General features: G+C 43.7%; 1 protein-coding gene across 16 annotated transcripts; it reads left to right on the top strand.

Annotated features, from left to right (window-relative positions):
• The first annotated feature begins 105579 nt into the window (after window positions 1-105579).
• On the top strand, window positions 105580-255803 carry gpatch8 (G patch domain containing 8). Of its 16 annotated transcripts, none has more exons than XM_085966236.1 (11): window positions 134325-134388; window positions 137300-137374; window positions 142058-142075; window positions 146262-146334; window positions 159994-160100; window positions 171789-171833; window positions 174469-174536; window positions 178024-178110; window positions 231868-232011; window positions 247607-247737; window positions 249039-255803. In XM_085966236.1, exons 7-11 carry the CDS (start codon window positions 174510-174512, stop codon window positions 252952-252954), a joined length of 4305 nt encoding a protein of 1434 aa, XP_085822362.1. In that variant the 5' UTR covers window positions 134325-134388; window positions 137300-137374; window positions 142058-142075; window positions 146262-146334; window positions 159994-160100; window positions 171789-171833; window positions 174469-174509; the 3' UTR covers window positions 252955-255803. The 16 variants fall into 16 exon arrangements, with proteins under 16 accessions (XP_085822357.1, XP_085822369.1, XP_085822362.1 ...); XM_085966232.1 differs by having other exon boundaries at window positions 159994-160417; XM_085966234.1 differs by lacking the exon at window positions 134325-134388 and adding an exon at window positions 137618-137639 and having other exon boundaries at window positions 137294-137374; window positions 159994-160417.
• Window positions 255804-288358: the final 32555 nt, after the last annotated feature.

Below are 288358 nucleotides of genomic sequence, written 5' to 3'. Positions count from 1 at the left end.
CTGTCGGCCATTTGTTTTTTGGATTGCTCCTACAAAGAGCTAGCATGAATGACATAATAAAACTCACTACACACTTGGTTTGAGTATAAAGCAAGGTTTTAATCAACTTGTTTCAGAACATGGAGGTCTAGTTGTATTTCACTAGCTCCTTGTCTTACAAAATGTCCCTGGAAAGCTGGGGCCCACGCCCGAGTATTTATACTCCTTGGACAGCACCACCAGCTGGCCGTCCAGCATTATTTCATAAGTAGTTTCTTGATGATGAGATTTATAACAACGAACATAACGGGGGTCTTTTTCATCCCTCAGGACATCAGGGGATTAGACGGGTGAGGGTTTAAAAATAAAACGATGGGAAACCCAACCCCAACCCACATCCAGGTTTATCGGAGCAGGGTTTGGGATGGGGGGACTAATCAGCTCTCCAGAGGCGGGTTCCAAATTGAAATATTTTAATGAGGCTGTGTGCCTCACATTTCAGGTCTCTTTTAAAATTTAATGCTGGCCAGAACTGATAAACGCTTTTCCAGTACTGCTTGTGGGCCTCATTACAGCCTTGGTCCAAACATGGACAAAGGAGCTGAACTCCAGAGGTGAGCTGAGAGTGACTGCCCTAGACCGAGTGTGGCATCAAGGAGCCCTAGTAAAATTGAAGTCAATGGGAATCGGGCGGGGGGGGGGGGGGGGAAACTCTCCACTGGCTGGAGTCATACCTAGCACAAAGGAAGATGGTTGTGGTGGTTGAAGGTCAATCATCACAGCCCCAGGACATCGCTGCAGGAGTTCCTCAGGGCAGTGTCCTAGGCCCAACCATCTTCAGCTGCTTCATCAATGACCTTCCCTCCAACATAAGGTCAGAAATGGGGATGTTCGCTGATGACTGCACAGTGTTCAGCGCCATTCACAACTCCTCAGATAATGAAGCAGTCCATGCCCGCATGCAACAAGACCTGGACGACGTTCAGGCTTGGGCTGATAAGTGGCAGGTAACATTCGCGCCACAGAAGTGCCAGGCAATGACTATCTCCAACAAGCGAGAGTCTAACCACCTCCCCTTGACATTCAATGGTATTACCATCACCGAACCCCCCACCATCAACATCCTGGGGGTTACCATTGACCAGAAACTAAACTGGACCAGCCACATAAATACTGTGGCAACAAGAGCAGGTCAGAGGCTAGGTATTGTGCTGCGAGTGCCTCACCTCCTGACTCCCCAAGGCCTTTCTACAAGGCACAAGTAAGGAGTGTGATGGAATACTCTCCACTTGCCTGGATGAGTGCAGCTCCAACAACACTCAAGAAGCTCGACACCATCCAGGACAAAGCAGCCCGCTTGATTGGCACCCCATCCACCACCTTAAACATTCACTCCCTCCACCACCGGCGCACCGTGGCTGCAGTGTGTACCATCTACAAGATGTACTGCAACAACTCGCCAAGGCTTCTTTGGCAGCACCTCCCAAACCCGCGACCTCTTCCACCTAGAAGGACAAGGGCAGCAGGCGCATGGGAACACCACCACCTCCAAGTTCCCCTCCAAGTCACACACCATCCTGACATAGAAGTATATCGCCGATCCTTCATCGTCGCTGGGTCAAAATCCTGGAACTCCCTCCCTAACAGCACTGTGGGAGTACCTTCACCACACGGACTGCAGTAGTTCAAGAAGGCGGCTCACCACCACCTTCTCAAGGGCAATTAGGGATGGGCAATAAATGCTGGCCTTGCCAGCGACGTCCACATCCCAGGAATGAATAAAAAAAAGAGGGGCAGGCCCACCAAGCTAAGCAGCTTCCCCCCTCCCCACTCTGGCCCAGCGATTGGACGGACCCTCAGCGATCGGAACCCCCCCCAATGTCCCACTCCACTGCCCATGTCCGAACCCCGGCTGTGGCCTGGATGCAGATTCTTTCTTAAAATCTCAGTTCCTGCCATTAAGTTGAACAGGAGCTGCGGGGAAAGCATCACTCTGGGTTTCCCAGCAGCAACACCTCCCACACCCCGCGCTCCGTTCACACCTCACAGGAATTGTCGGGGCCTCCTTCTGTGCTGCTAATGTATTTTTCTTTTAAAGATGCTTTTTATTTGATTTAACGCCTCATTGTTATTTTTCCATCAGTAGCCATAGACACACACTCACTCACAACTACAGACACACACTCACTCACAACTACCGACACACACTCACTCACAACTACAGACACACACTCACTCACAACTACCAACACACACTCACTCACAACTACAGACACACACTCACTCACAACTACAGACACACACTCACTCACACCTACAGACACACACTCACTCACACCTACTGACACACACTCACTCACACCTACAGACACACACTCACTCACACCTACAGACACACACTCACTCACACCTACTGACACACACTCACTCACACCTACAGACACACACTCACCCACACCTAGAGACACACACTCACTCACACCTACAGACACACACTCACTCACACCTACTGACACACACTCACTCACACCTACTGACACACACTCACTCACACCTAGAGACACACACTCACTCACACCTACAGACACACACTCACTCACACCTACTGACACACACTCACTCACACCTAGAGACACACACTCACTCACACCTACAGACACACACTCACTCACACCTACAGACACACACTCACTCACACCTAGAGACACACACTCACTCACACCTACAGACACACACTCACTCACACCTAGAGACACACACTCACTCACAACTACAGACACACACTCACTCACACCTAGAGACACACACTCACTCACACCTACAGACACACACTCACTCACACCTACAGACACACACTCACTCACACCTACAGACACACACTCACTCACACCTACTGACACACACTCACTCACACCTACAGACACACACTCACTCACACCTACAGACACACACTCACTCACAACTACAGACACACACTCACTCACACCTACAGACACACACTCACTCACACCTACAAACACACACTCACTCACACCGAGACACACACTCACTCACACCGAGACACACACTCACTCACACCTACAAACACACACTCACTCACACCGAGACACACACTCACTCACACCTACAGACACACACTCACTCACACCGAGACACACACTCACTCACACCGAGACACACACTCACTCACACCGAGACACACACTCACTCACACCGAGACACACACTCACTCACACCTACAGACACACACTCACTCACACCTACAGACACACACTCACTCACACCTACAGACACACACTCACTCACACCGAGACACACACTCACTCACACCGAGACACACACTCACTCACACCGAGACACACACTCACTCACACCGAGACACACACTCACTCACACCGAGACACACACCTGTCATCTTGCTTGTCTTTTAAAGTAGGAATGATTGAACAGAGAGGCTGCAACGAGCTGGTGTTTGGCCTAGTTGTACTTGAGGCCTTTTCCTCTTCTTCCCCCTCACATTGTTGTTTTGCTTATTTGTTTAAAATGATTTTGCCGTCTTCCTGCTTCTTCAGTTCTGACAGAGGCTCTGTACCCAGCTCGTTAACCTGCCTCCTCTCTCTCTCTCGCTCTGTGTACTGATGGACCTGCTGAGGCCTTGCCAGCATTTTGTTTCGGATTTCCCATGTGCACAACAGTTTTTTTTTGTACCTGATATCTCTGTTATAATCTGGGCCTCGGGTCGCTGTCTCTGGTTGGACGCATTCTTGGAGGTTTCATCACATGACCTCCGACACTCCGCCACCCACACTCTCGCCATTGGTCACCTGACGCGTCGGCCGCGCGGTGCAGCAACTTCCCAGACTCACTGGAAAGCCCGCGTTACCCAGCTGCATGGTTCGTGCCTGGCAAACAGCCTGATTTTCCCATCACCAAGATATATATTTTTACCCCATCTCCCAATCAACAAAAGTGCTCAAAGAAAATGAGAAACATACTCTTCTTTTTCTTCTTCTTCTTCTTAGGCAGTCCCTCGGAACCGAGGATGACTTGCTTCCACATTAAAAATGAGTTCTCAGGTGACTGATGAGTCCAATGCAGGACCTACAGTCTCTGTCACAGGTGGGGCAGACGGTGGTTGAAGGGGCAGGTGAGTGGGGTGCTTGGGTTGACGTGCGCTCCTTGCGCTGCCTGCGCTTGGCTTCCGCTTGCTCCCGGCGAAGAGACTCGAGGTGTTCGACGCCTTCTCGGATGCTTCTTCTCCACTTTGTGCGGTCTTGGGGCCAGGGGATTCCCAGGTGTCAGTGGGGATGTTGCACTTTTTCAAGGAGGCTTTGAGGGTGTCCTTGAAGCGTTTCCTCTGCCCATCTGGGGCTCTCTTGCCGTGCCGGAGCTCCGAGTAGAGCGCTTGTTTTGGGAGTCTCGTATCAGGCATGCAGACAATGTGACCCGTCCATCGGAGCTGATCAAGCGTGGTCAAAGCTTCGATGCTGGGGATGTTGGTCTGCCAATGGATTTGCAGGATCTTGCGGAGGCAACGTTGGTGGTACCTCTCCAGTGCTTTGAGGTGCCTGCTATACATGGTCCATGTCTCTGAGGCATACAGCAGGGCGGGTATCACTGCTGCTCTGTAGACCATGAACTTAGTGCCGGGTTTGAAGTCCTGGTCTTCAAACACTCTCTTCCTCAGGTGACCGAAGGCTGCACTGGCACACTGAAGGCGGTGTTGGACTTCGTCGTCGATGTCTGCCCTTGTTGACAGTAGGCTCCCGAAAGTGGTCCACGTTGTCCAAGGTCTTGTCGTGGATTTTGATAATCGGGGGGCAGCACTGTGTGGCGGGGACAGGCATGATTTCTCTGCCGGGGTTTTGCTCAGCATACGTGTCCAGGAGATTCGTTAATTCCTGGAGACTCCAGGATAATCCTGGAGGGTTGGAACCCGCTGCTGGCCTGGTGTCGATGGCTCGAGACCTCCCTCACCCAGCCACACACAGCAACATCCACAGCATGGTAACAGTCAGACTGGCACCAGCACTGATAAATATGGGCACCAATGGCAACAGTAGGAGTGGAAAGCTCAGTGACAGAATTGCTGTATATATAAAGAAAGATTTGCATTTCTATAGCGCCTTTCACTAACACCGGACGTCTCAAAGCGCTTTACAGCCAATGAAGTACTTTTTTTGAAGTGTAGTCATTGTTGTAATGTAGGAAACACAGCAGCCAATTTGCGCACAGCAAGCTCCCACAAACGGCAATGTGATAATGACGAGATAATCTGTTTTTATTATGTTGATTGAGGGATAAATATTGGCCCAGGACACCGGGGATAACTCCCCTGCTCTTCTTCGAAATAGTGCCCATGGGATCTTTCACGTCCACCTAAGAGAGCAGACGGGGCCTCAGTTTAACGTCTCATCCGAAAGACGGCACCTCCGACAGTGCGGCACTCCCTCAGCACTGCACTGGGTGTGTCGGCCTGGATTTTTGTGCTCCAGTCTCTGGAGTGGGACTTGAACCCACAACCTTCTGACCCAGAGGTGAGGGTGCTGCCCACTGAGCCACGGAGAACAAATTGGATTCAAATGTTTCTGGGTTCTAACAGTCTCCTCGGGGTTCATGTGATTTTCTTAAAGTGCTTTAACCCTTATCGGAAGCCCCTTCATTCATTGCCACACACCCAGCCCCTTGCTATTCTCTATGGTGCTGACACTACTAGCCGCCATTTTGAGTACCAGGGCCTCTGAAATTTAATATGTTGTTTAAAAATGTCAACTGTGATTTTTGGAGGCCGTTGAGACACTTGAAAAAGATGGGCTGTGTATTCTTTATAAAGCATGAGATATAACAGCAACCAGCAGGGCTGACGTGTTATTTACTTCTCTTCTACTGGGCTCCTTAAGTGCGATCGGCTGGTTTTCCCCTATTGAATCATTGTTTTACTCGGGTGTTGGAGCACTGTCATGGAATTGCCACAAGAGGGCAGCATTTATCCAGTTAAGGAAAAGCCACTCCAGCTGGTGTGATAAACATAACATAAGAAATAGGAGCAGGAATAGGCCACTTGGCCCCTCGAGCCTGCTCCGCCATTCAATAAGATCATGGCTGATCTTGGGCTCAAAGCCACTTCCCCGCCCGCTCCCCATAACCCTTCATTCCCTTATCTTGCAAAAATCTGTCTATCCCCACCTTAAATGTATTTAATGACCCAGCCTCCACGGCTCTCTGGGGCAGAGAATTCCTCCTCATTTCAGTTCTAACAGGGCGACCCTTTATTCTGAGACTATGCCCCCGCGTTCTAGATTTCCCCACGAGGAGAAACATCCTCTCTGCATCTACCCTGTCATGCCCCCTCTGGAGATCGTATTTATTTAGCGCCTTATCGCAACCCAAACTGCTTCACGTCCAATAAATTACTGTTTGAAGTGCAGTCACTGTCATTACATAGCCGAACACAGCAGTTAATTTGCACACAGGAAGGTCGTGCAAACAGAAGGTTAGTTGTCGGAGGTGTTGATTAAGAAGGAATGTCGGCTAGAAAACCTGAGCAGCTCCCCGCAACCACTTCAAAGACGGGGCCTCGGTTTTAACGTCTCACCCGAAAGATGGCACCTCCGACAGTGCAGCACTCCCTCAGCACTGCGCTGGATCCCACCGCTAACAGTGAGATTTCTTTATTATGTCAGCAAAATGCTGCAGTTTAACACGGTGACACCTGTAACCATGTCCTGCCCATTTGAGATAACGGGAACCGGCTTTTCCTGAATTTAGGGCTTGGTTTGAAAAATTATTTTTCGATAAAACGAATTAAATATAGATGCGCCCTTAAAATGGAGCAGCACAATGAAACCCAATTCCTATTTACCCTTGTGTGATAAGGTTGGGCGGGTTTTTTAATCATCTTGAGGAACGACAAACCTTACAGCAACATTCAGGGAAGTTTCGCACATTTCTGATTTTTTAAAACCCCATTCAAAAAACCTTTGCTTTATAAATCAACCATAAAATGTTCGTAGACACGCGTGGCCCAGAAATTCGGTTTGGGGGCTTCCCGCGGGTGCAAGCCTCCGACCTGCACTTACCTACCGCGCCGGCCGTTGTGCTGTGGGCCCCTGTGGGATTCCGATCCTGGGCCTCCTCCAACTGCCAGCGCGCAGTGCTTGCGTACCCCAGGGGCGCAGTTAGTTCGATGCGTCCCCTGGGATCACGTGGGCCATGGAGAGCCAATGGTAGCGGGGAATGCTTCATTCATAAAATTGACAGGAAGAGCTGTCAAACCTATAAATACAAATCAGCCCCAAAACATCACTAAAACTTCAAATAATTTTTTTTTTTAAATCACATTTTTAAAATAACTATAAATTACATAAAATAACTATTTTAAACAATAATTTAAATTTTTGAAAAAATTAATTACAGCTTCTAACGGGGCTAAAAATAAACTTACCTTTCTTTAAAGTATTTAAAAATAATAAACCTGTGGAAAAAATATTTTAATTTTACTTAATTCACCACTTCCCTTGTTAAAAGCAGGCCTTGCGACTGCTTTTTAGAAGCATAGCTCCTGAAGACTTACCCTCCCGGAGAAACCTGTGAAAAAATCGGAAGTTCCAGGTGTACGCGCTGCCTCTCCGGCGTACACGTTCGACCTGTGAACCCCTTCCTTTAAGGGAACCGAAGTTTCGGTTTCCCATGCATGCGCAGTGCATGCACGAAACCGGCACTTTCATTGGGCCTACGTGTGAGTACCCAGCGCGTACTCACCCGTGGGGACCCGAAGTTCTGGAGATTAATTACTGGGCTTGTACATTTCAGGAGGGTTTGGTTTAGCCCACGTTTGGTCAGAGGTCATGGCCCAGACTTTGCCGGAGCAGGTGCATCTCACGTCGCGCGTGTTAAGTCTGTGTGTTATAGTGAGAATTACTACACAGACCACAAGAGTAAATTTTAACAGGTCTTTACTAGTCGAAGGTCAGGGCGGAACTGCCCAATAAATCATTACACAGCACTTATATACCGGTGTGGTCACCACCGGTATTACAGTATACCGCAGCCAAGATAAAGTAGTGCAACCCTTAAAATAGTTCTCTTAAAGGTGGAACGGTTCCATACACTACAATCCTCCCTTTTTAGCTTAACAGTATATATTCCCCATTAAACATAACATCATAACATATATACACAACTTCATGTAAAAACAGTTCACAGATTCAGTCTCTCTGGAGGCTTCCTGACTCAGTCCGGATAACGCCTCGGTGGTGTAGTAGTTTTCGGTGGTGTAGTAGGTTCTTTTGGCAAGGTTGATTCGGCTTGAATGCCAGTGTCGGGTTCATCTGATTCCAGTATCACCGGATCGGAGGTAGATACTATGGGTATCTCTGCTTCATCATTAGGCGTATAGAGTTGTGGAGTAGGTTGTCCCTTTTTGGATGACTCTATGATCTGGTCAACATGGCGCCTTATTATACTTTCACCAATGTCCACGGTATACATCAGCGGTCCTAGTCGTGTGCAAATAGTTCCAGGCTGCCATTTCTCGGTACGGTAGTCCCGGGCCAAAACTTGTTGACCTATCTGGAAGGTTCTAGTTGGCCTTTCATTCATGCCTTGAAATTGCCGGTTCTCTACGTCCCTTCTGATGTTTGGCTTGATCAAATCCAGCCGGCATCTTAGTCTTCTATTGAAAAACATCATGGCGGGAGTTTGGTTTGTAACCACATGTGTTGCATTCCTGTACGCCAACAAGAAGTTATCTACCTTATGTTGTAGATTTATGTCTTCATTACCCATGGCCTTTATGGCCTTCTTGAAGGTCTGGACAAACCTTTCAGCTAATCCATTGGTGGCGGGATGGTATGGGGCGGACGTGTAGTGCTTAACCCCATTGTTTTTTAAGAACTTCCTGGATTCTTCGGACACAAATTGCGGTCCATTATCAGAACAGATCTGTTCCGGCAGCCCATTCCTGGCAAATATGGTCCTTAATACTGTGATAGTTTTTTCCGTGGTGGTGGAGGACATCTTTATTACCTCCGGCCACTTGGAGTGTGCATCCACCGCGATTAAGAACATTGAGTCCATAAATGGACCAGCAAAGTCGATGTGTACCCTTTGCCATGGAGATGAGGGCCACTCCCATGGATGTAGAGGGGCTTGTGGTGGTGCGTTTTGGACCTTCTGACATCCTAGACAGCTCTTGGTCATTTCTTCGATGTCTCCATCGATACCTGGCCACCACACAAACGCTCTGGCTAAGTTCTTCATTTTCACTCCACCCAGATGCCCCTCGTGAAGCTCCTTTAGCACTTTATGCTGGAGTTTGGGTGGAATCACCACTCTGGATCCACACATCAAAGTTCCTCGGCACACTGACAGCTGTTCTCTTCTCTGCGAGAATGCTGGCAACAGTGGTTCGCCATGTGCTGGCCATCCCTTCACCGTTAAATCGTAGACTCGTAAGAGAGTCGGGTCATTTCTCGTTTCCTTTTCGATGGTAGAATTTGTTACTGATAGACATTCCACTATGGTTGAGTGGAACATCTCCACTGGGTCCACTGTAGGCGCCTCTTCTACCGTTGGCAACGGTAGGCGCGATAAACCATCAGCATTCCCATGCTGTTTTGATCCTTTGTATTCTATGTCATATTGGTGTGCCCCTAGGAAAAGGGACCACCTCTGTAGCCTTTGCGCTTTCATAATGGAAACGCCCTTTTTAGGGTTGAATATGGATACCAACGGCTGGTGGTCTGTCAGCAGTGTAAACTTCTTGCCCTGCAGGTAATGATTAAACTTCTTTACTCCCCACACAAGGCTGAGAGCCTCCCTATCTATCTGAGCATAGTTGCGCTCAGCGGAGGTCAATGATCTGGATGCAAATGCGACTGGCCTTTCCGAGCCATTTGGCAACTTGTGTGAGAGTACTGCTCCAATACCATAAGGAGAAGCATCACAAGCTAAACGAATAGGTAGCGTTGGGTTGAAGTGAGCCAACACTTCCTCTGAGGTGATCAATGCCTTGCTTTTGCGAAAGGCCTTCTTACAGTCCTCGCTCCACTTCCATGGTACTTCTTTCTGCAAAAGAGCATTCAGCGGGTGCAGCACCGTGGATAGATTTGGCAGAAGCTTATGGTAGTAGTTAATCAACCCTAGGAACGACCTCAACTGGGATACATTTTCCGGAGCGGGAGCCTTCACAACAGCTTCGATCTTGTCAGGTGACTTGTGCAGCCCCTCCTGGTCAATGACAGGACCACAGTACGAGATCCGTTTCTGAAAGAACTCACATTTCTGGCGATTAACTCGAAGGCCATATTCCTTCAACCTGGTGAGCACCAGTTTCAAATTTGCAAGGTGTTCCTCATCGTCATCTCCTGTAATCAGGATATCGTCCAAGTAACATTGAGTGCTTGGAATTCCCTGTAATACCTGCTCCATGGCACTCTGCCAAATTGCTGGAGCCGAAGCCGCTCCAAAAACCAGTCTATTATATCGATACAAGCCTCTGTGCGTGTTGATTGTGAGATACTGGCGCGACTCTTCCTCAACTTCCATCTGTAAGTACGCTTGCGCCAGGTCTATCTTGGTGAAGTGTTTCCCGCCAGACAATGAAGCAAAGATATCCTCAATCCGCGGAAGCGGATATTGCACCATGTGAAGCACCGGATTAACTGTGATCTTGAAGTCTCCACAGATGCGGACCTTCCCCGGTTCCCCTGGCTTGTTACTCGATGAACGCTTCATGACGGGAACAATGGGCGTGGCCCACTCACTCCAGTCCACCTTAGACAGTACTCCTGAACGTTCAAGCCCTTCCAGCTCAGCTTCCACAGCAGGTCGTATCGCATAAGGTACCGGTCTGGCTTTGAAAAATTTTGGGTTTGCATGTTCTGCAATCTTGATTTTTGCCTTAATTCCTCTCAGTGTTCCCAGTCCCTGTTGGAACACCTCTTTAGCCTCATCCAATATTCTGGACAATCGTTCAGGTTTGACATCTTTTTTTCTGGAATCTACCGTTATTGCTTTTAGGGAGTGCCAGTCCATATTTATTTTCCTGATCCACTCCCGTCCCAGAAGTGGTGGACCTCCCTCAGGTAGTACATATAAGTCCATTCCTTGGTGTTCTTTGTCCTTGTGTATCACCTTGACTTTTATCTTTCCGATGGGGTATACTTTTTGCCCCGTGTATGTCTGCAATACTATCTCCGTATCCCGTAGGGGAATATGTGTGAATAACCTTTTGTAATCTTGCTTATTCATGACCGTCAACGCCGATCCGGTGTCCAATTCCATCTTCACTTGGACTCCTGCTATCTGCAGTGTGACCCAGATAGTTTGTCGGTCAGCTTCCTTACTCACATTGTGAATTCTCAGACTACCCAGTTCCTTGCTGTTGGAGTCTGAATCCGAATTCTGTTCATCTGAACTCTTCTCAGCCACCTTATGTACCTTTCTGCACTTTTCCTGCGGTGACTTTTTGTTGCTGGTCTTCTTTCCTGACCGGCATACTTTAGCTATGTGACCAAGCTTGCCACATTTTCTACATTCCTGGTTTTTAAACCAGCATTGGTTCTGATCGTGTGTTGTCTTTCCACAACGATAACATTTCGTTGTACCCAAAGCCATTTGATCTACGCTGAGTACCGCTGCCTTCAGCTGCATTTCCGCAGTGCCTCTCGCTGCGGCTTCGTGCGATGCTGCAATAGTGACAGCCTTATCAAGTGTAAGATCGTTCTCTTCAAGCAGCCGCTTTTGTGTTCCTTCTTTCGACAATCCACACATGAATTTGTCTCTCAGTGCCTCTGTCAGACTTTCCCCAAACTGACAGTATTTCGCTAGCTTACGCAATTCAATTAAATACTCCGCGTTGCTTTCCTCTTTCAGTTGCGTTCTCGCATCAAATTTAAATCGTTCCGCTAACATCAGCGGTGTGGGGTTCAAATGATTTTTCAGGACAGCAACAATTTTAGCGAAAGTCTGATCCGCCGGTTTAGCTGGTGATAGAAGATGCTTCAATAGCCCGTATGTCTTCGCACCCATTGAGTTTAGTAAGGTTAGTGCTTTATCTTCATCTGATATTTTATTTGCCTTACAATATATCTCTATGCGTTCTACATACGTGGCCCAATCTTCAACATCGGGATCGAAATCGTTGATGTTACCACGCTTAGGCATCCTCGCAATCTTCTTGAGAAACAAAAAGAAATTTTTCTTTTATTTTTTTTCAAAATGGCGGTTTCCCACGCTTGTCTTCTTCCCCCGCCTATGAAAATGGCGGCTTCCCGCGTTTGCCTTTCTCCCCCGCTGGCTGTGATGGCGATTGCCGTATTGCTGAGTTCGCCCTCCCCAGCGGTTTTCAAATCGTGCCTCCCAGCCCCTCTTGCAGTCCGGTCCTTTCCCCCGGCTGTGGCTGAGTTCTCCGCGGTTTTTTTATTTATTTTCTCCCGCGCCTTACGCTGACCCGGTCGCTGCGCCTCGCGGCCTCGGTAGCTGCCCGGCCTTTTTCACCGGTCGCGGTCGAGCTCTCTCTCGACGCTGTTGCGTCTCCCAGCCCGCTTGCAGCCCGGTCTTTTACACCGGCTGCGTTTGCATTCACCGCGGCTCCCGTGCCTTACGCTGCCCAGTCTCAGCGCCTCTGGCCCCGACTTCTGTCCGGCTCTTTTCCCCCGGCCGTGGTCGAGTTCTCCGCCCTTATATCCTCCGTTTTTCCCTCCCCTACTTCACGCCAACGTGGCCGACTTGCTGCTCGTCGCTGATCGGCTTACCCACCACCGTGATAGAAGGGATGATCACTGCCTGTTGCTGATGGAAGGCTTCGTGTCAGAATTCTTCCTTTGCTCTGCAGACCCGAGTCTTTTCTCAGCAGGATGATGAGGGCGGATGCCTCCTCTCGACGCCCGTTAAACTGCCTTGGATGTATCTCTGCCGCAGGGTAAGATCGTACTCGTCGCCACTGTTAAGTCTGTGTGTTATAGTGAGAATTACTACACAGACCACAAGAGTAAATTTTAACAGGTCTTTACTAGTCGAGGGTCAGGGCGGAACTGCCCAATAAATCATTACACAGCACTTATATACCGGTGTGGTCACCACCGGTATTACAGTATACCGCAGCCAAGATAAAGTAGTGCAACCCTTAAAATAGTTCTCTTAAAGGTGGAACGGTTACATACACTACAGCGCGCGCCCCCTTAGTTCGACCCTTTCCCTCACCCTTCAGCTTGAAATCTTTTTACCCTGTGAGATGCTGGGAGTGCGAGCTGATAACGGGGCGGCGAGGGCCACATGGTATCTGGGACCTCGGTGAACGGCGGGACCAACAGTCTATCTCCGTAACCAACGAGATCTCCTCGGAGCAGAGAAGGTTGAGAGGAGATTTGATAGAGGTGTTCAAAATCATGAGAGGTCTAGACAGAGTAGATAGAGAGAAACTGTTCCCATTGGCGGAAGGGTCGAGAACCAGAGGACACAGATTTAAGGTGATTGGCAGAAGAACCAAAGGCGATGTAAGAAAAAAAAATTTTACACAGCGAGTGGTTAGGATCTGGAATGCACTGTCTGAAAGGACAGTGGAGGCAGATTCAATCGTGGCTTTCAAAAGGGAATTGGATAAGTACCGGAAGGAAAAAAATTTGCAGGACTACGGGAAAAGGGCGGGGGAGCGGGACTAGCTGAAGTGCTCTTGCAGAGAGCCAGCACTGGCTCGACGGGCCGAATGGCCTCCTTCTGTGCTGTAACCATTCTATGATTCTATGATTTAAGGATTGAGAATGAAACAGAGGAAGGATTGAGAAGGAGGGTGAATTAGAATTAAATCAGGTAGAGAAAGAGAAATAAAGAGAGAGAAAGAAAGATTGGATTAAGAGAAAGAGAAAAAAGCTGAGACAGAAAGGAAAAGTAAGAAAACATTTTTAAAATGTTAAATTTTTGAAAATCTCTGCAGGAGTGCGACTCCACGGTTTAAGTTGTTCCTATTCTGGGCTGGAGAGGTTGAGTGGCGCTGCAGTAACTAAAATCTCTGCATTAAAAAGGTACTTACATGGTTAAGTAGCAACCCGAAGTAAAAGTTGCGGGACGATTTACACCTTAATAACGGCGAACGCCATTAAACTCACCGTTATTTTGGAAGCAGGATCTGGACCCCAGGTTCTGTTAGCTATTGATCAAAATATTGGAACAATTGATTTTATAAACATAGTTTTGCCCTATTCTTTCTTTTATGAAGCAATAGGACCCATTTCATTCTTACAACACAAATTGCATTTATATAGCGCCTTTAACACAGAGAAATGCCCCAAGGCGCTTCACAGTGCATCATCAGACCAGAATGGACCCTGAACTAAAGGAGATAGTAAGGGTATGGTCAAAGAGGTGGGTTTTTACGGAGGGTCTTAAAGGAGGTGGAGAGATTTAGGGAGGGAATTCCAAAGCGTAGGGCTTAAACGGCTGAATGCACGGCCGCCAAAGGTGGGTCAAAGGGAGGGGTAGGCCGGAGGAACCGAGAGTTCGCAGAGACCTGTAGCACTGGAGGAGGTTATAGAGATAGGGAGGGGCGAGACCATGAAGGGATTTGAACACAAGGATGAGAATTTTTTTTTTTAAGTCAACTTTCGCCTCCAATATTACCCCTGATCCCACCTCTCCTGGTGACAGGAACGCATGCTGGGTCGCTGTGATTCTCCAGTGCCTCCTGCAGGTGGATTTTTTAATATATATATATATATATGTGTGAGCCTAGACAGTAAATGTAATCAGGCTATTCCACTGGGGGAGCCATCGCGACAGAGCCTGATCCTGTCTTCACCCAATAGTGCAGCGAAGGTTCACCAGACTGATTCCTGGGATGGCAGGACTGTCGTATGAGGAGAGATTGGGTCGACTAGGCTTGTATTCACTAGAGTTTAGAAGAACGAGAGGGGGAACTCATTGAAATGTATAAAATTCTGACAGGGCTAGACAGACTGGATGCAGGGAGGATGTTTCCCCTGGCTGGGGGGGTCTAGAATGAGGGGTCACAGTCTCAGGATACGGGGTAGGATATTTAGGACTGAGGTGAGGAGAAATTTCTTCACTCAGAGGGTGGTGAACCTGTGGAATTCTCTACCACAGAAGGCCGTGGAGGCCAAGTCACTGAATATATTTAAGAAGGAGATTGATAGATTTCTAGACACAAAAGGCATCAAGGGGTATGGGGAGAGAGCGGGAATATGGTCTTGAGATAGAGGATCAGCCATGATCATATTGAGTGGCGGAGCAGGCTCGAAGGGCCGAATGGCCTACTCCTGCTCCTATTTTTCTATGTTTTCTATGTTTCTAATATCCAGTCACTCACGCTTCCGACCGGGGTCATGGGGTAACGATTAAGAGCAGTAGTCCTGGTTAATGATCCCATTCTTGGCCCAGAAGATGAGATAATCCACACAAAGCAGATAAATGCAGTCAGTACAGTTACTTAATGAACCCACCAGGGGGTGCACTTGAGCTGTAAGGGGCGAGATCCCTCACCAGCTTTTCCTTGTCCCAAGGCTTACGCCCAGGAAACTGGGATTTTTAAAGCAGACCCTTAAGTGATGTGTCTCGTGCACGAGTGCTGTGGCCATGAGGCTAGCCTCAAGTCAGTTGATCAGACAACAGAACGTCTGCAATACAAGGTAAAAATGTACAAAAAGTAAAACGCACAGGAATTGAATCGATTTCACTTGGGAGAACTTTGTTTGAAATGTCTGCAGGTTTAAATATAATTTTACACTGATTACAATTGAGTTCTAGAATTGAACAATGGTTAAAAATAGGGGGTTTACTGTGATGAGTGCTAGCAGCGGGGAGCCTGCAGTTGTTTTTTTTAATTCATTCGTTCATGGGATGTGAGCATCACTGGCGAGGCCAGCTTTTATTGCCCATCCCTAATTGCCCTCGAGAAGGTGGTGGTGAGGTGCCTTATACAACTGAGTGTCTCGCTCGGCCGTTTCAGAGGGCAGTTAAGAGTCAACCACATTGCTGTGGGTCTGGAGTTACATATAGGCCAGACCGGGTAAAGGCAGCAGATTTCCTTCCCTAAAGAACATTAGATGGGTTTATACGACAATCCGGTAGTTTCAATGGTCACCATTACTGATACTAGCTTTATATTCCAGATTTATTTAATTAACTGAATTTAAATTTCCCCAGCTGCCATGGTGGGATTTGAATTCTTGTCTCCTGTAAATGACTTTGTGTTATAATGAGATGCTGATGCAAATCTCTGGCAAATCAGTCGGAATGAACAGCAGGATTTAAATATTTATCTACAAACGTGCAAGCAGAGTTTCAGTTCCCACAGTCAACCGAAAGAAATTAAGACTTGCATTTCTATAGCGCCTTTCACAACCTCAGGATGTCCCAAAGCGCTTTACAGCCAATTAAGTACTTTATTTTGAAGTGCAGTCACTGTTGCAATGTAGGAATTCCTCCGAGGCATTAAACCGAGGCCCCGTCTGCTCGCTCAGGTGGATGTAAAAGATCCCGCGGCACTATTTTGAAGAGGAGCAGGGGAGTGCTCCCCGGTGTCCTGGCCAATGTTTATCCCGCAACCAACATCACTAAAAACAGATTATCTGGTCATTACCACATTGCTGTTTGTGGGAGCTTGCTGTGCGCAAATTGGCTGCCGTGTTTCCTACATTACAACAGTGACTACACTTCAAAAAGTACTTCATTGGCTGTAAAGCGCTTTGTGATGCCCTGAGATCATGTAAGGCGCTATAGAAATGCGTATCTTTCTTTTTACAAAGAACTGGCACTTTAGGCTTTTACTTGTTCTTCACCATCCCAGATTTGTGATAAATGGATTAATTGCAGTTCTCCCGATGGCTTGGTTGGTAAACACACCAGCAGGTCTAATCCTGACTATTGGACTACAGCCTCCAGTTTAATTAAAGTAAATGGCGGTGGGGGGGGGGGCAGTCCCGCACGATGGACTCTGAGCCTTCATTTCAGCAGTGGAGCCCAGCAGCACGCCCCAAGCTGGAGTGTAAAAGGCGGAAAGCAATGCACAGAATCCTCTCTCCTGTAGTGGGATCAAGGCCCCTGTAAGACATAAAAAGTGCCTTTACCGAGAGTAAAGCATTGTTCTCACTTAGAGAGGCCGCAGGGTTTATTCAGTGGAAATGTATTCATTTATCAATGCCAACTCGTCAATTAGAGCATGTAGTGCATGAGGCATGAAGGAATGGTTATTGTAACGTTCTCTCAAAGCTGCTGGCTTTCCTTGGAATATCGATATTCACAAATAAGACTGAATGAACAGAAAAAACCTGTGCCAACTGAAGGACACAGGTACTTTGCTGAAATACTTGGGGGGAAACAATTGAGTTGATTTGTGCCTCTCATTAGCGCCCCCCCGGGGGCAGCGCCGCTAAAGCCTCCCGCGAAATTCAGCGGGAGGTTAGCGACGGCGATAGCCGGTAGAGCATCCCCGCGGCCCTGCGCCTCCAGTGATGACATAATCGCCATGCGCAGCGCCCTGCTCGCACTCCGGCCGCAAACTTGGGTTGCGCCCCCTCACCTATCGCCGCACGAAATGTCCGACAGGGTCAGGGGGGGTGTTTGTGCAGTCGCGGTGGCGATAATTAAAGGGGCAGGTGTTGGGCGGCCTTTCTTTTTGGCCGACTGCCAGCACCTGCCCCCTTCCCCTTTTTTATTCGGGGTGCCGGCCGCAATCGCTCAGCCCGGCGCTCCTCTTGAGGTTGAGGCCAATTCATTAAATATATTCAAGAAGGAGTTAGATATATTTCTTAAGGCTAAAGGGATCAAGGGATATGGGGAGAAAGCAGGGACAGGGTACTGAATTTGGATGATCAGCCATGATCTCAATAAATTGCGGAACAGGCTCGAGGGGCCGAATGGCCTACTCTTGCTCCTATCTTCTATGTCTATGTTTCTAAGTATATTTGAGGACAGGATCAGGCTCAGCTGAGATGTGTCCCCCCGCCACCCCACCTGGTCTAATAGCCGGCTCACACTTACTGTCTAGGCTTACACAGGAAGAATAGCCTCCAGAAGGCTTTGAGGTACCAGTGCCCACAGAACTGTCTTCCGATGGGAGTCCGAGGTTTCGGAAAACCAGAGAAGAGGAGAGAAAATGATATTAACCACCTTACAGATCTTCCTGGTAGAATTTTCTAGAGGAAGCAAATAGCACAGAATGAGGTTTAATCCAGATTAACCGGCAAGTGATGGATGGAACCAATTCACCCGTTCCGTGAGGCATTTATTAATCAGATAACACAATGTTAACAGCAGAAGGTAATTCCTGTAATAAAGTTCAGTTGCCATTGCATAGAAACACTCCAGGCCTTGTGCAGCAGGCTAATCATTACTGGAGTGCAATGAAGGTTCACCAGACTGGTTCCTGGGATGGGGGGAATGTCCTGTGAGGAGAGATTGAGTAGACTAGGCCTATATTCTTGAGGTGATCTCATTGAAACATACAAAATTCTTACAGGGCTTGACAGGGTAAATGCAGGGAGGATGTTTCCCCCTGGCTGGGGAGTCTAGAACCAGGGGTCACAGTCTCAGAATAAGGGGTCGGCCATTTGGGACTGAGATGAGGAGAAATGTCTTCACTCCGAGGGTGGTGAATCTTTGGGATTCTCTACCACAGAGGGCTGTGGAGGCTCAGTCGTTGAGTATATTCAAGACAGAGATCGATAGATTTTTGAATATTAAGGGATTCGAGGGATGTGGGGATAGTGCAGGAAAGTGGAGATGAGGTAGAAGATCAGCCATGATCTTATTGAATGGCGGAGCAGGCTCGAAGGGCCAAATGGCCGACTCCTGCTCCTATTTCTTATATTCTTATGGAGAGAGCAGACTAGTGCGGTTCCTCGACCAGACCTGATCTCTGGCGTGATTCTGTCCCCGGTGGAAAATTTGTGATCAGTAAAACCAAATTGACTGAATGGAGCCTGTATGCCTTCCTGCATTGACCCTCCAAATTTCACCCAATTCAGTTTCTTTCAAAATTTGCGAAGGCCTGTCTCTTTAAAAGATGGCAGCGTGCACACGCACGCACACACAGGGGCGCGCTGCCATCTTGCCCGCCTCACCATATGTTTCTCTGAGATACTGATGGGCGTGGAGCAGCCAACTGCCATCTCGGATCCCAGCTACAGCTGCCACGATATCGGAGGATATTTTGCAAATGTTAGTGAAAACATTGGCACCAGTACAGAGCTTACTGCTTTTCACTCGTGCTGTCTTTTCAACTAAAATTACCAAGCCAAGGAGTATAGACGACAATATCGCCGTCATTGTGCAGACGGCTTTAGATTTTCAGTTCGACCCGTTGAGATTAGGGTCGAGGCAGCTGAACTCACAGCCAGCAATAGCAGGATGATTAAAATCGGGGGTTTGCGCCTGAGACCAGAGTTGAAGGAGCGCAGAGGTCTCGGAGGGTTGTAGCCCCGGAGGAGGTCACAGAGACAGGGAGGGTTGTAGCCCCGGAGGGATTTGAATGCAAGGATGAGAATTTTAAAATCGAAGGTGCTGCCAGGCCAGGAGCCAATGTAGATCGGCGAGCACACGACCTATCCTGTTAACAAGACTCTTCCTACTGGGGCAGTTTTGCTTTGTGCTGGAAGTCCGAGAATTGTTCAAGTTGGTGTCGGAGAGACAGCCCTTGAGACTTTGAAATCTGATTCAATCGATAGTTCCGTAACCAGAGACAGTTCAGGGTGAGAATCACTTTTTGCTTGTGTGCATCGAGATCATAGGGTTGATCGGTACCTGCTGCTGTGAGACTGAACTCCCTCGAGCCTCAAGTGTGGTCCAATTAAAACTCAGAAAACAATTTAATCTTCCAGTGAATGTTCAGTGCTGCACTACTATCTAATTTGACTTATTTTTACTTCTGTATAAAATTACATCTTGCAATAAATTTGAATTAAAACAACAACTTGTATTTATATAGTGCCTTTAACCTAGTAAAACATCCCAGGGTGCTACAAAGGAGTGTTATAAGACAAAAAATTTGACACTGAGCCACATAAGGAGAAATTAGGGCAGGTGACCAAAAGCTTGGTCAATGAGGTAGGTTTTAAGGAGCTTCTTAAAGGAGGAAAGAAAGGTAGAGAGGCGGAGAGGTTTAGGCAGGGAATTCAGGAGCTTAGGGCCCAGGCAACAGAAGGCACGGCCACCAAAGGTTGAGCGATTATAATCAGGGATCCTCAAGAGGGCAGAATTAGAGGAGCACAGATATCTCGAAGGGTTGTGGGGCTGAAGAAGATTACAGAGATAGGGAGGGGTGAGGCCATGAAGGGATTTGAAAACAAGGATGAGAATTTTGAAATCAAGGCGTTGCTTAACCGGGAGCCAATGTAGGTCAGCAAGCACAGAGGAGATGGGCGAACGGGACTTGGTGCAAGTTAGGACACGAGCAGCTGAGTTTTGGATGGACTCAAGTTTACGTAGGGTGGAATGTGGGAGGCCAGCCAGGAGTGCGTTGAAATAGTCAAGTCTAGAATTAGTAACTTAACCTGAACTTCATGGTCAGTAAGCATTTTTTTTTCATTTGTTAGCGAGATTCAGATGGCATAATGGGCAGGCCATTCTATTTTCAATTCATAATCCAACCATATGAAGGTTCATTGCTTGCCCTATGCCAGGTTAATCACTGCCAATAAAACACCCTAACCCAGAACCCAGAACTATGCAATGGTACTTAACCAGTGTGCAAAACTATGCTAAATGACGTCTATTAAAGTAAGTTTCTACCAAGAGCACCAACATGTAAACTGGTGTAATATTCTGGGGGAAAAAAATATTAAATGTCCAAAAACATCTTTACAAGATATCTTACTGCTTTGTATACAGTCAGATTTGCCAGCGGTAGTAAAAGATATAGAAAAGGGCCAAAGAGTGGGCTTCCATTCCTGACTGTTATCTGGTGACTGCCGCTGGGAAGTGCATGTGTGGATGTCAGTTGAGGATAGAGTCAAGCTCAGCTGTCGAGCATCTCATATTCAAACGGCAAACACTTGGGGTAGGATTTTCATTGGGCCGGGGAGGCGGGATTGGAGGCATGTGGGGGGTTAAAACCGTGAAATCGGGGAGCATGAACCCATCCTGCCCCCAACCCGCCTCCATGCCAGTTTCAAAGGAGGCGGGTACCCGCCCCGCACTGGGATCTGCCTCCCCGAGGTGGGAAGGGGATTAGTGCCAATTAACTGCCTGTTAACAGGTAGTTAACAGGCAGGTTTTTAGCCTAATCCCTATTTTTATTCCGGAAGTGTGGGCTGCCCGACGGCTCCAAACCACGGCAAGTTAGTGAGGCAGACCGTCGGGCTGAAGGGCTTGGAGGGTTCGAGATGTCCGGTGTTCAGGTGAGTGATGGGTGCATGAGTGCAGAGGTAAGTGTGTTTGGTGTGTGTAAAGTGTTTAAAGAAGTTTAATTACCTTTACTTACCTTTACAGCCTTCCTTCCTTCAGGTCTCAGGAGTCCCTCATCTCACCGGCACAGAAAGCAGAATGGCCGCGAGCTGTCAAAAGTTGCAGCATTCAGCTTTCTGTTCCGGAGAGATCTCTAAATCAGCCTGAGAGGAAGGAATTAACTTGGAGTACAGATTGTCAGTGTTTGACAGCTTCAAAGAGCTGTCAAACGTTGATATTTCATCTGTCAAAAGCTCTTGACAGATGAAATGTCAATCTGTGACGTCACCTGTTGCCGGGTGGCCCTTAATTGGCCCGCTGGGCGGGCTCAACAAGGTCAATCAAGTGAAAATCACGTGGGTTGGCCACAACTTGATGGAGGCGGGACTACAACCCCAAAAGTTGTAGTCCCGCCTCCTACACGCCTCCAGTATCAAAATCCAGCCCATTGTCTTTCTGGGTGCACAGATGAAGACTGGGCAACTGGGCAATGTACAGGGTTCGTGCTCTTGGAATTGTACCCGAACAAAAGTCAGCACCTTCAGACATAATGGGGTAGAAATTCATCGAGGGAGGTAGGGTAAAATGGGCGGTACATTTCCGTTGAACCCTCCAGACTAATGCTTCGTAATTAAGAGGCTGTTTCTCAGATTCTCCGGCTAAAGCTATTTCGCATTACATCAGCGCCACTTGTTCACATGCTTTGCCAACACAGTCGATGAACTATTGTGTAATATGTCTGTCTGGCTTAAGGTATGAAGGATGATTTGTCTGTCTGCTTGGTTAATGACTTGTTACTTCTAATGCCCCAAGGAAACCTTCCCCATAGAGTATGATTCATAACTATTTAGACACTTTTTCTTTGACAATGTTTAAAATTGTGAAATTTAAGTGGAGTATTAGGAGTAGAGTCTCCACATCGCTTCTCCCAATCTCCCAGCAGAACTTTGGCAAACGATTGGCAGATCTCTTGGAGAAACAACGGAATTAGCATGTCAGCTGTGGCTCAGTGGGTAGCACCCTCACTTCTGAGTCAGAAGATTGTGGGTTCAAGTCCCACCCCATAGACATTGTACACATAAAGCTAGGCTGACACTCCAGTGCAGTGCTGAGGGAGTGCTGCACTGTCGGAGGTGCCGTCTTTCGGATGAGATGTTAAACCAAGGCCCCGTCTGCTCTTGGGTGGACGTGAAAGATCCCATGGCACTATTTTGAAGAAGAGCAGGGGAGTTATCTCACAAATGGTGAGAGACTGGGAAATGTTGGTGTTCAGAGGGACCTGGTTTACTTTGTACACAAATCACAGAAGGTTAACATGCAGGTACAGCAAGCAATTAGGAAAGGAAAGGGATTAGAGTATAAGAGTAAAGAAGTTTTACTGAAATTATATAGGGCCTTGGTGAGACCACACCTGGAGAACTGTGTACAGTTTTGGCCCCCTGATTTAAGGAAGGATATATTTGCCTTAGAGAGAGTGCCTTAGTTTACTAAACTGATTCCTGGGATGAGGGGATTGTCCTATGAGGAGAGATTGAGTAAACTAAGCCTATATTCTCTAGAGTTTAGAAGAATGAGAGGTGATCTCATTGAAACATTCAAAATTCCAAAGGGGCTTGATGCTGGGAGGATGGTTCCCCTGGCTGGAGAGTCTACAACTGGGGGCCACAGTCTTAGAATAAGGGTTCAGCCATTTAGGACTGAGATGAGGAGGGTTGTAAATTTTGGAATTCTCTACCCCAGAGAGCTGTGGATGCTGAATCGTTGAGTATATTCAAGGCTGAGATCAATAGATTTTTGGATACTAAGGTGATCAAGGGATATGGGGGCAGTGCGGGAAGGTGGAGTTGAGGTCGAAGATCAGCCATGATCTTATTGAATGGCGAAGCAGGCTCGAAGGGCCGAATGGCCGACTGCTGCTCTTATTTCTTATGTTCTTATGTTCTTACGTAACCAACATCACTAAAACAGATTATCTGCTCATTATCACGTGGCTGTTTGTGGGAGCTTGCTGTGCGCAAAATTGGCAGCCGCATTTTCTGCATTACAACAGTGACTACGCTTCAAAGGTGCTCCATTGGCTGTAAAGCACTTTGGGACATCCTGAGGTTGTCAAAGGCACTATAGAAATGCAAGTTCTTTCTTTTTTAAACAGAGGGTCTGCCAATCTTCCACCAAAGTTACGATGGAAGATGGGGTGAAGTCCACAGAAAGTCCAAAGAGGGTTTTTTTTTTTAATTTATTCGTTCCTGGGATGTGGGCGATGTCGGCAAATTTGCCCATTCCCAATCTAGAGAAGGTGGTGGTGAGCCACCTTATACAACTGAATGGCTCCCTAGGCCATTTCAGAGGGCAGTTAAGAGTCAACCACATTGCTGTGGGTCTGGGGTCATATATAGGCCCAGACCGGGTAAGGACAGCAGATTTCCTAAAGGACATTAGTGAACCAGATGGGTTTTTACAACAATTCAGTACAGGAAACTTTGATTTATCCGGAGGTTGTATGTCCGGAAACCTCGATCGACCGGCAGAAATCAGGAGCCGTTTTGTTAGGTTTATTTTCTTCTCGTGGCTTTGTTTTCAACAGTCGGGCTCTGGAAAGTCTCTCTGAAGCTGTTGCTAAGCTACAGAGATGCTTCCAAGGTACGGGCCGACCGTTTACAAGCTGTTGCTGAGCAACAGTGTTTGTTGTCAGATACGGAGATGAAAACCTCCGTATGCTTCAACATTAACTTTGTATGTCCGGCAGTTTTGATAGATCGGCAACAGTTTGGTCCCATCGGTGCCGGATATCACAAAGTTTCCTGTAGTTTCATGGTCACCATTACTGATGCTAACTTTTTATTCCAGATTTATTTATTAACTGAATTTAAATTCCCCAGCTGCTATGGTGGGATTATGAATACACATCTCTGGATTATTAGTCCGGGCCTCTGGGTTACTAGTCCAGTAACATAACCACTATGCCACCATACCCAGGTTTGCTGACCACTCTCAGAAATTTTGGCCGTGCCACTTAGCAAAGGCTAAGCACACATTGGAGAGGATGCAGAGAAGAGCAACACGAAGTATTCCAAGTGTAAAGGGAATGAGCTGTGAGAGAGCTATTACAGCTCAATCTCTAACCTAGAAAGAAGATGGGAAAAGGGGAAGCGAGAGGAGACATTGAGCTTGATAAAATATTAAATAGTATAGTCTAGGCAATCCCAGAATTCAAAGGAAAGCGGGAGAGTGATACCAGAAGATATGTGTTTAAATGAGAGAAAAATATATTTAAGACAGATATTAAAAGAAATGCTTTACTTGAAGGTTGTGAAATGTTTGGAATAATCTGCCAAACAGAATACAGTAGATGAAAAGGAAGCATTCACAATGTAGCTGGGTGCTAAACTGAGAGAGTTAGAGCTCTAGAGCTTCAATGGGAGAATTAGGGTCCCCAAAAGGATAAGCTTTGAGAGAGTTAAGGACCAGAAGAACAAGCTTTGAGAGAGTTAAGGACCAGAAGAACAAGCTTTGAGAGAGTTAAGGACCACAAGGACAAGCTTTGAGAGAGTTAAGGACCACAAGGACAAGCTTTGAGAGAGTTAAGCACCAGAAGAACAAGCTTTGAGAGAGTTAAGCACCAGAAGGACAAGCTTTGAGAGAGTTAGGAGGCTAGAGGGACAAGCTTCAATGGGAGAGTTAGGGCACTAGAGGAACAAGCTTCAATGGGAGAGTTAGGGCACTAGAGGGACAAGCTTCAATGGGAGAGTTAGGGCACTAGAGGGACAAGCTTCAATGGGAGAGTTAGGGCACTAGAGGGAAGGGCCCAACGTACCCTCTGTCTGGATGCCTCGCACCGCCCGGGACAGATTTCAAATGGGAGATTTTGTGCATGTCCGAAATTTTGAATAGGCCGCACAGCCCGTCAAAGGGACCGCGCACGCAAAAAGAAAATTAGGCAGTGCATTGGGAGGGCCCACGTCCAAAAGGTCAACTTGACTGTTCTCTCTACAGATACTGGCTGACCTGCTGAGTGTTTCCAGATCTTTCTGTTTTTGTTCGATTTCCAGCATTTTGCTTGTCTTTACTGGAGCACTGGGCTTTGAGCGAGTCAGGGCACTAGAAGAACGAAGTACTAGAGGGACCAGCTTTGATAAGCTGAATGATCTTTCCTTGTCCTTGACTGAGCCTGTGTTGTTAACTTTGTTGGCACCTTCTCACAGTGACACCTGCTGATAGTTATTTTTACCCTGCTGTGCCCTTCCTTTGGGAGATAGTGTGAAAAGAAAATATTTAGTTGGGCTGTTCCCAAATATAGTAACAAAATGGGGCATATCAGAGTGAACCCCATGCTGCACATATCTAAATTTATACTATTAGGTGTCAGCCTTGGTTCAGTGGGTAACACTCTCGCCTCTAAGTCAGAAGGTTGTAGGTTTCAAGCCCCACTCCAGAGGTTTGAGCGTATATTCTAGGCAGACATTTCAGTGCAGTACTAAGGGAGTGCTGCACTGTTGGAGGTGCCGTCATTTGGATGAAATGTTAAACCGATGCACCGTCTGCAGTCTCAGGCGAATGTACAAGATCCCATGGTGCTACAGAGCAGCAGTGATACCCGCCCTGCTGTATGCCTCAGAGACATGGACCATGTACAGCAGGCACCTCAAAGCATTGGAGAGGTACCACCAACGTTGCCTCCGCAAGATCCTGCATATCCATTGGCAGGATAGGCGCACCAACGTCAGTGTTCTCGCTCAGGCCAACATCCCCAGCATCGAAGCTTTGACCACGCTCGATCAGCTCCGATGGACGGGTCACGCGACTCCCAAAACAAGCGCTCTACTCGGAGCTCCGTCACGGCAAGAGAGCCCCAGGTGGGCAGAGGATACACTTCAAGGACACCCTCAAAGCCTCCTTGAAAATGTGCAACATCCCCACCGACACCTGGGAATCCCTGGCCCAAGACCGCACAAAGTGGAGGAGAAGCATCCGGGAAGGTGCCGAACACGTCGAGTCTCTTCGCCGGGAGCAAGCGGAAGCCAAGCGCAAGCAGCGCAAGCAGCGCACGTCAACCCAAGCACCCCACCCACCCGCCCCTTCAACCACCATCTGCCCCACCTGTGACAGAGACTGTAGGTCCCGCATTGAACTCATCAGCCACCTGAGAACTCATTTTTAATGTGGAAGCAAGTCAACCTCGGTTCCGAGGAACTGCCTAAGAAGAAGATTCGAAGAGGAGGAGGGAAGTTTCTCCTGGTGCCTTGGCCAATATTAATCACTAGAACAGATTGTCTGGGCATTGATCTCACTGTTGTTTGTGGGACTTTTCTGTGCGCAAATTCTTTTTTTTTTTCTTTCCTATCACAGATCCTGCTTTCCACTGTGGAATGATTCTACACATTGACCTACACACCAGTCAGTAACTTGTAAAAAGGAGCAGGTTATTTCAAGAGCTTTATGCTGTACCACATGGGAGATTTGTGATATGGAAACCTGTGGAAAGTGAAAGTAAAAATTTGCTGCCATTTCATGGTTTTTAAAAAGTTATTTTCACAAATACTAAATTATAAATGAACGTAAAGATTTAATTATTGAAGTAAACACGTGGAAGAACTGGAAGGAGAGTCACAAAATACGAAGGATTGAAAAGGCAACTTGAATATAAATTAGTCAAAGTCCGAGTAGAAATGGGGAGGGGGGGAACTGAAGAAAACTTTGCAAAAGTGACAATGTGTACTCAAAGAAAGAAAAGAAGGCCGAGCATTTATATTCTGCCTTTCATGACCTCAGGAGGTCCCAAAGCATTTCACAGCCAATTAAATGAAGTGTAGTCACTGTTGTAATCTAGTAAACGAGGCAGCACCGCAAGGTCCCACAAACGGCAATGAAATAAATGACCAGACAATGGTGGGGGTGGGGGGCGGGGGCTGCAGATGAGGGTCATAGTGTGCACCATTACATTATGGGTCAGGATTAATGGACCAGCTGATCTTTTCCTGTACGTCATGTTTGCTCGTCTGTTTTTGTTTTAAATGATGTTGGTTGAGGGATAAATGTTGGGCAGGATACTGGGAGAATGCAACAGCTCTTCAGATAGTGTCACGGCCTCTTTTATGTTCATCTGAGAGAGCGGACAACAACAACAAGAACATTGCATTTATATAGCACCTTTAACCTTGTAAAACGTCCCAAGGCGGCTTCACAGGAGCGTTATCAAAAACAAAATTTGACACCGAGCCACATAAGGAGATGTTTGGGCAGGTGACCAAAAGCTTGGTCCAAGCGGTAGTTTTTAAGCAGCGTCTTAAAGGAAGAAAGAGAAGTAGTGAGGCGGAGAGGTTCAGGGAGGGAATTCCAGAGCTTAGGGCCTAGGCACGGCTGCCAATGGCCTCAGTTTACCCTCATCTGAAAGACGGCAGCTCCGCCATCAATTCTGTGCTTGAAAATACCTCCTCCCTTCGCCTGCCTTTGTGAAAGGGTGTGGGTGTGCAGCCAGCAATCAGCGAGCTCACGTGACAACACTCGCGGTAATGCAACTGGGCGAAGGTGAGGCATTTCATTGGAGAATGTCCAGTTATACAATAGTAACCAGCGTCAAATGAGTTTAATTGCTAAGGTCACATCTGCTGCCTGTCATGTCAGAATAGAGAAAGCTTTTTCCAAAAAAATCTTCAGCAGTTTTAAGAAGTCTAGAAGTCTATTTTTAGCATTGCTGGTCACCACCAATGTCCTGTTGTTTTTGGTTTTGTTCTTAGATTTAGGGTTAGTTTCTTTTTCAATAGGCAGTTCCACTTTGTTGCAACAGTTTGTGTGAGAGAATATGCCGGAACTTTCTGCTGAACATAAAATGTCACATTTTACTAATCTTTTTAAAAAGCAATCATGAATTTTGAAATTCATACAAAGCGTAGCTCATTACAACAGTGACTACACTTCAAAAGTACCTCATTGGCTGTGAAGCGCATTGGGACATCCTGTGGTTGTCAAGGGCGCTGTAGAAATGTGAGTTCATTGCTTTATTTCACAAGAACAGGCGAAGGGAGGAGGTATTTTCAAGCACAGACTTCACCATATTTGAATCATCGTCGGTCCTTGCAGTCATCACAACAGATTATTCAGCTGGTCTACCATCAACGAGGGGCCAACCTGCGGGATATTGGCCCTGTGTAATTACTGTCTGAACAACAGGCACTTAACAGTGCTAGACTGGCAAGTATTTCCAGTATAGCAGTACAGCTGCGCTGTGAAAGTGAACCAGCGTGCAGTCAGGATCACATCTCAGCTAGCAGTAAATGAACCATTTTCCTCCTCCATTCCTTTACAAGGGATTTAGTTGTACTGTTTACAACTCAATAGATAACAAGCTATCAGTGTGTGCTGGGATTGGCGTTGCCAAGACTGAGGATGTGCGAGTGCTCTTGTCAGTGACTCTGGGAGGGATATGATCATCATTTACTGTGTGTTTAGGGTGTGTTAAAGCTGCTGGTGCTCAGAATTCGCCCCACGAAGCATTGAAGCAATTGCAGTTCGAAAGTCACAATCGTGCTTCTTAAAGCAATTGCACACACGAACTCTTACACATCTATTGTTGCTTCCAAAGCGCGTTTTATTATTTTAATCCGTTGGCTGAGTGTTATGAGAGATCCATACAGGCCAGCGCTACTGGAAACGCCCCGCCTCCCTCTTGGGGTGCTGCGAGGGAAAATCGCGGCGCTACGTACCGCGGTATTGCAAGCCTTCCTCCCCTTCTTAAAGGGAAGGGGCCTTGCGCAGCGCGATCTGGGGCCCAGCTGGGCCACCGGGGATCAGAGTGCCGGCAAAAGAGCCCGGCACTCAAGAGAAGTGCCGGGCACATGGAGTGCAGCCGGCACTCCGCGGGGGCGGGTCAGGAGGCCAGGGACGGGAGCGGAGGCAGGTGCTGGCAGGCGGCCAGCAACAAAAATGGCCGCCCGGCACCTCGCCTTTAAGTAGCGCCGCCCTGGCCGCAGGTAGGCCCCCCCTGACCCTGTCGGACATAGTGTCCGACGGTAAGTCGGGGGTAGCTACCGAAAATCGCGGCCGGGGATGCGGAGGATCTGTCAAGAGGATTCTTGATAGAACGCAAGGTCCGGGTTTTCGCGCATGCGCTTTGCAATCCTAAACCCGGAACCTGCGCTGCCCCTACGGGCGCGTGCGCACCTCGTACGCACTTGTAGGGGTCGCAAAATACGGCCCAATGTGTTTCCCATTAAATTGCATCAAAACACATCACCTCTCCACTGGCACATGATCGTGTTGTAATGAAAATGATGCACAGCTTCGCCAGGCTCCTTGTAATCCCCAGATTCAAAAACAAAAGTTACCAAAAAGAAAGAAAGACTTGCATTTATATAGCGCCTTTCACGAACACCGGACGTTCCAAAGTTCTCCTCCGAACGTATTCACTCTCCAGCTTTTCAAACATCGATACAACCTTTCCCCAGTTACCATCACCAGGAAGCCCTCGGCCCATTTTTATATGGGCACTTGTTTAGTTTGGATTCTAAGCATCAGTGAGCATGTGCCCAGACTTTATACTGTTAAATCAGACTCCCTTATCCTGACGGCAGGATTGAACCCATGAACAGCTGGGAAGAAAAAGATGAACGTTTATTGAAATGGTGCCTTTCATGTTCTCAGGATGTCCTGAAGAGCTTCACAGCCACTGTAGTAACTTTGCCATTATGTATGAAAACATGACAACCATGTTACACACAACAAGGTCCCACAAACAGCAACGAGATCAGTCGTTTCATCTGTGTTTGTTGAGGAATGAGTGGTCGGTCGGCAAGGACACCAGGAGCACTCCCTAGTGCCGTGGGCTATTTTACATCAACAGGCCGCAGGGCCTCGGAAAGATGGCACCTCTGACAATGCAGCACTCCCTCGGTACTGCACTGAAATGTCAGCCTAGATTATGTCACTAAATTCTGAAGTGGGAGCTTGAACCCACAACCTTCTGAGCCAGAGGCAAGAGTGTTTAAGCCAAGCTAAGACTTGGGAAACAGATTAGTTGTGTAAATGCAGACGCCCAGTATATCTAAATAAAATGAGTGTGGTGTAAAAATGCCTTTGGCCCCTACATTCCAATATTCCAATCATAGCTTGAACATAGACTTAAAATATTTTTTCCACTCTGTCACTGATGTTGTCAATGCCTTCCCTATGCTCATTCCATAAGGGATCCTGAATACAGAAAGGGGTCCGCATCTGCTGTCTTTTTTAAAATATATATTCTCGGGATATGGGCATCGCTGGCAAGGCCAGCATTTATTGCCCATCCCTCATTTCCCTTGAGAAGGTGGTGCTGGGCCTTCTTCAGCGACTCCAGAGACATGAGCACAAAAATCTAGGCTGTCACTCCAGTGCAGTACTGAGGGAGCGCTGCACTGTCGGGGATGCCGTCTTTCGGATGAGACGTTAAACCGAGGTCCCGTCTGCTCTCCCAGGCGGACGTACAAAATCCCATGGCGCTATTTCGAAGAAGAGCAGGGGAGTTATCCCCGATGTCCTGGGCCAACATTTATCCCTCAATCAACAACGCTAAAAGGCCGATTATCTGGTCATTATCTCATTGCTGTTTGTGGGAGCTTGCTGTGCGCAAATTGGCTGCTGTGTTTCCTACATTACAACAGTGACTACACTCCAAAAGTACTTCATTGGCTGTAAAGCGCATTGGGACGTCCTGAGGTTGTGAAAGGCGCTATATAAATACAAGTCTTTCTTTTTTTCTTGAACCGCTGCTGTCCCATGTTAGCATCCTGTGCAATCCCATATGTGGCTGCAGTTTGTATTTTATTCTGAATTCACTGCGCATTAGGCCTGTGTACAACAATAACACCTTTGTGCTTCCATCCCTCCACCGAGTGTCACAACCACCAATTCCACAATTCCGAGAAAAGGTTTCGGGGTCGATTTGAACAGGCGGTAGATCACAGCCAAAACTTCTAACATAAGATTGTGTGGCTGTTGCTCAGAGCAGACCAGTCTCTCTAAGCGACGCGAAAGAACGACAGATTCAGCCGACCAGTCTCGAAATATGCAGCTGCCATTTGCAGCATTACTTTGCAGTGCTTCTGTGGGTTGATGGTCACATTGCCAAGGCTCAGCTGAAACTCAGGCTATTATTTCTGGTCACAGCACATGACCAAGGGCAGGCCCACGTGATCGCTTTATGTCAGGTTCTCTTCATGCCATTTTTAGCAGGAACAGAGCAGCTCACTATTTACAGGATACAACACCCCCCAGAGATTGCAGCCAAAACCAAACTCAGCCGACAAAGGCTCAGCCGACAAAGGCTCAGATTTAGCTCCATTTAATGACAATATCAGCCTTCGAGTCCAAACTGGTGTGGTGCCCGACCTTCGAGAGTGACCATTTCACTTATCCTTTATATTGAAAATCATGACCCTCTTATTTCTACCAACATTTTGGATGCTTTTCTGTTTCATAAAAAAAATGAATCTAGCTGACTAAACTCCATCCTTTCAGTATTTGGCATCTCACGCCAATCCCGAAAACACTGTACACAGGAGCTAGGAGCTGATATACAATCCAAAGCTGACCTGTGAATGATCCTTTATTTTTTTTTAGCAGGTTTTTTTTTCACACAGGCAAAACCGCTCTGCAGAAAGGCCAAGCAGTATATGCTGGGAATACTGTTGCTTAGCAACACCGATCTTGGCAGCGTGCAGGGTACACCTGCAAAACCATTATGGTGACCTGCGTGATGGCCATTACAGTTCAGAGCTAAGCTATGCAGATGTCCAGCGACCGTACAGAAAGGGGACTGTATCAGATGCAGAACCTGTAAGTAAATGGCCTTTTTAATATGGATCAGGAGTAGATATTTGTGATGATTTTGTGTTGTGACTTCATGAATCTGTGCGCACTGGGCTACGATTTCTCTTACACAAAGAACAAAAAGTTACTCTTGGGACCATGGCTTCCTTCAAAAACAGGAAGTCCACTCCAGACGAGAAACACATTTATCTAAGTTTCCAGCCAAGCAAATCAGATTCTTCTGAGTTCACTCCAGAAGTTTTCTGTCTCATTTGAGTAAACATTTAGCAATCCTTGCATTGAACGCAGTAAATACCAATGACAGATTCAGGAAATTGTCCCAGTCAGTTGCTTGAATTTAGTGTGGGTGTGGGTTCCCCGCCACCCCCTCCCCTCCCCCCCCCCCCTCCCCTCCCCCCCCCCCCCCCATTTCCTCTGTCTCTTTGTTCTATTGTGGTTAGACTTGAGGAGCAAAAAGGGTATGCTCACACTATTGGGGGTATTCTGCAGGCCTCCAAATAGTGAAAGGGAGGTACAGGAGCAAATCTGCAGGGAAATCGCAGAGATATGCAAGAGCTATATTGTGGTGATATTGGGGGACTTTAATTACCCAAATATCGATTGGGATAATGCTAGGGTAAAGGGAAAGGAGGGGGAGAAATTTCTGAAATGTGTTCAGGAGAATTTTCTTGGCCAGTATGTTCTTGGCCCAACTAGGAAGGAGGCATTGCTGGATCTGGTGCTGGGGAATGAGGTGGGCCAGGTCGACTAAGTACTTGTGGGAGAACACTTGGGTACGAGTGATCATCGTATCATAAGATTTAGATTAGCAATGGAGAGGAGCAAGGAACAATCTAGAGTGGAACTTCTAAACTGGAATAGGGCTAACTTCAATGGGATGCAAAAGGATCTAGCCAGGGTAAAATGGAACCAAAGACTGACAGGAAAAACTGTAACGGAACAATGGGTAATCTTTAAGGAGGAGATGTTCCAATTACGGGCTAGGTACATTCCAACAGGAGGGAAGGGTAAGGGAACCAAAGCAAGGGCTCCTTGGATGACGAGGGAGTTAGAGAAGATGATGTCAATCTTTGCGATATTGACAGCGGTCCCGCCTCCAAACCCGTACTCTGAGCGCCGGCAAAATTCCTGGTTGTCCATAATATCTTCTAATTCTGATGAAGGGTCCACCTCTGAAACATCACTTCATCGCTTCTCTCCAGAGATTGGCCTGGTCCTGAGTCTTTCCAGTATTTTCTGGTTTTGTTTCAGGTTTTCAGTATCTCCAGTTTCTTACTTTGTGTTTGAATTTAGTGTCGTAGTACCATTAGTATCCGAATTATAAAGAGTAGACCATGTGTTATGTGTACAATAGGTGGGGCAAAAAACGGAATCAACAACAACTTGTATTTATACAGCGCCTTTAACGGAGTAAAACGTCCCAGGGCACTTCACAGGAGTATTATAAAACAATGTTTGGCACCAAGACACACAAGGAGAAATTAGGGCAGATGAGAGGTAGGTTTTAAGGAGCGTCTTTTAAGGAAGAAAGGGAAGTAGTGAGGTGGAGAGATTTAGGGAGGAAATTCTAGAGCTTAGGGCCCAGGCAACTGAAGGCACGGCCACCAATGGTGGAGCGATTAAAATCGGGGATGCTCAAAAGACCAGAATTGGAGGAGCGCAGAGATCTCGGACTGTTGTAGGGCTGGAGGAGGTTACAGAGATAGGGAGGGGCGAGGCCATGGAGGGATTTGAAAACAAGGATGAGAATTTTAAAATCGAGGCGTTGCTTAACCGGGAGCCAATGTAGGTCAGCGAGCACAGGGGTGATGGGTGAACGAGACTTGGTGTGAGTTAGGACACGGGCAGCCGAGTTTTGGATGACCTCAAGTTTACGTAGGAGAAAGGTATTCGATACAAGTGCATTAAACATTCATTTGGTAACATCTCTATCAAAACACCCCTCAACCTCTTTTGCTCTAATGAAAACAAATCCAGCTTCTCCAACCTGTCCTTGTAGCTAAGATCCCCCATCCCCGGAACCATTCTGGTAAATCTCCTCTGCACCCTCTCAAGGGCCTTCGCATCCTTCCTAAAGTGTGGTGACCTGAACTGGACGCAATACTCCAGTTGTGGCCTAACCAGCACTTTATAAAGGTTCAGCATAACTTCTCTACTTTTGTACTCAATACATCTATTTATGAAGCCCAAGATCCCATGTGCTTTGTTAACCACTCTCAATATGTCCTGCCACCTTCAGGGACCTATGCACATTAATTCCCAGGTCCCTCTGTCCCTGCACACTCTTTAAAACTGTGCCATCAAGTGTATATTGCCTCTCCCTGTTCCTTCTGCCAAAATGCATCACCTCACACTTCTCTGTATTAAATTCCACCTGCCACTTGTCTGCCCATTCTGCTAGCCTTTCTATGTCCTGTTGCAGTCGATTGATATCATCCTCACTGTTTGCCACACCCCCAAGTTTGGTGTCATCAGCAAATTTAGAAATTCTACTCTGTATTCCAATATCCAGGTCATTTATATATATCAAAAAAACTAGGCTTAGACTGACCAACCTCATTTCACACAGGACCCTAAACAGCCATCAGAGAGAAGGGACTTTAACCATTGGCTTATGTTGTTTGTTTTAACCTGAGTCCCACTGTACCACCTAGTTTCTGTTGGTTTTACTACCCATCCTCATCCCTGTGGGAAAGTATGTGGCCTCTACCTTGCCCCGGCCATGAGATTATCAGATAACGAAAGCAGGCAGGAATATATTTGTAAAAACTAATAACCGAAGCAATGCAGTGTCGTACCACTGAAAATCAGCATTGTCATGTATATCAGTTTTATGTATGAAAATATAGAGGGTCTCCTTAACACCAGTAAATACTGTATCAATGTTGGAAGTCATCAACCAGTTAAATCCAGCCTGGAGAACTGAGAAAGTCTGCAAGCTGGAGTTTATAAGCTCACAACGAGCTGGAGAATGTAAAGTTGTTTTGGTCCCACAATAGCTCTGGTTATTTCTTCTGGATTATTAGAAACTATAAAACTATATAACACAAGGACAGTGCAGGTACTGTGTTCCTTCAATAATCTGCAGATATGTTAAAATATCATGAAAATAAATGCGATTCATGGCAGCACCAGTATTTGCTGGTGGTGTTTAACAACATGATTAGTTTTCTTTCCATACCTCAGGTTCTAATATGCTCAAGACGATGGCCGATGAACTTCAGTTATAAATATCTCAGCCCTGTGCACATGTCCATTTTTCATTCATTGAGCCTTCTGGACTCAACATTGAGTTCAACAATTCCAGACTATAACACCTGCCCCCATTTTTCAGGCTGTTTATGATTTTGCCATCCCTATTTGCAACATTTTGGGAAGGATTTTCATTGGGCCGTGGAGACGGGATTGGGGGCGTGTGGGGGGTTAAAATCCTGAAATCGGGGAGCACGAACCCATCCCGCCCCCAACCCGCCTCCATGCCAGTTTCAAAGGAGGCGGGTACCCGCCCCGCACTGGGACCTGCCTCCCCGAGGCAGGAAGGGATTAGTGCCAATTAACTGCCTGTTAACAGGTAGCTAACAGGCAGTTTTTAGCCTAATCCCTATTTTCATTGGTGAAATGTGGGATTCCCGACGGCTCCAAACCACGCCAAGTTAGCGAGGCGGGCCGTCGGGATGAAGAGCTTGGAGGGGTCGAGATGTCCGGTGCTCCGGTGAGTGATGGGTGCATGAGTGCAGAGGTAATTGTGTTTGGTGTGTGCAAAGTGTTTAAAGAAGTTGTACTTACATGTACTTACCTTTACAGCCTTCCTGCCTTCAGGTCTCGGGAATCCCTCATCTCACCGGCACAGAAAGCAGAATGGCCGTGAGCTGTCAAAAGTTCCAGCATTCAGCTTTCTGTTCTGGGGAGATCTCTAAATCATCCTGAGAGAAAGGAATTAACCTGGAATACAGATTGACACTGTTTGACAGCTTCAAACAGCTGTCAAACGCTGATATTTCATCTGTCAAAGGGTCTTGACAGATGAAATATCAATCTGTGACGTCACCTGTTGCCGAGTGGCCCTTAAAAGTGGTTTCCTGGACCAATATGTCGAGGAACCAACCAGAGATCAGGCCATCTTAGACTGGGTATTATGTAACGAGAAAGGATTAATTAGCAATCTTGTTGTAAGAGGCCCCTTGGGTCGGAGCGATCATAATATGATCGAATTCTTCATTAAGATGGAGAATGAAGTAGTTGACTCGGAGACTAGGGTCCTCAATTTAAATAAAGGAAACTATGATGGTCTGAGGAGCGAGTTGGGTAGGATTGATTGGGGAATGGCACTCAAAGGGTTGACGGTGGATAGGCAATGGCAAACATTCAAAGACCGAATGGATGAACTACAGAATTTGTTCATCCCAGTTTGGCATAAAAATAAAACAAAAAAGGTGACCCAACCGTGGCTAACAAGGGAAATTAGGGATAGCATAAGGTCCAAGGAGAGGGCATATAAATTGGCCAGAAAAAGCAATAATCCTGAGGATTGGGAGCAGTTTAGGATTCAACAAAGGAGGACAAAGGGATTAATTAAGAAAGGGAAAATAAAATATGAGAGTAAGCTTGCAGAGAACATAAAAACTGACTGTAAAAGCTTTTATAGATATGTGAAGAGAAAAAGATTGGTGAAGTCAAGCGTAGGTCCCTTGCAGTCAGAATCGGGGGAATTTATAATGGGGAACAAAGAAATGGCAGACCAACTAAATACATATTTTGGTTCTGTCTTCACAAAGGGGGACACAAATAACCTCCCAGAGATGCCGGGGAACATAGGATCTGATGAAAGGGTGGAACTGAAAGAAATCAGTATTTGTAGGGAAATGGTGTTAGGAAAATTGATGGGACTGAAGGCCGATAAATCCCCAGGGCCTGATAATCTACATCCCAGGGTACTTAAGGAAGTGGCCCTAGAAATAGTAGATGCATTGCTGGTCATCTTCCAGAACTCAATAGACTCTGGAACGGTACCCATGGATTGGCGGGTAGCTAATGTTACCCCACTATTCAAAAAAGGTGGTAGAGAAAAGGCAGGGAATTATAGACCGGTAAGCTTGACATCAGTAGTGGGGAAAATGCTAGAGTCCATTATAAAAGATGTAATAGCAGAGCACTTGGATAACAGTGACTGGATCGGACAAAGTCAACATGGATTTACAAAAGGTAAATCATGCTTGACTAATCTACTGGAATTTTTTGAGGATGTAACTGGTAAAATAGATAAGGGAGAACCAGTGGATGTGGTGTATTTGGACTTTCAGAAGGCTTTCGATAAGGTCCCGCATAAGAGATTAGCGTGCAAAATTAAGGCACATGGGATTGGGGGCAAGGTATTGACTTGGATAGAGAACTGGTTGGCGGACAGAAAGCAAAGAGTTGGAATAAACGGGTCATTTTCCGAGTGGCAGGCAGTGACTAGTGGGGTACCGCAAGGATCGGTCCTAGGACTCCAGCTGTTCACAATATATATTAATGATCTGGACGAGGGAATTGGATGTAATATCTCCAAATTTGCAGACGACACAAAGCTGGGTGGGAGGGTATGCTGTGAGGAGGATGTCGTGAAACTCCAGCACGATTTGGACAGGTTGGGTGATTGGGCAGAAACATGGCAAATGCACTATAATGTGGATAAATGTGAGGTTATCCACTTTGGTGGCAAAAACAGGAAGGCAGATTATTATTTGAATGGTAATAGATTGGGAGAAGGGGAAGTGCAAAGAGACCTGGGTGTTCTTGTACACCAGTCGCTGAAGGTAAGCATGCAGGTGCAGCAGGCGGTTAAGAAGGCAAATGGTATGTTGGCCTTCGTAGCAAGAGGGTTCGAGTACAAGAACAAGGATGTCTTGCTGCAGTTGTACAGGGCCTCGGTGAGACCACACCTTGAGTATTGTGTGCAGTTTTGGTCGCCTTACCTGAGGAAGGACGTTCTTGCCATGGAAGGAGTGCAGCGAAGATTCACCAGGCTGATACCTGGGATGGCAGGAATGACATATGAGGAGAGATTGTGTCGATTGGGCTTATACTCACTGGAGTTTAGAAGATTGAGAGGGGATCTCATCGAAACCTATAAAATTATGTCAGGCCTGGACAGACTAGATGCAGGAAGGATGTTTCTGATGGCCGGGGAGTCCAGAACCAGGGGTCATAGTCTAAGGATAAGGGGTAAGCCATTTAGGACTGAAATGAGGAGGAATTTCTTCACCCAGAGAGTGGTGAACCTGTGGAATTCTCTGCCACAGAGGGCGGTGGAGGCCAGTTCATTAGTATATTCAAGAAAGAGTTGGATATATTTCTTAAGGCTAAAGGGATCAAGGGATATGGGGAGAAGGCAGGGACCGGGTACTGAATTTGGATGATCAGCCATGATCTTATTGAATGGTGGAGCAGGCTCGAAGGGCCGAATGGCTGACTCCTGCTCCTATCTTCTATGTTTCTATGTTTAATTGGCCTGCTGAGCCTCCTGGGCGGGCTCAACAAGGTCAGTCAAGTGAAAATCGCGTGGGTTGGCTAGAACTTGATGGAGGCGGGACTACAACCCCGAAAGTTGTAGTCCCGCCTCCTACACGCCTCCAGTATTAAAATCCAGCCCGTTAACTCTGTTTCTCTCTCCATGGATGCTGCCTGGCCTGCTGAGTGCTTCCAGCATTTTCTGCTGTTATTCCATTTTTCATTGATGGTTTCAATGCAGATTACTCTGTCTGTACGTACGGTATAAAGATACAGTTTGACTCTGCCTGTGTAAATGGACACAATACAGAAGGGACGGGAAGCAGCCGGTTTTATGAGTCAGTGCAAGCTTTCACATTCTCGTCTATAAAATCTCATGATTGCAACGCTGCGAGCGATAATATGCCAACCCTAATTCATCTGTCTAAATGAGATTAATTAGAAAACAGACCTTCTTCTAACTCAAAACCACAAGTTTTGTCTTTGAAACTCGGAGGCATGTCTAATTGTTTTATGCATCCAGATAACACACAAATGAATTACATGAAATGGATGAGGTGCATATATGCAAATAGGTTTATTTAGAAAATAGCCCACGGAACTAAAGAATTAGGAGCCCTATCATGAAGCTCAGAGAGAAATTGCTATTCTATCAGGCACAATATAGTAATGACTTATGCTAATTAGATGCTATTTGCATATATAAATTCGGTTCATTAGAATGCAAACATTATTATAATAACTCAAAAAACACGTGTTTTATCTGTCACAAAATGTAACGATAATTTTATTTCATGTGCTTAACATTCCATTCCCATTGACCTCACCATTGTGAATATTCACTTTAACCAGCATAAATATCACATCATTTTAATTATGCTAGTATACATTAATGTTGATGTTATCAGAATTTTTCTGAGTACGTTTTTTCCTGTTGTGGCAAACATGTTCAGGGCTCTTCCGCCGTATAACCGAGGGCCAGAAAATTCAGTCACTCATTAACTGGCTTGGGGGGAAATACTTTCCCACTTTGGTGAGCAGGCCATTGAGGTGACTCATCAGCTTGAAGTGTCCTCAGTGAGTTAGAATCATAGAATGGTTACAGCACAGAAGGAGGCCATTCAGCCCGTCGAGCCCATCCCTTTTGAAAGCCGTGATTGAATCTGCCTCCACCACCCTCTCAGGCAGTGCATTCCAGATCCTAACCACTCGCTGCGTAAAAAAGTTTTTCCTCATGTCGCCTTTGGTTCTTCTGCCAATCACCTTAAATCTGTGTCCTCTGGTTCTCGACCCTTCCGCCAATGGGAACAGTTTCTCTCTATCCTTCATTATTTATTTGTGGCCTTCCTGTTGTGGCTTTTCTCTTCTCACTGACCTGCCACATCTGCGCTAAAGAAGCCATTATGTTTCTTTTTCACTTCCCTGGTTACAATTGAAGGAACAGCTTTGATGACTGAAGAGATTAAAACTCATGTTTTTGGGAGCTGGAAAAGACCATTAGGCCCAAGACACCTGACCCCTTTTTGATAGATCAATCCCATCTGCCTACTGCCTAACAGGGGAAGTTGTAACGATAGGAGTAATGATGTTACTATATCTAGAGCACGGTGGAAGCATTTGCCTATGGTTCCTCCATCCCGTCTCTCTCCAAAAATGACACCTCTTACACTATCTACTTCAAGGCCTTCCCTGAAAACCTATTCTACAATTCTATCACTCTTTGGGTGAAAGTTTTGTATGGATTCCCTTCTCCTAACTTGTTTAGGGAAGTCCTATATAGAGATCAATCAGCGATTTTATAATAACAGTGAAGTTCTTTTGGCAGCCAGTGGATAGCTGGTAGCACCCTCGCCTCTGAGTCAGAAGGTTGTGAGGTTCAAGTCCCACTCCAGGGACTTGAGCACAAAAATCTAGGCTGACACTCCAATGCAGTGCTGCGGGAGTGCTGCGCTGTTGGAGGTGCCGTCTTTCAGGTGAGACAGCAAACTGAGGTCCCATCTGCCCTCTCAGGTGGACGTAAAAGATCCCACGGCACTATTTCGAAGAAGAGCAGGGGAGTTCTCCCCGGTGTCCTGGCCAATATTTATCCCTCAATCAACTTAACAAAAAAAAGATTCATTATCACATTGCTGTTTTGTGGGAGCTTGCTCTACATTACAACAGTGACTACACCTCAAAAGTATTTCATTGGCTGTAAACATAAGAACATAAGAAATAGGAGCAGGAGTAGGCCAATTGGCCCCTCGAGCCTGCTCCGCCATTCAATAAGATCATGGCTGATCTGATCCTAACCGCCAATCCACTATGACAGGACTATCTCCTGAATCTAACAGCATTAGACACACGAAAACAGGAGCAGGATCAGGCTACACGGCCCCTGGGCCCGCTCCGCTACCCACAGGGCCATGACCTATCCGAACCTAGACTCATGTCCAAATTCCTGCCCGCTCCCCGTAACCCTTAATTCCCTTTTCTACTAGGAAACTGTCTATTTCTGTTTTAAATTTATGTAATGATGTAGCTTCTACAGTTTTTTGGGGCAGCATATTCCATGGACCTACCACCCTCTGAGTGAAGTAGTTCCTCCTCATCTCAGTTTTGAAAGAGCAGCCCCTTATTCTAAGACTATGCCCCCTAGTTCTAGTGCTTTGGGATGTCCGGTGGTCGTGAAAGGCGCTATATAAATGCAAGTCTTTCTTTTATTTTAGAAGCACTGGGCATGGTGGCAGTGAGAGCAGAGATGAGGCTTCACTTTCCCTTAGTTACCCATAAGGCAGACTCGCTGACCTCAGCCCCTTCACTGTGGGAAATGTTGAGTATAGGTCAGGCACATCCTCGTGAGAGAATGTAAATCAAAAGGAAGAGTCATTATCAGCCACACCTTCATACATAGGAACAAAAGTAGGCCATTCAGCCCTTCGAGCCTGTAACGTCGTTCAATGAGATCATGGCTGATGTGTACCTGAACTCCATTTACCTGCCTCCTAGCCTCTGACTGAGAGCGGCAACGGAAGAGGCACTCACTGTGGGCAATAGCTTTCACACGGGCCTGGGAGTGTCAGGAAACGAGACGAGATGTATGTGTGTGTGTTATCTGATTGAAATCTAGATGATTAGGCATTGTTGTTTGAATGCAACCAAATCATTTGTTGTATGTGTTGGAAATACCAAACTATCTCCAGGTTGTGGAATTTTCCCACATTTTGAGGGGCACATGAAGCCAGAAAACCAAACTACCATCTGCTACAAATAAAATCTATCAGCACAGCCACCACTTTCCATGATTTCTTGACACAAGCAGCCATTTTCTATTCTTATTCTGAACCGTTAGAATTTGTTGACCAAATTACTCGATCTTGTGAATAAGCCACTTTCTTTTTAATCAATTTTTTTCCTCTCTGTTTTCCTGTCAATCTTCTCCCCTCCTCCTTCTCCTGAAGACATTGACTCTTTGCTGAATGTTGACGCAGAGTGCTGCCAGGCTATTTGACCATGCAGGGCATCACAGCTAAACTCGATCCTCTCCTCAGCCCACATCAATACACATTGGCTTCCACTTGGGAATCATTGGATAGTGGTCAGGAGTGGGGTGACCCTGGCTGACTGTCCTCTCCCCAAAGAAGCTGAAGTCAATTGTCGTGATCCTACCACCATTCCAGCTGAGAATAAACCCCTTTCTGTTGCTGCCTCGCATACCAATCATTAAAATTCCCCCGCTCACTCAGTGAGTAAATGCATTGTCCGGCATGGTGCTGAGCCATAGAGGCCAGAAGGGTCTCGGGCGTGGATAGGATTAGAAGGGCCAAGGTGGGGCCTGGGCGTAACCAGGTCGGCCAGACCTGGGAGGCTGCACTTTGTCCCAGGTAGATTGAGCTCCTGCCCAAAGAAGGATACCGACCTTTTGGTTCCTCATCAGGTCCTCGAATGCTCTGGGGCTGAATGCAACAGTCTTCCCCGTGTCATTCCTTACACAAATTGCAAACAGTGTCCTACAGCTTCAGCCCCAGTCAAGATATGTTCTGAGTTCCCCTTTTAAGTGCCAACAGTGACTCTCTAAGAGCTCCTGGGTGGCCCAATTACCATATTGATAGTCAACCAGCGGTGAAGCCTTACTTTCCGCCTGACGTAAGAAAACTACTAGGCACTTGGTCTGAGTATTAAACAAGGCTTTAATCAACTGTTTTTCAACATGAAAATCTAGTTGTGTCCTTCAATAGTTCCTGTTAATGAATGTCCTGAGCAAGCTGGGCCCATGCCCAAGTATTTATACTCTCCCTGGACAGCGCCACCAGCAGGCCACCCAGTATCATTTCATAAGTCATTTCCACATGAATGACAAGATTCATGTCACCGCCAATGTTTTCCTTGAGCTGAGAGCACATTCTAATGAGGAGAAGAGGCCCAAGTTAGAAAATCCGCCTAGGCCTCTTTGCACCAAGTGCGGACATGTACAGCCCTGATGTTCATGAACTCGGAAAATTGGGGCTTTCATTTAAGGAAAACAAGATTTAGGAGCATAAGTTGAATTTTAGAATAACGGAGAATCAAAAAAACCACAACTGGAGAGGTGCTTTGTGCTAAATAAGGATCAGAGGACATGATTCTAATCCAAAGAAGCCACAAACTTTCGAAAGGAATGACTGCAATCATCAATGGATAGACCGCAGATTGCAGTAAATATTGGCTCAGTTAGAGCTTTTGAAATGGAACTGGATAATTTTCATGAAATTTCGTGTTAGTTTTTATAGGCATTCTCTCATTTCAGTAGGAATACTTCCCAATGCCACCCGGACAACTACCAGCATTCCCTAGAAAGAGGACACCACTGGTAACGAAGGCGATGTATCAGCCATCGCTGAGCGGCAGCACTCTCACACTTTGACTCAGAAGATTAGTAAGCTTAAGTCCCACTCCAGAGGCTTAGAGCACATAATGCTAGGTTGCCACTCCCAGTGCAGTACTGAGGGAGTGCTGCACTGCCGGAGATGCCGTCTTTCGTATGAGACTTTAAACCGCGGCCTGGTCTGCCCTCTCAGTTGGGCCGTAAAAGATTACATGATACTATTCCAAAGAAAAGCCGGGGAGTTCAACCCGGTGTCCTGGCCAATATTTATCCCTCAACCAACATCACTAAAAACAGATTATCTGGTCAATTATCTCATTGCTGTTTGTGGGATCTTGCTGTGCGCAAATTGGCTGCTGCGTTTCCTACATTACAACAGTGACTACACTTCAAAAAGTACTTCATTGGCTGTAAAACGCTTTGAGACGTCGTGAATAGCACTATATGAATGCAAGTCTTGCTTTCTTTTACGATAGCAAAATACTGCGGATGCTGGAAATCCAAAATAACAACAGAAGACGCTGGAAAAACTCAGCAGGCCAGGGCAGCATCTGTGGAGAGAGAAACAGAGTTAACGTTTCAGGTCGAAACCCTTCTTCAGAACCTGAGGTTCTAGGTTGCCACTCCCAGTGCAGTACTGAGGGAGTGCTGCACTGTCGGAGATGCCGCCTTTTGTATGAGACTTTAAACAGCGGCCTGGTCTGCCCTCTCAGCAGGCCAGGGCAACATCCGTGGAGAGAGAAATAGAGTAAACGTTTCAGGTCGAAACCTCAGGCCTGTTGTTATTTCTTGCTTTCTTTTAATGGTCGGTCCAAATTAAAAATGTGCAGCAGTAAATTTAAATAACAATTCGTTTCCGTCACTTCCATCACCATTCAGTGTTCTGCATGGCCCACCAACCGCGGAGGCTACTTCTGTGCGTGCCAATGCTTCGTATAAGTTTCAGTTTGTCATTTTACAGATATTCACATAACAATCAGTATCTGACAATGTATCAATGTGGAAACTGGCTTGATCCGGACTGCGCAAGCCAGGACTGAAGATGGAGTTTTGTAAGCAGTGCGGACATACTGCTGTATGCAATGTTGTTTTAAACCATAATAACTGATCCTTTCTTAAATTCAGCCTTGGAGCGCCAGGAGCTGTGAAACAGAACAAGTGCATTACTTTCTTGATTCTATAAAGTGAGGAACGGATATAGGTTTGAGAAAGGCTGAAGATGAACAATGATCCATATTACAGGAAGGATGTGCTTGCACTAGGGAGAGTACAGAGGAGATTTACGAGGATGCTGCCAGGACTGGAGAATTTTAGCGATGAGGAAAGATTGGATAGGCCAGGGTTGTTTTCTTTGGAACAGAGGAGGTTTAATTGAAGTGTATAAAATTATGAGGGGCCTAGATAGAGTGGATAGAAACGACCTATTTCCCTTAGCAGAGAGGTCAATAACCAGGGGACATAGATTTATTAAAGTAATTAGTAGGAGGATTAGAGGGGAGTTGAGGAGAAATGTTTTCACCCAGAGGGTGGTGGGGGTCTGGAACTCACTGCCTGAAAGGGTGGTAGAGGCAGAAACCCTCATCGCATTTAAAAAGTACTTGGATTTGAAGTGCCGTAGCCTACAAGACTACAGACCAAGAGCTGGATAGTGGGATTAGGCTGGATAGCTCTTTCTCGGCCGGCAGAGACACAATGGGCCGAATGGCCTCCTTCTGTGCCGTAAAATTCTAAGATTCTATGAATGATCAAACTGGATTCTAAAAGACCTATTTGGATGATGGAGATAAAAGGGTTGACTGCTCTGTTGTTGCCTTTACATTAGTTAACCAATACAACATTTAGGGAATACAGAATCCCCATTCCGTGTATAAAACTGTCCGCTCATTATTGTCTGGATTTTCAGCAGACAAAATATGCCTTCCTCCGTGACAGCAGAGAAGTTCGAGAGGAGATTTGATAGGGGTGTTCAAAATCATGGTGGGTCTAGACAGAGTAGATAGAGAGAAACTGTTCCCATTGGCAGAAGGGTCGAGAACCAGAGGACACAGATTTAAGGTGATTGGCAGAAGATCCAAAGGTGACATGAGGAAAAACTTTTTTATGCAGCGAGTGGTTAGGATCTGGAATGCACTGCCTGAAAGGGCGGTGGAGGCAGACTCAATCATGGCTTTCAAAAGGGAACTGGATAAGTACCTGGAGGAAAAATATTTGCAGGGCTACGGGGAAAGGGCGGGGGAGTGGGACTAGCTGAAGTGCTCTTGCAGAGAGCCGGCACGGGCTCGACGGGCCGAATGGCCTCCTTCTGTGCTGTAACCATTCTATGATTCTATGTAGAAACAGCAGAACATTATTGGAGTCTGGTTTCCTTCAGTGAAGTGGTTATCATTACAGTGGTTGAAATGAACCGCTCCAATGAACGACAGACACGGAGGGGCTGAAAATCCGCAGGATGCGATCCCAACAGTTACACCAGGATCATGCCCACCCATGCCCTCCAGCACCGACCCTGCCAGAGTTTGTGGGGTCAGAAGAAGGACACCTCATTAGCATGCGCAAATTGGCTGCCGCGTTACCCTACATTACAACAGTGACTACACTGCAAAAAAAGCACTTCATTGGCTGAATGGTGGTGGTGGGCCTCCTTCTTGAACTGCTGCAGTCCGTGTGGTGACGGTACTCCCACAGTGCTGTTAGGGAGGGAGTTCCAGGATTTTGACCCAGCGACGATGAAGGAACGGCCGATATATTTCCAAGTCAGAATGCTGTGTGACTTGGAGGTGAACTTGGAGGTGATGGTGTTCCCATGTATTTGCTACCCTTGTTCTTCTAGGCGGTGAAGGTTGCGGGATTCAGAGCTGCTGCTGAAGAAGTCTCAGTTTAACATCTCATCCGAAAGACGGCACCTCTGACAGTGCAGCACTCCCTCAGCACTGCACTGGGAGTGTCAGCCTAGATTTTTGTGTTCAAGTCTCTGGAGTGGGACTTGAACCCACAACCTCCTGACTCAGAGGCATGGGGGCTACCAGCTGACATATTGGGTCTGGTATAAGGGGGAGGCAACATGCAAAGCACAGGTGAAACCAAAGGGTAATGCCAGCTGAACTATACCTTCTGGCAACTAGTTCATGAGTGGTACACACCTGGGAGCAGGTGACCAGTGCAAACTACAAGAGGATCGAAAAAAGGATGGGCAATAAAATGACAGACGGGCAGGAGGGGCAAAGGCGGACATACAAAGCAACACAATTAATGGCTTGTGTTTCACTCCAGTGCAGTGCTGAGGGAGTGCTGCACTGTCGGAGGTGCCATCTTTCGGATGAGATGTCTGTCCTCTCAGGTGAACATAACAGATTCCATGGCACTATTTCAATGAAGAGCTGGGGAGTTCTGCCATCTGTCCTGGTCAATATTTATCCCTCAACCAACATTACTAAAAAAAAGATCTAATCATTATCACATTGCTGTTTGTGGGAGCTTGCTGTGCACAAATTGGCTGCCGCGTTTCCCTACATTACAACAGTGACTACACATCAAAAAGCACTTAATTGGCTGTAAAGCCTATGGGGCGTCCTGAGGTCGTGAAGGCGCTGTATAAATGCAATTCCTTCTTTCTTAGTTTCTCGGACTTTTGTCACTGAACAGCCAGTTTGATAAAGGAGCGCCACAGAGCTGGAACAGACTTTGCTCAGGTTCCGCCCTGCTCGGTTCGGATCTCAGCCACACTGAGCACGAGGTGCACCCAGCATGGAAAGCAGCATATTCCTGTACAGCAGCCAGCCGATCTCTGCTTATCTCCAAATGACCAGCCATGGGAGGAGCGGGAGGGAGACATCAGCACCCGCCTGCTCAGCTACAAGTATCAGGGCAGGCGGACAAAGAACAGGGCAGAAAAATAACAAAGTCAAGGGAGACGCAGACCCAAAAACAGTTAATAAAGCATATGGGATCCTGGGTTTCATAAATAGAGGCATAGGCCGCAATTTTCCCAAGGTAGGCTGGTTGGGGGCGGGGGGCCTCCAAGGAGGGCGGGAAACCCGAGAGGCCGGGTTTCCCACAGGCTTTGCCGACTTTAACAGCAGGGCCTGATTTGAATGTGAGGCCTCAGATTCCCGCCCGGTAGGCCTCAGAAGCGAGGGGAGGGATGGAGGACGAACGGCAATCGGCAGGGGTCAGGGATCGGGAGGGGGTGAGAGTGCAGCAGCAGGGGTCAGGGATCATGGGGGGGAGTTTGTCGGCCAGGGATTGGCGGATGGGGTGTCGGCCATGGATCGGGTGAGGAGTGGGGGAGAGAGGATCGGGGCTGGCCTCATCGCCATCGTTGGGGTTGAGGCCGGGGGAGGACGGGGAGGCCTGGGAAGGCGATCAGAGGCCTCATGGGGGGTCTCCAATCGTGGGGGGGTGGTTTAGGCAGGGATCCTGGATCTAGGAGGTAGGTGTAAAGCCACTTACCTCCTGGATCCAGCAGTCCCCGCCTCTGTTTAACTGCTGGGTTTCATGAATTGTGTGAAACCCATCCCCGTGCAGTTAAACACAAAATGGAGGAGGAAAGCAGCTTCCAGCCTCATTACAATATTTAAATTGAGGTAACGCCCCCTGGGAACGGGTTAGTCGCTCCCCACCCCCCTGCCCTGCCCTGCCCCCATCCCGCCTCCGGCAAAACCAGATGTGGTCAAGTTGGAGGTGGGATCAGGTCAGGAATCCCATTTTTAACACTTTAACTGCCCCCACGTTCCAAACCCGCCCATTTTCTGGGTGGAAAATTCCAGCCATAGAGTACAAAAGCCAGAAAGTTATGTTAAACCTTTATAAAACACTCGTTTGGCCCCAGCTGGAGTATTGTGTCCAATTCTGGGCACCACACTTTAGGAAGGTTGTGAAGGCTTTGGAGAGGGTGCAGAAGAGATTTACTGGAATGGTTCCAGGGATGAGGGATTACAGTTACGTGGATAGACTGGAGAAGCTGGGGTTGTTCTCGTGAGAGCAGAGAAGGCTAAGAGGAGATTTAATCGAGGTGTTTAAAATCATGAAGGGTTTAGATAGAGTAAATAAAGAGAAACTGTTTCCAATGGCTGAAGGGTTGATAACCAGAGGGCACAGATTTAAGGTGATTGGCAAAAAAACCAGAGGCGACATGAGGAAAAACCTTTTTATGCAACGAGTGGTTAGGATTTGGAATGCGCTGCCTGATAGGGTGGTGGATACAGATTCAATAGTAGCTTTCAAGAGGGAATTGGATAAATACTTGAAGGAGAAAAAATTGCAGGGATCTGGGGAGAGAGCGGGGGAGTGGGACTGACTGGATTGTTCTTCGAAAGAGCCGGCGCAGACTCGATGGGCCGAATGGCCTCCTTCTGTGCTGTACTATTCCATGATTTTTAAAATGGTCACGAAAATAAAGGAGGAGAAAAGGTTGATAGCAAAATACTGCAGATGCTGGAAATCCGAAATAACAACAGAAAATGCTGGAAAAACTCAGCGGAAAAAGGGTTAGACCCGAAACGTCGACTCTAATTTCTCTCCACGGATGTTGCCTGGCCTGCTGAGTTTTTCCAGCATTTTCTGTTGTTATTGAGGAGAAAAGGTTTATTGATAAAAGACTCTGCAAAAATAAATATCAGCAAATATTGTGTTTGAAGACGAAAGGAATCCCAGCCAAAATGAACAGAAACTATTTGTTAACCTCGTTGAAGAGAATATTCAAGCTGTTAAAATGAGGAATCTGTATGCTAAGTCTGTGTGACTGCAGCAGAGCTCCTGAATGTTTACAGCTTCCCAACAAATTGCTCGCAGTGCAAGCCTGTCCTTTCCTGTTAAGCTCTTTATGGGTATGATGAAGCAGCTCGTTGCTGATCACGAGAGGTGCTGCGGAAAGTCAATGAAGGTTAAAATAAGTCAGGCTGCAAAGTCCCGTGCACATAAATCCTCCCCGAACGATAGCGCCAGAATTATTCTACAGCAGGGTTAAAAAGTGCGGAATCTGTCACGTTGGACTGAGCCCAGAATAAGTCAGCGCCTTACCAGCTATTTTTATTTCTTTTCATTTTTATACGCCTGAAAGGACTCTCCACAAGGGATTCCCTGTGTTTCATTGTGTCATATAACTGGGTTTTAAGAACTAAGCATTGAATAAAGCTGGGCGATTATCTTTTCATTTTTTTTAATAAATGTTTTTTTTCCCCCTTTCTCATATCCTTGTCATACTTGAAAATCAGAACACAGAACTTGGAAATTAGGGAGAAATGGTCAAAATTCAGACCAAGGATCAGATCCGGAACCTCCTTGATCTGCAAGGTTGAGCTACTGGCTTCCTGTAATCAGTTGAGTGGGTGCAGAGCTAATATGCCTACGCTGAATTATTCCTAATATAAAATGGAGCCAGTTTGGGAATAAACTTCATGCTCGAGCTAATTTCACGGGAATGCAATTAAACAAACAGCAAATGATTGGCCATCAAATAAACGCTGCAGTATCTTCCTGCTCAATGTCCGTATGTTATGACATCAAAATAAAATGTACTGGGACATCACATGGAGTGTTACCAGCTGCGCTTTTCTTTTTAAAAAAATTCCATCAACTCAAATTCAACTACTGAACCTGACTTAAAAAAGAAAGACTTGCATTTATATAGCGCCTTTCACAACATTTTACAGCCAATGAATTAATTTTGAAGTGTAGTCCCTGTTGTGCTGTAGGAAGCACGGCAGCCAATGCACACAACAAGCTCCCACAGCAATGTGATAATCTGTTTTTTTGTTAAGTTGGTTGAGGGATAAATATTGGCCAGGACACCGGGGATAACTCCCATGCACTTCTTCAAAACAGTGCCATGTGATCTTTTACGTCCACCCGAGAGAGCAGACAATGTCGCATCTGAAAGACGGCACCTCTGACAGTGCAGCACTCCCTCAGTACTGCACTGGAGTGTCGGCCTAGATTTTTGTGCTCATGTCTCTGGAGTGGGACTATAAACCCACAACCTTCTGACTCAGAGGCGAGAGTGCTGCCCACTGAGCTACCGCTGACACTGTGACTTAAGGCTAATTCTCAGTTTAAACAAGGTGTAAATTAATCCCAATAGAATCCTCTAATAACCTTTAGATAAGTAGGACCCAAGCTGATATTCAAACAATAATAGGAATAAGCTCCAGAAACACCTTTGGGGTTGAAATGTAATCCATGCTGTTTCATGTCTGAAATCTCTGCAGTGCTGCTAGTGATTGCTGTGAGCTTCTTTTAGACTGATTTGTTTCGGTAATTGTTCCTGCCATTTATCTTACAGATCTCTGCAAATTGCTTCTGCCTAACACGAGATTTAGTTCCACTGAAGTTTTAGCTAAAAGACAGAATCAACAACTTTCATTTATATAGCGCCTTCAATGTAGAAAAAATGTCCCAGATGTTCATGTAGAATCAGTGGGGGAGGAATTTTAATCCTAAAAAAAATGGGTGGGTTGGGGTCGGGTGGGAGGTTAAAGAGTTAAAAATCTGAATCCCGACCCCAACCCGCCTCCAACCCTCCCACTTACAGTTTTAACGGGGGTAGGATGGGTGGGGACTGCCAACCTGCTCCCAGGAGGCGGGTTGGCACTTTAAATATTATAATGAGGCTCTGCGCCTCATGGTGATCCACCATTTTAAATCTAGCTCCGGCTGATCGGGTTTCCCGGGCCTCGGCGTACCCGCCAGCAAAAGGGAGGCGAGGACCGCTGGATTTTAAAAAATTTGTTTATGGGATGTGGGTGTCGCTAGCAAGGCCAGCATTTATTGCCCATCCCTAGTTGCCCTCAAGAAGGTGGTGGTGAGCCGCCTTCTTCAACCGCTGCAGTCCATGTGGTGAAGGTGCTCCCACAGTGCTGTTAGGGAGGGAGTTCCAGGATTTTGACCCAGCGACGATGAAGGAACAGTGATATATTTCCAAGTCAGGATGGTGTGTGACTTGGAGGGGAAGTTGGAGGTGGTGGTGTTCCCATGCGCCTGCTGCCCTTGTCCTTCTAGGTGGAAGAGGTCATGGGTTTGGGAGGTGCTGCCGAAAAAGCCTTAGCGAGTTGCTGCAGTGCATCTTATAGATGGTACACACTGCAGCCACGGTACGCCAGTGGTGGAGGGAGTGAATGTTTAAGGTGGTGGATGGGGTGCCAATCAAGCAGGCTGCTTTGTCCTGGATTCAGGCGGTAAGTGCTCCCAGGTCTCCCGACGGCTTTCCAGCCCAGTGTATCACATGTCTTTGGAACAAAACAATCGGGCTTTCCCTCAAATAACCATTTATCTGTTAAGTGATCAAATTGATTCAATGTACACAGATCAAAAGTAGCACAAAATACCAATGGGAACCAAGTAACCAGTAACACAGAGCCATTAAATCCCCTGAAGTCACTGATTTTTACCAGGGTACAGTTCCATGGTTGCTGGCAGGGATCCAGTGCTTTGTTCTGGTGTCTGTATGTTGTGCGTTAGTGTCAGTGGGCTATTTGACTCTGGCGGGCTTCACTGCCGAGCCTAATCCGGTTCTTACCGGCGTCGACGCACCATTATTTACCAATAATTTTGTTCCCCCTCCCTGGCCAATTGGCCATTTTGAGGCTAACTGTCTTAGCCCTGACCGGTCAGCTAACTCACCTGTAGGGCTCAGTACCACGCCATGCGGTGCATTTACTTGCTGATTTAAACTATACGGTGGCAAATGTCGGCCGGGGGAGGGCTCTCCCGCTTGTTGGCTGTTAGGGCGCAAGAGGCGGTGAAACCGGAGTAAAGGGTTTATGCTGTTTATCCCTGGTTTCTGCTGCTCTTCTGCCAAAGTTATGGCGGAAATTCACCCCCTTTAACAATGAAGCTCATGTCGCCAGAAATCCCTGGCTTGCAAACACTGAATTCATGTTGCCAAAGAATCTGTACAGGAGGACTTTGTGTATCGAACGATCCACATTGCACAAATGTGACCCCTGACAGGCTCAGTCTCCTGTGATATTTGCCTTTGACAGAAAATGAAGGAACTGTGAGGTTACACAAGGCCTAAAGGGGAACAATTACAATGCGCACAACACACTGTGATGTACCGGGCACATTTAGTAGTTGTTCGTGATGCGGATAATTGTACAAATGGATGAGAACAAACAAGTATTGGGGGTGAAGACTGATTGCAAATGCTGCAGAGAATCGAGATCGGGATGTTTTGGCTGCTTTGTCAATATGCACAGTGTTGAGTTTCACCCTGTGCAGAGTCGGTGGCAAAACATGGCAGCAGACGGGTGTCATCTCGCGGACCCTGGCCTTCATTCCCTTGGCACAACATGCAGGTGACGAGTGAGCAACTGCTGCCCGTGGCAGGGCGCCCGCAGAAACAACGGTATTTCTGAAAGTGGTATCCGCTGGCTGCTAGGTCTATTCCTGGTGCAGAGGTTCTATTCCTGTCAGACTATGCATCCGGTCCGTGGTGCTTTTAGTGCGTAACAAGCATCATATTCCGACAGGAGTATTTAATTACTCTGTGTTAATTATTTGGAATATGCAGACCCTACCACACTGGTGGGAAAGGGGAATCTTAAGATGAGCCTAGGAATGAACGTCAGGACATTTTAGCAAGCAAACATTTTACAGATTAAATTTTACAAGGCCTAGTGCCACCGGTAGGGCCTTCAATGTAACCAGCACAGACTGGGGAATCACAGTTAGTCGACTTGCATTTTTTCCCCCAGCTACGTTGGCTGTGTGTCAACAGTGAGGGGGGGTGGGGCCTCACAAAATTAGTGTTTGCATGACATTCTTCTGTTCTCACAGAGACATTGGATGGTAATTTTAACCTCCCTTGCCGTGCAGGAAATCATAGGGATCTGGTGGAATGCCAGTTTTACACCCCGCCCAATATTACTCTCCCGTGACTTCAGTGGAGAGTAAAAGTGGGCGGGGTGTGAAACCGGCGTTCCACTCGATCCCGTCAATTTCCCAACCTTGATTTGCCCCCATCAGCCCATTTATCTTAAACAGGTTACCCCTCCAGTAACACAGGGGACAGAGGGGCGGCGTACGAATGCACAAAGTGTTAGTACACTATAATCGCAAAACCTTCAATTTACCATCTAAAAAAACCGATCAGAATCCCAGAGACTGGTGCTGACTGCAGCAAAACTGCACTGTACCCCTGGCATCTTTACAATTTGTAGGTTGTGGGTTCGCTTCATGGCCCAAAGAACCGGCGAAGGGAGGTCCAAGTTTGCCCCCTTGGTCCCTTGGCACTGCCCCTTGGCTTCTTTCATTGGATTGAATGGATATTTCATCCCTTTTGTATGGTTTCAACTTTACTGGGCCCCGTCACTCGAAGCGCTTCTCCTAACATTGGTGGTCCAGATTGCCCTCTTAACTTTACAAGGATGAATTTCCTTGCCACCTTCAGCACATTACTGGTGTATAAATGGCATAGGATTTTTTTTTAACGGAGGAGATTCAGGTGGAAGTTACTTGCACCACTTCTGCGCCTGTAAAAAGCTTCCGTCCATTGTGTTTGTTTGGTTTGAGCCTTCCTGCGACTTGCATTTCTACAGCGCTTTTCATGACCACTGGACATCCCAAAGCGTTTTACAGCCAATGAAGTACTTTTGAAATTTAGTCAATGTTGTAATGTAGGAAAGTCAACAGCCAATTTGCGCACAGCAAGCTCTCACAAACAGCAATGTGATAATGACCAGATAATCTGTTTTAGTGATGTTGATTGAGGGATAAATATTAGCCAGGACACCGGGGATAACTCCCCTGCTCTTCTCAAAATAACGACAACAACTTGTATTTAAATAGCACCTTTATCGCAGTAAAATGTCCCAAGGCGCTTCGCAGGAATGTTATAAGACAAAAGATTTGACACTGAGCCTCATAAGGAGATACTAGGGCAAGTGACCAAAAGCTTGGTCAAAGAGGGAGGTTTTAAGGAGCGTCTTAAAGGAGGAAAGAGAGGTAGAGAGGCGGAGAGGTTTAGGGAGGGAATTCCTGAGCTTAGGGCCTAGGCAACAGAAGGCGCGGCCACCAATGGTTGAGCGATTATAATCAAGGATGCTTAAGAGGGTAGAACTAGAGGAGCACAGATATCTCGAGGGGGGGTGGTTTGTGGGGCTGAAGGAGATTACAGAGATAGGGAGGGGCGAGGCCATGGAGGGATTTGAAAACAAGGATGAGAATTTTGAAATCGAGGTGTTGCTTAACCGGGAGCCAATGTAGGCCAACGAGCACAGGGGAGATGGGTGAACGGGACTTGGTGCGAGTTAGGACACGGGCAGCCGAGTTTTGGATCACCTCAAGTTTACGTAGGGTGGAATGTGGGAGGCCAGCCAGGAGTGCGTTGAAATAGTCAAGTCGAGAGGTAACAAAGGCATGGATGAGGGTTTCAGCAGCGGATGAGCTGAGGCAAGGGCGGAAGTGGGCGATGCTACAGAGTTGGAAATAGGCTTAGTTATGCTGCAGGTATGTGGTCGGAAGCTCATTTCAGGGTCAAATATGACACCAAGGTTGTGAACAGTGTGGTTCAGCCTCAGACAGATGTTAGGGAGAGGGATGGAGTCACTGGCTAGGGAACGGAGTTTGTGGCAAGGACCGAAAACAATGGCTTTGGTCTTCCCAATATTTAATTGGAGAAAATTTCTTCTGATCCAGAACTGGATGTCAGACAAGCAGTCTGATAATTTAGAGACCGTGGAGGGGTCAAGAGAAGCGGTAGTGAGGTAGAATTGGGTGTCGTCAGCATACATGTGGAAACTGACACTGTGTTTTCGGATGAAGTTGCCAAGGGGCAACGTGTAGATGAGAAATAGGAGGGGGCCAAGGATGGATCCTTGGGGAACACCAGAGGTAATGATGCGGGAGCGGGAAGAGAAGCTGTTGCAGGTGATTCTCTGGCTATGATTAGATAGATAAGAATGGAACCAGGCGAGTGCAGTCCCACCCAGCTGGACGACGGTGGAGAGGTGTTGGAGGAGGATGGAGTGGTCAACCGTGTCAAAAGCTGCAGGTCAGTCAAGAAAGACGAGGAGGGACAGTTTATCTTTGTCACAGTCACAAAGGATGTAATTTGTGACTTTGATGAGAGCCGTTTCGGTACTGTGGCAAGGGCGGAAACCTGATTGGAGGGATTCAAACTTGGAGTTGCGGGAAAGATGGGCACAGATTTGGGAGATGATAACACGTTCTAGGACATTGGAGAGCAAAGGGAGGTTGGAGATGGGGTGGTAATTTGCAAGGACAGAGGGGTCAAGGGTTATTTTTTTGAAGAGAGGGGTGATGACAGCAGATTTGAGGGAGAGTGGGGGACAGTACCTGAGGAGAGAGAACCGTTAACAATGTCAGCTAACATGGGAGCCAGAAATGAAGTTGGGTGGTCAGCAGTTTGGTGGGAATAGGGTCAAGGGAGCAGGAGTTGGGTCTCATGGACAAGATGAGCACAGAGAGGTCATGAGGGGAGATCGGAGAGAAACGAGAGAAAGATGTGAGATCAGGGCTAGGGCAGGGGGGAACCTTAGAGGAAGTTTGGCCCAGTGGGCTAGGGGAAGGAAGGGAAGTGGCAGAGGCAGCTGAACGGATAGTGTCAATCTTAGAGACAAAAAAAGTCCATGAGCTCCTTACACTTGTTGTCGGAGGTGAGAGTGGAGGAGACAGAGGAGAGGGGTTTAAGAAGATGGTTAGCAGTGGAGAATAGAAGCCGGGGTTTATCTTTGCATTCCAGAATGATTCTGGAATAGTGAGCAATTTTGACAGACAAGAGCAAAACTCGATAATGCTTTATGTGGTCCAGCCAGATCCGGCGGTGAATGGCTAAACCAGTTGTCCACCATATCCGTTCAAGTCTGCATCCCTTGGACTTAAGGGAGCAAAGATGAGGGCTGTACCGGGGGGAATGGCCAGGGTGAGAGAGAGTAATTGTTTTAATAGGGACTAGGGCATCAAAGGTGGTGGTGAGGGTGTGGTTGAGCAGATCGGTAGCTGCAGAAATGTCATGGTGAATGGATGGCCAAAGACTGGACAGTTGGGATTTCATAAGTGCAGTTGTAAGAGAGTTGGGAGAGAGTGTTTTCCAGGGGCGGACACAGAAGGAAGTAGGTTTGGGGGAGGGTGGAGGGGGGATGTGGGTGGAGAGCGATACGAGGAAGTGGTCAGAGATGGCCTTATCTGCGATTGACACGGTGGGAGTAGTGAGGCCACGAGAGATGGCAAGGTCGAGGGGTGGCCGTGAATATGGGTTGGGGAGTTTACATGGAGGGAGAGATTAAAGGAGGATAGGAGGCTAGTGAACTCAGAGGAGAGAGAGCATGATGAATTGAGATGGAGGTTGAAATCACCGAGGATGAAAAGTCGCTCAGTGCAGACGCTGAGGGAGGAAAGCAGTGAAGATATCTTGGTAAGAAAATGTTTATGACACTTGGGTGGGCGGTAGAGAACGAGAATTTTAAATGAGAGGTGAGAGGGGTGGAATAAGGTGAGATGCTCAAAGGAGGAGAAAGTTCCAGAGGAGTAGGGGGACAGACCAAGGTGTGATTTGGTGATGAGAGCCACACCGCCACCACGCGGTCTGAGTGGGGCAAGTGGTGAAAGGTAGAGCCAGGCGGGGAGACTTCATTTAAGGGTATGGTGTCATCACCCCTCTACCAAGTTTCCGTCAGGGCCATGATTTTGATGCAATCATCCACGATAAGCTCATGGATGGCAAGGGCCTTGTTCACAAGTGAACGGGCATTCTGGAGGGAGATGCGGAGAGGGTCGGTGATGGCTGCCCCACTGCCAGCATCCACAGGGTCAGCGCTGGAGGGGGGGAATGAGTTGGATGAGGAGGAGATTGCCAAGATTTGCCCCCAGTGGGCGCGCTGGGCGGGACGGTCGGCGAGAGAGTAGAATGGGACAGTTGGGGTTGCTGCTCGTAAGGAGGTCGTGATGATTGCCTCGATGGGCCCTTCGTAGGATGCCAAGAGAGGCACAGAGGGAAGCTGTAGGCTTATCTAAGAGGGAGTCAAGCCTGGAACGGCAGCAGGAGAGTAGGAAGGTGGAAGATTAATGAAGGATTGGGGTAGGGATTTGGCAGGGCAGAGTATCCGAGAGAGGAGAGATGAAAGGAGGCATAACGACAGGAGAGAGCAGTCAGGGAGGTTAGAGAGAAAAGGAAAAGAGGGGGAAAAAGTAGAAAAGTATTGAATGGCTCAGGACCGGAGCGGCAGCCAAAGTGCACACACGAATGAACACGGGGGAAAGCTCAAGTTACATAGACCTGTTTAAATGGAGTAATTAATGGGATACATATTTCCTGGTAGCAGAGAATAGGTTGGAGACAATAGTAGGGAGTCCAGGGTCAAAGTCCAAGGTCCCAGGGAAGGACAAAGCTGACGTGAGCAGGATTGGGCTGGTATGGAGCATCGACGAACCGTTGTCCAAAGCCACAAGGCGAGTGAAATCCAGAAGCTATTCGAAGGGTAGAGAGTTCGAGGATGGAGGTCGTTGCTGCAGGAATGTGAGTTGGTAGCGGTGCAGAACGATGATGGCGAAATTGACACAAGTTGGAGGTCACCGTAGATCAAAGCGGCGGAGAAAAAGTAAAACCATAAACCAGTGACCAGCAAAGCTGAAAACCGGTAGAACGAATCACTGGACAGTAAGCGGAGCAGCAGCTGGTAGCTAGAAACCAGCAGAGCTGAGAAAGGAGCAGAACCAGTTCAGCAGAGTCACAGCCACAGTTTAAAAGGTAAAAATCTTTTATCAGCAGAGGTAGCAACACAGCAGGTAAGTCTTACAGTGTAATCCAGTGTAGTCCAGTGCGGAAACGTAGTGGTGTAATCCAGTGTAACTCAAAGCAGAAACGTAGTCTAGATGTCCAGAGAAGTCCAGGAGGTCGGAAACCAATTTGACAAAATAATTCAGCACCATAAGACTTGAAGCGACTGAAAAGCAGAGCAGCGTCACAGCCGTTGAGTCAAACCGTGTAGTCAGTAGAGCAACAAAGTCCTTTCGCGAGGAAGCCAGTGATGGAGGTCAAGTTTCAGCAGAGTTCCGGCAGTTGAAAGAGCTTGGTGAGAACAAAGACACATAGAAACACAGAAAACCAAGAGCAGGAGTCGGCCATTCATGGGTAGGATCTGGTGGCCATTACAGAAACATGGCTGCAGGGTGACCATGACTGGGAATTAAACATACCAGGTTATTTAACAATCAGGAAGGACAGGCAGGAAGGAAGGGGAGGTGGGGTGGCTATGTTAATAAAGGAAGGAATCACTGTAATACAGAGAAATGATATTGGGTCAAAGGATCAGGATAGTGAAACAGTTTGGGTGGAGATGAGGAATAATAAGGGGAAAAAAACACTAGTGGGCGTAGTCTATAGGCCTCCGAACAGTTGCAACTCTGTTGGACGGAGTATTAATCAGGAAATAGTTGAGGCTTGTAATAAGGGAACAGCTATAATTATGGGGGATTTTAACTATCATATTAACTGGACAAATCAAATTGGGCAGGGCAGTCTTGAGGATGAGTTCATTGAGTGTATTAGGGATGGGTTTCTTGAGCAGTATATAACTGAACCGACCAGGGGGCAAGCAACCTTAGATTTGGTCCTGTGTAATGAGACAGGATTAATTAAAAATGTCCTAGTAAAGGATCCCCTTGGAATGAGTGACCATAACATGGTTGAATTCCATATTCAATTAGAGGGTGAGAAGGTTGGATCTCAAACAAGCGTGCTGAGCTTGAATAAAGGAGACTATGAAGGTATGAGAGCGGAATTGATTAGAGTGGACTGGGAAAATAGATTAAAGGGTAAGACGGTACATGATCAGTGGTGTATATTTAAGGAGTTATTTTACAACTTCCAAAAATAATATATTCCACTGAGGAAAAAAGGGTGTAAAAGAAAAGATAGCCATTCGTGGCTAAGTAAAGTAATTAAGGATAGTATCCGACTAAAAACAAGGGCATATAAGGTAGCCAAATCTAGTGGGAGGATAGAAGATTGGGAAGTCTTTGAAAGACAGCAAAAAATAACTAAAAGATTGATTAAGAAAGGGAAGGTAGATTATGAAAGTAAATTAGCAAAAAATATAAAAACAGATAGCAAAAGTTTTTATAGTTATATAAAAAGAAAAAGGGTGGCTACAGTAAATGTTGGTCCCTTAGAGGATGAGACCGGGAAATTAATGGTGGGAAACATGGAGATGGCAAAAACGCTGAACAAATATTTTGTATCAGTCTTTACGGTAGAGGACACTAAGAATATCCCAACATTGGACAAACAGAGGACTCTAGGGAGGGAGAAACTAAATACAATTAAAATCACTAAGGAAGTGGTACGTAGTAAAATAATGGGACTCAAGGCGAATAAATCCCCTGGACCTGATGGCTTACATCATAGGGTCTTCAGAGAAGTGGCGGTAGGGATTGTGGATGCATTGGTAATAATTTTCCAAAACTCCCTGGACTCAGCAAAGCTCCCGGCAGATTGGAACACTGCTAATGTAACACCCTTATTTAAAAAGGGTAGTAGGCAGAAGGCTGGAAACTATAGACCTGTTAGCCTAACATCTGTGGTTGGTAAAATTTTAGAGTCCATTATTAAGGAGACAGTAACGGGACATTTGGATAAACATAATTTAATAGGACAAAGTCAGCATGGTTTTATGAAGGGGAAGTCATGTTTGACAAATTTGCTGGAGTTCTTTGAGGAAGTAATATATAGGGTGGATAAAGGGGAACCAGTGGACGTAGTGTATTTAGACTTCCAAAAGGCATTTGACAAGGTGCCACACAAAAGATTATTGCTCAAGATAAAAAATCACAGGATTGGGGGTAATATTCTGGCATGGGTGGAGGATTGGCTATCTAACAGAAAGCAGAGAGTTGGGATAAATGGTTCATTCTCAGACTGGCAATCAGTAACTAGTGGTGTTCCGCAGGGGTCAGTGCTGGGTCCCCAACTCTTTACAATCTATATTAACGATTTGGAGGAGGGGACCGAGTGTAACATATCAAAGTTTGCAGATGATACTAAGATGGGAGGGAAAGTAGTGAGTGAAGAGGACATAAAAAACCTGCAAAGGGACATAGACAGGCTAAGTAAGTGGGCAGAGATTTGGCAGATAGAATACAATACTGGAAAGTGTGAGGTTATGCACTTTGGCAGGAAAAATCATAGAGCAAGTTATTATCTTAATGGCAAGAAACTGGAAAGTACTGTAGTACAAAGGGATCTGGGGGTCCTGGTGCACGAAACTCAGAAAGTTAGTATGCAGGTGCAGCAAGTGATCAAGAAGGCCAATGGAATGTTGGCTTTTATTGCTAGGGGGATAGAATATAAAAACAGGGAGGTATTGTTGCAGTTGTACAAGGTATTGGTGAGACCGCACCTGGAATACTGCATACAGTTTTGGTGTCCATACTTAAGAAAAGACATACTTGCTCTCGAGTCAGTGCAAAGAAGGTTCACTCGGTTAATCCCGGGGATGAGGGGGTGGACATATGAGGAGAGGTTGAGTAGATTGGGACTCTACTCATTGGAGTTCAGAAGAATGAGAGGCGATCTTATTGAAACATATAAGATTGTGAAGGGGCTTGATCGGGTGGATGTGGTGAGGACGTTCCCAATGATGGGTGAAACTAGAACTAGGGGGCATAATCTTAGAATAAGGGGCTGCTCTTTCAAAACTGAGATGAGGAAAAACTTCTTCACTCAGAGGGTAGTAGGTCTGTGGAATTTGCTGCCCCAGAAAGCTGTGGAAGCTACATCATTAAATAAATGTAAAACAGAAATAGTCAGTTTCCTAGAAGTAAAGGGAATTAGGGGTTACGGGGAGCGGGCAGGAAATTGGACATGAGTCTAGGTTCGGAACGGTCATGGCCCTGTGGGTAGCGGAGCGGTCCCAGGGGCCGTGTAGCCTGGTTCTGCTCCTACTTCTTGTGTTCTAATTCTGTGTTAGATTTCAGGAGATGGTTCTATTCCTGTTCCTGGCTGGGGTGGAGATCACCTTTTACAGAAGGTAAGTACTGTGAATATATAGGGACAGAGTGATCTCCTGGACGAGTTTCGATCGCCTAAATGGGTCGGAGAGGAATTTCCCAGATTTTTTCTCCCAAATTGGCCATTGGGTTTTTATCTGGTTTTTCGCCTCTCCCAGGAGATCACATGGGTTCGGGTGGGATGTGGAGTGATAGTAGATTTGAGGTTAGGATCAGATCAGCCATGATTTTATTGAATGGTGGAGCAGGCTCGAGGGGCTGATTGGCCTACTCCTGTTCCTATTTCTTATGTTCTTATGTTCTTATTCGGCCCTTCGAGCCTGCTCTGCCATGCAATATGATCACGGCTGATCCTCTATCTCAATAGCATTTTCCCAGTCTCTCTCCCCAGACCCCTTTGACATGAATCTTCTCATTCATGTGGAAATGACTTATGAAATGATACTGGGCGGCCTGCTGGTGGCGCTGTCCAGGGAGAGTATAAATACTTGGGCATGGGCCCAGCTTGCTCAGGACATTCTTTAACAGGAACTAGTGAAGGACACAACTCGATCTCCATGTTGAAAAACAGTTGATTAAAGCTTTGTTTAATACTTAGACCAAATGCCTCGTAGTTTTCTTACATCACCCTTGATGCTGGGGGATGGGCAGTGGACTCTGCAGGGGTCGCTTTAAACTTGTGCTTTGGGCTGAAACGCCTTCACTATCAGAGGCAGGGTATCTTAAGCAATGGAAGAAAGGAGTTTGGTGGAAGAAAGGGCAAAGGATGGTAGCGGATGACCACGGATAGAGTTGAAGAGAAGAGCAGCTCAGTAAGGAGCTGCCAGCCCAGCAGCCATTTTGAAATAGTGTCATGGGATCTTTTACATCAGGGGTACGGTAGCATAGTGGTTATGTTACTGGACTAGCAATCCAGAGGCCTAGACTAATAATCTGGAGACGTGAGTTCAAATCCTCCCACGGATTTAAATTAAAATCTGGAATAAAAAGCTAGTATCACTAATGATGGCACGAAACTACCAGATTGTCGTTAAAAACCCACCTGGTTCACTAATGTCCTTTACGGAAGGAAATCTGCTGTCCTTACCTGGTCTGGCCGATATGTGACTCTGACCCACAGCAATGTGGTTGACTCTTAACTGCCCTCTGAAATGGCTTAGCAAGCCACTCAGTTGTACCAAACCGCTACAACAGAGTCAGCACTGTGGGAGAACCTTCACCACAAGGACCACAGCGGTTCAAGAAGGCAGCTCACCACTACCTTCTCAAGGGGAAATTAGGGATGGGCAATAAATGCTGGCCTTGCCAGTGACTCCCACATCCCGTGAACGTATTAAAAAAAAGCTGAGAGAAAAGACAGGGCCTCAGTTTAACGTCTCATCTGAAAGACGGTACCTCCGACAGTACAGCACTCCCTCAATACTGCACTGGAGCGTCAACCTAGTATTTTGGACTCAAGTATCTGGAGTGAGGCTTGAACCCACAACCTTCAAACTCAGAGGCGAGGGTGCTGCCACTTTCCAGGGTTTGCACTGCTAATGCATTCTGAGCTCCAGGATCTGCTGATCCAGGCAGAAGTGATGGGTTCCTGACTATGCAGTCTGGAAATCTTTGAATACAGATTTCTGCAGCTGGGAAAAGCTTTTTCAGGCATTTTCTTTCTGCCATTCTGTCTACACATACCTGGACTTGCTTCTCACAGGGTCAGACCACTTGCAGATTTTCAGATCCTCCGCCCTCACAAACCCTACCCACAGTCGGGGTTCCCGAAGTAGGTATGGCAATACCTATGTGCATATTCTTGTATGCTTTTATCATGGAGGAGGAAGAACAGGACATAGGAACAGGAGCAGACCATTCAGTTCATCAAGTTTCATCATTCAATCATATCGTGGCTGATCTGTAACTCAACTCCATATACCTGCCTTTTGCATGACAAAGGGTTCGAATTTCCAAGCCCCGTGGAGGCGGGTTTGGAGGCGGGAGTGGTGGGAAAATTGCAGAATCGGGGGGCATGAACCCATCCCGCCCCCAACCCGCCTCCGTGCCAATGTCCCAGGAGGCGGGTACCCGACCTGTGCTGGGAGCCGCCTCCCCGAGGTGGGAAGGTGATTAGTGCCAATTAACTGCCTGTTAACAAGTAGTTAACAGGCAGTTTTTTGCCTAATCCCTATTTTTAGCCCTGAAGTGTGGGCTTCCCGACGGCTCCGAACCACACCAAGTTAGCAAGGCAGGCCGTCGGTCTGAAGGGGTTGGAGGGGTCGAGATGTCCATTGTGCAGGTGAGTGATGGGTGCATGTGTGCAGAGGTAAGTGTGTGAGCTAAGTGTAAAATGTTTTAATAAGTTTTACTTACCTTTATTTTCTCCTGCAGGCTTCCTTCCTTCAGGTCTCGGGAGTCCCTCATCTCACCGGCACAGAAAGCAGAATGGCCGCTGAAATGTCAAAACCTGCAGCATTCTGCTTTCTGGTCTGGAGAGATCTCTAACTGAGTCTGAGTAGAAGGGCTCAAGTTAGAAGACAGATTGTCAGTGTTTGACAGCTTCACAGAGCTGTCAAACGCTGATTTTTCATCTGTCAAAAGCTCTTGACAGATGAAATGTCAATCACGGACATCGCCAGTAACCAGGTGTCCCTTAATTGGCCTGCTGAGCCCACTGGGCGAGCTTAACAAGGTCAATCAAGGGAAAATAGCATGGGTTGGCCACAAGTCGATGGAGGTGGGACTACAACCCAAAAAGTGGGAGTCCCGCCTCCATCACGTCCCCATTGACAAAATCCAGCCCAAAGTGTTTCCTCATTTCTCTCCTAAATGGTCTAGCTCTCATTTTAAGCTGATGCCCTCTTGTTCTGGATTCCCCGACCAGGGGAAATAGTTTCTCTATATCTACCCTATCAAATCCTTTTATCATTTTAAACGCTTTTATTTTGTAATTAAATGATTTATAATTAGTCCTCATAATTTACCCTTTAAGCTCTCATATCATTCTGGTGAATCTGAGCTGTAGCCACTCCATGGTCAAGACATCCTTCCTGAAGTTTGGTGCCCAAAACCGAACGCAAAACTCCAGATGGGGTCTGACCAACTGAAGCATCACTTCCTCACTTTTGTATTCCAACGCCTTTGAGATAAAGACCAACATTCTGTTACTTGTTTTGATTACTTGTTGTACTGTTGGGACAGTATGGAGGAGGCTTTGCTCTTCATCCAGCTCATACCATACCTGACTCAAAGTACTTTATGCTAACATAAAAAAGGATTACAATTCAACTCTTCTATACAACTTTATTGTTGAATTTGTGCTGTGGCAGACATAAATTTAATGGTCAGATCAGAGTAAATCACAAGGTTTAATGGAAGCTGTTTTATGGTATTCACTAAAAAGTGGATTTTTTTTTTATTGATTCATGGGATTTGGGCATTACCAGCAAGGCCAGCATTTATTGCCCGTCCCTAATTCCCCTTCTTGAATAAGTAGCTTGCTAGGCCATTTCAGAGGGCAGTTAAGAGTCAACAACAGTTCTGTGGGTCTGGAGTCACATATAGGCCAGACCGGGTAAGGACTGCAGATTTCCTTCCCTAAAGGACACTAATGAACCAGATGGGTTTTTATGACAATCTGGTAGTTTCATGGTTACCATTACTGATACTAGATTTTTTAATTCCAGATTTATTTAATTAACTGAATTTAAATTCCCCAGCTGCTGTGGTGGGATTGTGAACCACATAGTCACTGGATCATTAGTCCAGGGCTTTGGATTACTAGTCCAGTAACATAACCATGATACTACTGTACCCTCTAAATATGATTTGGTAAGTGGGGAATACTAGGAACTAAAAACATACATTGATACTAAATCCCAGTATGAAAAGACTCTGCCATCCACCCACTGGAGGTACAAGTTCAAACTAAACTCCAACCTGACAGAAATGGTAGATCAGGTGTAATGACATTATACTTTCCTCTTGAGAAATAGGCTGTCACATACCATACCTCTAGATCAGGCAACACTGTAGGGGAAATTTTCATATGTGCATTAATTCCCATGAAAAAGTAAATGTGTGTAAATAGGTAAGCAACCCCTTCCCATAGAGAGAGTATTTTAACACTAAATATTCCTCAATCCTAAAATATGCTCATGTAATTAATGGGGAAAAATGTGATCACTAAGATCTTTTTAAGGATACAAATGAAAAATGAATTGTGAAGCATAGCTCAGAACTGGTTAAGGTCAGCTCATCAGGGGGGCAAGATTTGGAAGTATCAGCACAGCGTTCCGACAGGAGTGAATAGTACCGATACGTTTTCAGCCTGCAGCATGGGTCAGTGGCCATTGCCAACTATACTTGGTGGAACAGGAAGAGAGGGCAGCTCCAGATCACAGATAGGCGTAGGAAGCGCATGAATCACGGAGTAAAAGGCTGTCCCAGAGTCGGCCATCTGGGTACGATGGAGGATCAGTGTGCGTGTTTAGCCAGTTTTGGACTGTCTCCATTAACAAGATCTTACTGCATAAAATTACCTGCAGCAAAACTGCTCTCGCCTGCCATTTTGATTGGTGGCGATTAAACCGATAAAAATAGGGCTATTAACCTTTCAAAAAAGCGGGCCATATAATGCAGCATTTTCTAAAAGCCATCTGAGTCCAGTACATGTCTGTCCTACTCCAGTCATTGCACCTCAAAGTGCCAGCATTGTCTATAAAAATCATTTCATGTTGACCTGGGGCTAGAAATTTACCGTCAACTCCCAACCAGCAAGCCTTCCTCAACAACGGTTAATCTCTAATGAACTGCAGGATTTACAGCAATTAGACTTGAAGGGATAAGCCAGCTTTTACACAGCTTTAACTTATGAACGGAATATTACATTGTTCAGTATAATGTATGCCGTTCCTGTCACTTTAAGCAGTGCATCATCTGACTTACCAGGGCCAACGCCTCAAGAAATCCATTAGTTGAACAAAAGATACCTCATTAAGGACTATGCAATTTTATTTCCACTAGTGAGAACCGCAGTGTAAACCTCATCAGTCAAAAATAAAGATCAGAAGAGACAGACCTTTGAGAAGCATTCTGCTTCTTGTATTAAACGACTTTTAATGACAGGAGTAGACTTGGAAATGAAGGTGAAACACGCAACAGCATCATGGTTCCAACGTGACACCATCAGTATAAACTGCTGTGTGGTCCCAAAGCTGACAATAAATTCAAGTTAAAAGACTAGAAATGACTGTGGTAATAGTGGCTGAACGTTTAGTGGGCATATGTGACATTCTGCTATTTTAACAGCACCATTGACCTATTTGAAACAAAAGGGTTAACACCTCCGTGACAGCCACAGTGTAGATTTAGACCGCATTAAGTCGAGCCTTGCTTGTAGTTTCTGTTTCTCTCTCTTCACAGATGCTGCCTGACCTGCTGAGTTTCTCCAGCATTTTCTGTTTTTATTTCAGATTTCCAGCATCTGCAGTATTTTCTTTTTGTATTGTTGTAGTTTATGTTCTCTGTATAAATGAAAAGCCAAAGCAGGTTTTATCTCATGCTCAGAAATCTTAAGATGAATGCCAGGTACTACTGTGTCTGGTCTGGTGTAACACGCTTTGTTCTTGACCTTCAGATTGGTTAGACATGCCAATCCAGCCAGGAAAATCAGTTGCAGTGCTGTGACTACACCTGTTCGGTGCACGAATCACTTTCAAACAGACAGTGTCACTGACAGAACTAGAAACACGCAGCAGGTGAGTCAGTATCTGCGGAGAGAACGGGCAGTTGACATATCAGCTTCCTCCCCTTCTTCAAAACTGAAAAATAGGGACAAGCCTATCAATAGAAGCAGAATAAGGGGCAGGAGAGGGGGGGAGAACATGGTGGGGGAGTGCCAGGGGTGTGATTGTTGATTGATGTAATAGATCATCTCAGTCAAGTAATGGACAGAAGCATGAAAGAAATTAGACATCGCAGAAACACAAGATGTGTGACTATCTACAGCCTATGGAAAAGGCACAAAAATGGGAGAGGTGGAACACCTGGAAAACCTGGGGAACAGGTTTGAAATTAATACAGAAGATGCTGGTGATATCCAGTCGGCCACTAGTACCAAAAAGAGAAAGAACAAGTCAACAAGGAAGATGCAGCCTCCAGGCACCACTGTGTTGTGACAGGGATCTCCCCACCCCCCCCCCCCGACAGGTTGGTATTTTGGGTGGGGGGGAGGGAGACCCCTTCATCATAGCAGAGAAAAATTTGCAAGATCGTGGAGAGGGGAAGAAGAAAATTTAAAAAACAAGCTTTAGAGTGAAAAAATTCACTGCAGGCAAATTACCTCCGGTTAACCCGGCCACTGAAAATGTAGTAAATAAGGGACAATAATTTGGAATTCAGTAACCTTGATCCAAGTCAGAAACTGCCAAACAGATCTGAAATTCATCTCCTATAAACTAAATCTCCAGCACTGGTAGCCAACAACTTACTTCGGGTAGTCGTTACCAATGAAGAGCCGCCAGGGCATATGGGTACAACACACTACATAGAAATTTAAGAAAGATGTTCCTCTCTTTGGTTTCTCTAAACAAAGGTTGTCCAGTTAACAGCATTGGATCATCCCACCTAGTGACCTCAATAAATCTGTCATTATACTATTCATGTAACTGCAGAGGATCCATGGGAGGAGGAAATGAAACATTTAGAAAGGTTAACCAAGAGGAAAGAGCCCCAACGAGCGAATTATGTTATTTAGCCATGGGGGGGGGAGGGGGAGATTTTCTTGTTCTGTATAAACAGGGTTTCCAATTTTGTTACACTTAACACTAAGAGCAAATCGTGATCCCACCAGCCCAATCCAACCCACCCCATGTTCACATCTCTCACCACTGCAACAGAGAATTACTGAAGCAAGCGCTTCTGCCTATCTCTGGCCTAGTAGGTGATAAACTGCTTCTGTGATGATTAAATTGCAACCTTTGGCCCAGCTTACCAAAATCATAGTAATGAATAGTCAGCATGAATTTCAAAAGGGAAGGTCTTGCTTGACCAACCTCATTGAATTTTTTGAAGAGGTAACAGAGAGAGTAGACAATGGTAATGTAGTAGATGTAATTTATCTAGATTTTCAAAAGGCCTTCGATAAGGTACCCCATAATAGACTGACGAACAAGGTCAGAGAATGCGGAGTCAGGGGACAAGTAGCAGAATGGATAGCTAGCTGGCTTCAAGACAGAAAGCAGAGAGTAGGGGTAAAGGGTGGCAGAAGTGGTGTTCCACAAGGATCAGTGCTGGGACCACTGTTGTTCAGTTTATATTAACGATTTAGACTTAGGAATCAAAAACACAATTTCTAAATTTGCGGATGAGACCAAATTGGGGGGGATAGTCAATACTGAGGAGGACTTATTTGTCACCACCACTGTTGTGTATGTACCTTTAAGGGAATAACTGGTCTCAGACTGCAGTACCGGCAGTGACCACCCCTGTATAAAAGGCCCTAGCAGGCTTCTGTAGTTTCAGTTTCCCGGTTGTCTCCATTCAGTAAAGACTTGTTATAATCAACCCCTGCAGTCCGTGTCTCAATTATACACGGACATAATACTGGCGACGAGTAAGAAACGAACTTACCTGCAACTCGGCAGCACCTCAGACGACGTTATTGAAGGTCGGAGCCAGAAGAAAGAAAAAAAAATAATCCAAAGAAACTCGAGAAACGGGCGTCGGCCGTGGGCAACCGCCCTCCAAATCATCGAATTGAAAAATTGCAGGAGAGACTGTCGAGAGCCAGGCTTGGTTCTCCAGTCTGTGGTTTCCCAGCTAATCGGGCTGGTGGCAGGTAGTGCACTGATCCTTCCTGGGCTGCAGCGGGCTAGAGCTCGATCGGGTGGCTCGGCAACAGGGCTGTAATGATATCAGCAAATAGTGATGTTATTTGCCTGTTTGATTATCATGTCTTACCGGCATAGTTGCCTGATTGATTGCTTGTGCCTGACCAGCAGAGTTCATGTGACCGAGACAAGCAAGGCAGTTCAGTTTAGTTTCAGTTTCATTCTAGATGCATCACTAGCAGGGTGTCTCCTGAAATGCTGTATAAAGAGTTGAACAGACTTTAGATTAAAACTCATTCTCTTTCATAAATGTCTCATCCTTGAACCCACAAAGAAATCAATACATGGTGTCAGAAGTGGCTGAAAGAGATGATGAGAAAAAATCTGAAGTTAGCAACTCGACGAGATAGTGGCAAGTAAGCAAAATCAGCTCTCCACAGATTAGCAAGCCAAAAGTGAACATCGTTGCTTACCATTGGAGAATAGCTAACGAAGTGAAAAAATGGAAGGTTTACACCCACCGGCGATGCTTCAGATGACAGGTAATGTGGCTGAAAATTGGAGAAGGTTCAAACAACGTGTGGGGTTGTATTTATCAGCAATCGGAGCTGACGAGAAAAGTGATAATAAGAAATCGTCACTGTTCTTACATGTCGTGGGTGATGAAGCGCTGGAGGTGTATAATAACTTCACATTCGTTGCTAATGGAGACAAAATGAAGGTAGATAAAATAATGGAACAGTTTGAGGCCTACTGCATACCTAAACGTAATGTGACGTTTGAGAGGCACAGATTTTTCACATGTGTACAGAAAACGGGTGAGACTATTGATCAGTATGTGACTGAACTGAGAAACAGAAGCAAATCGTGTGAATTTGGGGGACTGACAGACTTGCTGATAAAAGACAGACTGTTGTGTGGTATTCCGAATAATGGTCTAAGGGAAAGACTGCTAAGAGAGCAAGATCTAGACCTGGGAAAAGCCATAGCACTGTGTAGGGCTACAGAGACTGTGACGTTGCAGGCAAAGGAGCTGTTCAGTGACAAAAGCTGCAACGTGGATGCAGTGAGAAAGAACGGATACAAACCGTTTAACAAAAAGAGCGCCAATGTGAAAAAAGAGGCGTGGCCAGCGAACGAAAATGAAAGGGACAATCGAAAGACATGTAGTCGATGCGATACACAGCATCCACCAAGAAAGTGTCCAGCATATGGTAAAACATGCAATAGTTGCAACAAGAACAACCATTATGCCCGTTGCTGTAAGAACCAAATGCAACAAAGCAAGGTCCATGCAGTAGATGAAAGCGACATAGAGGAGTTCTATGTAGATGTTGTTTCTGAAAACAAAAAAGAAGAAAGAGACTGGATGTTGACACTAAAAGTGAATGACATACACATTCCATTTAAATTGGATACTGGAGCACAAGTTAATGTGATATCAGAGACTGATTTTAAGAAAATTAGACCCAGACCAAAGATACATGGAATAAAAGTGAAAGTGACAGGATACTCAGGTACTGATATACCAGTGAAAGGAAGATGCATTGTCAAAGTAACACACAAGGGCAGAGAGCACACGCTAGCATTAATCGTGGTGCCAAAGGATGTGCAAGCCATACTAGGTTTAAAAGCCTGTGAGAGACTGAACCTGGTAAAGAGAGTCCTCGTTGTGGAAAGCGAAGGAGAGACAGTCTATGATGAACTCATGAAAGAGTACAACGACCTATTTAAGGGTCTAGGCTGCATTCCAGGAGAACACACGATCAGAGTAGATAAAAGTATGACACCGGTCATACATCCATGCAGAAAAGTTCCGTTTGCTCTTCAAAAGCAACTGAAGGCAGAGTTGGACAGGATGGAAAGCCTGAACGTGATTCAGAAGATAGATGAGCCAACTGAGTGGGTGAGTTCCCTCGTCGTAGTGGACAAAAAGAATGGAAAGCTCAGAATTTGCCTGGGTCCAAGAGATCTAAACAGAGCAATAAAGAGAGAGCACTTCAAGCTTCCTACACGTGAGGAAATCATGGCAAAGTTTGCAAATGCAAAATATTTCAGCAAGTTAGATGCATCATCAGGATTTTGGCAGATGAAGCTGGACGAAGCAAGTTCAAGACTGTGCACGTTCAACAGTCCATTTGGCAGATACAGATTCCTAAGGTTACCATTTGGCATTGCCTCAGCTCCTGAAGTGTATCACAAGACTATCCATATGATCTATGAGCACCTGGAGGGAGTTGATACATCAATGGATGACATCATAGTATGGGGAACCACGAGAACCGAGCATGACGAGAGACTGAAAAAAGTGCTGGAAGCAACAAGGAAAACAAACCTGAAGCTGAATAGAGAGAAATGCCAGCTCGGGGTGACAGAACTGACATTCGTGGGAGATATCCTTAGCAGTGAGGGCATCAGACCAGATCCCAGAAAGGTGTCCGCCATTGAGAATATGCCAAAGCCACAATGCAAAAAGGACGTGCAGAGGTTTAATGGAATGATCAACTATATGGGGAAATTCATATCCAACCTCTCAGAAAAGATGGCGCCACTGAGAAGACTAACTGAAAAGAACATAGAATGGGAATGGAATCATGAGCATGAGAAGTCATGGAGCGATCTAAAGAAACTGCTCACAGAGGAACCAGTTCTGAGGTTTTATGACCCAGCGAGACCCATCAAGATATCATCAGATGCATCACAGAGTGGGCTCGGTGCCATTCTTCTGCAACAATATGACTACTGGCAACCTATTGCATATGCATCGCGCTCAATGACAGACGCGGAGACGCGATATGCTCAAATAGAAAAGGAGCTGCTCAGCATCACATACGCCTGTGAAAGATTTCACCAGTTTGTGGCAGGACAAGCAATCAGTGTAGAGACTGACCATAAGCCTTTGATTGCATTGTTCCAAAAGCCACTAAATAGCTGTCCGCTTAGAATACAAAGAATGATGATCAGGCTGCAATGCTATACACTGAATGTTGCGTACACACCGGGTAAGCTGATGTATACAGCAGACACGTTGTCCAGAGCTGTAGACCCAAGTGAGCCCGCAAACACCACAATGGATGACAAAGTGGACGCCTACGTGGACATGATCACAAGTGCACTGCCCATAGCAGATGCAAAAATGGAGCTCATAAAGACTGAGACAAACAAAGATGAAACAATGAGACGACTGAGAAAAAGCATCTTGGATGGATGGCCCAACATGAAGCAAGACTGCTCACCTGACATAGCAGAGTACTGGAACTGCAGGGCGGAACTATCAGTGGTTGAAGACATCATCTACAAAGGAAGTAAAATAGTTATCCCAAAGAGTCTGAGAAGAGAGATGCTAAAAAAGAACCATGGAGGACATCTGGGAATCGAAAAGTGTAAGAAAAGAGCACGAGAGGTGATGTACTGGCCACGAATCAACCAAGATGTGACAAATGAGGTGTCAAACTGCACAATATGCCTGAAATATCGAGCAAGCAATCCGGTAGAACCACTAAAGCCACACCCAGCACCAGACAGACCTTACCAGAAGGTAGGCGCTGACCTATTCGTATGTCAAGGGAAGGACTATCTTGTAGTCACAGACTATTACTCCCTGTATCCAGAGGTTTGTAGACTGCACACCACCACTGTAGATGCTGTGATAACATGTATGAAAGCCATATTCTCCAGACATGGCGTGGCAAGCGAGGTCTTCACAGACAACGGACCTCAGTTTTACAATGCAAGTCTCCGACACTTTGCCAAAGAGTGGGACTTTGTCCACACAACGTCAAGTCCTCACTTTCCACAGTCCAATGGACTAGTGGAAAAATCGGTCCAGACAGTGAAAAGACTGATGTACAAGGCAAAAGACAGTGGAACTGACTTCTACCAGAGCATGCTTGTATACCGCACAACGCCGCTCGAGTGTGGTATGTCACCAGCCCAACTCCTGATGGGACGTCGGCTAAGGTCAAACCTACCCATCCCGGAGAACCTCCTGAAAACAAAAGAGGGGGAGAAAGTGAGGAAGTTCAAAGAACAACAGAAAGAAAAGCAAAAGTACTACTATGACAGAGGAACACAAAACCTACCTGAACTCCACACTGGTGACCAAGTAAGGTTGAAAGACTAAACAAACACATGGACTCAGAAGGGAATTGTCCTGAGTGAAGTTCAACCAAGATCATACACCATTCAGACAGATGAGGGTGCTGTTCTGAGAAGAAATCGTCGAGGTCTTCTCATGGGACCAGTCACAGCAGGTCAAGAGACTGATACTGTTGAACAACCTGATCACACAGCTGAGAACCAATCATCTGAGGCAACAACTCAGATTCAAGGACAATCAATCAGAAAATCCTCAAGACACGTGAAGCCTCCTGAGAGACTCATTGAGCAAATTTAAGGACTATTGTTATAGAAGGAAGTAATGTTATCTTATTCTTTCTTCAAGTTCTAGTGTATTGACATATTTCATGTGAACACACAAAGCAAGGTTAAAAAACCTTGATCATGATAATGATAATGTAAGTTCATTAAGTGTTACAGTTAAAATGCAGATTAATACAAAGAAAACATGTTGTTAGTTAAAAGTATAATACTTTTGTTTTAAGAAAAGGAGATGTAATGATATCAGCAAATAGTGATGTTATTTGCCTGTTTGATTATCATGTCTTACCGGCATAGTTGCCTGATTGATTGCTTGTGCCTGACCAGCAGAGGTCATGTGACCGAGACAAGCAAGGCAGTTCAGTTTCGTTTCAGTTTCGTTCTAGATGCATCACTAGCAGGGTGTCTCCTGAAATGCTGTATAAAGAGTTGAACAGACTTTAGATTAAAACTCATTCCCTTTCATAAATGTCTCACCCTTGAACCCACAAAGAAATCAATACAAGGGCCAGGCAGCGAGTCGGGAAGCAAAGAGAGAGAGAGAGGGTGGAGCACTCAGGGTGCGGCCGGTGCTTCAAAGCCGAGCAGCGTTCGGACCTAAGAAGAGGGAGGGAAGTGTCCCAGAGGGTCTGCTCCATGACGGGAACGGTTCTTCAATTAACGGAGCAAATATTGAAGCGCGATAGAAAAATAAAAATACCGCGGAGAACGGCGTTGGCAGCAGCGATCGGGGAGGCGCGAAGACCATAGGGCGTCACCATTACAGGATAGTAAAATAAATATAATCGCCAGCAACAGCATTGGTAGCAGTGGCAGAAGAAGGAAAAGCGCGGGAGGCGCCATCTTAGATTTTCAAGATGCCAAAGACTGGCGATATCACTGCCTTCGATAATGCAATAGAAGACTGGACCACGTATGTGGAAAGAGGTGAGGTATATTGCGAGGCAAACAAAATAGCCGATGAGAAAAAGGCATCGGTATTGCTAAATTTAATGGGCGCAAGAACATACGGCCTATTGCGGGACCTGATTACTCCAGCCAAACCGAAGGCGAAGAGTTTTAACGAAATTGTTGCTATCCTACAGGAACACCTAAATCCTACACCGCTGCTGATAGCAGAAAGATTTAAATTCCACAGGAGAAATCAGCATAAAAATGAGAGCAATGCTGATTACCTTACGGAACTACGCAAGCCATCAAAGCACTGCCAGTTCGGAGCAGGACTGGCAGATACCTTACGGGACAAATTTGTCTGTGGACTCCTGAGTGAAGGAACCCAGAAGAGGTTACTCTCAGAGAAAGAGCTGACGCTAGATAAGGCTTTCAGCGCGGCAGTATCGTACGAAGCAGCAGCAAGGGGAGCTGCGGAAATACAACAAAAGCCACAGGAATACAGCACCCACGAAATGACACGGGGATTTGCAAAATGTTATCGCTGCGGCAGAACAAACCATGACCAGAAGGACTGCTGGTCCAAGGACAAAATATGCAGGCAATGCGGAAAGATGGGACACATTGCACGAGTTTGCAGGTCTGGGAAGCAGACCAACGACAACAAAAAGGCTACTAAGGAGCCGTACAGGAAAGTACAAAAGATGACAGACAGTAGTTCCGAAGACCAGATGAGCGATAGTGAATCCGGGAACAAGAGACTAAGCTGTCTCAAACTTCACAACGTAATCGCAAAAGAGGATCACCGAACCATTTGGGTCACCCTCACGATAGCAGGGTCCCAAGTCAAAATGGAATTGGATACAGGATCAGCTCTAACCGTCATGAATCGACGAGACTACGAGCGGCTATTTTCACACATACCCTTGAGAGAGACATCCATTGTTTTGAGGACGTATACGGGGCAAAAAGTATACCCCAGAGGAAAAATAAGGGTGCCTGTCGAATACAACGGCAAGAAAATACGGAAATTGTATCTCTACATTCTGCAAGATGGTGGACCACCATTATTGGGACGTGAATGGATCAGAAAGATAAGTTTAGACTGGCACTCCATTCAGGCACTGACTGTGGCTGGTAAAAAGGATGACGACGTCACTCCTGGTCGATTGTCAAAAATCTTAGCTGACGCCAAAGAGGTATTTCAACAAGAACTGGGCACTCTTAAAAGTGTATCCGCCTCGATAAAAATAGAGGAGAATGCAATTCCCAAGTTTTTCAAAGCAAGACCGATACCATATGCAATTCGCCCAGCCATCGAGGCAGAGCTGGAGAATCTGGAGAATGCAGGCGTGTTATCTAAGGTAGACTGGAGCGAGTGGGCGACACCCATCGTTCCTGTCATGAAAAAAACATTAAACAATAAGTCTGAGGAGCCAAGGAAGGTTCGCATCTGTGGGGACTTCAAGGTGACGGTGAACCCAGTCCTTCACACAGTACAATATCCTCTTCCAAGGATAGAAGATATCTTCGCCTCACTATCTGGAGGGAAGCGTTTTACAAAAATTGACCTAGCACAAGCATATTTGCAGATGGAGGTTGAAGAATCCTCTAGGAAGTATCTCACGATAAACACTCACAAAGGTCTTTACCAGTATCATCGACTGGTATTCGGAGTAGCATCAGCTCCAGCGATATGGCAAAGAGCGATGGAACAAGTCCTGCAAGGGATTCCGGGGACTCAGTGTTACTTGGACGACATCCTAGTGACAGGTGAAGATGACAGTGAACACCTTGCCAACCTAAAGCAGGTGCTCACTAGACTACGTGAACATGGGCTACGAGCCAATCGCCCCAAGTGCGAGTTTTTTAAGAAACAGATATCGTATTGTGGCCACATGATTGATTAAGAGGGGTTGCATAAGTCCCCTGACAAAATTGAAGCGGTAGTTAAGGCTCCAGCGCCTGAAAATGTGTCGCAACTGAGGTCATTCCTCGGATTGGTGAATTACTACCATAAGTTTTTGCCGAATTTGTCCACAATTCTGCATCCACTGAACGCCCTACTACGAATGGGAGTAGCATGGAAATGGAGCGATGAATGCAAGCGGGCCTTTCAGAAGAGTAAGGACCTAATCACTTCAAGAGAAGTATTGGCTCACTACAACCCATCACTACCGATAAGACTGGCGTGTGATGCGTCTCCCTACGGCATTGGGGCGGTACTGTCATATAAATTCCTTGATGGTTCAGAGAGGCCGATAGCTTTTGCGTCACGCTCGTTAACGTCAGCCGAGCGTAACGACGCCCAGATTGACAGAGAGGCCCTCAGCCTGGTGTGGGGGGTGAAGAAGTTCAATCACTACCTGCACGGTCAGAAATTTACTCTACTAACTGATCATCAACCTCTCGTCTCCATTTTCAACCCTCAGAAGGGCACACCGATAATGACGGCACGACGGCTACAGAGGTGGTCCCTTTTCCTAGGGGCTCACCAATATGACATTGAGTACAAAGGAACTAAACAGCATGGGAATGCTGATGGATTGTCGCGCCTACCGTTGCCGACGGTGGAAGAAGAACTGGCAGTGGATCCAGTGGAGTTATTCCACTCGACTATAGTCGAATGTCTCCCTGTGACGAATGCAAACATAGAAAAGGAAACACGAAATGACCCGACACTCTCCTGGGCCTATGATTTAACGGTGAAGGGATGGCCAGCACATGGCGAACCACTGCTGCCAGCATTCTCACCGAGAAGAGAACAGCTGTTAGTGTGCAGAGGAACCTTGATGTGTGGATCCAGAGTAGTAATTCCACCCAATTTGAAGGATAGAGTGCTCAATGAGCTTCATGAGGGTCATCTGGGAGGGGTAAAAATGAAGAACTTAGCCAGAGCATTTGTGTGGTGGCCGGGAATCGATAGAGAAATCGAAGAGATGACCAAGAGCTGTACAGGATGCCAGAAGGTCCAAAACGCCCCACCACAAGCCCCTCTACATCCATGGGAGTGGCCCTCATCTCCATGGCAAAGGGTGCACATTGATTTTGCTGGTCCCTTTATGGACTCAATGTTTTTAATTGCGGTGGATTCACATTCAAAGTGGCCAGAGGTAATAAAAATGTCCTCAACCACCACAGAAGAAACTATCACAGTCTTATGAACCATATTCGCCAGGAATGGGCTGCCTGAACAGATTTGCTCTGACAATGGACCACAGTTTGTGTCTGAAGAGTTCTGGAGGTTCTTAAAGAACAATGGTGTTAAGCATTACACATCCGCCCCATATCATCCAGCCACTAATGGATTGGCCGAGAGGTTTGTTCAAACATTTAAGAAGGCTATCAAGGCAATGTGTAATGAAGATATACCCCTACAACACAAGGTGGATAACTTCTTGTTTGCTTACCGGAATGCGACACATGCGGTTACCAACCAAACTCCAGCCATGATGTTCTTCAATCGAAGACTACGATGCCGCTTGGATTTGGTTAAGCCAAACGTCCGAAGAGATGTGGAGAACAGGCAGTTTCAGAATATGAATGAAAGGCCGACCAGGAGTTTTAAGTTAGGTCAACCAGTTTTGGCCCGGGACTACCGCACAGAGAAATGGCAGCCAGGAACGATCTGTACACGGCAAGGACCTCTAATGTATACCGTGGACGTTGGGGAGAGCATTGTAAGACGCCATGCTGACCAGATTCTAGAGTCACTGGAAAACGTCAACTCCACACCACGATCTGATACACCTGATGATGAAACCGAAGTACCAATTGCATCTACCGCAGAATCGGTGATATTGGAAGCAGACGAACCAAGCAACGACATTGACCCCGACTCAACCTTGCCAGAAGAACCTGATATCCCAAAGAGGCGTTATCCAGACAGAATCAGGAAGCCTCCTCAAAGACTGAACTTATAATTGCTTAACTTCAACCAATGTATCTAGCAACCGTAATTGTAATTGTAATTAGTTATTATTTAGTTGTTAAATGAATGTTATGTACTGTTTATCTAAAAGGGGAGGAATTGTTGTGTATGTACCTTTAAGGGAATAACTGGTCTCAGACTGCAGTACCAGCAGTGACCACCCCTGTGTAAAAGGCCCTAGCAGGCTTCTGTAGTTTCAGTTTCCCGGTTGTCTCCATTCAGTAAAGACTTGTTATAATCAACTCCTGCAGTCCGTGTCTCAATTATACACGGACATAATAACCACCTTCGCCGGGACGCTAATTTTGGCACCCCGAAAAAGTTAGCACCCCCGCGGCAGATTTTCCCAGGTAGTGCCCCAAGAGGGAGGAGGGGCGCTACTTGAAGCACCTCGCGTCCCTCATGGGTGCTACGAGCAAATATCGCGGCGCTATGTGCAGCAGCGCCATGTGCTGCGGCACATCGCGCCGCGGTACTGCAGGCCTTCCTCCCCATATTAAAAGGGAGTGGCCTGGCACAGCGCGTCCTGGCGCCCAGCTGGGCCACCAGGGATCGGGAGAGCCGGCAAACGAGCCAGGCACTCAGGAGGAGTGCCGGGCTCACGGAGAGCAGCGGGCACCCCGCGGGGGAGCGCTTCACGGGGGTCGGGGACAGCAACGAGGGCAGGTGCTGCCAGGCGGCCAGCAACAAAAATGGCCAGCCACCACCTCGCCTTTAACTAGCGCCGCCCCGGCCGTAGGTAGGGCCCCCCTGACCCCAGCGGACATAGCGTCCGGCGGTAAGTCGGGGGGCGCCACCCAATATTACAGCCAGGGTGCGAGCGGGGCGCTGTGCACAGCGATGACATAATCACCGGCGGCGCTAACGGTTAGCGACGGCGCTAACCTCCCGCGTTAGCGGCGCCGCGCCTAGGCTCAAGTTGATTTGCGACCCGTTAGCTAACGGGAGGTGCAAATCAACCAAATTTAACCCCCTTAGACTGCTTACAGGGCCAGCTGGTGCCACTGAACCCAAGTATCGATTGGCAGATTTGAATTCAGAACAATTTGTGATTCCATTCAGCAGGCCCACAACTGAAGTATTGGGCCAGTACTTCCGGTCCCAACGCATGAGTACGGACGGGGTACTCACGCGTGGGCCCGTTGGAAGTGCCAGATTTCAGCATGCACAGCGTATGCGCGGAAAACCGGCATTTCCTGTCCTCTGAACCAAGGGGTTCAGAGGACAAACGCGTGCGCGCAGGAGTCTGCGCGTGCACGCTGAAATTCCTTTTTTTCCACAGGTTTGCGTGTGTGTAAGGGCCTCTCCTTTTTACGAATGTAAAAAGGAGACATAAGGACTTCATTCTTTAAGGTAAGTGGTCTATTACTTAAAATTATAACATTTTTTCCACAGCTTTATTGTTATTAAGGACTTTACAGTAAGGTAAGTGTAGTTTTAGACCTGATTTTTAAAAAAAAAAATTTTTTCAAAAATTTGATTAATTGTTTAAATAGTTTTTTAAAGTTATTTATAGTTTATTTAATTATTGGAATGTTTTTTAAAATTTTATTTAAAGTTAAACTAGTCTTTTGGGCACCCGTACTTTTCATGAGTTTGACAGTTCTTACTATCAAACTCATGAATGAAGTTTCCCCTCCCCTGATTGGCTGCACAGTGCTCACCTGATCCCAGCCGGCACATCGAACTAACTACGCCGCTGGATCAGGTAAGCACATCGCGCCGACATCTGAACCGGGCCTGTGACAGGAATTCCAAGCAGGCCCAGGCTTCAGATTTCGGCACGCCGGGTGAGTGCACATCGGGGGCTTGCACGCGCGGCAAGCCCCCGATCCGAATTTCTGGGCCATTAGCTCTGACCTGCCATTTGTGCTACAAATTATGGCTCATAATCTTTCAGCAATTCTCCCTGCTACTCTATGTTCATCTCAAAACACCCTAAACTAACATCCCTAGGCTCCACGTAGTCTGGGTTAAGGACATTCCAGTATTACTCACGCATATAAACATATTTACACTCAGTGTAAGTCCTTATTTGATAATGCGCTAATCAGAAAATCCTCTTGTTTATTTTGACTTGAACGCAGAGCCAAAATTAACAAGTTACAACTGTAGTTTTCATTAGTGTCAATTACTATTTCCTTCAACCAAAATAGATAACATCATGAAACAGCATCATTGTGTTTTTGCAAAACTAAAACTGTTCTTTTTAATAAAATACAAACTACGATAGTCTACACTTTCTTGCACCTTTATTAGAGAAAACACTTTCCTGTATAAAGCATGTTTTGTACGGTTCTGAAGGAGAGCCTTTCAGTTTTGAGGGTTTGCGAAGTGTTGACTTACTGTATAAAATCTTTCAATCTAACAGGTATATTTTCCTGTGTTTGCCAGTGTGAATGAAAATGTCAGTGAGTATAAAATGGGTTTAGTGACTTTTCCACTGGCTTCAGCAATTGCTGTAAAACATAACTGTAAGTTTTTTGAAGGCATACTTGAAATCATAAACTATGCAGGTAATTGTGTGGGACGCCAGTATTTTCAGAACGAACGCTTAAATGGAGGCAGCAAACCTTGGTATATTACAAATATTAAACATTCAGATGGAAGCTTGAGTCTACATGTTAATATGCAGGTGATGTCCCATTAAACTCTTGACCAAATGTACCAAACTAATTTCATTTATGTAATTATAGTTCTTCTTTCTTTAGGGTTCAAATAACAATAAAGCTGGAGACCTCATCAGCTTCCCATTTAAGTACTTCCGATTACCACTGTGCTGAGGATATCCTGTCCAGGATCAGACTAGCTCTCACATCTGCAGTCCATATCGGACAACGACCACCTTTGACATGAGCTCGCAGGGCCGTGAGTCAGGAACTGTCAGAGGTCGCGTTCGTCCTGCCTCAACATCTCCTGCTGCCCATGTTGATCTGGCACAGGCTACTTCCTTTTCTTCATGTTCCACTTCAGGCATCTCAGTCTGCGTTTTGTGTCTTGGATGGATATCTTTGAACGGACATGAATGTTGACTTTAAGTATGATGCTGTAGGAGTCTCTGCACTCCTAGCAAAGAATCTATAAACTCACTGGAAGTTAACAAACTGAGTTTAATGTATTAAAACTTTACAAAACAAGAAAATGCAGGAGAAGCTCTAAACAGGTCTTTTCTCTATCACTCCACACGAGGACTGGCTGGCCACGCCCTCTACCTCTGACGTCATGACGTCATCACGTTTCCCGCCGTTGGGGACGTCACATGACCCACGTGATGACATCATCGCATCAGATCGCGATTTTGTCGATCTAGCTCTGTTTAACCAGAGCCAACATTGAAAGGTAATAAACATGATTAAAGGCAATTATACAAGTCCCTGTGAGAGTCTGTTAGTGGCTTTGCCACAATGCGCTGCTCATTTTTTTAGTGCTGTCCAGAAGTCCACCTGAAGTAGGCAAGAAGCTGGTCCTGTTGGTCATTGGCCCCGTAGATTTACATTCCCATTTTGGGAATGGTGCTCTTCTTTGTCTGTGTTTAACTCACTTTGGCTTCATTTTTGTAATGTTCTATAAATAGTTGTGTTATAGCACAGGAACAGAAATACGGACGGAAATTATTTGCATTGGATCGCCACCTACAATGCGAATGATTTGCATTTTCAGCATGCAAAGTGCTACATTTCAGTATGGTAATCTAACGGAAGCGATTAATTAAGAGCTCATTGTCATTTTGCCCATATAGAATGGACACTTTTCAACAGAAAGTTATTTAAAGTGACAGCGTGCAAATTTCAGGTGTGATTTTAAATTGGTTTGTGGTACGTCTATTATTTTTTTGCATGTTTTTTCATTTTTTGCTAGCATGCTGTACCTTGGGACAATTCCTCTGGGAATCCCTCTTTATGCTAATTGGAAGAAGACGTGGAGGATGAACAGAGGCGTGTCAGGCAAGCTAGATTAAAGGGGAGAAATTGAGTTGGGGCGCTAACTTAGTCGGGGCGCTACTTTTAGTGCCCGAAAACATTAGCGTGGCCGTGGCCAAAATTGAGTGGTAGCGCTCCAAGAGGGAAGCGGGGCACTACTGGAAGTGCCCCGCCTCCCTCTTGGGGCGCTGCGAGGGAATATCGCGGTGCTATGGGCCACAGCGCCACGAGCTGCAGCACATCGCACCGCGGTACTGCAGGCCTTCCTCCCCTTCTTAAAGGGGAGGGGTCTTGCGCAGCGCGACCCGGGGCCCAGCTGGGCCATCAGGGATCGGAGTGCCGGCAAAAGAGCCCGGCACTCAAGAGAAGTGCCGGGCTCACGGAGCGCAGCCGGCACTCCGCGGAGGGGTTTCTAAGAAGGCCGGGGACGGCAAAGCAGGCAGGTGCTGGCAGGCAGCCAGCAACAAAAATGGCCACCTGGCACCTCGCCTTTAATTAGCGCCGCCCCGGCCGCAGGTAGGCCCCCCTGACCCCGTCGGACATAGCGTCTGGTGGTAAGTCCCGGGGTGCTACCGAAGATCGCAGCTGGGGGCGCTGCGCACGGCGATGATGACATCGCCGGTGGCGCAGCACCGCGGGGGCTAACGGTTACCGCCGCCGCTAACCTCCCGCTGAATTTCGCGGGAGGCGTTGGTGGTGCCGCGCCCAGGTGCTAGTTGCTGTGCGTCCCGTTAGCGCCCTCTTAGTGCGCTAACGGGAGGCGCAAAAGAAACCGAATTATTCCCCCTAAGTCTTCAGAGGACTAAATCCATCTGTCATTATTCTGTATTACTCTCACATAGGCACATACAGTGAAAGGCAGAATTACCTGGACTTGCCTGAGGAACATGGTATGAAGAAGCTACAATTATCAGGGAGGCTGTAACAGGCTGTGACAGATCTGTGCCACAAGCTAGCCAGCAACCAGGCAATGGCACAGCAAATGTTTATTGAGGTTACTTCAACCCTGAACTATCATGCCTCAGGCTTATTCCAGGCTGCCACAGGATACATAAGCAACATCAGTCAACCTGCCGACCACCGATATATTAAGCAGATGGCTGATGAGAACATAAGAACATAAGAAATAGGAGCAGGAGTCGGCCATTTTGCCCTTCGAGCAGGCTCCGCCATTCAATAAGATCATGGCTGATCTTCTACCTCATCTCCACCTTCCTGCACTATCCCCAAATCCCTTGATTCCCTTAATATTCAAAAATCTATCGATCTCTATCTTGAGTATACTCAATGACTGAGCCTCCACAGCCCTCTGGAGTAGAGAATTCCAAAGATTAATCACCCTCTGAGTGAAGAAATTTCTCCTCATTTCAGTCCTAAATGGCCGACACCTTATTCTGAGACTGTGACCTCTGGTTCTGGACTTCCCTAGGTGTAGCAAGCTGATGTATTGCTTGCTACACCTAGCCAAATTCACCACTTTCCCCATGAACAATGGGCAACAGCAGGACAGGGCACTAAGTTTTATCCAAATTGCAGGATTTGCCAAAATTCAGTGCATCTTCGACCATTGGCTACCACTCCATCAAGCTTCAATGTTAACACCTGCAGAAGATCAGGGAGGTCAACGCCTGCTTAGGGACTGCTAATGCAAAGAGTGGATTGTATAGTTATGAGAAGGTCTTCTAAATAAGAACCTCATGTTTGGCTCCAGCAGCTGGCAAAGATAGATCACCAGCTGCATGCTCAGCTTCTTCCGCCTCCTTGTCTCCTTGTTGATGTTCATTACCTTCGTCCTCCTGGTGGCCCATGTTGTTCCCTCATTGTACTGCAAAATTGTGCACCGTGAACCAGATGACGATGATGCGTGAGATTTGGACAAAGCTGTATTGAAGGACACTCCCTAATCTTTATCGGCATCCGAATTTATGCTTTGCCACGCTATGGTGTGCTCATTGATGGCTCCGCAGGTATATGTAGGTGTTTTACTGAAAAATTTCCTACCCACCAATGATAGGTGTTATTCGTGCCGGGAGCTCAGCCACAAAATACCAATTAGACTGACCGGGCAATGTGTGCGGTGTCTGCTCACTAATGGATGGAAGGGTGGTAACGGTGCACAAATTGACTCAAAACGAAAATCAGGGCCACTGTAGAACAGGGAGCTTTTTTCGGCCCTACGCTGTACCCAAGCTGGACATGCTCAATGCTGATGTAGGGTGCCAAATTTGGGGAAAAGAGTTCTACAGGAAACTCTCATCTAAATGGCCCCTAAATATCCGGAATTCTCTAATAACCGGCAAAATTCATACTCCGAAAACAACACCTCAATAACCGGAAATGTTGCCGAGTCCGAGTCTCCCGCGATGGCCGAGTTAGTCAGTGGTGGGTAGTTCTCCAAACTGCCGCTACTCGGCTTCTTGGCGCTGTCGGAAGTCTCTTCCGATCCGAACACCTCAATAACCGGAAATGTTGCCGAGTCCGAGTCCGAGTCCATTTAACACAACATTCTGTAGGTGAGTACCCAATTATACTGCACATTTCTTGATTTTTTAAATTTTTGTTTGTTAAAAATAGCCTCGGTAGACATACCCTCTCCGTTATCTGGAATTTTTAATCAACCGGCACCATCCCGGTCCCGTCGGTGCCGGATACGGAAGAGTTTCCTGTATTTCCCCCGGTACAATCCTCACATCAATAAATGAAAAAAAAATGAATGTTTCATTAAAACGTCTATACCACCAAATGTTTCTGGAAATGTTTAATGAATCGTGCAGCTCAGTGACGTTTACGTACTGTTTTCATAGATTTTAAGAAAACCACAACATTTTACTGAACATAGGTCTAAAAGTTAAAATTTGATAAAGCTAGGGGAGCTTGTCATAAAGAGCAGATACAGATGATAGTTTATCTAGTTGTAATTAACACCTTTTTCTGCCCACATATCCTGGCTATCTCTACTTCTTTGCTTCCTTCAGTTTGTTCTTTGTCAGGTTTGGTGGATCCGATTCATTACGCCGACATATTTGTGAATGAATGAAATGTGTACACTGAAAATTCTCGGATATTTGACTGCCTCGTTTCTGAGATCTATCAGTTTTTCTTTACAGGAAATGGTAAAGAATAGCACTCGACGACATGTGTATGGCTGATCTACCAAAGGGAAAAAATGACAATGAATCACCTTGATAGGCCAGGTCATATGTCAGTCAGCATGCAAACAATCAAGCTAAAACTCAGAAAGGGAAGTAATGTGTGGATAATGCAACAGCATGGGGCATTATGGACATATTCTGAATATATCATGGCGTAAAATTTGGGAAGCTCATTTTGGAAAAAAAAATACTTTTGTAAAGCATAATCCACCAAATTCTATAATCCTCATTTTAGGTTAGGCAATAACACATTTTTTTTTGTAAATGTGCAATGAAACAAAACAGGATGGCGTGCAGTAGTGTAACATCTCGGATCACTGAGGCCCTCAGTCATGGAGTGGCTTGACTGGGGTTTCTAATCCTGACACTGTGGGCTGGATTTTCATTCAGAAGTCGGGAAGGAGGCGAGACTACAACTTTCGGGTTGTAGTCCCGCTTCCATCGAGATGCGGCCAATCCACGCGATTTTCACTTGATTGACCTTGTTGAGCCCGCCCAGCGGGCTCAGCAGGCCAATTAAGGGCCACCCGGCAACAGGTGACGTCACAGACTGAAATTTCATCTGTCAAGACATGTTGACAGATGAAATATCAATGTTTCACAGCTGTTTGAAGCTGTCAAACACTGACAGTCTTACTTCTAACCAGAGTCCTTCTACGCAGACTCAGTTAGAAATCTCGCCGGCACTGAAAGCTGCAGGCTGTCACTTTTGACAGCTCGCGGCCATTCTGCTTTCTGTGCCGGCTGAATGATGGACTCCCGAAACCTAGAGGAAGGAAGGCTGTAAAGGTAAGTACAGGTAATTTAAACATCTTTACACACTTTAGACACACCAAACACACTTACCTTTACACTCATGCACCCATCACTCACCTGAACACCGACATCTCGACCTCTCCAAGTCCTTCAACCCGACGGCCCGACTCCTCTAACTTGGCGTGGTTTGGAGCCGTCGGGAATCCCACACGACAACCTTCAAAATAGGGATTAGGCTAAAAACTGCCTGTTAACTACCTGTTAACAGGCAGTTAATTGGCACTAATCCCTTCCCGCCTCGGGTCAGCGGGTCCCAGTGCGGGGCGGGTACCCGCCTCCTTTGAAACTTACATGGAGGCGGATTTTGGGCGAGATGGTGTCGGGACCCCCCGATTTTGGGATTTTAGCCCCCCGCACGCCTAAAAGCCCGCCTCACGGCACACTGAAAATCGACCCCTGTGAGTGGGTGGTGCCAGGCAGAGGCCCTGCTGTCAGCTATGGATGGTGGATGGAGACTGTCAGAAAAGGGGAAAAGGGAGAGAGAGAGAAAATCTAACAAACTTAAAGAGGAAATCTTGCTGCATTTTTTGGCGGGGGAGTGGAGATGCTAACAAAATTAAGTGAACTGGATTATCACATTAACAGCAACTATTGACTAGATAAAAAGAGAATTTGCAGAGTGCATGATTTAGGCTGCTGTTATGCAGAATCTGATCGGAGATTGAGAACTATAGAGTGAAAAGCACAGTTGGAATACCGACGCTATATTGTGGGCTATGCCTGCATGTGTATTGAACTCTGCTTGTGAGGGGAGATCTGTGTGCTTCCCATAGCATCATAAAGACTGCGCTGAGGTTATAAAGTAGCCAGGAGGAGCAGCTCCTAGCTTCACAAAACAATAGACTCCATGGGGGAAAAATTCAGTATCGCCCAGTTTGGGGCTCCTTTATCGGCCGTGCGCAAAGTTTAGCGCCTGCCGCTAATTATCCCCTCCGACGGCAAACTTGGCTTTTATCGGCCCCTGGAGGTGATTGGAGCGCTAAATCAGGGGCTTCACACCTGTCTAGTTAATTTCGCGAGTGGCGCAAACATCGCTGCGCCCGGGCGCTAGTTGCTTTGCGCCCCATTGGCGCCCTCTTAAGGCGCTAACGGGAGGCGCAAACCAACTGAATTTTTCCCCCCATGTTCCACATGTTGCCAGGTCTAAGTGCTGTGAGATTCTGGCCGTTTCACAACACTTGGCTTTTAATGCATTCCAGAGACAAATTAAATTTGGTTACGCTGCCACTTTTGCTTTGATGCGTAACCAAACTGCTGCAAATCAACACAAAATGGGACAATATAAATGCAGCCTTTATATAATAAGTAGGTTTACCTGAAAGAAACTGACAAATTAAAGAGGTAGAAGTCCTCCGATTCTCTTTTATAAAAATTCTGACGGTGACTCCTGATTTAGTGATCTTAACTTTATTTCATTTTTCTTTTCATTGCTTTGTAGTCCATTTCTCTAAATGATTTTGGTGTGAAATTGAATCAGACAGTTATACTCAAAATGTCACGAGGGAATTTTTTTATTCTTCCTATTTGCAGTGGCCAAGACCAAATTCATTAATAAAAAAAAACTATCCTAATTCAATTGACTGTCACACGTGTCCCTTCTCCTACCAAAGCTCGCAATGTTAACGGCAGGGTCTGAACTGAGATAAGCCACTTAACATTCGGATTCACAGTATATAATGGCAGGGGATCAGTAATAAAATGGACTCCATTTTTGCATCATCTGAATTAGCGAAGACATTTTCGTTGGGAGTATACAGTAAAGTGTTTGTACATGGGTTTATATGATGAGAGGTTTTGATAGAGTAGATAGAGACAAACTATTGCCTCTGGTGAGTGCGTCAATAACCAGGGGTCATAAATTTTAAATCATTGGCATAAGATCTAGAGGGGAGATGAGGAGAACATTTTCACTCAGAGTTGTCGGAATCTGGAACTCCCTCCTGAAAAGGTGGTGGAAGCTGATTACATAAATCATTTTAAAAGGGAGTTGTACAGGTACTGGAGGATGAGGGTTATGGACAAAAAGCGGGGGTGTGGGACAAAGCAGGGCTGCTCTTTCAAAGAGCCAGCAGAAGCACGATGGGCTGAATGGCCTCCTTCTGTGCTGGAAGTTTCTATGATTCTATACTATGTTTAGGACACCTGTCTTCTTTGAAAATCTGCACTTAAAAGTGCTGGAAAAGTGATTTAGTTATTTACTTTGTAAGCTTCTACAGAGCTATGCTCACCTACAATTGAGGTTACAATCAATACGTCAAGACTTATATGTGTTGATATACAAACAACTAAATTAAGGACCTCTCGAGCCTCTTAGCCTCTTTAAAACAGCTAATGGATTACTGGCCAGATTAATTTGATTTTACCTTTTGAAGCACACAAGTAAACACCACCACCACCAACTACTTGCATTGATGTTGCACCTTTAATGTAGTAAAATGTTCCCAGGGCGCTTCACAGGAGGGTTATCAAACAAAATTTGACACCGAGCTGCATAAGAAGATATTAGGACAGATGACCAAAAGCTTGGTCAAAGAGGTAGATTTTAAGGAGTGTCTTAAAGGAGGAGAGAGAGGTAGAGGGGTTTAGGGAGGAAATTCCAGAGTTTAGGGCCCAGGCAGCTGAAGGCAGGGCCACCAATGGTGGAGCGATTAAAATAGGGGATGCGCAAGAGGCCAGAATTGGAGGAGCGCAAATATCTCGGAGGGTTGTAGAGCTGGAGGAGGTTACAGAGATAGGGAAGGGGTGAGGCCATGGAGGCATTTGAAAACAAGGATGAGAATTTTAAAATCGAAGGCGTTGCTGGACTGGGAGTCGATGTGGGTCAGCGAGCACAGGACTTGGGGTAAGTACACTTGGGTTCTGCGTTATCAAGTCCCACATCTCTCTGATATCCTTCAGGCACTGGCCACAGTGAGTTCCTTCAGTTCTTGCTTCTATATTAGTGAACTAAAGAGCAGGATTGTCATAAAGGCATCTGTAGGTTGCTTGTCGGGTCAGTGCAGCATCTTGTTCACTACTGAAACATCATTAAACTGTGTTGTTATTCACTGGGTGCAACAGCTTTGGTTTGGATATTTTTTTACAGGGCACTTTCTTTCCATGTGTTAAAAACTTAAACTTGCATATTGATATATGATGTTATTCATTATAAGGTAAGCAAAGTAAAACTATGCTGAAGGACCTATTACTCATAATAGCTTTGGTACATTAAATCAAATAGAGTTGAGCAGTCGTCTCTTGTGAGTTTACTTTCTGTGTCTCCTGAGAAGAGGTTTCTCCCTATTTGTGACGTTTCTGTGGACAGAATTTTCAAACTAACTGAGATTTTACTTATGTTTCCCCTCACCAAGGGTAACAGGGAATCTTAATCTACTTAATCCTCTTAGTGTCAGCTGTGACTCGCCTCTGAGTCAAAAGGTTGTGGGTTCACAGTCCCACTCCAGAGACTTGAGCAGATAAAGCTAGGTTGACACTCCAGTGCAGTGGTGAGGGAGTGCTGCAATGTTGGAGGTGCCATCTTTCGGATGAGACATTAAACCGAGGCCCCGTCTACTCTCTCAGGTGGACGTAAAAGATCCCGTGGCACTCTTTCGAAGAAGAGTAGGGGAGTTATCCCTGGTGTCCTGGCCAATATTTATCCCTCAACCAACACAACAAAAACAGATTATCTGGTCATTATCACATTGCTGTTTGTGGGACCTTGCTGTGTGCAAATTGGCCACCACATTATTCCACTTCAAAAAAAGTACTTCATTGACTGTAAAACGCTTTGAGATGTCTGGTGGTCATGAAAGGCGTTTATAAATGCAAGTCTTTTTTTTAAGGGCATAGTTCCAATACATCTACAAATAGCCTTCAGCCTAGCTTCAAAATATGGAGCTTTCCAGCAAAATTCATATGGTTGATGTGGTTGGTAGATCTCCACAGACTAAGTTATTTCACAGAGGAATAAATGTTTTTCTTTCTATTCATCTCATTCAGATTCAATTATCTCACCAGTCAGTTTTGGACATTCAAATTGTGTTCTTCCCCCCCGCCCTTTCCATGAGCAATTCAAGCAGGAGCACCACATGAAGCAAGTACAGACTCATAGAAACATAGAAGATAGGAGCAGGAGTCGGCCATTCAGCCCCTCAAGCCTGCTCCACCATTCAATGAGATCATGGCTGATCATCCAAACTCAGTACCCTGTCCCTGCCTTCTCCCCATATCCCTTGATCCCTTTAGCCTTAAGAAATATATCTAACTCCTTCTTGAATATTCTTTACACTGGGATGTGAAATTTGTGCATTTTCTGAGCTGCAAGATAACCAATTTCCTGCACAGCAGTACCATGCCTGCGATATCTCCCATTCCTCAGTGGGAACACTCAAGACTGACAGGGAAGATCATTAATTACACCACTATATTTTTTATTCGCTCCTGTGATGTGGGCGTCGCTGGCAAGGCCAGCATTTATTGCCCATCCCTAATTGCCCTTGAGAAGGTGGTGGTGAACCGCCGCCTTGAACTGCTGTAGTCCGTGTGTTGAAGGTACTCCCACAGTGCTGTCAGGGAGGGAGTTCCAGGATTTTGACCCAGCGCCGATGAAGCAACGGTGAAATATTCCCAAGTCAGGATGATGTGTGACTTGGAGAGGAACTTGGAGGTGGTGATGTTCCCATGTGCCTGCTGCCCTAGTCCTTCCAGGTGGTAGAGGTCATGGGTTTGGGAGGTGCTGCTGAAGAAGCCTTAACTATATACAGGAAACTCTCTTTTTACCGGTACCTAAATAACCAGAAATCTCTCTTAACCAGCAAAATTCAGGAGTAGGTTCAGGCAAGTTTTATTTCATATTAGTGGCCATGTAACTGGGGTTCCTGGATCTGTGGCCGTGTAACCGGGGTTCCTGCACCTGTTGCCATGCAACAGGGACGCCTGGATCTGTGGCCGTGTATGGGGCTCTCGTACCTTAGTAAGTATACATCTCTGTAATCCGGACTTTTTGATCAACCGGCACCACGCCGGTCCCGTGTGTGCCGGATAAAAAAGAGTTTCCTGTAGTTGCAAAAAAAAGTGAAAAGAGATACTAAAGTTATAAAAGCAAAATACTGCGGACGCTGGAAATCTGAAATAAAAACAGAAAATGCTGGAAATACTCAGCAGGTCAGGCAGCATCTGTAGAGAGAGAGAAACAGAGTTAACATTTCAGGTCGATGACCCTTCGTCAGAAGTGGAAAAAGTTGGAGATGTAACAGATTTTAAGCAAGTGTAGGGGCAGGGAAAGGGGGAGAGGGGAGGAAAGAAAGTTACATGAAGGTTAAAGTCCTTTAAATTTAAAATAAGCTTAAAGCACCATAGATAACATTGTGACTTAATGAAGCCCATAATGCAATTCAAGATAGAGCAGAGTTCAATTTTTCTGGAGCAGGCAAACCAGAAGAGGCAAATGCTGGCCATTTTCTGGCAGCTACAACTACATTACAGGAAACAAACAAATAAGTGACACTATTCTTGGATCAATTCATTTTGAAGGTTCCCTGACAATCTCTTCCAATCACACAATTTCTCCCATTCCTTATCTGTGGGATTAAATTTTTTTTTAATTAATTATACCTCCAGACCTTCAATCACTTCAATCACAGTGTGAAGAGACTCTTTTGAGTTCCTTTTTTTAGCACGAGAACACAAAGAGAAACGACACCAGAGGGAACACTAGGACTGTATGGGTTTCCAGATGTAAAAACCACATCTCAAAACTAGCTCTTCTCTGAAAGCCTTGATACTTGCTCAGACTACATGGGAATAGACTTTCTGCCATTGATAATTAGTGGGCAGAAAATGTAATCCATTCTTCCTAAGTCAATATGGTTAGCTCCTATTTCAGTTAATGAATCAGTTAAATATGGACTGATGTTGTAGCACATGAGGCATAGAGTTGTCCATGAAATAACGTAGAATTGCACAGAGTCTACAGCAGAGAAACAGGCCATTCGGCCCAGCTGGTCTGTGCCGGTGTTTACGCTCAACACGAGCCTCCTCCCACCCCTCTTCATCTAACAGAAGGAGTATGAAGGATATTAGACATACAGGAAACTCTTTGGTATCCGGCACCGACGGGACCGGCGTGTTGCTGGTTGATCAAAAATTCCAGATGACGGAGAAGGTTATCTACCGAGGCTATTTTTAACAAAGAGAAATAAAAAAATCAAGAAATGTGCAGTATACAGTACAGGAAACTCTCTTTTAACCGGCACCTAAATAACCGGAAACCTCTGTTAACCGGCAAAATTCAGGAGTAGGTTCAGGTAAGTTTTACTTCATATTAGTGGCAGTTCCTGGATCTGTGGCTGTGTAACTGGGGTTCGTGTACTTGTTGCTAAGCAACAGGGATGCTTGGTCTGTGACCGGAGTTTCTGCACATGTTGCTAAGCAACAGGGAAGCCTGGATTTGTTGCTGTGTACGGAGCTCTCGTACCTTTTAGCTATACCTCTCTGTAATCCAGACTTTTTGATAAACCGGCACCACGCCGGTCCCGTTGGTGCCGGATAATAAAGAGTTTCCTGTAATTGGGTACTCACCTACAGAATGTTGTGTTAAATGGATGGTGGAAGATGCTTAGTTAAGTACAATACTGCCAGTTGAGGGTAATGCAATGCAATGACTACCAGCAGCGTGGGAGACACACAGTACCCCTGTAAAATGGTGGATCAGAAGAGACTACCGGCAGCGCGGGAGAGTCAGACTCCTGTTACAGGGGTATTGAGGTGTTCCGACTTCCGACAGCGCCAAGAAGCCGAGTAGTGGCAGTTTGGAGAACTACCCCCACTGACTAACTCGGCCACCGTGGGAGACTCGGACTTGGACTCGGACACATTGCCGGTTATTGAGGTGTTGTTTTCGGAGTGAGAATTTTGCCGGTTAATAGAGAATTCTGGATATTTAGGTGCCGTTTAAACGAGAGTATCCTGTAATTGATGGGAGTTGTTACCAAGAGTGAGGTCGGATAATAAATTATTGGTAAGACTTTGTGTACATGTATATAAATAGCTTGGATTCAATATTTGAAAAAGGAACCAAATCCAGTTTGTGACAAAGAATATTGGAAGCCTTCTCCACGTGTTTCTGAGAAATGGCTCTATAAAGAGTGTTCTCACAAGCCCAACTAATTTTGAGTGAACGGTAATGCAATCCCCCTACTTTTGACAAGTATAACAAGCTCATCAAAATGTTACCATGAGCATTGATCAAGAGGATAGGCTAGTTGGGCCGAATGGCCTGTTTTTCTGCTACTGTGTGTAACTCTATGTTATTTCATGGACTACTCTATGCTTCATGTACTAAAACTGATAGTTGAGTCCAGGACTCATTCAGTTTATAACGTAAGTAGTGGAAATACAGAGCCCTTCTTCATTTTCAGCTTACTTCCCCACACAGTTTCCCCATTTTCCACTGAATTTGTCAAAAGATGGAAACAATTATTTTCAGATTCTAAATGAGATACTGAAAAACACATAATGTAATGAAGAATCTTCTCATCCTTAAGCCTTATTACCCACATTTACTACACCAGCAAATTGCTAGAGATTAAAAAAAAATTAATGGACGTATCCAAGTTCTATCTAAGATTACTCTGAGATTAAATGGTCCAGGGAATATTCTCCTTTGATGCAAGAAGGCAATTCAAATAAGGAAAGCAGTTTGTTTCAGATCCCAGGATGAAATGTGGCTTAATCTATATCGATCACACTTCAAAGCATAGAAAAGCTAGATGTAATGTAAAGATTTGCTCACAGTTTTTCAAATATATTCAAGGTGGCATTGGGCCAGACCCTGAGGAAGTGCGGTGTGTGCTCACCATCAAAGCTCTTTAGCTTAATGCATTTGTACAAACTCCTGGCTCTGCGACTTTAACAAAGTCATTAACCTGCTTCAAATGGTCAATTACTACATTAAATTGCGCAGACACTCATTTTTTGAATGATTTGTTCTTAGGACGTGGGCAATGTTAGCAAGGCCATATTTATTGCCCATCTCTAGTCGCCCTAAGAAGGTAGCGGTGGGTCTTTTCCTTGAACTGTTACAGTCCTGCGGTCATAGTGCTCCCACAATTGGGTTAGGGAGGAAATTCCAGAATACTGACCTAGCGATGATGAAGGAATGGCAATATATTCCCAAGTCAGAAATGGTGTGTCTTGGAGGGGAATTTGGAGGTGCTGGTGTTCCCATGACACTACTGCTCTTACGTAAACACCAAAAGTAGCACACTGGGTATCTATAGGTTTATTCATGATTCATTGAACCACATGCAGTGGCGGCAATGTAAATTTTCTTCGGACTGGAAAACTATTTGGAGCAGTGCCTGAGGCTTTACTGCGAAATACCAGATTTCTACAGTTTTACATTTTTAATTAATTATCAGTATCCATTGCTCACTAATGATTATGAGCGTGGAATTCAGCTTTCCATTGGATGTGTGAGAGAGATAATGGGGGAAAAATTCAGTTGTTTGCGCCTCCCGTTAGCGCCTTAAGAGGGCGCTAATGGGGAGCAAAGCAACTAGCGCCCAGGCGCGGCGATGTTTGCGCTGCTCGCGAACTTAACTAGACATTTTGCGGCGGTGCGAAACACTACTGCCACGATCTCCTGTGCCGGCAGATCGTGACGTCAGTCGAGTGCGCAACGCCCCAGTAGCGCCCCGGACCGGATATTGAGTGGCGCCCCCTGCCTTACCGCCTGCCGCTAGCAACGACAGGTTGAGGGGAGCGTTTTGCAGTCGGGAAGGGACTAGGGGAGTGCTATTTAAAGGCGACCACTTCCTGACTTTTTTTGTTGGTGACATTTTTGCACCACGCATTCTGAGAGAGAGAGAGACTTCTGGAGAGATTCAACGCTGTGTGAAGGAGTTTTGGGTACTGAGCAGCACTTTGCAGGTTCATTTTGATTTGCCCTTCCTTGTATCGATTTAGAAGAGACTGTGGGGGCTGCACTCTGAGCTCTTTCCCTGGGCCTCTCCATTGTTCTTTCCAGCAGATTTGATGTACAGGTCTCTCCAGGCCGAGATTCAAGGCTGCAATGAACAGGGTGTGGATGGAGAACAAATTCAACCCTCCCCTTTAAGATAAAACAGAAAATGCTGGAGAAACTCAACAGGTCAAGCAGCATCTGTGAAGGGAGAAACAGAGTTAACGTTTCAGGTCGATGACCTTTCGTCAGACCTCCCCTTTAAGAACTGGCCAGCGCCAGTGTGTCTGTGTTGCATTGCGGACCGACATCACATGAGCTTCGCCAGCGCTCTGAGGTCGCGCTCACTCCTCGGCCTTTGCGCCATAAGACAGGTGTGAAGCGCCTGATTTTTAGCGCTCCAATCACCTCCAGGGGCGATAAAAGCCAAGTTTGCCGTTGGAGGTGATAATTAGCGCCAGGCGCTAAACTTTGCGCACGGCCGATAATGGTGCCCCAAACGGGGCGATACTGAAATTTTCCCCCAATGAATACTAGATCTTATTTCACTTCTAGTGGGAATGCTCACTGAGCCTGACCAATGCAAAAGGAGGTTTTCCAGGCTGTTTACTAGAGTGGCCAATCAGAAAACAGTTGCAGCAATTCTGCTGAACTAACTAAATATCCACTTACCCGGTATAAATAGCACACTGTGGGTCTTTCCAGAGAGTGAGAGGACACAGCAATATTCAATCCAATTTTTTCCCCACTGTTTAGTGTCCCACAAGCTCAGATTCTAATATCTGAGGAAACACTTGAGCTTGGTCACATTTTTGATGATAAAATTTCCATCTGAGTTTTGTCCATGAACTCAGAAACTCTCTCTGCAGACCAGAGCCACAAAAGATTCAAAGACCTGATGAGGCCGGGCAAGGTAGCACACCAGCCAGTCTGCCTAGTCTTCCTTGGGCACCACAGGCATCAACACACTGTTCACTCTCTAAAATTAATAGCTAAACAAATAACCCTACATAGTGCACTCTGGTTAAACGAGGCATTAACGCGAGATCTTACAGTATATATTAGCATCTCCCCAACAACAATTACTTGTATTCATAATGGTAGAACCCCTTCCTCCACTTTAACAACATGATGCCAGCAGATCTATCACACCAGCTGTCCAATGCCACCTAAGAGACAGTCCACAACTGTCAGCCTGATTCACTCAATCTTGTTACAGGAGAAACATATACAATTCCTGTGCGAGACAGGCACCAGCACAGCATTTCTGACTTCAGGGACATCACACCCTTTGGAGCAGGCCATGGAGCTGTTGGGAAGGCATTCTGCTCTAGCCACAGAAGATGCTGGGATCCATGGGGCTGTGACAGGCACCAGGTGATTCACTGAACACAAGGGGATCAGAGGAATGGGGAGTGAGTGAGGATGTGCCACCTTCACAGTAGAGGCTGAGGAGAAGGTTGTTCATGGTGGGATCTCATTGGTATTCACCGGAAAAGGATATTCAACGAACATCACAGGCGGGGGCTCTGAGGTTAGTTTTTGATGATGTACGGCAACTGACAGGTGCTTGTTTATTAAAAAGAGACCAATGAAGCATAAAGGCAGTCCTCAAGAAAGAACTGCATAATCAGAATTCTGCTTCCTGCATGGCCGTTGAACTTCTACTAGCCCCTTGCCATCTTCCACCTCTTCTTCCTCATGTGCCATTGCTTGTGGCTGCTCACTTTTCCATAAACATGCACATGTCCCTTTTGACAGCTATGTTGAGAAGCATGTAACACATGACTACCATTCTGTCAGCTCTCTCTGGGAACAATGTAGAGCAACCCAGTGTTCTCCGAACTTTGGGACCATTGATTGAGTGTGTCAAATGTTTGCTCAGTGGCGTTCCTGCCTCTTGTGTTTTTGTATGCTCTTTTCTGGCAGTGCAGGGTGTCAAGAGCCACATTTGGAGTAGATAATCCCCATATTTCCAAGGGAATAACCATCCCATTTGTCGCCACTTTTGGAGTAAGTGGAGAGCCAATGGCCTAGAAATTCAGTGCCCTTAGCACCGATTTTGCGGCGCTAGAGGGCCTAGCGCTGCAATTGGCGCCGGTTCCTAAATTGCCTGGGGCCCTTCCGCGGCGGTAGACCGGTAGCGCTGCGCCGGCACCGATGACGTCATCGGTGTGCGCAGTGTCCCGGTTGCCGTGGTGACCCGGCCCCAAGCCGAAATTCAGTTGCGGCCGCCTCGCCAGTGGCAGCCGCAACTAAGGCCTAGAAATTGGGTTTTGGCGCAGCGACGGCTTTAGCGCCGGAAGTTAGTGCCGGAGCTAAGTCGCGCTGGGCGGGCCAAAAATTCACTACTTCTGCGCCCAAACGGCTGCCGGCGCTGCTGAAAGCTGTTAGCGCCTGAAAACTGGCGCTATGCGCTGAATTTCGGCGCTATTCCGGCGCTGCGGCGCCCGCTGCGGTGCGGCAGCTTCAGGAAGTGCAGGCCTCCTCCTTCCCTTAAGGAGGAGCTGCCTGCACCCGGCCGCGGCCCGCGATAATCTTTTTAAAAATGAGCCCGGCACCTCGGACAAGTGCCGGGCTTGCTTCTGTTCCGGGGGGGGGGGGGGAAGTCCGGGGAGGGAGCTGCGGCCAGGCGGGCGGCGGGAAAGCGGCCGGCCGCCGCGGGGCCTTTAATGCGCCGGCGCAACGTTCTGTAAGGCACCTCTGCCAGAACGTTGCTTGCGGCTGCCACGGGCGAGGCGGCCGCAACTCAATTTCCAAGTTCGGGCGGGTTACCATGGCAACCGAGACGCTGCGCACACCGATGACGTCATCGGTGCCGGCGCAGCGCTACCGGCCTAACGCCGATTTAGGGCCCCTGTCAATTTCAAAACTGGCCATAACTTCGCCGCTAGGCCCTCTAGCGCCTCAAAAGCGGCGCTAAGGCCAGTGAATTTCTAGGCCTAAGACTCCGGCAAACGAGTGTTGCCGGAGTCTGCGCCGGCGCTTTAAGGAGGCGCGGCGGCCGGCCGCTTTCCCGCCGGCCGCCTGCCCGCAGCTCCCTCCCCGGACTTCTCCGCCCCCCCCCCCCCGGAACAGATGCAAGCCCGGCACTTGTCCGAGGTGCCGGGCTCATTTTTGCAGAGAGTTGCGCGGGCCGCGGCCGGATGCAGGCAGCTCCTCCTTAACGGAAGGAGGAGGCCTGCACTTCCCGAGCCTGCCGCACCGCAGCGGGCGCCGCAGCGCCGGAATAGCGCCGCAATGCGGTGCGTTGCGCCAGTTTTCAGGCGCTAAAACCCTTCAGTAGCGCCGGCAGTCGTTTGGGCGCGGCGCTACTGAATTTTTGGCGCGCGCAAAGGGACTTAGCGCCGGCGCTAACTTCCGGCGCTAAAGCCCTGGCGCAGCGCAAACTCAATTTCTAGGCCAATGATTTCCTTCTAGGATACTCCTTCAACATTGTGTATTCATATCCATAGTGATTTCATGCTGGTTGCAGACCATTTGGATGTTCATAAATTGGTATATTTTCTGTTACTAAATGCCATGGGATGTCCCACAGGTGCTTGAATGGCCACACTGGTGCAGTCAATGGCACAATGTACCCTGGAGATGCCACATCATTTGAAAAAAATGCCAGCCTCTTCTGCTGCAGCTGCATACTGGCTCTGATTTTAATATATTCACCAATGAGTCGACACAGGGCACCTGGATTTCTTCACCCAGAGAGTGGCGAACCTGTGGAATTCTCTACCACACAAGGCAGTTGAGGCCAACTCATTAAATATATTCAAGAAGGAGTTAGATATATTTCTTAAGGCTAAAGGGATCAAGGGATATGGGGAGAAAGCAGGGACAGGGTACTGAATTTGAATGATCAGCCATGATCTCATTAAATGGCAGAACAGGCTTGAGGGACCGAATGGCCTACTCCTGCACCTATCTTCTATGTTTCTATGTTTCGCTGATAAGGCCGCAGTGGACAGCAAACCAAGTGATCTTTGCCACGTCTCTTGGCATTGACTGAAAGAAACCTGTGGCAAAAGACTGGATCTCATTGTTACTTTTTACATTGTGACTGACAACATGATGTTGATGCTGTTCCTCGGTTGTAGGGCCAGTTCCAGAAGATAGTACAATTCATCTGTGGCCTCTTTCCTAAGACATACCCTCCTCACACATTTCTCCTGTGCGATGGCAAGGGAGGCCTGTACCCAAAGAGATGAACTCCAATTTGTTTTCTGGAATGAGTTGAACTTCCAATATAATAAAAATGAAAGATATACACGTTTTACTTGTATCTTTCCTGTTACTGTTAGGTGTAGCATTTCAGAACTAGATCATTGAAACACCCATGTCTGAATTTCCAGAAATGGATTTAGTTTGAACAGTTCTATGCATTACTTCAATGTAATAACTCACAAAAATAGGTAAATGTTAATGTATTAAATAACTGGGCAATTATTACAGCAGTGTGTTAAAAGAGTCAGATTCATTGCCTGAGGACAGAAAAGACAGATATTATTTGATGTTATTTTCACCAAACAGTATTACTGTATAGATGGGAAGCTCTCTTGAATAACTTATATTCAAGAGTGGTGAGAGTGTGCAACTCGCTACTACAGGGAGTGGTTGAGGCGAATAGTATAGATGCATTTAAGGGAAGGCTAGATAAGCATATGAGCCAGAAGGGAATAGAGGGTTGTGCTGATAGTGTTCAATGAGGAAGGATGGGAGGAGGCTCGAGTGGAGCATAAACACCGGCATGGACTGGTTGGGCAGAATGGCCTGTTTCTGTGCTGTATATTCTATGTATATTCATTCGCAGGGTTTCAAAATTCCAAACAGGGAATGTTGTAATGGCTTAGGAAATTAAACAAATGTTAATACTGTGAGCTATGATCGGGTGGATACTACTGGCCTCCCCCTTATTGTGACAGTGCTGGATTCCAGAAGAAAAGGCTGTGGTTAGGGGTAAGTGATTTGGTGTGGCATGACATCCCACGACCAATCCTGTGAATTTCTACGCTTATTGGGTGTAGCGTGATTTCTTGCCTGAACATCACATCCTTGCATAAAAAAGCCCCAGTGGCAGTGAACGTGCTGCTTCCTGAATGCTATCTCAGTAATATCCAATCATTTGCCCCAGCTATAAGGTAGAACATTATTGTTGAAAGACCTAACCTGACAGATAGGCAACTTGTAGGACTACTTATATTTTGGTATATAATTGGACTGTGAATTCGGATATCTTTGTCTTTCACTTCTAATTCAACAGCTCAGCCCTCTCTTCCTCTTTGGCTGCCTCTGTGTTATAAAGGTACACTTATGGTTACCTGGTTTAGTGGCTCATACATTCTGCCTGTTCATATCTTTGGAATTTACTGTGCATGAGACAGAAGTATTTATTTGAATTAATTTGCCTTGTGCAGCTGTGAGCAGAGTGCGGCCCGTTGATACAGGCCTAATTTTGTATTTTGCTCTGTTTGTTTCTGGCATGGTAGGTAGAACTGTCAACAGTTGTCAAATCTTAGGTGTGAGAATCTCAAGAACCATCTGCATATGCCTCGAAGCACAATTCTGTGGCCAAAATCTTCCCATATGGAGCACAAAGAATCCTCCTGAACATACGTCAAAGGTTTTTATAACACAGAATCAAAAAGAAAAGAAAGAACTTGCATTTATATAGTGCCTTTTATATCCTCAGGATGACCCAAAGTGCTTCACAGCCAATGAAGTGTATGTCGGAGAACGTGGCAAACAAATTGTGCACAGCAAAGTCCCACAAACAGCAATGAGATGAATGACCAGATAATCTGCTTTGGTGATGGTGGTTGAGGAATGAATGTTGTCCAGGACACTGAGAGAACATCCCTGCTCTTCTTCAAAAAAGCGCACTGGGATCTTTTAGATCTACCTGAACTGGTAGGCGGGGCCATAGCTTAACAACTCATCTAAAAGGTGGCACCTCAGGCATACAGCACTCTCCAGTACTGCGCTGGTGTCAGCTTGGGTAATGTGCTGAAGTTCAACTGAGACTTGAACCCACAGCCCTCTGACTCAGAGGTGAAGGCACAGCTACTGAACACAATCGATGGTATTATTTCCAAAAGTCCATCAGGACATTCACATTTTGACCCTCTTTCTATTAAAACCATCCCACTTACACTGAAGACGGTTTTAATGTCAAAAAGGATGAAAACATGGCAAAATAATGTGGCTGCTGCAAGCATGAGTGACCCAAGGCCTCCTGCAACCTCTTTACAGGAGTGAGGTTTTAGCGTCACTCACTTGCACAGAATGGCCCAAAATCACCGGGCAAGTCATTGGAGCAACATTTTCGAGCAAAATAGAGGAGGTGCAGTTATCTTGGAGTGAAGCAGGGCAAATATAATTATCTTGGAGCAAGGCAATGCAGGTGGTAGAATTTTGTATCAAGTGGAGTTTTTTTTTTGAGGTGGGCTTGGGAGCCAGGTGTTGTGGAGGTGGGAATAAATAGTCTTGGTGCTGGAAAGGATTTGGAATTTGTAGTTCATGTTCAAACAGGACATCAAGGTAGCATGACATCAGATTCACCTTCAGTAAGGAATGGGGCCTAGGATGCGTAGTTTTTGGTGGGATCCAAACAAGATGGTTTTGGTCTTGCCAATGTTAAGTCGGAGAAAGTTATGGCTCATCCACGATGTCAGAAAAACAGTCCCATCGCATCATGGTAATCAAGGAGTGAAGGATAGTGGCAGGAAATTAGACCTGGGTGTTGTTAGTGCACACATGGATGTATGCCGACAGATGATGTGACAAAGGCAGAGCATGTGATCGAGGAACAGGAGGAGACCGACGGTGGAACTCTGGAGGACTGCCTAGGTGACTGTGCGGGAGCGGTAGGAGAGCCACTGCAAGAGATTTACTGGCTGTGCTGGGACAGATTGTAGTGGAACCAAGGGCAGTGCCCCACACGTGGACCATGGAGGGGAGGCAGTAGAACAGAATGGAGTGGTCAACTGTTGAGTTCTGTGGGAATGAAAGGGAGGATAATGCCCTATGTTCACAGTCAAAAAGATTGTCATTGATGACTTTGATCAAGGCGAGTTTGGTGCATTGGGAAGCCAGGCTAAGGGGATTTGAACAGGAAATGATGGCAGAGGCAAGCATGGAGCTGGGGGACAACATCACATTCAAAACCTTAGAGGGATGAAATGTAATATAAAAATGCAAGGTCTGTCTTTAGAGGGTTGGTCTGTGAGGCCCCGAGGACCCAATTACATACAAGAGGCATGAAACTACCAAACAATTCCCTTGTTATTTCCTCCCATGAAGCATGTGATAATGTGTTGTTGTCCTTCTTCTTCATTTCCCTTTACTGGGAAGTCAAACAAAGGTTGATCATGGTTCCATTATACCGCCACTGCTCATTTTAACACATAAGTATATTGAATTGCTATGTGATTCTTGCACCTGCTGTTAAACCTAGATTGGATCATTGCTAAAAAATTATGACACTGTGGGTTAAGTTCCAAATTGCATTTCTGAACCTTGCCTACACAAAAAATTGACAAAGAGAATAAAATCACAAATTTCTGCAAATGCACAGTACATCAGCAATACAGGATACAGTTAGAGACCCTTGGTCAGAATCAATGTCAGCATCCTTAATACTCAAAGATGCCCGACGTGAACCTGAGGGACGGATTGCACTGCCTGCTATAACTAGCAATCTCTCTTGCTGCGCGCACGGCATCTATAGATGAGCAATCCCATTACCATCTCCTTTTGCTTTGTACTACCATCCCTTTTGTCTTTTAATCTCTCCTGCCTTCCACCCTATCACAGACCTTCCCTTTTGTTCTTTCCTCCCCTTCCTCCTTTCCCTGCCCCTGCACTTGCTTAAAATCTGTTACGTCTCCAACTTTTTCTAGTTCTGACGAAAGGACATTGACCTGAAATGTTAACTCTGTTTCTCTCTCCACAGATGCTACCTGACCTGCTGAGTGTTTCCAGCATTTTCTGTTTTTATGATAGATGAGCAATCTTCTTCTTCTTTCGTATGGTAGTAGCAAAGCAAATCAAATGTGAATATCTAAGTCAGATATCCAGGCCAAAGGTATAACAGCGTGAATATCTTGTAGGCTGCCTGCAAATTTCCTCTGAGGGCAGTGCGCAATGATGTGCTTCAGGGTCTGATTAGGAGCTCCACAGTCGCATGATGGGGATGATTTAACCTTCCATCTAAGGAGAAGGTGGCAGCATCTACCATAACAGGTTCTGATGGTTGTCCACTGCGAGGAAGGTTTGATCCTTCAGGTTGTACGGTGGGGTCCTCTATAAGGAATCCATTCCGTATGTCACAGTTTTCCAAACATTTTGTCAATGATCATCAAGGCTGAGGGGAGATCGCTGAAGGGCTTCAGTGACGGTCCAAAATGGCCTTCTAGATTTGAGACATGTTGGTGGTAGGTTGTTCAAGTCGGCCTGGATCGGCATGTCTTTTGCTGGGGTAGCGGTTGTATTCACTGGAGACTGCATATTCGTGGCGTAGGTGTGGTGGTGCGATGTTTGCAAGCACGGGCAGCCAAGTTGTTGGTGTCGATAAAAGCGTAGCAGTGATAATTCTCATAGTAGAATTCAGCTGGACATCAAAGGATTTGACATGCGGATTTGATAGTCATGCCGGAGAGCAGTACTCCGCTGTAGAGTACACCAGGGCCAGATGCACAATGAAGCCTTTGGGCAAAGTGCAAACTACAACTCCCGCCATGCATCACGCCAGCGTCACGTGTCACGTGAGGGTGGGAACGGTCCACTTGCCTGTCAATAAAGAAAGACTTGCATTTATATAGCGCCTTTCATGACCACCGAGGATAAAGCACAAAGCGCTTTACAATTAAGTACTTTTGAAATATAGTCACTGTTGTAATGTGGGAAACGCGGCAGCCAATTTGCGCACAGCAAACTCCCACAAACAGCAATTTGATACTGACCAAATAATCAGTTTTAGTGATGTTGATTGAGGGATAAATATTGGCCAGGACACCGCGGATGTCGCCTGATCTTCTTCGAAAAAGTGCCAAGGGATCTTTTACCTCCACCTGAGAGAGCAGACGATGGGCCTCGGTTTAACATCTCATCTGAAAGACGGCACCTCCGACAGTGCAGCACTCTCTCAGCACTGAAATAAAAACAGAAAATGCTGGAAATACTCAGCAGGTCAGGCAGTATCTGTGGAGAGAGAAACAGAGTAAACCTTTCAGATCGATGACCCTTCATCAGGACTGGAAAAAGCTGGAGATGTATCGGATTTTTAAGCAAGTGCAGGGGCAGGGAAAGTGGGGAGGGGAGGAAAGAACAAAAGGGAAGGCCTGTGATAGGCTGGAAGGCAGGAGAGATTAAAAGACAAAAGGGACGATGGCGTAAAGCAAAAAGAGATGGTAATGAGACAAGTTAAGAAACAAATGATGAGGTGTAAATGGCAATCAACAGCTGCCATGTGGAAAAAAATAGGGGCAGAGGTTATGGCCTGAAATTGTTGATTTCGAAGTTGTGCCCAGAAGGTTGTAAAAGTGCCTAATTGAAAGCTGAGCTGCTGTCAGTTGTATCAGCTGTGGCTCAGTGGGTAGCACACTTAAGGTTGTGGGTTCAAATCCCACTCCAGCGGCTTGAGCACATAAAGCTAGGCTGACATTCCAGTGCAGTGCTGAGGGAGTGCTGCACTGTTGGAGGTGCTGTCTTTAGGATGAGTTATTAAACTGAGGCACTGTCTGCCCTCTCAGGTGGATGTAAAAGATCCTATAGCACTATTTTGAAGAAGAGCAGGGGAGTTATCTCCAGTGCCCTGGCCAATATTTATTCCTCAATCAACATCACTAAAACTGATTATCACATTGCTGTTTATGGGAGCTTGCTGTGTGTAAATTGGCTGCTGCGTTTCCCACATTACAACAGTGACTACACTTCTAAAAGTACTTCATTGGCTGTAAAGTGCTTTGGGACGTCCGGTGAAGGTGAGAGGCACTATATAAATGCAAGTCTTTCTTTTTTATTCCTCAAGCACTGTACTGGAGTTTTGTGCTCTGACAGTCCCGGGAGTGGGACTCGAACTCACAACCTCCATGAGTCAGAGACAGCGCTACTCAGACTGAGCCACTGGCTGACGATGATTGCGGTCACGTGTTCAGCGCGCCTGTTTCGCCAGGATTCGGGGGGGGAGGGCCCAGTTCACGTCAATCATAGGCGCCGTCGCAACGCGGGTCACGCGACCCGCTGCGCGTGACGAGGGGTGGGCGGAGCCGGGAGCGGAGCGAGGCGAGTGAGTGAGGGAGGAAAACAAACGTCGGCAAAATGGCTGACAAATTCGCTCGCTTCAATGAGGACCGGGATTTTCAGGTAAAGGGAAAATGGAGGCTGTCGTGGGCTAACGAGGAGGAAAGGCCAGGTCGTGTGGCTGTCTTGTGGGGGGGCGCTGGGTGGAGATGAGCCCCTTTTTTTCCTTCGGGGATCGTGCCTGGCGTCGCTCACTGCTGCCTCCTCCTCCTCTCTCTGCAGTGCAGAGGCCTTGCAGTCAGCCCGGGCGGCCAGGCAATGCCCTGAACCACCGTCACCCCCCCCCGCCTCCCACCCAGCCACCAGCTCATTTCAATCGCGTTTTCAGCTCCAGAGTGCGTACCTGAAATAGTCCCCCCTCCCCAAGAGGGAGACGAAAATCCCTAGCAGTTTTCTTTTTATTTTAAAAATAAAAGGAGGGGGTGGTGGCTTGTGGCTTGTGGCTGATTTGCTGTCCCTTGCCATCATTGTGCAACATATTCAGAAGGGATGGGCTTCCATCAGCAAACCTGCAAGAGAGTTTGCTTCTGGGCTAACCTTTGCTTTTCCTGGCAGCAATCTCTGATCTGCAGAAGGGTATCATTTTGTAAATAGGATAGGGTGAAAAGCAGCCGTTCCGAGGATCTGTCTAAGAAGATTTATACGGCCACCTATTGCTATTTCTAATTATATTTAAAATATTTTTTTATTGGGAACTGAGTGAATTTTGCTGACTGTCGCATAACACTACCAGGACAAAGTTTTTTTTTGGGGTCCTGACAGTATCTTACTGACGATGTAATTCTGTGACGTGCAGAGCTACTCCCTGTGGATCTCCTTGATGTGAATATGTCGCTGAAGTCAGCTTCCTTTCTCTATTGTATGTAGGAGGGTGGTAAAAGGCTAGAGTGCAATTCATTCAAAATGACCATGTTATAGTTCTGTGTGAAGTTACATTTTTATTTTCAGTTTTAGAACAAGAATTGCAAGAGGTTTTTTTTTGTGGTAGCTTACTGTAATGTTCTCCAGCTCTGGGCCGGGGAGCGGAAATATGTTGGAGCTGTGGGCATTTCCATAACTGCTATCTGCTGATCTGTGATTAGGCACTGCAGGATTTGATGGGGGAGGGGAGAGAAAAATGAAAATAAAAATTGAATAGCATAATTTTTCTTTCAGTGGGTTAAATGCCTAGCTTGTGTGTCTTTTTCCATTTGTTAGCCCAGGTAAAAGCCACCTAAATTTGCCTGTCTGAGGCAACCAAATTTGAATAACAATCTAATACAGTAACACCTTGTATTTGTATAGACATTAATGTAGAAACATGTTCCAAGGTGCTTCACATGCAAGTTATTATTTCATTTAAAAAAAATCTTGGATTTCAGTTTGGGACTTTGACAGGGAGTCGGCGGTCAGGTAAATTGGATTGGATCCATATGGCTCAGTATAGTGTACTAATATGGTGCCTCTTTCCATTTAAATAATCTGAGTTGTGCCTTGAAGTATCTTGGGAAGGGAGTAAAAAGTTTGAAACCTGAGCTTGTAGAAGCATTTCTTTGCCCCTTGCACAAACATAAATATATTTTTGGATATTGAACTTACTGCAAATTGTCATCAACCTGTTTCTGCAATTGTCACCATTGATGAACACTAGGAATAGGAGGATAATAAAATGACAGGATGACATGGGCATGCTCATTTGTACACTTGCTCTCGATGGACTTGCGCTTGTAGATGGTGCAAAAAACATCAAACGGATTAAACCGATCATTCACTGCTGATCCAAGGTGCTGCTAGGCATAATTCAAGCAGAGGATTGTCTTACAGCTTCTTATCGCCATTAGTTGTAACAGACAAAATAGAGACTTTTTTATACAAAGAACGTGCCCATTCTTAGTGCAATAAAATTAAGAGTTGTAAAAAAAAAAACACTTATTGAAGGGTTTGGGGAAATTGTGATGTACCCAGAGTCCCTAAACACTGCAGTGTGGCATTGCATGTGTTCAGTTTTACAGTACAGAGTAGCCCTCGAAGATGGTGTTCACACTTGATTTTTTTTAATATGCTTTTAACATCCTTTTTGTTCGGTGGGAGGTAAAAAAGTGGATTTTAAATCATACAAATCCAATAGCTTTACAGTGTTAGTTTGGAGTCCAAAGCTCACTAGATAGTTCTGTTGTTTATTTTCTGTCTTAGAAGGTTGCACTATATAGCAAGACACTCTATTGGGCAGACTGATAACTGTTGAATTTCCCTTGGCCATTACATGGTTCCTTCTCCATTGTAGAGTTGAGTGGGATGGTCCTCCACTGGTTTCACTTTTACCTATCGAGTTGTAGCCAGAGAATCTGCAATGGCTTCTCTTTTGCCCCCACACCATTACCTATGGAGTCCTCCAAGGATCTATTTCTGGCTCCCTCCTATTTCTAATTTCCTACATTACAACAGTGACTACATGTCAAAAGTACTTAATTGGTTGTAAAGCGCTTTGGGACGTTCTGAGGTCATGAAAGACGCTATATAAATGCAAGTCTTTTTTATGATGCCTCTTGGTGATATTCGAAGACATAACGTCAGGTTCCGCATGTATGCTGATGACACCCAGGTCTACCTCACCGCCGCCTCTATTGACCCCTCCATCGCTGCTGTGTTGCCAGACTGCTTGTCTGACATCCAGTCCTGGATTCCTCCAAGTAAACATTGGGAAGACTGAAACCATTGTCTTTTGGCCACATCGCAAACTCCGTTCCCTAGCGCCGATGCCATTCCCATTCCTGCCCACTACCTCAAGCTGAATCAGACTGTTTACAACCTCGGTGTCCTGTTTGACCCGGAGCTGAGTTTCCGACCCCATATCCTCTCCATCACAAAGACTGCCTACTTCCACTTCCGTAAAATTGTCCGTCTCCGACCCTGCCTCAGCCCATTTAAGAACATAAGAATTTGGAGCAGGAGTAGGCCATACGGCCCTTCAAGCCTGCTCCGCCATTCAATAAGATCATGACTGATCTTCGACGATTTACTTACCTGCCTGATCTCCGTATCCCTTGACTTCCCGAGAGTCCAAAAATCTATCGATCTCAGCCTTGAATATACTCAACAATTCAGCATCCACAACCCATTGGGGTAGAGAATTCCAAAGATTCACAACCCTCTGAGTGAAGAAATTCCTCCTCATCTCAGTCTTAAATGGCCGACCCCTTATCCTGAGACTCTGCCCCCTAGTTCTAGACTCTCCAGCCAGGGGAAACAACCTCTCGGCATCTACCCTGTCAATCCCCCTCAGTATCTTATATTTGCTGCTGAACCCCTCATCCACACTTTTGTTACCTCCAGACTCGACTGCCCCAATGATCTCCTGGCCCATCTCTCGCCCTCCATAAACTTGAGCTCATCCAAAACCCTGCTGCCCGTTTCCTAACTCGCACCAAGTCCTGTTCACCCATCAGCCTTGTGCTCTCTGACCTATCGGCTCATCCAAAACCCTGCTGCCCGTTTCCTAACTCGCACCAAGTCCCGTTCACCCATCAGCCTTGTGCTCTCTGACCTATTGGCTCATCCAAAACCCTGCTGCCTGTTTCCTAACTCGCACCAAGTCCCGTTCACCCATCAGCCTTGTGCTCTCTGACCTATTGGCTCCTGGTCCACCAACACCTTGATTTTAAAGCTCTCTTCCTTGTGTTCACATCCCTCCCTGGTCTCACCCCTCTCTACCTCTGTAACCTCCTACAGCCCTCAGAGTATTCCCCCAACTCTGGCTGCTTGTGCATTCCCCACTTCCTACCATTGACGGCCTTGCCTTCAGCCGTCTAAGCCCTAAGCTTTGGAATACCCCTCCTTAAACCACTCCACACCTCTCTCCACCTTGAAAACGCTCCTTAAAAATACCTCTGAACAAGCTTTTAATCACCTGTCCTAATATCTCCTCCTTTGGCTCGGTTGAAAGTTTTGTCTGATTCTGCTCCTGTGAAGCGCCTTGGGATGTTTTACTACATCACTGAGCCATCAAGGGATTTATATAGCCTTTTCTCTTACTGTTAGTTATTGTCATTGTGCTTTGTTCATAAAGGTCAGCTATCCAAAACTCTGCTACTCCTATCCTATCCTGCACCAAGTTCTGCTCCCCCATCACCCCTGTCTTTGCTGACCTACATTGCCCCCAGTACCTCTCATTTAAAATTCTTATCCTCACGTTTAAATGACATCAGGGCTTCGTTCTCCTGATCTCTGTAACTTCCTCCACTCCCACCATTCCTCGGACTCTGGCCTCGTGCACCCCCACTATTGCTTTCAGTTGTCTAGGCCCCGATAATTTAGTATTACCTCTCTAAACCCCTTTACCTTTCTACCTTCTCTTTTAAGACTGTCCTTAAAATCCACATTGAATCATAGAATGGTTACAGCACAGAAGGAGGCCATTTGGCCCGTTGAGCCCACGCCGGCAAAATCTCTGATCACCCCTCCTAATATCTCCTACGTTATCTCGATATTCATTTTTGTCTGATTATGCCTCTGCCATGTTTTTCCAAATTAAAGGCACTCCATAAATGCAAGTTGTTTGCGTTGTTTATATTGAAGGAAAGAAGCTTCTTAGCGTACTTTAACGCTTCAAGTACTGAAGTGGAACTTCTTGGGGTTTTACCCAAGGCTGTTCTAACCCAGAAGTATTCTTTAGTTTTGTGGATTCTATAATTCTGTGCATTCAGTATTACAAACTTTTCCCCCAGATGTTATTTGAAAAATAGAGGTGTACTGTGAAAATGAACCCTTTAAGTGCTTAGTGGGCTAAACTGTACTTAAGATTTCCTCTGCCTTACGTGGTGGATCATTAGTGGCTTCCAACTGATGTTTGGTTCCTTTAAAATCAAGGTGATGGTGGACCAGGAGCCGATAGGTCAGAGAGCACAAGGCTGATGGGTGAACGGGACTTGGTGCAAGTTAGGATATGGGCAAGAGTCAAATATAATTTTTAACTCAAGACCACAGGCTAGGTTTAGATGACAAGGCCCTTTGGTTCAATTGACCTCTTTATTTCCAGAATACCAACTCTACTGTCTTTCCATTACAGGTTTTTAACATGCACTTTAACAAGCAGATGGAGGTTAGTTTAATGTCTTATCTGAAGGGTACACCTCGGGCAAAGCAGCATTCCTTTAACTGCTGTATGGATTGGCGTTGCAGTTGGATGTTAAGATGGCGGGGAGGGAACGCATGAACTACAGTGCAAAGGTCGTAATACTTTCTTATGGGCGATTGGAGGCCAGGTTTGTCTGGGAAAAGTGGATTTTGCCAATCACATATTGAGCGACATTGTTTTAACTGAAATAAAAATATGACCATTACTAGAAAAAGTTGCGCTAAAGAATTTCACATTTTCTGCAGCGTTCAATGTGGCAGCTTTAGAGTTAAGTTCTAGACAGTATTGTTCTTGGCTATTTCGGGACCTGAGCATACTGGAAACTCCCTTATAGGGTAACGTCATTCCTTTAACCTAGTGCCTGCAGTTCCTGAACTTGCAATATGTCGAAGTTTTGTTTTAAGAAAACAATGCAATTTATAAAGGATTTTGGTTGTGTTGGATTATAAAATTCAGTGTATAGAATTCTTTATAAACAGAACTACAGATTCTGTCACATGATGTATGTTTTCAGTCCTGGGAAGGCAGTGCTCCAATGGGGACTCTATTTGTCGCTCAGAGCTCGTCATTTTAATTGTAGGTCTGTTGGAGCTCAGTATACACTGTGAAACCCATTCTTTTGTCATATTTGTAATTTTTGGTACTGTGCAAATGGAGAGCTATACACCTGCATGTGTTACAGTGCACTATTGTGGGCCATGAGTGGAAAGTGGAACCTGCTCCACGCATCTACAAGATAGTTAGAGCAGGTGCAAAATTTGACGGCAGGTCATGGAAAAATGTGGATCTTTGCTTCTGGGATTAGAGGTGGGACACTTTTTGTGTTCTCCATGAGAATACAATGCAGCTTTCTACAATACTTAGTGAGGTTAACATGCCTTCTAAATCCCACTAATAACGGTTCATTTGGTAATGAGTACCAGAGCATATAATAAACACTGCATAAATACCAAATGATAGTGAGTGAGTTAAAGGCTACAACTTGGTCTTCAGTGAGTATTCATCAACTGCACTTCACTCTGTTCATAAATGTCATTTGAGCTCCTTGATTGAAATACCATCTAGTAACTCGCTCCCAGGTATCAGTTGCATTATTACATAGCTACCTATGTGCTGTGGGTGTCTGATGTACTTGATGTATTGTGTTTTATAATCAGTCTGACTTAGCAAGTGTATCATCTGTCCCTTTGGATTACATAATTAAACACACCAATGGGGTGTCTCTTGCCATGGAACTTGAAATCGTTGCAGCTGGGCTTTATACAACCTGACTGGGACTCCAATTCTAACCAGTTTTCTTCCACTAGTTAAGAGTAGATGGAACCATCTGCACTCTAACATTTGACTGAATTCTTGCTCTGTTTTGAGGGTCTGGAATGTCCAAGGAGTCCCATGCGCACTTAGTGACTCAATTTGTCACTATGTTGGAGTTATACCAAAGTGGTGTGAGACTATCCACTCTAGGGAGTCTTGCACTCCTTCTCTCTGGAGCCAGGTTGGAGTCTGTCTTTAGATTAACACTACAGCTTTTCGCTGAGTTACGTTGGGGTCTCACTCTGGATTTACAGGGTCACATTGACTCTGGTAGCATTCTCGCCTCTAATTCAAGCTCACTCTAGGATTTCAGCACTTAATCTAGGCTGACTTCATTGCTGGGGTGCTGCATTGTTGTCCTTCGGGTGAGACGTTAAGCTGAGGCTCCATCCGCTTGTTCCAGCTGGATATGAAAAGACCCTATGGCACTTTCTGAAGAAGAGCAGAAAGTTCTGATGTTTTGGCCAACATTGCTTCCCTCAATTAACACCATAAAAACAGATTAACTGGTTGCTTATCTTATTTGCTGTTCCTGGGACCTTGCCTGGGAAATTTGTTGCTGCAATTGCCTACAAAACAACAGTGAACCGCACTTTGATTGTAAAGTGCTTTGGAACATTGAGGATATGAAAGATGCTATATATGTGCAAATTCTTTCCCTTTCTCACACTACAGTCTTGCTCTCAAGTCAGGTTGGGGTCCAACTCCAGATTTATAGTGCACTCTAAATTTGCTGTGGTATGCAGCATTATGACAAATGCAATGGAAGAACAAGGGTGTATCTCACGATAAGTGTGTTAGATCTTTTGCTTATGCTACGCACTGAATTCAGCATTTCAAATCTAAATGACCACGTTAACTTGATATATGCAAGTATAACATTTTGGAATGGTTAAACACACTAAATTTCACACTGCTAGTCCCAAAGTACCCTCCTAATTCTCTTTCCTCCTATCTTAAATATGGAACTATAATTCAACAGGCATTGGCAGCTCCCCAGTGCCTCACCAAGTGGCCATTCCTTCTATTTTTTAGTGTTGGCGGATTATTTGATCATGGAGTTAGATTCTAATGTCACATGATGCAGCAATACCTGTGCATTTCAGCAGAAACACTGGGTGGAACCCTGGCTGTTTTTTCCCCCTCTTTAATTCTTCATTCCCCCCCACCCCTAGCCTGAGGGCAGTTGTAGCCCCAGCTGAGGGCAGTTGTAGCCCCAGTTGGCGGACAGGTGCGAACAGCTAACTGAATACAGATGGGGATTGAACCAGAAATCTTCTGGCGTGTTTAGCTTGATCTTCACCCATTGGGCCATTAGAAAAGTTAAAATTGAGGTTTTTCATTAAAAAAAATGGATTTGATTGCCGATGCTTTGAGAGCATCCTGTGCACTGCGACCTTGATTTGTCAGTAAAATAAGGCCATTCTCCAATGGTGCTTTGAATTTAGCATTTAATTAAATGGGGGGAAAAAATGGACCTGCTCAGTTAATAATTTCGGTCTACAGCTGCTTGTATTTTCTGAGGAGAAATTTGATTTTCAGGTTACAGACAATCTAATTGGAAGTTCACCATCTGTTCACTTGAGTGGGAGTGTAGGGGCTTTCATCTTAACTTGCTATTTTGCAGAATCTGCCACATACCATTATATGTGCTTGTATCCACTGCTGCATCCAAGTGAATCATTTCTGAAAGTTGAGTCCTTTTAATAGGGAACTAGTTTTGCTCGCGTAAAGCTAATGTATTATCAGAATTAAAGTTCAAAATGAAAATGCCAGCTGTTTACAGAAGTTTCTTGGGGTGGAGTGTTTCCTGATTGGTATTTTGAAATAGTTTGTATTCAGTGAAGTTTATCACTAACATGATCTTATTGAGGGAAGGGCTCCAGGGAAATACATTGTGGGTGTTTGTAAAGAAAAAGCTGCATGACATGTCATGGTATAGGTAAAATTGTATTTTTCCATTATTTTTGTTCAATATGTCAAATATTGGGAACTTTGACAACTATATTTTTGATTACAAATTGTCATGTTTACATGTTGCAAATGTGCATTTTCTAGTTTAGAGACCAATCTCGAAAATACCATTCATAGCCCCATTTCGGAAGCAAATTTCAACATTTCCTGTTGAGCAGTTCTGTTCTGCTCTGAAGAGTGGAGGATGGGAAAATAAATGAGCAGCATACTAAGCAATTAGTTTCAAGCTTACCATTGGGATTATAGCACTTTCAGTCTGCAGTTATTGCACTGAATGGCTGAGTTCACCACCAGAAGAAACTGAAGTCTTGGTGAAAGTGATGTTTTCCAAATGTGATTTACTTGCCACTGACTGAATGTGTTTGTACTACCAAGGTGCTCTCATTTTAAGAATGCTGCATTGTTAGCGTAATTTGAACCACCCACCAATGAAAAGTTCAGCTTCTGATCAAAATAATTTGCACCCCAAGTAAAGTTGCCTCAGCATTGCCATTGGTTTTGTTACGGTAGCGGTCCTCAAATTTTTCTGTATGGGGAGGGGGGGATCTCTGCAAATATTAACATGCTCCCATGACCCCTGATGTAACCTGTGGAAAAACAGATAGCCAAAGGAAAATGGCTGTCATTTTTCAATAATGTACAGTTACAAAAATAATGTGCTATTGAATCAAAGTACAGAAAAAATGCACAAATCTGATGACAGCTCTCTGGCTTTGCAGATCCCCAGGTGCATCTTCTTGACCCCCCCCTAAGGTCTAGGGATCCTAGTTTGAAAAACCTATATGATACGGATCTGCTGGCTTAATATTCCTCATTAAGTAAAATGTTTCTTCTGTTAAAAATGTCTTAACTCCTTTTGCTTTATTGTTTCAAGCAAATGGAAATATCTACCCGAGAACTGATTGTGCCACAGCTTGGTTGAGGAAGCCAAATGCAAAGAAACTTGTAAATGTGCTCCAATTTAATGATGCATGTGGAATACAGGAAACTTTTTTATCCGGGACCGGCGTGGTGCCGGTTTATCAAAAAGTCCGGATTGCAGAGAGGTATAGTTAAAGGTACGAGAGCTCCGTACACAGCAACAAATCCAGGCTTCCCTGTTGCTTAACAACAGGTGCAGGAACCCCGGCCACAGACCAAGCGTCCCTGTTGCTTAGCAACAGGTGCAGGAACCCCGGTTACACGGCCACAGATCCAGGAATGGCCACTAATATGAAGTAAAACTTACCTGAACCTACTCCTGAATTTTGCCGGTTAACAGAGATTTCCGGTTATTTAGGTGCCGGTAAATCAAGAGTTTCCTGTAATAACATCGTCCTCATACATATTAGGGAGTTATAAAATAGGCAAACCAGCTCCGGTAATTCAAACCAAAACCATTTCAAAACCACTATTGTGTCCTCTCTCTAAAATGACATCTTGCCAAGTACTTTTGTAAAATGTTAGAGGTGTCATTGCCAGCATGTTAGTAAAATTGAATGATGAGCATGCAAATTTTTTGTGCTATGTCTGGTGATTAACACCCCACAGTATGATACTGTAATAGGATTTGTCCTTTGGAAAAGTAGGCTGTGGCTGCAGAGAGCACTTTGTGTAACACTAGGTTGAGATAGTGTTGGGAGCAGTTTAAGGTGATGAATTAAAAATGTCACAGAAGAAGCACATCTCACATTAAAATGTATTAGTTTTGTGCAATGTTTCCTATAGTGTATTGGTAAATAGGCCAACTGGCAACACTGCTGAGAGTGGAAAAGAGACTTACAACCACCTCTCACCAATACTTGCATAATTAAATTGGGGAATATTTACAAGTTATCTTTGTGTTTTTATCTGTCTTAAGCAAGCTGTGGTCCAATTAATCGCAACTAGTTATTTTCAGAAGGTTGTGGGTTGAAGTCCCACTCCAGGGACTTGAGCACATAAAGCTAGTCTGACACTCCAGTGCAGTGCTGAGGGAGCGCAGCACTGTCAGAGGTGCCATCTTTCGGATGAGACGTTAAACCGAGGCCCCGTCTGCGCTCTCAGGTAGACGTAAAAGATCCCGTGGGCACTATTTCGAAGAAGAGCAGGGGAGTTATACCCGGTATCCTGGCCAATATTTATTCCTCAAGGATATTCAGCTACTTTTAGTGACAAGTAATTGCATTTGACCATTAAAGCTGCTAGAATCTTGTCAAGCTGTATGTCATTACGATCATTGTTTTTTGCTTCCTTTGGGAAGATCATGGCTTGTTAAACTAATAATACAACAGGAGAGCCATTTGCTTCCTTTACTACCCCTTCAAACTTTGTCAATAGATTTCAGTGGTCAAAAATCATGGCCCAAAATTAGCGGTTGGAGGCTTCCCGCGGGCGGATGCCTTCGACCTGTTTTAAAAAAAAAAAAAAAAAAAAAATCTACGACTTTACCTGGTGATCCGAGAGGTACGGAGGTTCGCACGCCTGGGCCTCTCCGGGTACCCGCAGGTAGAGGCTCACGTATTCCGGGGCGCAGGCGGTTCGCAAGCGCCCTTGGGATCACGTGCGCTGGCCCAACCAATGAAAGAAGGGAATCCCCATTCATATTTATGGGAGTTCCGTACAAATGGAATCCCCATAAGTATGAATAGGAATCACTTTATAAAAAAAAAAAAATACATGAACACATGAAATAAAAAAAGTTACATATTTAAAATTAATTAAAATGTCATTTAATTAAATACTTTAAACATTTAATTAAAAAAAAAAAAAAAATGTTTTAACAGGGCTAAAAAATAAAGTTACCTTATTGGACAGGGTTTTTAAAGTATAAATGAGTGATAACATTTTATTTTTCTATTTTTTAAAACTCTTATGCTGGTAAAAGCAGGCCTTACACCTGCTTTTACCTGGTGTAAGAATTTCAAGGGTTTTCGCTGGGCAGAAATTGGGCAAAGAGCGCAACTCTCTGTCCGCTGAGGCCCTCTTCCCGGGGATGCAGATGATCTGTCAAGAGAATTCTTCGCATGCCTAAACCCGGAACTTGCGCGGCCCCTATGGGTGCATACACACCTCGTATGCACCCATGGGGGTCGCAAATTACGGCCCCATATCTTGCATGCAAACCATGAAATGCAAAAACTGCATTGTGAGAGGAGTAACCTCAAAGCCTGAAAATGTTGAGGAATTGTATTTCATTCTAATATTTTTGAAATTCTAATTCTCGTAGTTTTAAATCACTTGTAATTACATTTTTAGTAGTAAATTGCTAAATATTTAAATTTGTTCATTTTTAATGGAGCTATCTTTAGTGACCGCTTGTAATAGCTTCTCGTAGCCATATACAGTATGTGGAAAAACCCTTTTGTTCTCTGGATTATGTTGACTGGTTGAGCAGTTATGTTCCATCTGTCAACATAAAGTGCTCTTCAAACGCTGCTGGGAAGTGTTTTCTGCTACACAGTAGTGCAAAATGTGCTGTGTAGTTGCTCCAAACTGATGTGCATTTGGATTTAAGCCTTTGCTTTGGGTGGGTGCAATCTCCAGGAGGTGGTCTTTGGGCTTTACATTGGCTGCAATACACCTACCATCTGTGTAAACAAGTTTGTTACATTTAATAAAGTTTTAAAACGCCAAGCTGCTCTACTGGGCTGTCTTCATGTTTTTAGGCCAACTCTACTACTGGCTATTTAGTTATTAAAAATGTCACAGTCATTTAACTTTGCATCCATGGAGCTCTGCTTTTCCCCCCTGTTGGAGAGCTGGCAGTATGATTGAGATGTAAATGGACTTTGCATGTGCTAAATAAGGACACTAAGTGCTTTAGTATGTGCACAGACCATTTTCATCTCTGTTGCCTTGGTGAAGTCTGTGGATAGAAACCAGTGACTTGTAACTTGTATTGGCTTCAGCATAACCTAAAATCGTTCGAGAGGAACAGTGTTTAAATAGAGACCTGCAGCATACCTGCTGCTCTGTCCTATTTCCTTTTTTCTGTTTGCATTGCTGAAAAGGGAGAGATTCGAGGACCATGATTTTAGTTTTAATTCTAGATCTGACTGCAGCTCAAGACCAAAATGTGCGTCTCTGCAGTCAGGTCTTCAGAGGTTGGGTTGTCTGTATTGGGGTACTGTGCATCTGCAATTGAGGCCCCTTTATTCATGTCTATCTGCCTTAAAACTCTGTGTACCCTTATGTTTCTGTATGTTATGAATCCACCCTGCAATATAAATAGAATAGATGCCATGGCATTGGCTCCCTTGGGCAATATCTTGAAGTAGTTCGGAACTAATAAGTTGATGATAACAGAAAATGCTGGAAACACTCAGCAAGTCAGGCAGCATCGAGGAGAGAGAAACGGAGTCAACGTTTCGAGTCGGGTCCCTTCGTCAGAACACGAAGGGTCTCCGACTCGAAACGTTGACTCCGTTTCTCTCTCTTCGATGCTGCCTGACCTGCTGAGTGTTTCCAGCATTATCTGTTGTTTCAGATTTCCAGCATTCGCAGTATTTTGCTATTGTATTAATAAGTTGATCCTACCTTAAAAACCACCTCTTCCACCAAGCTTTCGGTCACCTTCACGGTTTCCTTTTCTCCTCATGCCCCTGCAAAGTGCCTTATGGCTTTTTCTACGTTAAAGGCACTATATAAATGCAAATATAGTATTTCATGAAGATGGAATAATAAGTAAACCCTATTTGTTAGTCTATGCCTGCATCTATTGGGGAAAAGAGCAGGGGAATGAAACTAATTGGATAGCTCTTTCAAAGAGCCGGCACAAGCACGATGGGCTGAATGGCCTCCTTCTGTGCTGTACCATTCTATGATTCTATTTTAAATATTTTACAGAAATTCCTCCAGGAAGGTTTCAACCTACTGGTTGGAGTTTTTTCAGCTTGTGGACTTCACTTTGTGTTAACAGTTACACTGCGGGGTGCTAATTTTACAGACTAATACTGTGTACAAAGCAGAATTGTAATTGTATTTACATTTTTGGGGGAGCAGCCATTGCACGCTATTTATAGGTGCAGGTCTTCATGGGCCATCTGGAATCTGAGACCTGATTGTAGCGGCGTGCAGATAGGTGGGACCAGTTTGATTCAAGTGACGGATTCAAACAGTCATTTGTGTTTCTGTGGTGTCGGTTCTTTGCTGGTCCCGTCATTTATATTTCGTGCAGCTGATAGAGGAACTGTGCATATCTTGTTTGCCGTGTTTCTCTAATGTAAAGACACCTACAGAAAATATTCACTTCGAGCTATAGATCAACATGGCAGGAACTGCAAAGTTCCAATAGGAAACTTGCCATTAGAATAAATTTCAGGAAAACTAGTTGTCAAAAGGTTGTCCATGAAAGCATTCAGTTGGGAGGGAACTGAGAATTCTGCCCAATTATTTGCATGCTACCGTCAAACCTTATTTATACTATTTGAGACAATGGTATTTCTGATTATACTGTTTTTTTTAATTAAATCTCTCTTTCATTTGAATTAAATAAGTTTTATTTGAAATCTGAATTCATTGTTTTGAGGGCTGAGAAGTCAAATATCTGTGTACTGTGGGTGGGTGGGTTGGGAAGGTGAACATAAATTTTACACACATTTGACTGACATGACAACCTTCAAGAAAAAAAACATGAAAGCTCCCACACACATCTCGCTTGAAACTGCTCGCACTTCAGCAGTGGAATGGCACAAAGCGCTATGTTCACGATGAAGGAAAATGATGCAGAACGCAGACAAAATTCAGGATGGAAAGGGAGCCAAAATGATGTCTCAACAGGGAAGTGTAAGGAGGTTAGGGAGCATTGCTTTCACAATTCTGGGAGCTGTTGATTATTTGGCAGTTGCAGAATGTCTGCAGTTCTGCACCAGTGGAGAGTGTTGTCTTCAGCTAGTGACATTCAGCAATGCCCATGAGGACTGTTTGCCCCATTAAAAAAGGATCTTGTCTTTAGCTGGTTATCAAAGTGGAAGAAAGTACCCCAAATTTCCCTATTGGAAGGAAGAAAGAGACGTATTGACTCCAGGTGAAAGCAGCAGTGCGGTACTTAACCAGACAGACCTCGATGGGTTTGATTCCTGTGCTGCAGTTGGCTTCCTGGCACCTGGGTAAAGGAAGGGAAAATCTAGACCGGTTTTCTGTTCCTTATCATCAACGTTCCCTCTAAGCGCGGCCGCGCAGCTCTCTGCCTGTCCCGCGCAGCCCGGGACCGGCTTTTTCAGTGTAAACTTTCGCACTTGTGCGAAACTGTGAATGGGCTATGCAGCCCCTTAAAGAGGCTGTGCACCAAAAAAAAAAATAGGGGGAACATTGCCGATCAGTGAACCTCTGCTGGAAAATATGGCTCGGCTGTGATGTCTTGTCACAGTCAAATAGCTTGCTGACATTCACATTTTAAGCTCAAACAAAAATGGCCACTTCATTGAGATAACAATAAGCTGCTGATGCCTTCGGAACCACACCCCAGTATGTGTACTTGCCCTCAGAAAAGGAGAGAGAATTGAGGTACCTGTATGTTTTTCATAAAATAAAGAAAATAGCAAATTTGCATATTTGACATGCTCATAGAAACTCTGAAGACTAACTAGATGTGACAACTGACTTTGGTCCAAGTAAAAATTCTGTACAAAAGAATAGCGCTTCATCTCTAAGGCACAAATTGCTACGTGGGATTATGATGTGGTTGCATTAACAGAGAAATGGCTCGAGCAAGACCAATATTCTTGGTTACCAAGTATTCAGGAATGATAGAGAAGGAAAAAGGAGGGGGTGTGGCAGTATTGATTAAGGATGATACAGTTGTAAATAGAAAGGGTATACTAGATCATTCTAGGATTGAATCTATTTGGCTTGAGTTGAGGAACAGAGGGGGAGGTTTTCAAGATGAGCGGTTTTAATAGAGTAGATAGAGAAAACATATCCCTCTGGTGAGTGGGTCAATATCTGGAGGTCATGGGTTCAAAATCATTCATAAAAGATCTAGGGGAGATGAGGAAAAACTTTCTTCACTCAGTTGTCAGGATCTGGAACGCTCTACCTGAAAAGGTGGTGGATGCTAAACCCATCAATAATTTTAAGTGAGTTGGACAGGTACTTGAGGATGAGGAACTTACAAGGTTACGGACAAAAAGCGAGGGTGTGGGACTGAGCACAACTGCTCTTGCAAAGAGCCAGCGCAGGTACGATAAGTCGAATGGCCTCCTTCTGTGCTGTAAGTTTCTATGAGTCTATGTACAACCTGTGGTGAACCAGTTGCTTAAATTGTGGATCAAAAGTGAAAGTTTGGAACTCTTTTCTGCAAATGGCAACTGATACTAGGTCAGTTATTAATTTTAAATGAGACTGATAGATTTTTGTTAACCAAAGGTATTAAGGGCTATGGGGCAAAGGTGGGTATATGGAGTTAGGTCACAGATCAGCCATGATCTCATTGAATGGCGGAACAGGCTTGAGGGGCTAAATGGCCTACTCCTGTTCCCATGTTCCTAACGTCTCATATATCAAGAATACTCATCTAAGACACAGGATTAAAAAACTTGGAAGAATTTCTACATCGCACCAAACACTGGAAATGGGTGGAGACTTGATTTATTTTATATCCAATCATCTGTGTATTTTTTGTACCAATAAATTTGTTTCATGAGCCTTTGTTGATTTGGATTTATTGATTGTAATCGTGCTTGGCTTATTTCCTTTTATAATAGACCAGTATTTACCTCACTAAAGCTGCCAAGCCAATTAATATATCATTTACACAGCCTAAAAAAATGGACCATCTTATTTTCCAGTGTTTTGGTGCAAACTCTGGTGTAGAGAATTAAAAATAATTAGCAGGAAGCATTTTCCTTTATTAGATGGAACTTGGTACAAGATATCAAATGGGCAGCAGATGAGCTGAAGTTTACGGAGGCTGGCCACGAGAGCATTGGAATAGCCAAGTGAAGGTGACAAGGGCGTGGATGAGGGTTGCAGCAGCAGATGGCTGAGGTACGGGTGGAGCCGGGCGATGATATCAAGGTGCAATTAGGTACTCTTTGTGGTGGAGATGATATAGGGTTAGAAGCTCAGCTTGGGATCGAAGAGTTGGAGAGGTTGAACTGGGTATTGTCAGCGTACGTGTGGAAACTGAATTCATGTCTGCGGATGTTGTCACCAAGAGGGATAGCATATAGATGAGGGAGGATTGGGCCAATGATAGATATATATAGTCATTACGGCACAGAAGGAGGCCATTCGGCCCATCAAGTCCGTGCCAGCTCTCTGTAGAGCAATCCAGTCAGTCCCATTCCCCCGCTCTATCACCGTAGCCCTGAAAGTTTATTTCCCTTGAGTGCCTATCCAATTTGCAAAGAGAATTCTGTGGAATTCTCTGCCACAGAGGGCGGTGGAGGCTAGTTCATTAAATATATTCAAGAAAGAGTTGGATATATTTCTTGAGGCTAAAGGGATATGGGGAAAAGGCAGGGACAGGGTACTGAATTTGGATGATCAGCCATGATCACATTGAATGGCGGAGCAGGCTCGAAGGGCTGACTGGCCTTCTCCTGCTCCTATCTTCTATGTTTCCTTTTGAAATCATTGATTGTCTCCGCTTCCTCCACCCTCGTCAGCAGCGAGTTCCAGGTCCTCACCACTCGCTGCGTAAAAAAGTTCTTCCTCACATCCCCCCTGTATCTCTTGCCCAATACCTTAAATCTGTGTCCCCTAGTTCTTGTACAATCAGATAATGGGAACAGCCTTTCTCTGTCTACCTTATCCAAACCCGTCATAATCTTGTACACCTCTATCAAACCTCCCCTCAGCCTCCTTTGCTCCAAGGAGAAAAACCCCAGCTTCTCCAACCTAACCTTGCAGCAAAAATCCATCATCCCTGGAACCATTCTGGTAAATCTCCTCTGTACCCTCTCAAGCACCTTCACATCCTTCCTAAAGTGTGGTGACCAGGACTAGACTGACTGACCCATGTTCAACTGATGTTCTCATGGAACCCATCTCCACTTCAGCCTTCAAAGGATGCAATATTCTAGTTGTGGCCTAACCAGTGCTTTATAAAGGTTCAGCATAACTTCCCTGCTTTTGTACTCAGTACCTCTATTTATGAAGCCCAAGATCCCATATGCTTTGCTAACTACTCTCTCAGTATGTCTTGCCACCGTCAAAGATCTATGCACATGACCCCCCAGGTCCCTCTGTCCCTGCACACTCTTTAGAACTGTGCCATGAAGTCTATATTGCCTCTCCCTGTCCCTTCTGCCAAAACGCAGCACCTCACACTTCTCTGTATTAAATGAAATCTACCACTTGTCTGCCCATTCTGCTAGCCTATCTGTGTCCTGTTGCAGTCAATTTTTTTTTGTTTGCCACACCTCCAAGTTTGGTACCATCAGCAAATTTTGAAGTTTTACTCTGTATTCCAATATCCAAGTCATCATATATAATCAATATCAAAAAATACAGTGGTCCTAGCACTGATCCTTGGGGAACACCAGTGTCTACCATCCTCCAGTCTGAAAAACAACCATTTACCACGAATTGTTGTTTTCTGTCCTTAAGCCAATTTCTTATCCAAGCTAACGCTGACCCTCCTATTCCTTGAGCCTCAATTTTGTTAACCAGCCTTTTATGTGGTACTTTGTCAAACGCTTTCTTAAAATCCATACAGACAATATCCTTCATCAACCTTCTCTGTTACTTCATCAAAAAATTCAATTAGATTAGTCAAACACGATCTGCCTTTAACCAGTAATGCTACCCCACCTCCCTTTCCTTTTTGCCTATCTTTCCTGAATATCGAATACCCCTGGATGTTGAGTTCCCAGTCCTGGCCTTCCTTGAGCCACGTTTCCGTAATCCCAACCAAATCGTATTTGTTTACTTCTATTTACGCAGCCAATTCATCCACCTTATTACAAAAGCTCCTCGCATTAAGACACAAAGCCTTCAGGCTTGTTTTTTTAACGCTCTTAGACCTATTAGAATTATTACATACATGCATTCCAAACCTGTCTTTGTATTCCTCGTAGTCCTTCTTCGTCTGCTCCTATCTATAATGGTATGACTTCCTTCTCTCTAGTATAATCCAACACTCTCCCTCCTTTATGCACCTTATTCCACTTTTCTACTTCTATATGCTGGTGCCCACCCCCCTATATGTAATGTGTCAGCCTAAATTATATGCTCAAGTCTCTGGAGTGTGACTTGAACCCACAACCTTCTGAGTCAGGCAAGAGTGCTACCACTGTGACAAGGCTATCAGGGAGGGGTAATGCACCATGGTCATAGTCATTGAAGATCTCTTTGATTGGGTCACTTTTGGTGCTGTGGCAGGGGCTGAAGCTTGATTGGAGCGATTCAAACGGGAAGTTGTGGAAAGATGGGCATAGATTTTGGAGGCATCAACATGTTGAAGGACTTTGGAGAGGAAAGGGAGATTGGAGATGGGATAGTAGTTTGCAAGAACAGAGGGGTTGAGGGTGGTTTTTTTGAGGGAGTTATGATGGAAATTTGGAAAGGGAGGGGACAGTGTCTGAGGAAATGGAACCATTTGCAATGTCAGGAGGGAAGTTGAGTGGTCAGTTTATGGGGTTGGAGTCACGGGAGCGTAAGATGGGTCACGTGGATAAGATGAGCTTGGAGAGAGCCTGAGAGGAGAAAGTAGAGCGACAAGTTCAGGGCTTGGGCAGGTGGGTCCTGGGGGAGGGTTGACTTGGGGGAAAGCAGCAGATGCAGCTGAACAGATGGTCCTAATTTTAGTGACAAGTCTGTGAGATCCTTGTACTTGCTGGAGGTGAGAGGGGTTTAAGGAGATTGGTTAGACCAAAGCCATCGTCTTCTCAACTCCATACCCTCACCGCTGATTCCATCCCCATCGCTGACCATTACCTCGGGGTGAACAAGACTGTTTGCAACCTTAGTGTCTTATTCGACTCCGAGATCTAATGATGGATGGATAAAGCAGTTGTGTATTTTTTGTTAAACCACAAGTTAACTAACCACATAACCAGAGAGGATGAAATTTATTGGTTGGGGTTGATGAGTGTAAAAGTATTGTGTTTATACTGAATATTTAAATTCTTCTCTCTCTCTCTCTCTTCCCTAAACATGCCACGCGATTAACTGTAAAATACTTTGCGGTTCTAATGGAAATAACTTTCTCTCGTCGTATTTATTTAAAATGACAGCTGAGGGAAGTTTCTATTTGTGTGCCAGTGATTACTGAGTTCATCTGTTAAACATTGACCTAAATTTGCACCAATGAAAAAATTTCAACACATTTTGTAGAAGGCATAAATGGATTTAAAAACTGTGCAAACTATAGAATGGCAAAGGTATTTCACACTGCTGTATTAATATAATAATTTTAGATGCAAAACTTTGAGTGCCTTCATAATTTGCATTAAAATTTATGTTCTTATGACATTTTACCTGCTTTTTGAATGATTTTCATACCAGCCTTTGTCGGTACTTTCAGGGAATTCCATTTATTGTAGTGATCGTTTACACACTTTTTTCTATTACAGCTATGGAGCACTGTGTAGCCACTTCTGGTCGTGCCATCCTGCTGCAATAGTTTCAGTATTTTGGCTTTGTTTTTATTGTGGTAGTGATCCGTCTTGGACTAATTGCAATACAACAGGCCACTAAGATTGGAGACATGGCCAATGAGAAGTGGACGTTTATTTCCTCAGTGCATTTTTAGTTTAATTAGTAGTGGGGGTTGGGAGGGCGGGGGGGGAGGTGGTGGAGAGGAAGGTTAAGGTCAATATAGTTATTTGGGAGGATATTTAATTGTACGGTTAGGAATGACTGGGTACAGACTTGAGTGCAGCATGTGACTAATTATCACATAGCTATGGGCATCCTGTGCTATGTTTGAGTAATGACTGCTCTGTTCATCTAGAATGGGGAAGTTGAAGATAATGTACTTGGTGAAGGCGAAAGTCAGTGGTTTAAATATTGTACAAGACTGTGTAACTGGTTTTATCTGTACAAATGTCTGGTCAGATTGCGGCATGGTAAAATATTGTACATTTGCATCTCATGGTGGTTGAAATACTGAACCTTGGGTAATATCAACTGGTTATAAGGAAATCTATAATTGCGAGAGAGACTGTGTTAAATTTCTGTTACGAGGAGACGGGCAGTGGCTGAGCCATGTTGTACACTGAATTTGCAGAGGTGGAAATGTATAAAGTGTGGGGTAGTACCATTTGTATTGGTCCCAAAAGTTTATCAGATATAAACCGATCATTTGGAAGAATCAAAGGCGTTTATGCACGTCTGTGCAGAGTGACTGTTGCCATTGTGTGCAGAGTGCTGCAATAAAATGTTTTGTGGGCAAAAATTGATGAGTGCTTACGTGATTTTTTTTTTTGCAGTGAAGCTGTATAAATACAGGGAATAAGTTCTTAGCACTGTATTTAAATTCAGAAGATTAATGCCATCCAACTTCATTATAAGATTCTCTGAATACATTTATCTATAAAGAATTAAATGATTGAATGGGACAATGGAAGGCACAGCAGTATCTCTGCTGTTTGACACATCTTCCATAGACTGCAACATCAAAATCGAACCATATTGGAATGCATTATTGCACAAAGAAGACTTCAAAATCTTATGAATGATAATTTAGTTGACTACAATATGTTTCTTTGACATGGGGCTTGTTGCATTAAGGAATCGTGAACAAAACTATTTTTCTTTCATTAGATTTTTTGAGCTCACGATGACGGACATGAGTTCTAGGAAATGAAACCCATCTTAACTTTTTTTTTCCTATTCGTTTATGGGATGTGGGCGTCGCTGGCAAGGCCAGCATTTATTGCCCATCCCTAATTGCCCCTTGAGGAGGTGGTGCAGTCAAATTACTATGTTTCTCAAAAAGACAGAAACAAACAACATAGAAACACAACCCAGTAAACTGTACAACACCAAAAAATCGTACAGATGGGCCAAAAACGACACGGAAAAATACCAGAAAACAATTAGCAATGCATCAACTCAAGCTCTCTTAGACACCTTTCTGGATAACATATACACTCACAATAAAGAAGGCGTAAACCGGGCAGTTAGTAAACTAAACAATATTTTTGATAATTTGGCAACAAATGCAAACTTGAAAGCTCGCAAGAACAAACCCAAAACAAAAAACTATGAAAAATGGTTTGACCATGATTGCCATAACATGAGGAAAAAACTTAGAAAACTATCAAACCAAAAACACAGACATCCAGAAAACGAGGAATTACGCCTTACTTATTGTCAGACGCTAACACAATACAGAAACACACTCGGGACCAAAAAAGAGCAATTTATTAAGAATACACTCAGCTCCATGGAGGAATCCATTGAGTCGAATTGTTTCTGGGACAACTTGAAAACACTACACAAAAAACAACACGACGATTTGTCCATTCAAAATGGGGACACATGGGTAAACCACTTTGAAAAATTATACCAGAAAAACACACTAGGACCAGAGCAACACCAAATACGCAAAAAACTTGAAAAGCTTGAAATGGCCATAAAAGATAACCAAAACCCGCTAGACGCCATAATAACAGAAAAAGAACTTCTTGAAAAACTCAAGGACCTGCGACCAGGAAAAGCTTGCGGGACAGACGGCATACTAAACGAGATGATTAAACACGCAGACGACAAACTGAAACTGGCTATCCTAAAACTCTTCAACTTGGTTCTGAGTGTCGGTTATTTCCCTGACATCTGGAACAAAGGACTCATAACACCCATATACAAAAGTGGGGACAAAATCGACCCAAACAACTATCGAGGCATCTGTGTAAACAGTAACCTGGGGAAGGTATTCTGTAGCATCATAAACAAAAGACTTATAAACTTCCTTGAAGAGCACAATGTCTTGAGTAAAAGCCAAATTGGATTCCTGCCAAACTATAGAACATCCGATCATATCTTCACCCTACAGACCCTAATTGACAAACACGTTCACCATAACAAAAGCAAAATCTACGCATGCTTTGTAGATTTCCAGAAGGCTTTCGACTCCATCTGGCATGACGGTTTATTCCTGAAACTTATCGAAAGCGGGGTAGGAGGGAAAACATATGATGTAATTAAATCAATGTATACAAACAATAAATGTGCAGTTAAAAATGGAGACAAACAAACAAAATACTTCCCACAGGGGCGGGGGGTGACGCAGGGCTCGCCAATCTCACCGACACTCTTTAATATTTACATTAATGGATTGGCAAAACTACTTGAACAATCTACAGCACCCGGCCTCACCCTATATGAATCCAAGGTTAAATTCCTCCTCTATGCCGACGACCTGGTTCTGCTGTCACCAACTAAGGAGGGTCTACAGCAGAACCTGGACCTGCTGGAGTCGTACTGCCAGACTTGGGCCCTGACAATAAATCCCCAAAAAACCAAAGTCCTTGTGTTCCAGCAAAGATCCAAACAACATGGACCCACAATAAATTTCACAGTAGGAACAACCAAAATTGAACAAACCACTCACTACACATACTTGGGCTTAAAAATCAGTTCTACGGGAAACTTCAAACTGGCTGTGAATGAACTGAAAGAGAAAGCAAGAAGGGCTTTCTATGCCATCAAAAAATCAATCCAAATAGAAATCCCAATTAGCATTTGGCTCAAAATTTTCAAATCAGTAATTGAACCAATTGCACTCTATGGCAGTGAGGTCTGGGGACCACTAACACAACAAGATTTTGCAAAATGGGACAAACACCCAATTGAGATCCTACATGCGGAATTCTGTAAAAGTATCCTCCGGACTCAAAGGAAAACAGTAAACAACGCATGCAGGGCGGAACTAGGCCAATACCCATTAATAATCACTATCCAAAAAAGAGCCACCAAATTTTGGAATCACCTACAAATGAGCAACCCCCAATGCTATCACTACGACGCCCTGAAATGCCAAGAGCTGACCATAAAGAAGAATACCCTCAGTCAACTAGTCCTGGGACTCAATAAAGTAACTAATAACAATACTAACAATAACCAGCCCCAGGACAGTGACAGGGTAACACAAAGAATTCGACCCAACACAATCGTCGCTGAGCAAAAGGAAAAATATCTGTCATATTGGGCAGAAACAACAAAAACCCAAAGCAAACTCAATTGCTACTTGGCCCTAAACAGACAATACAACATAGCTGATTACCTGACCATGGTAAAGGATAACAAACTGAGAAGAACCTTGACAAGGTACAGACTTAGCGAACATAGCCTAGCGATCGAAAAAGGCAGACACAGGCAGACCAGGCTGCCAAGAGAAGACAGGATATGCTCTCACTGCAGTCAGGGAGTAGTTGAGACAGAGATGCACTTCCTCACAGCCTGTGGAAAATATCAGGGCATCAGAGAGAATTTCTATCAAAAATTCTCACAAATATGCCCTGAATTCAGAAATCTGACTGACAACCAAAAACTCCCATTCCTACTGGGGGAGGAGAGAAGCTGTGTAACACTGGCGGCACACTATGTTACAGCTTGCCATGAACAGAGGGACAACCAGTAAACTAAGACAAGAGTATATATAAACAAGGCGAAAATATATTTATAAACTCAGGGATATACCTGTTTATACACTGTATGAATGGAACCGCGTTTATGTGTTCAACCATAAATGTATTTTGATGCTTTGGCAACATAAGATGTACCTTATCATGCCAATAAAGCGATTTGTATTGTATTGTATTGTATTGGTGAGCCGCCGCCTTTTGCACCTAGTACCTCTATTGAGCACTCTTTTATGTCAGAAATAGCAATTGTAACTCCCACTAAATTGTCCCCAAAATGCTCATTTACATAAGAACATAAGAAATAGGAGCAGGAGTAGGCCAATCGGCCCCTCGAGCCTGCTCCGCCATTCAATAAGATCATGGCTGATCTGATCCTAACCGCCAATCCACTATCACAGAGCCATCTCCTGAATCTAACAGAATTAGACACACGAAATAGGAGCAGGACCAGGCTACACGGTCCCTGGGCCCGCTCCGCTACCCACAGGGCCATGACCGATCCGAACCTAGACTCATGTCCAAATTCCTGCCCGCTCCCCGTAACCCTTAATTCCCTTTACTTCTAGGAAACTGTCTATTTCTGTTTTAAATTTATGTAATGATGTAGCTTCTACAGCTTTTTGGGGCAGCATATTCCATGGACCTACCACCCTCTGAGTGAAGTAGTTCCTCCTCATCTCAGTTTTGAAAGAGCAGCCCCTTATTCTAAGACTATGCCCCCTAGTTCTAGTTTCACCCATCATCGGGAACATCTTCCCCGCATCCACCCGATCCAACCCCTTCACAATCTTATATGTTTCAATAAGATCGCCTCTCATTCTTCTGAACTCCAATGAGTAGAGTCCCAATCTACTCAACCTCTCCTCGTATGTCCATCCCCGGGATTAACCGAGTGAACCTTCTTTGTACTGACTCGAGAGCAAGTATGTCCTTTCTTAAGTGTGGACACCAAAACTGTACGCAGTATTCCAGGTGCGGTCTCACCAATACCTTGTACAACTGAAGCAATACCTCCCTATTTTTATATTCTATCCCCCTAGCAATGAAAGCCAACATTCCATTGGCCTTCTTAATCACTTGCTGCACCTGCATACTAACCTTTTGAGTTTTGTGCACCAGGACCCCCAGATCCCTTTGTACTTCAGTACTTTCCAGTTTCTTGCCATTAAGATAATAACTTGCTCTACGATTTTTCCTGCCAAAGTGCATAACCTCACACTTTCCAGTATTGTATTCCATCTGCCAAATCTCTGCCCACTTACTTAGCCTGTCTATGTCCCCTTGCAGGTTTTTTATGTCCTCCTCACTCACTACTTTCCCTCCCATCTTAGTATCATCTGCAAACTTTGATATGTTACACTCGGTCCCCTCCTCCAAATCGTTAATATAGATTGTAAAGAGTTGGGGACCCAGCACTGACCCCTGCGGAACACCACTAGTTACTGATTGCCAGTCTGAGAATGAACCATTTATCCCAACTCTCTGCCTTCTGTTAGATAGCCAATCCTCTATACATGCCAGAATATTACCCCCAATCCTGTGATTTTTTATCTTAAGCAATAATCTTTTGTGTGGCACCTTGTCAAATGCCTTTTGGAAGTCTAAATACACTACGTCCACTGGTTCCCCTTTATCCACCCTATATGTTACTTCCTCAAAGAACTCCAGCAAATTTGTCAAACATGACTTCCCCTTCATAAAACCATGCTGACTTTGTCCTATTAAATTATGTTTATCCAAATGTCCTGTTACTGTCTCCTTAATAATGGACTCCAAAATTTTACCTACCACAGATGTTAGGCTAACCGGTCTATAGTTTCCAGCCTTCTGTCTACTGCCCTTTTTAAATAAGGGTGTTACATTAGCAGTTTTCCAGTCTGCCGGGTCCTTTGCCGAGTCCAGGGAGTTTTGGAAAATTATTACCAATGCATCCACAATCCCTACCGCCACTTCCCTCAAGACCCTAGGATGTAAGCCATCGGGTCCAGGTGATTTATCCGCCTTGAGTCCCATTATTTTACCGAGTACCACTTCCTTAGTGATTTTGATCGTGTTTAGCTCCTCCCCCCCCCCCCCCCCCCCCCTTTAGCCCCCTGTTTGTCCAGTGTTGGGATATTCTTAGTGTCTTCTACTGTAAAGACTGATATAAAATATTCATTCAGTGTTTTTGCCATCTCCATATTTCCCACCATTAATTTCCCAGTCTCATCCTCTAAGGGACCAACATTTACTTTAGCCACCCTTTTTCTTTTTGTATAACTATAAAAACTCTCTCTATCTGTTTTTTATATTTTTTGCTAATTTACTTTCATAATCTATCTTCCCTTTCTTAATCAATCTTTTTGTTATTTTTTGCTGTCTTTTAAAGTTTTCCCAATCCTCTATCCTCCCACTAGATTTGGCTACCTTATATGCCCTTGTTTTTAGTCGAATACTATCCTTAATTTCTTTACTTAGCCACGGATGGCTGTCTTTTCTACCTTTCAGCACTCCTCACTTCACGGGCTATTTTGTGGGCTTGCTATTAATGTTAAATATAGGCCCCATAGGGTTAAACTGCCCCATACCCACGTTGGGTCGAGACGACCAAATCATATTTCACATCAGACTGCTACAGCTAAGACAGAAAAGATTTGCATCATTAGCCTCGGCTGGATTTGGACCCGAGCCCCATGACTGAAAGGCCAGTGTTCTGGTGTGATCAGTGTTTTTTTAAAGCTTTTTTTGATGCAGTAACATGTAATGTGTTTTCCAGGACTCATCTACAATCTGAACTATCTCACTCTCTCCCTTCCACCCAGTGCTGTCAGTAATAGAATAGGCTCACTCTCACAACTGAGTCTCTAGTTTATGACAAAAAATGGCAAAGTTAGCAATGGAGATTATGAACACCCAGCATTCAGTCAATATCACACCCCGCTAATGGTAAAAACAAAGCCATAGCGATAACATGGAGTAAACACACGACCCTCCAGTGAAGCCACATTATTATCTTAATAATGGAGTTCACTGCTAATGTCATCGCCAGTATGCACTCTGCTGTTGAGAAGGCAGAATCTGTTGCTTATGCTTTCAAGAGTACCCACTTCCTGAAGTGAAAGGAGATTAAAAAAAGGCAATTCCGTAAAGCAACTGAAATATTATTTGGAAATGACTACTTCTGGCTCTGTGATGACAATTGGTATTATAACAATTTAAAAGCATACACTAATTTAGTCCCATGAATTAGCAGCACTTGCAAGTTTCTTTAACAAAGTAAGAATTTTAATAATTGCAGAATTTGTTTAATAGGAATGCAATTGCCTGCAATTTTTAAGCAGTTAAGCAATTACTGATGAATAACAAACCTTTGTGCCTTTTAAGCTCATGATGCTACTGATAAGCTTTTCTTTTTATTCCAAGACCTGAGAATAGCCCAGATTATAAATAATATGCCGAGATTACACATTTTGTGTGTTCTTGTTTCACTGCAGGTTGCTGAAAGTGCTAATCTGGACAAGGAGCTGATTGTGCATTGTAACTGCATCATAGGTTTAAAAAATAGCCACATCTCCCAATGTTTGCATGCGTATAGCAATATACAATAATGTGGTGCTTTAAGGGAGCTGGCCCTTGATTTAATCTCTTCTAATTTCAGAGGCCAAGTGACCTGAGTGGTGAGCAGAATAGTAAAGACAGTTAATATAAATGTTGTGAGCCATGGAAAGCACTAAAGCAAATAGAAGCTAGAACCTTTTCATATTGTGTAATTTATCTTAGAATGTAGTGAGCTAGCATTCCAGATCAACCTAGCACTCTGAATTATAGTGCTATGATCACACACACTAGAAATACTGGGTATTATTGGCTGAAAATCAAGTTTAGGAGATTTGGATTTTGTATTGCATTTCATATTGGGTTGCTTAACTATTTACAGGGCTAGATGTTAATCTTGGAGGGGGTTGGGAGGTTGAGTACTGCAGAGAGACAACTGTCTTTTGATATCTGTTTAGTTTGCATAATATTGAACTTTCCAGTCATACTCAAAGCTGCAAAAATCAACAATAGCAATCACAAAGAAGAAAACTGAAATTCGTTAAAAGTTTCAGGTTTTATAAGTAGACACTTAACATCTGTTTACTTGAGTGGAACCCTGAGATGCTTGTGGTGAGCCTCGCAGACCCAGTGTAATCTAATGAGTATTGTCTATAACACTGAAAAACCTTCCTGTATTTTCCAAACGATTATGTGTGTGTGAGCGCTCAGTTCTTCCCCATCATCTGGAAAATGTCTCCAGTCGTGGTTCACAAAAGCTACAGCAGCTAGCTTGGTGCCAATAGACCGCTGCCAATATTGCTGTCGTGCTAGACACAAAGAGAAGTCTAAGAGCACCCGAGTTAGCTGTTCCCTCCGTTTGTCCCTTCCATGGGGATATGCCTCACTTCAGCTTGCTGTCTGACTACTCTTTTGTTTACGCTGATTTTTATATTACAAAAGGGACAAAGAAAAAATGTCATACTTCAGTGGACCAAATGTTGGTAAGATTTAGCTGGTTGTCATTGGGAGTGAACACATTTGACTGTAAAACAAAGTACAAAGTGGATTGATTCATTAAGGAAAATAGCAGATGGAAGACAGCTGAGACTGCAAACTACAGAAGCGAGATCATTGGTGCTGAGTTACCATGAACCCTCTGGCCTTAGACCAAAGCTGGACAAGAAATGATGGAACTAATTTCTGGAAATGAAACTACTTCTATTAAAGTGTACTCACAGCATTCTTTATATGCATGTTAATTTTTATTTTCTTCTGATGTGCCAAGAATGGAGGTTGTAGCAGTGGCCATGGATATATCGGGTGCTCACCTACAGTAATGATTTTGATGGAATCTTGGAGGTAAATGAGTCATTGAATTCCAGTTATTATAGGTAACTATTGTATCTGAAGCTTTGCAAGGCACACTCAAATGCTACAGCACACACACATGAGAAAGGCACCTTGAATGCCACAACAATGAGTTCTAATTTTAAAAATAGATTGGATGGGATTGTTTTTAAAAAAAAAAAGTACAGTTCATTTTTAACTTGCTCACACAGGAAAAATAGGGAACCAACTTAAAGATAAAATCTGTAGCTCTATAGCAGGCACAATGACGGACGAAGCCTAGCAACATTACTTAGTCCGATAATGTGTGCTGTTTTTAAAATCGGGATCAAATGGTTGTGACACTTGAACGCGGTCTTTGTGCTGTTGCGTGGCTGGTGGTGATTGTCAAGAGGCTGAATATATTTCTTGAAGGACAGGGGCAGGTTGCAACAGCTGCACATTGATGTGAGGGAGCATGAAGACGTAATGGGAACAGAGAGCTGGCAGTGCCAGCTCTTTCAGGCTTTGACAAAATATTTTTAGTCCCTAGTGATAACTGTCAAAAGGTTTCTTTGTATTCCATACTATTATATTCTAACAGATTTAGGCACAAAGAAAGCATTTGACCTACTTGTAAATGTTGGCAAGTTGATACAAAGCAGCTCTCACTTGCATAAACTGTGTAGATCAATGGTTCCATTTAGTCTTCGACCAGTTACAGCATATCATATGGTAACAATTATATGAGGTAGCCTGTTTTTGATTCTTTATCTGTCTGTTTCTGTCTTCAGTGTTTGTCCAGTGCAGTATTTTATACAGAACGCGAACATCAAAAATTAAAAATTTCCAGAACACTGATGTGGGAATATATTTGCCGATCGGAGTTCAAGTGTGGAACTTAGCAGTTTCCTTCTATGAAGGTGGTTGACTGCCAATTTGATATGAATGCAACTGCTTTGAAATTCTGTGGATAATCATTTTCACTTTACTGTTGTACTCCTTGAATTTATAGAGAATCTTTTAATGGTAAAAGAATGGATTTGCCTTGCGGCCCAAAATAATGTTGGGCAATTTTTATAACTGATTTGTATTTACTTAGCTATTATGAACTAACCTTTGGCCAGGCTGGTAATCTAAGTACATTATCATTTATGTAATATAAAGTTTACTTTTCATACATTACAAATGTACTGGAAAAGAACAATGCAGTCTGTCTGGCCAGTTCCAAAAGCTAATGCACCTCACTTGCCCACTTGCTCAAGTATCTACACAATTCTTCATCCAATTCTCCCTTAAACTTTCCATATTATCTGCCTCACTGGGCAATCCATTCCATTTGGGCAATGTTGTTTGGGTTTAATTTTTACTATTGTTTCATGCCTGATTTCATTCTCTTAAATTCTACGATGCCCACTGTGTGCATTTGGTCTTGCATTGTAGGAGGTTCTGCATGGAGGGAAAATGTGGAGAGAACTTAAAAATGCAAATTAATTAGGAATCGACACAGATGAAGCCAAAGGTGAAACCTCTAAGTTCATAGTGCTTTTCAGCAACAACTTGCATTTATATAGCGCCTTTAAAGTAGTAAAACGTCCCAAGGCGCTTCACAGGAGCATTGTCAAACAAAATTTGGCACCGAACCACGCAATGTTGGTCAAAGAGGTAGGCTTTAAGGAGCGTCTTAAAGGAGGAGAAAGAGATAGGGCAGCACGGTGGCATAGTGGTTAGCACTGTTGCCTCACAGCGCCAGGGACCCGGGTTCAAATCCGGCCTCGGGTGACTGTGTGGAGTTTGCACATTCTCCCCGTGTTTGCGTGGGTTTCCTCCGGGTGCTCCGGTTTCCTCCCACAGTCCAAAGATGTGCGGGTTAGGTTGATTGGCCATGATAAAAATTGGCCCTTAGTGTTGGGGGGGATTAAATATGTGGGGTTACGGGGATAGGGCTTGGCTGGGATGGCTGTCGGTGTAGGGACCGGGTGCTAGGGTTTGGATGATCAGCCATGATCTTGGTGAATGGCGGAGCAGGCTCGAAGGGCCAAATGGCCTACTCCTGCTCCTAGTTTCTATGTTTCTATAGTGAGCTGTAGGGAGGGAATTCCAGAGCTTAGGGCAGCTGAAGGCACGGTTCTGCTTTTACATTTGCTCCTCTGCCGCCGCCGCCTCACCCAGGTCCGCCGCCGCTGTGGGGCCTACCTGAGCCTTGCCGACACTTTTACAGTCACTCCTCTGCTGCCGCCGCCTCACCCAGCGATTAAAATCAAGGCTGTACAAGAGGCCAGAATTGGAGGAGCGCAGAGAACTCGGAGGGTTGTAAGGCCGACAGAGTTTACAGATATAGGGAGGGGTGAGGCCATGGAGGGATTTGAACACAAGGATGAGAATTTTAAAATCGAGGCATTGCCGGATTGGGAGCCAATGTAGGTCAGCGAGCTCAGGGGTGATAGGTTAATGGGACTTTATCCCATTGTTAAGTCGTATAAGTATATGCCTATATTCAGAGTTTGACCATGACTTTGGAGGTATGGTAATACTTAATAAATGGTGCAAATGCTTATTACTGCAGATAAGATATATCCTCGTGAATCAAATTTGCCCCTGGATCCCTGAATAGTAATTGTTCACTTACTATTTCAGTGTGAACTATTAATGTGTCTACATTGCTGTAATTTAAATCTTCATGTTGACCCTTGCAGCATACATCCTATTAAATTTCTGTAATACAAGTTTAACCTTTCAACCCTATAAATAATATGAAAATCAGACACTGAACGGGATATTGTTAGATATTCACTGCCTCTGATGTGTTGCCGCTCTTCAAATCTATATTGATTCCATTTATTTGCCTGCATTATCGTATTTCAAACCTTTTTTTCCACAGCGAGCCTAAATAAATAGTTTGTTTTTCAGAGTATGTCTTTACCATTCTCCATTGACTTTTTAGGGGAATCACTTTGATCAATATGAAGAAGGACACCTGGAGATCGAACAGGCATCCTTGGACAAGCCCATAGAATCGGTAAGGATTTGAATTTTGATTGAGAACTGATTTGATGTAAAGTTGAATGATTAGGTGCTCCCAAGGGAGGGAGAAGGTAGTGCAGTTTTGAATAACTAGTCCAGAAAGTTTCTAGCAGTGAAAATTACATAGTTGGTCCAAACTACGATATAGTGATTAGTGTACACCTTTATTTTAATTTTAAGTTTTTCAGGTTTTTGTAATATAACGTTTATTAATGCTGTGCTGCTACTATATATACAGGACATGAAAAATGCATCTTAAGGTAAATCAACATTTTGTTTGTACTTCATGGATAACTAGTACACGTGCTTCATTGCTGCTTTCCGTAAAATGCTTAGTAAATAATCCCACCTTTATAGAAGTCTCCTTTGTAATATGTTAAACTTTTAAGTAGTTCTAATTCAGTTAGCCTTTACATTACATGAGTTAATCCAGTGCTTTGGTTTTTCAGCATTTGTCTTTGTGTGTAGTAATTGTCATTGCACTCATAACGGTAAAGGATGAAATTTCATGCACAATGTAGGATGAGTGGAATGAATGGATGTGTAAAAGGACTGGAAATATACGCTGATCCCCTTCAGCTCCTGGATACTTTGCACACATTTTATTGGTTATACTCGAGATCGATTTGTGTTGTGGTGCACAAAAGTGATTTGACTTTAGTCCAACTCATACCCAGTATTGGCACTGCTTAAAATTGACCTTCCAAGGACCAAGCTAAGAATAGAGGAAACCACGCCTTTCCCCAGTGAAGGCAAATGCTAGGCCAACCAAGGATTTGAACATGAAACCATTTGGGTCTTGAAAGTGCTCACTGTCTTGAACCACCATCTTGCTGCACTTCCTTAAATCTATGTGATTTCATATAATGACCAGAACTTTGTGGGTGAAGGTAAAGATATTTTTGTGGGTATGAAAAGGCTAATTTATAAAAAAAAAAATACTGCAGCAGATTAATCACACCATTGATTTCTATTTAAGTGACTAATTTTATGCAACTTCTCCAACACTAAATGAAAGTGTACTGCTGCATGTCATTGATCATCTCAAGTCACTAGCACACAGGTAGTTAGTTACAAGTAAACAGCTCCCATCCCAAAAAAGTTACCAGAAATCAATTGGCTGGTTAACTTGTTTGCTACTAATTTCTTGTACAGTACAACTATTCATTATTCTGTTCCAGACTGTAAACAAGCTCTTGAGCAGTGAATATGCTCGAGTGATTTGGACAGTGTACAAACTTCCAATTCAAAACAAGGGTTTGGGGGGCAGAAAAGAATCAATCCCGTTGTTTGGCTGCCAGTGATGGCCTAAATTATAAAGAGTCATAACAATTTATTATACACATGAGGTACACAGGCAGCTATGTTCAGTTTACATGAACTTGGTTGAGTAAACATTTTTGCCAACATCAAGTTATGTTTTTTTGGCCAGAATCAGTTGAAGTACTTTTTAGTATACATTGCATTAACAAGAATACGTACTGGTGGAGGCAAAGAGTGGATGGTTAGAACTAGTTTGCTATGTTTAAAGTGTGTGCAAATTCCCATCCAGTGTGCCTAAAATGTAAGAAATTTAGGGGATCAGTAGATATTTCTGATCTCATGGAAGATGTGCCTACGTTTCCATGTAACAAATAATGCACACAACTTGGGGTGTCCACCATTTCTCTTCTGCAGCAGTTGGGCCATAATTGCTAAGCAGCCATGAACTGGTTTGTATTGCACGCTCTGCTATTTTTGTTTAGGGTTTCCTGGTTCCTTATCCTGTCCTTCCAATACAGCAAAATACCTACTGTGAAACTTTGCTGGCATGATGCTTGTCTATGGAATGGCAATAGCTGATGACGCATGTTGATAATACTGCAGGATAAGTTTTCAATTGAGTGACCAGTAACATTAATACCACCATACCTAACTAATTTTGAGTTTGTTGTTTTGCTTCCCTTTAACAATGAGATGCCTGAACATTTTACCTCCTGCTTTTTTGTTTGCTTTCCTTTATTTTCACTTGGGCATGTGATATTTCTTTTGTGCCACTTTTGAGTCCTCCATTTTTAGTTGACCAACACAATAGCTGGCCAAAACTTTTCATTCTAATTGAACAGTAAAACACTGAAACAAAACAATCTTCATTTACAAAACTTGCAGTTCAGTGAACAAGTTGATGTATTTCAATGTTTACTTTATTGCAACAAATCACTGGAAATTCAGAAAATGGGGGTAAAAAGTAGATGTGCCATCTGTCTGCTCTGTAAATCAAAGTTCCTCTAACATTCTTTTATACACCCGTAACAATTCTTTTGTGTCCTCTCAAAGACGAGCTCCTCTTTCCTCCGCCCCCGCCCAAAAAAAAGCTTGGAAGAACATACATGAGTAATTTAAATTTGATTTTACCCAATTTTGACTGAGATTTAGCCAATAATCTTTTTTTTTATCCAATTGATTGACTGCTATTGCATTCCAGGAGTTAAACTTGAGAAAAATGGGAATTGAGTGAAGGTGGATGGCTGTATAAATTAATGCACTCATCTATTGTAATCTTACTAAAATCCCAATTTTTTTTCCACTTAATCACCACCAAAACTTTTATTTTTAGAATACTAGTTATAATATACACTTTTCCATGAACAATTTTTGACCCTCTTTTAATTTCTCTTCCTTCTCCTACCGCCCCCCCCCCCCCCCGAAAAAATACTTCCATTACTTAGCTGAGGTAGTGGGCAAGAGAGTCGCTCCCAGACACCACTAGCTCTCTATATGCAGTAGTTTAGACGGTCATGAAAGTGACCCAGGGTAACTTGCTCACATTTTATTCCTCTTCCCTCCAATGAAGCAATGTCTTACTTACCCAGTGGGAATTATGGAGGTGAAGTCTCTGTTCTAAGTGTGTGTGTGTGTGTGTGTGTGTGTGTGTATAGAGAAGCCATTCCATCAAAAGCTTTAACGTGAAAAAGCAAAGAGAATTTTTTCAACAGCTAGCAAATTACTTCCATACATTCTAAATACACATGTTGTCCTGCAGCATTGTCTCTTGAGATGTGCTAAATGCTATGCTACAGTGTTCAGGCAGTGCAAACAGCAAGCTTGGCTGCATTAGAGAGTCCACAGATTTTGAGGTGATTCTGTATGCAGATAATTAGTTTATCTGATATTACTCAACAGCTGGTGCACACAGGATAACCGTTCTGTATAATGAGATTAGTACAGCATATCTGTAATGCATGTGATAAGGTTCATCTTTTTGTGTTTTGACATTTTGACTGTAGCTATGGAAAGAAAAATAAATAGAAGAATGATGTACAAGTTTAGGTTTCATTGGATCAGAATCTCAGTTGGCTGCAGAGCTGATTTTTCCAATATCAGTGGCCATTAAATTTACGTATTCCAAACAGTGCCTTTCGAGGATGACTCCTTTCTTACTAACTTTCATAAGCACTATTCAGTGAGCACTTCAAAAATAAATATTAAACTGTTAGAATACAGAAACACCTAAAAGCTGAAAGAATCTATTTTAGGAAACAAAATGTTTTGGATTTGCTCCAGAGTCTGAATATTATACTCAAATTCCAAATGTGCATTACAGTCTGTGCTTAACACGCTTGAATTTTTTTTGGAGTATTAGCGCTAGGATTGTGTGTACGCAAATAGCGTAGGTGAACCAACTTGGAAATTTTAACATGTAATATTCTTCCAACTCTGCTTAATGTAAGTTGCACCTTTTAAAACCTGAAAAAAATATTCCTTCTGGATTCTAATGACTAATTTGTTAAATGCAGCAAAAGCAGATTCTTAATTCCCCTTCAGAAATGCCTAGTATTTAAGGTGTTGACCCTAGTTTTAATTAAGCTTTTTCAATTCATGATCCATCCTGGACATTCTGAATGTGCAAAGTTTAAAAAAAAAGAGAGAATGTTGTACTAGTTTCATTGTTAATCTTGTTGATCCCTTTCTCAGTTCAGTTTTAAAAGATTATAAAATGACTTGAGCCTAATTATCCAATATTAGGGGAAACAGTATAGTGCTCCAAGGGCTATTCAACCTAGCCTGAGAATGTTTGGTCCCTTTCTATTCACTGGTTTAGTTTGGTGCAGCACTAGTGCATATTATTTACAATAGTCAGATTGTGCTTTGTCATTTTGTGCATACACAAGATCTGTGGACTCCTAAACAGACACAGGTTATGTCAATATGGCTGCTGATTTGACATTTAACAGTAGCCGCATGTTCCCTGCACTATAAATATTTCATGTCTTGTAGCTGTATGGTGTAGCATTACCATTTGGCCTTCCTAGCCATCATCGTGTGTCATCTGTAGTTAAGTATAAGGTTTGTTTTGGGAACCGTTCTAAAGTGCTCTTGCATGTAACGGCAAAGTAGTTGCCCGCCTTTCTTTCACACTTTCCTGATATATCCTCATACACACACACACACATATATAATATATATATTTTATATGCATATAAAAAATATATATTTTGTTTGTTTTCTTTTCTCCATTGTGTCATCATGGCACACTGCACTGACTTACAGCTAGCTGGTCTTGAATCGTGGATTTACATTGTGCTTTCACTATTACCTAATGTCGACATTACTTGCAAGCAGTGAATTGAACAGAAGCAGACCATTAGTGTTTGGACAGTTTCTTACTTTGTGTTACATTTAACTGTTCTTTTGACAGCCCAGTTTTTAAAGCCAGGTTCGTATGGAAATGCTTTCACTCCACTTGCACTGCTTTGAAATAGCCTATTGCTTCATCTGTCTGTTTATTTTTTTAATGCATTAATTAATATTGCAGTCAGGGTAATGTCTCACTTCCTTCTTCCCTGAAAGCTTCATAATGTGGTTTTAATATTTAATTGAGGCTTCAGAGATCGGGTTTAAGAAGGTTAATTTGTATTTTCATGTGTTGAAAGAAAAAAAGCAAATGTTCTCCACCAAGAAGATGAAGGGGAATAAAGCCTCTTTTATGACCCATGTAAAGTTTAAAATTATAGATATGAGGTTTACAGCTCAGACCTAAATGGAAAAATTCCCAATTAGCCAGATTTCATTTTTCCCCCTCCTGTAACTGACATGAACAGCTTTCTCCTTGAATTTGACTTTTTGATAACTGAAATGTTCGTTATATGGCCAGTGTTGGGATGAAATTATTTTCAGTAGTATTTAAATTTTGTTTTCCAGATTAATTTTTGTAGCACCAGGTTCAGATTTTAAATTTGCTATTTGATTTCACTGCAATGAAATGCATAACCGACAGATCTGAAGCTTGAAATTCAACAGAACTGCGTCAAGAAAAAGTACAGCAATTATAACCCGTACTTTCATTACATTTTGGAATGATGTAGGTTTTTGCTGTTTACAAGCTTGAGTCCATCGGGTTGATTTTGCTTCTCTCTTAAATCTCTTAAATTCCAGAAGCATAATTAATGTCCTTCTACCCAAGTACAGTAAAAGTTTGATGGCCATACCTAGTGACAAGTGATTAGGATCTACCTCCTCCCTAGATATATTTTCTGATTATTTGGTGAACTATGTAAATTATAATTTTTCAAAAAAGACCTCTTCAAATTAATACAAAATTTAGAGAATGACCACTGAGTGTGTGTATTGAGATAAAGGCTTTGTCAGGACAGATGTTTTCGTTACTTTGCTTTCCTTTGCCCAATTGAGGAAGGGAGCCGGTATCACTGCAATCTCATTCATTTGATCTCCCAGTAGGAGTAAGCATTATCTTATTTAAAAAATTGGTTTTACTGTAGCATTATTATTGCTGGTAAATCACCACTATTGCAATTCTGCCAACAACTACATGTGAAAATGTCTGTTTAAAAAAAAAAAAAAAAAATATATATAATATATTTTCCTAATCTGCCAGAGCAACCGCTTTGAAGGTGGGTAGAGAGGCTACTGCTGCAGCCTGGCTCCTTTTCTCTTTTCTAAGATTGTGTGTGGCACTGAGAGATGCGGTAAGCTCACCAGCATGTCTGTCACTCCAGCTACATTACAAGGAGGTGGGACCAGCTGTAATTCCCTAATTTAATTGAAATGTATATATTTTTTTTAAATGACCTCTAGAGGAAACCCAAATCTCTTTTGTTTTATAATCACCTTTTGATGAGCAGTAAATTTAATGCTGTAGGATTTTTTGATTGGAAAATATGACAGCTTGAGACTCTGCATTTTAACACTGTTGGCTTTTTTGACCTCCGTACTTAACATTGTCATACATAAATCCTGGTTAAGCATGTTATGTACTAAAAATCCAACCTATGTAGCATGGTTGTATTCAGCTCTCTAAACCAGCTGCTGTTATCTGTGTTCCACATCTCTGTGGTAATTGCAGATTAAAGATATTTTTTAGTGAGACTGTAACCTGACACAGCAATAAAACAAATTACAAACCATGTATTTTTCACCTTTGGTAAATTTGTTTGCAAGTTTTGTGCTTGGCTCTCCATCCATTGCAGTGGATTCATAGTACTGCATTACAGCAACATTTCTGGAGTGCTGTGATGTGCTGGCACGAGATTTTTATGACCTTTAAGGTCAACTACTGTCGCTCAACCATTGGTGGCTGTGCCTTCTGTTGCCTCGGCCCTACGCTCTGGAATTCCCTGCCTAAACCTCTCGGCCTCTCTACCTCGCTTTCCTCTTAAGATGCTCCTTAAAACCTACCTCTGACCAAACTTTTGGTCACCTGCCCTAATTTCTCCTTCTGTGGCTCGGTGTCAAATATTTTGTTTTATAATACTCCTGTGAAGCACCTTGGGACGTTTTACTACGTTAAAGGCGCTATATAAATACAAGTAGTTGTTGTTATTTAAGAAATGTTTTAGCCAGCGTTAGTTGTTTAACACTCAGTTAGCAGATATCTGTTCAGCTGCAGTGTACATACAACTTCTGTGCTTGGCCCTCCATCCCTGAAAAGGGTGGAAAAGTCACGATGCAAATACCAAAACAAAATGGCGTGCGTAGGATAAGATTGCTGCTTTGCCCAGCAGTCTCTTTTGTGTCGAGCTTGTCCAAGACTGCTGCCAGGTCCAGGGAAATGTCTTTTCGTGGGCCAGGCAGACTTTTTTATTTAATTTTCCACTGGCACACTATGACATGGAAACACACATTGTTAAAATGCTGGAACTACTTAATGTCAGCAGTAACTATTAGAATTATAAAATCTAAGCTACAAAAGTGCAGTTTTAATAGGAAACAAACTTTAAACACTGCCCGCCGTGTCATTCTTCTCTTCACCTGCCCCATTGTGTGCTATTTTTTCAACTTCAGTTTTACTTTTTTCTTAATTTTACTTGATCCATCTTTTCTATACCTTATTTCTTTTGTTAAAAGAAACTAACTTCAAAACATTCCACTTACTACCTTTTATCCTCTTGATCAAGCTTGATCCTGCCTTCACCTGAGATCCACATACTCATTTTTTTCAGTGGGAATCATCGGAGGATAGCGGTCAGAACTGGGATCAATGGATCTTTTTTTAACGTCCTCTTCCCGAATGTCAGGAACACTTAATCCTATTACAGCCCCACCTGAAATTGTCTAACTCAGACCATACTGGGCACTCTTGGTGCATACGGCACACAGTATGGGCCATTTGCCTATTAGTATACTGTGAGGAAGTTTAGCTCCAGCACACACTATCATAAACCTAACCCCCAAATATATCATAAAAGGTTTGTTTGACTACAGTGTAGCAACTCGCAAGATGTGACTTTTCGTTAAATAACTAATGGAGTTTCACATTCACATATGAACCCACTCTCGGGCTGCGAAGACTATACAGTACATGGTGATTAATTAGCAGTAGGACAAACCTTCATTGAATTTTGAGTCTACATATAATCTTTGCAGGGTGCTTATTTTTAAGCTCTTAAATGTTTACCGAACAAAGTTTGTTTCAGAAGTGACTTCAGTAATGCCATGTATATTTTTGTACTTTTTGGCCAAGGAGAATGAATGTTGACTCGTAGCATACAAAAATACCGACTCCAGGGAGATCATTTGAATTAACAAAGCAAAACATTGCACTTCTAAGGTCAAAATTTCCTTTTTATTGCCAGATCTTGCAAGATTTGCTCCAACCCTAGTGATCCTGCTCCTTGTAAGATTGGAACAAAGTTCTTGAAATTCAGCACTGTATATGTTCGTAGCTAGTTAACCACTCACAGTGGTAAGGAAGATGAGACATTATGCTTGCTGCTTCTCCCCCTTACATGCACTAATGGTTCTTGCTATTAAACCTGTTGCTAGGCCTGTTCCATTCTAATTTTCAGCATTTTTGTTACCTTACACATGAAGTGCATCACAATCTGTGCTTGTGCTCATTTTGTAAATTTACTAACTTCACTGTTTCATTTTTAGTTAATAATGGCTGCATGCTGGTTATAAACCCAATCAAGTCTAGCCTGGATTTTGCTATGATCGTGTTTGGTTTCTAGTGGTGGGGCAGATTTTGCACTTAAAATAATCTGTAGACAAAAAGCCTGACACGCAACATAACCAAATTAAAAAATAAAAGTTTAGTTGTCTGTTGCAAATTGGTGCTGTCAAGGTGACGGATATGGTTTTAAAAAGAGCTTGGTTTTATCAGTTTTACTGATTTCAGTTCTTTGTTTTACATTCCTTTTACCCAGCTTTTTTTTTATTATTTAAGTGTTATGCACTGAAGATGCACAGCACACCATCAGAAAATAATCCCAAATTGTGTGAGCAGTTTATGACATTGTGTTTCCTTAGGATGTCCATCTACCCCATTCCCATTAGCAACTTCTTGCATGTTTATCCATTGTACATAAAATATAAAAATGTTGACTGGAAGGGAGTTTGTATTATTGGAGTATTTTTGGTCTATTCTCTGTTCTGTCTATCAGGACAACATTGGACACCGTTTGCTTCAGAAGCATGGGTGGAAGCTTGGCCAAGGACTGGGAAAGTCTCTCCAGGGTAAGTTCAGAAACATCACACAATGAAACACCTTTTTAACTTATGAAAAATGTTGTTTTTGAGAACATGTCCAAGTACAATAAAAATGTGCATAGTTTTTATAGTTTGTTTCCCTCTAAAGTTTAATATGGAAACAATGGATATTTGTATCATACTGTCTGTAGGTAGAAACCTGCTTTTAATTTTAGCTCATTCTCGCTGTGTTTCTATTTTTTTCCTCTTTTTTTTCTGTTCTCTGGGTGGTGAATTTGGCTCTAAACTTACACTTAAGGGAATTTGAGACCCTAGTGATTTCTTTTACATTAGTTTAAACAATCTTCTTTGACATGCAGTACTTGTAATTAGATACATATTCTAGTATTGTGTAATGAATGAGGATTCAAAAAAACTGGCATTTCTTAAAAAGGAAGAACTTAACTTTCTGACCTCTTCCCCATCTATCACACATTGGAAACTGATATGCTGAGCTTGAAAGATTGGGATCATCATTAAAAAAAACTGTATTTTATATTTGGTTGATATACTTGTAAAGTATTTGGTATATTGTGACTATCCTTTCCTATTTGATTGGGTCTGATTTCAGCCTGGTCACTTATTTGAGCTGTTCAGTTTCTCAGAGGGAAATTCCTGGAGTTAGTACGCAAGATTTTAGTAAATCCAAGGTGCTAATGATCAGTCCTAATGGCCTTATTTGTATTCAAACATACTGGAAAACAGCCCACGACTCTGAATCCTTTCTTCTGAGTGTTCATTATTTCTCATCATTTGATGTACTACACATCAGTGAGGCCTCCGAATCCACAGCTGCATTGTAAAGTCCAATGGAGGAATGAATACAGGTCATTTGTAAGCATGGACCAAAAGTGAAGCATGCGAGTCCTCCAGAACTCATGTACGCTTCTCCAGCTCTTGTTCTAAAACTTGAAGCTAACTGGTGTTGGATTCAAGGAACACCTTGACTACTGTGTGTTCATCGGCCATGTCTGATATTGTAGCTGCTGGCTTCTGTATCCTGCTCAAGCAGAAGTAGAAGAACTCAAGATTGACACAGTTTTAGTGAATTTATGTGCTTATCAAAGTAAGGGATGGCAGCCCTGAGTAAGAGAATGCTTCAAGCATCTCCTGATGTCAGCAAACAATCCCACATCAGGTATAGATACCCAGCTACAGTAAAGCCTCAACAATGTTTGTTAAACCCGATCTCAGAAGATGACTTGGTACCATAATAATGTGATATTCTCTGTTAAATACACCAGCTGTCCTTGAGCGTCCCTCTGAAATATAAAGATTAAGAGTAACTGTATTGTGGACCGATGGTCATTAACTTGAAACTGTCCAAGCTATTTTTTTAAAATTTTTTTTTTTTTAAAAGAACTTTTAATTTTATTCTCATTGAAATGGGGGATGTTAATGCTGGGGAATAGAATAAATTAATTTAATGTATAAACCTTACAGCCATCAGAAAACAGATTTTCTTTCCAATGAGCAGTGTGGGATTCAAACCTACTGTTATAGTTCAATGCGCTACCCAGATCCCCAGGACCTTGTTTCTTTACTCTGACCTCTCTCAATACTCACCTGTTGACTTGGCACCAGTTTCTTTGACAGCACCTCCCGAACCCACTTCTACCACTTAGAAGGACAAGTGCAGCAGGTGAATGGGAACACCATCACCTCCAAGTTCCCCTCCAAGTCAAACACACTATCCTGACTTGGAAATATATCACCATTCCTTCATCATCGCTGGGTCAAAATCCTGGAACTCCCTCCCTAACAGCACTGTGGGAGCACCTTCACCTCACAGACTGCAGCGGTTCAAGAAAGCGGCTCACCACCACCTTCTCTAGAGCAATTAGGGATGGGCAATAAAATGCTGGCCTTGCCCACATCCCATGAATGAATTTTTTAAAAAGTTAACAAAGAATTGAGACAGGCTACCGAATGAGGATGTCTTGAAAATTTATTTAGCAGCTTTGCATGATCTTGCAACATGTGTAGCAGAACCAATGCATCACATCTGCTTTGATGGATTATACTATTAATGGCCATATTTATTCAGGCCATACCCCGTCCACTGCTAGATCTGAATCTGTTCGCAGCTAAGACAAAGGTTATTGAACACCTTTGAACTCTACTTTTGGAGGAAGAAAGTCTTGGCATAATTCACTTGATAATTGCAATGCTTGCAGAGTATGCAGCTATTTATGTCTGAGAATTCTTTTGCAAACTGGGACTCTATCCAGACTTCTTTGAGCCCAATAGCTTGCATAAGAGTTCCCCACCCACAGCGAGAGCAGTGGCCCATCCCACTTCCATCTGTTGCAGGTTTAAAGAAAGAAAGAACTTGCATTTATATAGCACCATTCACAACCTCAGGACATCCCAAAGTGCTTCATGCCAATGATTGTTTTCAAAGTGTAGTCGCTATTATAATGTAGGCAAATGTGGCAGCTAGTTTGCAGACAGTAAGGTTCCACAAACACCATGAGATAAATGACTAGATAATCTGTTTTAGTAATATTGGTTGAGGGCTAAATGTTGGCCAGCACATTGAAGAAACTACCTGCTCTTCCTATAGTGCCAATGGGCTTTTAAATGCCCACCCGAGAGGGCAGATGGGGCCTCGGTTTAACATTTCATTGAAAATGGCACCTCCGACAGTGCAGCAATCTCTCAGCACTGCACTGATGTGTCAGCCGAGATCATGTGCTCAGGTCTCTGGTGTGGGCTGGAACCCATGCCCATCTAACTCAGAGGTGCGAGTGCTACCACTAATCCAAGGATGAGATTTCTTTCCGATACCCTGTTTGTAAGCAAAATGTAGCAAATTATCTGTGTGGGGCAAAACTTGCTTCATAACAAGTTTGTGCAAGAACAGGGCTCCTGTTAATCTGTGAGTCAACGATACGGAATATATCAGGAGCTTTCCTGAGGCATTGTCTCTATTTGACAGATAAGTATGGTTAATGCGTTGGCACTTTTATTTTCCTTTATTCTTGGGTGTAAGTATTTTAATCCATTTCATTAATTAAAACGGATGTGACTGTTGACCTGTGTAGACTGGGGAAAAAATTGTATAAGTAGTTATCTCATAGAAAGGAATTATTTAAAAAATAAAAATTGTAGGGGACTGGGTGATGCAGTGAGCACACTAACACTTCAGCTCTCGGAGCTGGGTTTGAATTGAGACCATATGTAATGGGTGAAAGTCTCTATTTCCTGATCGTTTTGAGGATCGTGTTTGAAACGGTTGCATCGTTCCTCTTTTTGGGAGCAGTCCCATAACAAACACAACCTATCACGAATTGGCATTATATTGGCAGTCTCTCTCCCACCATAATGGTTGAAGTGGGAAATGGAAACGTGCATACAGTTCAGTGGGGTGCTTTTCTGAGATTGGAGTGAAGCCCTTTCTCTCTTAAGAGCAAAGAGGAAGGAACTTAATTTTGAGCTTCTCTATAGTATATCCAGCTTGGAAATGCTTGATGCTGTCACTGGATAGCCAAAGTGGAAAAATAATTCATTTTCCAGCACTGGTATTGCTCACTTGAGCACACATTCATCATAAAAAATGGAATTGATGTAAAATAATGTTTCTAAACGATATATGCCACATTCATTTTATTTATGAGCTAAATGAAAGATATTAATGATAGTGAAAACTTTGTGTTTCTATGTGGTCAAATTGAGAGTGCTGAATACAGACTTTCCAATTTATTCTCCATGTACCCTGGACCATGCGCAAACGTTTGAGTGTGAGACTGAAGACCACTTTATAATTTTCTATGGCATTCTGTCTACCCTTGTAGGTCACATTTACTTTCTGCACATTCGAAAGGTTGGCAGTATTGCTTCTTCCTACATTTTTCTCAAATCTGAATTTGTTGTATCTGTCGCATGCAAGTCTGTGCTCCCAGATCACATTCGGGCTTTTCCTGGATACTGTGATTTTTCTCTTTCGCACTCCTTCCAGCATGCATTATAAATGTAAATGCATGGAGAAATACCTGTTGCCGCTTTGACACTTGTGCTGGCTTGTCATCCAACTTAGCCTTGTTTTCTTTAGAATGACCTCTCCCCTCTCCACACAATTCAAAGTCGAGACTTTTGGAGTTGGTGGAACAAGAGATTGATGCACGTGTACCAGGTTATGGATGGACATTTTGTCTACTTTCTTTTCTGCAGACAGCGGTGAATCATGCTTAGTTCTAGTTTTGTGGGTTCTGACAGCCCTTGGATAATTTACTCAAGCAGCCATGCTTCATGTGCAAGCCTAGACACTGACTACTGGCTGACTGATAACACAGGACATCAAAGCTGAACCTGATCCAGTCCTGATGTCCACACTCGTGCATTTTCCAGTAGTGGTCATTCCATAGTGATTGGGTCTGTGAACTCTGGCTGGCTGGGCACAGTGAGGCCAGTTGCAATGTCCATTGCCGCCTTGCTTCAAATGATTTAACTTGCCAAAGTGCAGGGGTAAAAACTGGGACCATTACTCACTGAGCTATTTGGAAAGGTCTATCTGTCATATCTTCCAATGATTTGAAAACTACACACAGTCTTGAAAATAAACTCTCTTTGTTGCCTCGAGTAGGGTTAGTTCCTTCACAACACTACAACAAACAGTAATAGGGGTTGCACTTCCACTGATATTGGAAGTTTTTGTTTTTCCTCCCTCTGATGAGAAATTAGTCTCCCTCTCTCAGTCCATTTTTTATTCAACAAATCTGGTGAATTCCACATGTAACAGAGCTTGGAGAGGAAGACTTTGGATTGGCTATTAATTCATGATGGCCAGCAATAGGGTTAGGAAGGACCAGTTTAAGAAAGAAAAGAAAGACATATATTAATATGGTGCCTTTCTCGACTTCAGGAAGTCCCAAAGCGTTTTACAGCCAATGAAGTACTTTTGAAATCTGGTCACTGTTGAAATGTAAAGCATATAAAAAGGTCCAGCCTGTCCTTAACCGTGGAATCTGGCTGGTTTGCATTCATCCTGAAGGGGGGATATGGAACTGATGGAGACCACCTTCAAATTGTTCCAACATTTTATATCTGACCATACTGGCCGTTTATCGTGGAGTTATTCAATATGTATCTTCAGACCCCTGTTTGGAATTTCCTTTGGATCTGTGGCGAGATGATTTTCTTTTCTTTTCCTCTCTGCTTCATGCTGCAGAACAGCCTCTTCGAAAACTGCCTTGCTAGAGAGAGTTACCTTCAGTTTTTGCTGAGGTATAAATGTTGTGGATAGATGAATGTATTGTCATCTTATGCAAGAGAAATCCTTCAGATTTGTTCTCCACACTTGGAATACTGTACGCCAAGTTCAGTTCCAGTTATCTGCTGCTTTAGTCATCATTTGGGATTATAGAAGATCATTTTTTGTTTGGCTTTTGTTCTCTGGCCTATAATAATCCTACTGATAATTCTGATTTTTTTTTAATGGATCTCGGACCCTGTCTTGATCCTTCCCTTTAGTTTTAATTGGATCCATATGTTCTGATCTGTGGGATCAGATTAGTTAATGTACAAAGTTGAAGTATTCACCAAATGTGGAAAATTGAATTTGGTTTAGGGCATTCCCTTTAGGTAATGTTGGTAATTGTGGAGCATTAACACTAATTTTCCAGTTTTTGCTGACTTACATTATGATCATGTTTTCTAGTGAACTGATTTTTTAAAACCTGTTTTGGCATGCAACGGTTGGTAAATTGATTTCTGTTCCTGTATTAGACTTGTATTAGTGTTTTGTGGTTTAGTATTCTGAGACGATCGATTTAAAAATGCTTCAAAAGAGCAAGGTTATCTTGCCAAACAATAAATACACATGCAAAAACAGAAAATGCTGGAAAAGCTGTGGCGAGAGAAAGAGTTAACGTTTCAGGTCGATGACTTTTCATCAAAACTGGAATAAGTTAGAGCTTTAACCGTTTATGAGCAAGTACAGAGCCAGGGGAAAAATAGGGAGGGGGTGTGGGGAGAGAGGGGGGAAGGAAGAACAAAAGGGAAGGTCTGTGATTCCATACATAGGATTACATAGGATATACGGCACAGAAACAGGCCATTCGGCCCAACCAGTCCATGCCGGTGATTATGCTCCACTCGAGCCTCCTCCCGTCTTTCCTCATCTAAATCTATCAGCAGAACCCTCTATTCCCTTCTCCCTCATATGCTTCTCTAGCCTCCCCTTAAATGCATCTATACTATTTGCTTCAACCACTCCCTGTGGTAGTGAGTTCCACATTCTCACCACTCTGGTGAAGAAGTTTCTTCTGAATTCTCTATTGGCTTTCTTTGTGATATCTTATATTGATGGCCTCTAGTTATGCTCTTCCCCACAAGTGGAAACACTCTCTCTGTATCCACTCTATCAAAACCTTTCATAATTTTAAAGACCTCTATTAGGTCACCCCTCAGCGACCCAGCCTGTTCATCCTTTCCTGATATGTATACCCTCACATTTCTGGTATCATCCTTGTAAATCTTCTCTGCACCCTCTCCAGTGCCTCTCTATTCTTTTTATAATATGGCGACCAGAACTGTACGCAGTACTCCAGGTGTGATAGGGTGGAGGGCAGGAGTGATAAATTGACAAAAAGGATGATAGTGCAAGGCAGTGGGGGGTGGTAATGGGACAAGTAAAGAAACAAAAGATAGCTCCAGAGGAGCTGTAAATGGCAACAGCAGAACCATTACCAGCATCTATACAAATGCAAAATACTGCGGATGCTGGAAATCTGAAATAAAAACAGAAAATGCTGGAAATACTCAGCAGGTCAGGCAGCATCTGTAGAGAGAGAAACAGAGTTAATGTTTCAGGTCGATGACCTTTCGTCAGAACTGGAAAATTTGAGATTTAACAGATTTTAAGCAAGTACAGAGGCGTAGAAAGCAGGAGTGATTAAATGACAAAAGGTATGATTCTACAAAGCTAAAGGAGACAGTAATGGGACAAGTAAAGAAATAAAAGTTGGGTCTAGAAGAGGTGTAAATGGGTATAGCAGAATAATCAACAGCTGCCATCTGAAAAAATGGGGGCAGAGGTTATGGTCTGAAATGGCTGAACTCGATGTTGAATCCAGAAAGCTGTAAAGTGCCTAATAGAAAGATGAGTTGCTGTTCCTCGAGCTTACGTTGAGCATTGTTAGAACAGTGTAAGAGGCCGAGAACACAGAGGTCAGAGTGGGAGTGGAGCGGAGAATTAAAGTGACAGGCGACCGGAAACTCAGGGTCACGCTTGCGGAGGTGTCACGCTTGCGGAGGTGTTCCGCAAATCAGAATGTCGTTGACCTTGGAAAGACTAAGCCGGCCAGGCAGCATATTTGCAGTATTTTCTGTTTTTATTTCACATTACCAGCCTCTGTTGTCTGGGAAAATGGAAGCAGTGGTTATGATCTGAAATTGTTGTACCCAGTGTTGAAGATTGTAAATTGCCTAATCGAAAGATGAGGTGCTGTTCTTTGAGCTTCATTGGAACAGTGTAGGAGGCAGAGGACTGAGTGGGACGGTAAATAAAAATGGCAAGCAACCGGAAGCTCAATGTCTTGTTTGCGGACTGAAGAACGTATTCAGCAAAGCAATTACCCAATCTACATTTGGTCTCCCCAGTGTAGAGGAGACTGCATCATGAGCAACGAATATAGTATACAGGAAACTTTGTGCTATCCGGCACCGACGGGACCGAGCTGTTGCCGTTAGATCAAAACTGCCGGACAAACCAGCGCTAATGTTGAAACATACGGAGATTTTAAGCTCCGTATCTGGCAACAAACCCTATTACTTAGCAACAACTTCTAAACAGTCGGCCGTACCTTGCAAGCGTCTCTGTAGCTTAGCAACAGCTTCAGCGAGACCTTGCAGAGCTTGACTGTTGAGAAAAAAGCAACGAAAAGAGAAAAAAGCAACAAAAAGAAAAAAAACCTAACAAAACGGCTCCTGATTTTTGCCGGTGGCTCGAGCTTGCCGGACATTTAGCCTCCGGATAACACACAGTTTCCTGTACTAAGTTGAAAGAAGTGCAAGTAAATTGCTGTGAAAGATCATCGACATGAAACGTTAACACTTGTGTTTCTCTCTCCACAGATGCTGCCTGACCTGCTGAGTATTTCCAGCATTTTCTGTTTTTATTTCAGATTTCCAGCAGCTACAATAATTTGCTTTTGAACAAATGTACACAGTATGTTTTGCATGCCCAGAATATGCTACACCTTGTGCTGTTTTAGATTCTAGAACCATCAGCTAGTAATGTGATAGAAAACAGAGGAAGCCAAAACCTCTGGTGCTTTTGCTATTTTCCTTCCTGAATCCAAATCTTAACATTTTCCTGTAAAATACAGGAATCCCTATAAGTAAGCAACATTGAGATTTTTTTTCCTATTTTAATCCTTCTTTGTTTAGCCACTTGTCAGAAGGTTGTGGGTTCAAGTTCCACTCCAGAGACTTGAGAACAAAAAATTAGGCTGTCACTCCAGTGCAGTGCTGAGGAAGTGCTGCACTGTCGGAGGTGCCGTCTTTCGGCTGAGGTGTTAAACTGAGTCCCTGTCTGCTCTCAGGTGGACATAAAAGATCCCATGGCACTACTTGGAAGAAGAGCAGGGGAGTTATCCCCGGTGTCCCGGCCAATATTTATCCCAAGATCATTATGTGGTGATTATCACATTACTGTTTGCGAGAGCTTGCTGTGTGCAAATTGGCTGCCGCATTTCCTACATTACAACGATGACTACACTTCAAAAGTACTTCATTGGCTGTAAAGTGCTTTGGGATGTCCTGAGGTTGTGAAAGGCACTATAGAAATGCAAGTCTTTTTGTTTAATATTAACTCCTGGTTTTTAACATTTGCATTAGATTCCCCACTATTTAAGAAAGAAGGGAGAGAGAAAATGGGGAACTACAGACCAGTTAGCCTGATATCAGTAGTAGGGAAAATGCTAGAATCTATTATTAAGGATGTGGTAACAGGGCGCTTAGAAAATAATAATAGGATTGGGCAGAGTTGACACGGATTTATGAAAGGGAAATCGTGTTTGACGGATCTGAGGTGGTAACTAGCAGAATAGATAAGGGGAAACCAGTGGATGTGGTGTATTTGGATTTTCAGAAGGCATTCGATAAGGTGCCACACGAGGTTATTAAACAAAATTATGGCTCATGGGATTGGGGGTAATATACTAGCATGGATTGGTTAATGGACAGAAAATGGAGAGTAGGAATAAACGGATCATTTTCGGGTTGGCAGGCTGTAACTAGTGGGGTACCACAAGGATCAGTGCTTGGGCCTCAGCTATTCACAATCTATGTCAATGATTTGGATTAGGGGACCAAATGTAATATATCCAAGTTTGCTGCTGATACATAGCTGGGTGGGAATGTAAGTTGTGAGGAGGATGCAAAGAGGCTTCAAGGGGATATAGACAGACTAAGTGAGTGGCCAAGAACATGGCAAATGGCATATAATGTGGAGAAATGTGAAGTTATCCACTTTGGTAGGAAAAATAGAAAAGCAGAGTATTTTTTAAATGGTGAGCGATTGGGAAATGTTGGTGTTCAGAGGGACCTGGGTGTCCTTGTACACAAATCACTGAAAGTTAACATGCAGGTACAGCAAGCAATTAGGAAAGCAAATGGTATGTTGGCCTTTATTACAAGAGGATTTGAGTATAAGAGTAAAGATGTCTTGCTGCAATTTTATAGATCCCTGGTGAGACCACACCTGGAGTATTGTGTACAGTTTTGGTCTCCTTACCTAAGGAAGGATATACTTGCCATAGAGGGAGTGCAACAAAGGTTCACCAGACTGATTCCTGTGATGGGGGGATTGTCCTATGAGGAGAGATTGAGTAGACTAGGACTATATTCTCTAGAGTTTAGAAGAATGAGAGGTGATCTCATTGAAAATTCTTACAGGGCTTGACAGGGTAGATGCAGGGAGGATATTTTTCCCTGGTTGGGGAGTCTAGAACCAGGGGTCACAGTCTCAGAATAAGGGGTCAGCCATTTAGGACTGAGATGAGAAATTTCTTCACTGAGGGTGGTGAATCTTTGAAATTCTCTACCCCAGAGGGCTGTGGAGGCTCAGTCGTTGAGTATATTCAAGACAGAGATCGATAGATTTTTGGCTATTAAGAGAATCAAGGGATATGGGGATAGTGCAGGAAAGTGGAGTGGAGGTAGAAGATCAGCCATGATTTTATTGAATGGCAGAGCAGGCTCGAGGGGCCAAATGGCTGACTCCTGCTCCTATTTCTTATGTTCTGAGAAGCCTTCCCAATAACTGCTGGTGACCAATGTCTTCCCCTTGCATAATGTGTGGATTTAAAATGAATTTCAACAAAATGGGAAGAACCAATAAAGGGAAAATGTTTGCATGCAAGCAGCTTGAGCTGCGAGTTCTCAGTCAATAGTGTCTCGTTCTTGGTTTTTATCTAAACTGGTGTATGCATCTGGTAAGCTTAAGCAATGTTTAAAAGGTGCAAAAAATTATTTAATGGACAGTTAACATTTTGGTGTCTAATCTTGTCCATCTAACTAATTTAGTTGTTAAATGAGGGAGGTGTTAAGCACTCATGAGCACACAGGCAACATGTCTATTGTGGCATAGAGGAAACATGAAACAGCAAACAAAAGGTAATTTCTTCTGCCAAATCTAAAGAGAGGAGCATCGTGTGTGCTTATCCCTGTTTTATGCTTGTGTTTCAGCACAACTTTCAGAGCATAATAGGGAAGCAGTGCTGTGCAGCACCTACTGCTTCCAATCTTTGAGACTAGGGTTAGTCTGGCATATGAAAAAGGGTTGGAAGATCGGTCTATTTTGTACGGCAGTACTCTGGGGTTGGGTGTATATTTGAGCAGTGCAGTTTCATAGAAACATATTTGCAATTTCTCCCATATGCTGAGTTCTGAGTCTTGGCTGTGGTTGTGTGGCAAGTGTTGAGTGAAGACCAGGTCTCCTCATGCAGAGAGGGAGGAAGTATCTACATGGCTGCTCTTGAACACATCCTAACGACCAGTTTCAGAGCAGTGTTGGTATGGTCTGGGAGCAAGTACGTGAAACATAATTTTAAAGAAATAGTGGGGCAATTTTTCATGTTAAAGCTACGATATCAGTGCAAGTTGTTGTTGGCTTTACTTGGCTTCACCTTTCTGACCCCGTGATATGACATTTGGAGCCTGAAAAATGGCAGTTTTTTGTTTTCGCTAAGAGGCAGATTGCTTCAAGCTCTTGAAGCTGCTTTTATTTGAGAATATTCTTGAGCATCACTCAAATTTCCTGTCTTGGATGTCTTTCAGATTCCACTTGATTCAGGAGATCATTGGCAAATTAATTTCAACACAGATCAATGTGAGGTATTACATTTTGGTAGGAAGATCACATTACTTGGAGGGTGCGAGTCTCAATGGGGTAGAGGAGCAAAGGAATCCGAGTACAAATACACAAATCACTAAAAGTAGCGACACAGGTTAACAGGGCCATAAAAAAGCAAACCAAGCACTAGGGTTTATTTCTAGAGGGATAGAATTGAAAAGTAGTGAAGTTATGCTAAACTTGCATCAAACCTTAGTCAGACCACACTTGGGAGTACTGCGTACAATTCTGGTCGCCATAATTTTAAAGAAATAGTGGGGCAATTTTTATATATATAGAAAGGATATAGAGGCACAGGAGAGGGTGCAGAGAAGATTTACAAGGATGATACCAGAAATGAGAGGGTATACCCATCAGGAAAGGATGAGCAGGTTGGGTCTCCTTTCTCTTTTGGGGGGGGGGGGACTGAATAGAGGTCTTTAAAATTATGAAAGGTTTTGATCGAGTAAATACAGAGAGAGTGTTTCCACTTGTGGGGGAGAGCAAAACTAGAGACCATCAATATAAGAGAGTCACCAAGAAATCAAATTGGGAATTCAGAAGACACTTCTTTACCCAGAGAATGTGGAACTCGCTACCACAGGGAGTGGTTGAGGCAAATAGTATAGATGCATTTAAGGGGAGGCGAGATAAGCATATGAGGGAGACGGGAACAGAGGGTTCTGCTGCTGAGTTAGATGAACAAAGACGGGAGGAGGCTCGAGTGGAGCATGAACGTTGGCATGGACTGGTTGGGCCGAATGGCCTGTTTCTGTGCCATATATCTTATGTACGTTTTTGCTCTGCATATCTCAGATGGAATAGTATTAATGTAGAGCATAATCTTCCCCTCCCCTCCCTTTCTCCTCACCTAAAGGCATTCGTTCTTTATTGGAGAGTGTTGACCAGCTTATTCTACAGAGGATGTCATCACAGCAGACCTTGACTATTAACCTCATTCAGTGTCTACATGCATTTTCTAGCAGTGGTCATTGGATAGAGGTAGGATTGGGATTCCAGGCTGATTTTATTTTTGGGTGTGTGTCTCTTAAAGCTGTCCTGGCTGAGATCAGTGGTTTGATAAGGTACCTATAATAGCAATGACTGATGACCAGACAAGCACATAGTTTGCCTTCAACGGTAACATTTATTGTACACCTCTCCACACCAGTGAAACCCACCTCTTTAGGTTAATCTGTGCCTCCAGAGGTAGAATTACCATAATTTACTTCCCATACAACTGAAGTCAAGGCTGCAGCTGGCAGTAAATGGGGCATTATCAGAGTTGATTATAACCAGAAGAAAGGAACTGTAAACAGGGAGCATACTGGCATTAACTAAAGTGCAAAAAGAGAGAGCCCGATAATGAGGTGACCTGACATTTCCCTCGGGTGCTTTTAATGAATGGTAACAATGTTACTGCATGATCCAGAATATGTGGAGGAGAATGTCCAGAAAATTGAAAGCGCTGAATCTTGAGTTAATGGTGTACTCTTCTACAAACCACCTTCACCGATGGCACGTCGACCATTGATAATTAGAGCTTCAGGTGTATTTCCTCTGACAAACATGAATCCCAGCCTCAGGCGACCACACTCAATGGTTCTCAAACTTTTTGGGCATAGACCCACGAGCTCAAACTTGGGTTGTGGACACTAGTACCGATAAATCTGCAAGAAAGTCTTCAAAGATTACATCGTCATCATTAGTAGTTGCTCTCTTTCTCTCTCCCCATCCCCTCTGGTTTCTCAATATTTTCCCTTTGTTCCTCTTTCTCACTCTTCTGCTTCTCTCTCTCGTTTCAGCAGCACTATGGCACTGCTGCATGGGGAGACTAGGGGATGGAGTTGGGCAGAGGCAGCAATGCTTTGGGGAGTTTGGACCCTTGGCATGTCCGACAGTTTGAGAACCACTTTTTTTTTCTATTGTATCAGTGTGATATCTCTTGTTTTTCCTATACCTGCCTCAATGTAGTGATTTCATAAATTTTCAGTATAGCTGGGTCATTCTCTGAGGCCACCAATTTTACTGTCAATGTGCGCGCGACTAAATGTTTTAAGTGCAAAATCTTTCTGTGGAAAAAAAACTTGGGTGAAGATTTATTTTTATGTGTCACCTAAATTCAAATGCAACAATTTTGTTTTTTCCCATCAAAAAAATCCCTTAAGATTTGTACTGAAATGGTGTCTCAGCTGTAGAGAATGGCCCAACCATACTTGTTATGGAAAATGATCTCTTTTTAGCAACCCCTTTTTTTGGGAGATTTAGAACATAAATAATACAAATGCTCTTCTCCCATCCTATTTCAGCCAAATGGGAAAGAGTCACAGCCACAGACCCAGAGATTAATGACTTGCTTCTTTTTTTTTATCTTTTGTAATCGTGAAAGAAAATTGCAACAAATGTACCTGTACTGGTAAGTGCTTTGAGGTGACTAAAATGTAGCTTTGTTGTGTAGTTTATTGGTAAGAATCAGGTAAGTGTCTATTTTTAAATTTAATCAGTTTTTGTTTGTAACCAGGACATCCAAAAACTGCTTAAGCAATGAGACCCTACACTTTAACATTGGCTTGTGTGCATGTAGCTGTGGGTGCACTGTAGTTTTAAGAAAAACAATCATGATTAACATTCCAATAGTTCTTAAGAATTTCACAACTTCTTCTACTTCAGGACAATTTTATTTGTGCATTGAACAGAACCTAGGTTCTGTTGTATATTAGCAAAAATACCCAGGTAAGGTATAAAGGTATTTTCATTACTCTTTTTCGTATTGCATCCCGTGAGTAACCCTCCTAAATTGCATGCTGTTACGCTCCTGCTGATTTGATTAAAACACCTCTGTATAAATGATTGTTTAGACTCCTTTCCAATTGTTGCTTGTGGTGTTTGCTCTTCCACTCGATTCACTCTCTGATTATTTTTTATCTGATTAACTTTTGATTTCCTTTGGGGGCCAGTGTGTAAAAATGTACCTGAATGAGTCTTCACCTGCAATATGTGCTTGGGCAGGCTTGGTTTTTCCACATGAAGTGTCACAACATTACATTGGGCGAAGCAATTAGTTTGTATTCTGGTTGTTTCACTGTTCATACTGTTGAAATCTAGCATCAATAGGATGGAATGAAGTTTACCCACGATTATTGCCAAAAAATAACTTCTGGCAAATTTAAGGCGCTTTTTTTGTAAAATTAAACCCATGTCAGATACAATGTGGTTAGATGCAAAGTTCCATCTCCTCTTCCCCAGCAATTAGCTTCAGCACCCAAAATTCAAGAGCATGTGCGGTATTCCCACATCATCTACCCTCTGAGTGAGCTTGACAATCTCGTGCCACATTTTAGGCAGGTGCATGTCACCAGGAAGGAATAATTTTTAAAAAAGAACTGGAATGAAACTGTACAAACTCATTCTATGTAGGACCCTTGCAGCCAAAAGAAATGGGCAATAGTCTGGGCTGGGCAGATCTGAGTTGTGAAAAACCCATGTGCAACACATGACACCGCTCTTCTCTCTCTCGCTCTCTCTTCCTCCTCCCCCCCCCTCTCTTCCTCCCCCTCCCTCTCTTCCTCCTCTCGTTATCTCTTCCTCCTCCTCCCCCCCCTCTCCTTCCTCCCTCTCCCTCCCTTCCTCCCTCTCCCTCCCTCTCCCTCTCTTCCTCCCTCTCCCTCTCTTCCTCCCTCTCCCTCTCTTCCTCCCTCTCCCTCTTCCTCCCTCTCTCTCTCTTCCTCCCTCTCTCTCTCTTCCTCCCTCTCCCTCTCTTCCTCCCTCTCCCTCTCTTCCTCCCTCTCCCTCTCTTCCTCCCTCTCCCTCTCTTCCTCCCCTCCCTCTCTTCCTCCCCTCCCTCTCTTCCTCCCCTCCCTCTCTTCCTCCCCTCCCTCTCTTCCTCCCCTCCCTCTCTTCCTCCCCTCCCTCTCTTCCTCCCCTCCCTCTCTTCCTCCCCTCCCTCTCTTCCTCCCCTCCCTCTCTTCCTCCCTCTCCCTCTCTTCTCCTCCCTCTCCCTCTCTTCTTCCTCCCTCTCCCTCTCTTCCTCCCTCTCCCTCTCTTCCTCCCTCTCCCTCTCTTCCTCCTCTCCCCTCTTCCTCCCTCTCCCTCTCTTCCTCCCTCTCCCTCGCTTCCTCCCTCTCCCTCGCTTCCTCCCCCTCCCTCGCTTCCTCCCCCTCCCTCGCTTCCTCCCCCTCCCTCGCTTCCTCCCCCCTCCCTCGCTTCCTCCCCCTCCCTCCCTTCCTCCCCCTCCCTCCCTTCCTCCCCCTCCTCCCTTCCTCCCCCTCCCTCCCTCCACCCTCCCCCTCCCACCCTCCCCCTCCCCTCCCTTCCCTCCCCCTCCCTCCCTTCCTCCCCCCTCCCTCCTCCCCCTCCCTCCCTCCCCCCTCCCTCCCTCCCCCCTCCCTCCCTCCCCCTCCCTCCCTCCCTCCCCCTCCCTCCCCCCTCCCTCCTCCCTCCCCTCCCTCCCTCCTCCCTTCCCCTCCCTCCCTCCCTTCCTCCCCCCTCCCTCCCTTCCTCCCCCCTCCCTCCCTTCCTCCCCCCTCCCTTCCTCCCCCCTCCCTCCCTCCCTCCCCCCCCCCTCCCCCCTCCCTCCCTTCCTCCCCCCTTCCTCCCCCCCCTCCCCCCTCCCCCCTCCCTTCCTCCCCCCCTCCCCCCTCCCTTCCTCCCCCCTCCCCCCCCTCCTTCTCTCCCCCCTCCCCCCCTCCTTTCTCCCCCCTCCCCCCCTCCTTTCTCCCCCCTCCCCCCCTCCTTCCTCCCCCCTCCCCCTTCCTTCTCCCCCCCTCCCCCTTCCTTCCTCCCCCCTCCCCCTTCCTTCCTCCCCCCCCTCCCCCCTTCCTTCCTCCCCCCCTCCCCCCTTCCTTCCTCCCCCCCTCCCCCCTTCCTTCCTCCCCCCCCTCCCCCCTTCCTTCCTCCCCCCCTCCCCCCTTCCTTCCTCCCCCCCTCCCCCCTTCCTTCCTCCCCCCCTCCCCCCTTCCTTCCTCCCCCCCTCCCCCCTTCCTTCCTCCCCCCTCCCCCCTTCCTTCCTCCCCCCTCCCCCTTCCTTCCTCCCCCCCTCCCCCCTTCCTTCCTCCCCCCCTCCCCCCTTCCTTCCTCCCCCCCTCCCCCCTTCCTTCCTTCCCCCCTCCCCCTTCCTTCCTTCCCCCCTTCCTCCCTCCCCCCTTCCTTCCTCCCCCCTCCCCCCTTCCTTCCTCCCCCCCTCCCCCCTTCCTTCCTCCCCCCCTCCCCCCTTCCTTCCTCCCCCCTTCCTTCCTCCCCCCTCCCCCCCTTTCCTCCCTCCCTTCCCCCCCCTTCTCCCTCCCTTTCTCCCTCCCTTTCCCCCCTTCTCCCTCCCTTTCCCCCCTTCTCCCTCCCTTTTCCCCCCTTCTCCCTCCCCCTCTCAAACAATCTTTTGAAATAAGTTTTTATGTTTAACTGTGATTACACAGTTCTGTTTAGTGAGTTTGGACAATTTTTATTCTATTTGTAGTGAGCTTGTAGTATAAAGCTGGCCTACTTCAAAAGTTCTTGATGGGAAAAAAAAGTCATAGATGTTTCTGTGCATGAAATCAAATATTGGGATAGTTAATTGCCTTAACAGTGAACAAAAATGTTGTGAAGTAGTTCCAAGGTCTGGTAGCTCAGCTGATGAGCATGCCAGTGTACTCCCATCTCCAAATGTTACACGTTGGATTTATGTCCATGGTTCCTTACGGTGAATTCTCAGTTTCAGCCAGGCTGCAGATGGAATTAAGTAGAGGTAAGGTACTTTCCAAAGGCAGAAATGTTTCCAGATCCAGTCAAGAAAGGACATACTTGTACATGTTCCAGGTATTAAGTGCCCATTTGGTGCCATGATCATATATGGGAGTCTGGAGGGAGGGTCAGTGCAACTGCCCCAGTTATGCCAAGTGTACTTAGCATATTTTGTTTCATGTATGCACAAATTCATTGAGGTGCATCTGGTTTACACCAGTTCCAATTGGGCAGGTGATATCCATCGGGGCTCACACTGAAGCCTTACTGGCAAACCAATAGAACTAACAGATTAATTCAGTTAAATGTATAGAAATGCTGGAAGCCTTCAATATACAGTACTGTAAACACGCAGTTATAAAGTTTAATTACAATTGTACAATTTCACTGTCTCTCAATGGCTGTAGTTCATTATGAAAGATAATTTGTAAGTACAATCTGTAATTGCAAATTATCCAGTGGAAGGGCATTATATTTTGACCCATTATGTTTGTGTTCATGTTTTATGTTCTTTTGAAGGCATGAGCCTTCCTGTATAAATACACTAATAGCAAATTGCTATAATGTGTGTTTTGGTTTGGTCCATTTAACAAGATACAGCTCATTCTTCCTCCTTGTCTTTTACCAGACTTGCCATCTTACATTAATTGGGGCAGAATGCAGGATGGCACAATCTCATCATCCTGTTGCTCGACTAAATTCTCTGGACAACACATTGCCCACCTCAAACACAATAGACTCTGATTTTAATACTTCTGAAGGCATTATCCTAAAAATTGATTAATTGAAAACCATAAATTTAGCAGGGACCCTCTGTCTCAACAAGTGTTTGAAGATCGGGCGACTGTATAGAAACCGCCTGATTTTTCAATGATTTTTCTGTTACAAATTATTACGGGTGGGTAGAAGTGCTGCGTACTGTACAAAGCCAGCATTTTCTTCCTCCCTTTCCTCCACTCCTTTCATGAGGGTACTGAGTCATGCCGCTGTATGATCCTAATTATGTTAACTTGCATTGGGGTGCAATTACATAGCTGCTGGCAATACCTTATTAAATTGGTCACATATGGTGGGGTTGATGGGTTATTTGACCAGGGTCACTGGATAGAAGCCAGGAGTGTAAACCCCAGCTTCTCCCCGCCCCTCTGCTTTCCTTCTGTGCTCCAAGAGCACCAAGGCAAATTCTAGTCCCCCTGCTTGCCACCTTGACTTGCGCTTGCTAACAGCCCAGCAATGACACTGAATGCACATTTATCCATTCTACGATTGAGTGCCATTCTCTCAATTATCACTCCTTCTTTGGTTAATCCATGTGCAACTGAGTTTTGATTATTTTCTTTTGAGTATTACAAGGCTCATGCTGCCTTTACACCACACTTTACACTTCCTAGTGTTGAGCTTCTGCAGATATTAGACTGCTTTGTTTAAAAAAAAAAAAAATTCCCTTTACCTTCATAAAGTGGACTAGAGTTACAGAGACATTGAAAAACCTCTGATACCTCAAGTGTGCATTCTTCATTTAAAAACCTAAACAGAGTGTCAGCAAACTATTGGTGGGGCATCATAGCTGCGCCTGGTACTGTCCTCACTCAATATCTGCACAGGACAGTACCAGGCTTTTAGTCGGAGTCACTAGATAATGGTAATTTTGTTTTTTTTAGAACTCCTCCCTAGCCGTGGACACAAGTCCTCACCATTGCTCTGGCCAGCTAGCTTAGCACAGTACCTGGACCTCCTTGTTAAGTGGCTCAGCATCACCGTGCATTTGCCCATTAAGCTGTTGAAGTTGAAGGTACTGGACAACTTTCACTTGAACTCCCTTGCTGATTTCAGTTGGTGGAACTTGTGAAATTATCACTCGCAAAAGGATTAGCATCGTCAAGAGTATCTAATGCTAGTATAGTTCCACCATTGATTATTAATAGTGAGGCTGTGCTCAAGTGGCATCGTTTCACGTAATGGGGACCCTTGTCCATTAGAAAATCTGGTACTTGGGCAGTGCCTTTTTGTTTAAAAAAAAAATCAGTGACTTCTGATACTGTTTTAACGTTCATTAGTTATCATTTTAAACATTTCTATTCCTATGTTGTCTAGGGAGTGCCTGCAATATTCTCAGGACTAGCCAAGAAGCGTAGTGTTTTATTATAATGACTTATTGTTCAAAAATAATTTATATGGTGAAGCACATGGCTTTTGTAGTGTAATATAGAAATGTAACGCATTCATTGCTTTTGCTCTGTTCCTCAATATGTCTTTAAATGCATTTATTCTATGCTGCTCACTAAAACAAAAACTATCCATTTTAATTTTTGACTTTGTGGGGGAGGTATGAGAATTGGCAAGATGCTGTCGTGTAATGGAAGGTCCATTTAATGTACAAAGGAATTGTAATACTAGTTATTACTGTTAACTCCTTTTAAGCATCACTCAGGACAAGTTGGAAAACTTAACCAAATTGATTGTAGTGTAAAGTGCTGCTAAAAAAAATCTGAGAACCTGTTCATCTTCAGTTCTGCTAAGTACCCTTTCACTCTAGTATTGGCCACACGTTAAAAGAACAAAGTATACCAGTGAATGCTCTCTGCTTTTCTCCCCAAATAGGTTATATCTGTTAGAAGTATGTATAATTTTGGTATGCAACATTTCCACGCTTTTAAAAAGAAAACTAGCGTGCATGCACACAAACATATATCTGAATAAATATTGCAGTTGTGTTAATACTACATATGAAGATAGTCAGCAAAGTGCAGATGCAAGTGCTCCAATTTGTTATCTTAAACAAAGGTTTGCTTTGAAAAAGTTGGGTGAGTACTTCCTGGACCAATGTAGTACTTACAAATAGACTTTGCTTAATAGCATCACAGTGCTGACTTTTCGACTAGACTCGTTGCAGTGCTGCTTTTAACCAGAATCTTACTGACGGTGGTAATGGAGCATTTTTCCGTTGGAAAGGAAAATCGATAATCTGGCATCACTTCAAGGATTACTACTATTGGATGATAATATAGCCACATTGGCACTGACCATGAAGCCCAAAGGCACCATCGATTCACCTGAAGGAAGGCAATGTAAGATGTAAATTGGGGAGGATGGGAAGTTGGTGCCTTCTAAAGTGTATAAGTGCGACTACTTGTGTAGTTTTGGGGATAACTGCAGAAAGGTTAATCAGGTAAGCTGTAGTGTGTTTCCACACACTGTTGTCTGATTTGACAGTTGTTGACTGGAGTTTACAGTACTAGAACCAAACATTTCTACTATACATTTCTTTTGTATTTGATCAGAATGATAACCTTAATGATAAAGGGTGTCATTTGTCAAGTGATTAGATAAATAATCGGATTTAAAGTGAAAAACTGAGCAGTATTGTCGGATTTCAGATTGATGTGGCAGGGTTGCTGGACAAAAGCAGTTATTCCTGTATTATCACTAAAGGCTCAGAAGTGGTACATGCGCAACATCAACTCCAGAACATACCAATACTCTTATTAGTGGCCTATGTTAAACAGAGTTTATGTATTGCAACCCTTCACCAATAACAGTAACCGTTTGGAGTTTAGCGGCCTTCAATAAAGAGACATTTATCTCAATCGAAAACTGCTTTTGCTGCATCAAGCTAATTTCTCCCCATGCTCAGACTCCTTTATAATTTATTGCTAGGCCTTTCATATTAAAAAAATTGTGCTTGTGTTTTTGTATACAGAAAAGGCAAAAACTATAAATTTGGCAATTAACTTGTTTGTGTGGATAATCGTTCCACAGTGACAAAATGTTTTGCCATGCAATTAATAAAAATAAAACTTTAAACGTACTTTACTCTGAGGAAAGATTTATTTTATTTAAGTTTTCTGAGAGCTATAGTAATGTAGTCTTATTTTTAAAAATGTTAGGAAAGTGAATCATTTACAGGGTTTGCTTGAAGTACAAATAAAATAATGAACTTGGATTTTAAAGTTATCACACAAGTGCAATTCGTGACTCGGATATGAGATAAAAATTTCAGTATTTTTTAAGATTCTCTCGTGGACTACAAGCTGTAAGGGAGGGGGCAAGGAAGAAAGACTTGAGGCATAATTTAAATGCTTTGCCAAACGTAACTATCTTTTCTTCATCAAATTTAGGATCCTTGTGGAAATGGGTAGATTTGGATTAGTATGTCCTTTTCTTTGGACCCAAGTGAAAATATTCCAGAAATCAAAAAATACAACAACAAAATTTTTAATCGTTCCTTAGTCAGGTACTGGGTTCCATTAGAAGATTCCACTAACCATTTTTTCAAAATAGTTATCTTTGGGAAAAGGCACTGTTTTATTCATTACACAGCATGTTGTACAGGTACTAGCAAAAAAATATATATTTAAACTGTAATTTGTATGGCATACATTTTACAATGAATAGCCTCTAACTTTTTTTGTAATCAATGTTTTTTGATACTAAAAGGCTAGAGCTGCCTTTTCCACTTTTCGGAGGTGTATCACTGTTGCTTACATTTCCAGCTTTGTGAATATGAAGTAGTTTTGGAGCATTCATAATGCTCATTGAGAATTTCATTTTTTTTTTACTGCTCATGTCCTGTTTCATTAATTTTTGGGTCTTGCTTTGTGTTGTATATCACTTTTGATTGAAATTGTGTACAACCTGTATGTTTCACCTGTTTAAATGTGTGGATGATGCAAGACTGAAATGAAAATGTGCAATAAATGCTTTTACGCTGCCAAATGCAATGAGCATGCCAACCATCTTAGTGAGGCTACTCAGACTAAGGAGGTATACAGCAACAGTTAATCAAAGTCCACAGCAAGCTGCAAGATACTGCCAGTCTGAGCCTGCCACCTCCGTCTATGAAGATTCTGTCAACTTTTCCGTAGGAACCACAATGGTGCCACTCTGTAATGGCACTGTCTCTTCCCAGAGGGGTTGCAGCTTCTCCCTTGATACTGTAATTGTGCAACTTGCTTGAATTCAGCTCTCATCATGTGGAAGGTATTGTGCAACGCTGCTGTTAATAGCAGAACTTGAGATTTTGGGGTGAATTTGCTGAAAAGCTGGTGTTTTGCATAATTTTTTTAAAGCACAATACCTATCGAGTTTGTTTTAGATGCCAAAATCTAAACTGGGTTTTGTTTTTTGGACAATGCAAAACCATTTTAGTACCGAGTCAATCTGAAAGGGAGAGAGTGGGAAGCTATTTTTTAATGTGTACTTTTGCACTTGACTCCAGCAGTGCTGCTGATGGTAATATGTTTCCAGTGTAAATGTGAATAATATTTGGATTGGTATTCAGAAAAGTCAACAGCAGTATTTCCTTCATTGCTGGTTCTTTTTGAGCTCTGGAGCACAATTAATACTGTTTTTTTAGCTTTATGTTGAACTCTGAAATCTTATTCCCTAGTATTGATGTCTCATAGTTGAATGTCAGATTGTGAAACCAACATTGGCGTAGTGACAATTGTTCACCTAACTTTCTCAATACAATGTCTAGTGTTTGCTTTGTTTAGTCTGCCAGAAGTTTGCATTTGTTAATTGCTTTTATATGTCCATATTTCATACATCTGTAGTGGTGAGTAGCAAAAGAACAACTAATAAAAGCAAAAGTTGTCACTGAGTATCTATCTTTTATTCTTCACCTTTCTCTGCTCCACACACCGCCCCCCCCCCCCCCCGACACCATAGAAAACTAAAATGGCTGAAGGTCAAGAACAATGAGATGGTTTCATGTTCATAGATGTAGCAGCATTAGATAATTCTTCACATTCCCTCTCTTCTGCTTATGTGTACTCCCTTGCATACTCTCGTTAAAAGTTAGCAGCATTGGTTATTTTCTGACTATAATTGATGGAAATAGCTACCTTTTGCTCAAGATGCATCTTGCTCTATATATAATATAATTTATATATCTATTTATACATAGATTTGCATATATACAAAACATTGCATCTAGTGCATATTTTTCTATAACACGCCAGACATGCTTTTACAGATGCAAGACAATCATTTAAAAAAAAAGAAAGGCAGTTACACAATCGCTGAGTGCTTCAGACCTGAAGCCTGTAATCTACAAGCATTTTCCCATCTCCATTGTTCCCGTCCCAAGCAATTTTCTGAGGCTGTGTTTACTGAACAGAGACTTTAGGACTTTAAAGGAATGCAGTTTCATCTTAGCAGCATAATACACTGCATTACATGGTGTAGCTGTCCTGTCTTTTTATAAAATATTGGCACAGAATTTGCTGGAGCAGGGCATCTTGTGGCGTGCCCTGTTCGATCTTTTTGGTCACCCTTCAGCAATGTTCCCTTTAAGCTGCGAGGCTGCGCAGTTGTCTAGCGATCCTGCGCAGGCCGCTTTCCGGCTTTACAATAGGAAAAAACCACGCATGTGCTGCGCAGCCAGTTAAAGGGGCCGCGCATCCAAAATAAAATTCAAGGGACCATTGCCCTTCAGCTTGGAAAAAATGTTGCTCCGCAAATTGGTGGAAGTGAATGGTCAAGGGGACATTTGCAACCTTGGTGAGCGACGACACCAACAGTCTAGTCCTTAACCAATGAGATTTAAGGATTAAAAAAATAAACTGGAATGGCTGAGAAGGAAATGGGGTGATTTAGAGTCAAATTAGATATGGAAAGAGAAATAGAGTGGGGAAGAAATACTGGATTGAGAGAGAAAGAAGAGAGAAAGGAAAAGTAAACTTTTTTTTTAAATCCTCCAAATTTACTACCTGCAGGAATGAGACTCCACGCTTTCAGTTGTTCCATTTCTATGCCAGAGAGGTTGAGTGGCATTGCAGGAACATAAATCTAGTCATTAAAAGGGCCCTTACATTGTTAAGTACCAGTCCTACCTTTCTGTGGTAAGTTTAATTTGTTTTAACAGCGCAATTGCAGCAATTTCTTGAAACACAGGGGAGGTTGACGGCAGGCTCCTGTTTCCGCGAGGCTAACGGCGGAGCGGCACAAATCCTACAGCAATTTGTGGCGATTTGTAAATCACGGGGTATCTCTTCCTCACAAATTGCTGGGTTATTTACACTAATAACAGCACGTGCATTAAGCGCGCTGCTATTTTCCCAGCAAATTCTGGGCCAATGTGTATCATCTAACTTAATCACTTTAACAAGAGATCCACAAGTAAAGTAAGAAAGATGCAACTTGGTAAAAATTTCTTAACCGCTTTTGTTATTGAACCAGACTGTTTGCAACCTTGGTGTCGTTTTTGACCACCATCACTAAGACCGCCTACTTCCACCTACATAACATCGTCTGACTCTGCCCCGCCTCAACTCACTGCTGCTGAAACCCTCATCCATGCCTTTGTTACCTCTAGACTTGACTATGCCAACGCACTTCTGGCCGGCCTCCCACCTTTCACCCTCCATAAACTTAAGCTCATCCAAAACTCTGCAGCCCATATTCTAACTCTCACCAAGTCCCGTTCACCCATCACCCCTGTGCTCGCTGACCTACATTCGGCTCCCAGTTGAGCAGCGCCTCGATTTTAAAATTCTCATGGTTGTTTTCAAATTCCTTCATGGCCTCGCCCTGCCTCTCCCTATCTCTGTAACTTACTCTAATTCCGGCCTCTAGCACACCCTCGATTTTAATCGCTCCGCCATTGCCAGCCGTGCCTTCAGCTGCCGAGGTCCCTTTGGAATTCCTTACCCCTCTACCTCTCCTTAAAACCTACCTCTTTGACCAAGCTTTTGAAATCTGCCCTAATATCTCCTTATGTGACTGTGTCAGATGTTGTTTGATAAAGCTCCTTTGAAGCGCCTTGGGGCATTTTACTATGTTAAAGGCGGTATTATAAATGCAAGCTGTTGTTGGATCATTCTGTGTAAATAGTTGGTCAGACACATTCTCTTTTTATATAGTTACAGGATTATATCAAAAAGGTAACCATGGTTTTCTTGAGAGCCGAGTTGACTTCCAAAGCTGAAGCCTGCAGCACTAATATCTGGTCCAAAGCCGGTAGTGTCATATTTCGACAGCTGCAAACATGATATAACTCTTGGTACCTTTTCATCAAAATAGTTGAAACTTTTCTGAAGCGGTTGCTGATGAAGAATCTGGCCATGTATTTCTGTCTGGATTTAGAGTTTACTGTTTCAGTTTGAGTATATTTTACACCTTGAATCCTTCAAATAGCAAACATGGAGTGAAAGTGTACTTAGAAACAGGAGATGAAAAGAAAGCCACATTACCTCCCTACATACTGCCAGAAAAGGAAATGGAAATATGGGGCAGGAAAATAGCTGCTAGGAATGGGCCATAATCCTGCTGTATGCCAAGCTGAAGCTGCCCCTGTCTTCACTAATACCTTATGCTGTCCTCTTTTGCTAAACAACGCTTGTTTCTTCACTGTTCCCACCTAACAAGTGGTATTTCTTTTTTACAGCATTTTGATCCTGGAGATGTTGTGGTGATGGTAAACTTAGCAGTGGTAATTTTTTTTTTCAGACTGAATTACTATCCCTCTTTGTCATCAGTGCACCAATATAAAAGGCTTATTTTCCTTCTCTGTTTAGCGTTCATTCTGCTGCTTGATATTCATTACCTTTTTTCTTAGTAAAATTATTTAAAATGCATCTGTCCTGAGTGTTAATTGTTGTCCATTAGGGATTCAATGCTGAGAAGAGACTTTGTTGTTTGTGTTACTTAAAAATTCAAATCTATTCAATATCAATTTGTAGTATTGTCCAAGAGTTGATTTTACCCATTTGCTGGGTACTTGCACTTGCTACTGCAAATAAACATAAATATAAAATCTTTCACTAATAATTGTATGAGGAATATTACATTCTTAATCTGTACAGCAACCTAGTCTGAGTCCCTTCACAATGCACCCAAATACGTTATACAAGTCAATGACTTCTATAACACACCATGTTTTTGTAGTATTCGTCTTGTACAGATTAAGTCTGCACCCAGTGTCTAATCAATATGCTATTTTGTAAATTGGCTTGCACCTTAAAAAAAATCAGTAAGGCTGATTGAGATGTGTCTGTAAATTGTTTGGTTAAATCCTGCAAATTTTTATTTATAATTCAAATTACACCATTTTGCCATCTAGAAACCAGCTTGTATTTCTCTAAAGTAGTTGAGCATCTAAGGTAAGTAGTTTGTTCTGTCACAGCTCGGCAAACAGCTGCTGAGTGTGTACTTCTGACTTAGATATGTGGTAGTAAAGTGCTAGGCTGTCCCATTTGCTTTGTTTGGCTGGTTGAGTGGATTAAAGATTTGTATGACTCTTAAACATAGTTTGATTAGTACTGTTGAAAGTTTAATTTTCTTTGCAAAAAGTCCTTTTCACAGCTTAGACTCCTGCATCAGTGTATTTGGTCTAAAACCTGAAAGTATTTTAGTGATGGTGGGCAAGTTGCTGCGTTATACAGTTTATACATTGGCTATTGTGGCTTGTATTCAATTTTAAATTTGATAGCTGAATTTTAATTTTTGGATATCTGGGACTGAGGTTTGGAAGCACAATACTTTCAGGCACTTTGACCGTAAAACCCTGCATGCAGGGAGAAGTAAACACTTAGCACTTTCTAAGCCCAACCTTATCAAATGTGTATAAAGTGCAGCCTCTGGTGGCGGAATCGGTAATAGCTAATCATAGGATTTCTGTATATACTTTATTTGTAACCAACATTAAGATTAAAATGTGTTTTGAAACTGCTTAATCGGACCTAGTAAAAATACAAATCTTTGAATACTTTTTGTAAACTTACTCTTTAACTTGATTCTTAAATAGTGGCAGATAAAATGCTGCTTCCTCGCCCGATCGCCCTGGAAAAATTAAACCCTGTAATATGGTTTGTTAAATTTCACTTTAAAGGGTTGTTAATTACATTGATTCCAACCCTATGAAGGCCCAGTTCGGCAAAGTCTGGATTCCTTACTAATATAGTCTCGTGGAAAGAACAGCACCATAGTCATCCACTGCTTCAATCATTTGTTCTATTAGTGCATCCAACTTTGTGGGTCTGTAAATATTATCCATGTGATTGTAAAATTATATTGAAATTCTGTTGAGTTAGTAGCTGTTTTAGTGATTTCCCCCCCCCTTCGCTGTGCAAAATATTAGAAATAATTGCAAGTAAACACCTTCATTGCTATTTGTAGTTTGATATCTTTATTGATAGCATTCAGAAACCTAATAAGGTGTACACGGCAATTATAGGTCTATCACAATGCTCAGTTTTCATTAATCCATCAAGGATATTTTAAACTGAAAGCCATGAATTTGTTACATCAAACTGTTCTGTGGACAGCTATTCAATCTGGTATGGAACTGCACACGCGCGCACACACCCTGAAAAGAGCTGCATTGTTTGTGAATGCTGGTTACGTGGTCTTCTGAGTCACAAAATAAATGCAAGATATCCATACCAGATCAGGAATGTGTATCCAAGGGTCGGTCTGCCAAGGTTTATATAAAAACTTCAAGACTACAACTTGTGATTATGAACTCTCTTCCTATTTGCCATCTTCCTTTACCCCTCCCCTCCACTGCCACCTCAAAAAAAACAAAAGGAAAACTTTAAGATGGTGTCAATTAAAGATTTGTGTCTCTGGTTAGGGAAAAAAAATCAAAATAAATCCTTGGCCAATACATCAGCTAAATCCGCAGTTTAAAAATATATGTCTGCAAATATTTTTTTCCCTGACCTTGTTTAAGAAGTTAAATCAGGCTGTATAATTATGCACTCAAGCATTTAAAATCACTACATTTATAAAATATTAACCCATCAAGTGCATTTGCAACTTCAGTTTTTAGCATGGCAAATGATAACATGAGAAGATAGTAGATTCTTCACATTGTTTTAATTTAAGTAAAAAGATGATTAGTGTGCAGTCATTGCACCTGCGTATTATCTAATCTTCACTACTGTACAAAAACCTGGAATGAGTGCTGTTAAAAATCTAAGCTGTGAGAATGGCTTTTGTTTGGTTCACTAGCTTTCTGGCCTCTGCACTCCAAGGCAAGATCTTTACCCACCAGACCCTCTGAGCAAGTAATTATGACTAAATGCGGCTATACTTGCTACAACTGTCTTGTTTTCCTATTTTAGGAAGGACGGATCCCATTCCTATCATTGTCAAGTATGATGTCATGGGTATGGGCCGCATGGAAATGGAGGTAAGAACTGCAAGACTTGAAATAATGGCAAACATTCTGCATCATGTTTTCTATGAGAATTTAGTGCTTATTCAATAATTTTAACACTGCAATGTCAGTTGCTATAACCTGCAGAGGTTGTCTTCTCTGTGTTTGAATAAAACACAAAACCCTGAGGAACATAGAAACAGGAGTAGGCCATTCAGCCCCTCGAGCTTTCATTAAAACTGGTCCATCTTGATATGAAACAAAACAGTAAATGCTGCAGTCAGTCACTCGGCATGTCAGTCTGCATCTGTGGAAAGAACAGATAAGGTAAAACAGAAAATGCTAGAAATACTCAGCAGGTCAGGCAGCATCTGTGGCGAGAGAAACAGTTAACGTTTCAGGTCGATGACCTTTCGAGGTTAAAAGTTAGCTGAGGTAAAAATTCAGTCTGCTTTTAGAGCTGCTGAGCTATCCAGTAAGAAGTTAAAATTTCAGGTGTAGATGTTTCCTCACATCCCTTCTAAGGGTCCGCACCTGAACCATTAATTTGTCCTTTCCACAAATGTGCACTGACCTACTGAGTGTTTCTAGCACTTGCTGTTTTTATATCGGATTTCCAATATCTGCAATTTTTTTTGCTTACCATCTTGATATGAACTTAAGGCCATTGCAGTTAAATTTATCACCACCTTAATCAAACAGTGGCAAACTGTGGCGGGGGCGGGGTAGAAAGTCCAGAAGTTTATTTGCTCAAAGGGGAGGGGGAGTAAAATGAAGGAAAGGATAAACCACTATTCTAAAACTTGTCTGCAAATATTTTTCCCCCATCCCTGTTTAAAAAGTTAAATCACGCTTGCCACCTGTAGTCCAGACTCCACAACAGAGGGGAGCATATGTTAAAGGAAACTCCAGAGTAAAAATGATTTTTAATTTTATACAAAGGGCAGCCTTTCATTTGCTGGTTCCAAGAAGTTTCAAAGTTGGTGTTTTCCATTTACTGATGCCAGCTGCTCACAGTTGTTTGAGAGGTTGTGAATCGTCACTGGCCATCAGATCATGACGTCACACTGGGTTGATGCTGGCTGAAATTACAGGGAGATTTAGGCATTCGGTGTTAAATACTTTTTTTTCCTCTCCAAGATATCCATTAAGATGCAAGTTTAAAAACGTGTCATGAAATCTCAATAAAAAACCCTCCTATGTTGACATTTATAGTTTCCCTGAGGATTTCAGCCAGGCGTAACAAACCGCATAGCATCATATGAGATGGAGAACTCTGAAACTAGGTCAGTAAGGTGAGGTTAAAAGTTAGTTGAGGCAAAAATTCAGACTGCTTTTAGAGCTGTTGAGCTATCCAGTAAGAATAGGTTATAACCCTCAGCTTGTTATTTGTGTGTCATGAATAATTTAGACACGCTTAACTAGATTTTAATCATACTAAGTTGCTTTTGCAGTTGACTGCTGAGAGCTGTGTTCACCGTGTAAAATTTTAAATGTAAAATGTTATACTTCAGTAGCTTCAAAATGTTTTATTAGATTAGTACCTTAGTAATATTGTATTCGGTAAATTGCAGAATCAATGTTTTAGTTTCAGAAATCCATGATTAGTTTTGTAGTACTAGTCATTCCTGCTTGATATCCAAAATTTGGATTTTATGAAACAGGAATGGCCAGACTGAAATTTAGAGTAAATCACTTTGTACAGATAGTTGAAAGAGACAGATGTTTTGTATGTTAAGACCGTTTGTTATTCAGGGGGTTAACAGTGATTTAGATAGAATAGTACATCACCGTGGGTCAATATTAAATCAGCTGCTTCAGCAGTTTTATATATTGATGGATTGGTTGTCAAAAATCAATATTAGAATTTCATGACGTCTCAACCCAGCATGCCCCGCCATCTAGTGGTCTGTCTGCAAACTGTCAAATCCCTTCAAAGTAAAGGCAAGCCAGAGACTTGAGCTTATAAAAGTCTGAGATGGGAATCCTTATATTTGCCGTCCAAAAATAGCTGGGGCTGAAATTAAATACTACTGAACGTATAAGCCCATGACACAAACTTATTTGTAACGTTAAGTTTCATTTTATTAAAAAATGAAAACACATTTCTGCAAGGTTGAGATGCCAAATTATAACTCTTCCAGAAAAATAAATAAGTGGAAGTCAGAAAATGGGTAAGTATTTGCCCTGAATTGAAATGATTCTTTTACACCAACCTTTTAAATTATCAGTTATGGAAATTAAAATGTTGTGCTTTTGAGAAATTTATCCTTTTTAGATTTTTATGTGGTCCTATATTTTCTTTAATTCAATACACTTAGGGGTTAATTTATACTGATTGTCATGATGAAAGTTGAAGATGTGTTTAAAAAAAGAAAAGAAATGCTATTCCAGTCACTGGGCCGTCCTCTGGAAACCTTATGCCTAGTTCCCTCTGGCTTGACACTTTCCCTGTTCCCTGCACTTCAAAAAGCTTTTCCAAACTCCTGTCTTCATCCTTGCTTTCGATCTGCCCACCCACTAATGTTTGTGTCACTCCCATCAGTTTTCCTTCCTGCTTGATTCCCATTATCTCTCCTACCTTGTAAAACACTCTTGACAATTCTCTCTGAAATATAAATTGTATTTCCACACCCCCTCCCTAATATTGAGTTACTTTAGGATTCTAAAACTGCTCCACCGCTTAATACAAGTTCAGCTGTTGAAGTCTGTGCTCTAAAATGATTAATTATACAAATTACAGTCTTGTGCCAATCCATCATCTTGAACTAATATCCAGTAGTACTGTATAAGATTTTAAACCATTTGAACATGTACCATCACAGATGGGTATGGGAAGAAGTTCGAAAAAATACATGTTCACTAGTTTTGGCAGTTGATTGCCTGACAGACAAACAGGTGATTGACTTCAGGTCCCAGGTTTGCTTATCTTTGGAATCTGTGTTTATATTCCTATAGAGCAGCTTCATCAATTCTTGGCGAGATCATTAGTTGGAATGCTTATGGAAGCAGCATGTAATATCGAAAGCTGATTTTGGCTATCATCCACCTTGAATAACACCTCCATTGTTGTTCAGGTCTTGCTGCATATCTGAGGAGCTGCGAACCACCCACCTTGGTCTCAGAATTGTGTAGAGGAGTCTTCATCCTTCCCCTCCAAACTCAGAATCATTGCGCAGCTGAGGGGAAATGCCTACAAAGGGTGAAAATGGGGGTGGGGAAAGAATAGAACAGATTAGTTAGGTAATCATTTGGCAGATATGCCATATGTACTTTAGCAACATTTGGTATCATTCATCCCCTAAATAAAATTACTTTTTAAAATAAAATCAATCAGTCCTGTAAACTTAAAAAAATCTAATTTAATTTGACGCGAGGAATGTTTTCCACATTCAGAATGGGTTGAATCAAGTGTTGATTTTTGTATCACTCCATTTATATTGGTGACCCACTTTACTAAAATGTAAATACTTTTTGTAATTACACAGTGACTATAACAAATTATTTTCTTTCCTTATAGCTTGATTATGCGGATGATGCAACAGAACGACGCCGTGTTATGGAGGTGGAAAAGCAGGACACTGAAGAACTCCGGCAAAAGTATAAGGTAATGAGTAGATATTTTCAGATGCTCTGCCGTGCTGAAGCTCTAGTGCCCCCCTTAATCTGTTCTCAATTTCATCAATTTAAAAATGAATTAGTAATGTGTGTGACAGCAGTGAAGCCCACACTTCAGAAAAGCTGGATAAGCAAAGTCGCAAAAATGCATGATTGTGCTTTCACATGTTCTCCAATTGTGGTCTCTCCGCTTAGGTCTGTAACCCATTATGAATACTACTTGTAATGTTGCATCTCCGCATTCTGTATTCAGAAATTAAACCCATTTTTTCTGGAAATGCTGAAAATTAGCACCAATTAATTTTTCATTATTACACTCGCTAAAACTAGCTCTCGAGTTAGCTAACAGTACTAATACTATTATGTTGGACCTGTAGTGTAAGACCTTACATGTCGCTCTTTTATAAAAAAAAAAAATGACATACAGTTGTAAAAGTTGAGAAATTACATTTTGATTTTGTGATTTCTCAATTGAGCCATTGGAGGGAAAAAAGGGTTCTTAAAAAGTGCTCACCTAAGCATTAAAATTAACACTATTATTCGTTGATTAAAAATAAATGCTGAAATGGTGGTTTTATGTTCTATGTGCACAATTTGTTTTTCATTCTTGGGATGTGGGTGTCACTGGCAAGGCCAGCATTTATTCCTCATCCCTAATTGCCCTCGAGAGGGGGCTGGTGAGCCGCCGCCTTGAATCGCTGCAGTCTGTGTGTTGAAGGTGCTCCCACAGTGCCATCAGGTAAGGAGTTCTCGGATTTTGGCCCAGCGATGATGAAGGAATGGCGATATATGTCTAAGTTGGAATGCTGTGTGACTTGAAGGGACGCTTGGAGGTGATGGTATTCCCAAGCGCCTGCTGCCCTTCCCCTTCTGGGTGGCGGAGGGCGCGCGTTTGGGACATATTCATACGGTCCTACTCTGCGCTGAGTTAGCTGATATCAGCTGAGGTCGTGGTAGCAAGGTTGCTTTAATTGGTCTCCATACCATTGGATTTTGAAGGAGACTAGGCCAAGGTTCCAGTTCTTGATTGCTATCCAGTGATCCCAACTGGAAATGCTCGTACTTGTAAGCAAAATTAAAGCCCATGGGATTAAAGGGACAGTGGCAGCGTGGATACGAAATTGGCTAAGGGGCAGAAAGCAGAGTAGTGGTGAACAGTGTTTTTTGGACTGGAGGGAAGTGTACAGTGGTGTTCCCCAGGGGTTGGTATTAGGATCACTGCTCTTTTTGATATATATTAATGATCTAGATTTGGGTATGCAGGACATAATTTCAAATGACACAAAACTCAGAAATGTAGTAAACAATGAGGAGGATAGTAGCAGACTTCAGGAGGACAAAGACAAGCTGGTGAAATGGGCAGACACATGGCAGATGAAATTTTTTGTTGTTGATTCATTCCTGGGATGTGGGCTTCGCTGGCAAGGCCAGCATTTATTGTCCATCCCTACTTGCCCTTGAGAAGATGGTGGTGAGCCGCTTTCTTGAACTGCTGCAGTCCGTGTGGTTTTTGTAGCGGTTTGGTACAACTGAGTATCTTGCTGGGCCATTTCAGAGGGCAGTTAAGAGTCAACCACATTGCTGTGGGTCTGGAGTCACATATAAGCCAGAGCAGATAAGCACGGTAGATTTCCTTCCCTAAAGGACATTAGTGAACCAGATGGGTATTTACGACAATCCGATAGTTTCATGGTCACCATTACTGATACAGGAAACTTTGTGTTATCCGGAGGCTAAATGTCCGGCAAGCTCGAGCCACCAGCAAAAATCAGGAGCCATTTTGTTAGGTTTTTTTTCTTCTCGTGGCTTTTTTTTCAACAGTCAGGCTCTGCAAAGCCTCTGTAGCTTAGCAACAGCTTCAGAGAGACGCTTCCAAGGCATGGGCCGACTGTTTAGAAGCTGTTGCTAAGCAACAGTGTTTGTTGTCAGATACGGAGATGAAAAGCTCCGTATGCTTCAACATTAACGCTGGTGTGTCCGGCAGTTTTGAGGGAACGGCAACAGCTCGGTCCCGTCGGTGCCGGATAGCGCACAGTTTCCTGTACTAGCTTTTTATTCCAGATTTATTTAAATTATCTGAATATTCCGCCGCTGCAGTGGTGGGATTTGAACTCGTGGCTCCGGATCACTAGTCCAGTAAAATAACCGTTATACTACCATTCCCGAAAGACGAAATTTAACGCAGAGAAGTGTGAAGTGATGCATTTTGGTAGGAAGTTTGAGGAGAGGCAATATGAACTAAAAGGTACAATTTTAAAGGGGGTGCAGGCACAGAGAGACCTGGGGGGTATATGTACACAAATCGTTGAAGTTTACAGGAAAAGCTGAGAAGACTGTTAAAGCAAAGCAAAGGATCCCATATTTTTTATTAATAGAGGCATAAAGTACAAAAGCAAGGAAGTTATGCTAAACCTTAATAAAACACTGGTACGGCCTCAGCTGGAGTATTGTGTTGAATTCTGGGCACCACACTTTAGGAAGGATGTCAAGGCCTTGGAGAGGGTGCAGAAGAGATTTACTAGAATGGTACCAGGGATGAGGGACTTCAGTTATGTGGTAAGTCTGGAGAAGCTGGGGTTGTTCTCCTGAGAACAGAGAAGGTTACGAGGAGATTTGATAGAGGCGTTCAAAATCATGAAGGGTTTTGATGGAGTAAATAAGGAGAAACTGTTTCCAGTGACAGAATGGTTGGTAACCAGCGGATTATGGTGATTGGTAAAAGAACTAGAGGCGACATGAGGATTTTTTTTTTCGTGGCGTGTTGTTGTTATCTGGCATGCACAGCCTGAAAGGATGGTGGAAGCAGATTCAGTCGTAACTTTGAAAAGGGAATTCGATAAATACTTGAAGGAAAAACATTTACTAGGCTATGGGGAAAGAGCAGGTGAATGGACTAATTGGAGAGCTCTTTCAAAGAACTGGCACAGGGGCATGATTGGTCAAATAGACTCCTTCTGTGCTGTATCAATCTATGATTCTATGGACATTGGGTGAGGCTAGGATCTGTAATGCCCACCATGATCAAATAATCTGTCAAGGCTCACCCAATAATTAGCACTTGAGCGAAATGGCAGAGCGTAGCTGGTGCTTGTGAAACACTATCCCAGCATGAGTTGTGAACGCCAGGACGGGACAAATTGGGGAGGAGAGGGGGGAAATGGCAAAATAATATTAGTACTCTGTGTGTGATGAGCATTTGTGCGTAAACACCGTTGTATTTGTTCAAACAGTGTGGACCATCTCATTGAGGCTTGAGTTTGAACACTGAGCATCACTATCAACAGCAATAACTACGACAGTAAACTCTTTCTTATCCGGCACCTACGGGACCAGGATGGTGCCGGTTGATGAAAAATTCTGGATAACAGAGGTTATATACCTACCAAGGCAATTTTTAACACAAACTAAAATAAAAACCACTGACTAACTCGGCCACCGCGGGAGACTCGGACTCGGCAAAATGAGTGCTGGATGGATTCGGCAAGGTTACCGGTTATCTATTTTGCCGGTTATTAAAGTATTCCGGATGATTAAGTGCCGTTTAAACAAGAGTTTACTGTGCTTGCATTTATATAGTACCTTTAGCATACAAAGTGTCTGAGTACACTTCAGAGCTGAAACGGATAGCAACTATTAGTAGCAGCTTTAGAAGAGATGATCAAAAACAAGGTGGAGAGAGCAGTGCCAAGGCAGAGGGGTTAAGAGAGGGAGTTTGAGTGGGGCTAAGATGGCTGGAGGCTCTGCCACTAGTGGTGGAACGGAGGGATGGGGAGTTGGAGAAATGAAAGGCACAGCTACGACATGGGGCTGGAGGTTGCAGAGGTAGGATGGGATGAAACTATGGAGGAATTTGTAATCAAGTTGGGTCAGGGAGCCAGTGGAAGTCAGTGAAGCTGGGGCTACTCGTGGAGGGAGGGGGACAAGATGCTGGCAGTAGAGGTTTGGACACGTTGGAGTTTGTGAAGGCTGCAGCTATCAGCTACATATCTTTTGTATCAAAACAGCAAAAACAAACTTGTGGAATCCTAATCGCATTAAAGATCTGTATAATAACACGAAAACATGATATTCATTGTATTAAAAGTAACTTTGAAAATTACTTTGATGCAAAAAAAGAAAGACTTGCATTTATATAGCGCCTTTCACGACCACCAGACATCTCAAAGTGCTTTATAGCCAATGAAGTACTTTTGGAGTGTAGTCACTGTTGTAATGCAGAACTATTAACTACCGTTATCAAATGGTTCAAGCCTGCTAAATGCAACAGGCCAGGCCAGGAAAAGTAAATGTGATAGTAGTGGCTTTAAATTAATCTGAAGGGTTTAGAAGATCAGGAAAATTTGCATGCAACTGGACTTGCAGAAAATGTTATTTACAGGTAGCTGTAGAGGATAGACAGACTAGAGGTCAGTAATTTGATTAAGAAATCAATTTGATGGTCTGTATTGAAAGATTGGAAGGAAAGCTTAAATGCAAGGTGATTAAGTATGTGCTCTGCTGTTGTGAGCAGAGAATGCGAGAGTTTTACGATGTGCAGGGATGATTATTATTTAATAGTTTGTATAGCACCGGAAATCAAGACAATGAATGGGCTTTCAAAAAGAATGCCCAGTCTAGCTAGCTCCTGATGGATACGTGCCTAATCCACTCCTCATTGTGACTAAGGTTTACAAAGTAGCTTTTGTGCAGCGCTAAATTCGTGAATTCTTGATGCAGGCTCAACATTTTTCCTATTTTAGTGTAGACCTAGTTGCCTCACGAGAACTTCAGAAATATTTTAATTATTGGAAAGTCTGAACTGAATAATCAAGACTTTCATTTTTTACAGGCCATATTGATTTGTTAATGCTGTGCATTGATTAAATATTGGAGCTGGGTTGAACATGCAAATAAATTAAAAGCTTGGTTCCCCACAATCTCATCTATTCATCCTTTCAATTTGTGAGATATCAATAGTTTGTATTTAACAGTCACTAATCATTTGTAGATGACTGGACCATAAAATCCTCACTTAACCTGTTTTTCAGTCCACATAAGAATGGGTTAAATCTTGTGGGGACAGTGCAAACCGTTTCTTTTTATGAAAGCTAAAGTATGTTCCACCAGTTTGTGAAATGTTTGGTACCCATAACCAGAACTCTGATTTTCTTTCAGTATGCAGTTTTGTACAAAGACATTTTGTTTGCATTTTACAGTTGGTCAGTACTGGGGTGACCTTCCAGGAATTTAAAGTGCTTTTTTTTTTGCAGGAATGAGATGTAATGAGAGTTTTTTAAAACTTGTATACAAATTGTGCCTTGTTGAATTTTGACTGGAGAGCTGTATGAATGGGTGGGGGAAGGTTGAGGACGTTTATCTGAGGCAGTGTTGCACTTGATGTTGCAAATAGCATTAGTAAAAATGACATTCACCAAAATGTCACCCAGTTATTTGACGATTCTTCATTCTGAAATGTTAATTGCGGTTAAGATGTCAGTGAATTATTTTGGATTTTTATTCAATGGATGTAGTGTTAAAGAATACTAAAACTAAATGGCAGCATTTTCCCCAACTGTCAGGTAAAACGTTCCTGTACAATTTATCTTCCTTTTAGTAAAAACTGCAGAATTATCAGCACGGTCATAGTGTTGGTATGCTAACGAGTTATTGACATCAGAACTGCAGTGAAATGCTAGTTTGTACCAGGACTGCCAGTTATAGACAGAAGAAAATTAGCATATACCTTTATGATTCGATTTTCAAAATAAGATTAAATCTAGGTATCAAACAGTGTATCGATAAGCATAGGTGGTAAATAGTGTAGGTGCATCATTGAACCATAACTGCAACTGTTCTCGTAGCATTAGGTAGGACATTTTTGTTTATGTTCAAATTGTGCTGAACTTTTATTCTGATCAAATTGAGCGATGTCAGTGCTAAGGAATGGCCCACTTCCTCGGAGAAGCCAATTGCAGCATCAAAGCGTTCCCAGGTCAAGTATAGATGACTACATTATGCTTAACCTCAAACTCAGAACTACATAATTGTAAATTTGTTGATTTCTTTGCAGCCTCTAAGTTTTTAGACTACTGTCAAATGTAGGCAATTAAGTCTACATAGATCGAGAAACTTGGTTGAGTCTGCCATACTGATTTCACATTGGACGCTTCTAGCTGTCAGAGAGAGATGACCTTTGTCTAGTGGTCTGGCTGGATTTGAACCCTGGTCACAAGTTCAACAGACAATGCACTAACCCTTATATCACCCAGTCACCTGGGAAACCTCTTTCATTCGGGGTTATTGAGAGTATAATTCGATGTCATGAGGGTAATGGACCAAAGAACCTTTCCTCCTTTAATTTTCATGTTTTTATATATTTCTAATAGATTGCAGCTATAATACAACTTTCTGTTTAAGGAATGTCATAGTGGATGTCAGTACATGATTGATGTCGCAGCTGGATCCTCTTTTAGACTAATTGTTTCAGGCCCAGACTACAGGGAGAGGCTCCAGCAGTATTGAATGAAAATGGGGAGTGGGATGGGGAGCCTTCCTTGGCCCGTGACAAATGTTGTAGTTGTAATAGCGATCGAGTCTAGGGGATTGCCTGGAGAGATTAAAGATGCAGGACACTGCCTGAAAGGATGGTAGAGGTAGAGACCCTCATCACATTTAAAAAGTACTTGGCTATGCACTTGAAATGGCATATCCTACAAGGCTACGGACCAGGTGCTGGAAAGTGGGATTAGGGTGGCGAGCTCTTTGTTGGCTGGCACGGGCAAGATGGGCCGGATGGCCTCCTGTGCTGTAAATTTCTATGATTCTATGACCCAAAAACTCGCCACCCTTAAGGGCATTCAAGGGATTACTTTGATATTGTGGGTGGTCTTGAATTTATCTTAGTCTTTACTCACTCATGGTACTCTTTCTCCATGTTTATAGAAACTTTTCTTAGCTCAACATGACAAAGTGCATGATTCTTTTGGGCTGGCTAATTATCCAGAGCATTTTCACCCGTGCAGATTGTGACGGTGGAGAGAATGTAACCAGTGCAAAGTTAGGCTTAAAGTCAATGCTAAAGGCACTTGTGAGCTGCCTGACATTCTTTTAATAATTCTACAATGATCGAGCTAAAAAGTACCTTGTAAATGACAGAAAACCGACTCCAAAGGCCATTGTCCCAGCTAATCGAAAGCCTAAATTGTAAAGATTGACCTAATTATTTTGCAGGTGCAATTAGGTGCTAGTCTTGAGATTGGTTCGTGCAATGTGCATTTCCTTCAGGTGGTACCCCATTTGTGTAGCCTAACTGAAACTTCAATTTTGCTGCCCAGTTGAGAATTCTGTGCATGTATATCCTGCCCACTCCTGACTTGCAATGAAACTTCACTGTTGCAGCGAAGTAGAAACTGCTTTGCTGCTATTGTATAGGTGCAGTATAGATGCACTCTTCAGATACATCAAACCCTAAAGTGGTGCAACCGGATCGCTGAACTTGGCTGTGACCCCCTTGTGCGTAACAGGTAAATCTCTTGTAAATATTTATCCAAATGTATAAATTTTCGAAACCAACTAACTATAGTTCTCCTAATCCCTGATCATTCTCAGCAAAATGTATAAAATTATATTATATGCTGCTGAGAAAAGTTGTGCAATCATAGTATGATAACAGCACAGAAGGAGACCATTCAGCCCATCATGCCTGTGCCGGCTCTTTGAAAGAGCTCTCCAATTAGTCCACTCCCCTGCTCTTTCCTGATAGCTCTGCAATTTTTTCCCCTTCAAGTATTTATCCAAGTCCCTTTTCAAAGTTATTATTGAATCTGCTTCCACCACCCTTTGCAGGTGGTGCACTCCAGATCATCATAACTCGCTGCGTAAAAAAAAAAAAAATCTCGTCTCTCCTCTGGTTCTTTTGCCAATTACCTTGAATCTGTGTCCTCTGGTTACTGACCCTTCTGCCACTGGAAGCAGTTTCTTTATTTACTCTATCAAACCCCTTCATGATTTTGAACACCTCTATGAAATCTCCCTTAACTTTTTCTGCTCTACGGAGAACAACCCCAGCTTTTCTAGTCTCTCCATGTAACTGAAGTCCCTCATCCCTGATACTATTCCAGTAAATCTCCTCTGCAACCTCTAAGGTCTTGACATCCTTCCTAAAGTGTGGTGCTCAGAATTGGCCACAATACTCCAGCTTGGGCCTAACTAGTGATTTGTAAAGTTATAGCATAACTTATTCGATTTTGTACTCTATTTATAAAGCCAAGGATCCCGTATGCTTTGGTAACAGCCTTCTCAACTTGTCCTGCCACCTTAAAAGATTTGTACACATAAACCCCCAGGTCTCTCTGTTCCTGCACCCCCTTTAAAATTGTACCATTTAGTTTATATTGCCTCTCCTCATTCTTCCTACCAAAATGCAGCACTTCACTCTTCTCTGCATTAAATTGCATCTGCCATGTGTTTGCCCATTTCACCAATCTGTCTGTCCATCTGAATTCTGTTACTATCCTCCTCACTGTTTACTATGTTTCCAAGTTTTGTGTCATCTACAAACTTCGAAATGATGTCCTATATATCCAAGTCCAGGTCATTAATGTATAACAAAAAGAGCAGTGATCCTAATACTGATCTCTGGGGGACACCACTGTATACCTCCCTCTGGTCTGAAAAACAACCGTTCACCACTACTCTCTGCTTTCTGCCTCTTGGCCAATTTCATATCCACGGTGCCACAATCCCTTTAATCTCATTATATAAATAATTGCGGTCGGAGGCGTACCTCATACCTCCAGAGTACGCCTCTGACCGGCGAAATATTTCCGAACAACTTCTTGGCTCCACAGTTACGCATTGTTCGGGTCCTGTGCCTCCAGGCATAGGCCTGCATAAAGGCCCACGGATCTGTGGGACGCAGGCGGTTCAGAAGCATCCCTGGGATCACATGGGCCAGGTTCTCCAATGAGCAAGGAGGATTCCATTGCAGTTATTTCTGAACGGAATCCCCTAATGACATGCAATGGAATCCCCAAATAATGAAACAATTTAGACAACTCTTAATAAATATAAATATTCTGGTTTTCAAATTTAATTAAAATCCCCTTAATTACACCAAATACAATAAAAATGTAATTTTTTGAAAAATAATTTTAAACATTTTAATCCGGGCCAATATTTGTATAAACTAATTTTTAAGTCATAGTCATAACAGCACAGAAGGAGGCCATTCAGTCCACCGAGTCCGTGTCGGCTCTCTGTAGAGCATTTGTGCTTGTGCATCATTTTTAAAAATTACTTTTTAATTTAAGTTTCATATCAACCCTTGCGCTGTTGAGAGCAGGCCCTATGCCTGCTTTTTAAGCCGTAAGAGTTTCGTGGGCAATTGCTGGGCAGTAGTTGGGCAAGTAGTCCAATTCTGCGCCAGCAAAAGTGGTTTCTCTGTCGGTTCAATAGATCTGTCTGGGCGTACCTTGTAAAATATTCTCTCTCTCGTTCTGTACTCCTTGAAATTCAGGCTCAATATGAAGTACTAAAAAGATGTGGGGGAAATTATAGATATGATTCATAGATCTGCTTTGACATAGTCTCTTAGTGGATTCTTGTTCTCTCTTTTTGCTCTCCTTATTCTTGCATTTGTTCGTGCAGTATGCGATTTATAGAAAAATGCTGTTTTTACAAAAGCCTGTCGTATATCTTTTAAAAATTCCATTAGGTGGTGCTGTGTATACTCTGTACTCATTTAAGTGAACAGTTCTGTTTTCTTTTCCAAAGTGCATTGGCTTTTGTTGTGGATAATTATTCTTTTTGCCTTGCAATCAAGTAAGGTGTGAACGCCACTCAGACTTCAGTGACTGCTTGATTATTAAGGCTAATAAATTGGGTTAGTAGCACTAGTCTATTATTTAGAAACAGGAAAGAAATTTATTGGGTGAAAGCAAATTGCTTGTGTGGTGATGGTTTTTACAGATCCCCACAATTTTTGTGATTTTGGCTGTCTTTGGGCTGATGTTGAGAAGCCAGATGTTTCTTAAAAAAACGGGAAGGGTCAGAACCGAGTTCTTGTAGTCGGCTCAAGGCAGGCAGAGAGTGGAAAATGTACAGTACTAGGGGCGGGGGGAGGGGTATAAACTGTTAAGCAATTTAAGAAAAAAGCTAACAATTGTTTGCTGTAGTATACCAAAGCTGTTAACCTAAACATTTCACATTTTCTTCCAGAATGATGGAGTGGCAGGAGGTCTTGCTGTGTGTAAAACTGTATTTTCTACAGTCATCACTGTTTTGTTTATGTTTACTGACATGACTTTTAATAGAAATTTGATGTCATTCTTATGTTCCAGTAAATTTAGAACTGATTTCAGGCAAACTTCAATGAAATAATGCTAAGTATTTAAAAAGAGGCAAAACAGTAAGCTATTCAGACCTTCTTTTCTGAGACTTGGGCATTGGTGTAGCAATGAAGACAAATGCATGAAGGTGATTTGTTGTTCGCAAGGTTTGACTTTATGTTCTGCAGGAGGAGATTGGTGAATGACCTATAGAATTAAGCAACATCTTGCGCACTGCTTTGTTCAGTGAAAGTTCTGGTGGATACTTGGGAAGGTGAATGATTGTAGTGTAAATAATGGGGGTTTCCAATTTAGATGCCACATTGGGAGAGTTAATGAGCCTCAAATTGCTGCAATGGTGTGTTTGGTGGCGAATGACGTTAATTAGACTTTTATGCTCACCATTGACATCGCACTGTATTTGCACCGCAAATTGCTATAACGTCGGTCTGATAACGGCATAGCAATGTCAGTGTCACATCCTCCAACTCCCTTCCACTATTTGTGGTGGTCTGTAGTATACCCGTATTAGGGTGATGGGTCCCTTATTATCTTTTCACTCAATCCCTATGGATTCTGTATCTATCTTACTGCTAATTTTTTTTCTTCTGCCATTATGTTACCTTTAACTAGTACAGCTCGTCTACCTCCCCTCTTTTCTTCCCTTTACTTCCTAAATCTGTTATGTCCTGCAATATTTAGTTGCCAATCCTGTTCTCTATGTAGCCATGTTTCAGTCATCCCTGCTATATCCAGATCCTCTACAAATTATTGCCTCCAGTTCATCCATTTTGTTTTGAATACTATGTGCATTGCTGTACCAACAGTTTAAATTGCTTTTGTTTATTATTGCTCTCGTTTTTAGTAGAAATTTTACCTTTATGCTCTGACTTTATCCGATTTCTGGCCATTCGTGTTATCCTTATTCCTTCCATTAGTTTGTCCTTTACTCTCTTTTCCTGATTCTTTTATTAGGTTTCTGTCATTTCTAGCTCTCTCCCCCATGTTATTAGTTTAAAGTCTTATTTACAGCCCTAGTTCTCCTTTCCGCTCGGACCTCGGTCCCGGTTCAGGTGCAGCTCATCCCAACGGTACAGCTTTCTGTTCTAGTACTGATGCCATTGTCCCATGAAATGGAACCCCTCCTTTCCACACCACTCCTTCAGCAATGTGTTGACTTTCCTAATCTGTTTATCCCTATACCAATTTGCACGCGGCTCGGGTAATAATCTTGGGACCCGTGAGGTCCTGCTTTTCCATTTAGCTCCTAACTTGTACTCCGTTAGCAGGACCTCTTCCCCAAAATTTTCTATGTCGTTGGTTCTGACATGAGCACGACAACTGGATCCTCCCCCTCCCTTTCCAGATTCTTTTCCAGACATTTCGAAATGTTCCTTACCCTGGCAGTGGGTAGGCAGCGCACCCTTCGGGACTCTCGATCCTGTCTGCATAGAATACTATCTATCCCCTAATTATAAAATCCCCTATAACTACAACCTTGTACAACTACATATTGGCCCAGAAATTGCAGTCGGAAGCGTACCTCCGGAGTATGCCTCCGACCCGTAAAACATTTCCGAATTTACCTCCAGGCGTCCAGGATGCGAAGAGTTGTGGCCTCGGGCCTCAAAGCGTGCGGCAGCATAAAGGCCCACGGGTCCTAGGGACGCAGGCGGCTCAGAAGCGTCCGTGGGATTACGTGGGCCTAGTCTTCCAATGACAAAGGAGGATTCCATTGCAATCATTTAGGAAGTGAATCCTCTAATGATATGTAATGAAATCCCCAAATAATTATACAATTTACAGAATTCTAACGATTATAAATGTACTGAATTGCAATTTTATTTTTAAGTCCCTTCATTGCACCAATCTCAATAAAAATTACATTTTTTGATAAATAATTTTAAACATCTTAACCTGGGCTGATATTTGCATACACTCGTTTAAAATGTGAGCATAATTTTGGATTTTTAAATGTTTTATTTAAGCTTTATATATACCTCTGTGCTGATGAAAACTGGCCCTATGCCTGCTTTTACCAGCCGTAAGAGTTGCGTGGGCAGTTGTTGGGCACATTCTGCGCCAGCAATACTCATTTTTCAGTCAGTTTGGATGATCTGTCAAGGCGAACCTTGACAGATCGCAACTTCCAGATTTTGCGCAGCACACGTGGAAATCCGGAACTTTCCAGGCCTTCCAAAGAGAATACGATGGCGTACTCTGAGAGTATGCCGTCGAAGACACCACAATTTCAGGGCCGTTGTTTCTTCCACTGCTAGAATTCGCAGTTTGAAGCTAGCCTCAATCTGTTGTGTACCTGAAACACAAACAAGATCAGATTGCACAACCTAAATATTTCCAGCATCCCTGCTGCATCTGCACCACTTGTTCAGTATGTTGCCGTTTAGCACTTCAATGAAACTACAGTACAAAATACTTTCTTAAAAACTGGAGGTTCAGATTATGCTCTGTATGGAACAAATAGGATTTTCAGATAAGGTTGTGCGCAATATTGATATTTCAAGACTTTTTGAAGTACCTGTGGTACAGTTTTACAATTTTCTACCATGTTGAGAAATGGCTTACTAACGAAAAGGTAAGTCAGCATCAAATATAAACAAATTCTTGAGGGAGTAACTGAAGCGCTGGAGAAATCTCTCTCTTCCATTACCACCTTTCCTTTACTCCCATGGGAGCCAGCACTTTGTACCTAATGTCGTGTGCGCAAAACTAAGGCAAAGGGTCAGATCTGTACTGATGGGGGGTGACGGCAGAGAGAATGCAATGGATTTATGGGCAGTGATTCCATATCACTACATGTAAATAGGACTGTAGACTTGCTGGCTTGGAAGTTGAACTTTTAACGATTAGGTCAGTTAAAAGGCTGTCAGTGGATTGTAGACTACAGCAATTATTTATTTGGAGCATGTTTTAAAGTTAGAAGAACAGCTCTGAATATCAATGTGTTTTTGAAAGTCTTGACTCCAGGGGTCAGGCGCAGGGTCTTCATGAATTATAAATGAAGTAAAAGTAAGTGTTGAAAAAAAAATGTCATGGTTGCTATGTGACCCAGTTACGATCTGAAGATTTATGTGACTCAGCTATCGTTTTTTTCTTCTTGGCTAGTAATACAAACAGGCTACTGAAATCAGCGAATGAATTTTTAAACAACAATTCATGCACCATGTTGTACTCATACTGCCATCTCTTGTGCTGTGCTCTCTGTTTGGAGCTACTGATGGAGGCTGTCTAGGGACCTTATCAGTAGGTGCCAATTGCTATGGATCCCTGTTAATAGACATTGAGCAATTTAATTGATTAGTTATTCCCTAAAATGGTCATTAAGATTTTTATTAATTTTTTTGTAACTCAATTATCTAGCAGTGGTTGCAGCTGCCCTGCAACCAACGTGCTAAGAATATGCATCCACTGAGATGTACATTAAAACACAAAATATATTAATTTTAAAATGACAGCTCCCACAGTGGCTTAGTTCATTAAGTCTCCAGCTATATGCAGCTCACAGATGATTCATCTTTAAGGCTTTTATCTCCATAAGTTGCAGGAAACCATTCCCTTTCTGCAAGTCTTCAAAAAGTTCAACAAATTAAAGGTGCAGTATAAATTGGACATAAAGGCTCCAGTGAAATATAATATTGGCACCATTTGTGATGGTTGCTACGCGACTCAGTACTAGCATTACCAATTTGTGATTGTTCACTTGTGGTAGAAACCGCACACCAACAGATTCTGCTAGGTATTCTGTATAGGAGAATCATGGGTGAATTCTGGAACAATAACTCTATACTGTAGTACACTATAGCTGGATGTGCGAGGAGAATCTTAGAGGAACATCAATATTAGCTTGTCTACAAAAACCTGTTTGCCATTTGCCCCCTTCTGCCAACGAGTTCTATTCTGATGTTTTTGCTTGCGGTGGCCTGGCCTGCCTCAGTATCTGCTGTGTTGATGACGCCTTTCTTCTCAGCAACATTTGCCACTCCCTTGATATCTGTGCCAATTTTTAGAATTATGTCAGAAGTTATTTTTGTAGCGGCAGTGACATTCTGGGCATTGACTCTGCAACAATACCAGTAATGACTATGTCATCAATTACTCTCTGCCTGCCCCATATCCTAAGTTGTTAGAGCATTGACCATCTGTCCATGAGCTTTAGGGACAATGCCTTCCACTTAGTTCCTGTACATCACAGGGAGTTTGTTGCCGAGGAGTGATCATTTCTTTTATTCAAACTAGGAATGATATTTTCCTCTGGTTAGATTGATGTTGAATCTTGCGGATGTGTTTTGGGACGTGTTTTAAAGTTACAGTGAACCAGAATACTGATCACACTTTCAAATTCCATTCCTCTTAATGGGCAAGTTTCAGTACTTGTAGCTAGTTACTGAGTGCGGCACCTCAGATAGCAGGGAGAGAATCGAATATCTTGTGTCTGCCGATCAAGAAGTAACCAGTGATGGCCTCAGTCCATGCATCAGATTATTCAATCTGCGTAATCGATGGAGGAAGTTTGAAAATGTAATGTTTGGAGGTGAGACACAACGTACAGTATAAACATAATATAGAAGAATCCGATCCTGTTGTAATGTGTGGCACTGAGGAAGGTTTTGGTGAAATATTTGCTTGTAGGATTGGACATGCAGAGAAATGCACAGCATTGTTTGGCAGCTTTATATGGTAGAGGTATAGACCCAAAAATTCCTATAACCGGTCAACGAGCAGTGGCTGCCATTAGTTAGACTTGCCCTTGCCCGTTTAATCTCCATTATATTTTGCTCTGCAAGTTGCTGGAAGTGTGTTTTGGGATCTGCTTGAACAGGGCAAGCTACCAATCAGATTGCATTTAACAGTGCAAGGAAGTGTAATTTAGAATTGTGAATTCAATGGCAAATCAGGTACAAAGTGGGAAAGGAAGTTTGGATCAAGAGAGGGAAAAAAAAGAGACAAAAAGTTTTTAAAAAAATGTTTAAAAAAAAAAAAATCTCCAACAACAATTGAAAGCTGAAGGAATGAGACTCTATGCTTGTACTAGTTAATTTTCAGTGCCAGAGAGGATGTTTTGCAGTAATTAACATTTATGATGCCATTAAAAGCGTACTTAGACTGAAATGGATAAGTCCTAACTTTCTGTGGTGAGGTTACTGCGTATCTACAGTGCAAGTACAAGACCTTCAAACTGTTCAAATAATTTGAATAGTGAAGCAGACAACGAGATGCCGTTTCTGCAAAGCTATCGGTGGAGCGGCGCATTTCCAACAGCATCTTCTCGATTTCCACGTTTAATTGCATATCTCCCCTCGCCTGAAGTTGCTGTGGCATTTAGCCTTGCCATTATTTTGACAGCAATTTTTGAGTCATCATTCTTGTCCTTCAGTGTAGAGTGTTTGATTTCTTTACCTTGCAGTAATAGACCTGCTATGCAATTTGTTGCATAAATCACATCTTCACATTGGATTTTATATATACCAGTGCACCTTGTATAGTATGTGTTTTTTAAATTACTTTCCAATATTTAAATTGGAACCAGCTTGACTTGTAAGGCTAGCAAGTTTTGTGGAAATCCTTTTGCTGGCATGACAGCAGTGGTGTTACCTACACTTCAGTATGTGAGCTTCTAAGTAACTGTTTGAATAGCAATTCTCTAGTCCATGGTTATGATGGTGACCACAGTTTTGATTTCAATTATTTTACTAATATTCTGTATGTCTTTTAATTAAATTGCTGAATGCAAAATTATGAGCACTATTGTAGCTCAATTTTTAAGAATGATTTTTTAAAATTGTTTCTAGTCTTAAGTCGTTTTGTTGATACTGAGTCTACAGCAAAGATTGTGGATGCATTTTTTCTCTTGCCTATTCATTTCTATGTTCAGTATATTCTTTTAAAATAAAAGGGCTTTTTTTTCCTCTCTAACACTAGGTTATTTCTAGACAAAGGTCTGTCATTGCTCCTTTGACTGGATTGCTAGAGGCAGCAAGTAGTAAATCAGAGTTTTATCAGCCATTTCTGGTCCAGAGGTTTTGGTTCATTCCCCAGTGAGGTGTGTTTGTGAGATGCCTCGTCTGTTACTTGCACTGGGTTGCGTTTTCCGTGCTACAGTCTGCAGATTAGCATTTTTTTCCCTCTACTCTGCTGGGAGGAAAGTGGTCAGATATAATTCATTCTAGTAATTATATGAAAGGAACAGCAGAATTCGTGCATATGCATTATCTTTTGGATATCCTTTTCTGAAATGTGTGTACAGTGATGGGAAGAACTGCTGTGTTGTCATATCAAAGGATTTACTGTACATTATCAGTTTGCTGGGCAATCGCAGTGCTGCTGATCTCTGACTGTTTAAACCATTGTATGTGCTGTGTGCACAATAGATTCGCAACCATATGGCATGCTGTTATATAGTAATCAGTTCAACTCATCTCATCAATGGACATCTCAGGAATATCAAAGGTGTTTTCAGAGGACCGATTCACAAGAATGGAAGCAAGGGGCTGGTATTTAATCTATTTTACCTTTTTTACCCATTATATTTGAAATTGTGAGTGAGGTTTCCAGCCTGAAATAACATATGCTGCTGTTGCTGGGGACTCTCGTTAACCTTTAAGTAGCTACGGTTTGCATTTTGAATTTTACGTCTGTTATAATTAGCTACCAAATCTTTCAAACGGAATGCTGGTAGGTTTTTATTTTTGTGGTCAAAATATGCTTTTGTGAATATTCTCTCTCAACTTGCAGTTACTTTCATCATCACAGGATGCAGTGAACCTATTTCTGAATTTAATGTCCAACTAAATCCTGTTAGAACTTGTGAATTTAACTTTGTCAGGTCTCCGCAGTTTAAAAACTGCTAGTATGTTACATTGTATAATATGTTTTTCTGTGGGTTTTATATATGATCTATTTTATGTAATTCTTTGATTTTAAATATGTCTCTAATTCCCTTGTTTAGTGAATTAGTATTTATTCTGCACATTCCAATTTTTGTCTTTAAACTGTCCTATTCAAGCTTTTTGTCAAACGAATGTGCAGCATCCGGATGCTGAAACTTCAGTTAGAAGCTTATAAAATGTGCCTTTCGTGTAACCGTGGGTCACTAACACTGTTAAAATGCTTAAGATTTTATCTAACTAGCAAATATAATGTGCTAGATAGCTATTGTCCAATTCCCATTGAAGTTTAGTTTCCCATGTATTGTCTTCATGTGTGGTGAATAGGGAATTCCTCCTTTTGACCATTCAGACCATAGGTCACCCTATTTCTGCAGCTCCTGATTATCCAAAGCCCCAAGTCCATTTTAATGCTATTGAACGTGAAGTTTATGCGCAAAATGATAAATTATGAAAAAAATGGTGGATGACTTTTTAATTTTGTTTCGAGCTAAATTGTTAAGCGTTGTGAATATTATTTTTAGAATTCTATAAATCTTTTGAAATTCTTATTCACGGCAGAGGAATATTTAAAATCCTATTTCTGCTGATTTAGAGAAAAAAATATAGAAATTAACATTTCCAGGCACCACTCTGGGTTAATCAAATGGTAATAATGCAGACTAATCCATCATAACTATTCCATTGGAAGTGCTGACTGGAAGAGAAACTTATAAATCCACAGAGACCACAGGGGTTTCATTAAGTTTCAAAGCTACTCTGCCCCAAAACTTTATATATGTTATGGAAATCAATAAAATTAGATATATTACCTCCTCTGATGAAAACAGATCCCCAGTAGACACATTTTCCTTACAGAATGTGGATACAATGATCATCGGGTTTGTATGAACAGTGGCGTTTAGCCTTTAACAGAGAACTAAGCCCAGTATGGGAAGTCGTTTTCTCTCATTCCATTGCTTGTCATTTTCCACTTAACGTGACTGTTTCGCCGTTCTCTGTTTCCTCTGGCCAAAGCGCACTCCGCTCACTTGTTTGGATCTGCTTAGTTGCCATGGCCTTAGAATTATGGGTGAGTGATGTCATTAATGACGCATCCTATATGGAGACTAACAATGTCTTCCCTCTTCGGTAACAACTTTTAATAAATATTACTTGATCTCCCATGACACGGCTCATGGATTTTTTTTTAATTTTCTCACTATCAGTTTTGCTTGTGTGCCACTAATTCTTTGAGTAACTCTATTTCTGTATGCCTTCCATTCTTTTTCACTCTTAATGGCTCTTACACATTTATTGTCACGATCTCTGGTACCAACTCTGCCATTCTTTTGACTATCTCTTTAAGTTAGTCGGTGCTTCTCTCTGTCGCTCTCTCTATGCCTGTCAAGCATGATACTTTACTGATTTGCTTAATTTGTGTGTCTCATTTTTTAAAGCCCAGTTGAAAGAAGAGGGTGCATGTTGTGCTGTCGGGCTGGAAAAGATTGCTGAGACATCATAGCATGGGGCCATGGTGGGATTTGAAAATTAGGTTTTTGAAGTTGATGTTCTGGGAGATGGGAAGCAATGAAGGTTGGTGACGAGCAGGCTAAGTATATGACTAGGTACATGACACTACAGTGTAGGGTACGAGTAGCAGACCTCTGGATGGGTTTGAATTTATGTCGGCTGGAGTGGAGCAAAAAAAAAATCAAGCCTTGAGCCAAGCCAGGTCATCCAGTTTTCCATCCATGTGGGTTGCAACAGCTCCTATATTGCCAATCCCCTCTCCTAGCCCCAACCGCCTCTTATCAGTTTGAGTGCCCACCTCCGACATTTGGCTTCTACTTTGTCATGTTCCAGTGCTGGTGGCAGAGGCTTAAGGAACCAGACTGCGTCACCCTGGAATTCTCTTCCTAAACCTCTCCACTTGGCCACCCTCCCCATTTATTTTCAACACCTTCCTTTTTGACTATATAATATAACCTATGGTGCTGCTGGGCTGTGTGGAAGCAGCAGGAGGATGAAGGCAAGAGAGGGCCAGGCTGGGGTCTTTAAGAATAGGGGCTGGGCCTTGCTTGGGACAAAGTTGGAGGGCAGAACCGTGGGCTATTGCAGGCTAGATGGTCTTCCTGTGGCCATTGTGATAGGTCTGGAACAAGACCCCGATCAGTACTGATGCATTGGGGGGTGCAGGGAGCCACTGCAACATTAGTAGGAGAGAGACTGGGGCTTGATTTGGTCGGGTTCTGAGCTGGGTGGAAATGGGGGGCTTTGGCCAGGAAGAGGTGACAAAACTGAAATGAGGCAGGAAGGGAGTAAAAATGTTGGTACCTCAGGCTGTGAAGGAAACTGGGCTGAGTGGAAATGCAGCATTTAGGCAGTAGGAGCGGACATCTTAGTGCAAGGCCTAAGCAGCTTGGCAGCTGAACTCCAGCAAGAGGAGATGGGTGGGGGTAGTCTGTCATTCATACAGGATGTGGGGCCAAAGATTGTCAAGTAAGTGTAGAGGCCAGGGAGAGAGGGTGTTCCTAAAGTCACTGAGGCAGAGAGCAGAACTCGAGCTACAGCATTTGGAGGAGAGTGGGCAGCAGAGCTGGAAGACGATATGGATGGCCTGGGAAGAAGTAGAGCGGAGGCTAGGCAGGGTGGATTAATGGTGGCAGGAGAATGGGGAACAGTCATAGTGTGGAAACCTGGTTGAATTTTGTGTGGTTCGGATGGATCGATGTTGGTGTGCAATGGAATATTGCAATCAGCAGTGTCGGGCACTAGTTTTAAATATAAGTAATATGTTCACGGGGGTTGAATGTAATCATGGGAACTGCGAGTCCTTAATTGCATCTTTTGCTGGTAATTACAGGATTGTAAATTCGGGTGGGTACCATAAATATGTGAACGCAGACTGTCCTGATTAAAGAAATAAGCTGGAAACTTTTTATGAAAATGGAGAATTCTGAGTGACTTCATCAGAGTTCATTTCCTCTTCAGCCGCATCTCCTTTGCTGTCGCTGCAGTCTACTGCGTGTTAAAATAACATTTACTTAATAATGTATTGGATTCCACTTTAATTCTTGCCCTGTATTAAATTTAAGCAGGTTTTTTAATACATAGTGACATCAATCATTTTTCAGTAAACAGACATTTCGTCAAAGCCTAATTGTTCCTGTACTGCTTCAAATGCAATAACATTGGCTTATCGGAATGCTTTACATGTCTGGGATCATATCATATCATATCCACAGCTGGTTGTGATGTATTAATGTGCTACTGAAATGAACAGGCAGTTGGCCAAAGTGCTTGAGGTAGTGGTCTCAGCTCTTTGTTTCTCGTTGACTGTTTCAGCTGATTTAAGTGGATATGTCATGTTGGTGGAGCAGCAGTACTGGATCGGCAGAGGTGAAAATGAATTTGAAATGCTTTCAAAGTTGCAATGGTTTTCAGAACTATATATTTTGCCTGTATTGGCAGTCACCTGTTTTAGTTAACAATCACACAGTGCATCTCTGTAATTACTCCCAATATGCAAGTAATTTTCACTATATAACCCATGACATATGGTAAGTGTAACATGCTTGGCAGGAACGGGTGACTTGGGACCAATGGTTCCACTGGGGATTTGCCTCATCTCATGTCTGGGTCTGTCGCAGACTAATTCACTCCAATAGAAATTGCTGATTAGCCACAAGTTTGGCTATGGCGACACCATTTTAACCATACGCACTAATTTTAGTAGAAAACTCCTTGCAGGCACACACAATACAGGTAAATGCACTTCACATATATATTTACTTAACAAACACCTACCACTGTTCAGTTACCAAGGAAGTAAAGCGTTCACAACAATGAAAAGACACTTGCATACTATACTTTTTATCTCATCATTTTACCAACGAATGCTGAGATCACGTGCCCAACTACGGTGTAATTTTTTATTCACTAATCGGAAATGCAATTAACCCCATCTGGTTTCCCAATGAGCTGCTTGTGGCTAGTAGCTAGCATTGGACAACACTGGACTAATTGAAAGAGATTGATTTCCATGATTAGTCAACAACTACGTTATTGTTGTATCATGCAGCTACCAAGTTGGCAGAGGATGAACTAGAGAGACTGTGGCCTTTTTTTCGTCTAGCAATGCCTATGTTCTATGCAAAACAATATCTAATTTATTAGTTGTTGCAGTGTTAATGAGATTCATACGGTGTCACTCAAAATATAGCTCTTTTATTCGTAATGGGGTACCTGCCATAAGAACATAAGAAATAGGAGCAGGAATAGGCCACTTGGCTCCTCGAGCCTGCTCCGCCATTCAATAAGATCATGGCTGATCTTGGACTCAAAGCCACTTCCCCACCCGCTCCCCATAACCCTTTCACTCCCTTATCTTGCAAAAATCTGTCTATCTCCACCGTAAATGTATTTAATGACCCAGCCTCCACGGCTCTCTGGGGCAGAGAATTCCACAGATTCACGACCCTCAGAGAAAAAATTCCTCCTCATCTCAGTTATAAAAGGGCGACCCTTTATTCTGAAACTGTGCCCCCGCGTTCTAGATTCCTTCCACGAGGGGAAACATCCTCTCTGCATCTACCCTGTCAAGCCCCCTCCAGTATCTTATATGTTTCAATAAGATCACACCTCATTCTTCTAAATTCCAATGAGTATAGGCCCAACCTGCTCAACCTTTAACCTAGTGAATCGTCTCTGAACTGCCTCCAATGCAAGTATATCCTTCCTTATTTAAGGAGACCAAAACTGTACGCAGTACTCAAGGTGTGGTCTCACCATTACCTTGTATAATGTAGATTAAAATAGGAGAAGGAAATCTTGCTGACTCCAGAAGGTTGCATCTAATCTGTATCAAAGTGATGTTGCCGGGAATGATTTTTGTCACTTTAGACTAGTATGACAGCTTGAAGTATCAATAGTACCAAATATGCTTCACTTGCCTGTGTAAATCAGATTTAAAACTTTTTTGTGGATTGCATGCTTTTGTTTTACATTATCCACACCATAGGGATAAATGCAGTGAAATCTAATAATATCACATTTGTAAATAGCAGACTGATATCAAATCTCGTTTTTTGTACATACTCATCTTTATTTTTACATGGAAGCTGTTTCCGGAAGGTGAAATCACCGCTTTTGTATTTTGTAAGAGTACAAGGATGATGAGCAGAAGACAGTGATGTGAGTGCGTAAACTAAGCGCTCGTGAAACTGCCCGGCCTTGATGAGTTAAATGTTTTAATAATGGTTGACAGATCGGAAACCTCTTTAACAAATCATTATATTGGTAATAACTTTGTGGCTGCTGTCGGGCACTTTTTATTATTTTCAAAGATTCTTATTTTTTGCAATGGAACAAGTTATAGAACGTTACAATGAATTGGGGCATCGTTGAAAACCATGCTGATTCAAGATAAAGTTCAAAAGCTTTGTTTGTAGCCAAGCAACAGATTAACATTTGTTGCAGACTTGACGCTTCCTTTTACTGTGTGATCAAGTAATATTGATCACTTACCACACTATATTTGGTGGATGGCTTGGGTTGTGTGACTTGCTTTAGGGTAGCATGAAATTCATTGAGTCTACTGAGCTCTGGGGTGAAGTGAAATCTCTCAATTCATTGAGCTGGCACTTTATTACTGTCCAATGTGTGTATTGAATCTGGGCCTGCCCCAAGCTGTGTGGAAACCATGGAGTTTTCATTCAGCTTAAGAGATCCTAATAAGAATTAAATGCGACCTTTACAAGGCATGAAGTATAAATAAAACGTATAAAATTACCCTTCTTGCAGAAAATTATTTAAGAAAGCTTGACCAATCTGAAAATCGGTTCCTCTGCTAAATTACAACAGCTTGCATTTATATAGCGCCTTTAACGTCGTAAAACGACCCAAGGCGCTTCATGGGAGCTTTATCAAACAAAATTTGACACCGAGCCACATAAGGAGATGTTAGGACAGATGACCAAAAGCTTGATCAGAGGTAGGTTTTAAGGAGCATCCTGAAGGAGGAGAGAGAGGCAGAGAGGTTTATGGAGGGAATTCCAGAGTTTAGGGCCTAAGCAGCTGAAGGCACGGCTCCCAATGGTGCAGCAATTAAAATTTGGGATGCGCAAGAGGATTGGAGAAGCGCAGATATCTCGGTGGGTTGTAGGGCTGGAGGAAGTTACAGAGATGGGGAGGGGGGTGAGGCCATGGAGGGATTTGAAAACAAGGATGAGAATTTTAAAATCGAGGTGTTGCCAGACCAGGAACCAATGTAGGTCAGCGAGCACAGAGATGATGGGTGAACGGGACTTGGTGCAAGTTAAGATACGGGCAGCAGAATTTTGGATGAGCTCGTTTAACTAGGGTGGAAGATTGGAGGCTGTCCAGGAGAGCGTTGGAATAGTCGAGTCTAGAGGTAACAAAGGCACACATCGGAATCATTTGCTAAAAAGCTCAGTGTTGGTGTGTGACTACTGGTAAGTTGCTGCTGCACAAAAGGAGTTCGAATTCCAACAGCAAATGTTGCAGATATCCTTGGGTACAGCCGCATAAGGCGAGTGTTGTGCATTATGGATGCAAAATGTTGACTTTTTACAGTATCATGCCTGAGTCAAATCAATAACACAATTGACCTACTTTCTTGCAGAAAACCTATTGGAAATTTTAAGGAACCTAACAAAGAAAACTGCTGCAATTGGAAATTGAGTTTACTTTTAACCTTTTCAGTTTTATTGCATTTTAAACTTTTTTTCATCATTATTTGAGCAGTTTATAACTCTACAAATCTCTGGCCTATAAGACATTTTCCGTCTTCAGTTAGAAAAGTGCATCAACACTTGAGGTGATGTCCTTTTAGTTTAAAGTCTTTATTATACCATTGTACAAAAAACCCTGCGACATAAGGGATGAATTTATGAATATTACAAGCCCCCTCATATTGAGCCGAGCTTTTTTTTTTTTATTCGTTCATGGGATGTGGGCGTTGCTGGCAGTGCTAGCATTTATTGTCCATCCCTAATTGCCCTTGAGAAGGTGGTGGTGAGCTGCCGCCTTGAACCACTGCAGTCCGTGTGGTGAAGGTGCTCCCACAGTGCTGTTAGGTAGGGAGTTTCAGGATTTTGACCCAGCGACGATGAAGGATCAGCGATATATTTCCAAGTCAGGATGGTGTGAGACTTGGAGGGGAACTTGGAGATGGTGGTGTTCCCATGCGCCAGCTGCCCTTGTCCTTCTAGGTGGAAGAGGTTGCGGGCTTGGGAGGTGCTGCCGAAGAAGTCTTGGCAAGTTGCTACAGTGTATCTTGTAGATGGTGCACACTGCAGCCATGGTACGCTGGTGGTGGAGGGAGTGGATGTTTAAGGTGGTGGATGGGGTGCCAATCAAGCGGGTTGCTTTGTCCTGGATGGTGTCGAGCTTCTTGAGCGTTGTTGGAGCTGCACTCATCCAGGCAAGTGGAGAGTATTCCATCACACTCCTGACTTGTACCTTGTAGATGGTGGAAAGGCTTTGGGGAGTCAGGAGGTGAGACACTCGGCGCAGAATACCTAGCCTCTGACCTCTTGTTGCCACAGTATTTATGTGGCTGGTCCAGTTAAGTTTCTGGTCAATGGTGACCCCCAGGATGTTGATGGTGGAGGATTCGGTGATGGTAATGCCATTGAATGTCAAGGGGCGGTGGTTAGACTCTCGCTTGTTGGAGATAGTCATTGCCTGGCACTTGTATGGCGCGAGAGTGCAGATTGATTTACCAGGATGCAGAAAGCTTGCACAACAAGGCATCCAAATTAGAGTACGACATGATTGTTTAGGTACCTATTCTTTTATAAACTCCTGGGGTCTAATTCTTAGATCCAAACCCCTCGATCTTGCATTTAGTATGCAGTATATTACAACGTGAAACGTGAGTGCTTTATTTGGCTGTTTTTATATTGTAACTGTAGCATTGGTGCATAGGATTACATCGGATATACAGCGCAGAAACGGGCCATTCGGCCCAACCAGTCCATGCTGACGTTTATGCTCCACTCAAGCCGCCTGATGTCTTTCCTCATCTAACTATATCAGTATAACCCTCTATTCCCTTCTCTCTCATATGCTTCTCTAGCCTCCCCTAAAATGCATCTGTACTATTCGTTTCAACCACTCCCTGTGGTAGCGAGTTCCACATTCTCACCACTCTGGGTAAAGAAGATTCTTCTGAATTCCCTATTGGATTTCTTGGTGACTCTCTTATATTGATGGCCTCCAGTTTTACTCTTCCCCACAAGTGGAAACACACTCTCTCTCTTTACTCTATCATTACCTTTCATAATTTTAAAGACCTCTATTAGGTCACCCCTCATCCTTACCCAGCCTGTTCATCCTTTCCTGATAGGTATACCCTCGCATTTCTGGGAGCATCCTTGTAAATCTTTTTTGCACCCTCTCCTATGCCTCTATATCCTTTTTATAATATGGCGATCAGAATTGGTGCATCTGCTTTGCACTGATGCTAAGCAGTTCTCGTGTTTTGCACAATTAACTTTTAAGGAGGGAGTATCAGGGAGAAATATTGCCGAACCTTGCACCAAGATCAAATAAATGGGCTGGATTGTACAGTGAGGAATTTAGGCTGAGGCATTTTTTTCTGGCTCATTGGTTTCTTAAGCCGAAATATTCCTTACCTCGGCAGGTCTGGTGCAGTCGGGGTCAGTGGTGGGTCCTGACCCCACTGCTGGCTCCATCCCGCTCTGGAAAATGATTTTCCATTGATGGGGCTTATTACGCCTGCCCAGCGCATTTCCCAGTCCAATTAGAGGAAACTGGTCTGGTGACGTCATTCATGACGCATCATCAGCCGATTTCCTTAACAGGACCATGACCAACTTTATTTTGTCATTTGTGCTGTAAGTGTTCTACAGCATTGAAGTGCTGCAAACACTGGCAATGACTGCACAGAGGTGCAGGGCTGCACCCAGGTTGTCCCATGACTCCCACTATATGCTTATGGAGGGATTCACAGCATGCAGGGAGGTCTTCTTCCCTTCCGATGGGCCGAAGACACCTCTCCAGGAGACCAACACAGCCTGGTTGCACGTTGCAGAGGAGGTCACAAGCAGGGATGTGGTCAGGAGGACCTGGGTGCAGTGCCACAAACCTTTCAATTATCTCATTAGATCACAAAAAGTTAGTACAAAGCCACGCTCAGCTTCCTTCTGCTGTGCCTCTCATCACATCCCTATCACTCTGCCTTCCCTACCCTACTCCTGCACATCCTTGCTCACACCAACTTATCATGGACCTCTACCCATCCCCCTCTCTATCTACATTATCACATCCCCATCTCACTAGCCACCCCTCACACTCGCCCTCATCCTAGTGCAATCATAGCAACTAACAACACACAAGGGTAGCATTTGAGTGTTTTATGCAATGTTCATGTAAAGTTTCTGTTGTGCTGTCAAACATTGAAACCTTTTGTTTTCAACACTTTCTGTTCTTGGACAGACTTGTGTGTACCTTTGGAAGTGGTTTAGTGAGTTGCAGTGAATGGTGAGACATAACGTTATTCCCCACAATGGTGGTGAGTGTGAAAGGAATGGTTTGGACATTGAAGGGATGCTTTATGGTGTTGGTGTGGGGTGATGCCAACCTAGCACATCATGTGGCAGCCGGAGTGCACAGTGTCAAGTGAAGTAAGTCTGGCCATGGTGAGGCCATCCCTGGCCTCCCAGGCAGCAATGTGCTCGGGTGCTGATGCCCTGTGTCCTGTGCGGCATCAGGTGATTGCAGAGAAGGTTGGTGGTGTTGGTGCTGCTGATGTGCCTGGTGCTGCTGGTGTCGGGTACTGATCGTGGTGGGATTCTGAGGAGCAAGGTGAGACAGTATAAAGGGCACCCATGTTGATGGAATAGATGGCAGGTGAAGTAGAGATAACAGAAGCATTCTGTCAATGGTGAGAGAGTTCTTCCAAATAGGTTGAGTGGATGGAAAGTGGAAAGCCTGCAGAATCTGTGCTGGAAATGGATTGAGAAACAGCTTGTGGCTGAGGAAAGTGATGATCTGTCAATTGGGAGCTTTTACTGTACATTTGAAGCTGTCAAGTAATCAGCTGGAGCAATGGCCACTGAACTCCCGCCTCAGGTTGACAGCTGTGGTCCCCAAACAGTGTGGTTCCCGTGGCCACGAAGTTAAAGTCAAAAGATAAGTTAAAAAAGCCTGTTAATGCTTGTCAACTAGGTGCGAATGAGTTTAATTGATTCGCACGCCACTGCCTGTCTGCTCTGCTCAGTGCTGATAGACCCGACATTGGGAAAGGCGCGTTGCGGCAGGTTGACAGCAGGGTCCCGACCCGCTGTCAAAAAAAATCTAATTTCCCACCTGACCTGTCACCGATCACGCCCGCTGAACCCCGCCCCCGGAAAATTCTGGCCTTAGAATTCAAACTGCAATAATAATGCACCAACTTACTCTTAGTTAAGTATTATTTTATCATGACTCATACTGCAATGATATGTCTTTCACTTCTCTGAATATTACAAGTTAATAACTTGCCGCTGTTTTTCACTCACTTCAACTCGGGACACCTTTTCTAATAAACATACCAATAAACAGAGAAATTATGAAAATACTAGAAATATTATTGACAAACTAGTGAGTTACTTTGTTTCTCAGCTTACCAAAACTAAAAGTTCAATTGTTTTCTTGCTGCATCTGACCCTTTGTGGCTTGACCCTTAGTCCCACCCCCACTGAGTTGGCTTGAAATGTACACTGAGTTTATTGCCCTGTAATGTTCAGTGAAAGAAGAATTTGATACCACTGCAGTATGAGTCAGAGCACAGTGGCACAAATGATGTGCTGCAAAATACTACTGCAGTTTGAATCACATTGGGTAGTTGAAAGAGCCTTGATGTTTTGTTCTGTCACTTGTGTGGAGAGAAAAGGAATAATGAGCGACTCTGGAATAGTGGTTACTGGGTGAGCCACGAAGCCTGATAACTTTGCTAAATTTCACATGGAAAATGACCACATCTTGTATCTACCCAATTCCTTAAATTGAAAATTCTGCCTTTTGAGTGGAAGATAGATTATAGACAGGATTCGGAACAAATGTGGCAATCTGGTCATAGTTTCAATCAAATGAGAGCAAAATGGATGCACTGGTCACAGCTGTGCCTTTCAGTCGTGGGAATGCTTATGAGATTGTTCGTTTCAAGCCTTATCGATTTGTCTTTCAGTGCAAAAATCATGCTGTAAAGAAGAATTACTGAACTGTTATACACTGGGATGTCCACTCCAAGCTAAACAAAACGTGTGCAGTTTCTTTGTGCATTTATGCAATTATTGTAAATCATGTCCGTGTCCGACAATCTGATTGCATTGCCCATGGAAGACCTTGCATTCATCTGGGAAGTGGCATTTGGAATAGGTAAACTCTTTTGTGGTGATTCACTGGTACATAAGTGTACCTTATAACTCCGTGTTTTATGTCTAATATTTTATACAGAGTACCAGTGTTTTATGTGGAGATAAGAGGATTATCTCTTGCATTCATTTTCATTAAAAAAAAGTGCTAGACTATTATTGTCTTGCCATCCTTTTCGTGTGCTACTGCTTGAGACTGGTTTCTTTAGTCGAGAAATGTTAGTACTGTGTGACGTAAGAAAACTTCTAGGCGCTTGGTCGAAGCATTAAACAAAGCTTTAATCAACTGTTTTACAACATGGAGGTCTAGTTGTGTCCTTCACTAGTTCCTGTTAAGAATGTCTGCGCAAGCTGGGCCCGTGCCCGAGTATTTATACTCTCCCTGGACAGCGCCACCAGCAGGCCGCTCAGTATTATTTCATAAGTCTTTCTTTCATGAATGACTGATTCATGTCACTGTGTAGAAATTTATAGTGTACTAAAAGTCATAAGTTTGGGATTATTTTGTTGCTGGCATATTTACTTTTGCCTTTTTGGTTTGGAGGTGGGTGTTGGTTTCTATTTTTCCACCGAAAATTGGGCATTTGTAGTATTTAAAAAATACAGACCAGCCTTTTCACAATTCTGTCAACTTGTCCTGAAAGCAGCAACAGTTAAACAGAAGTAAAATGAACTCACAGGTTGTATGTTTCAGAAGCCATAATTGTTATGGTTCATTGCCGCATACAGAATTTCCGAATATCAAATGCCAAACAGCACGCAGTGCTGCTTTGGCTAGTCCTGCCAATGTGTGTTGTCTTCTCTCGTAAACAAGCGCATTCATGTGCTTCTTTGAAAAATAACAGTCTCAGTCATTCCCTTTCAAATAGAGACATTCAATGTTTTTTTTAAAAAATGGTTTTAAAAGTGAGACCCCCCCCCCCCCCCCCTCCAAAAACAAATCCTGAATCTCTGTGTATTGTTGGTAGACATGGACTTGGCTGGCTTTGATAATGGCATATTTTTCTTGTCTCCATTGGTACATGCCTGCTATAATTCACCATAGAAAAGATGTCCCGAGTTTTGTAAGATCATTGCCGCATTTAAAACCAGTTAACTACATTTACGAGTTGGTAAAACTAATTTGGGTCATTTAAAAAGTCCTCACCAAGAAACAGATTTAAAAAAAAAAAAAAAACTTTTTCTAGCTTTTGACCTATTACTAATTTATCAGGAGGTTTTTTTGCACTTTCACACGTCACATGTATACTAATGTGGAAACTGCACCCAGCTGTTTTCTACTCCAGATGTTTCACGAATCAAGCGGATTGTGATTTAAGTGCTCCTCTCAGCACACTGATCTCTTTGAACTAATTTGGGATGGAGCCACATCATGCGAACAACAAAACTGATATTTCCCCCACTCCTTTCCCTTCTGTTTCATGCTTCAAATTAGACAGCACGCTGCTAATGACTTGTACAACCATGAAGGACATCTCACAAAGTCAGATACTATATTCAGAATCCAATTGTGCATGTTAACGAAAACTTGCTTTAAGTAGCAATCTGTGAAAACTTTTCTGTTTAGTTTGGCTTCTAGATGATAAGGCCATTTGCAGCACCCTCACTACCACCCATGCTAAGGACAGTGAACTAAACACAAATCTTGGACTGGGATTTTTAGGTGCCTTTTGGTGAATTTCTATACCAACCAAAGTGCCGAATGCTAGTGCTGGCAAATGGAATACAGTTTTACTTCTAGCAGATAACCTAATGACGTATTCCCAGTCCAGGTAGAGTGCAGTTAGTTGCAGAGTAAATCTCTCAATTCGGCCCTGGCAATGTGCCTTGGCACCAACTTCGGAAGAGCAACAGCTGCTGCACCAATGTGATCTTACATTTGATTTCCCTTTGTGAAATTGACAATTAGTGCCAATTTAGTGGCTATTTTGTACTGTTGTGCTTGGCCCCAGTGAGTTGGATTGAAACACTCCAAACTTTCCTTCCATTAGTCTGGAGTGGATTTGAATCCAGGGTTAGGACAGTGGTATGTATGACTCTTGTGTCTACTCCTGATTTATTCTTCAAATAGCTGGTTATGTATGTTGGTTTTTCTCATTTAATCTTTTCAAGTACAGGAAACTTGCTGGTTTTTTTAAGGTTAATAAAGCCTAGCTTTTGAAAGGCAATCTACTCTTTATTTCAAGCCCCCTTTGACTTATAGTCACGTACAGGAAACTTTCTGGTATCCGGCACTGACGGGACCGACGTGTTGCCGGTTCACCAACAATTCCGGATAACCGAACGCTATAGTAAAAGATACGGAGCTCAGAGCTCCGTATAAAGCAACAAACCCTGTTGCTAACAGCTTCAAAACAATCGGCACAAGTTGCAAGCGTCTCTGTAGCTTAAGCAACAGCTTCAGCTACACCCTTGCAAAGCAACAAATAGAGTAAAAAAAGTAACTAAAAGTTTTAAAAAAAGTTACCTGAACCGACTCCTGAATTTTGCTGGTGGATAGAGCGTTCTGGTTATTTAGGGGCTGGTTAATCGAAAGTTTCCTGTATATTGATTTGAGCAAAACACTAGTTGTCTAGGTGTCAGCTGTGGCTCAGTGGGTAGCACTCTCGCCTCTGACTCAGGTTGTGGGTTCAAGCCCCACTCCAGGGACTTGAGCACAAAAATCTAGGCTGACACTTCAGTGCAGTATTGAAGGAGTGCTGTGCTGTCGGAAATGCCGTCTTTTTATTTGAGACGTTAGACCGAGGCCCCGTCTTCCCTTTACAGGTGGATGTAAAAGATCTCGTGGCACTATTTCGAAGAAGAGCAGGGAATTTCTCCCTGGTGTCCTGGCCAATATTTATCCTTCAACCAATGTCACAAACAGATAATCTAGTCATTGCCACATTGCTGATTGTAAGACCTTGCTTTGCACAAATTGGCTGCTGTATTTTCTACATTACAATGGTAACTACACGTCACAAAGTATTTAATTGCCTGTAAAGCACTTTGGGACATCCTGAAGTCATGAAAGGCACTATATAAATGCAAGTCTTCTTTCTTTTCTAGTTCCATAACTAAATTACTAACATCATACCCACTAATTAATCAGATACTTTGTACTTTTAAATGGAAAATATTGTTTGAGTGTTCTTCCTACCATGGTTCTTCCAATTTTTACACTTCAAACCAGCATGATGAGCATATCCTGTTTCCATTGTGTTATCGCCATTCTTCATTCACTTGACTGCACGTGTGTTTGGAGGAGGAGGAGGAGGAGGTGAATGTTGATGGGAAAGGAAATGGAGACGCAAACAAAAAAACGACAAGTTTTCCCTAAGGTGCCTTCCCACAGCAGCTTGCCAAGTGTCCAAAATTGGAAGTCATCACATATGTAACTGGCAGGTTCAAGTATGGGCTGTCATGGGAATGCAAACCTGGTGATTGTGGGCAGAGTGAGCCAAGGAGAGCCCTCCTCCTTTAAAAACGGGAAAATAAAATAGCTGGTACTGTGGGCTATGAAACTAAGTGGTTTCTCCAGCATGTACATGCTAAACCAGGAAATGGGTACAAATGCACAAATGAACCTCATTTAAAGCATAGTGGCCGAACATGTTTAAAATTCCTGATGACGAGACTGGGCATTGCACTATGGGCTTTGGCCCTTCAACTAGCGTTCTCAATTTTCAAAATAAAGTGAACCCAGTTGAACTATGCATTGCAATCTTTTCATACCAATTCTAATTTGTTTGTGATACCAACTGACGGGAGCAGGCTGCCATTCAAAGCAATCTAATTGTTTAAAGCAGCCAAAGTTGGAGCAGGGTGGAAAAGAGTCAACCAAAGTTATTCAAACACTCCATTCTCAAGAATTTGTTTTTGTTGAGCACAGGACATTATTTCGATGCCATATTTGTAGGTCGCGTTCTATCCCCCCCTCCCCCAACCGCCTCCCAACCCCCTGAGAGAATGCCATCTTGAATAGGACTATAAATAGAACAGTGAACATGCTAAATGTTATTCTCAGCCATGTGTTTAAATGTCGTCTTCTCTACATGTGATCCCTAAGCCTCAGCTCTGCCAATGTGTGCCTATGCTCTCTGGCCCTAGGAAAGTGGGACATGTTTCTACAAGGAGAGTATGCACTTTGTATTGTGGAATAGATACTCATTACTGTAACTTGGTTTCGAGTCTTAAACATGATGCTAGGTTTCTACAGCCAGCCCACACACTGACCAAAGGAAAACACTGCACTCAGTGGTGCATTATGCTAGTACAGGTAGACTACCCTTTATCCGGACTTCCGAAAACAGAAACCCTCTAAAAACCGAAGGTTTTTTCGTTCAGCGTAAGTCGTGCGTACGACTTACGCTGAAAGAAAAAACCTTCGGTTTTTAGAGGGTTCCGGTTTCGGAAGTTCGGATAAAGGGTAAGTCGTGCGCGGGACCACCGCCGACCCCGACCGACTTACGCTGAGCGTCAGCGTAAGTCGTGCGCACGACCCCCCGCCGGCCCCGACAACCGCCGACCCCCCCCCCCCCCCCGCCGACCCCGCGAACCGCCGGCCCCGACAACCGCCGACCCACCTTCCGAAATCCGAAATTCTCCAAAAAACGAAACTCGGCTGGTCCCGAGGTTTTCGGATAAAGGATAGTCTACCTGTACATCAAATCACTGGTTAAGTGAGGGGAATATTTTGTTTATACACAGCAATAAATTTGTACTTTGCTCAAAATGTACTGATAATGGCCATAACAAATGTGATTTTCAACAGCGTTTGCGCACAGAAAAGACATTTGCTTTGTAGTAATGCCACTGATTATTTTTTTAGCAATTTGCCCCTTTTAATTTTCACATTTGCATGTTTGGTGTATTTTATACTTGTGCTTCGACTGCTTTTCAAGGATTTTCACACTCACACTTTTATCCATCTTTTTTATCAGTGAAGTCTTGAGTGTTGCTTATATTTCTAATTGGGTGTTCCTGCGGTGAAATTGTTGTATTTGTGATTACTGAATTCTTCCTTGGACATGTTCAGAGCAATCCGAATAAGTATTGGCCCTGAAATTACGGTGTATATGACGGCGTACTTTGAGTACTCCATCGTATTCCCTTTGAAATCCACAGCAAGTTCGGGATTTAGCGCATGTGTGAAATCTGGAACTTGCGGCCTATCAGGGTATGCGTTGACAGGCCATCCGCTCAGGCCACGCAAAAGCAATCGCTGGCGCAGAGCTGGGCAATTTGCCCACTGGCCAACAATTGCCCACATAAGTGTTACGGTTGATGCAAGCAGGCACAAGGCCTGTTTGCATCAGCATAAGGGGATATCTAAGCCATTAATTAAACATTTTCATATCGTAAATTATGCACATACACTATGAAACGAGTTTATGCAAATACTGGCCCGGATTACAGTTTTAATGTCTAAAATTATCCAAAAAATTACATTTTTAGTGAGGTTGCTGGAACGAAGGTAATTGCGAATAAAATTTCAATTCTGTAAGTTGTAATTGGATCAGATTTCGGGATTCCGTTACATCTCATTACGGGATTCCCTTTGTAAATGATTAAAATGGAATTCTGCTTTGTGATTGGAGGACCAAGCCCACGTGATCCCAGGTACGCTTCCGCATCGCCTGGGATCCGTGGGCCATTACGCTGCTCTCCACCTCAAGGCCTGAGAAGCAAGTTTTCGCATCCTGACTGCCAGCAGGTAGGTTCGTAATTCTTTCGCGGGTTGGAGGCGTGCTCTGGAAGTACGCCTCCGACCTCAGTTTCAGGGCCAATATGTGCTTGCGTTTTTCCAGATGAGGAAGTGTAATTGTAGAACACTTGAATCAAATTTATTTTCACTAGTCTTGCGGTGTATAAAGTGCTCTTGTATTAATAAAACATTTTTTCTCTAAATGTTGCTATTTAGTTTGATGACTGGGGCTTGCAATGACCACCATGCTCTATAGTTTCAGTATGGTCTCCAATAAATGAGATCTGACAGTTCCGTATGTTGGTTAAAATAAAATGACTGCAGAAGTGTTCTATCAGCACAGCTTATTGATTAACCTTTTACAATGTGATGCATCATCAGCTGCTGTTTCAAGGCGATCCTATACAAATGTTTTATTCAGTACAAACCGTAATGCAGTTTTTTCTAGTACTTTAATGTCAAAACCATTACTTTCATGGCATGGTTTGGAATTGAGGACTATTAAAAGTACAGTAGCATTCAGAAATCTGCAAACTTTTCACTCAAAATCTTTTAGTGAGAGAAGTCAAAAGGTTTTTATTAGGGGAAAAAAACTTGCATTCGGCAGCGCGGCGATCACTTTTTGATTTTGACCAAGGCAGTGAAAACTTGTCGGGCGAAATCAAGTTAAATAGTATTTGGGTGCAAAAGTGATACAGAATTGATCTTTTTGTGTTAAATCTGTTTTTTTTTTCTGCAGCCATTTATGTGTCTTGATCAATTTTCATTTTTGCTTTCTATTTCATATTTCTGTTTAGCTGTCTTCATGCAGTTTATTTCTCATTTAATTTCTATTCAGCAGTGCTGTTTTGTTATGCTCTCTGTCTGTTTCTCTCGGTTTTTTTTGGCCTTGATTTGAAGATCTATAGCTCCAGTTACAGGCAACATGAAAATAAAAATGGCAATCATGCAACCAATTGAAACATTTCAGTTTTTAGAGTTTCAGTTTGGCAGCATGTCTAGAAACTAGAATAAGAGCTGATTATATCTTACAAGTCCGGTTACTCCTGGCTAGCTCTTTGTAGGAAAGCAATTGGTAACACATTCATCAACTACATTATTGAACAATTCTCAAAAGAAACGAGCCTCACCAAGGGGACACCTTAAACAATCATTGTATATCAGTTCAAATATTATTTCTTAAAAAAAACATTTGGGGCATCACTGATTTGTCAAGTAGACTTCTTATTTCTGGATTATACTACATTTGTTTTAAATAACCGTGGAGCTTTCATACCCAATATTTGTTAGTTGCTTTTGACCTCTGGGTTTACCCTTTGAGGCTATATATAAAAAAAAAAAATATGGGCTCCTTATTCACTAAAACTGCTTTCTCATTCCACCTGTAGCTCTCCATCATGGGTTGAAATTATTCTAGCGTGTATTAATCGCGCATGCTGTGGCGTGACTCCACAATTCAACATGTAAATATAGGCCCTGTTGATAATTGTTAACATTTGGACAATGTGGCCCTCAATGCCATGCCTTCAATTTGATCCAACTGGCAGTGTACAATTCTTAATGTTGCAGTAGGCAGTCATAGTAAATATGTTTTCCTTAACCTACGGTTGTGAAATGCTTGTGTTACAGATGCAGATTAAAAATGTCCATATTTAATTTTATGATGACTGCGATTACTGAGGAAAGTGTGTAATAAAATTAATTTAAACATGCAGGTGATGTCATACACTTGTGTTTATTTTATCCAAATGGTAATTGCTGTTTTGTCTGTTAACATGTTTATTTTTGAACTTCTATGATTAAAATATTTTCAATTAGAATCAGCCTTTCATAACTGATGACTCATTGTCGCAATGGGAGGTACCTTGGAAGGGATGAGTTAATGATTCGGGCACACTCTGCTTATTAAATAGTTTGCATTTGAGAGAAAGAGGCTGTAGAACTCTCTATATCCTATGGAGAAGATGACCATTAATGGCCACTAATGGTGTCAATGGCGGTAATGTACTGCCAAACCAAACAGTTAAAACGTTTATTTAGCCTGTCAGTTAAAAATGCGGAATAATATGCTGTCAATTACTAATTCATGGAATTTGCATAGTAATGACCTGGACTCAAGACCATCTGCACTAATGCATTTCTTTTTGTAAACATGATTATGCGGCAGTGAAAACTTTACAGCATTGTGGCAGCCTGATTATTGATATCAAACGATGATTAAAAAAAAAAGTTTGTGCAGCAGAGACAAAACCAGCAGCTGGCACATATTGCTGGCATATTTTATTTCCAATAACAATTAGATACGTTTTTCCCAAGACGAATCAAAAGAAGGTGAATTGCTAATCGAAATAGTAGAAGCAAAGGCATTGACAGTGTAGTAACGTTGAAACTGTCAGGGATTTCTAGTCTTTCTGGGTTTCACTTGACAAGTCTCTGAAATCAGGTGTTTATTTTTAGTTTTCTTTTGAACAGCTTTTTCAAAACTTAGGTTTACAAAGCTTTGTGAGTTTTATTCAAAACTGGCTTTGCACATGGATAGATTGTAGAATTGCTGCTTTATGGTAAATGTAAATACATTTTTGAGTTTTTTTCCAGTGAATTGCTTGAATATTCTAGCTTTCAGCCCTATGACTATTCAATTTCATGTACAGCTAGCAAAGAAAGCACATGATTTGTAACACATCAGCATTTTGGAAAATCTTGATTATTTATCTGGACCTTCATTTTAAAGAACTCTAGAACCCAAATGTTCTCGGAAACCTGAAGTGCTGAACTTTAAATGATTATAACTTGAAGAATTACACTATTAAACTATCTATAGTTGTTGTACTTTTGGTTCACCCAGTATAGATAATTTATAGCTCAAATGAAACTGGGGGCAGAGGGGGGGTTGTGGGAGGGATATTTAGTATATGTTTAAAAGGCACCACTGCCCTTTCGGTTGTTTTTGCAGGCTGTTGTTGAGAACAGTCTAGTGGTTGCCTAGAAAATCCGGGTTTAAATTCTGGCATTTGCTAACTTCTGCATTTAGGCTTCCCATGGACACATACCTTGGCTAGTCTTTGCACTGACCAGAAAGGGAGGCTTCTTGTATACTCTTGGTGAAAACTTGCTTTCTGACAGGTTGAGCAATAAGAGGTGTTGGTGATTTGGAAAATGTGGGGGATCAAGGGGCATGAAGAATAATAGATAAATAACTAATTGCCAGTGCAATTGATTTTGCCATTTCTCAAGCTGACCAGTGTAGCTAAATGTAGTTTAATGTCACGCTGTACTATGCTCCAATGATCACATTGTGACCAGACATTTCGCATACGGTTTGTGTTCAACTTTCAGCTATGTAGCCGTATAGGGTCAATAACTGAACAACATTAGAGACCACTTGGGAAACAGGGGTTACCAAAAATGATGCTTGTCCAATAGCCCAAGATCAACAAATTAGCAACAAGCCGGTAATGGTGAATGAGTGGTCGACAGTTAAATACATTGTGTTACAAATGTGTGCTCCTTGCGTTATACTTGTACATTGAAGAAGCATTTCCTGAAATTTTGTAAACTGCTTCAGATGGTTGTCTTTGTGTAAAAGGCAAAAACAAACTTTTGTGTGTAATGTTGCTGAATCATTGGCCTACAATATCATCACAAGCTCCATTTTGAGCCCTGAAAATATTCTTTGCAAAATCTTTTTACTCCTGAAGTAGGAATATGTCTCAAATCATTTAATAAGGGGCTGCATAAGAGACCTGCTGTTTTTATAAAAAAAAAAAAAAAAATTAAGGTGCATGTCACAGAACATAAGAAATAGGAGTAGGCCATTCAGCCCTTCGAGCCTGCTCCGCCATTCAGTAAATTCATGGCTGATCTTCTACCTCAACTGCACTTTCCCGCACTGTCCCCATATCCCTTGATTCCCTTAATATCAAAAAAAAATAGGGCTCGTCCAATATCATTAAAGGATAAAGAGTTGGTAAAGGACAGAAAGCAGAGTATAGGGATTAAACAGATGTTTTTTGGATTGGTGAGATGTGGTTTACTGTTGTGCCCATGGATATTTGCTTGAAAATCTCTCTCCATTTATATAAATGATTATTTCAACATAGCCACAAGATACTGAAATTTGCTGATACCACATCTGGGGCATGGCAAACTGCGAGGAAGAATGCAGGAGGAAGTAAGACAAATAAGCATAGTGGCCAGATAGGTGGCAGTTGCAATTCAGCATTTAATGTGAAGTCATATATTTTAAGAAAAAGAGTGGAGGAACAGGGAGATCTAGGACTGCAGATGCAGAGATCTATAAAGGTTGGAGTGCAGGTGGAAAAGCCCATGAAAAGGACAAATGGGACCTAATGTGGCAGAAAGGGTAGAACGACTGATGAGGCATCAGGTTGGTGCTCGCAATCTTATTGAGTAGCTGATATTTGATAAACTGAGTGGAAGTGTGCTTCACAGGAGTCACTTTTTAATAAAGGAGTATTGCAGCCTGCACTCGTATCATACTAAACAGTTTTATGCTACCTATCATTGGTTTCTATTTTCTCATACATAAACATTACTGTGTGCTTTGCCCAAGTATTTTATTCTTGATTATATCCAATTCTGTTCAGTGGTTGACAAATGTAATAGAACGCCAGCCAATATCTGTAAAGGAAAAAGACAGGTTAGTGTTTCAAGTATAATCCCTCAAAGCTGAAAACTGAAACATAATCGCAGTTTGGGGGTTCTCCTCCGCCCTTTGCCCAACCCTACGGAATACTTGTTTGTCTTTGTATTCAGTTCTGACAGCTATACCTCACACATTAACTTTTTTTTTCTCTGCATTTGCTGACTGACCTATATATTTCTAGCATTTTCTGTTTTTCTTTCAGATTTAATGTTTTATTTGTGCTGTGCAGATGGATCTCCTTTGAAACTGGGCACTGATAATATAGTAAATCAGCATCAGAAGCTTAAAGAGAAGGCACTGGTAGTACAGACAGACGGTGTTTTTGTTTCTCATCATACAGCTTTCATTGGCAGCATTTGCCACCAATTTCTCGTTGGATCAGGTGAAAATTCACTTTGCTCCTCAGACAAAATGTGCATTTGCTCTTGTACACACGTCATGAAGTAAGCAATGTGACAATCTGCTTACTCCAGCATAGTCCCTCCCAATTGTACAGCAACTAAACACGCTGGCCCAAACCAACTGAAGTCACCTGGGATAAAAGCCACCATCTGCGAAACAGAGGATAGTCAATCTTCATTGGAGAGAAGGCGGCTTTGCCTGATCAAATTAGTTCTTCTGTAAATTTCAAAACAATTGGTATTTCTCAGTACAGTGACACTAATTATATATAATAGAAATGCAAAATTAAATATGGACATGGCCAATTTTGCTGTATCAATTTTCTTTAAATTATATTTTGTTAAATTCAGCATTTGTGATTTAAAAAAAAAAAAAAATCTGTATAAATAGATGTAGATAACCAGACTCTCTGTTATGACAGGCTGTCAATCAGACTTTGTGGTATAACTTTGAAGCTGCCCAGATTGGAGGGATGAAACTTTATCGAAGCTTCTAGCTGGTGTTTTTTTCTATACCATGATCACTCTGAGCTAGCATTAGAAAGTACCTTTGTCCGCTAGCTGTTGACTACCTATTCTATAGACATGGTGACATGAATCAGTCATTCATGAAAGAAAGAAAGACTTATGAAATAATACTGAGCAGCCTGCGGGTGGCGCTGTCCAGGGAGAGTATAAATACTCTGGCATGGGCCCAGCTTGTGCAGGACATTCTTAACGGGAACTAGTGAAGGACACAACTAGACCTCCATGTTGTAAAACAGTTGATTAAAGCTTTGTTTAACGCTTAGACCAAGTGCCTAGTAGTTTTCTTATGTCACATGGTAACTTGGGGCAGGTGCAGAGATGATCAAACAAAAGATTTGGTTTGGGAGGAGTATGAAAATGGTGCACTCCCAACCAGACTAAACTAGCAATAGTAATGCAGCCAACAGAAGTGTAATTTTTTTCCGCCAGAAAAAAAGCAAACAGCAATAGTCTTCCATTGCCTGAGTAAACAATCTGTTCCATTGCAGAAACATCAGTATAGCAGAATACTTTGATGGAAACAATTGCAGCACACAAGTTACTAGGGTTGTCCTCAATTCAGTTTCTAACAGTGCATACTTTGAAATGTTCAGATGTCTAAAAATGACTTGTCCATAGACCATTTAATTCAAATTTAGTGTCAGGTTGATTTTTTCACAGCTGCAATGATCGCAAGGGTCACCTGAGACCAAAGGGTTATGTGCACTGTTTTGAGACATGTCGGATTCATTTTATACATTAAAAAAAAAAGTGATTTCTTCAAGATTTCTTGATGACTGATGTGGTGAGAGAACATGTATTGTACTTTAACGTTCCCTCAGCACGTTTGTAAGAGAACAGTACAGGTACTTGGTTGCTGTTCTAGTTGCAGGCTACAAAAATGTATTGACTTCCAAAATAAAATGGAATAAATTGCCACTACACAATAGATATCAGCTCTTGATTTTAGCTCTTAATTTTACTTGGCTGGCCCCGTTGATGCTGAATGGTTACATTTTCTTTGTTTCTCGTGGGATATTGTCATAGAGTCATACAGCACAGAAGGAGGCCATTCGGCCCATCGAGTCCGTGCCAGCTCTCTGCAGAGCAATCCAGTCAGCCGCATTCCCTGCTCTATCCCCGTAGTCCTGCAAGTTTATTTCCCTCAAGTGCCTATCCTGTCTCCCCGTGAAAACATTGAGTGTCTCCGCTTCCACCACTTCCGTCGGCAGCGAGTTACAGGTCCTCACCACTCGCTGTGTAAAAAAGTTTTTCCTCACGTCCCACCTGTATCTCTTGCCCAAAACCTTAAATCTGTGTCCCCTAGTCCTTGTACCATCAACTAGTGGGAACAGCCTTGTACCATCAACTAGTGGGAACAGCCTTTCCCCATCTAGCCTATCCAAACCCGTCATAATCTTGTATACCTCTATCAAATCACCCCTCAACCTCCTTTGTTCTAATGAAAACGAATCCAGCTTCTCCAACCTGTCCTTGTAGCTAAGATCCCCCATCCACGGAACCATTTTGGTAAATCTCCTCTGCACCCTCTCAAGGGCCTTCACATCCATCCTAAAGTGTGGTGTCCAGAACTGGATGCAATACTCCAGTTGTGGCCTAACCAGCGCTTTATAAAGGTTCAGCATAACTTCTCTATTTTTGTACTCAATTCCTCTATTTATGAAGCCCAAGATCCCATATGCTTTGCTAACCACACTCAATATGTCCTGCCACCTTCAGGGACCTATTAACTCCCAGGCCCCTCTGTCCCTGTACACTCTTTAAAACTGTGCCATTAAGTGTATATTGCCCCTCCCTGTTCCTTCTGCCAAAATGCCTCAGTTGCCAAAATGCCTCACTTCATTTCTCTGTATTAAATTCCATCTGCCACATGTCTGCCTATTCTGCTAGCCTTTCTATGACCTGTTGCAGTCGATTGGTATCATCCTCACTGTTTGCCACACCCCCAAATTTGGTGTCATTGGCAAATTTAGAAATTCTACTCTGTATTCCAATATCCAGGTCATTTTTATATATATATATATATATCAAAAAAAGCAGTGACCCCAGCACTGACCCTTGGGGAACACCACTGTCTACCATTCTCCAGTCTGAAAAACAGCCATTTACCGCAACTTGCTGTTTTCTGTCCTTAAGCCAATTCCTTATCCAAGCTGCTACTGACCCACCTATTCCATGAACCTCAATTTCATTAACCAGCTTGCTATGGGGTACTTTGTCAAACACCTTCCTAAAATCCATGTAGACAACATCCATTGCATTCCCTTCATCAATCCTCTGTGTTACTTCATCAAATAAAATTCAATTAGATTAGTATCACTGCTGTTATAGCGCCTTGCAGTTACAAAGGATAATTGTGCTACATGTTGTATTGGTATATTAGCTGCCCCATGAGCTTTTGCCCCGCTTTGATAAATGTTGATATTGTAGTGACCTTAAGCTATTTGTGATTAATTCTTACCTTTGATGTTTAAGTGAGTTTGCAACAGAATTCATTTTGTTTTAAAAGCTCCCATTGTGACATCTGTTCGTGTCACAGATACTAACCTGGCAAATCCGATGTTGGTTCCTCCTTAATAGTCCCATGCCAAGCGGTAGGAAATTATATTTGGACTTGCCCATCCCCAGATCAGGGGGGAGAAAAGCTACACCCTCAGGGACGAAGTGGAAGTTAAGTTTTGGTCAGTCTATCCTCAAATTGTGAAAATGGTACATGGTTGGGTTCAAGAAAGAGGGAGCAACAACACACAGTTCATCAGATCCGTTGTATGTCAAAAGCAGCAAAACTGGCTTTGCAGTGCCTGGACCAGTCACAATTTTGCAGAAGTGCCATTACACTGGCTCAGCAGCATGGAGTTATAGCGCTGAAACTCTTATCAGATACAAGCTCTGTAGAAGTAGCAAGATAACATGTTGGAAAGCCAGCATGATTTTTCTTGAGTTGCAACTTTAGTGTCTGCATTAGAAAATTTGTCCCAATACCAGTTGTATGTTTTGTGTATTTATTGGTGACCAGTAAAAGAATGGATGCGGCACCAATTTGGGCACATTTTCAGTATTGCACATGTTTACTGCTCTGAGCTTTGAGGAATAGCTAAAAATGAAGAGGAACAGGACCAATGACTAATTTGGAATAAAATAATTCCTTCAATTCAGATTTTTATTAACTCCTCTTTTAGAGAAACTTAAAATTGCCTTTTCTTTAGATATTAACTTAATTGCTGAACACCATTAATAACAGGGTATAACTTTGCAAAATGAAATGCCTTCAATTTTGACAAAAACAAAAATTGCCTTCCATGTCAAATACACAGGGCCCATACCATACTTAATATCTGTTTAGTACCAAACCACTTTTAAACACTACAAAAAAAAAATCATCTCTAGATATTTTTGTTTAACAACCCACGCAAGCACGGTCCTACACTTGTTTTGACATCATTGTGGCACCACAATTGCACAGTCACGTAGAACTTTTCAGGGCTGCTGCTGAGTTCTTTACTCTGCCAAATTTTCTCAAAATGAACCCATTCTCTTGGTCAATGTATTAAAATACTCAGTTCTTTGAGTATGAACTCCATGTTTTGCATGTCGATTTTAGAAGTGGTACATTTCTCCGTTCAGTTACTCATTCATTCTGCCTCTGCAAACAAATTGGAACATTTGTTGCCTGAGACATTTATACCACGTGGATGACCGTGAATTTTCCGATTCTGCTGTATCCGAAACTATTCTGAGCTGTAGCTTCTGTCCTATTCTTCCCTTCATCAACACTAGATCTTTCTGCTGCTTATTGATTGCTTTGACTTGGCTTTCAGTGTTCAGCTCAGTTAATTCATAGGTTATGGTTATAAATCATACTTCTCCATAAAATATTTTATCGCCATTAAAGAAAATGTGTAGTTTGAAACTGTAACTTGAGTACATGCGGCTGTAATTCTAAAAATGCCAGTTGGTAAAGTCGTAATTTATAGCGAACCCTCTAGATGCCATACTGCATGTGTAACACATTCTCGTCACTTTTCTCTAGTACTGTATTGTTGACTATTTTAGATTTAAAAAAATATATATTTTTTGACCTGTTTTAAATCGTTCCCATTGTTATTTTAACATCTTGCTGAGTTTTGGAGATGGAGTTGACATTGTATCTGTTGTGCAGACCCATGCATGCAGATCAGGATCATTACACAAATTTCAATTTTTTTATTTGTCACATAACCAAATACAACAAGTGAAATCCAGTCAGTGAAATGCTTTTTTCTTAACGAGCCGAGCGCACCAAGCAGCAAAGGGCACTTAGCTGCCTGGTACGCACGGAGCCCGCAAGGACGGCAGCCATCTTCATCGGCGCCATCACAATAGGGTCCGCTCTCGCCTCGCTGCGCCTTTCCCGCACTCCTGCCCGACAATCTTCAGCCGCCGTGGTACCGACGTCCCGGGGCCTGCTTCTCCCTGGCTCTCCTTCCACCCGGTCTGACCTCATCACTGAGTTGGTATCACTTTGAACATGTGCAGAACAAAACTTCCCCATAGTGCAGAGTGGGTCATATTATAGATGCGGGGCTTTTATCTGTGACTCTGCTCTATAGGAAATGAGGCCACAATTAGCGTGAATGTGAAATTTGCCGGTTCGAGGGTAGGTGTGACGCCTGCTTGAGGTAGGGATGCTAGTTGGCCTGGAGCACAGTATGTATGTAGGTAAACGGATGCTTGTGGCAAAACTGGACATGGAATAGTTTTTGTGGCTTCTCTTTTAGATGTGTTAGTTATTCTAGAAACTTGGCTAGAGAACTTGCTTAATTCAGTGCTAACAGAGCAGCCTGCTTCATGTACTAATTAACAGAAGTCAACTGATGCAGCCTTCAGATATTTAGGGCATAATAGTTTGTTTTGATCATTATGGAATCGTCACAAATATCTAGCAGGAAATTTTCATCAAATGCTGGTTCATAGCACTAATGGCCTGGATTTTGCATGGAGAATAAGAGTGAGGCTATCGGCGCTCGCCGTTCTTATGGAGTAAATGGGGCAGCAACTTCCGGAGTCCGCACATGCACAGTTAAATGCGGAAATCCGGAAGTTGCTGTCTCGAGTTACCCTGCCCCTCCACAGGCTGCACTATACCGGTACCCTGCCTATAGACGCGGCATGGAAACCCATGCAAGGGTTGTGAAGCTGGGGTACTTAGCCACCAGTCACCCACTAAACACGGTAGAAAAAGTTAGGGCTGGTGCTTTCAGGTGAAAGTGAATTTTTAGAGGCATTATAAGTCATAATTACTGCCAAACAACCTCTCTGGCACTGAAAATTTAATTTTACAAGAATGGAGTCTCACTCCTTCAGCATTTAATTAGTGTTTGAGATTTTTAAAATAAGATAATTGAGTTTTACTTTTTCTTCCTGTCTCTCCTATCTCCCTCTCTTAATCCCATCTTTCTTTCCTTTTTTCTTGCTTTCCGTACATGATTTTACAATGGATTTATACTTCCTGCGTGTCTGTGAGGATTCTTCAATCTGATTGGTTGAAGAGACACGCTGTTGCTTGTTCTGCTCACACGCCACAGATCCGCTGTAGAGAGCGCTGCGCTGGAAAAGATCTCTAGGAACCATTAGTTGTCGCTCAAAAGCCAGCGGAAAGTCTGTGGGCAGCTGTCAGCGTGATGAATGGCGAGCACCATTCCTTTGCCGCTGACTGCAAAATCGGGGCCAATATTTTCATTGTGTTCAGTTTTTAAAGTTGAAGAAACCTTTGGATTTCCAATTTAAAATGTCTTCCGAATGAAATAGGCTTTACATACAGATGCAATTTACTGCCAATGGAAGAACTGAGTAATTGCCATCTCTCTCTTTTTGGATCTTCATCTGTTATGAGATTTCTTTGGCATCATGATGGCTCCCAAGTGACCCATCTGGCAATGAAGGATTGGAACAGAGTCAGCCCTCTGTGACAGACTCAGGATTTCAATAGCAGTTAGGTAGTTCTGCAGTACTGCAGGGCATTGTTGATGATTGACCAGCTCATTAATGGGACTTGGAGGAGCAGGAGGCTGAGACTCTTCTCTTTCAGCTCCATGATGGGTGAGATGGTCCTTTCTGGGAAAGCAGCAGGACAATGAACTGTACCTTTAATGGTGCCCTGTGCTGATATGCTATATTGTTTGAGCTGGTTAAACTATAGCACACCTGCGCACACGGGTGTCCCTGAGTTTTGTTTTTCACTAACCTGCACTGAACCTCCCTGAACTTGAGTAGGTGGGGTATGACCTTGTATGGACTCGATATTGGGCAGACAGAAACTGTACCTTTTGTGAAGTTTTCAGTAGCTTGCTTTGGCATTTCTTAAGCATGCTGATGGGTATCCATGCATGTTAGACACCTAGCTGAACAAAACTAAACTGACCAGCTGGCCCCCGCTTTGGCAACAGTTGGGCATACATAAGGCCTTTGCCCTTGCAGTGGGAGAGGAATATGAGCCAGCATTCCCATTCCTGATTGCTATCCAGTGCTAGAGAATGAACCTGTGTGAATGTTGTGAGGACAGAACAGGATTGGTTCAAACAACCTGCGAACACTTACTGTCTAGGTTTAGACCGTCACTTGAGCCCATAGAACTATATCAAAGAGTCAACATCTTTGAGTTTATTGTTGATTAGATTGCCTTTACCTGTCGTACTGTTAGTACATAAAATGTAGTTTGGAAAAAAGTGTTTAATTTTACTTAAGACACCTGTACTTGCATAAAAACGCAGTTCTCTATAAATGTGTCATTGAGCGCTGTACAGTCAGCTCTAGAAAATGTGTTCCAGTTAGAAAATTGTGGGGGGCGGATGGCAGGATGCCGACATTATCGTGATGAGTACATTCTGAATATAAAGCGACAGAAGAATTCGGTCCTTAGGGGGAAGAATGCAGTTCCTTTGCGCCTCCTGTTAGCGCCCTAAGAGGGTGCTAATGGGGCGCAAAGCAACTAGCGCCCGGGCGCAGCGCCGCGAGATTCAGCGGGAGGTTAGTGGCAGCGGTAAATGTTAGTGCGCTGCGCCGCCAGCGATGATGTCATAGCCGTGCGCAGCGCCCCAGCTGCGATCTTCGGTAGCGCCCCCTGACTTACCCCCAGACGCTCTGTTCGACGGGGTCAGGGTGGCCTATCTGCAGCCGGGGCGGCACTAATTAAAGGCGAGGTGCTGGATGGCCATTTTTGTTGCTGGCCGCCTGCTGGCACCTGCCCCCGTTGCCATCCCCAACCTTCTGAGAAGCCCCCCCCTCCCCCCGCGGAGTGCCGGTTGCGCTCCCTGAGCCCGGCACTTCTCTTGTGCCGGCACGCCGATCCCCGGTGGCCCAGCTGGGCCCCGGATCGCGCTGTGCAAGTCTCCTCCCCTTTAAGAAGGTGAGGAAGGCCTGCAGTACCGCGGCGCAACATTCAGTGGCGCTGCGGCACATAGCGCCGTGATATTGACTCGCAGCGCCCCAAGAGGGACGAGGGGGCGCTTCCAGTAGCGCCCCTCCTCCCTCTCGGGGTGCTACCTGGGAAAATCGGCCGTGGGGGTGCTAATTTTTTCGGGGCGCTAAAAGTAGCTTATTGTTTTGGTGACCATGCTTATCAAGTTGCAATATGTAGGGTTTTTCCCTTGAATGGGCTTGAAATCTCAAGAATCAACTAAGAAACCGTAGTTATTTTAAACCTTCTAAATAATTTTATTGACCTTAAGACACAAACAGTTTTCCAGATAAAGAAACCTTATTCTGAGGAGTGCAGTGTGAAACTCCGTGATTCGTTCCCCTGTTTCGGGAGATGAGGGGGTTAATGCTTCACCAACGACGATGACTTTGACGACTTAATGCTGTGGCTGATGTGTATGAATGATGGTGAAATGAGTTGAAGCTGTAAATTTTAACACTCAGAAGAAACACGCTAGTGTGGGTTTTCCGTTTCCTTGTTTCCGCTGGTTTGCACTGATTTATGCCAATTTGGGCCCATTTTGAGTTTTGGTGTATTCTAATGAGATTAGGAGGATACTTGGGCGTTTTTTGACATCGGCAAAATGGGTGAAATTTCAGGTGCAATTTCCCGGTTGCGCCCACGGAGGAAGGCCCCAGGTCCAAGTTAGTATTGCAATGCTTCTTGAAGTAGCATTACACTGAACACATTTGCCAAAAGTGATTTGCAAAACTATATATTTATTTAAATTCATTAACTTTTTGAGCCTAACTTTTGAATTTCTCTTGGTGAGTATGGGAAAGGGGTTAGTCTGTCTCTTAGTCTGTGAACAATTGCTCCAACTCCCAGCTTGAAAATCCATAATGGTACTTAAAACAGAATGTAACAGTTACTTTAAAATATAAAGTAATTTTAGTTACATTGAAGATGAATGTGTCTGTCATTTTAGTTTTTATTGTCGTCTCAAACTTTTTTTAAAAATGAGATAAACTTGCAACAAAGGTGATGCAAGCTTATGATTGTATAGATTTACTTGAAAGAATCATTCTGGTGAAATTCATGAAGGCTATCTGATCTATTTGTTGTCAGTGTCCCTGTAATAACTTGAGAAACCTTTGACAAATTTGCACTAGCTTCAATATAGCGTAGGCATTCGGTTGCATAGTCTTTAAAGAATTAAATGCGATTATAGTTTACTTCTTGGCAGGTTGATTTATGACTTAGCTGTGGGAATCTGTCAGACTTGTCCTTTAACATGCAGTAAAAAAAAATTCAAACCAAAAGCCGAGATTATGAGGTGGTGCAATGATTGCCATGAATATACAATCCTCATGGAAGCTCCTCCAATATTAATCTAATACTGTATTAGCGACAGCAATTTAATTTTTGCAAGCTCTGAAAATAAAAATTTTAGTAAACCAAAGATCAGAAAGAGTGATCAACATATCCTGGTTAAATACCCTTGGGTCCCCTTTTGGCCCATTCATAGAGCATACTAAAGTCCATTTCTAAGGAATAACTGCCAATTTTGGTATTTTATTTGTCCAATTCTGTTCTGGCTACTACAATGGAAGTTCTTTCCTCCCGCTCAGCGTGCAGTCTGCGTCAGGAATTTTACCTACCTGTTCTCTGGTGGCAAAAACCCATGGCTCTTGCCTACTTCCACTTTCATAAAATAGCTTGCTTACACCTGTATCTCTGCTCATCTGCTGCTGAAACCCTCATCACCTCCAGACTCAACTATTCCGATGCTTTTCTGGCTAGCCTCCCATTCTTCACTGTCCGTAAACTTCAGCTCATCCAAAACTCTGCTGCCTGTATCCTGTCCCGCCCAAGTCCTGTTTGCTTATCGCTCGTGTTCTCATTGACCTACAGTCCACCAACTTCAATTTTAAAATTCTCATCCTTGTGTTTAAATATGCCCATGACCTCGCCCCCTCCATATCTCTGTAACCACCCCAGTGCAGCAACTAGCGCCCCTCCCCTCCCCCCAACTGTGATTCAGGCCCCATATGCATTCCCTAGCTCTGTAACCTCCTCCAGCCGCCTTTTCTCTTTGCCTCCACCCTCCCCTCACCCCCTGCAACTCTCCTTTGACTCTGACCTTTTGTGTAACCACTCTCTACGACTCTGACCTTTTGTGTAACCACTCTCTACCGTTGCCATCATGGCCTTGCTTTAAGCTGCCTAAGCCGAATGCTCTGGATTCACTCCCCAACCCCCTCCTTCCTTTGGCCCTTTTAAGACCCTCCTTAATAGTTTACCCCTTTGCCCAAGCTATTTGGTCATCCCTCCTAATACTGTATCTCCTTTGACTTGGCATCCCTTTTTTTTATATACCTCTGTGCAACACCACAGGACATTTTACTGCGTTAAAGGTGCTATATAAATGGAAGGTGTTCTTTTTACATGGGCAACGTCCACTCCAGCAATGCTTGATTTAGTATTTGTTGAAAATATTCTGACAGTGAGGTAGCTATGATGTCGGAAGGGATTTACTCAAGTGGGGAGCTGAGGTATAAATTGTAATAATGGGGCTGGGGTGTATTAGAGATGCGGGGCCAATTTTGTGGGCACAGAGTAGGTGGGGAATAGCTTGCCCATCTTTTTAAATCGTAAAATAAATCAGCAGCTCCTTAATTTTTTAAGCATCTAGAAACATTAAATTTGCCCAGATATTGTGTGGTGGACTTTTTTTTCTTCTCAACATCAGATTTGTGTGAAAGGTGCAGGAGATGCAAAGTGGTGGAGAGTGCAGGTTGTGCATGAAAATGAGACGGGAGAGTGATGCTGAAAAGATGTTCGTCAGGACTGCTGCATTGGTCTTTCCTGGAGCAGTGTTGTGATTATTTCTTTGCCAAATTGAAGTGTATATTTGGCCCTAATTTTTACCCTGTAATTTTTTTCACAATGCTTAAATGCTGGTGGTACTTACAACTGATTCATCAGTTTTGCAAGTTAACCATTTGAAAGTTTATGCAAAGATGAACAAAAATTGCTTGACATTCTGTTAATACCAGTCATACCAAAATCCTGCTCTTCAAAGGAGGATACTGCAGAATTATGTAGAGGATGGGAAGTAAGTTTACCAACGTTGTTCCATGTGTTTTGTCCAGAAATTGGTGGTGTCACTTTTTACAAGCTCCTGCCAAGCCCTGTAAGTACTTCCATTCTCTGAGTGTGACATTCAAGCAGATGAGCATCTGAGGTGGAGTGTAATTGCTGTTCTATTGGCGCTGTTTGAATTCAGATTCTGGGAGACGGGTATATGTAAGCTAGCTCTTGGCGTGTATACCACCAAGTCTGCTCCCTTTTCTGGCTGGCAGATTCATAGACAGTTTTTCAGATCGAATGCAACCAGTGCTTTACTTCAATAGAACAAAAGTCAGACTGGCTAGGTTTGAAAAGGGACTGCTTGAACTAAAGCACACTGATGTCAATACTGGGAATCAGATAGGCTCCAAAGCATTGATCTCTTGCCTCACTTCAGAAGACTGTACCTACTTCTGTTTCACTCAGCAGATAGATTTATTGCCGACTCCACAAAGGAACACTTGCAATACAATTTAAATTGATAGGATTTTTTTTGGAGGGGGAGAATGCATAGAACACATCTTGAGTGATCACTTGCTGTTCACGGTACTTAACTTCAGCTTGCGCAGTTTTTAAGCTGAGAAATGTAATTGGTATGCACACACAGCTTGTGTGCAACTTCGGGCTTACTCATGCATGAATTGTGACCTTTCCAAATGGAGGCTTTAGTTCCAGTCAGCAACATGTGAAGTCATTGCACTGGCTACTATTGAATGCTTTTCTTTAAAAATGAATTGCCCGCTACTGCACAATTTGGGACAGCAGTTCCACCTTGATGCAGATTTTTGTGATGCACAAACCCAAGATGTGATTTGTGCATTGGTGCATGTTAATAGTTCACAACCATCTTGACAAATGACTGCCTGTGCTTAATTCTGGGAATGAAGATGGTCATTGTAATTAAATTGTATTATATTCCTAAGTATGCACACTTCTGTTATCTACTTTTGATTGTCCTTGTGTGGCAAATAGACTGAGATACAAGATCCTTATATGTCATTGTTTGAGTACCCAAAATGATGCATATTTTTGTAGTAGAAAGCACTTGCTAAATTAAAAACAATTGGACATTTGAGCCCTATAAAGGTGGTGTAATGCTGTCCTGGCTGACTGTCTGGAAATCAGACAACTCAATACCAGTCCAGTAGAATTATATTAATTGCACCACATTTTCAGATGTACTTCATTGTATTCATTGCTTTCGACCCAAATGTTTGCCACATAGCGTAGAGCTTGTGTATGCTATATTCTGTGTTGGCTGGTGACATGAGAAGTTGTATCTACTTCAAAATTCAATAACTTAATCTACTTGACTACTTCTCAGCACAAACTACCTGCAGATTCTCTGCCGAGGCAATGTAAATTCTTCTGTTGAGTGGACAAGGTCTTGCTCAGTTTCAAAATGCTTTCATTGCTACGGGAGCAGTATTATAGCTCTTACCAAAGAGCTGGTCGTTTATGAAGATCCTGCTTTGGTTGGAAATTTAGTTACTTAATTGTGAACTTTTAGAAATGTCTGAGATTTTTAGAGAAATTTGAATTGGTACATGTGAAGAAAAACAGCTTTTATTTAAAAAGAATTGGATTTAGAAGGTTAAAGGCTTCCAATGAAATGGTAGAACTTTTCCTAACGAAATTAGTTCTACAGTTGTCACTCAGCTAAAGTACCTTAATAAATCTATCTCATAGAGTAAGTTGGCTAGACTTTGGCGACGCTGTAAATATAGTTAGGACGATCATGCTATTAGTTCAGTAGCCTGCTGCATGTACAGGAAACTCTTTGGTATCCGGCACCGACGGGACTGGGATGGTGCCGGTTGATTAAAAATTCCGGATGACGGAGAGGGTTATCTACCGAGGCTATTTTTAACAAACAAAAATTAAAAAATCAAGAAATGTGCAGTACAGTAATTGGGTAGTCACCTACAGAATGTTGTGTTAAATGGATGGTGGAAGATGCTTGATTAAGTACAGTACTGCCAGTTGAGAGTGATCCATAACTCTTTAATTATTTAACAGTAAAACAAACCTTATACAGTAAATAGAAAAATGGTGGATCGGAAGAGACTACCAGCAGCGCGGGAGAGTCAGGCTCCTGTTATTGAGGTGTTCGGACTTCCGACAGCGCCAAGAAGCCGAGTAGTGGCAGTTTGGAGAACTACCCCCACTGACTAACTCGGCCACCGGGGGAGACTTGGACTCGGCAACATTGCCGGTTATTGAGGTGTTGTTTTCGGTGTATGAATTTTGCCGGTTAATAGAGAATTCCGGATATTTAGGTGCCGTTTAAACGAGAGTTTCCTGTAGTCTTTCACAGTTCCTAAGTGATGGACTTTTCTTTTTGACAGCATTGTCAGAACCGTTCCAGAATAAAGCAAGCTGATTTTTTATTACGTCAAAAAAATGTAAATTTTAGTCCTCATATTTTCCATCATTAACCATCTGGATAAACATATTTTTAAAGTTTTAAAAACCTTGAATTGGCAAGAAGCACAGGAATACATGGAATCATATTGAATTTACTGTATCCTGTACTCTGTTAGTCGTTGCATTTGTTGTGCTAAACTTACGGATTTCCTTTTTTCTGGCAAGCATTTTAGGAGACCAGTGGCATAGTCGGTTGATCCTTTCATCTCTCGAACCTGGGTTCAAATGGAGCCCAAACGGTAGTGTGAAAGTCCTCCCCCACTTCCCCTCTGCTGGCTGTCGGGACCTTGCATAATATGAGTTTGAGCATTCTCGATCGATTTCCAAGTAGCTGCAGGCTATTAATACAAAGCAGCTCATAGTTCAGAACAAATTGGCACTGAATTGCCAATTTTCAAGGGTGGCTCATGTTGGAAACAGAGAAAATTGTATTCTTGTTGCTTTTATGAGGGTTTAGCTACTCTTTTATAGCAGAGTAGTGAAGCTTTTGGATATGAAATGCTTGACCTGAGGTTGCTTGACGCTGACACTAGGTTTCCAGAATAATAAACGGTTCCATATCCAGCTGACATACCTTGCCGTTTTTCCCCAAATTTATTTTATTGTTTAAATTGCCTGAGAATTTACACATTTTTCAGGTTGTTATAGAATACAGACTGATGGTACATCTGGAGCACAAACATGCATGAGGGAATAATCCATTTTATGCAGTTCTCAAAGGGATGTTGCTACGAATAAATCTTGAATTACCAAAACTCAACAATTTATTATTTATATGGCCAACATTTAAGATATTAAATGTCGACAGGTGCACTGACGAGAACCACTGTAACTACTGAGGCAGTGCAATTACATTGCTTCGAACCTTTCCACAGTGCAACATGGTGATGTTTTTCTGTCTCTCTCTCACTCAGGATTATGCTGAAAAAGAAAAGGCAATTGCAAAAGCTTTAGAAGACCTGCGAGCGAATTTTTACTGTGAATTGTGCGATAAGCAGTACCAGAAACATCACGAGTTTGACAACCACATCAATTCTTATGACCATGCTCATAAGCAGGTGAGTTGCTGACGTTCTGAAACCCATCACTCAGGATTAATAGCAAAAGTTCATGTTTGGTTTTTGCTTAAAGAAGGTTTGTGCTTCACAGGAAGTTTCAGATTTTTGCACTAATTGAGCCACTGATGAGAATTTGTTGGTAAAGAACCTAATCGGCTTTGATGCACCAACATTCATAATGCTGGCAAAAAGCAAGAACATTTTTTTTGCACTCTTTTTTAACTACACCAATAACTGTTCCCATTTTTACTCGCATTGCTTGAGTTCATGATATCTGTGGTTGGCAAGGTGGGATGGCTGAGTCTGTGTGAGCAGTTAATTTACTCCATAACCTTTCAAGGAAGGGATGGGAAGGGACTTTTACAATTTAGACTTCTGCTCCAGTCACTTTTTCTCATACCCGACACAAAAGCCAGCTCCCATGGAATAGCACATCCTAGCTGAACAGTAAAGCCATTTATTGTCTCTGGATTTGCAGGTAGCATTTCCACTAATGACATACCAGAATAAACTACCAAACAGGTTTATTTACAGTTAGTCATTTACAGAAGCAAGCAATAACTGAGCTATTAAATATTGGGAAGACCGAAGCCATTGTCTTTGGCTTCCACCACCGATTCCATCCCCCTCCCTGGCTACAGTCTGAGGCTGAACCAGCTTTTTCGCAACTTCATCGTCTTATTTATACCCGACCTGAGCTTCCAACCCCATATCCTCTCCATCACCAAGACCGCCTACTTCCACTTCCGTAATGTCGCCCATCCCCGCCCCGGCTTCAGTCATTCTGCTACAGAAATTCTCATCCATGCTTTTGTTACCTCCAGATTCAACTATTCTTCTGCTGTCCTGACAAACTCAGCTGCCCATATCTTAACTCGTACCAAGTCCTGTTCACCCATCACCCCTGTGCTCTCTGACCTACATTGGTTCTCCATCCAGCAATGCCTTGAATTTAATATTCTCATCCTTGTGTTCAAATCCTTCCATTGCCGTGTCTCTCTCTATCTGTAATCTCCTCCAGCCCTACAACCCTCTGAGAACTCTGCGTTCCTCCAGTTCTGGCCTCTTGTGCATCCCCGATTTAGTTCGCCCCACCATTGGCGGCTGTGCCTTGCTGAACACTACCTGTGGTGTTTGGAAAGTGCTGTTTGCATGAGGACTGTCCTAATTACGTTGGCATCCATTAATAGCCCTCTGATCCATGTTTATTATTTCTAGGACTTGGTGACTTTTTATCTAAATAGCTATCAGTTACATTTTTTCCTTGTATCCTTCATGTACAGCCAAAAAAATAGAACCATTCTCAAGCCTGCAGTTGTAGACGTCATTTTTCGGTTGTTACCTTTCTTAAAAGGGCTTATTGTGAAGTTAAGGACTTGAGTACAGAGAGAAAATCAATAAAGAAATATTAAAGCAGCCTTTTATAACTTAAACTTGACCAATCTCTGATCCATCATATATCACACTAGCGTACCTTTTTTTCTCCCTACCATTGACCTAGACAAGTATAGTAGAACTGCCCTCAGTTGAGACTGTGATTTGATCGTCCAGCTGGGAGTCCCAGTCTCCCATTGTTTTTATTATGGAGAGCAGTTATTGGCTTCCTTATCTTCTAAATACTCTACTCACACTGGTGATTTCATACCGTGAGACAAGTTGCCTTTTGAAACAAGACATTCTCACAGTAGGAATTTTCAGCTATATCTGTTTTTTCATATATAACACTTATTGGCTTTTTATGCGGTTTAATTATTTTGGTACCAAAAAAAATGTGTAAATGAAATTGTGCTTTCCCTAACTATCCTGCTAATTGTTCATCCCTCATTGTCCAGCCGTGGTCCTGAAAATTGTTCAAGCATAAAGTCAATTAACTAACTCCAGAAAGCTTATCCCTGGAGTATTCAAGTATCTGCTTGAGTTGATAACAGGAACATTATTTTTGTGCTAATCTTTAAATAAGTTATCTCAATTTTTGGCACTGTAGCTATCTTTAGTAAAACTGATCTACCTATTTGGATAATATAGCAGAGCCTTTAGTCCCATCACTCATTCATATCACTATCCATTTATTACCTTCCAGTTTCAGAATCCCCAACTATTAGATGGTTTCCACGTTTCAGTCTCTTCTGTAACAAAATGATACCTGGTTTGTGTCATAAATCATTTCTCGTTATTGCTTTTTAAAAAAAAAACCCAGAAGCTAAAACAGAACCAAACTCTCTCTAAAACTGGGGCCATTGTTTCTTTCCTCTTCATTTCATTCCATGATCTGAATACATAGAAAATATTGTAGGAGACTGGTTTGTTTCCTAGATTGCTTGTATGCCAAGCTTCCAATCTCAGCTCGAAAGTCTAGGAGAGAAAGTACTCAGCAGAGGTGAGGCACTTCCCTCGAAGGAGGAAAAGTCACTTGTGCTTGCCCTGAAATAATTCAAAGACTAAGGCGGAGAAATGGAGAGGTTGTTTAATGTCATTCACAGTTCAACCATTTTCTCTGACACTCCTGTTTGCGTTCTCACTGATGGTCATCTAGTTTTTTGAAAGCTTGTTTTTTCATTGTTAAAATATTATTGTTCTCTTTCCCTTGAAAAAAAATTATTTTTGGAAATGATTCTTCTGTCTTAGTTAACCCTTCACTTCAAACTATTAAGTTGTCCTTCAGTTCCTTCAGCTTTAAGGATTGGATGGGCTGGACCATGGGAATTTTCAATAGTGATTGTGCATGCCACTCTATATCAATTGACGCAAATGCATTTTGCAGACCTGTGTCAGTTTTCCAGCCAGCTGGCTGTCTGTCTGGCAGCTTGCCCATGACTCATAACCCAGTTCCTACATTCAAGACTGGAGATTCAAAATCAAGCCCCTGAAATGTGCCTCTAATTCTCTAACATTAGAATAACCGAGCCACATTATTCAAGGTATTGCTTAAAATAAAATTAGCAGGTACTGTTTACCTTGAATTGTATAAATCAATGTGAAAACAAGTGATGACTCTTTTGCTTGTTTTTTTGAAAGAAAATGATCCTAGTGCAATAGTGTTAAATTGGAAACCTGCTCTGTGGTTGAGGAAAGTTTATAAAATCATGCTGATCTGTTAATGTCGCATTAGGACATGATCAGAATCAGCTATGATGTCTTCTACAGTTAAATATCAATTGACACTGCCCAGTGTGTAGAATGAGCACTCTGAGGAGTTCCAGGAAAGGGGGTTGCTGACACTTCTGGAGCCATTTTTCAACATAAATTGGGGCAACAAAATTATAATTCTGCACTTCAGAACAAGAACATTTTGCTGCACTTTTGGAAGGGGGGGGTGCATGAATTGAAGGTGGTTAGGTGAAGTCGAGCTTGGGTATTAAAGTCTGCAGGTTGTCTGAGAAAGAAAAATTGAAGGAAGCAAAGAGCTCCATTGTTTTACGGTCCTGGATAAAGTTACACCATACAAATTCATTTATTTGGTGTAGGACATTGCTGCACCCACATCACTTAACTCCACCATATCAAAATTTAATATTGGTATACAGGTAGACTACCCTTTATCCGGACTTCCGAAAACCGAAACCCTCTAAAAACCGAAGGTTTTTTCGTTCAGCGTAAGTCGTGCGTACGAACGAAAAAACCTTCGGTTTTTAGAGGGTTCCGGTTTCGGAAGTTCGGTTAAAGGGTAAGTCGTGCGCACGACCCCCCGCCGGCCCCGACAACCGCCGACCCCGCCAGCCCCGACAACCGCCGGCCCCGACAACCGCGGACCCCGCCGGCTCCGACAACCGCCGGCCCCGACAACCGCCGGCCCCGCCAGCCCCGACAACCGCCGACCCCCCCGCGGACCCCGCCGGCCCCGACCCCCGCCGACCCCGACTGACTTACGCTGAGCGTCAGCGTAAGTCGTGCGCACGACCCCCCGCGGACCCCCGCCGACCCACCTTCCGAAATCCGAAATTCTCCTTTATCCGAAACTCGGCTGGTCCCGAGGTTTTCGGATAAAGGATAGTCTACCTGTACCTTTTTATTTAAAATACTGCAATTTCCATGCAGTAAATTCAGACATTATCAGCCCAAACTTGTATCTTTGGAACGAATCGCGCTGTTGCAGCTGTATCACAATGGGATTATTTCCGTATGTATGACATTGCCAAACATCAAGGGGGAGAAATTCATTATAGCCCTGTTTGGGGTACCATCCTTTAAAAGTTGAGAAAATTAGCACCAGTCGCCAATGTTTCTCAACTTTTTAAAAATGTGGTTTTGCACTCCGTGAAGGTTGTGGAGCGCTAAATCAAGCACTCCACTTCATTCCTGGAACGCAGCAGGCGGGGTGGGAGTTGTGTAGCGCTGCACACTGGGCTGTGCAGCGCTGCCGCGTTGAAAGGCTCCTCGCCTCCCTTAAAGGGAAAGGCCATTGCTGCAGGCTCTGCAAGGAAAAAACTTACCTGGTCCCCGACGGCAGCTGCGATCCGGCCCGATCAGCCCAATGCACTGCAGCAGAGTGCCGGGCTGATCGATGGCTGCCGACGGGCGGGGGGGGAAACCCGCAAAGCACATTTCTGATTTTTTTCCCCCTACCTCGGCCACCTCGCCTTTAAGTCTCGCTCCCGATCAACGCCTCCTGCAAGCTGTCTGTGTCATCGCCCGGCGATGCTGCAGGGGGCGGAAATGAATTTAGGGTCTGGGATGGAAATGAAATTTCGGTACTGGGCCGATGCGCAGCCGGATGACGTCACGAACTCTGGGCACAGGAGATCGTGGCGGGTGGGGGTTATTGTCGCCGCAAACTGCCAGGTGAATTTCACGGGCGGTAGTAACATCGCCGCGCATGGGGTGTAAGTCCTTAGCGCCCCATTATCTCCCCCCAGAGGTGCTAACGGGAGGTGCTAAGGCACTGAATTTCTAGCCCCAAGTGTTTACACGAATATCAAATGATGCACAATGCTCCAATATTGAAGTCTATTCTACCCTGTGACATTCCTGGGCGTTCATGTGGATACTCTTAAAAATATTTGAGACTAAATAAAAAGATATTGTTCCTTAATGTTTGATGTGACGAGCATTAGCCTTGAAAATCTACACATCCCTTTGTACAGTTATATGGAAGTGCCATTACATCCTAAGTGGAAGAATACAGCCTGTTGCTGATGACTCCCCCGTAACAATTGATGAGTAACTCACCCTGCAACAACTATGAAGATGCACTATGGCACTTTTTCTAGTTCAAAGCACCAGCAAATCTTATTACAGTAACATCACGATATGTCTCATGGACTGTACTTGAGAAAGATGGAAGGGGTTGATATCCTAATACCTTTGATTGTCATAATGCATAAAGTCACTAATTAGAAGTACTTGTGGAGGTGAGGAGAAAGGACAGCCTTTAATCTGACCATTTCAGTGCATTTTTTTTCAGCCTTGTCATCTTCAAAACAAGTAGCACAGAATTACAAGCTGAAGGAAAGTTAACAAAACTAGAAATTGCATCCTCTTAATTGTATCTAATGTCTCGCATACTGTGTACTGCAGTAATACATTGGTTTTATAGACACTGTATTTTGCTATTTGAATATTTTAGCAAAATAGAAATATGCAGCACCATTGAAGTACATTCAGTTTAGGCTGTTCTGCAAATTTCAATTTACTTGATTCTAATACGCAGGTGTGTGCTGAAGTAGGAGCGAATGGGGTGTATAGTGTAGTCCTCGGGTACTGTCCGCCTCTCCTTCAAATCTGCCATCATCACCCCCTCAAAAAAACCAACTCTTCAGCCCGCCGTCCTTGCAAATTACCACCCATCTCCAACCTCCCTTTCCTCTCCCAAGTCCTTGAACATGTTGTCGCCTCCCGAGTCCGTGCCCATCTTTCCCAGAACTCCATGATTGAATCCTTCCAATCAGGTTTCTGCCCCTTCCACAGTACAGTGCTCATCAAGTCACCAATGACATCCTATGCGACTATGACAAAGGTAAGCTGCCCCTCCTCATCCTTCTCGACTTGTCTGCAGCCTTTGACATGGTTGACCACGCCATCCTCCTCCTATTTCTCCTCTACATGCTGCCTCTCGGCGACATCATCCGAAAACACAAGATCATTTTCCACATGTACGCTGACAACAGCAAGCCCCACCTCAGCACCTCCTCTCTCGACCCCTCCACTGTCTCTAAATTGTCAGACTGCTTGTCCAACAAAAATTTCCTCCAGCTAATTATTGGGAACACCGCAGCCATTGTCTTTCGTTCCCGCCACAAACTCCATTCCCTAGCCACCGATTCCATCCTTACTGTCTGAGGCTGAACCAGACTGTTCGCAACTTTGGTGTTTATTTGATCCCCAAATGATCTGTTGACCGCATAACGGCGCCATCACTAAGACCGCTTATTTCCACCTCTAACATCGCCCGACTCCGCCCTGCCTCAGCTCATCTGCTGCTGAAACCCTCATCCATGCCTATGTTACCTCTAGACTTGAAGCACCTTGAAATGTTTTACTACGTTAAAGGCGCGCTATATATATATATATATGTATATATATATATATATATATATAAATACACACACGTTGTTGTTGTAGTTGCCCCATAAATACAGTACAAGTATTTCCCTTCAGTTAATGCAGTGTCCTGGCTTCTTTCCTATTCTGTGATGTGATGCCACTATTATTCCATTCCTGCAGTTTGGGTTATAGAGCAGGGGTGTCCAACCCATGGCCCTAATGTTATATCATTTCTTCCCCAGTTCTGGCTAGCCAGCCCTATTAGTGCTTATATTTCTTATTTCCTGTTTGAATTCCATGGACCTGGAGGCTTCGAAAGGGCTTTTTATTTGTGCTGTTGTTTCTTTGGTGGATAAGTCCTAAATCTGATCATCAATATCCCTTAATATCAGTGGCTTAAAGATATATGAAAATTAATGGGAACATGGATTTTAAACTTGGTGTGTGGTCCCTAGCAATGTTCCTCTAATTTGTTTTTGGGGCCGTGCAGCCCATTCAAACTTCTGCACATGCGCGTTGTTTTGCACTGGGAAGCCGGCTCACTGGCTGTGTGGAACCTAGAGACGTCTGAGCAGCTTATAGGGAACGTTGGTCCCTATGGTAAATCCCTACATGGCCCATGAGAACAAAGACTTGAACATGGTGTTCTCTAAAGAGCTTTGAACTCTGAAAATTGCACAGTAGTAAAATTTATGGCCAGAGATCTGCTTACTCGCTTCTTCACACTTCCAGGGACTACAGCACTAGATGTGTGCTCTGTACTTTTACAGAACCCAGTAGGTTGGTGATTCTGACGACCAGAAGTGAGGATTGAATTGCTAAACTGCATTCCGCGATCCCATCACTCTGCAGTTCCTTGACTGCAGAAATAGCCGTGGATTTTCTTCCCCGCCACACAAGTGGCAGAATTGGTAGCAGGAGTGGTGGCAGAGGCGTACTCATCTTAGTTAATAGCCTGCGCTTGTGCCTCTGCTCACTGGAGACTTCCATATTAACTAAAACGCTGGCTATACATCTGCCTCTCCTGCTCTGTTACCATTCCTGATGATCCCACTGTTTTCCTACCATAACCTGGGCAACCTAAGCCATCAATCTACTGCTGGCTATATTGTCCCATCCTGCTCCAGGTCTCCGCTCCAGCTCTGGCTCCAATTTCCTTGCCTCCTCTCATCGAGTAGCTACAAGTTTACAGTTCCAAGTGCCTCTCTAAAACATGTTGTCATTTTAATCCAAAATAAATTCCATTACACTTTGCTTAACATGTAAAAATGTATAGACCACTTAGTCATTCGCTGCAGAAATTGACCTTAAGGTGCAGCAGAGTTCTAGGAGCCTTGAGTTTATTGCATAAAATAAAGGATGACTGGGAGTGTGGTAGAAACTGCAATTCAATCTTGAGGATCAGATGATCATTATAAGTTGGTCTAGCTTCAATGCTTGTGGTTTCTGATGTCACCTGAATCCCTTGATTGTATTACTGAATTGTAGTATACTGCTACACATTGGTTACTCTATATGTGCTGTAGAGTTTCTGTGATAATGGGGACAGGTTTTGACTAATTGCACTGGATGAGTACAACATTTTGTAGCAGTCGGGATTTTTATTAAAATAACTTTTGAAAAAAGTAACGAAGTGAATTACCCCTTGGTATGCTCCAGGAGGATTTTTTGTTGCTGCAACATCAGTAGTTAAAGGTGTTGGGGAGGGGGAACCTCGTCTATTATTTGACTGGGATATGAATGCCGTTGGTCTCTTTCCAGATTGATCTGAAAATAGGCCAGATGAACTTGTCACTGCAAGGTATATTCCTGGGGTAGGATACAATTCACTGGGATTCCCTTCACATCGGCAGGAATGCACTTCTTCAGTAGAAAGGATGTCACCTGAACTCAAAAGGGGGAACCTTCAATTCTGGAAATATTTCATTTTTAAGAATTGATCCCTGGACTGCAGGGATTGACCGTCAGCCAGTGGCTCAGTTGGTAACACCCTCGCACTCCATAGACTTGTGCACAAAAGTCTAGGTTGACGCTGCAGTGCAGTACTGAGGGAGGGCTGCACCGTCTTTCAACGAGACGTTAAACCGAGGCCCCGCCTACACTCTCAGGTGGACCTAAAAGATCCCAGGGCACTATTTCGAAGAGGAGCAGGGGAGCTCTCCCCGGTGTCCTGGCCAATATTTATCCCACAATCAACATCACTAAAACAGATTACCTGGTCATTATCACATTGCTGTTTCTGGGAGCTTGCTGTGTGCAAATTGACTGCCATGTTTCCTACATTACAACAGTGACTACACTTCAAAAAGTACTTCATTGGCTGTAAAGCGCTTTGGGACATCCGATGGTTGTTAAAGGCGCTATAGAAATGCATGTCTTTTTTGGAACAAAAAAGGCAATTAAATATGGATGCTTATGCTGTTCCATCTCCCTTAAGAGTCGAAATAATTTTGTTTCTTTATCGATAGAGCCTGCCACTGTCCTTTGGAAAAAAAATTAAACCTAGCTGATCCTTGATGTTACACAATTATCAGTACTAGCACATTGCCTGCAGGGAAATTAAGTGCTGGCTGTTTGATGCTTATGTTCTGCCTCCACCTCCACTCTGTTGTATTTTTACTTTTTCGTTTCATGGTGTGACATTTTCAGCTGATGTATTGAAAACAAATCCTATATTTCGGAGTCCAGATTACATGAGTGAGTTTCCTTATATTAGTGCCCTGTAGTTATATTCTGTGTTTGTCTCCTGTTTTGTGCTGCATCCTTTAGTGCACAGGTCCTTCATGCAGTTTTGTAATCTCTTAATTTGCTGCTTACCCCATAATGCTTCTGTCATAAAAAGCATTGTTCATTTTGTGGGATTTTTATGTCCGAGTGTCAGATTTAACTCTGAGAGAAGCAGTTTGCTCATGGGACAGTCCTCCAGGATCGTAATGCCAATTAAAACTTGTTATATAATCTAACAGTTAAGACATGCTCCTAAACGTCGATGTGTGGGTATGAATCCCAGCACCACTTGATGCTCCAAGCTGTTGCCGTTCTTTCAAGTCTTGTTATTCCTCACTTGAGCCCCAAGGTGGGATGTAATAAGCTGCTTAATTTTAAGGGAAATTAAAGATCATGCTGTAGGTCATCTGTTCTGGCTGCACAGGGAGAGGCATCAGCACAGATACTTTAAAGATGTCTGGAGCTGCTTATGCTGCCCTCCCATCTGGAAGGCTTATTTACTCAGCCTGAGATACAGGACTGAACATTTAAAATTGTTAACCTTTAAATTTATAACCTTTGGTTCAGTATTTCTAGTCCCAGATAAAGCATCTGATTAAACTTTAATCATCACTGTCCTGTGTGAAACTTAACATCTTCACTGTAATACATTAAAACAAACATATTAGGCCTAGAGTTGTAGAAGGGTTTACCCAATAATGCTACTTTTAATGAATGTTTAGTACACTTTACTGTAGGCACCTGTCTCTTAGTACTGCAGGAGATCTATGCACAGCTATCTGCAGCAAAGCATACAATATGTTCTTTGAAAATATTGACAATATTGGGTGAATTTTGGGTCTGTAATGGTCTTAAAGTAGTTCATACAACTACCCCTGACAGTTAACATTTTTGCTATGAGAAAGCTTAATTTTTACATCTATTTGAAATACCACAAGGCAGATTCTTCAAACCCAGCATCAGTTCTTACCTATTTATTCGAGTGAAACTTGGTGAAAGTGACTGATGGCCTCGGAAAGAAGTTAACAGTAAATTTTCTTTGAACCAAATTCATAATGTGATTGCATTAGTGCCACACAACTAACCCTATAAATGATTAGCAAAAATGTGCAATGTAAAGCTCCTATTTTTTACTAAGATGCAGTAGAACTTGCCGAATGGTTGGTTTGTTTTTAATTAAACAGTGACTACTGCCAACGTACCGGAAGCTGCACAGAAGCATTCTGCGCACAAATGTCATGTCCCAAATAATAAAAAGTAACGTTAGCGATAAGCGCACTCGGCAAGAGTACACTAAAACTCCCACAATCTGACAACATCCTAATATCACCTTCAAGTCACATTTCCTCGTTAAATTGTACTGGAAGTTTTAGCAGTTCATTCCAATTAATTAATCACACCGCTGCCACTCTGTCTTCTTGCGTTCCTTCTCCGCCCTCTCTCTTGTTTTCCTCCCCAGTCTCTTTGTCTAGCGCGCCTCTCTCTATCTTTCCACACTGTCTCTACCCTCTTTCTCAATGATCCTTTTCCCAGCCGTTAAATCCTAACATCCTGCGCCTGCATTCTGTTCACCAGCCTCGTGTTCAAACCACAATAGACAGAGGACCTGATAGCGATAGACACACTCCGTGAGAGTGCAATAAAACTCACAAGCTGACAACATCTTAACATCACCTTCAAGTCACATTACAGACCTCCTAATAGCTGAAATTTCCACCCCCTCCCCTCCTTTCTCACCAATCTGTGGGAAGTCCGACGAGAACAACCAAAAACCACTGGAACTGCACATTCGCAACTACTTCAGTTCGTTGGCAGCATTCGCATCCTTTATTAAAGCCTTCACGTCTATAGCTGTAGCGTGTAATCTAAACTCACCGTTTCTAGCCTGTGCTAACCAGTAACATCTTGGCTATAAACTGTATTTTTAAGAGATTTTGATTAATTTGTGCCATGTTTGTTGCATTGTTTTCTCTATCTCGTATAGGATGGGAGATAAAATGATTAACATTTATAGATGTGGAATGTAGTGATGTTCTAGGTCAGTTGTAGAAGAAACAGGTAGGGATTGTGTTTTCCTACTGTGAGAACTGCTGGAATCTCCAACGCAGGGACTATGATGGTTTTATTTAAAAAATGTATGGGATTAATAGCTTTCACCATAGTGGCTTGTGAATAAAGAGATGTTGCAAGCATTTAAATTATCTTTAAAATTATATTAAATAGCTGCATAAAAGCTAAGTTCCATTCTGATTTCTAATCCTTTTTAAATTGTGTGCTGATCTGAGAGTTCCAAACTCTTTCTTTGACTTCACATCAAGAGCAAACACATTTTGGGTGAACGTCACAAATAGTTCAACTCTAATACCTAATGTCTCACCTTTCGATGCGCAGCTGTTTTTAAAAAAAAAAAAAAAAAGTAGCTGCTGGTATCTTCATACAGGATCTTATTGGATTCTTTGTATAACAACCTCCTGTCAACAATTCTTGGTGGTGTGCTCCACCACTTAATTTCTGCTCCTCTTCTAATCCATTCCAACTAACAATCTGATCTCTGAAGGCTTCTCTAACATGGGTTGCAGGTGATGCCTTCTTGAGTGTAGGTTATGTTCTATTATAAGCTTTCCTCAGGGGAAGTAGGGAGATCTGAAGATGCATAAGCTAAGGTTAATGGTGGGCGGAAGCTGCTATAGCTGAATGCCAGGAGGAAATCAGTCTTAAAACAAAATTAATTAGAGCACAAATTAATTACAGTTAGTGCAGATTCAATCAACCCATCACTAATCTTACCTTGACATAATTACCAGTACACTTGGTACATACCAGTAATATTTAAAAACCAGCCAAAAACAAAGCATCACATCAATATACATTTATCTTCATACCAACTTGGCTAAAATATAAACAGATTTGTTTTAAGGCTCAATGATCCTAAACCAAATTGAAGTAAATTTCTGGATACCGGTGTTCCTACCCATGATGTCTGTTTTCTTCAGGCTCCAGTATCTCTAATCTACAATAGAACATTTTCAGCCTGCAATGCCAGCAACATTATCAAAATGTGTAAAATATTTTAAGATCCATTGACTACCCAACTCCTCTGCCCCTGTAAACCTAATCTATTTTAACAACTGCTCCACCATACTTCCTCTTGTGATGTTTCTCCTCTTCATTCCTTCCCCCCAACCCCCAAGTGCTGCTCTGTTATTGACCATCTGTATTTCCTAAAGGTACTGCTCTATCACTGTTCTGCCTGTGATCTTGCTCTCAAAGTAGCGGACCATTGTTCCTTCACTCCTTCCAGGATTCTTCGCTGTTCCTGTTCCCATGAAGCTCTCTTCCTCATGTTGATGTGAGCAGCTAAAGCCTGAATTAAATATAAACATAATTGCAATTTCCTCGCACAAATCTACCACTCTGCAGAATAGGTTTCCATAATGGTAGAGCTGAATAGTTTCAAATTATAACATTTAAATAAAATCAAACCTCTCAACACCTACAAGACTACGGACCAAGAGCTGGAAAGTGAGATTAGGCTCGACAGCTCTTTTTCAGCCGGCACAGACACAGTGTGCCGAATGGCGGCCTCCTGTGCCAGAAATTTCTATGATTCTATGGTAAATACCGCAGCTAGGATTCTATAAATATTTGCAGCTGTTAACTATATAGGGCAGGTCGATGGTGCTTTTATTTTTTTTAAAAAGCTTCACAGTGTTATATAAAAATAACCTATCGTTAACAGTTATTGGGATATGTAATCATTCTGATGCTAGAAATGGTTTTTAAAAATGTGGCTGACCTGCATAACTTGCTTGTGATTCAATATTTTGCCTGAACATATCAGGTCAAAGTAGCATAACACGGTACAGGAAACTTTCTGGTATCCGGCACTGACGGGACCAAGCTGGTGCCATTAGATCAAAACTGCCGTATAAACCAGCGGCAATGTTAAAACATACAGAGCTTTTCAGCTCCGTGTGAATCAACAAACCCTGTTGCTTAGCAACAGCTTCAAAACAGTCGGCTGCAGCTGCAAGCGTCTCTAGCTGAAACTGTTGCTTAGCTACAGACCTTGCAGAGCCTGACTGGGGGAAAAAAAAGCAACGAGAAGTAAAAAAAACTTATAGAAAACAGCTCCTGAATTTTGCCCATAGATAGAGCTTTCCGGACTTTTAACCTCCGGTTAAACGAAAGTTTCCTGTAAAACCAACCCAGAGAAAAAATCCTCCTAACTGGGACATTGCTTTTTGTTTGTTCCTTGTAATGTTTAATGTTGTTAGAAGACCATACTGTTTTTTCTAGGTCAACCTTTCATGTTTAGTTTACCCTTCTACAGTGTGTGGAATTCTTTTGTTAAAATTGTAATTATAGTGACAGTCATTGCTTAAGAAAACTTCAATATAAAAAATGTCTGTTCTCCTAGCCCAAAGTATCCACTGTCTATTTCAGGAAATCAAGCCCATGTTACTGTTTACCACTTTTAAAAGGTAAGTTTAAATGAAAATGGTCTTTAGTAATCACTCAATATAATGCAAGATGCAAAAGGGTCAACAAAATGGAAATCCCTGTTGATATATTGCCATGATTTCTACTTTGCTAACTTGCATCAAAATGATAGATGAAGAAACCTAGAGTATATACTCGCATATAAGATGACTTTCCCATGCTTCCAAAATTCCACCACAAAATCCACAATTCTTGCATCAACATTGCAGAGTTTCTACCCACCAGTATTCTCCCTTCCATATCAGTTAAGTCTACAAATGCATATTCACACACTTCTTATTTCAGCCAAGGATCAGTGTTGGGGCCTCAGCTATTTACAATTTATATTAATGACCTAGGTGAAGGGACCGAGTGTAATGTATCCAAGTCTGCTGACATACAAAGCTAGGTGGGACAGTAAGCTGCGAGGAGAACAGTCTGCAAAGGGGTATAGATAGACTAAGTGAGTGGGCAGTAAGGTGACAGATGGAGTATAATGTAGGGAAATGTGAGATTATTCACTTTGGGAGGAGGAATAGAAAAACAATATTTTTTAGATGGTGAGAAACTTCCAAATGTTGGTGTTCAGAGAGATTTGGGTGCCCTCGTGCAAGAAACACAGAAAGCTAGCATGCAGGTACAACAAGCAATAAGGAAGGCAAATGGCATGTTGGCCTTTATTGCTAGAGGGTTGGAGTATAAGAGTAGGGAAGTCTTGCTACAATTGTACAGGGCCTTGGTGAGACCACACCTGGAGTACCGTGCACAGTTTTGGTCTCCTTATCTAAGGAAGGATAACTTGCCTTGGAGGCGGTGCAATGAAGGTTCACTAGATTGATTCCTGGGATGAGAGGGTTGTCCCATGATGAGAGATTGTGTAGAATGGGCCTATACTCTCTGGAGTTTAGAAGAATGAGAGGTGATCTCATTGAAAGATTCTGAAGGTGATTGACAGGGTAGATGCTGAGAGGTTGTTTCCCCTGGCTGGAGTGCCTAGAACTAGGGGGCATAGTCTCAGGATAAGGGGTAGGCCATTTAAGACGGAGATGAGGAGGAATTTCTTCACTCAGAGGGTTGTGAATCTTTGGAATTCTCTGCCCCAAAGGGCTGTGGATGCTGAGTCTTTGAGTATATTCAAGGCTGAGATCGATAGATTTTGGACTCTAGGGGAATCAAGGGATATGGAGATCGGGCGGGAAAGTGGAGTTGAGGTTGATGATCAGCCATGATCTTACTGAATGGCGGAGCAGGCTCGAGGGGCTGTATGACCTACTCCTGCTCTTATTTCTTATGTTCCATCTACTGTTGTTCATCCAGCACTGTAATATTTTTAAATAGCAACTCTCTGTCCTGCCCCCACCACCACCATCTTCAACCTTGACTCCTGCTGCTGATATTTAATAACCTCCCCCGAATCTACCTTGCTGGGCTGTTTTCTAATTTTAAATTTGCGGAGGGTGCCTGGACCTTAGTTGGAATCAGGAGGGCAGATTGCTATTTAAATCTCTGTGCTGGAAGAACGGAATAGAGCAACAATGATAAGAATGCACTAGTACAATGCTGCTGCACAATCTGCCATCTTGGAGAAATTGTTCTGGTGGTTAACCTGAGGGGGAGCATTGTCCTTGCGTAGAAGATGACTCCTCCACCCCTAATTTTATCCCCAAAAAGAGACTGATTTACAATCTTGCATATGAGTACATGCACTACCTAAAGTGGTGGTTCATTGGGAAGTTTTGTTTGTTTGAATAGTTTCTGGTAACGTTCTTCATTGTACAGAAACAAGTGCATCCAAAAAAACAGCTAACTTCCCCGGAACATTTTTCAGCAAGATTTATTTTTTTCATTTTTTTGGGGGGCGTAATTGAAATTTATGTGTGTTTTTTTTTTACTTTTGCTACCGTAGAGATTAAAAGACCTAAAGCAAAGAGAATTTGCCCGTAATGTTTCCTCAAGATCCCGAAAAGATGAGAGAAAGCAGGAGAAGGCACTTCGGCGTCTCCATGAGCTTGCAGAGCAGCGAAAACAGCAGGAATGGTATGTATTGTACTGTATTGCCCAGAGCAGCTTCCACCCCATTTCTGTTTATAAGCTATGTCGAATGGGCGCATCTTTTTAATATTAAATGTGTGTATCTCTATGGGGTGCAAGGAAGTTGTTTTTTTATTACTTTGAGATAGAGTGCTCTGTTTCAGCTATTTATGTTGCTTAAAAATTACTGAAATTTTCTTTGCCTGCCCCTTCGATATCCCTGGACCACATGCCATTTTAGACTCTCAAGGACTGGGCCGGTGGGCAGTTTTCCGGGCATTGGTTCCTGAGTTGGCCACTGATCTTATTTCATTGGCTTTCCTAAATGGCTGGCCGAAAATGTATTTGTTCCAGTGTTTTGCACTCCCAAGCGGAAGGCAGTACAACGGAGCCGCCTAGAACGTTGCTCTGAAAAGTTACAAGGTACCATGGTCCCAGTTTCCTGCAACCCAGTGCAGCTACCTGCAGTTTTTTACATCAACTTTGCACGGTTGGGATTCTGGGGTTTATCATTTCTTAGCTGAGGAATCTGTGGTCAAGAGGGAAATAGGAAATTGGAGTGGCATATCTATCTTTAGGAATAAAACACAGAATTTTTTAACCTATTGCAGCGTTAAACCTATTTGGGTTTTCTTTTACGTCATACTGATTCAAATGGAGAAATTCAATACTATGTCAAGGAAGTGCCTTTTGAGTGTTATTTTTTTCCTTTGTTTTGAAACATGCAGGACGCTCTCTTCAGTGCTGTACAGGTCTTGTGCTTCTGCCAAGATGTTTTGATCCATTATGACAGATCTTCATCTGGTGTTGTAGCTTCTTTTTAAACTGTTTGACCTTCTGCATTTTGCTTGGAATTTTTTTTTTAATTGATCCTAATTGTCAAGAATTGCTGGCCATGCTTTTCTTTAGGTGGCAATGCCTCACAAATATGCCTCAAGTGAACTGTCGCTAATTGTTAATAAAAACAGAAAATGGAAGCGCACAGCGGGTCCATCAATAACTGAAAAGGTGGTTTCTGGTGCAGACTCCCTTGTCAGAACAGTCATGAAGGGTCTATACTGGAAACATTAACCTATGTCTCCAATGCTGACGGACCTGTTGTGTTCCAGCATTTTCTGTTTTTATTTCAAATTTCCAGCATTTGCAGTTTTTCCTTTATATTTCTTGCTACTTGTGCTTCTCTATAGCTTTAGCACTTGATGCCTGTGATTTTTTTATCTGTCTAAAATGAATTGCTTGTTGAAGCTAAAATATCAGTCAGTCATCTGCAGCATTAGTTGACTTGTAGTTCTTTGTTTCTTATACAGCGCCCCAGGAAGCGGACCTATGTTCAGAGCTACCACTGTGGCTGTCGATGAAGATGCTAATGACAGGAAAGTTGTTAGCACAAGTGATGGCACTGGTGCAAAGACGAGTGGTTCCACGTCACCATCTGTTAACAGGAGCGTATCTGACAGCACTTTGGGAGATAGTAGAGGAGAAGCTGACAACACAGGTCATTGTGTCAGTGGAAGCTCTGCAGGTTCAGGTCAGAGCAACCAGCCAGTACAACCTTTTAGTATCAGCCAGCTTAAGAACAACTCTGGCACTTCTTTACAAAAGCTAGGAGTGTCATTTTCTTTTGCAAAAAAGGCACCGGTCAGGCTTGACTTTTCAGCTTCAGTATTCAGTGACGTTGCGGAGGAGTCAAATGAATCTGAAACCGCAAGCCCCGACGATAAAGTGCCCTCCGCTCAAGGATCACCAAAGTTGATGGAGGCTGAAACCACAGCAAACTCTGATAAGACTGAAGGGGCTAGTCAATCAGAAAGTGATAATGACTCTATAAATAGTACCTTATCAAAATTGAAAAAGATGATGAAGAAAGAGGATGATAGCAGTCAGTCAGAACCCGAGTATTATCATTACATTCCTCCGGCACATTGTAAAGTGAAACCTAACTTCCCATTTCTGTTGTTTATGAAAGCTACAGAAGAGTCAGATAAGTGTGGCACTAAGAAAAATTTAGAGACCACAAAAAATAACCCAGATTTACAAAATATTTTGAAGCCTCAGGAAAGCAAAGGAGAAGAATGTGTGGAAAATGAGACACCTGCTGTACAACAGGATGATGACACCGCCAATCAAACAGCAGACCCGGAGCCCGATAAAGAAGCAAAGTCCCCTGAGACCGAAAGCAAGCAGAATTGTGAGACCACGCCAGCAAAATCTAGTGCTTGTGAAGAAGGAAAACAAAACAGTTCAGCAAAGGAAGAAGCCTTCAATGGGCCTAAACAGCCGACTGGGCCCTTTTTCCCAGTCTTAAGCAAAGATGAAAGTACCACTCTTCAGTGGCCCTCAGAATTGTTGATGGTTACGAAGAGTGAACCGTGCATCTCTTATAGTTGCAATCCCCTCTACTTTGAGTTTAAACTGGCACGGAATAGGGATACTAAAGGAAAAAACAAAGAAAAAAACCACGAGAACTCAAATACACAAAATACTGATCACGATTCACTCGACAAGGCTAGCATAAACACCAGTGAAGCTGAATCGAAGACCACATTGAAGACAACAGCAACTGAGGGTGATATTAAGCCACAAGAACAGCCTTCCCCAAGTGTAAGCAAATCTGAAGTCCAAGCTGGTGAAAGTGACAGAAACACCAATAAAAAAGACAAGAGCGTGAAATCTCACAAACATAAAAAGAAAAAGAAGCACAAAAAATCAGGCAAGCACTTGAAGGAGAAAAATAATGAGGGAAAGGATAAGCAGAAGGATGGTGAAGCACGTGATGGGAATTCGAAAAAAAGGAAAAAGCATAAACGCAAGAATAAAAACATAGATGAGAAAAGCAAAAACACTGCTGTAGGGCTCTCTGTACAGATGGCTACAGTAAAGTCTATGGAAGAAAGTAGCCACGTGCAGAAGAAAAGACGCAGATCACAAGATTCCCAACATGTAACCGCTGCTGTTGAAGATAGCAGTAGTAGTAGAAAGGAAGATTGTTCTGAGGAGCCCAGTAGCAAAAAGCAAAAGACAGGGTCTTGTAGTGATTCAAGGAAAAGAGTATCTAGTCGGAAAGAGAGTCGAACTAGGCATAGGAGCCGAGACAGCAGCAGAGATGAAGAATCTGATAGTTATGATGAATCTCATAGAAAACGATCCAGGCAAAAATCCTCTTCTCGTTACAGTGATGATTATGATTCAAGAAGTGACAGAAGCTACTCTAGAAGATCAAGGAGGCGTCATTCATCCTCCCAGCGATCATCACATAGGTCATATTCATCTGGGTCCGATGTCTCTTCAGACTGTAGTAGATACAGTCGTAGAAGAAGCTATTCTGATAGTTACAGCGACTACAGTGATAGGTCACATCGCTCTAAACGTTCTCATGATTCAGATTATGACTATAGAAGATCAAGACACAAAGGCAAAAAGCACAAATATTCCTCATCAGATGATGATTATAGACGAAGTAGAAGCAGATCCAGATGTAGCAGCAGGGGAAGAACACGAACTCGGACGAGCGCACGGACCATCAGTCGAACACGAAGCCGAAGTAGAACTCGTAGTAGGAGTCATAGCAGGAGCCGAAGCAAACGGCGCAGTCAGAGCACAACGCAGCGAAGCTGGAAACGGGGCCGGAGCTATAGCCGCAACCACAGTGGTAGCTCTCGGCACCGTACCTCACGGAGATCCATCTCTAGAGACAAGGGATCGCACAGCCATGATAGCTCTGGTGATAGACGGTCCGGTCGAAGGAACTCCAGCAGGTCCTTTTCAAGAGATCGTGTATACCGGTCAAAATCTCCCTGCTACAGCAGGAGCAGACTGTTGGGGAAGAAAGGTGACTTTTTGAAAAATGAAGAAAACAAAGGGGATGGCACAAGATCAGGCAGTAATTTTCATAGAAATCCCAGCAGCACCACCACCAGCACAGGAAAAATGCATTTAGAAAATGAGCCAACACAAGAAGAAAGGAACTCCTTAACAGCTAAACAGCTGTTGGAAAAGATTCAGTCTAAAAAGTTTGAAAAGAAAGCCGAAACAAAAAATGAAGCAGCATCAGCATCTAATAAAGTAGGAATTAAACTAAAAGATCCCCCTCAGGGTTATTTTGGGCCTAAACTTCCCCCAGCTTTGGGCAATAAGGCACTGCTTCCTTTAATAGGAAAACTACCTACAATCAAAAAGCCTGTAACAAAGAAAATGGAAGACATTTGCTTGGAGAAAGGGGATAAGGAAGAGGAGCAGTTTCTCGCAGAGCCTAAAGATGTGGCAAAGGAGGAAGTCGGTCAGCTACCAAATTGGACAGTGCAAGGAGAGATTCAAACTGGAGAAGAAAAATCTGAAAATGAAGAAACATTAGCTGTAAGTGAGAACATTCAACCAATTTCTTGTGAAGCCCAGTTTTTTCATAAAGGTTTTGCATTGGAATCTCAAACTATCTCAGATACTTACATTTCTGATTTAACCACACCAACTGAAGTCATCACAGAACCTTCAGAATTAGGACCACCAGATGCTGGTGAAGCTGTTATGATGCACTTTGCACCAGATCCAGAGCCATTCTCTAATTATATTCCACAGGCTGAAGTGCAAGAAATTGAAGAGGATTCCCAAGAGGATGCAGATTCATCAATGGCCCCACTTGATAGACAGCCTATAACATTCACCCCTGAAGAAATGGAAAAGTATAGTAAACTGCAACAGGCAGCTCAGCAGCACATCCAACAACAGCTTCTAGCTAAACAAGTGAAGACTTTCCCTACCTCAACTGCCTTAGCTCCTGTTCCAACTCTCCAACAATTTCATATTCAGCAACCATCAGCAGCTGCAACAGCGACGTCTATCACCACTGTCCACCATGCTATATTACAACATCAGGCAGCTGCGGCTGCTGCCATGGGTATTCATCCACACCCACACCCACAGACTCTTGCTCAAATCCATCACATACCCCAGCCTCACCTAACGCCCATTTCTCTGTCACATCTCGCACCGTCTATTTACCCTACTCATCCTGCCACTTTTCTGACTAGCCACCCAATACATATTATACCTGCGTCAGCCATCCATGCAGGCCCCCTGGCCCTTCACCCAGTCCCACATGCGCTCTATCCTGCTCTCTTTGCCCCTCGGCCTGCAGGAGCAGGTGCCTCCGCTCTCCATCTCCATCCTTTTCTCCATCCTATCTTTTCAGGACAGGAACTCCAACATCCTCCCAGTCATGGCACCTGAAGCAAGCTGCAGTGAATGAAAAGATTGGCATCTGGCTTCATTTCACTCAAAATAAGTCTACCAACAGTTAGTCTGGTATGAAAATGCTGCATAGTTGCATTTCAGACTGATCTTTTTTTCCAACAGCCAAAGAGTTCAGGCCCAAGGATATGTTGCAGAGTTTGTGTGCTTGTAATATCAGGGATTTCCATTTTCTTTATTTAAAAAAAAAAGTTAGAACTGATTATGTGGATGTCCCAAAACTCATCAGTGCATTACTCAACAAGACACCAGATTAAATACCTTAATTATAAGTGACAATGCACCAATATTATATTCAATGGGTTGGCCTCCATTGCTAACTCCCACCTTAGTGCAAAAAGAAATGCCTATCCGTATCAATCTGTCTCCATTTTATAGAATCCTTGTAATGTGTGCATTGAGCAGGAGGGTCGTTGGTATTGGGTGGTTTTGTTGAGTGATGCAAGAATCCTAATAATGGATGTTGAAACTGAGTGATCCCATAACTTCTGGTCAGTGATGGCTGCAAAAATGTAACCATGAAAAGTGGAACATGGTTTGTATACAGATATTCATAAAGTGAATGATTGGCATCTGTGGAGGTCATGCCTCAGTGTGGCTTGCCGAGAAGAGGAGCCCGAGTGTGATTGCCCCCAATAGCTCTGCATAGCCGCTTCCAGCAGTTTGGATTGTAAATGAGAGAATGCAGTTTTTGGGGCCCTGATGTATTGAAAGAAGCATGGAGAAGCCTTTTCGTAACTTCTCAAAATCAAACGCGTTTCAGCTAAACTAGCTTTGGTGTTGCAATGGAATTTGGAGAGATGTCTAAAATCTTTGCGAGAAAAGGTCTATTCCCATTGCTGTTGTAAAACTCAACAGGCTTTGTATAAGTTGTAGGTTATAATTTAAAAAAAAGTGGAAAGAATTGCACTGAACTCTGTACAGGCGATGCTGCTTTTGTAGGTTCATCCAAAACAATGACATACATGCAGAGTACTGCAATAATATTTTTTAAAGAATAAATTCATTTGGTTTTGTGGTACTGTTCTAACATAGTGCTTTGTGTAAATATGTTTGTAGGTTAAGCAATCCTTGTAAAGGTAGACATCATAAGTTTCTGTTTATGGCAGAAATTAAGCATGTATATTTTACCAAAACCCATGTATTTTTTGAAGTTTTTATGTACTGTAAATGTAAAATTTCTTGAAGTTTGGTTTATTTTGAGTTTTTGCATATACAAAGTATTCAGTGAAAGAGCAACTCTGCAAAAAGTGGTGCTTGGGAGAGTTTGGTGAATCTATAAGCTAATGGATACAGACACAGAGAACTGACTGAAATTTCCATGAATTATAACTGATCGATTAGATTAACCAGTCACCACCATGTTCATTGAAAAAAAAATCCGTTAATTTGCTTTTAGGTAACTAATGCCAGGAAAAAAATGTGATACTGGTAATATAATCACCTCTCGCCTACTGTAAGTTCTATTCCCAGACCAATTCAGACATCTATACGATTATCACCTCTGCTTAGTTCTGCAAGGTTGAGTATCTTTTACTCACTGGGTTGCCTTTAGTAGCCAGGTTTTGCTCACTGTCCTTCTCCACAGTTCGGGAGCTTTACTGCTAGCAATGCTTTTCATCATAAAATAATGTCACGAGTGTCTGGAGGTCTGAAAAGGCTCCACCACTTGAGTGTTTGTTACACTGGTAACTGCATATCAGAAGCTATATTTACATCATTAAATCAAACTGAATTTTTCATCATTGTGATCCAGGTTAATTTACTTTACATCCTTTTTGTTTATAGCAAGTATCTGGCGTGGGCTTAAATCTGTTTGCATTTCAAATTATATTGTTATGCTTGTGGTTGACACAGTAATGTGACATGCACTTGCTGCCTTGCAATATGCATAACAAAATTAATTGAATTTGTTTTAAATTCATGTTTCAAATTCTGTTTTAGTAGAAATTATAAATGGCTTGCATTTGGATTGAGATCAGCAGTTTACAGGGTGGTTTCAGTCTTTTGAATTTTCATCCAGTAAAACCACTCCGTTTACGCAATTCTTCAAAACTGATTTAGGAAAAAAATGTATATTCAAAACAATTGTATTATATATGGAGGGGGGGAAAGTACAGTATTAAAGGCCCTGGTGTGTACGAGGATGCTCGGAGACTTGTATAGCGAGATCTCACACGAGTTTGCTTTTTGTTCCTATCAGTCAGATAACATTACGGGGAATGCAAGCCATTTATAGGCAAATGCACCAAAACCTATAAGCCTTTGCAATAGACTGTCACACAAGTCCATAAAAACAGAATGCCGTGCCCATTGGGGAAATCTGCTTCCAATCATCAGTTGTGTAGAATTGATCATTTGGATTTGTCATTTGCTTATTGCAGGAGTCAATCCAGTTTTTCCTCAGAGATCACCAGGCCGAGTTCTAATTCCGCAATTACTATTTCAGTCTGAGCGCAGGCGATGACAAAAATTCAAGTAACACTGTTTGAGCAGATAGTGCCACAGTTTCAGTGCACACTACTAATCATGATATAAGGGTGTGTTTAATAAGGACTACGTTTCTTTTGATAAGTGTTTTCCCATGTTGTCAGTTCTGTTTGATCTTGAGCTTTTTGATTCAATTCTGTCTCCTAAACACCCCAACGCCCTTACAAAGCAGCTTCCTCCATCTGTTTTAAAATGTTATATAACAACTAGCAAGAAATGTAACTAGCATATTGCATAAACTGCATATTTTATTTAACTTTCTGTCACAAGAACATGCAGAATATTACTGTACAATAGGAGAAAACCTTTATAACAATAAAGTATGGATAATTTGTGAACTCTGCTTTTATTTATTTCTGCTACTGCTGCTGTCCTTGCAACACTCTGCAAATCTACAAGTGTGGAAACAAAGGACATTAGAAGATCTGGCCCAGTCACTGCTGGTGGTCTAAGGAGCCTATTTCCAGTGATAGATTGGACATTGGTGGGAAAGATGGGAGCGAAAACTCCTACGGTGGAATGGTAATTTTGCTGAGTGCCAAGAAAGATTTGATTAGCTCAAATAGGGCATCATTGCTATGCTTACTCTAAAGTTGTCGATTTATATCTGTGTCATAACCATTGGTTTTGTAAGTAGCCATTTCCCACTACAAGGAGGCAGCTATTGGTGTTGCGCTTTGTTGACTGCTTTTTTTAAAATTAGTTATTAGTGGATGTCATGGCAATGCCCATGGGAAGCCAGGACAAAATGAACTTCCCTTATTAGTGAAAGCATAGGTTTGGGGATCTGCCTTAAATGGTAGAAGTGTGATTGGGCGACGGGCAGTTTCATAATAGGAAAATCCTGTTGAATGCCTAAACAAGGAGTTGACATTTGTAGCAGATTAATTAATTTACTATTCATTGAATGTGCAGCATATCACACCACCTTATGCTTATAACATGCTTCTAGTTATCTAGATTTGAAACTTCCACAGGCAGCTGCAATTTGTCATCTGGGAGGGTATCAAATGGGGACAGTCTAGGAAGTATGGATATAAGGCTTTGTTGTGAACCACACACAGCTCTTTCTCCTATTCACAGCAGTCTTCACTTTTTATACAGTGCCTTCCCTTTCTAGTATCTGTTAAAACTGTTGTTTTGCAATGTACAACAGAACTAGTTTTTCAGACGTTCAACACTTTTTTTTTACAACACTTTGAATTTGAACGTTGTCAACACCAGTAGGGATGAGGAATGAAATTCGCCCCTCCCCCGCTCCAGCCATCCATAAAACAAGCACCCCCCACAACCCCAATTATAACTTCTGCATCTTAAATGATTCCAATGTTCTTCCTATCATTACCCTGTCTGGGAGCACTAATTCTTTTTGTTGATCACTATTAGAAGAACTTTATGGTTCTGAATTTGCTTTTAACAAGTTTGAACATCAGAAAATGATGCAGCACAGAAGGAGGCCATTTAGCCCATCATGTGTGCCAATTCTTTGAAAGAGCTGTCCAATTAGTCCCACTCCGCTGCTCTTTCTCCATAGGCCTGCAAATTTTTCCATTCAAGTATTTATCCAAGTCCCTTTTGAAAGTTATTACTGAATCTGCTCCCACCACCCAGTCCAGCAGTACATTCCAGATCACAACTACTTGCTATGTAAAAATATTTTTCCTCTTGTTTGCCTCTGGTTCTTTTGCAAATTACCTTAAATCTGTGTGCTCTGGTTACCAACCCTTTTGCCACTGGAAACAGTTTTTCCTTATTTACTCTATTAAAACTCTACATGATTTTTGAACACTTCTATCAAATCTCCCCATAACCTTCTCTTCTCTAAAGAGAGCAACTCCAGTTTCTCTAGTTCTCGACATAACTGAAGTCTTTCATCCCTGGTACCATTCTAGTTAATCATCTCTGCACCTTCTCTAGGGCCTTGACATACTTCATAAAGTGTGGTGCCCAGAATTGATATCCTAGCCAAGGCCTAACCAGTGTTTTATAAAGGGTTAACAACTTCCTTGCTTTTGTACTCTATGGGCTGGATTTTAATACTGGAGGCGTGTAGGACACGGGACTACAACTTTCAGGGTTGTAGTCCCGCCTCCATCGAGTTGTGGCCAACCCACGCGATTTTCCCTTGATTGACCTTGTTGAGCCCGCCCAGCAGGCCAATTAAAGGCCACCTGGCAACAGATTGTGTCACAGATTGACAGATGAAATATCAGCATTTGACAGCTCTTTGAAGCTGTCAAACACTGACAATCTGTACTCCAAGTTGATTCCTTCCTCTCAGACTGATTTAGAGATCTCTCCAGAACAGAAAGCTGAATGCTGCAACTTTTGGCAGCTCGTGGCCATTCTGCTTTCTGTGCCAGTGAGATGAGGGACTCCCAAGACCTGAAGGAAGGAAGGCTGTAAAGGTAAGTAAAACTTCTTTAATCACTTTACACACACCAAACACACTTACCCTCTGCACTCATGCACCCATCACTCATCTGAACAATGGATATCTCGAACCCTTCAGCCCGACGGTCCGCCTCGCTAACTTGGCGTGGTTTGGAGCCGTCGGGAATCCCACACTTCAGGAATAAAAATAGGGATTAGGCTAAAAACTGCCTGTTAACTACCTGTTAACAGGCAGTTAATTGGCACTAATCCCCTTCCCACCTCGGGGAGGCGGCTCCCAGCACAGGTCAGGTATCCGCCTCCTTTGAAACTGGCATGGGGGCGGAATGGGTTCGTGCCCCCCCCCCCCTCGATTTTGAGATTTTAACCCCCCACATGCCTCCAATCCAGCCTCCATGGCCCAATGAAAATCCTGCCCTATGCCTCAATTTATAAAGCCATGGGTCCTGTATCCCTTTTTAACAGCCGTCTCAACTTGTCCTGCCACCTTCAAAGACTTACGTACGTACATCCCTAGGTCTCTCTGTTCCTGCATCACCTTTAAATTGTACCATTTAGTTGGTATTGCCTCTCCTCATCCTACCAGAATGAATCGCTTCACATTTGTTTGTGTTAAATTTCATCTGCCATATGTCTGCCCATTTCTCCAGTCTGTATATGTCATCCTGAAGTCTTGCTATCCTCCTCACTGTTCACTAAATTTCTGAGTTTTGTGTCGTCTGCAAACTTTGAAATGATGCCCTGTATACCCAAGTCCAGGTCGTTAATGTACATTAAAAAGAGCACTGGTCCCAACACTGACCGCTGGGTGACAGCACTGCACACTTCCACCCAGTCTGGAAAAACAACTGTTCACCATTACTCTCTGCTTTCTGTCCCTTACCCAATTTCGTATCCATGCAGCCACAGAGATACGGAACCAGCAAGCACATGGGATCAGGACGACTGCTCATGTGGAGGATAAACACCAACATCGACTGGTTGAGCCGAATGATCTGTTTCCATGTTGTAATTTCTATATAATTTGATGCTCGGGATCAGTCCTATGGCTTGTAGCTATTCTCTCGTGCCTCGGTGATCAACATTGGACACCGTACCCTAGGTATGGTCACGCCAGAGCACTGTACTGTTTCAAAATGATATCCTCTGACTTGGACTCCATTGATTTAGCATGGTGATGTAGTTCAGCATTCTATTTCTTGGCAGCTATACAGTGACTATACATGTTAAGTGCTAAGTGTGCTAACTTCCCTAGTGTTGTGGCTTCCTTCAGGTAAACATTGGGAAGACCAAACCCATTGGCCCTGATTGTCGGGCAGCTTTTCATGCGGCCGTGGTCCGAAAATCGCGGAAACAGCGGGTCGGGCCCCCCCGCCTGATTCCCCGCCCCGTCAGACTTTCGGACCACCGTTTCCATGCGCCCCGCTTCAGTCCCGCCCGCCGCTGGCGGGACTGCTCGTCGGAGCACTAATCACCAATGATCACCTTGTTAAGGACGATTTTCCCGTGCCGTTGTGACTTTGGGGCTTTCCCCACCTGAAACCTGCCTGCGGGGAACCCCGCCGATGAGAGCTGGCGTGAAAACAGCTGGCTTGCTTGCTTGCAGCAGCAGGTCGCTGAGGGCTGAAGAGATTTAAAGAGGCAGCATTTGCAGGCTGCAGGTCCTTGTTGATCAAGGCTTGGGGGAACTATTTGAAGCCTTAGCAGCTGCATAAAGTTGGAGCCTCACACACTTCTTCAGTGTGAGCTCCTGGGAAGCCCCTCTCACCACCCTAACTCAGGACCTCCTCAACCAAGGCATCTGCTAGAAGCATGGGAGGTCTTTGGCACCTTCCCTTCCTGGCAGAGGATCTCCAACAGCAGAGGAGGCAGCAGCAGAACCAGGAACAGCAGGATGATTACCAGGAGCACCAGGCTGCTGCTCACTCACCTGAAGCTGCACAAGCCAGAAGGGGCCAGCGCTTGGAAGTGGCTTGAGAGCACCTTGCTGCGCTTTAGGGGGCCAGTGGGACCCGTTTCTGCACTGGCAGTCCTACTCAGAAGGACTTCCGTGAAGATCTGGTTTCTCTGTTCAACAGATGGCCAACGCTCCTCAAGAGATGTCATTCTCTTATGAGCGCTCACCATGTTTTCCGTATGCTGGCGAGTTATCTCCTCCATGGAGGTTGCCAACCTTTCCATGGTGCTGCGTTCATGCACCAATGACTCCACAAAGGCTCTGCTCATGGTCGCTATGGACTCCTCCATTCGCTCCACACTCGCAGCGACCCTGGAGACAAAACCTGCCAGAGACTCCTGCATCTGTGCATGGAGATCCATCACCTCTTGCGGATGGACCCAGAGGCAGAGGGTCGTCATGCAGCGCAGCTGAGCTGAGCTGGCAGAGTCCTGCGCCCTCCAACGAGGACTCTCCACTGCTGTCCCTGTCTCCAGAATCTGCTGAGGCTCACTTGTGAGATGTGAAACACCAGGTGACAACACTACTCTATGTCCCGAAGGTCCCCCCAAGGTGTGAGTGTCTGCGCTGGTGCTGGGTGCGCTTACTTCTGCTGACGCTGCGCCCTCAGAGGTTGGAGCTTCCTCTGAGGAGTCTGGCTGCACAGCCTCTTCCTCCTCCACAGTGAGGACAGGGGCTCTGGATGGTACTGTGGGGGAGTAAAGGAAGGCGATAAAGATGTAATGCCAAGGTTCTTCTGGTGACTCCCAGTGAGTTGGCATCTGCTGACACCTGCATCCATGCAGCATTGGTCTCAGTGGGAGGCCTCTTCCTCCCTGACCTAGGGAAGAGGACCTCCCTGTGGGCCCTAACCCCATCCAATAATGCCTGAAGTGAAGCCTCGTCGAATTTGGAGGCAGCTCGGCGTCTGGTACTGGCCACAGCTGCTGCAGGCTCCTCTGCCATCCTGTATGGTTCGTTTGGAAGCCTTCAGAGGATGCAGTGCTTGCTATGGACCTTGAAAGCACCATGAATGATGACATCATACTGTGGGGATTTCTGACTCGAATTGGACAATTAGCAAGGCGTCCCACATGCTGGGAATTAATTGGCCACTTGAGGGGAAAATTGCGTGGAGCTGGCTGACACTTTTTTATGTGTGTCAGAAACCCCACATTTGGGGAAATCCGACCATTCCCCACACAAGCCGAAAATCGGGGCCATTGTGTTTGGCTCCCACCACCAGCTCCATCTCCCTGGCCATTGTCTCAGGTTGAACCAGATTGGTCGCAACTTCGGTGTCCTATTCAATTTTGAGCTGAGCTTCTAACCCCATATCCTCTCATCACAAAGACCACCTACTTCCACCTCTCTAACATGACCTGCCTCTGTCCCACCTCAGCCCATCTGCACTGAAGACCTTGTTAATGCCTTTATCACCTTCAGATCCAATGCTATCCTGGCTGGCCACCTATCCTGCACCAAGACCAGCTTCCCTACAGCCATTGTCCTCACTGACCTGCGTTGGCTCTCCGTTCCCCAATCCCTCGAGTAAAATTCTCATCCTTACGTTTAAATCCTTGCATGGTCTCATCCCTCCCTATTTCTGTAACCTCCAGCCCTACAATCCCTCTCCCCCAACTCTCTGTTCCTTTCACTCTGGCCTCAGCCCCACCATTTTGACTGTGCCTTCAGCTGTACAAGTCTCACTGCTCATTCTCCTCTGCACAAAAAACTCTTGATCTGTGTTTGTGGACAATGTTCCCGGTAGAACTACTTCACTATATGTACCGTGTTTGGAGTGGTGGCTGCTCTTGTGTAAATGATTGACAGCTCTTGCTACTATTTATTAACGTAACATAAGAATTAGGAGCAGGAGTAGTCCATTCGAGCCCGCTCCGCCATTCAATAAGATCATGGCTGATCTTTGACCTCAACTCCACTTCCCTGCCTGATCCCCATATCCCTTGATTCTGACAAAGGGTTCGACCCGAAACGTTAACTCTGTTTCTCGCTCCTCGAAGCTGCCTGACCTGCTGAGCGTTTCCAGCACTTTCTGTTGTTATAGCCCTTGATTCCTATTGGGCTAGAAATTTGGTGCCTCAGCGCCTCTGGGTGGCGATAACGGGGCGTTCAGGACTTACTGCCAGGGTATGGCAATGTTGCAGCTGCCCGCAAAATTCACCTGGCGGTTTGCGGCGGCGGTAACCCCTAGCGCCACGATCTCCTGCGCCGGCGATCGTGACATCATCCAGCTGCGCATCGCTCCGGTAGCGCCCGGACCCGAAATGCATTTCCACCCCCCGCAGCATCGACACCGGCAGCTGCAGGAGGCATTGATTGGGAGGCCGGGGGGCAAGACTTAAAGGCGAGGTGGCCGAGGCAGATGGAAAAAAAAATCTGAAATGTTCTTTGCGGTTTCGGGTTTTTTTTCGTCGCCAGCCATCGATCAGCCCAGCACTCTGCTGCAGAGCATCGAGCTCATCGGGCTGGATCGCGGCTGCTGTTGGGGATCAGGTAAGTTTTTTTTCCTTGCAGAGCCTACAGCAATGGCACTTCCCTCCTTTCCCTTTAAGGGAGGAAAGGAGCCTTTCAACGTGACCGCGCTGCATGGCCTATTGTGCCCCGCCTGCTGCCTGTCGCGCTCCAGGAATGAAGTGGAATGATTTAGCACTCCACTTCCTTCCTGGAGTGCAAAACCAAATTTTTTTTTAAGTTGAGAAATGTTAGCACCTGGCGCTCATTTTCTTAACTTTTAAAAGTTAGCGCCCCAAATGGGACTATTATGAATTCCCCCCCCCCCGCGTCCAAAAATCTATCGATCTCATCCCTGAATATGCTCAACGATTCAGCATCCACAGCCCTTTGGGGTAGTGAATTCCAAAGATTCACAACCCTCTGAGTGAAGAAAATCCTCCTCATCTCCATCTTAAATGGCCAACCCCTTATCCTGAGACTATGCCCCCTAGTTCTAGTCTCTCTAGCCAGGGGAAACAACCTCTCAGCATCTACCCTGTCAATATCCCTCAGAATCTTACAGTATCTGTTTCAATGAGACCTCTCATTCTCCTAAACTCTAGAGAATATAGGCTCAACCTCTCTTCATAGGACAACCCTCTCATCCCAGGGATCAACCTAGTGAACCTTTGTTGCACCGCCTCTAAGGCATATATGTCCTTCCTTAGATAAGTAAGGAGACCAAAACTGTGCACGGTACTCCAGGTATGGTCTCACCAGAGCCCTGTACAATTGTAGTAAGACTTCCTTACTCTTGTACTGCAACCCCCTTGCAATAAGGGCCAACATGCCATTTGCCTTCCTAATTGCTTGCTGTACCTGCACGCTAACTCTGTGTTTCCTGTACGAGGACACCAACATCTCTGAACATCAGCATTTAATAGTTTCTCACCATTTAAAAAAAAAAAAAAAAACTTCTGTTTTTCTATTCTTCCTACCAAAGTAAATAACTTCACATACTCGATCTGCCACCTTATTGCCCACTCAGTTAACCTGTCTATATCCCTTTGCAGGCTCTTTGTGTCCTCCTCACAGCTTACTTTCCCACCTAGCTTTGTATCGTCAGCAAACTTGATACATTACACTCGGTTCCTTCATCTAAGTCATTAATATAGACTGTAAATAGCTAAGGCCCAGATATTGATCCTTGTGGCACCCCACTAGTTACAGCCTGCCAGCCTGAAAATGACCCGTTTATCTCTTTCCTGTCCGTTAACCAATCCTCTATCCATGCTAATATATTACCCCCAACCCCATGAGCCCTTACTGCAAAGCATTTCAATAAAAGTTACAGGAAACTCTCGATTTACCGGCACCTAAATAACCAGAAATCTCAGTTAACCGGCAAAATTCAGGAGTAGGTTCAGGTAAGTTTTACTTCATATTACTTGCCTTCCTCGATCTGTTGCTGTGCAATCGGGTGTGGCTGCAGCTGTTGCTAAGCTACAGAGACGCTTGGAACTTGTGGCCATTGTTCTGCACCTGTTGCTAAGCAACAGGGTTTGTTGCTTTATACGGAGCTCTCAGCTCTCCGTATCTTTTACTATAGCTCTCGGTTATCCAGAATTTTTGATGAACCTGCACCACGCCGGTCCCGTCGGTGCCGGATAAAAAAGAGTTTCCTGTATAAACAAGAGTGTTGCTTAAGACTTCCAACTCATATAATAGAACTGTAAGCATAAAAAAATGTCAAACTCATTTCATGCCTCAAAATCCCTTTCCTGACCTATTTTCAGATTCACTTTCAGTTAGTCTGCTTGCTAGCTGCTTCATGTTCTGTCTGCCTATATTTTCATTAACTTCTTCCTACTGCAGTTAATCTCTATCTCTTCAATCCGTCCCTGTCTTCATTCAGCACTTGCTATGTCAGTTCCATCTCATTGTTACTCCTTTAACACTGCTATTATCAGAAGTTGCTTATTTTATCCGTCATCTGAAGGCAAAACATTTTGCTCACTCGGCCACCTCGGAGACACATTTTGGCCAGGTCACACAGCCCACAACTGATGGGACCAGCAGCGCTCAGTGTGAACAGTACCTTGCACGAACTTGTCCAAAATAGTCCATTCAGCTGGAATGAGCAGCATTAGAATTTCACATGGTCTTTTGTGTTCATGTACCCACTATCTGTAAACCAAGCACCGATCATAAAGCTGGGGCAATATGTGGGTGCAATAGGTGAGTGAGGTGCTGTACAATAATTCCATCAAGGGGTTCAAGTGATCTCCCAAAGCACAAGAGTGAAACTGAAGTGTTTGCCAGCACCCCTCGAGTCCTGCGATTGAGTTTTTGTTGTCTGTCAGTTCCGATGAAGGGTATGCGCCTGAATGGTCATAACCTGCATTTCTTCTTTATAGGTGCTGAGTGACCTGCTTTGTATTTCCAACATTTGCTATGGTTTTTTTTTATTTTAATTTCCAGCATTTGCATTCTTTCTGTTTTTATTTTGTAGTCTTTATCTGATTGCTATGGGGAAAGAGCAGGGGGAGTGGGATTAATTGGATCGCTCTTACAAAGAGCGGGCACGATGGGCCGAATGGCCTCCTTCTGTGCTGTGTCATTTCTATGATCCCATGTATTTGCTACCTAATAGGTACTGTATGTGTTGTGTGATTGCTCCATGTGATTGCTCCTTGTTTTGCAGAGTTTAAACTAGTTGCAATAATTTCCTTTCATGTGTTGAGCATCATCCTCAGCCCATTTAGAAGCAAATTAATCTCTAGAGCAGAAACTTTAAAAACTAACGAATGCCCATGAAAGGACTAGCAGGCCCACCACTTCCCCTCCCCCCAGACATCTACCTTGGTCCTTTCCCCTAGTTGTTCTTCTTTGTTCTACTTATCATCTTCTTAGGCAGTCCCTCGGAACCGAGGATGACTTGCTTCCACATTAAAAATGAGTTTGCAGGTGACTGATGAGTCCAATGCGGGACCAACAGTCTCTGTCACAGGTGGGGCAGACGGTGGTCGAAGGAGCGGGTGGGTGGGGTGCTTTGGGTTGACGTGCGCTCCTTCCGTTGTTTGCGCTTGGCTTCCGCTTGCTCCCGGCGAAGAGACACGAGGTGTTCGGCGCCTTCCCGGATGCTTCTCCACCACTTTGTGCGGTCTTGGGCCAGGGATTCCCAGGTGTCGGTGGGGATGTTACACTTTTTCAAGGAGGCTTTGAGGGTGTCCTTGAAGCATTTCCTCTGCCCACCTGGGGCTCTCTTGCCGTGCCAGAGCTCCGAGTAGAGCGCTTGTTTTGGGAGTCTCATATTGAGCATGCGGACAATGTGACTTGTCCATCGGAGCTGATCGAGCATGGTCAACGTTTCGATGCTGGGGATGTTGGCCTGAGCAAGAACACTGACGTTGGTGCGCCTATCCTGCCAATGGATTTGCAGGATCTTGCGGAGGCAGCGTTGGTGGTACCTCTCCAGTGCTTTGCGGTGCCTGCTGTACATGGTCCATGATACTTTTCACAGCCTACAAATTTGTGTTATAGTCACTGTTGTTTTGTAGATAAATGTGGCAGCCAATTTGTGCCTAGCAAGATCCCCTAAACAGCAATGAGATGGTTGATCAGTAAATCTGTTCTGATGGTATTGGTTGAGGGATGAACACTTAGCACAATGTAATGGATTTATATAAATCCTTAGTAAGGCCACAGTTGGAGTACTGTGCAGTGTTTGACTGTACACTATAGGAAGGATGTTGAGGCATCAGAGATCTGTGCAGATTCTCTCGGATGCTGCCTGGTATGAGGAAATGCAAATACAAAGAAAGACTTAATAAATGGGTTTGTTTTCAATAGAAAAAATGGGATTGAGTGGTGATTTGATAAGGGATGGATGGGGCAGGGTAGATAGAAACCTGCGATTGAGGCATCTGGAATGAAGTGATAATAGGTATAACATTAAATGTAAGAGATTTAGGACGAGAGCAGGAAAAACGTTTTACAGAGGGTTGTGAGGATTGTGGAATACACTGCCAGAGGTAGTGATTGAAACAGAGACCATGAATAGGTTAGATGGATGGGTGAGATAAAGGAATATGGGAACCAGGTGGGCACATAGGATTAGGACTGCTGCACACATGGAGGATGAACACCAACATGCACTGGTTGGGCTAAATGGCCTTATTTCAACATGTAATTTCTATGAAATTTTATGTAAGCAACACTGGGAGAACTCCTTGCTCTTTAAACAACAACAACTTGTATTTATATAGCATCTTTAACATCCCAAGGCACTTCATAGTTATAGAACAAATGTTGATACTGAGCCACATGAGATATTAGGGCAGGTGACCAAAAGCTTGGTCAAAGAGGTAGGTTTCAAGAAGCGTCTTAAAGGAGGAAAGAGAGGCGGAGAGGTTTAGGCAGGGAATTCCAGAGCTTAGGGCATAGGCAGCTGAAAAGACAGTGGCAATGGTGGAGCAATTAAAATCAAGGATGCTCAAGAGGGTAGAATTAGAGCAGTGCAGATATCTCAGAGGGTTGTAGGGCTAGAGGAGATTACAGAGATGGGGAGGGGTGAGGCCATGTAGGGATTTGAAAAACAAGGATGAGAATTTTTAAATCAAGGCATTGCTTAACCAGGAGCCAATGTAGGTCAGCAAGTACAGGGGTGATGGATGAACGGGACTTGGTGTGAGTTAGGACATGGGCAGCCGAGTTTTGGGTGACCTCAAGTTTATGTAGGGTGGAATGTGGGAGGCCGGCCAGGAGTGCGTTGGAATAGTTAAATCTATAGGTAACAAAGGCATGGATGGGGGTTTCAGCAGCTTTCATTCATAAGAACATAAGACGTAGGAGCAGGAGTAGGTCATTTGGCCCCTCGAGCCTGCTCCGCCATTCAATAAGATCATGGCTGATCTGATCTTGGCCTCAACTCCACTTCCCTGCCCGCTCCCCATAACCCTTGACTCCCTTATCGTTCAAAAATCTGTCTATCTCCACCTTAAATATATTCAATGACCCAGCCTCCACAGCTCTCTGGGGAAGAGAATTCCAAAGATTCACGACCCTCTGGGAGAAGAAATTCCTCCTCCATTTCCGTTTTCAATGGGTACCCCCTTATTCTGAAATTATGCCCCCTAGTTCTAGATTCCCCCACAAGGAGAAACATCCTCTCTGCAGCTACCCTGTCAAGCCCCTTCAGAATCTTATATGTTTCAATACGATCCCCTCTCATTCTTCTAAACTCCAATGAGTATAGGCCCAACCTGCTCAACCTTTCTTCATAAGACAACCACTTCATCTCCGGAATCAACCTCATGAACCTTCTCTGAACTGCCTCCAATGCAAGTATATCCTTCCTTAAATAAGGAGACCAAAACTATACGCAGTACTCCAGGTGTGGTCTCACCAACGCCCTGTACAGGTGTAACAGGACTTCCCTACTTTTATACTCCATTCCCTTTGCAATAAAGGCCAACGATCCATTTGCCTTCCTAATTACTTGCTGTACCTGCATGCTAACATTTTGTGATTCATGTACAAGGACCCTCAGTACCTCAGCATTTTGTAATCTTTCCCCATTTAAAAAATAATTTGCTTTTTTATTTTCCCTACCAAAGTGGATAACCTCGCATTTTCCCACATTATTCTCCATCTGCCAGATTTTTGCCCACTCACTTAGCCTATCCATATCCCTTTGGAGATTCTTTGCATCCACCACACAATTTGCTTTCCCACCTACCTTTGTATCATCAGCAAATTTGGCTACAGTGCACTCAGTCCCTTCATCCAAGTCATTAATATAGAATATAAATGGTTGAGGCCCCAGCACTGATCCCTGCGGCACCCCACCAGTTACAGTTTGCCAACCGGAAAATAACCCATTTACCCGACTCTCTGTTTTATGTTAGTTAGCCAATCCTCTATCCTTGCTAATATATTACCCTCAACCCCGTGAGCTCTTATCTTGTGCAGTAATCTTTTATGTGGCACCTTATCGAATGCCTTCTGGAAATCCAAATACACAACATCTACTGGTTCCCCTTTATCCACCCTGCTCGTTACATTCTCAAAGAACTCCAGCAAATTTGTCAAACATGGTTTCCCTTTCATAAAACCATGTTGACTCTGCTTGATTGTACTATGATTTTCTAAATGTCCTGCTATCACTTCCTTAATGATGGACTCCAACATTTTCCCAATGACAGATGTTAGGCTAACTGGTCTATAGTTGCTTGCTTTCTGTCTCCCTCCTTTCTTAAATAGGGGCGTTACATTTGTGGTTTTCCAGTCTGCTGGGACTGCTGCAGGATCCAGGGAACTTTGGTAGATTACAACCAATGCATCCACTATCACTGCAGCCACCTCTTTTAAGACCCTAGGATGCAGGCCATCGGGTCCAGGGGACTTGTCCACCTTTAGTCCCATTAGTTTGCTTAGTACTTTTTCTCTAGTGATAATTGTTTTAAATTCCCCCCTCCCCCACCCCAATAGCCCCTTGATTATCCATTATTGGGATGCTTTTAGTGTCTTCTACTGTGAAGACTGATACAAAATATTTGATCAAAGTCTCTGCCATTTCACTGTTTCCCATTATTAATTCCCCAGACTCATCCTCTAGGGGACCAACGTTTACTTTAGCTACTCTCTTCCTTTTTATATACCTGTAGAAGCTCTTACTGTCTGTTTTTATATTTCTTGCTAACTTACTCTCATAAGCTATCTTCTCTCTTTTTTTAGTCGTCCTTTGCTGGTTTAAAAAAAATTCCCAATCCTCTGGCCTTCCACTATTGTTCGCAACATTGTATGTCTTTGTTGTCAATTTGATAACATCCTTTACTTCCTTAGTTAGCCACGGATGATTCATCCTTCTCTTAGAGTCTTTCTTTCTCTCTGGAATATATCTTTGCTGAGAGTTATATATGCATCCACTATCTCTGCTGCCACACTTCATACTTCATAAAGGGCATAGGTTTGTGTAAAGGGTTTGTATTTGCTCCATAAAGGCATTTACCCAGTATAATGTTTGCTATGTATCAAAAAATAATGAAGTGGATAAACAACAACATCGGATCAAGAAAGGAGCTCATCTTTCAACTCTGGCAACTAACATTTTAATACAGATCTTGTATTCAAGATTAATGAGGGAGATGTGCCAGAACTGGGGTAAGAAGGCTCCTGGGCTGGCAGCTCCTTTCTGAGCTGCTCTTCTCTTAAAACAGGTCTAGGTAAGCCGAGCTATTCCCATGTCCATTCGCGTGCGCGTTTTGGCTGACGCTCCGGACTCGAGCCATTCAATACTTTTCTCCTTATGTGGCTTGGTGTCAAAGTTTTTGTCTTATAACACTCCTGCGAAGCCACGTTGGGGAGTTTTACTACGTTAAAGGCGCGATATAAATACAAGTAGTTGTTGTAGCCGAATCTGCCACTGCAGAATGATCAGGGCTTTTCTCAATGTATCCTGCATGTGGTTAACAATCGCCCGCAACAGTAACACATTATCTCGTTAAAATTTTGTCTAAAGAAATAATTTGCAAATCTACTTGGGTCCTTGCTGATTTAAGATGTTGGGGAGTGGGATGGTGCTTCAAGTGACTTTAAAACTGGAATCCATACAAAGTACAATGATAGTCTAACCTTGCTTTCAGTTTGCACAAAAGCTTGTAAGAAAAGTAATTTTCTGCAGCAGCACTGATGCTTGCACCTGTTAGAAAGAATGTTCCTTTGTGTCAATTTAGTTCACCATAATCACCGGTGTCTTTATTTTGTGCTCACAATTGCCCAGTCAGCCTTTAGTTTTAAGAGCAAATGATTCAGGAGCTTCTCCAGCCTGTCACTGTGCTTACAATGTGTATACTTAACCTATCTATACTTATATATAGTTCCAAATCCATTTGGGACAACATTGGTGATTGGTATTTCAAATGTTTTTGAACTCTTATTTTAAGAAGTAAAATATTTTATTGTAAGTGTGATGGAAGCTGAATTTTTATTGCATGTCAGAAGGGGAGATTTCTACTTATTTTATATGAATTTAGATAGACAGGGTAAATGCATTTTAAAAATTGGCTTCAGCTAGCTTTTCTGGAAAAGAATTTATTTTTCCTCTTTGCCTGTATATTCTGCCAATACAGAATACCGTCCTGATTCACCCAAAGCTTCATTGAGAGCTGTTTCCATAATCAAGGCAGCTTCTTTGATCTGCAGGTGATCCAGGATGCCAAAGCTTAATTCCAGCTTCTAATTAATTGCTTCTTTGAAGAGCTTTTTTTTTACAGCTGCTGTAACGCCATTTACTTTTTGAATTGTGTAAAGTTTTCTCCTTGGGGCCAATTCCTTTTATTGTGCACTCCAACTATTTTTTTTAGATTTAAGATTTTAGATATGAACAACATTCCTACCTTCTCGCCATACAGAAACTGCCATGTTCAATTTGATGAAAGAGCCATTCAGAAAATTAAGGGTCATAGAGTCATAGGCCGCGATTTTATTAATGGAGGCGGGTTGAATGCGGGTCAGGTGGTTTCCGGCTTCCAGTCCTGCCCCCAGCTGCATCCGCTTCACAGATGTGATTTTGCCTTGATTGACCTTGTTAAGCCCCGCCCTGAGGGCTTGCCGGCCAATTAACAGGAAGCGGGTCTGATGACGTCATTTGATGATGCGTCATCTGCCGGTTTCCTAAAAGGGACCGCGCACAATTTTATTTTGACAGTTGATTTCTCCGTGTTTGACAGCATTGAGGTGCTGAAAACACTGACACTCACTGCACAAAGGTGACCTCTTGCACCCAGGCTCTCCAATGACTCCCTCCATAGGCTGGAATAGATGGTAGCTGCAGGTGAGGTGACAGAAGCGATCTGTCACTGGTGAGGTGGCATTGGACATGGATTTAAAAACTTGTTACCTAAAGAAATCTGTAAATGTATTAAAAATGCAGTACCCAACATTTTCTTTCCTCTGAGACTCACCATATGCAACATTGGATCCTTCACACCACTTCTGTAGCTGTTATCAATCCAGAAACATTACAGCAGGCTCACAACATGCCACACTTACCTGGCGTGGTGTCCGGACGTTGGGAAACCCAAGCCAGAAGCAGCAAAATCCAAAAATAGGCTGACAACTACTGGCAAGTACCTGTTAATAGGCAGGTAATTGCTTTAATCTGCTTCCCGCTGCTAGGTGTCAGGTCCATTTGCAAACCGGGGACCTGACACTTGGGAAAGCTGTTTGGAGGTGGGTTGACGGCGGGTTCGGGACCCGCCGTCAATCAAATGCACTTTAACCTCTGACCCGCCTCTCTGAGCGCCGACAAAATCGCGGCCATAGAGTCATAACGGCACAGAAGGAGGCCATTCGGCCCATCGAGTCCGTGCCGGCTTTCTGTAGAGCAATCCAGTCAGTCCCATTCCCCCGCTCTAACCCCGTAGCCCTGTAAGTTTATTTCACTCAGGTGCCTATCCAGTCTCCCCTTGAAAACATTGAGTGTCTCCGCTTCCACCACTTCCGTCGGCAGCGAGTTCCAGGTCATCACCACTCGCAGCATAAAAAAGTTTTTCCTCACATCCCCCCTGTATCTCTTGCCCAAAACCTTAAATCTGTGTCCCCTAGTCCTTGTACCATCAACTAGTGGGAACAGCCTTTCCCTGTCTAGCCTATCCAAACTTGTCATAATCTTGTACACCTCTATCAAATCACCCCTCAACCTCCTTTGCTCTAATGAAAACAAATCCAGCTTCTCCAACCTGTCCTTGTAACTAAGATCCCCCATCCCCGGAACCATTCTGCTAAATCTCCTCTGCACCCTCTCAAGGGCCTTCACATCCTTCCTAAAGTGTGGTGACCAGAACTGGCCTAACCAGCGCTTTATAAAGGTTCAGCATAACTTCTCTACTTTTGTACTCAATACCTTTATTTATGAAGCCCAAGATCCCATATGCTTTGCTAAGCACTCTCTCAATATGTCCTGCCACCTTCAGGGACCCATGCACATTAACTCCCAGGTCCCTCTGTCCCTGCACACTCTTTAAAACTGTGCCATGAAGTGTATATTGCCTCTCCCTGTTCCTTCTGCCAAAATACATCACTTCACACTTCTCTGTATTAAATTCCATCTGCCACTTGTCTGCTCATTCTGCTAGCCTTTCTATGTCTTATTGCAGTCGATTGGTATCATCCTCACTGTTTGCCATACCACCAAGTTTGGTGTCATTGGCAAATTTAGAAATTCTACTCTATTCCAATATCCAGGTCATTTATATCTATCAAAAAAAGCAGTGGCCCCAGCACTGACCCTTGGGGAACACCACTGTCTACCATCCTCCAGTCTGAAAAACAGCCATTTACCACAACTTGCTGTTTTCTGCCCTTTAACCAATTCCTTATTCAAGCTGCCACCTATTCCATGAGCCTCAATTTTGTTAACCAGCCTTCTATGTGGCACTTTGTTAAACGCCTTCCTAAAATCCATGTAGACAACATCCATTGCATTCCCTTCATCAATCCTCTCTGTTACTTCATCAAAAAATTCAATTAGATTAGTCAAACACAATCTGCCTTTTACAAATCCGTGTTGGCTCGCCTTAATTAGCTTAAACCTCACCAAGTTCCCATTAATTGTTTCCTTGATTATTGTTTCTAAAACTTTACCCACCACTGATGTTAAACTGACCGGCCCGTTAGTTACTAGGATTGTCCTTACACCCTTTCTTGAACAATGGTGTCACATTTGCCACTTTCCAATCCTTAGGCACCTTCCCCGCATCTAAGGAAGATTGGAAAATTATGGCAAGCCCTTCCGCTATCTCCTCCCCCAATTCCCTTAGCAACCTGGGATGCAAGCCATCTGGACCAGGTGACTTGTCCACTCTAAGCATACCCAGCCTTTCTAGTACATCCTGTCTATCAATTTTCACCTCTTCCATTGCTTCTACCTTTTCCACTTCTTATATTTTGTCAGCATCCACCTCCTTAGTAAACACGGATACAAAGTACTCATTGAATATTCTAGCTTTGCCCTGCGCCTCTAAGCATATATCACCTTTTTCTCTAATAGGCCCCACCCCGCCTCTTTCTACCCGTTTACTGTTTACATGCCTGTCGTGTATTGATTGCGAGTTTGACACCAGTCAATACGGTAATGTAATGTGCGAGTTTAACACCAGTTAATATGGTAATGTGTGCATTGCATTATGGGAATTACCCGGGAAAGCTGCAGTCAGCCATTTTACCAATAAAGTAAAGATCACAGTTATGAGCCTGACTCTGATTTAATTCGACGTATCTACATGCTTGATTGAACACATTAAAGCATAGATACAACATTGGCGACGAGGATAACGGACAGAATCTTTTTAAAAAGGTAGATGCCCAAGTTTTAGTTGGCTAGGATGGAGAAGACCGGCATTCAAAATTTTGCATGTTTCGCCGAGCCAGCCACGTTGGGTCCAAGATGGATGAGGTGGTTAATGTCTTTTGAGCTTTATGCCGACGACAAAGGACTCATTATCGACGATACCTCTACAGCTGCCATGAAGCAGAGGAGAAGAGCTCTACTTCTACACCTAGCAGGACCAGATGTCCAGGATATCTTTTCGACTCTACTGGACACAGGAGAACCAGCAGACTACACGGCAGCGGTTAGTGCTTTGAATCACTACTTCGTGCCCCAGGTCAACGCAGCATTTGCTAGACAGACTTTTCATAAGTTGTCCCAGAAGACAGGTGAGACTGTGCAACAATTTGCTACTCGCTTGCGGCAGGCTGCTAAAGACTGTGCTTTTGGGGGGGATGCGGATAATCAAATAAGAGACGCTATCCTGAGTAGGTGCACGTCAGCCTATGTGCGGAGGAAATTGCTAGAGGAAGGGCATGATCTAACACTCGCCCGCACATTACAATTGGCCTCACTGTGAAAACGTCAAGGAGCAGATGTCAGCCATGTCATGTACAGAGAAGGCGGAGACAGATACTGTTCATCGTGTTGCACAAAAAAGAGGGTATTATGTGAAAAGCTCGACAGTGAAACCAAAAGGAAATGGTGATAGGAACGAAAGGAAATGTTACAGATGTGGACACACAGACCACATGGGCAGAAATCCGAAATGCCCAGCACGTGTCATAAGTGCAAGGGAAAGGATCATTTCTCCAAAGTATGCTGCACAAAGGGTACAAAGAAACACATTGTGAACAATGTAGAGGAACAAAATAACTGTGCATTTGCTGTTACTGGAAATAATGTGACAGAGAGACTTACCTTTTGTGTGGGGGGAGTAAACCTGAGAATGTTAATTGATTCGGGTGCAACTAATAATGTGATAGATGAGAATACATGGGAGGGATTAAGGTCAGAATGTGGGAGACTACAGTCTCCCGCGTAAAGAAATAGGCAACACAGCGAGCTACAAGAAATAGGTCTTTACTCCAACTCTCAATACAGTACTGAATTCGTAAAGCCCGCGAGCCTGTGATGACTCACGGATTGGTCACCTGCTGGAACCTGATTGGTTTTCCTTCTCTCAGCAGCAGGCAAGTCTGAACATGCCTTATTCCTCTCAGCTTGCAACTGTCTTGCGGGGGGAGGGGAATACAGCAGTTAAAAGGGGATTATACGGGTTTATCTACATACACACAGTGTTTCCCCAATGTGGCAACGCCACATACGCCCCCCCAGAATCCTCGTTAACTGTAAAAGTCAGTCTCTGCGGAGGTTTGACCAAGCGGCTGTAGTAGCCATCTGGCGTGTGAGGAGGGCTGTCTGGGAGGTCGGCCGGTTGGTTCGTCGGCTGGTCTGCCGGTGGGCTGGCTGGACGGGCTGCCAGCGAAGGTGGGGCGGCAGCCGGGAAGTAAGGTTCTGGCGTGTCTTGGTCCTCTTGTGGGGCCGCCGCCAACGCGGGAGGACTGCCCCGCCGTGGGGGAAGAGCCGGACGAACCGGGAAGCTGAGGTCCAGGTGCGCCGGTTTGAGGCGGTCTACTGAAATAAGGTCCGGCTTCCCGCCGACGTCGATAAGGAAAGCTTTGTCCCCCGTCTCCAATACTGAGAAGGGGCCGGTGTATGGTGCCTGTAGCGGGCCTCTGTGCGCGTCCCGGCGCACGAAGACGAACTCCGCATGTTGTAAGTCCCGAGGCACGTAGGATGGCTGCGGGCCGTGTTGCGAAGTGGGCACTGGACGGAATTGCTGGGCTGCGTCCTGGTGCAGGGAAAGCTGTCTGGCGGCCGACCACGGCTCCGTTGTCAGAGGGAGGAAGTCGCCTGGTACTCTGAGCGGTTGGCCGTAGACCATCTCGGCCGCGGAGGTGCGGAGGTCCTCTTTGGGCGCGGTGCGCAATCCCAGGGGGACCCAGGGTAGTTTGTCGATCCAGCTGGTGTCGGCCAGGCTGGCGCGGAGGGAGGCTTTCAAGGAACGATGAAAGTGCTCGCAGAGCCCGTTGGCCTGCGGGCGGTAGGCTGTTGTCCTGTGCAACTTGGTGCCGAGGCCGGCGGTGATGGCATTCCACAAGTGGGAGGTGAACTGGGGGCCTCTGTCCGAGGATATGTCGGTCGGCTCGCCGAACCGGGCCACCCATGTCGAGACGAATGCTCGCACGACGTCGGTCGTGGTGGTGGAGGCGAGGGGAACCGCCTCGGACCATCTGGTGGTGCGGTCGACGATCGTGAGCAGGTGTGTGAAACCGTGCGACGGCGGCAAGGGGCCTACCAGATCGACGTGGTCGAAACGCCTCTCGGGCACCGGGAAACACTCCAATGGCGCCTTGGTGTGCTGCTGGACCTTAGCGCGCTGACACGCCACGCATGTGTTGGTCCAGTCTCTCTCATCCTTGTGGAGTCCAGGCCAGACGAACTTGGCGGACATGAGTTTCTGAGATGCACGCATCCCTGGATGTGAGAGGCCGTGGATGATGTCGAAAACTCGCTTGCGCCAGGCGGATGGGACGACCGGCCTAGGCGAAGGGACTGAGACGTCGCACAGGAGGGTTGTGCCGGCTGCGTATGTCGGCCAGAGTGAGGCTGGTGGTTGACGTCCTGAGGGCCTGGATCTCCGCGTCGGCGGCCTGGTCTCTCGCCATGCTGGCGTAGTCGACGCCCAGGTGCACTGTGTGGAGCGAGGATCTTGAGAGGCAGTCGGCCACCAAATTGTCCTTGCCGGCGACGTGGCGGATGGCCGTGGTGAACTCCGAGATGAAGTTGAGTTGGCGCTGTTGGCGCGCGGACCAGGGTTCGGTTACTTTGGCCGTGGCGAAAGTGAGTGGCTTGTGGTCCACAAATGCGGTGAACGGCCGGCCTTCCAGGAGGAAACGGAAGTGCCGGATTGCCAGGAACAGGGCCAGGAGCTCTCTGTCGAACGTGCTGTAGGCCTGCTCGTTCTTGCGCAGCTGTCGGCTGAAAAATGCCAGTGGCTGCCACGCGCCTTCGACCCACTGTTGCTGGACAGCGCCGACGGCGTAATCCGAGGCGTCCGTGGTGAGGGCGGTCTTGGCGCCCGGGATGGGGTGGGCCAGTAGTGTGGCGTTGGCCAAGGCGCTTTTGGTCTGGTGGAAGGCTGTCGCCATCTCGCTGGACCAGGTGAGTTGCTCTTTGCCCGTTTTGCCCCTGGTGGCTTCGTAGAGGGGGCGGCCTTGGGCACGAAACGGTGATAGAAATTGACCATCCCCAAAAATTCCTGCAGCGCCTTGACCGAGGTGGGCTGGGGAAAGTCCGCCACCGCCTGCACCTTGGAAGGTAGGGGAATGGCTCCCCTTGGCGAGATTCTGTGGCCGAGAAAGTCAATTTGGGCTGCTCCGAACTGGCATTTGGCTGGGTTGACGATTAGCCCGTGTTGGCTGAGGCGCTGGAAAAGAGAGCGCAAATGCGCGATGTGCTCAGCCTTGCTGGTGCTGGCTACGAGGATATCATCCAGATAGACGAACAGGAAGCTCGGGTCCCGTAGGACGGAATCCATGAGCCGTTGGAAGGCCTGTGCGGCGTTCTTGAGCCCGAAGGGCATGCGCAGGAACTCGAACAGTCCGAAGGGGGTGATGACCGCCGTCTTCTGGACGTCTGCGTGGTGGACGGGGACCTGATGGTAGCCGCGAATCAGGTCGACCTTGGAAAAGATGGACTTTCCTGCTAGGTGTGCCGAAAAGTCTTGGATGTGCGGAATGGGGTATCTATCGGGCGTGGTGGCGTCGTTGAGCCGTCTGTAGTCGCCGCAGGGGCGCCAGCCACCGCCCGGCTTGGGCACAATGTGGAGGGGGGACGACCAGGGGCTTTTCAAGCGGCGGATGATGCCCAGTTTCTCCATCGTGGCGAATTCTTCCTTGGCCACCGCCATCTTGGCTGGGTCCAGGCGTCTGGCTCGGGCGAACACTGGTGGTCCCGTAGTGGCGATGTGGTGCTCGACACCATGCTTGGCTGCCGCAGCTGAGAAGGTCGGTTGTGTGAGCCTCGGGAAATCTGCGAGTAGGCGGGCGTAGTCGTCATCCGCCGGGGCAGAGCAGGACCTGACGAGGGCCGGGCTGTTGCTCTGCTGGCAGGCCAGTGAAGCGAAAGTTGCTGCGTCGATCAGGCGCCTGTCACGGACGTCGACCAGGCGTCCGTGGGCGCAAAGAAAATCTGCGCCCAGCAAGGGATGTGCCACCGAGGCCGTCACGAAATCCCACGTAAATCGCTGGCCGTTGAAACAAACCTCGGCCCGTCGCTTTCCAAAAGTAGCGATGGCTGCGCCATTTGCCGCCACGAGGGTTGGGCCGCTGCAGCCTGCCTGGATGTCGAGCTGGGAGGCAGGAATTATGCTGCATTGGGCTCCGGTGTCGCAAAGGAATCTGCGCCCTGAAAGGGAGTCGGTTATGTACAGCAGTTTACCTGCGGTGCAGATGGCCATCGTGGCGGCGGGAGCGCGGTCGAGCGGGCCTAGACGGCGGCGCGGGGCTGGCGCGTTGGGCCGGGCGGCCATCTTGGTTTGATCGAAAGAGCAGGGTGCTCTGCAGCGTTGGGCCTTGTGGCCGAAACGCGCGTGGTAGTAGCATAGTTCTGCGGCCTGGCGCGGCGCGCGCTCGGTGGTGTCGGGGGACCTCGCGGCTGCACAGCCGAGTTGGGCGATGGCGAAGACTTTGTCCGCGGCGGCTGCCAGTTGTATGCAGTCCGTGATCGGGGACCCCGCGAGGGCAGTCTGTACCTGCTGAGGAAGCAGGCTGAGGAAAAGGGCCCGAAACAAGAAGCACTGCGGTTCAGAGCCCAGGAGCGCAAGCATCCGGCTCATCAACTGGGTCGGGGTAGAGTCGCCGAGGCCTGGTAGTGAAAGAAGCCTACGGGCCCTCTCCTCCCCGGACAGGCCGTAAGCCTGCAGCAAGCGGCCCTTAATGGTTGAGTACTTGCCGGTCTGTGGTGGGTTCCCCAGCAGGTCGAGAACTTCGGCGGCGGTGGAGTTTGCTAGTGCTGAGACTACGTGGAGGTACCTTTCTTCATCGTCTTGAACCCTGCGAAGGGTGAATTGGGCCTCTGTGTGCGCGAACCAAGCTGGTGCTTGGTGTTCCCAGAAGGTGGGGAGCTTCAAGGACGCGGCGCCGGCCGACATCGGGCTGCTGCTGGTTGCCGTCGGGTCGTTGCTGGCCTCTGTAGGGCTACGTGAGTCGGGGGCTTCGGCCGCCGACATTCGGGGTCACCAATGTGGGAGACTACAGTCTCCCGCGTAAAGAAATAGGCAACACAGCGAGCTACAAGAAATAGGTCTTTACTCCAACTCTCACAATACAGTACTGAATTCATAAAGCCCGCGAGCCCGTGATGACTCACGGATTGGTCACCTGCTGGAACCTGATTGGTTTTCCTTCTCTCAGCAGCAGGCAAGTCTGAACATGCCTTATTCCTCTCAGCTTGCAACTGTCTTGCGGGGGGAGGGGAATACAGCAGTTAAAAGGGGATTATACGGGTTTATCTACATACACAGTGTTTCCCCAATGTGGCAACGCCACAAGAACACATTAAGTGTCAGTCACATGTCCCTAAGACAGAGAGAAAGTTATTCTCTTAAGCTTCTAGCCGACCACTGTCAGTTAAAGGTGTATTCACATGTGGGATTACAATAGGTAAGAGAACTGAGCAGGTGGAGTTCATTGTGGTTAAAGGCCATGGAGAACCGTTGCTAGGAAGAGACAGCCATGAAACTGGGAGGTTTAAAAATAGGCGCAGATGTCTCCGCTGTGGTAGATGTAAGACAGCTACTAGAACAGCGGTATCCAAAGGTGTTCCAGGGAGTAGGAAGGCTGAACACAAAACAGATCAGTTTGTATATCGACCCACAAGTGAAGCCTGTGGCCCAGCCACTCAGGCGTATACCATTCAACTTAAGGGGGGCAGTAGAAGCCAAAATAAAACAATTGAGGGACATGGACATTATCGAACCTGTAACTGGTCCTACCCCATGGGTAAATCCTGTGGTTACTGTACCAAAAGCGGAGAAAGGATGTAAGGTTATGCCTAGACATGAGACGAGCAAACCAGGCAATAATGAGGGAACAATATCCAATCCCCACCGTTGATGAGATACTCCAAGGTATGAACGGCTCGACGGTGTTTAGTAAGCTAGACCTGAAATGGGGTTATCACCAGCTAGAACTGACCCCTGAGTCACGAGAAATCACAACTTTTGCCGTACATAACGGAGTATACAGGTACAAGAGGCTGATATTCGGTGTATCTTCAGCTAGTGAGCAATATCAGCACGAGATAGCTAGTGCCTTAGCTGGAATAGAGGGTGTTGAAAACATCTCAGACGACATTATCGTGCATGCACAGGACCAGGAAACGCACGACAGACGTCTGCACGCTGTCATGACCAGACTAATGGAAAGTGGATTGACACTAAACTCAGAGAAGTGCCAATTCAACATGGACCGATTGATTTTCATGGGAATCCTGTTGTCTGAAAAGGGCATCGGACCAACAGCAGAGAGAGTGCGAGCGGTGGCAGAAGCTCGGGAACCAGAGAATGCTACAGAGGTGAGGAGTTTCTTGGGACTCGTTGGGTACAGTAGCAGATTCATCCCGCAGTTTGCAACGCTATCGGAGCCACTGCAACGCCTGACGAGAAAAGACACACCATTTAAATTTGGATCACAACAGAGACAGTCATTCAGTGCACTCAAGGAAGAGTTGGCCAGAGCCGGCACTTTAGCATATTTTGATAAGGATGCACCAACCAAGGTGATAGCAGATGCCAGTCCTGTAGGTTTAGGTGCAGCACTAGTTCAGGACCAACAGGGACAAGAGGTGCCAATATGCTATGTATGTCGTAGTTTAACAGACTGTGAGAGGAAATACTCTCAAACAGAGAGAGAGGCCTTCGCTCTTGTATGGGCTTGTGAGAGGCTGCATCCATATGTGTATGGCCAAAAATTTAACTTGGTAACTGACCATAAGCCATTACAAGTGATATACGGCCCACACTCTAAACCCTGTGCCTGTATCGAGAGATGGGTACATAGATTACAGCCGTACGATTTTAAGGTGATACACATTCCAGGCAAGCAAAACATTGCAGACCCACTGTCACGATTGCTGGGGGAGACAGCAAAACAGGAGAGACATTCTCATGGATCAGATGAATACGTGAGATTTGTAGCTGTGAGTGCGACACCAAAAGCACTCGCCACTAGAGGTGGAGGAAGCCTCTGCTACCGACCCAGAGCTGATTGAGGTGCAGAAGGCAATCACAAACGGGCATTTTGAGAACTGTAAAGCTTATGCAGCAATTGCAAACGAGCTGTGCATAGTGGGGTACCTAGTTCTTCAGGGAACACGCATCGTGCTACCCACAGTGTTACACGCACGAGCCCTGGTGTTAGCACAATGAAGGACACTTGGGAATAGTTGGAACAAAGCAACATCTCCGAACCAAGATTTGGTGGCCTGGCATGGACAAGGCAGCTGAAAAACACTGTAAAGCGTGCCACAGCTGTCAGATAGTAGCCAGACCCGACCCACCTGAACCGTTGAGACCAACACCATTACCGGAGGGCCCCTGGCAGGATGTAGCTATAGACTTACTGGGACCCTTGCCATCCAACCACTCCATTCTTGTGGTAGTTGATTATTATAGTCGCTACTATGAATACGACATCATGACCTCCACAACAACAGAGAAGGTTATTGATAGTTTAGAGTCAATCTTCAGCCGTCATGGTTTGCCAATCACCTGCAAATCTGATAATGGCCCCCAATTCAGATCTGAATTATTCAAAGAATACTGTGAAAACAACGGGATCAAGCACCTGAAAACAACAGCAAAATGGGCTCAGGCTAACGGAGAAGTCGAGCGCCAGAATGCATCGCTGATGAAGAGAATCAGAATTGCTCAGTCAGAAGGACTAGATTGGAAACGTGAACTTAGAAAATATGTGACTGTGTATAGGAGCATTGACCATGCCACGACAGGAAAGAACCCGGCAGAGCTGCTCTTTAAACGGAAAATGAGAGGAAAGCTGCCAGACATCACAGAGTCACGCGCAGACATGGAAGTACGTGACCGGGACGCAGAACAAAAAGGCAAGTGCAAACTGTACGCAGATGAACAGCGGAGAACACAATACTCAGAGGCGGAAGTTGGCGACACAGTGCTGGTACGGCAGGACAAAGTGGACAAGTTCACCACTCCTTTTAATGCCACACCGCACAAAGTTTTGAGTAAAACAGGGAGTCAGGTAGTAGTGGAATCTCCAGAAGGAGCACGCTACTCGAGAAACACTACATTTGTGAAGAAATACAGAACCAATGGACCAAAAGGGTTAAAAGAAAACCCCAAAGACTCTCTGATTATGTCACATCATAAACTGTGCGAGAACTGCATGGGTGATGTTAAATGTTTAAACCTGGGAATTATTTAGTTGTGTGGTAAGGCACAAGTTTGTAAAAAGTTTATAAATCAAATAAGTTATGCAGTGTTATTGTAAGCAACTGTTTGTAAACTGCAAGTTTGTTTCCAAGGAAAAGGGGGATGTCGTGTATTGATTGTGAGTTTGACACCAGTCAATACGGTAATGTAATGTGCGAGTTTAACACCAGTTAATACGGTAATGTAGTGTGCATTGCATTATGGGAATTACCCGGAAAAGCAGCAGTCAGCCATTTTAGGAATAAAGTAAAGATCACAATTATGAGCCTGTCTGCCTGACTCTGATTTAATTCAACGTATCTACATGCTTGATTGAACGCATTAAAGCATAGATACAACAATGCTGGTAGAAGATTTTTGGGTTCCCTTTTATGTTAACCGCCATTCTACTCATATTCTCCCTTTGCCAATCTTATTTTCATCTTCACATCCCCTCCCAACTTATTGTATTTGGTCTGGTTCTCCCTTTGAAGAACTCACCTGAAATGCATCATACACCCTCTTTTTTTGTTTCATCATCTTCTCTATCTCCCTCGTCATCCAAGGAGCCCTTGCTTTGGTTCGCTTACCCTTCCCTCTTGTTGGAATGTACCTAGCCTGCACTTGGAACATCTTCTCCTTAAAGATCACCCATTGTTCCATTACAGTTTTTCCTGTCAGTCTTTGGTTCCATTTTACCCTGGCTCGATCCTTTCGCATCCCATTGAAGTTAGCCCTATTCCAGTTTAGAAGTTTCACACTAGATTGTTCCTTGCTCCTCTCCATTGCTAATCTAAATCTTATGATACGATGATCACTCGTACCCAAGTGTTGAAGAGTTTTGTTTGCAGTAAGGAGGAACAAAGAATTACTTCTGTTCTCCCGTTACTTGTCTTCGGAGAGCTCTGCTATTTTGAAACATAAAGGAAGAGAGTTCACATAACCTCCAAAATATAGAAGTGAGATGAGTTAGGTTTTACCATCTAATCCACTTTAACTCTCAACAGGCACTTAGTGTTTCCAACTCTCACTCATTGATAACTGCACCAGGAAAGATCATCCCAGCAAAACTCTACTGAAATCTTTTAAGAGAATACTGCCAAAAAGCATTTCACTATTAGGCGTATACAAATATCCCTACATCCGATTAACTATATGGGGGAAAAATTCAGTATCGCCCCGTTTGGGGCGCCATTATCGGCCGTGCGCAAAGTTTAAAAAAAAAACATAAAAATAAAACAAAAAAGGTGACCCAACCATGGCTAACAAGGGAAATTAGGGATAGCATAAGGTCCAAGGAGAGGGCATATAAATTGGCCAGAAAAAGCAATAATCCTGAGGATTGGGAGCAGTTTAGGATTCAACAAAGGAGGACAAAGGGATTAATTAAGAAAGGGAAAATAGAATATGAGAGTAAGCTTGCAGAGAACATAAAAACTGACTGTAAAAGCTTTTATAGATATGTGAAGAGAAAAAGATTGGTGAAGTCAAGCGTAGGTCCCTTGCAGTCAGAATCAGGGGAATTTATAATGGGGAACAAAGAAATGGCAGACCAACTAAATACATATTTTGGTTCTGTCTTCACAAAGGAGGACACAAATAACCTCCCAGAGATGCCGGGGAACATAGGGTCTGATGAAAGGGTGGAACTGAAAGAAATCAGTATTTGTAGGGAAATGGTGTTAGGAAAATTGATGGGACTGAAGGCTGATAAATCCCCAGGGCCTGATAATCTACATCCCAGGGTACTTAAGGAAGTGGCCCTAGAAATAGTAGATGCATTGCTGGTCATCTTCCAGAACTCGATAGACTCTGGAACGGTACCCATGGATTGGCGGGTAGCTAATGTTACCCCACTATTCAAAAAGGTGGTAGAGAAAAGGCGGGAAATTATAGACCGGTAAGCTTGACATCGGTAGTAGGGAAAATGCTAGAGTCCATTATAAAAGATGTAATAGCAGAGCACTTGGAAAGCAGTGACTGGATAGGACAAAGTCAACATGGATTTACAAAAGGTAAATCATGCTTGACTAATCTACTGGAATTTTTTGAGGATGTAACTGGTAAAATAGATAAGGGAGAACCAGTGGATGTGGTGTATTTGGACTTTCAGAAGGCTTTCGATAAGGTCCCGCATAAGAGATTAGCGTGCAAAATTAAGTCACATGGGATTGGGGCAAGGTATTGACTTGGATAGAGAACTGGTTGGCGGACAGAAAGCAAAGAGTTGGAATAAAAGGGTCGTTTACCGAGTGGCAGGCAGTGACTAGTGGGGTACCGCAGGGATCGGTCCTAGGACCCCAGCTGTTCACAATATATATTAATGATCTGGACGAGGGAATTGGATGTAATATCTCCAAATTTGCAGACGACACAAAGCTGGGTGGGAGGGTATGCTGTGAGGAGGATGTCGTGAAACTCCAGCACGATTTGGACAGGTTGGGTGATTGGGCAGAAACATGGCAAATGCACTATAATGTGGATAAATGTGAGGTTATCCACTTTGGTGGCAAAAACAGGAAGGCAGATTATTATTTGAATGGTAATAGGTTGGGAGAAGGGGAAGTGCAAAGAGACCTGGGTGTTCTTGTACACCAGTTGCTGAAGGTAAGCATGCAGGTGCAGCAGGCGGTTAAGAAGGCAAATAGTATGTTGGCCTTCGTAGCAAGAGGGTTCGAGTACAAGAACAAGGATGTCTTGCTGCAGTTGTACAGGGCCTTGGTGAGACCACACCTTGAGTATTGTGTGCAGTTTTGGTCACCTTACTTGAGGAAGAACGTTCTTGCCATGGAAGGAGTGCAGCGAAGATTCACCAGGCTGATACCTGGGATGGCAGGAATGACGTATGAGGAGAGATTAAGTCGATTGGTCTTATACTCACTGGAGTTTAGAAGATTGAGAGGGGATCTCATCGAAACCTATAAAATTCTGTCAGGCCTGGACAGACTAGATGCAGGCAGGATGTTTCTGATGGCCGGGGAGTCCAGAACCAGGGGTCATAGTCTAAGGATAAGGGGTAAGCCATTTACGACTGAAATGAGGAGGCATTTCTTCACCCAGAGAGTGGTGAACCTGTGGAATTCTCTGCCACAGAGGGCGGTGGAGGCCAGTTCATTAAGTATATTCAAGAAGGAGTTAGATATATTTCTTAAGGCTAAAGGGATCAAGGGATATGGGGAGAAGGCAGGGACCGGGTACTGAATTTGGGTGATCAGCCATGATCTCATTGAATGGCGGAGCAGGCTCGAAGGGCCGAATGGCCTACTCCTGCTCCTATCTTCTATGTTTAGCGCCTGGCGCTAATTATCGCCTCTGACAGCAAACTTGGCTTTTATCTCCCCTGGAGGTGATTGGAGCGCTAAATCAGGTGCTTCACACCTGTCTTAAGGCTCAAAGGCTGAGGAGGGAGGCGCTACCTCAGAGCGCTGGCGAAGCAAGGAAGGGCAAATCAAAATGAACCTGCAAAGTGCTGCTCAGTACTCAAAACTCCTTCACACAGCGTTGAATCTCTCCAGAAGTCAGTCTCTCTCTCTCACAATGCGTGGTGCAAAAATGTCACTGGCAAAAAAAGGCAGGAAGCGGTCGCCTTTAAATAGCGCTCCCCCCGTCCCTTTCTGACAGCAAAACGCTCCCCTCAACCTGTCGTTGCTAGCGGCAGGCGGTAAGGCAGGGGCCACCACTCAATATCCGGGCTGAGGCACTAACGGGGCGTTGAGCACTTGACTGACGTCACGATCTGCCGGCTCAGGAGATCGTGGCGGTAGTGTTTAGTGCCACCGCAAAATGTCTAGTTAATTTCGCGAGCGGCGCAAACATCGCCGCGCCCGGGCGCTAGTTGCTTTGCGCCCCAATTGGCGCCCTCTTAAGGCGCTAACGGGAGGCGCAAACAACTGAATTTTTCCTCCTATATCTTTTAAGGAAGCTTAGAACTAAAAAAGTACGGTGCACCATTCCAATATTATCAAGATTTGGTCTAGAAGAGGGCTCGCACCTTAGCTGAGAAGGTGAGAATTAACTTAGCTCTACAGTTTCTGTTGGACTTTCTTGTGCCTGAATGAATTGCAGCAGCTGATCAGCCCTGGGAATTTAAAAGGAATTCTGGTGTTTGCCCTCTGCCAGTGAATGTAATTCTGTGGATATTTGTAGGAATGGAGGGGTGGGGGGATCTGTCTTTGATTATAGAATCATAGAATGATACAGCACAGATGGAGACCATTCGGCACATCATGCCTGTGGGCCTGGTTTGCTCTAAAATAAGTTGAAGCTAATTGTAAATGTACTGCCAGCGGATGTTGAAGTCTCTTTCCAGATTGATAGATTGGTGAACCCTCCAGGCCTTAGAAAACACATCCGTGAGAACATGATGGCCCGGATTTTGCGGTGGCGAAACTTTCAGTGTTCTACGTCATTACTCCTCTGAAACTGACCGTAACTTCAGGATTTAGCGTATGCGCAGATAAACGCGGAAATCCTGAAGTTGCGGTCAGTCATTCACTGCTCCGACGCAGCCTGCGCTGTGGAACTCCCCAGAGCTGGCAATTACTGCAATCACTTGAACTGATGAAAACTTCCCCTATTCTACTCTAATATCGCTGTTAAAAAACCCATAAAAAGTTAAGCCTTGTTCAATGAAGTGTAACTGGGTTTTTTATGGTTTACTGACTGAACAACCCTTCTGGCCCTGAAAAACTAATGTTATATTTGTGGAATGTTAGATCTCTCCATTATGATAAAAATTACTAGATTTTTAAACTAATAAATATTTGTAATGTTTTTTTAAAGCTTGTTTGTGATATTTCAGCTTCTAACTTAACCCCATGTGTATGTCCCAACCTTTATTGCACTCACTGTAAAAAAAAAAAAAAAAATAATTAAAAAGTGAAGATAAAAGCTACTTTTTATTTCCTGGTTTGCTATGTGTGAGAATTCTTCAGTGTGATTGGCTGCTTAGCCAGCTTGATGACATCACTGCTGCTGAATGTTTGTGATCCCCTTTTGACAGTACTACAATTAAACTAAGGTCAAGAAACCTAAAGTTTTCACCACAGGGATCGCAAGATCTTTGTGGGCAGTTTTTGTTCGAGGTCAGCGGCAATTGCCGTTGTTTCGTCGCTGACCGCAAATTCCAGGCCGATAAGTTTTAGAAACAGGAAGAAACCATTAGGCTCAATAATGAGCCTTTCAATTTTTCATACATCAACCCCAGCTACCTATGGCCCTTAGCCCTTCTGTAATTGGCTCTTATACTGCTTGCTTCAATGGCTTTCCCTATTGGGCGGAAAGCTTCCATTTGACCTACTTTTAACTTCCTCATTTTTAATTTGTACTCTCTGGTGCGAGAGGTTTTCGCCACAGCAAGCAATTTTTTCGGATCAACTTTGCCAAATCTCTTCATAGCATCAAAAACCTCACAGAAAATGAGCTCTACTTCCTCAACCTTTTCTCAAAGCTTAAATTCCTGATACCCAGAACCTTGTTGGCTACAGAGGTGGTCAACAGTAAAAGGTGTGGTTTTGGGTGAGGGGACGTCTTTAACACTGTACTGTTATATTGCAACCATTTGGTTATAGGCGCGCTCAAACTAGGTTTTATTGCACTTTCTTGAACGCATAAATTGGTAGGTGGTTAGACTTCAAGAAATTAGTGGGAGATGCTTGATTTATTGTGGTCGACACAATGTTCTTGTTAATCTAGAAGAGAGAGACAAGTTCATTTATCTTTTGATAATGGGGGAAAAAATTACTTTCTTAAAATCTAATGCTGTAAAGACGCTGACTCTGTCCTGTGACTGGATTGGTCTCCTAAGGGGAGTATTGTAGGAGGTTTTCTTGGTTTGGAAAACAAATTAAAAAAGCTTTGTAAATAACAATTGAAAATGCCTAAAAGGTTCTGTTCCCAAGTAAATTATGTTTTTTCCTGAGTCAAGTATCTGCAGAAAAAGTAACACTAAATAGCACCTTTAGTAGGGAATAATTCAGAGTTATCAGTGAATTCCAATTGCATTTTTTCTTAGTTAAAATGGACATCGTGAAAATTTAATGACCAAACTTCCTTTAAATGCTGAGGACAGCAGGAATCTTAGGAGCACTAATTGTTACCGTGCCTTGCCAAAGTAAGGAAAGTCGTCGTTATTTCATACTCTGCACTTCTTCCAGGGAAACGGTGGCAGTTTCCAAGTTATTCATCAATTAGGAATTTTACCAACCTGTGCAAAAGATGGGCCAGTACCACAAACTATTGGTTCAGCCTCTTCCACCAGGAT

The sequence above is a fragment of the Somniosus microcephalus genome, chromosome 24, assembly GCF_052327205.1.
Source record: "Somniosus microcephalus isolate GS21.2 chromosome 24, FLI_Smic_1.0, whole genome shotgun sequence".
Classification (NCBI taxonomy): Eukaryota; Metazoa; Chordata; class Chondrichthyes; order Squaliformes; family Somniosidae; genus Somniosus; species Somniosus microcephalus.
Note: the sequence above shows the minus strand (reverse complement) of the source record. Positions and strands in the feature narration are given on the sequence as shown.

Excerpts from the sequence above, each read along its gene's own strand:
- gpatch8 (XM_085966231.1), top strand. The coding sequence starts at position 105,634 with ATGGCTGACAAATTCGCTCGCTTCAATGAGGACCGGGATTTTCAG. Across the intron at positions 232,012-247,606 it reads ATGACCATGCTCATAAGCAG|AGATTAAAAGACCTAAAGCA; the intron begins GTGAGTTGCTGA and ends TTGCTACCGTAG. Across the intron at positions 247,738-249,038 it reads CAGCGAAAACAGCAGGAATG|CGCCCCAGGAAGCGGACCTA; the intron begins GTATGTATTGTA and ends TTTCTTATACAG.